Here is a 230,851-nt window from a genome sequence, read left to right as displayed (position 1 = left end):
CTCCTGAACCTTTGCTATTTCATCGGCAAAACCAAAACAAACTGCTGAAGGAACCTGGTGGATTAGGCAGCGTTTGTAGAGGGAAATGGGCAGTGGACGTTACAGGTGCATTCCCTTCGTCTTGGCTGCGGTCTAGATCAAGCGTTATTATTATAGTTGGTGTACGTTATTTACTTACTGCCCATTACACCACTGGCGTTTAGGGCAGCAATGAAGGTCCTCCATCTCTGGCGGTGTTCAGGGATTCCTTCATCATGTTTCTATTGATTCCTTCATTAGCTTTCTGTTGGTTTTCATCACCGTCAGTCATGCAAAACCTGGGTGAAGACTCAGGAATACTGTCTCACTCAGATGTGGAAGGATTCTTCATTGCTTTTTCCATAACAATTTTATTTTACCGGTCAGGGTTGTTAGCCCTAAGCTGAACCCCCAAACCTAGAGTACTGGGGAACCACTCTTAGTTTGTTCTCTACCCTTTGACCTGTTTGGCATGGGTGATGCTACCAGGAGCCAAAGCTTAAAGCCCTGACTCCAGCCAAAACAGCTCTCCAGGTCATTGAGGCCCCGAAGCCTCCAAACCAGGACACAGTTGTTGAAGGTATAAATATGTAAAAATTGGCCCTTTTAAGCAGCAGCAACAGTACATTACCATAAACTTAATCCAAAACATCCTTTGTCCATTTCCTTCCACTGATGTTGCCTGATCCAATGAGTTACTCATTTGTTTTATTCTATTCTCTATATTCAGGTAGTGCTGGCAAAGCCAATCATTTAATACCCAATGTGTCTGATGATAAGAAGGTGGTGTGGAGCATCTCAGTGAATCAGAGCCCCAGGATATGTTATAATTGACGCCTTTGACAAAGCACGGTATCATTTACCCAAACACCTGATCAGTTTTATTTTAATAACACTGCTGTCATTATTTCAAAATGCTTTATTACATTTGAAATACATCAGAGTCATCATTATGGTGCATTACTGAGGAGGTACTGTTTGTCAATAGCCCTGTCCAAGAGCGTGACACTAACCAAGACCCACCCCCACTCTCATGATAATTACTATCACACCATTTAAAAAAACTAAAGTTTTGTTTGTGTTTTGCTCGAGATCAGAGGTTTACAACCTTTTTTATGCCATGGACCCCAATATCATTAAGCAAGGGGACTGTGGACTCCAGGTTAGGAACCCCTGTTCCCGATTCAGGAACACCAGGAGCAGTTAGTAATACCTTACAACTATCAGGCGTGAATAACTTCACTTACCTCGAAGCTCAACTGACTCCACAACCTATAGACTCACTTTCAAGGGCTCTACAATGCATGTTCTCAATACTATTTATTTACTTTTTTAACATTATTTGCATGATTTGTCTTCTTTTGCACATTAGTTATTTGTCAGTTTGTTTATGTAGAGTTTTCATAAATTCTTTTGTATTTCCTGTAAATGCTTACAAGAAAAAATAAGTCTCAGGTAATATATGGTGACATAAATGTCCTTGGATAATAAATTTACTTTGAACTTTGCTCAAAATTTATAACTCAACCAACGTTACCAAAACCGGGTGAGCTGTTATTTATATCATGGTTGTTTTTTGGTGCTCCCTCTGGGATAATGCTATTCACATATCAGGTGCCACTTTACCTTACAAAACAACTGACAACAAATTCATTTTCTGGGAACAGATTCAGGTTATCATGATAATATCTGGTCACCAACTACAGGAAAGATACAATAAGATTGAAGGAGTACAGAGAAAACTTGCCAGGACTTGAGGTCTTGAGTTATAGAGAAAGGTTGAATAGTTTAGGACTGCTTTTCCTGGAGAACAGGAGAATGGGGTTGACTTGATAGAGGGATCCAAAATTATGAAGGGTATCGACACTATCCATGCAAGCAGGCTTTTTCCACTGAGGTTAACTAGAGGTCATAGTTAAAGACTGGAAGGTGAAATATTTAAGGGGAACTTCATCACTCAGAGAGTGGTGCGACTGTGAAACAAGCTGCTAGTGGATGTGGTGCACGGGGATTCGATTGCAACATTTAAGAGACGTTGGGATAAGTACATGGATGAGAGGGGTATCAAGGACCAAGTGCTGGTTGATGGGATGAGGCAGAATAACATTTTGACAGACTGGATGGGCTGAAGGGCCTGTTTGTGTGCTGTAGTACTCTGTGACTCTCATGAAAGACATTATGAATACAATTCCTCTCTTGTTTATCTACGAAGATTATGCATCATGTCATGCCTGAACATCAATACTCTAAGTAAAATTGATTGTTTCAACATAAATAAACTAAACAGGCTATAATTTCAAAGCTCTATGGAGATGGATGGTATTTATTTCTGAGTATTAAGCAGAATGTTGAACTAAATTTATGAGGGGCTGATGATGTTCAGAGAGACACAAGGGGCTCTAGGAGATTATGAAAATGTCACCCGTCTTCTCAAAAGGTGGCAAAATAGATCAGGACAACTGAAGAGTTTCATTATCTCATTACACCAATTAGATATGATTACTCACTAATGATAATCAGGTGAACAGACGTCAATCTGAAAACAAAAGTGAGGTCCAATTTGTCCAATCTGTCTTAATTTTTTGTAAGTATTTTGTATTACAAAATGCATTAGAGGGGTTTATTTATTTAGAGATACAGTGCGGAACAGGCCCTTCTGACCCAACAAGCTGCACTGCTCAGCAACCCACCTATTTGACCCTAGCCTAATCATAAGACAATTTACAATGACCAATTAACCTACTAAGCAATGTGCCTTTGGAATGTGGAAGAAAACAGGAGCACCCAGAAGAAACACACGGTCTCCGTGGGAAGAATGAACAAATTTCTTACAGATGGTGTTGGAATTGAACTCTGAACTCTGATGCCCCAAGCTGTGATAGGGTCGTGCTAACCCCTACACTACCATGACACCCAATCTCAAGCCAAGATTACTATCTCATCTTAAAGTGCAATGAATTCAGGTTCAATGGTTCAATTTAAGATCAGAGAATGCAGACAGTATAAACAACCTGAAATCCTTACTTTTCGTTAGACCACAGACCTGGACTAAATATTGACTGAAAGGCAGAAAACTGTAAGTTTCTTAACAGAATTAAACTGAATGGTGTACCCTAGTGATTAGTATCAAGATCCCTGGTGTTTTTAATTTACATCAACAGCTGGAATAGACTTCTGGGTTGCCTTGTGGAGATAAGAACCTTGGAATAATTTAGAATCAAGTTGATGTTATGATTGGAACACAGTCAGAGAGCTGGAACAAGTAAATATAGATGGATGAGCTACAGTGGAGAAAATGATTCTCTATATCTGCTGATAACGTAATTTACTGATAAGTGGTAAGCAATCTAAACCTACTAGCTTAAAATGTATTCATGTTGGTTCAGAGGATAAGTGACCCACGTCCTACACCATTCCATATACACTCTGTATATTCATGAACTTCTGCTGCTGTAGCCCATCCACTTCAAGGTTCAATGTGTTGTGTATTCAGAGATGCTCTTCTGCACACCACTGCTGTAACACATGATTATTTCAGTTCAAAGTAAATTTATTGTCAAAGTATATATATGATACCACAACTCTGAGATTTTTTTTCTTATGGCATACTCAATAAATCCATAATAGAATAACCATAATATAATCAATAAAAGACCGCACCTAGGGTGTTCAACCAGTGTGCAAAAGACATCAAACTGCGCAAGTACAGAAAGAAAGAGAGTCATAATAAATAAATAGATAGATAGATAGATAAATAAGCAATAAATATTGAGAACATGAAATGAAGGAATGGAAAGTGAATCCATAGATTGTGGGGACATTTCAATGATGGGGCAAGTGAACTTGAGTGAAGTTATCCGCTTTGGTTCAAGAGTCCGATGGTTGGACGGTAATAACTGTTCCTGAACTTGATGGTGTGAGTTCTGAGGCTCCTGAACCTTCTGCCTGATGGCAACAGTGAGAAGAGAGTATGTCCTGGGTGGTGGGGGACCTGATGATGAATGAAGCTTTCCTGCGATAATGCTCTGTGTAGACGTGGTCAATGATGGGAAGGGCTTTACCCCTGATGTACTGAGCCATATTCATTACTTTTTGTACGATTTTCCATTCAAGGGCATTGGTGTTTCCATACCAGGCTGAGATGCAGCCAGTCAATATACTCTCCAGTACACATCTATATTAGTTTGTCAGAGTTTTAGGTGTCATGCTGAATCTTTGCAAACTCCTAAGGAAGTAGAGTCACAGATGTGCTTTTTTCACAATTGCACTTAAGTGCTGGGCCCCAGGACAGGTCTTCAGAAATAGTAACATCTAAGAATTTAAAGTTGCTGACCTTCTCCACGGCAGATCCTCTGGTGAGGACTGGCTGATGGACCACTGGTTTCCTCCTCCTGAAGTCGATAATCAGCTCCTTGGTCTTACTGACACTAAGTAAGAGGTCATTGTGGCACCACTCAGCTAGATATTCAATCTCCCTCCTGTATGCTGATTCATCTTTGCCTTTGTTTTTGCCTACAGACAGTGGTGCGTTAGTAAACTTGAATATGATATTGGAACTGTGCTTAACCTCATAGTTATAAGTGTAAAATGAGTAGAGCAGGAGACTAAGTACATACCTGGTGGAGATCCTGGAGGAGATGTTGCAAATCTGACCTGACTGGCCTTTGCAAATGAGGAAATCGAGGATCCAGTTGCAAAGGAGGTATTGAGTCCAAGGTCTGGGGGCTTATTGATTAGTTGTCCAGATGTTCCAGAGTTGAAGGAAGAGCCAATGAGATGGCATCTGCTGTGGAGCTGATGCACTGATTCTATCATTTTTCTGTCATCTTGAATCAGTCTGGCCATTCTCTTCTGATCTCTCTGTTTTTGTTTTACATGCCATTCTCATAAAGTTTGCATGAAAATCCCAGGAAATCAGCAGTTTCTGAGATACTCAAACTACCCCATCAAACTACCAACAATCATCCCATGGTAAAAGTCACCAGAGATAACATTTCTTCCCCATTCTGATGTTTGGTCTGAACAACAACTGAACCCATTGACCATGTCTGCATAGTTTGAGATGCTGCTACATGATTGGCTGATTAGATATTTGCATTAATAAGAGGGTGTACAGATGTACATAATAAAGTGGCCACTGAGTGTAGTTTACTGATAAGGGTAAGCAATCTGAATGCTGCAATTTAATTATAAATTATAGTAAACCTGCTAGCTTAACATGTATTCATGGTATTCAATGGGTAAGTGACTCACATCTTGTACCATTCTATATACATTGATCCCTCTTCTATGTTAAGTTCACTGATCTATGTCATACATCAATAGAAGCAGTATGATTGGCTTTAATATTCTCAGAGTAAGATCAGGAAAATTGGCAGAAACTTCTAATCTGATCACAATCAGATACCACTTGGTAGAAATTAACAAGTGAAGACAGCAGATGAAGGCAGAATTCAGTTAAAGGCTGATGCGTCTCATGATAAAATTATCTGTCATCACCATCTCTGTCTAGAATAGATTCACACTAGGTGAATCGCTTAGAAGAGTTACTCGAGGGCTACTTTGCTCTAAATAAATATTTATGATGAATCAGTGGCCTCAGGAAAAGAGGGGAGTGAAGCATTAGGGATTTAAAAAAAAAGAGTTTTCAAGTAGAGCTTCACATTTCCACAAAATAATTAAAGGTCATATGTTAAAAATTTCTGGAACTGACAATAATACACAAGCTAGGAAGTATTGGAAGGCATTTTTTAGTACACAAAACCCTTACCTATCCTGCAGCACTTGACAAAATTTCACACAGGAACAATGAAAAAAGGAGGGTTGTGCATGAGGTTAGCAATCCCATCCCATTAAAAAAACCCAGTGCTACAGAAACTCCAACAAAAGCTCTCAAGACCTAATCCTTGGGAGAGGAATGATCTTAGCCTAGAAGATGTATGAAGCCAAATGGTAAAAGCAGAAGCCACAGGGCTGATTATCGCCCTAAGAAAGAGGACTTTGATGAGCTGCAGTTGGCTGCCTATGCCTCAGTAGGTGTGGTGGGCTTCAGATTAAGATGGACAATGAAAATGTAAGTTATTGCTCTGGCATTCTCAAGGTTAATTCCTAATTTTAGGCTTTAAATATATTTGGGATAATTGTACAAAATACTAAGGTCATATCTGGTGTTTGGCCAAGGCCAAAACTTTTCAGAAAATGGGAGTGTTCACTTACCCTTAGACACATACTTCTAGATATTACATTAAAAATTAGAGAAAAGTGCATGACAAAATAATTGATTAAAATTTCTTATTTTTATTAACCGTGAATTCTTCATAGTTGAAAATAACACCTTTAAAATTGGTTACAAACTTGCGTTTTTTAAGACTATAAGACATAGGAGCAAAATTAGACCATTTGGCCCATCGAGTCTGCTCTGCCATTCCATTATGGGTGATTTATTATCCCTTTCAACTCCATTCTCCTGCCTCTTCCCATAACCTCAGACACCCTTATTAATCAAGAACCTATCATCCTCCACTTTAAATATACCCAATGACTGGCTACTTAGATCTTTGTATTAACAAACAGGTGGACAGCTGTACCTAATAAAGTGACTAGAAAGCGCAAGAATTTAAAAAGGGACACTTTTCTGTAAGGGCTTGACCCAGTGCCAACTTAATTGAGCTGGATCTAGCTCACCACTCAAGTGTGCTTTCTCAATCTGGATGCAGGTGGCAGTTTTTCTATCCTTTCACCCTGGGGTCAGATGGTGACAACTCAGGGAGTGCAATGCTGCAAGCCTGCCTCTGCTCCTGACAGGTTGTGACAGCAGGAAAAGCTGAAGGTAGAGCTTTAACATGTGTACTTCATTGAAAACTATTGGATACTGAAAGGCCTGGATAGAGGGAACGTGGAGAGGATGTTTTCATTAGTAGGAGGGTCGCGGGTCCAAGACCAAAGCCTCAGAATAAAGAGATGTCCCAATCACACTGAGATGCAGTGGGAATGGATCTGTGGAACTCACTGCCACAAAGGCCTGAAGGGACCAAGTTATTAGGGGTATTTAAGGCAGAGTTTGATAGGTCCTTGACTGGTTAGGGGGTTAATGATTACAGGAAGATGGGAGAATGGGGTTAATAAAATCAGCCATGATTGAATAGCAGAGCAGACTTGATGGGGTAAATAGCCTAATCCTGATCTTATTTCTTATGATCTTACAGTCTTCTGCAACCTGAGAATTCCCTCGGAGCCTCCAGATCTAAAATGGTCGGTTAAAAGTTCCATAGGGAACTCAAAAAGTTTCCAGTAGTAAATAAGGTTTCTTTCACATAAAGTGTGCACAGACAAAATGAGTTGCATCTTATAATGTTGGAGAACCAAACACAACCATTGGGAACACTGGTCCACAGGTGAAGATTGAAGATTCTTATTATGTGTACATTGAAACCTATACAGTAGTGAATTGCATTGTTTGTGTTAACAATCAACAAACCTGAGGGTATGTTGGGGGCAGCCTGCAAGTGTTGCCACACATTCTGATGCCAACATAGCCATGCCCACAATACTCAGCAGAACAACACAGAACACAACAAGCAACAAAAGTGAAAGCAAGCCCCATTCCTCCCTCCCACCCATGCACACACAGAATCCTTTAACCACATGATAGGCCTGCATGGACACTGGCCTGCAGTCAACAAGTTTCGATCTCCTCAGCGGACTCCCGGAGATTGCCAGACTCAGCTTGAGCTCAGCTCAAGCACTAGGCCTCAACTTTAGACTTGTTGATGATGGCATCCCAAACACTAGGCCTCGAACTCTGATCTCACTGATTTGCGAACCCAGGGAGTCATCAGATTTCATTCCTCCCTCCCGCACAGAACTACAACTCCAGAACACACCAACAACTCACTGACTTCGGGGGGCCCTCGTCCACTCTCTGCCAGTCTGACATAAAACATCCAATCACAGATGTCCCACATCCATGTTACTGGTCTTTGAACGTTGTAGTTCAGTGCTTCTTTTAGGAACAGCTTCTTCCTGTCCACCATCAGATTTCTGAACGGACAATGAACTCATGAATATGGCTTCACTATTTTATTTTTGCACTTGTTTTGCATTACTCATTTACATTAAATAATAAAACATTATTTAAAATGTTTTTCTTATTATAATTTACAGTGTATTTTATACATTGCACTTTATTGCTGCCGCAAGACAACACATTTCATGACGCACAGTATGTCAGGGATAATAAGCCTATTTCTGATTCTGATGAGGAGTCCAGATGAAGGGTCTTAGGCTGAAATGTCATCTGTTTACTTCTCTCCATAGATACCATCTGACTTGCTAAGTACCTCCAGCATTTTTTATGTGTTGATTAAGATTTCCAGCACCTGCAGAATCTCTTGTGTCTCTGTGATTCATTTCAGATACAATTCTACCTGTCTACATCTCACTAGTTCACAAAAGTAGGCTGCCAGTTCACACAATTAAATTATGTGATTTGAATTAAAGTGCAACTGTATCACATGTTTCTCAACTCCGATAGTACTGGGTTATACTTTACTGCATTTTTAAGAATAATTTACACTTTATTATCAGACAATTTCACCTCATTATGTTTAGTTTATTTATTTCACTCCATAAAGCAGTCTAATAAATTTGGATTTAAATGTTGAAAATTTCTCAATATTGTTGGTGGGGTGCAAATTCTCAATTGAATCAAGGTTAGCATAGGGATAAAGCAGTCCCAGATTAAGCAAATGAAAATGTCATTCCTGGATGAAAGAATCTGACATTTTGTCCTGGTTGCATTCTGGAAAACCCATCATTCATTTCCATTCCTCATTAGTACTGAATACAGCACGAGGTCTAATTGTCAATAGTCATGTTTTTGTTTGAGCAGTCTACATACCTGGTTATTCAGCTTTTTGACGGGTCAATAATATTCAAGATTCAAGATTGTTTAATGTCATGTCCAGTACACAAGTGTAAAGTAGAACAAAATAATTGTTAGACCAGATCACAAAGCAAAACACAATAAGATAAAGAAAATAATAACAATAAAAAACAAAATAAACACTGTATAAATCCGCAAGATAGCTTATATACAAAGATTGATTGTACCTCCACAAATATTAATAGTGTTGTCTCTGAAATTACATCCAGATCAGTCACATATTAAAAATGGTAGTTTCCATCATTCATTCTGCCAGGATTCCTGAAAATTACTTCTCCAGTTGCTTCCAAGTACAGATAACCCCACATTACAGGAGGGTGGTTGCGTTCCTAGAAAAAAAATCTGTATCATGATTTTCTGTTGCACAAAACTGTGTTATCTATGTATGGATCTGGAAAAGCCAGTTAAAGAACATTATTTATTTATTTTTCCTTTCCACACAAGTTCTTGGGGGAATTTTTGGGTGGTAAGGGCAACTTTCCCTAACCTAAACATGGGGCTGCTTGTACCAGTTTTCACTTTAGGTAACAATGGTCCTTCTTAAGTATTTTAATACCAAGAAACATATCCATTTGCATCTCTTCTCAGAAACCACAGAAAGCCACTTGTTCTCCCTGTTAATTAATTAGAATTGTGCATAACCCATGCATGTTTTAATGCAGATGATCACATCTGTTACGATCCCGCATCATTTTTGCTGGTTCTTTTAATAGTGTAACAGTGCCTTATAGAACTCCATTATTAGTTGTGATAATTTGTGATGAAAAGAGGTCAGAATCCATGAACCTTCATCAGGAAGGATTTAGTTAAATTATGACATTGAGTTAAAAATTGTGAACTTATGCTTCAAGGAGAGAGAAAAAAGCTAAAATACACCAGGACTCAAGAGTCTGAGTTATGGCGAGAGGCTGATCAGACTGAGAATTTTTTTTTATGAACTTATAGAAGGGACAAAATCACAAGGGGTATAGAATGCACTTTTTCCAGGTTTGGAGAATCAAGAGTGAGAGGCCATATGCTTAAGCTGAGAAATTTAATAAGGGACAACTTTTTCATCCAGAGAGTGGTCAGTATATGGAATAAGTTGCCAGGTGAAGTGGTTGAGGCAGATACAATAGCACTATTTAAAAGACATTTGGACAGCTACTTGGATTGGAAAGGTTTAGAGCAGGGGTAGGCAACCCGCGGCTCCGGAGCCACATGCGACTCTTTCATCTCTGTGCTGCGGCTCCCCGTGGTTTGTTAGATTTTGAAATGTAATTCGAAATTTGAAGATTATGGTGATCTTGTACAATCTAAATAAAGCGTTGTGGCGACCCCATTTCCTGGCACGTCCGAACCGGCTCACAATTAGCCACCGTTCCGGCTAAGGGTGATAGCCTACGGGGGTTTGTGAGTACGTGTCTTTTGGAGCATCCGCGCCCATGGGGGGCGGGTTGAGGGAGGCTTTAAAGCAAGGTTGTTTAGTTTGAATAAAGTTATCTTTTACTGCAGTGTCGTTATTTTAGCGCTGCGTGTAGCACACCGCCACAACGTGTTTTTTATCGCTATTAATATACGTCACCACTGCCAATCCCTGACACCCGCCACTGTGCGATTTCTTTTAACTTTTCGATCGAAGGTAGGCTAACTATGGAGTAACCTTCAACCCAACGTCTTTTTTTCGGAGTTCAAAATGTTTTTGTTGCATGCAGAAATGTAATTTCATTTTCTCTGCAGGAGTTAAGCAATTTCATAAATGCAACACATTATAGTTTGTTTATACATAGCATAAAGTTAAAAAAAACGTTGTTTGCAGTGTTATTTCATTTTAAATGTCAAACGGGTTTTGTGGCTCCCAGTGTTTTCTTTTCTGTGGGAAATGGGTCCATATGGCTCTTTCAGTGGTAATGGTTGCTGACCCCTGGTTTAGAGGAATATTGGTCAAATATAGGTGAATGGGCCTAGCTTAGGTGGCCATGTTGGTTAGCATCAACCAGTCTGGCCAATGCTGTTTCCTTGCTTCATGACAATGAAATCAGATAAAGAACAACTGATAAAGCAGGTTAGCACCTTGTATGGAGGCATTTAAATTGAATCCAGCTTTCAAATTTCTTATATATTCAACAACCTTCCCATTTTGTTCAGATTTACATTGTTTGTATTTTCTCTTTACTTTCAAAGTGATTCCGCTTATGTCATAGAATTCCCAGTACAGAAACAAACCTTTGAGCCTATTAGCTCTTTGTGTTAAGCAACCACAAAAGTTTACTGCCCACCTTCCTTCACCAAAAGGATTTTGTATACCTTTCCCTGTATACCTACCTGCATCCCCATAAATGGATCAATGCTGCTTGCTGCGACCACTTGTTGTTATAGTGAGCTCCACATTCTATCCCCGCAATGAGAAGTTTCTCATTTACACTTACGCTTTCCAGAGAGATTGCTCTCTACGTGACTCCCTAGACCACTCATCCTACCCCACTGATCTCCATCCAGGCACTTATCCCTGCAGACGTGACAAGTGCCACACCTGCTCCTATACCTCCTTCCTCACCACCATTCAGGGGCCCCAAATGGTCTTTTTGGGACATTTCAACTACAAGTCCACTGGGATCATCTGTTATGTTTTTTAACTCCTGAAACTAATCAAAAGAAAAACATGGGAACTTGGAATGGTGTCTGTTTAGTTTATCCTTTTAGTGCACTACTCACATATAATGTGGTGGCATAATGATGTATGACATTCACAAACTTCCTTTATGTAACCAATAATGAATTATGAAGACAAAGAATGCTTAATCAAACAATATATTTATAATATTACTCAAATATTACTGAACTATTAAATACATTATACTCCTTTCTGCTTAGCTATAAACTCCAACTGAATATAGAATGCATCTCAACTCAGATATGTAACATATTGTTCTCTAGTCACACACACAATACTACATAATACAACTACTATATAGCCATCCACAGAATAGTAAAATTTAAATTTCCCGATTCAGGCCTGAAGATTTCATCACTGTGGAGGATTTCTTACTCTTGTGGGATAATATCTTTCCAGGCAAGGGTGGGGGAGGGTGGTCACTCTGCTGGGCAGGGGAGGCTTGTGGCTGTGAAACAATCTCAGGTTTTAAAGCCTCCTCCATGCTGGTTGTAGGAGTTGACTCTGAGACTGCTGGAAGTGGTTCAGACAGCTCTGGACACCTTTCTTCTCCAACAATTGACTCTGCTCCCCTCAAGTGATTGATTTGTCATCTCCAGATGACATCAGATGCAATCTCCACTGTGTAGGAGAGTAGTCCAATTTTGTCCTTAATCTTTCCCAGTACCACTCTTCCAGTTTAGTATAGCGCTGGTGAGACACAGTGCTGTCTAATGGCAGCAAACAAATCTAACTATTCTATTAATCACACTTTTTCTGGACAACAATCACTGAAATCAATCACCTATAACTTCCCTTTCGGAGTTGTGCTTTTGAATCACCTGTACAACCTACATCTTTGTGGTATGAGCTGGAGTCTCAAAGCTACAGTAAGGGTGCAGTGTGGTGAGTACAGGCCGAGAGTGAGGAATGATCCGTTGTTTGGCCCATTGCTGGAGTGGACTTTTGGCTGAATCAAAGAGTTAGTCCTTTGGTCCAAGAGTGAGGAATGAGCCGAAGTGTTGCCGATTAAAACAATGGGCCAGAATGAAAAGGTTAGGGCCAGAGGCAAGGTACGGGTCAGTGCACAGCTCGTTCTTCTGTGAAATTTACTCTTCTCTGTGCTGATCTAAGGCTGTGGCCTGCAACTGACGGGATTCTGGACAGGCTGCACCAATAAAAAAAGGGTTTTTCGTTATGGACTCATGAACACCTGGAATGGGGCTACTTAGTTTTGTTTTGTGTGGTGCTCACAGAAAACGTGGTGGCATAATGATGTTTGTCATACACATATTTTTTACATTTAACCTGAAATGAATTATGTAAACAAAGAATGCTTAAACAATATATTTACAATATTACTGAAATATTACTTTATCCAATGCTCCTGATATGGCCTCCTTTACATCGGTGAAACCCAATGTAAGTTGGGGATCATGTTGTCAAGCACCTTCGCTCTGTTTGCCAGTGATCTCCCAGTGGCTACCTATTTCAATTCAACTTCCCATTCCCATTCTGATATTTCTCCTCTACTGCCATGACAAGACCAAGCTTAGTTTGGAGGAGAAACACTTCATATTTCTTCTGGGTGGCATCCAACCTGATGCCATGAACATTGATTTCTCCAGATTCTGGTAATTTCTCCCCTTCCCTCCTTTCTTTTTCCATTCCTAATTCTAGTTATCCTCTCATTCCTTCTCTTCTCAGCTGCTGACCTCCTCCTTCCCTTTCTATCATGGTCCATTATTCTCTTCAATTAGATTCCTTCTTCTTTAGCTCTTCACCTGTTTCACCAATCACCTCCCAGCTTCTTACTACATCCTCCCTTGCCCCCACACTTGGTCTCAGCTATTGCCTTCCACTCCTCCCTCTCTTCTCACTAACTTATTCTGGCTTTTGCTCCTTCCTTCCCAGTCCTGGTGAAAGTTCTTGGCCTGAAATATTTATTTCCCTACAAATTCCCCTTGTCAGTGTTCCTCAGGTTTATTATCACTGTTTTATATAAAGTGAAATTGGTTGAAGACATGTAGTAACAAAGACCTTTAGCAAAAGGTTTCTTTCTACCCATGGCACGTCAGTACCATAGCTAGCCAATAATCCAACAATGGGCAGGTTTGTGTAATGCTGTTGAATGTTGCAGAAATAAAGAATCTTGTGATCATCTCCTCTGTCTCATAAGCTGTTCCAAAATATTGCTTAATCTGTTATCCAAAATAGTCCAAGAATTCTGGTTACCCCAAAAAAAGGTTTGCTTCTAGCCTGGGACTGTTAGTAGTTAAGAAGAACTAGCTTTTTATTTTATTTCTGATGAAATGGTATTTTTCATCTGCAGAGTAGTCTGGCATTGAATCAATCTGATTATCGCTTTGGCTGACCTAGCAGCAGTGCCTGCACATCATGAAAGCTCTAAAAATAGGAACTATCACACTTATTGATTGGTTAGTGGAAGAAAGCCATGACATTTGTACAGATTTTTAAAATGGGTGATATTAATTAGAAAGCAAGATCAGTTAAACAATCTAATGTAGTAAATGTAACTACATAATAAAATGGAGTTTGGATTTAAGATAACCAGTCTTTTTATAATTGCTTATATTGAATTTGCATATGCTTGTTAAATACTGTTCTAAATGTCGAGATTTCCCAGCTGATTAATATACACACTCAATGACCGCTTTATTAGGTACAGCTATACATCTGCTCGTTAATACAAATATCTAATCAGCCTATCATGTGGCAGGAACTCAATGCATAAAAGCATGCAGACGTGGTCAAGAGGTTCAGTTGTTGTTCAGGCCAAACATAAGAATGGGGAAGTAATGTGACCCTGGAATGATTGTTGGCTCCAGATGGGGTAGTTTATCTCAGAAACTACTGGGATTTTCACACAGAGCTTACAGAGAAAGGTGCGAAAAACAAAAAAAAAATTCAGTAAGCGGCAGTTCTGTGGAAAAAGATGCCTTGTTGATAGGAAAGGTCAGAAGAAAATAGCAAGACTGGTTCAAACTTACAGGAAGGTGACAGTAACTCAAGTACCCACATGTTACAACAGTGATGTACAGAAGAGCACCTCTGAATGCACATCAGGTTGAACTTTGAAGTGGATAGGCCATAACCATATACAGCAGAAGGCCATAACCATACACTCAGTAGCCACGGAGTGTATATCAGTCAAAGAGGATAAGAGGTTCAGAAAATGTCAGCTTTGTCTTTGTGCCAGCACATTATATAATTCCATGTCCTACATCAGCAGATTAAACAGTTGGTTTAGGTTGACATGCTGTAAGAGTGTTCAGAGAATTTTGCACTATCTGCAACTCAATCCATTAGGTGAAACATTGAAACGATGTTCTGTCTGTCCTGATGTAAGTTTACATTTCAAAACATCAACAATCACTTTCCTCCACAGATTGTTGCTCCATATTTAGTCTCTTTGTCTCCAACATTTCATCTGTACTCTTAGAGGCATGAAGAAGGTGCAGAGGAGTTCTTTTTGTGTTGTCACCAGTAGTTATCCATCAGCTAACATCCTATTATCTGGTCGTATTCTGTGGGACATTGGTACACACAGGTACTTTTCCCTGCTGTATATTACAATGGTGATTATATTTCAAAAGTGGTTACACAGCATGCTGGGATATATAAAGATGAGAGAATCTGCAGATGCTGAAAATCCAAAGTAATACATATGAAATGCTGGAGGAGCTCAGCCAGTCAGGCAGCTTCTATAGAAATTAATAAATATTCAAAGTTTCGGGCTTCAAAACAGGTAAGATGAGGGAACACACACCAGTCCACATAGAGAGATCAGAAGTGGAAAGAATGAGCGATTTCAAAGTCCTGGATGTACAGTATATATATCTGAAGATCTAACCTGGACCCAACATGTCGATGCAACTACAAAGCAGGCATGCCAGAGGCTATATTTCATTAGGAGTTTGAGGAGATCTGGTATGTCACCAAAAACACTTGCAAATTTCTACAGATGTACTGTGGAGAGCATTCTAATTGGCTGAATCACCATCTGGTATGGGGAGGAGGGGAGTGGGAGGGCTACTCTGCATGATCAAAGTAAACTTAGGTCCATCATCTTTAGTACCCAGGACATCTTCTAGGAACGATGCCTCAACGTCGATCATTAAGGACCCCTATCGTTCAGGTCATGCCTTCATGCCATTTTCTTACTGCTACAATCAGAAAGGTGTGCCTGAAGATGCACACTCAATGATTCAGGAACCCTGCCATGTAATTTCTGAATGGACATTGAACTCATGAACACTATCTCAATACCTTATTTCAATTTTTGCACTAATAATTTAACTATTTACTGAATAAATATACATACACACACACATACAAATTACAAGACATATGCCAGTGATACTAAACCTGATTCTGATTCTGAGACCTGATACTGACCCAGTCCTGATGAAGGATTTCAGCTAGAAATGCCAATTATTTATTCCTTTCCACAGATGCTGCCTAACCTGCTGAGTACCTCCAGTTTTTTGTATGGTCATGAAGGCATGCACTGAGTACATGTAAGGCACTATATAAATATTGTCTGTAATCATATTACAGAGGTCCAAGTGCTTATCCCGTTTCAACACTGAGGAAGTGCAGGATAGCTGGTGCTGTGATTCTCCTGTTAAACTATGTTCGGGCCTGATTTTCTCCTTCTTTTGTTACTGCCTGATGTAAAAACATTTTATGGAACTGCTAAAGGAATGAGGAGACTTTCTAGTGTTTTGGCACTTTGTTCATCTAGTGACATCAAAAATGATTTAATTGTTAATCTCATTTACTGGTTATGTTATTGGTACTTTGTATTGGTTGTAGCACCTACCTATATAACAACACAATAATGGGTATTTAATTTATGGATTTCTTTTCAAATAACTTAAAAAATAAAAAAATATAGTATTTAAGAGAATCAGAATTATTATCACTGACCTGTATGACTTGCATGGAGGCTCCAGTGCTCAGGATTGAAAATGCTGCAGCGGGTTGTAGCCTCAGCTCCATCGTGGGCACTAGCCTCCCCACCTTCAAGGACATCTTCAAATGACAGTGCCTCAAGAAGGCGGCAGCTATCATTAAGGTACCCCACCATCCAGGTCATGCCCTCTTCTCATTACTACTATCAGGGAGGAGGTACAAGAGCCAGAAGATGCACAGTATTTTCTGTATTTCTTATTGTAGCTTAGAGTATTTCTTTCTGCATTACACTGTACTGCTGCCGCATAATAACTAATTTCATGACATATGTCAGTGATAATAAACCTGATTCCAATTCTTAGATGAAATGTTTTGTTTTGCATCAACAGTACAATGCAAAGACATTAGATAAATATAAATTACACAAAAAAGTGCAAAGATAAGGAATAACAAGTTGCGTTCATTACCTTCCAGAACTGGAAATATATTCAGACTGAGTGAAACATACAAATTCTCCAGAGAACGGATTCAATCAATCTTGTGTAAATCATACATGGAATCTTAAACAAATGTATCCCTGAGAAGGCACAGAATACAATGTTTCATGAATTCAATGTGGATTTTTAAAATACTACTCACTGGCCTCTTTATTAGATATACCAGTACACTCGTTCGATAATGCAAATATCTAATAAGCTAATCGTATGGCAGCAACTCAGTACATAAAAGTATGCCGACATGGTCAAGAAGTTCAGTTGTTGTTCAGACCAAACATCAGAATGGGGAAGAAATGTGATCTAAGTGATTTGGACCGTGGACTGATTGTTGGTGCCAGAAACTGATCTCCTGGGAGTTTTACACACAACAGTCTTTAAAGTTTACAGAGAATGGTGTGAAAACCAAAAAAAAACAGTGAGCAGCAGTTCAATGGGTGAAAAGTCCTTGTTAATGAGAGAGGTCAGAGGAGAATGGCCAGACTAGTTCAAGCCGGTAGGAAGGCAACAATGACTCAAATAACCACTTGTTTACTATAGTGGTTTGCCAGAAGCATTTCTGAATGCACAACCTGTTGAACCTTGAAGTGAATGGGCTACCAGCAGAAGATCACGAACATACACTCAGTGGCTAAAATATTAGGTACAACACTAAATTACATACTTATGTAATTCAATTCTCTATTTAGGCCCAAGGCTGAGAAAGTTGAAGAGAAAAAGAAATTTGCTGCATGATTTCCCAAAATTTTTTTTAAAGTTTTATTAAATTTAGGAAATATTAATGATTGCATAGTTTGTAAATTGAAGAATAGTCATCAATGATAAGATTTCAAGCCACAATTTGATAGGAATGCCTGCTATGGCAAGGTATATCTTTTATCTTGCTTCCAACACTTACTGCAGTTACCTTTATAGTCAACGCATGTATTGATTTTGTAGCTCTTATCTCTATTCAGTAAATAGGAGGGGCCAAAACTCAATCTGATATGAGTTGGTGAGTAAACAGTAAGAAAATAACTGGTCAAGCTCGTATGACAAAATATTGATTGTGCTTTGTTTCACACTGCTATACTTTATAACTCCAGAAAGAAAAACACAAAAGTCCAGGAGAATGTGGACACCTAGTTTTACTTTAGTGAGGCACTCACATGTGACGTTATGGCATAATGATGTATGCCATTCACATACTCTTGTACAACCTGTAATGAATTATATAAACAACAAAGAATGCTTAATCCATCAATATATTTACAATATTACTCAAATATTACTGAAAACTTAAATATACAACACATCCAATTTCAGCATAAAATGTGACCACATAAACCAACATACAAATACATTGCAATTACTTATCAAGCTTTTCTGAGGATCGTCATCTATCGTGGTTAATAGGCTTAACCAGTCATTTTGAGCAAATGGAGTTCACCTGGCGTGGTTGGCAGCTCATCTGGGAGAAGGAAAACTCTGATCTCAAAGGCGGTCCTACATTGAGTTCAATGCTGGTAGGCAACTCCTGCAATGTTGCTGGTACCAAACTGTATCAGTCTCTGCCATTCTTTTGGGTTCATCAGATGCATGGAGAGGGGGAGCTTGCTACATGGGCAACAGCTTGCTCTCTGTATCATACTGCCCAGGCTTGCATAGCTAGACAGCTAGGATGCAATATCCATGATCAACTCTGACCAACAGATGCCTCACCCATGCCTGTGCAGATCAAAAGAAGCAGCTATTTCCAGTTAGTCCCACTTCCCTGCAAATGTAACCCTCAGGCTCGCCCAGCTCGCATTCATCTAGGGAAATCAGCCTTCAGCCCCACCAAACTGGGTAATCACGTTTGTGTGGATGCTGTGTAATGTACCCCCAGCTACAAACCCACAACACAAAATATCAGACAGTACACCATATGCAATTAAATGATAGAACTTTATGAATCTTAATCTGAATATAGGATTAGTAATGAAAATAAACAAAAATGGACCCAAAATTCAGTCAAAGTCACGTTGGAGCTCACTCAGTAGTCATTCTTCCACCATTGGTCTCCTCCGAACGTCGCCAACCTTCAGACCCTCAGATCCCAGTCCATTCCATCTAATGGTCTACCAGCTCTCTCCATACGTGTCTTCCCTTTTCATCTCTCCTCAACAAAAGACTGCCAAAAAAATTCCAGACTCACAAGACACAGCAGCAATCTCTTATTGGCTACATGCATCCTGTTATCTCCAGCCATAACCCAAATATTGATGCTGCAGAGAAACCGTTACCTCAGCAGTGAAACATTACAACAAACCCACTACATTAGCAGTGAAATCTTACAGTACGTTACACAAGTTATACGCTTATTAAATATGATGAGAGAGAGTTTTTGTATCAATCACCCTTTAAAGGAGTGTATTCCTGACTCCCGCTACTCTTGTGAAGATATATTTTATTCAACTCCCCTCTAATTCGTTCAGAAATTACTTTTATTCCATGTTCACTGATTTATGATCTCATTGGTAAAGGGAAGAGTCCTTATTTATCCTGACTAGCCCTCTTAATTTTTCAGTTAAATGGTTAATGGTTTCTCAGTTATACCTCAGTTAAATGGTGGTGTAGCGCTAATTACGGTTTGGGACATCGGATTTCAGAGTTCAAATCTGACACCATCTGTAAGAAGTTTGTATGTCCTTCCGCTGAGCACATGGGTATTCTGAGTTCTCTGGTTTCCTCCCACATTCCAAAGACATACCAGTTAGTGAGTTAATTGGTCATTGTAAATTGTCCTGTGATTAGGCTAGGATTAAATAGGTGGGTTACTGAGTGGTACCGCTCATTGGACCGAAAGGGTCTGTTCCACACTGTATTTATAAATAAATAACTGATTCTCTCTTCCATCCACTCTGTTTCAATCTTCTTCTAAAGTCAGCCAGAAAGAATTAAAATTAACAAAAAATCATTCTCAAAAAAATTAAATTATATAGTGAAGAAAGCTATCACCACTGTCTGCAAGAAGTTTGTATGTTCACCCATGATTGTATGTCTTCTGGGTGCTCCGGTTTCCACCCATATTTCAAAGATGTACAGATTATGGTTAGTAAGTTGTGGGCATGCTATGTTGATGCCAGAAGTGTGGTTACACTTGCAGGATGCCCAGCAAAATTCTCACTGATTTGACCTGATGCAAAAATGGTGCATTTCACTCTATGTGTGAAAAATAAAGTTTATCTTGAAATCCAGCTGGTTCCTTGCACGTTCAGATTTGAACTCACCTGGCCCCAATACTGAAGCACACTGATCAGGAACAGGAGAGGATCTTCTATTAACATTCACAAAACTATTATGTGTAACACCCAAATATGATTCCAGCAAGTAACAATCACCAACCACATTTTATGATGGCCAGTCACTGTAACCTCTCAATGTCATTAACATTCAATGCCACTTCTTCCTTTTAGTCAGTGCAGCCTGCAAAATTACTATTATAAATAATTGGTTTGCAGTGTTTTGCAGAGCTGTGAGGTGGGGCAAAGGGTGGAGGGGGAGAGTATTTTGCAGAGTTGTGGGATGGGGAGGAGCAGGGGGATTGCCTGTGCAAGAAATTGTGATGAGGGTGAAAAAAAACATGTTTATATTTCCCAGGCCACTGGCTATACAAAAGACTGAATAATAGATCACAACACAGCAGCTTAACTGAAATATTAACTTTACATCATTAATAGGCTGAGCCTGCAAATCTAAATAATATGAGTAGAGTACATCTGGTAATAGAACTGACTATTGATATTGTAAAATCTAAAAGATTTACAGTACTTCAGAAAATAGCACTTCAATATATTGAACACACGTGGATAAATTTTCATAAATATATAAAACACCACTATAGTAATATTCTACTGCAGTAAGAGATGAAGTATTAAAAGCCACTGATTTATAACTTCAGTCCACAAAGTGTACTTTGATTGGTTCAAACCTGTTTCAAGTGAAAATAGGATTTACGCTATTCAGATATTGCTAACTAGTGTCCAACTATGAAAGAGAAGCCTTGCCTAGAAATTCTGAAAATGAAAAGAATTTAAAGTTTTCTGTCATTTTTCCAAGAAATTAATATTTAATTTTTCAAATTTCTTTTGTCTTGAAATTTGATGTTCACCAATGCAAAGTTAAAATAATCAACAACTTAATCCAAAGATGTTAAAGTCAAATAACAAATACTTCATGAAATACAGTGTATAGAATACAAAGGAGTAATAAATATTGAAAATAAAAATTGAAAACAGAGCTATGGTTGCTATGTAACTTAATTCAACAGCTACGTGAAGCAGGTAGCAATGCAAGCCAGGACCATCATCCTCACTCACAATGATCCAACTTTTGATGAAATGAAAGGACTTATGAAACTTAATATATTGTACTGCTATTGAAGAATATAAAACATTATTGAATAGTATGCATGAAACTGAAGCACATAATCAAACAAAAAACAGGAGGTACCTAATAAAGTGGCCACTGAGTGTATCTTCGGAGGAGAAAATATCCGGTGTGTTTGGGGTCTTTGATTATGATGGCTGTACTGAGGTAGTGAGGAATGCAGAAAGAGTCCATGGAAGGTAGGCTGGTTTCCACAACGCGCTGAGCAGTTTCTTCTGGTCTTGAGCAGAGTAGTTGATGTATCTGGATAGTAATGGACACAGTGTGAGTAGTTCATAATTACATTTCTTCTGAATCCTTGCTGTTGAAAATTCTCAATGTTTCACCTTTTTTAAATATCAAGTATAAAATTTCTTAATATAAACTCCTAAAATGTACTGCCCCCTTGTGGTTAACTTCCACCTATTTCATTAAAAAACATTTTAATTATTTGTTTCAAGGATGTTTAGTATGTTGTAAAGTAAAAGACCAAAAGTACAATTGGGAGAAAATTTAAACTATTTTCTAGATCCAGTTTTGCATTATTGGGACTGGAATGAATCACCATTATTTTCAAATGCTAAGTTCATAGAGGCTAATTGGAACTTAACGTACTTCTCCTAGAAATAACTTTTAGAATTAATAACAATCCTTGTTGAAGCTATAGATCATAAAGTTATAGTCAAATTTAGAATGCAAGATGAGTATCACTTGGGGTATTCATAATGTAAAGTCACTAATTCGACATGAGCCAATCAAGAGCTGTCAATTATTCAAGATTTTGTACAAAAATAAAAGGCATGGAATGGGAATAAATCTGCCCTTTCAGGCTACATCCAGATTTTAAAATAAATTGATATAAAATTCTAGGGTCTCTTTGCAGCTCTGACATTGAAATATTACAGGTCACAGCTATTGGGGGATGCAGTATGCTGTGAAAAGTGGTAGCTGTTGGTTACGACATTTGGGTTTGTGAGGTTAACAGCGAGAAGCGTATATGTGAGAACTGAACTGGGATGATGGCCCTCCACTAAGTCACAAGGATGCTACTGTAGTGTTCTCTGTCCTTATTGATTATCTACCCTTCAAGAAGTGCTATTTTATTATATCTTCCTGCATTGAGCCATAGCCTTTAAGTCATACAGCATGGAAACAGACCCTTAGGCTCAAATGGACCATGCTAACCAAGGTGCCCATCCAAATCAATCTCATTGCCAACATTTGCTATAATCTTCCAAACCTTTCCCATCCATGTACTTATCCAACTGTCTTTTAAATGTTCTACCTGCCTCAACCACTTTGGAAGCTCATTCCACATACCTACCACCCTTTGTGAAACAAAGTTATCCCTGAAGTTCCTGTTAAATATTTCCCCTCTCACATTAAAAGATCACAAACCATGCAAAGAGGCAAAGAAGTGTTCACAAATTCTTAGAAAATAAACCACCACAATTTAGCCAAATTTTTGCCCATCATTCACAAGAGCTGGCTGCTAGGTACTATATTCCAGCAACAGACAATGTCTGCTTGACATGCTAAATATTTCCAACATGTTATTTCCTACCATTTTAATTTCATTGATTACTTTATTAGTTATTTACTGTAAAATCCTATTCTGAAGTGTTCTTTTATTAGATCTCATGGTTTCATGTTATGAGTAAAATAAAGTCTCCTCCAAGGCTTTGTCAACAGACCAGCTTTTAGAAAGGCTGACTTCATGTCAGGAAAACAAACAAATTTGACACACAAGAAACTTCCTACCATTGTGCATTTTAGTTCAAAATGTCAAGGTCACGTAAATAGAAATATGTGGCCAAAATTTACCAAGTAAGGGAACGAGACAGATGGCAAACTGATTTCAACATTTGGAAAGTCTGATGCCATGTTGTATCCTGTTTCCATGCTTATTTCCAGCAACTATTTAATTTCCTTTTTAAAGAATTCACATTCTCTGCCTCAACAACAGACTGTGACAGAGAATTACAAATTGCAATTAACTTTTGTTTAATTTTTTTCTGTTCATCTTAAATTAGTTCCTTGTTTATGTTAGAATAGTACTTGTAGGATACTACTAATAGGAGTACTAATAGGAATTTAGCTTTTTACGAATAGGAAAAATCATGCTTATAAAGCATAGCGAGTGAGACTTCAAATTCTGACACACTTTAAGTGAAAATTCTCAAAATGAAAACTGAGAGATGGAGAGGGTTTAAATTCCTTGGTATAAACATATCAGATAATCAGTCCTGGGGCCACACGTAAGCACCATCATAAATAAGGAATGACAATGCCTCTATTTTCTTATAAGTTTGTGTAGATCTGGCATGTTACCTAAAACCTTGACAAACTTCTATAGATGTACAGTTTGTATCCAAACTGGTTGTATCATATCCTGGTGTGGAAATACCAATGCCAGGACAGAAAAGCTTTTAGCAAGTAGTGGAAGTTGCCCAGTTCATCACAGGTAAAATCCTCCCAACCACTGAGCACATTTACAGACTGCTGCCACAAGAATGAAGCATTTATTGTCAAGAGTCCTCACCATCCAGGCCATTCTCTCTTCTCACTACTACCATTAGGTAAGATGTACAGGAGCATTAAGTCCCACACCACAGGTTAAGGAAACTTAATTACCCAATCTCTGATCAATCTCCTGAACTGGGTAGATAACTTCACTCACCATAACGCTGAACTGATTCTAAAAACTACAAGCTTGTTTTCAAGGACTCTACAACTCAATTTCCCAAAACTTTTTTAAAAATTTGCACAATTTGTCTATTATACGTTGGTTGCTTGTCAGTATTTATGTACTGTATAAGGCAGTGATAACAAACCTGATTTTGAATCTGGTAAAAATGGAACAGACATATACTATTAAACTGAAAGATATGAATCTCTGTGTGAAAGTTGAATGAGTCTTAGTTGGTATTTATTCTACAATCACAGAATAAACATGGGTTATAGTTTCACGCCATTGTTATAATCACAACATATAATGCATCCTGAATCTAGTGTTACACCTAGATATTATAGCATGAATTATGGAGAGTGAAGCTTCATGGAGAATGAATTGAGCCTTACACCTTTTCATATGGCCCTTGAAAGCACAAATTACAGGTGCAGTTGCAAAGTTTTGGCTTTACACTATCATTAAACCATTGAAATGTGAATGTGCTACTAATCCTAATGTATCAAATGAAACAAATGAGATCAACAAAATAAAAGTAATACTGATGTTTAGATGTCAGTTATATTTAAGGGGGATATTACAAGTAAATAGAATTTTAAACTAAATTACCCATATGACTTAAACAACAATTTAAATGGGTGAGTTAAGATCAAAAGGCAGAATTAGGCCATTTGGCCCATCGAGACTGCTCTGTCATTCTATTACGGCTGATTTATTATACCCCTCAATCCCATTCTCCTACCTTCACCCCGTAACCTTTGACTCCCTTACTAATCAAGAATTTATCAACCTCTGCTTTAAATATGCTCAATGACTTGTCCTCCACAGCCATAGGTGGCCATGAATTCCACAGATTCACGACCCACTGGCTAAAGAAATTCCTCCTCATCTCTGTTTTAAGTGGACACTCTTCTATTCTGAGGCTGTGCCTTCTGGTTCTAGATTCTTCCACAATAGGATACATCCCCTCCTCATCCACTCTATCTAGGTCTTTCAATATTCGATAGGCTTCAATGAGATCCCCCTTCATTCTTCTAACTTAAAAGTCAGCTATATTTTAGAGGGTCATTGGTTTTGAATGCAGGCCGAAACCATTCAACACATTGTTGCCATGTTGGCTTCAATTAGTCCAGTTTAGCACTCCTTTCCAACATCTGTATATTTATTTTGCCTTTCTAGATAATACCCTATTTTAAAGATACTAATCGTTTTTAGCATCCTTCCAGCTGGTGTCTTCCATCCATTGGGTAAACAAAGACCACAAGCTCTGTTCTAGTTCTGAGAGGATAAGCTTGGTTAATCCTTTTGGACCCTTCTTATTCCCATCAGCTCAGTGTCCCTGGGTAACCCTGTAATACCGCTATAGTGCTCTTAGATCTGCTTAGGAAAGCTTTGTGCTCAAGTACCACTCCAGTGATTTCAATGCATAATCTAGCTCCGTGCTTCTGCATACAGTTCATGGAGTGCTGTGACTTCTGTTGGATGTGAGTCCAACAAAGAGTGACAAGCTTTCTTCAGAGTGTCCTTGAGATGTGCTGCATTGATTATCTAGGGCAGCATTTCTAGGGGGCCAGATTGAAGGAAGTAACAACAATCTGCTGGAGGACATCAGCAGGTCAAGCAGTATCTGAGTGGGGGTGGAGAATAATTGTCTAGATTTTGGGCTGAAACCCTGCTTCAGGACATATGGAAGAATCATGGAAATAACAGCCTGGATATGATAGTAGACATCACAGAGTGAATATAAAAGCAACAATGTACACTGAGGCTTTGAGGCATTTGTTAGACTGCACTTGTAATATTGTGAAAAGATTTGGGTCCCATATATAAGAAAAAAAGTAATGGTATTGAAGAAGGTCCAGAAATAATTGGAAGATCCACTCCAATTTGCCTACCAGTTACAACAGGTCCTCAGCCAATGCAATTTCTTTAGCTCTTCACTTGATGCTGGAGCATCTCGATAGTAAAGCTGCATACATCATGATCCTCTTTATCAACTACAGCTCGACATTCAATATTATCATCCCTTAATCAATAAGCTTCAAGACCTTGGCTTCAATACCTGCTTGTACAATTGGATCCTAGATTTCTTCACTTGCAAACCCTAGTCAGTTTGGATTGGCAACAACATCTCCTCCACAATCTCCATCAGCACAGGAGCCACACAAGGCTGTGTGCTTAGCCCCCTTGCTCTACTTGTTATACACTTACAACTGTGCAATACCTTATTTAAGCTTTCTGATGACACCACTGTCGTAGGCTGGATCAAAGGAGGTGATGAATCAGCATAGAGGAGGGAGATTGAAAATCTTGCTGATTGGTGCCACAGCAACAACCTCTTACTCAATGTCAGCAAGACAAAGGAGCTCATTATTGACTTCAGAAGGAGGAACCTGAGCCAGTCTTAATCGGGGTATCAGAGCTGGAGAGGGTCAGCAACTTTAAATTCCTCAGTGCTATCATATCAGAGGACCTGTTATAAGTGCAGTTATGAAGAAAGCCTCTACTTCCATAGAAGTTTGCGAAGATTCAGCATGACATCTAAAACTTTGACAAAGTCACATCTAGATGTGTGGTGGACAGTATATTGACTGGCTGCATCACTATCAGGTACGGAAACACCAATGCCTTTGAATGGAAAATGCTACAAAAAGTAGTGGATGCAACTCAGTCATTCATGAGTAAAGCCCGCCCCACCATTGAGAACATCTATACAGTGGCATTGTCGCAGGAAAGCAGCATCCATCATCAGGGACCCCACCACCCAGGTCATGCTCTCTTCTCACTGCTGCCATCAAGAAGAAGATACAGGAGCCTCAGGACTCGCACCACCAGGTTCAGGAACAGTTATTACACCTTAACCATTAGGCTCTTGAACCAAAGGGGATAACTTAAATCGCCCCATCACTGAACTGTTTCCCACAACCTATGGACTCATTTTCAAGGACTTTTCATATCCTGTTCTTGATATTTATTGCTTATTCATTTATTATTATTATTTCTTTTTCTTCCTTTTTGTACTTGCACAGCTTGTTGTCTTTTGCACACAGTTGGTGCCGTCTTTCATTGATTCTATTATCATTATTGCACTTATTGGGTATCCCCCCCCCCAAAAAAAAATAAGAATCTCAGTGTAGTGTATTGTGATATATATGTATTTTAATAATACAACTTTGAATTTTGAGAAGAAGTTCACAAGAAAGATCCTGGAAATGAAAATGTTAACATACGAGGGCAGTTTGATGACCTTCTGGAGTTTAGAACAATTAAGTGGGACGGCAGGGGAAATAAAACTCATTGAACCTACCAAACATGAAAGGCCTAAATAGAGTGGATATGGAGAGTATGTTTCTAATAGTCTAAGAGGCTAGGACCCAGAGGGCAAAGTCAGAATACAACAACATCCCTTTAGAACAGAGTTGAGCAAAAATTTCATTAGCCAGAGGATAGTGAATCATTTGAATTCATTGTCTCAGGCAGCTGTAGATGGCAAATAATTAGGTATATTTAATGCAGAGGTTGATAGGTTCTTCATTAGCTGTGGTGTCAGAGGTCATGCAGAGAAGGCAGGGGAATAGGATCTGAAACTTTGACAAACTTCTATAGGTATGTGGTGGGGAGTATATTGATTAGTTACATCGTGGCCTGGAATGGAAACACCAATACCCTTGTAAGGAAAAGCCTACAAAAAGTAGTGGATACAATCCAATCCATCATGGGTAAAGCTCTCCCCACCACTGAGCGCATCACTATGGAGTTCTGCTGCAGGAAGACTGTGTCCATCATCAAGGACCTTCACCATCCAGGCCATGCTCTCTTCTTGCTGCTGCCTCAGGACTCACACCACCAGGTTCAAGAATAGTTATTACCCCTCAACCATCAGGCTCTTGAACGAGATGACATAACTTCACTTGCCCCATCACTAAATTGTTCCCACAACCTATGGACCCCTCATCTCATGTTCTTGATATTTATTGCTTATTTGAACTTTGAGAGGGGAAAAAGATCAGCCATGACTGAATGATAGAGCAGACGTGATGGAAAAGACTCTGCCATTGGTGCAGGTGTTGCAAACATCCTTGTGGCCTTTTGTTTATATGGCTACATAAACCACCAGTTGCTCAAGCTTGATTCAGGTATATTGTCATGAGGTTTTGTACATTTTTTTACTGATGAAGGGTGTTAGTTATGGTATGGTCCTGTTATTCCATACTCTGCTGGAATTAATCTTGCACTCATCGTCATTAATAACAAATAACTGATTGTGGACTTCAGAAAAGGTAAGACAAGGGAACGCACACCAGTCCTTATAGAGGGATCAGAAGTGGGAAGAGTGAGCAATTTCAAGTTCCTGGATGTCAGGATCTAACATGGACTCAACACACCGATGCAGCTACAAAGGCAAGACAGTGGCTGTATTTCAAAAGAAAATCTGCAGATGCTGGAAATCCAAGCAACACACGCAAAATGCAGGAGGAACTCAGTGGGCCAGGAAGCATCTATGGAAAATAGTACACTCGACATTTTGAGCCTAGACCCTTCAGCAGGATTGGAGAAAAAAAGATGTGGAGTCAGAGTTAGAGGATGGGTGAAGGAAGGGAGAAACACAAGGCGATAGGTGAAACCGGGAGAGGAGGAGGGGTAAAGTAAAGAGCTCATAAGTTGATTGGTAAAAGAGGTGCAGGGCTGGAGAAGGGGGAATCTAATAGGAGAGGACAGAAGGCCATGGAAGAAAGAAAAGGGGGAGGAGCACCAGAGGGAGGTAAAAACAAAGTATACTGCAGATGCTGTGGTCAAATCAACACATACAAACAAACAAGCTGGATGAACTCAGCAGGTCGGGCAGCATCCGTTGAAATGAACAGTCAACGTTTTGGGCCGAGACCCTTCGTCAGGACTGAAGAAGGGGGGGGGGAGGGTGGAAAATCAATCAGAGGAAAGATCAAGGGGTGGGGGAGGCGAAGCAGGGAGGGGATAGGCAGGAGAGTTGAAGAAGGAATCTAAGGGGAAAGGTCTATGGGTAGTAGAAGGTGGCAGAATCATGAGAGAGGTGATAAGCAGCTAGAAGAGGAAACAGAGTGAAAGTGGGATGGGGGAAGGGAGAGGGAGGGAATTACTGAAAGTTGGAGAATTCGATGTTCATACCAAGGGGCTGGAGACTACCCAGATGGTATATGAGGTGTTGCTCCTCCAACCTGAGTTTGGCCTCATCATGACAGTAGAGGAGGCCATGTATGGACATATCCAAATGGGAATATGAAGCAGAGTTGAAGTGGGTGGCAACCGGGAGATCCTGTCTGTTGTTGTGGACAAAGCAGAGGTGTTCGACAAAGCGCTCCCCCAATCTGCGTTGGGTTTCACCGATGTAGAGGAGGCCGCACCGGGAGCACCAGATGCAATAGATTACCCCAACAGACTCACAAGTGAAGTGTTGCCTCACCTGGAAGGACTGTTTGGGGCCTTGAATGGTGGTAAGAGAGGAGGTGTAGGGACAGGTGTAGCACTTGATTTGATATGTCACCTAAAACACTTGAAAATTTGGACATTTGTACCTTGGAGAGTATTCATCACAGTTTGGTATGTATGTGGGGCGGGGGCTTGGGGAGGGCTACTGTACCGGATTGAAGTAAACTGCAGAGAGTTGTATACTCCATCATGAGCACTAGCCTCCATAGTATCCAGAACATTTTCAAGGAGGGATGCCCCAAAAAATCCATCATTAAGGACCCCCATCACATCACCCACGTAATGCCTTGGTTCTCATTGCTACTCTAAGGGAGGAGGTACAGAAGTCTGAAGGCACACACTCAGTGATTCATGTTCCCCTCTGCCATCCAGTTTCTGAATGGATATTGAATCTGTGAACACTGCCTCACTACTCCTTTATTTTTTATTTTTGCACTGTTTATTTAACTATTTAATACTTACTGTAATTGTTTATTCTATGATGATGTCGCAAAGACAACACATTTCACGACATATGCCGGTGATAAATCCTGATTCTGAAGCATCTATCTTCTTCCTTCCATTTTCCAGAGATGTGTGTCTTGTCCAGCTATGCCCTGGGGTGTGGAAGACAAATCTGTGGCCAATTCCCCATTTGTAGTGGAAGTATATTGAACTTGAAATTCAGCTGTTTCCCTTTCTACAGGCGTTACTGAATGGTTCTAACATTTTAAATAATTCGATGTAGATTTTCGCTCTCAGCAGTTTTGATTTCTTTTTGATTTCATCTTGACATTTTCCCGAGAGGAGAAAGGGATTTTGCGCTCGCCTTTGGCGGCGAGACGGCCCTTCCCGTCGGGCCGTTGCGCTGGCAACGGCGTGTCAACAATGGGCGGGGCGGAGGGGCGGGGACGCGCGCGCGAGCGGCCGCCCGCCCGCTGACCGTGGAGGCGAGCCCGTGCGAGCGGCTGCGGTTTGAAATGGGCCGGCGAGAGCGCGGGCCGCGCGCCCCGTAGCTCGGGACATGAGTCAGCAGGCGCGCGAGCTGAGCCCGGAGGGCGGCCGGAGCAAGGCGGCGGCGGCGGCGGCGGCGGCCTCCGCCCTCTTCCCGCCGGCGGCCCGCAAAACGCTGGCCTCCCTGGCCAAGGAGGCGTCGCGGCGGCGAGCGCAGAAGGCGGAGCAGGGCGGGCATGGCCGCCCGCGCAAGAGCAAGCGCACGGTGACGGTGGACAGCTCCAGGGCCAAGACGTCGGCCGAGGCACTCAAGATCTGCATCCAGCAACTGAAGTGGAAGGAGGTGAGGATTAGAGGGGCCGGAGCCAGTGACCCGGTAAAGTAGGTGCTTCCACTGGCTGGATGCAGCGGGCACATAGGCTGTCTGAACGCATCCAGTAGCTGGATGCATCCTGTGGCCAGACGAACCTATGGCTGGTGGCAGCAGTCACTCATCTTTGTCCCCAGTATCACACGTGTAGGCGCCCCACATTCTGCCTCACCTTCTGATGGTCGCCCGGTGCCACACACCTTGTGCTTTTGGGACCCATTCTTGGCCACTGCTGCAAACCCAGAGAAACCCTGCCCTGTTGTCTAATGGTCATCCTCTGGTTCCTGAACCTGTGGTACCAGGTCTACAACTTGTCCTGATTGTGACAGCACTGGGTGATGAGATCAGCATGGTGTGCCACTGAATCTATAGTTTCCAGTGGGCTGGGCTACCGGGAGGCAGTGGTTTCCCCAACTCTGGAACAGTACTGGTTCCTTGTGTTGATTTGTGTGACTTGTTCCCATTATAACAGGAGACAAGGACAAAACAAATGTTTTTGGTCTAAATACACCTCTGCATCTGGGTCGTGGACTCCCAGACTGATAGTCTGCATGCACAACTGGTCCTCCCTCTCCATCATTGTCAACATGGTTGCCCCCCAGGGATGTGTGGTGAGCCCATTGCTGTACACTCTGCTCGCACATGACTGCACAGTCAAACACCATTGTCAAATTCGCTGATAACACGACAGTGGTGGGGGCTCATCACTAACAACAATGAGATGACCTACAGAGAGGAGGTGGACAAGCTCGAGGCCCGGTGTCAGGCAAATAACCTCTTCCTAATGTCAACAAGACAAAGGAGATGGTTATCGACTTCAAGAGAACTCACACCCTCTTTACATCGGTAGCACAGCAGTGGAAACTTGAGTAGCTTCAAACTCCTGGGAGTACACATCTTGCACAACCTCTCATGGTCCCAGAACACATCCTACACAGTCAGGAAAACTCACCAATGCCTCTACTTTCTGAACAAGCTGAAGGGAGCTAGACTGTGCACATCCATACTGATATCATCCTACAGGTGTGCAGTAGAGAGCATCCTAACAAACTGTATCACTGCTTGGTACAGAAATTGCAATGCGGTGGACAGGAACTTTTCGTCAAGATCGCCCAGTGCATCAGTGGCACCAGTCTACCCGCCATCAAGGACATGTATACAGAAAGGTGTTGGAAAAGGACCAGAAACATCATGAAAGATCCATCCACCCTGCTCATAGACTGTATGCCCCACTCCCATCAGGGAAGAGGCTATGTCCCATCCACGGACCACAGACTCAAGAACAGTTACTTTCCCCGAGCAGTAAGGCTGATCAACATCTCTGCCCACTAACCAACTGCAACTTTACCATTTCCCTTCAGTCACCTTATGTGCAGACAATCTTGTGCTTAGTGCCACTTTATGGACATGCAATCTATGTATATAAGCGATATTATGTACTTATAATACATCTATTGTGGTTTTTAGTATTGTGGTCTTTATCATATTTTGAGGTTTTTTTGTGCTGCATCAGATCTGGAGTAACAAGATCTGTTCTCCTTTACACCAAGTGTACTGGAAAAGACATTAAACAATCTTGAATGCTGGATCCATATGACTGGGCCTTTAGTGCTGAATCTGCACCCTGGGACTGCAGCAGTGTGCAAGTTAAGAAAACCATAGAACACTACAGCGCAGTACAGGCCCTTCAGCCCTCCATGTTGTGCTGACCCATATAATCCTTAAAACAAAGTACTAAACCCACACTACCCCATAACCCTCCATTTTTCTTTCATCCATGTGTCTGTCCAAGAGGCTCTTAAATACCTCCACCACCACCCCTGGCAAGTCATTTCAGGCACTCACAACCCTCTGTGTAATAAAAAAAACTTACCCCTGATATCTCACCTAAACTTCCCTCCCTTAATTTTGTACATATGCCCTCTGGTGTTTGCTATTGGTGCCCTGGGAAACAGGTACTGACTATTCACCCTATCTATGCCTCTCATAATCTTGTAGACCTCTATCAAGTCCCCTCTCATTCTTCTACGCTCCAAAGAGAAAAGTCCCAGCTCTGCTAACCTTGTTTCATATGACTTTTTCTCCAAACCAGGCAACGTCCTGGTAAATCTCCTCTGCACCCTCTCCATAGCTTCCTATATTGAGGTGACCAGAACTGAACACAATACTCTTAAATGCGGTCTCACCAGAGATTTGTAGAGTTGCAACGTGACCTCTCTACTCTTGAACTCAATCCCCCTGTTAATGAAGCCTAGCATCCCATAGGCCTTCTTAACTACCCTATCAACCTGTACAGCGACCTTGAGGGATGTATGGATTTGAATCCCAAGGTCCCTTTGTTCATCCACACTCTTAAGTAACTGATGATTAATCCTGTACTCAGTCTTCTGGTTTGTCCTTTCAAAATGCATCACCTCATACTTGTCCAGATTGAGCTCCATCTGCCATTTTTCTGCCCAACTCTGCAGCCTGTCCATATCCTCTTGTAACCTTTGACAACCTACAACTCCTCCAATCTTCGTGTCATCCGCAAACTTACTCACCCGTCCTTCCGCCTCTACATCCAGGTCATTTATAAAAATCACAAATAGCAGGGGTCCCAGGACAGATCCCTGTGGCACTCCACTAGTCACCGACCTCTAGGCAGAATACTTTCCTTCCAGAACTACCCTCTGCTTTCTTCCTTTAAGCCAATTTTTTATCCAAACAGCCAAGGTTCCACCTATCCCATGTCTCATGACATTCTGGATTTAAGTTGCCAGCAGTGTGACGATGTATATGATAATGTCTGTAGCTCTGCTGTTCTATAGACTGGTGCTAGGTAACACTGGGTCTGTGGTGCTGGATCTGCTGAGCTGGGTGACAGTGTATCTGTAGCAGTGAGAGACTGGAACTGCTGCCCTGGGCAATGCTACACACTTAGCACCATTTGGGCTAACGGTTATATTTTGTACGGCATTGGGTCTGTAGTATTGCATTAAATAATGAACAGAATTTGGTGTGACTGAATCTGCAGGGCTGGATGATACTGAGTTTTTGGTGATGAGTGTATAGCATTGATGTCTGCTAGTGGGTGTATGGAATGCAGTATGACTGGGCCTTCAGCAGTGGAATTGAATACTGGATCATAATGCCCTCAAAGTTCAAGTTCATTTGCCATGTGTATATTGAAACATACAGGGAAATACATTGCATTAATAACCAACATGCATGAGGATGTGCTGGGCAGCCCAGAGTTTCACCACATGTTCTGGCCCAACATGGTTTGCCCTCAATGTTCTGCAGAATGACACAGAATACAACAAAAGACGAAAGAATAGTTCAAGAGCATATCAAGGGATAGGTTACAACTACTGGCTTGCCAGCCTCACTTTAAACCCTGATTGAATTTTGTTTTTAAATTTATTTCTTGTCAAGAGATTTTATATTCTTTCTATAATTTAGCAAAGACTTGTTTGTTTATGGTACTCAAGTGTAATTTAACTTAAGTTCCATGTTTTAAGAAATTAATGTAACTATTCTATTGTCAGTTTCATCCAGCCCAACAAACCTTAATGCTTAAGGCAAGCTTTACTAGTTTAATGGTCTCTGACACCAATGTGAAAGCATCCTTCTAAGGGCGAACCTACAGAAAGAATCTGGCCCAGATCAACTGGCTGGAGTGTTCACTAAGGTCTTCAACCTATCGCTTCTGCAGTCTGAGATACTGACTTGCTTCAAACAGGCTTCAATTATACCATTGCCTAAGAAGAGCATGGTAACCTGCCTCAATGATTATTATCCAGAAGCATTTATATCCATTTATGATGAAGTGCCTTGTGAGGTTGGTGATGAAACATATGAACTCCTACCTGAGAAGTGAATTGGATCTGCACCAATTTGCATACTGGTCCACAGCAGATGCCATTTCATTGGCTCTTAATACTATAATCCCCTCAAAACTACTAAGCTTCAAGACCTTGGCCTCAATACCTCCTTGTGCAGTTGGATCCTGTATTTCCTCACTTGCAGACACCAGTCAGTTTGGATTGGCAACAACGTCCCATTCACAGTGTCCATCAGCACAGGTGCACCACACAGCTGTGTGCTTAGCCCCCTACTCTACTCACTTTGCACTTAGACCATGAGACATAGGAGCAGAATTAGGCCATCTGGCTCATCGAGTCTGCCCCGCCAATCATGGCAGATCCTATTTTTTCCCTCCTCCTCAATCCCATTTCCTGGCCTTCTCCCTGTAACCTTTGATCAAGAACCTATCAATCTCAGCCTTAAATACACCCAATGACCTGGCCTCCACAGCTGCATGTGGCAACAAATTCCACAAATTTACCACCCTCTGGCTACAGAAATGTCAACGCATCTTTGTTTTGAAAAGGCACCTCTGTCCTGAGGCTGTGCTCTCTTGTCCTAGACCAGGGGTCGGCAACGTTTACCACTGAAAGAGCCATATGGACCCATTTCCCACAGAAAAGAAAACACTGGGAGCCACAAAATCCGTTTGACATTTAAAATGAAATAACACTGCATACAACGGTTTTTTTTTGCCTTTATGCTATGTATAAACAAACTATAATGTGTTGCATTTATGAAATTGATGAACTCCTGCAGAGAAAACGAAATTACATTTCTGCATGCAACAAAAACATTTTGAACTCTGAAAAAAAGATGTTGGGTTGAAGGTTACTCCATAGTTAGCCTACCTTGGATCGAAGAATTAAAAGAAAGCGCACACTGGCGGGTGTCAGGCATTGGCAGTGGTGATGTATATTAATAGCGATAAAAAACACGTTGTAGCAGTGTGCTACACGCAGCGCTAAAATAAAGACACTGCAGTCAAAGGTAGCTTTATTCGAACTAAACAGCCTTGCTTTAAAGCCTCCCTCAACCCGTCCCTGTGGGCGCGGATGCTCCAAAAGACACGTACTCACAAACCCCTGTAGGCTATCTCCCTTAGCCGGAACGGTGGCTAATTGTGAGCCGGTTTGGATGTGCCAGGAAATGGGGTCTCCACAAAGTTTTTAGATTGTACAAGATCACCATAATCTTCAAATTTCGAATTACATTTCAAAAACTAACAAACCACGGGGAGCCGCATCACAGAGATGAAAGAGTCGCATGCGGCTCCGGAGCCACGGGTTGCCGACCTCTGTCCTAGACTCTCCCACCATGCGAAACATCCTTTCAGCATCTACTTTGTCAAGGCCTTCAAACATTCGAAAATTTTCAATGAGATTCCCCCTCATCTTTCTAAATTCCAATGACTACAAACCCAGAGCTATCAATGTTCCTCGTATGATAACCCTTTCATCCACTTGAACAGAAAATCCTACAAAACATAGTGGATACAGCCCAGTCCATCACAGATAAAAACCCTCTCCACCACTGAGTACATCTACACGGAGTACTGTCACAGGAAAGCAGCATAATCAGGGAACTCTACCACCTAGGTACAGGTGCCTCAGGACTCCCACCACCAGGTTCAGGAATAGGTACTACTCCTCAGCCATCAGGCTCTTGAGCCGGAGGGGATAACTTCACTCGTCCCATCACTGAAATGTTCCCACAAACTATGGACTCACTTTCAAGGATTCTTCATCTCATGTCCTTGATATTTGCTGCTTATTTATTTATTATTATTTTTTCTTTTTTTTCTTCTTTCTTTTGTATTTGCACAGCTTTCTTTCTTTTACACACTGGTTGTCCATTCTGTTGGTGCCGTCTTTCATTGATTCTATCATGGTTATTAGATTTATTGAGTATGCCTGCAAGAAAGTGAATCTCAGGTTGTATATAGTGACAGCTGTGTACTTTGATAATAAATTTACTTAGAACTTTTATTGCAAAGACCATATTCTTGATTTTATTTAGATTCTTATTTTTCAAAGTAAATATATGATCTTATTCTAATTAAATGTAAAATTTGATTTCTTAAAAGAATGTTGAACTTTGAACACAACATTAAATTGTTATTAACAGAAAAGGTAGGAAAGCAAGGTATGAAATTAAAATTAATAGTTGTTCTAAGGGAAGAATGTCAAACATTCAGCCAACAATACTTGATGATTTTGATTTTTTGTTTATTCACTAGAGCATTACTAGCTTCAGTAGCGACCTTAGTAATCATTGCCTTTAACTCCTAGGTACTTTGGGTGAATGAGGGTTAATTGGATGGTTGCTGCTTGGTTGTGAAATGTCTGCTTTGAATGCCATTAGTGAATATGTGTGGGAGTTGTAGTCCTAGATCACTACAGCACAGAAACAGGCCCTTAATCCCATCTAGTTCATGCCAAACTATTAATCTGCTTAGTCCCATCAACTGCACCCAGACCATAGCCCTCCATGTACCTCCCATCCATGTGCCTAGCCAAATTCCAGTTAATTGTTGAGATCAAAGCTACATCCACCATTTCCACTGGCAGCTCGTTCCACACTCTCACCACCCTTTGAATGAAGATGTTCCTCTTAAACATTTTACCTTTCACCCTTAACCAATGACTTCTAGTTTTAGTCTCACCCAACCTCAATGGAAAAAGCCTGCCTGCATTTCCGCCTCCTAATTTTGTAACCTCTATCAAATCTCCCCACATTCTTCTGCATTCTGAGGAATGAAGTCCTAAACTATTTGACCTTTTCCCAAAACTCAAGTCCTTAAGTCCTGGCAACATCCTTGTAAATTTTCTCTGCACTCTTCCAATCTTATTGACATCTTTCACACAATACTTCAAATTAAGCCTCACCAACGTCTTATGCAACTTCAGCATAACATTCCAACTCTTATAATTAATATTTTGAATTATGAAGGCAATGTGCCAAGAAGCTTTCTTTATGACCATATTTGCCGTACTGTGACACACTTTCAAGGTGTTATGAATCTGTATTCACAGATCCCTCTTTTCTACCATTCTCCTCAGACCCCTATCACTTGCTGTTTAAGTCTTACAATAGTTTGTCCTCCCAAAGTGCAACACCTCACATCTGCCTGCATTAAGTTCCACCTGCCATTTTCAGCCCATTTTTCCAGCTTGTAAGTTTTGATAGTCTTCCTCGGCATCCTTGACCCCAATCTTGGGGTCATTTACAAATTTGCTGATCCAGTTTACCATATTATCAACCAAGATCATTGATATAGATGACAAGCAACAATGGACCTAGCTCTGATCACTAGTCAGAGAGTCAACCATCTACTGCCACTCTCTGGTTTCTCCCAAGAAGCCAATATGTAATCCAATTTACTACCTCATTTTGAATACCAAACCACCGATTCTTAGCCTTTCTTAAACAAAAAAATAACATGAGCTATACTGCAATCCTCTGGTATCTCACCTGTCACTAAGGAGGTTTTAGATATCTCTGCTAGGGACAATGAAGTTTCTACACTAACCACCCACAGGGTCTGAGAGAACACTTTGTCAGACACTAGAGACCAATCCACTCTAATTTTCCTCAAGTCAGTTAACACCTCCTTCTCTGTAATATGTATACAGTCCATGACATTACTGCTGCTTTGTCTCACTGTGAGACATTGACTGCGTCTATCTCCCAAGTAAATGTAGATGCAAAAAATTCCATTTAAGATGTCCCACATCTCTTTCTGCTCCGTGCATAGATGAACGCTCTGATTTTCCAGATGACCAATTTTGTCACTTGCTGTACTTTTGCTCTAAATAAATCTGTAGAAGACCTTAGGATTCTCCTTTACCTTGTCTGCTCAAGCAGCCTCGTGCCTTCTTTTAATCCTTCTGATTTCCTCAAGTGTTTGTTGCACCACTTCTTGTACGTTTCAAGTACCTCATTTGTTCCTTTCTGCCTTAACCTGCTATACACCTCCCTTCTTCTTAACCAGTGCCCCAATATTTCTCAAAAACCAAGCTTCCTAAACCTTTTATTCTGACAGGAACATACAAATGCTGAACTCTTAAAATTTCACTTTGAAAGGTCTCCCACTTTCCAAGTACACCTTTGCTAGAAAACAATCTGTCCCAATTCACAATCCTTTCTGATTCCACCAAAACTCGCCTTTCTCCAAATTAGAATCTCGACCCAAGGACCAGACCTATCCTTCGCCAGAATTACCTTGAAACTGGCATTATTATCACTAGATGCAAAGTGTTCACCTACACAAACTTCTGTCACCTGCCCTGTCTCACTTCCTAATAGGAGATCTAGTTTCACTCTCTCGAGTTGGGACCTCATCATGCTCAGTCTTTCAATTCCTGACTTTGAACGTAGGTTTAAACATGTTTCCTCACAACCACTCCACTATACTCTGGCACTCTGTTTCCCATCCACCTGCAAGTTTAATTTAAACAACCCCCCCCCCCACCACCCCCGGTGCAGCACTAGCAAACTAGCAAACCTTTCCACAAGGATATTAGTCCCAGTTCAGGTGCAAAATGAGCCTTCTGTACAGATCCCACCCTCCCTGGAAGGGAGCCCAATGATCCAAAAATCTGAAGCCCTCCCTGCTGCACCACCTTCTTAGCCAAGTGTTAAACTATATGATCTTCCTATTTCTGGCATGTGGCATGGGTAGCAATCCCAAGATCATAACCCTGGAGGTCCTGTCCTTTATCTTAGCTCCAGAACTCACTTTGTAAGAACTCGTCAACTCTACCTACCCATATCATTAATACTGATGTGGACCACAGCCTCTGGCTGCACACCCATCCATTTAAAAATGTTGTGGACTGTATCTGAGATGTCCCTGACCCTAGCTCCTGGGAGACAATATAACCATCCAGGAATACCACTGAACCTCCTGTCTGTTCTCCTAAGCAATCACTTGGCTGTATCACTACAGCCAATGTTCCCACTAAGGTTGCATGTGTGTTTGTGCACACATCCTTTGCTACTAGAGCCCAAAAGAAATTAACTGCACAAAAGGTGGTCATCCTCTACAAGAATGGGTAGCTTTAGATTTTTTTCCTTGCTTGCGGATTGTGACTTCGGTTTTGGACAAGATCAAGTCAGTGCCTTGTATGAAAAGTATTCTGGTTTTCTTGCTGAAAATACTGTCATAGTTAAGCAGTACAATGACTTCAAATTTTCTGTACAAGAAAAAATTAAATCCAAACTTTTCTGTGATGGTGACTTTTGCATTTCAAAATGAAGAGATTTGTGACCTTACAAAGTTGTTGGATATTGGCAGAATCTTTCTTGCATCTAGCACTGCTTCTGAAAGAAGTTTTAGCTGAATGAATCAAATCAAAAACAAACAGTAATCGTTTAAGTGAGTGGCATTTGGATATGCTGATAATTCAAAGCTCCCTGTTGGAAGGAGGATTTATTATTCTTGACAGTTTACAAAGAATGGGTAAATGCCAAAGACTGGAGGGAAGAAAAAAATGACTAAGCAACTTAAATATATTCATTATCTTGTTCATCTTTGTGTCTCTTATCTAATAAAGATACAAGATTTGTGCTGTATGCGATGATTTCCAAATAAAATACCTATTCTGGATATTGTCAACTAGCTTTGTAATTTTATAACTTTTGACCATTTCAAACAACTTTAATAATTATTACATGCTGTCTTGTATATGAGAAATAAGGAGAATATTAGAAATAACACTCGTATTATTTTATTTCTTTTAAGCAATGAACAACTAATTAGACTTGGTATTTTATTATCCTTAGAATAGCTTCAGGTTTACTTCCACTTAAACATTCAGTGCACACATGCTGTTGTCACTGGGTAAAAAAATTGCACAGCACATTGTGTTTGCACACACTGGTCATTACAAATTAGAGGGAACATTGACTACAGCTCGCGTTTTCGTCCCTTCCTTTCCGACTACAGAACCAGATTGTGTCAGAGACCTGACTGCTGTGGCTCTCCTCTGCAAGGCCATTCCACCCCGACAGTATCCAAACCTGTTGTTGAGGTGAATGGCCACATGGGTACTCTGCAGCTGTTACCTATCCCCTTTCTTCCTCCCGACAATCAACCAGTTGCCTGTATCCTGTACCTTGGGTGTAACTACCTCCCTGTATGTCTTGTCGATCAACCTTTCAGTCTCCCACGTAAGTCAGAGTTCGTCCAGTTCCAGCTCCAACTCTCTTACATGAGCTGAAAGAAGCTAGGGCTAGATTCACTTCTTGCAGGTGAAGTTGTTAGGGACACTGCAGGGCTCCCTGCCTTCCCACATCCTACAAGAGGAATATTCCTGCCTGGCATCTCCAATGCTGTACCTGTGCAATAAGACAAAGAAAAAAAATAAATGAAAATATCCACCTACAAGCCCAGTTTTTCCTGGCTGAAGCCTCTATGAGCCAAAGCCTGAACTCCTCACTCTAACAATGGCCCCTCTTCTTAAACCTAGCTTCTTTTTATTGGCCCTTACTGCCTAATTATGCATAATCCAATGTCTCCTCAGGAAATGGCACACAGAATGTCCCCACTGCCCTCACTCACTACTTTTGAACTCTTTCTCCTGCTACACATACCCTTATGTCTCCTTGGGTACTATGGTGCACTGAATGAGAACTGTGGCTGACAAATTGAGTTGTTTGTTATAACTTGCTACCATAATTACCTATGTGTGAGTATTAACTTTTAAATTGCCAGTGCAAATTCAATAGCTTGAAGATTTCAGAAGTACGTAATGATTGTTATTTAGTTTACTTCCCAAATCAAATAAATATAATGCACTATTTTATAGTTAATGTCTTATAAGTGCTGATAGTTTCTTGATGTGTTTCAGTTTCCAACAGGACGTCACTTCTGTGACATCTATTGGCATGGAGTGTCTTTTCATGATGGTGAAGTTAGTTGCTCAAGTCTAGTCAACAAATACCCAGGTACATCCATGGCTTAAGACAATTTGTTTTTCTTTAGCTAGGTTCTGTGTTTTAATTTTAGTTAGTGCATTTTGCTGGTAGAAAATGACACAACAATTGTAAGTAAGGTTCATTCACTATTTTAGTTTTAACAAAGAAGTTCTCTGAGAATCAGCAAAGTGCCAGTGTAAGTGGTATATGTGAGCTTGATTTCAATTTTTAAGAGGAGTGGTTAGGAACAAGGATGGTAGGGGTTTGGAGGGCTATGGTTGTGGGGCTGGTGGATGGGACTAGGCAGTTTAAATGGCTCAGCATAGACCAGATGGGCCAAAAAGCCTGTTTCTGTGCTGTACTTTTGTGAGTCTGAGTGCAAAAAGATGGACCTGTTCTTGTCAATGATTGCATCAGTTAAATTTAAAATCATACTTATCTTTCCATGTTAGTAGCTTAAGCTACTATTTGAGGGATTTTAAGTGTCACAATAAGATTTATTTCAAATCTACCTTTTGAATTAAGCTGATTAAGGATGTGGAGTTTTCTTTCTCAAACATTTAATGGACAGAAAGCTGCTGTTTTACTGATTTCTCTATTTATTGCTGCTTAAAATGCTTATTGGTAGTGGCATTGTTCTGGTTCACAGAAGTAAAATTGACATGTCAGATGTCAATGACATTTGTGCTCAGATCAATATTGATGTCTGTGTTATAGAAAGCAGAATTTCAATACTTCAGAATTCTCACCCTAGATTTGCAGACAAGTAAATTCACAGTGGTACATTGAGTTTAAAATTCAAGACACCGTTCCAAATGTTCCTCACTTCTGGTGTGCACTATGAGTGTAATGATCTCTTGAAATCTGTAACATCAATTAATTTCTTCTCTGCCAATAATTACATTGCTGCTACTTATTCTCTGCCCATAATAATAAGGCCATGTCAATAAGACTTATAATTCCTGCTCTTAACTGCTATTTAATGTAGGAATGTGCCTTACTTGAACAGGGAGTTTGGCCTGTGTGTGGCCAGTATGTGATGTCACAGGGCGATACATGCTCTTTGGTCCATTAAAGTGCATGCCAACCACAGTGCCCAAGAAGATAGTCCCAATTTCCTGTGTTCAGCCTATATTCATTTTAGGGTTGTCTCTAACATGTACCTAATCTCCTTCTTAAATGGTACCATTTCCTCAGGCAGGTTATTCTATATACTCACCATCCTCTGCATGAAAGAGACACAACACAAAGTGCTGAAGGAACTCAGCAGGACAGGCAGCGTCTATGGAAAAAAGTACAGTTGACGGATGCTGCCTTGCCTGCTGAGTTCCTCCAGCATTTTGTGTGTGTGTTGCTTGGATTTCCAGCATCTTATCTAAATGAAAGAAGTCTTTTAAAATATATTTTTCCCTTCTGCCCCCAAATTAATGTCCCCTAGTTTTAGTCTCCTGCTCTGGGGAGAAAACAGTTTCCATCAGCTGTATCTCTGCCCCGCAATTTTGAACATTTCTGTAAAGTCAGTCTTCACTCCTATATTCCAAGAAAGCCAGGCCCTGTAATTCAGGCCCCTTAGTCCTGGCAACATCCTCAAAACTTTTTGCTCTTTTTTCACATCTTTTCTGTAAAACATGGTAACTAAAAGTGTGCATACAACAAGCTTCAGCCACACTGATGGCTTATACAACTGCAAAAAATGTCCTGTCCTGTCCGAAAAGCATTTTCCATATATATACTTGATTTGCTGTTTTATACAAACTAGGCACTTGTACTCTTGGGTTCCTCTGTTCCTAGACACTCCTTTTATGCCTCACATTTCATACCCCAAGTCCAAATCCTACATAGTTTGTCTTCCAAAATGCATCACCTCACAGTTATCTGTATTGAAATGCATTTGTCATTCTTCAGCCTACTTCCCTAACTAATAAAAATACCTTTGTAATCTATGATTTTTACTATCTAGTATACCTTCTAATTTTGTGGCATTCAGAAACTTACTGATTAAGTTGTGTGCATTCCCATCCAAATCATTTGGGTATATAAATATAACCACTGGTCTTCATTCAAAGAAACAATTTCCAGCCACTATCCTCAGCTTCTTATTTTGGTGCCTATTTTGAATCTACCAAACTAGCACTTCCTGGATTCCATGAGATCTAACCGTTCAGACTTATCATAGGCCTTGCTAAAATTCAAATAGACAACATCAACACCACCACCATTTTCTGTGTTTCAAAAGAACTCTTAAGTGGTTTGTTCAAAGGTCCAATTTAATGTCAGAGAAAACGTATACAATATACATCCTGAAATGCTTTTTCTTCGCAACCATCCACAAAAACAAAGGAGTGTCCCAAAGAATGAATGACAGATTAAATGTTTGAAACCTAAAGTACCCCCCCAGCTCCCCTCCCTCCCACATGTAAGTGGCAGCAAGCAACAATCCCCCCTTCTCCCACTGGCAAAAATAAGCATTCACACATGCCACCGAGCACTCAAGTGTGAACAAAGCAATTGCAAAGACTCAGGCTTGCTGTTACCGCAGAGACTTTGCATTTCACCCGGTATACAACTTACCATAGGCCCTCTTCCTCCCTAATAAAGGAGAAAGAGGTGTCTCTGTTTTCTCAGCGAGTGCGGAGACATAATAAACAACTTGCTGGTTTATGATGTTAAAAGTCAGTTACGTCACTTTTCTCAAGTTCTGTGCCTGAAGATCTCGGGTCTCCCACCTCTCCCTCTGTTTGTGATGATTCCTCCATATTTTGATGGTCAAAGCAGGCATACAAAGCTTATCAATACAAAGCAAAACTTATCTGGAAGCAAAGCCTGTTGTCACCCATGTCACTTGGTTTCACTTTGTAACCGGTAATAGCATTCAAGCCCTGCCACAGCTGTCAAGCATCCTTCATTGATTCAAGTTTGGTCTGGAATTTCCACTTTGCAGTGAGATGGCTTTCTGGATATCATACCTCGATTTCTTATATCTTTCTTGGTCACCAGACCTGAAAGCCACTGATCTGGCCCTCAGCAGATTGTGGATCTCGTGGCTCATCCAGAGCTTCTGGTTGGGAAAGATGCTGAATGATTTGGTGGGGATGTACTCGTTTATGACTTTTTATAAAGTCTGTGACAACCATGGTATATTTATTCAGATCCTCTGAATCCACTGGCTTGAAGCAATCCCATAGCCGTTCCTCTGCCTTCCTCAGCCACCTCTTTGTTGTCCTTGTCTCTGAAGCCTTGCCCTTTAGCCTCTGCTTCTATATTGGTAAGAGAGGGACAGCTAAGTGATCAGATTTCCCAAAATGCAGTCTAGGCTTCAGGCTTGACTGCTGCTGCTAGCCTCTGGAAGAAATTCCCCCTTCCCCGCCCCCCCGAAACTGTTTCCAGAATGGATATTCGTAAGCAGAATGGTTACAGGGGAAACCTGCACTAAATGCCCATTACTTTTACTTTTCCTGGTTGTCACAGTCCATTTGAAGCCTTTACCTTGGGTGTGACTACCTTTGTAAAAATCTCATCTTACAAAAGATGATCAGTAAGTTTCTGGATGCCACAAAATTAGAAGGTATATTAGATAGTGAAAATCATTGATTACATTGGGATTTTTATCAGTTAGTAGGCTGAAGTAGGCTGAAGAGTGACAAATGCATTTCAATACAGATAACTGAGGTGATGCATTTTGGTAGATGAAAGACTAAATATCAGAGTATATCCAAATCTAGCTCCAATTCCTTGACTTGGTTTGTCAGGACCTGTACCTGGGTGTACTTCCTACAGATGTAGTCATCAGAGAGATCATAAGGTTCTCTGTCTTTCCACATTTTTATAGGAGGAACATTCTACTGCCCTAACTGCCATCTTAGTGTACTCTGAATGAAATGCTCAGGATGAGTGCCAAAATAAAACCTTATGCACCTACACCAATACCTCACTTCCCAATCTCTCAACTTCTGCTCCATTCCATTTAACCTTACCTACAATTTATTAGAAAAAGTGCCCTCCAATTAGCCAATCAATGAGACTTGCCTTTTTAAAGTTCCTGTTCTTGCTCTGAGCACCAGGGTCAACAAGAATTTGGGTATATCAGGAGGGAAGAAGTTATACTTGCATGCTTATGTATTGAACATAAAAGCTTGAATAGTTCGTTGTTCAGAACTAATATGCATGATACAGACATTTGTAGGAAGTGCTTTGACTAGAAACAGTGCCACATATATTGTTTGAATGCAGGTCCTGTGAGGAAGCTTCTAATTACTAAATTGAGATCCTTGGGACAGACATAGTTTAACATGGATAGTTTATTAGGATATCACTGCCATCATAATGTATGTAAGTATTTGACTTTCTGAAAAGCATTACTTTTTGAATTTTTTTGAGAGGGCAGGGTTAAAAGGGGTGTTTGTTCTGTCTCTTTGATCCATTCTCCAGCCTGGTAGATGGTGGTATTGCACCTTGCATTGGTCTGCAAACTGCCAGTAAAGTTAGGAGAAGATGATTGAATAGCTCAGTTTTTGAAGACATTTAATTAGTTCAGTGTATATTCTATAAGTCTTTTTTTGATTTAGCACTTATTTTTCATAGGTCATGATTTGTTTGCTAGTATACTGTTTTATATTAACCTTAACTATGTACTACGACCCAAGGATTTAATAACTGCAGCATTTTTCCCTTTTTAGGAATGATGGAAATGACACGTAAAGTCAATTTTAGTCGAGCGGTTCGAACGATGCAGGAATTATTCCCTGATGAATACAAGTTTTATCCTCGTTCTTGGATTTTGCCAGAGGAATACCAAAGTTTTGTAGATCAGGTAAAATGCTGAGAAAATTTTATAACTGCTTCAAATATAAATTGGAATATCATTCTTCTTTTGCTCATTCATAATAAAGGAAATTGGCTGTAAAGATTAACTTTTATTTAAAGAATGTCACAGGTAAAATATGAAGCCTTTCCTGTTAACTATTGATATGAAGAAGATCTAAAGAAAATGTTTTAGTTTCAGAAAACCATCACCTCTCAAAGGATTTGTGAGATATTCATTCTTGTTTCTTGCTTTTTCCTTTCATATAACCATATAACAATTACAGCATGGAAACAGGCCATCTTAGCCGTTCTAGTCCGTGCCGAACGCTTACTCTCACCTATTCCCACTGGCCCGCACTCAGCCCATAACCCTCCATTCCTTTCCTGTCCATATACCTATCCAATTTTACTTTAAATGACAATACTGAACCTGCCTCTACCACTTCTACTGGAAGCTCGTACCACACAGCTACCATTCTCTGAGTAAAGTAATTCCCCCTCATGTTACCCTTAAACATTTCCCCCCTAACTCTCAACTCATGTCCTCTTGTTTGAATCTCCCTTACTCTAAATGGAAAAAGCCTTTCTAAGTCAACTCTATCTATCTCCCTGATAATTTTAAATACCTCTATCAAGTCCCCCCTCAACCTTCAACACTCCAAAGAATAAAGACCTAACTTGTTCAACCTTACCCTGTAACATCGGTGCTGACACCCAGGTAACATTCTAGTAAATCTCTGTGCTCTCTCTATTTTGTTGACATCTTTCCTATAATTCAGTAACCAGAACTGTACACAATATACCAAATTCTGCCGTAAATACCTTGTAAAATTTTAACATTACATCCCAACTCCTATACTCAATGCTCTGATTTATATAGGCCAGCATACCAAAAGCTTTCTTTACCACCCTATCCACATGAGATTCCACCTTCAGGGAATTATGCACCATTATTCCTAGATCACTCTGTTCTACTGCATTCTTCAGTGCCCTACCATTTACCATGTATGTCCTATTTGGATTATTCCTACCAAAATGTAGCACCTCCCACTTATCAGCATTAAACTCCATCTGCCATCATTCAGCCCATTCTTCTAACTGGCCTAAATCTCTCTGCAAGCTTTGAAAACCTACTTCATTATCCACAACGCCACCTACTTTAGTATCGTCTGCATACTTACTAATCCAATTTACCACCCCATCATCCAGATCATTAATGTATATGACAAACAACATTGGACCCAGTACAGATCCCTGAGTCACACCACTAGTCACCAGCCTCCAACCTGACAAACAGTTATCCACCACTACTCTCTGGCATCTCCCATCCAGCCACTGTCAAATCCATTTTACTACTTCAATATTAATACCTAACGATTGAACCTTTCTAACTAACCTTCTGTGTGGAACCTTGTCAAAGGCCTTACTGAAGTCCATATAGACAACACCCACTGCTTTACCCTCGTCAACTTTCCTTGTAACCTCTTCAAAAAATTCAATAAATTTGTCAAACATGACCTTCCACGCACAAATCCATGCTGACTGTTCTTAATCAGACCTTGTCTATCCAGATTATTATATATACCATCTCTAAGAATACTTGCCATTTAATTCACCCACCACTGACCTCAAACTGACAGGTCAATGTAAGCATCAAAGCCAATGTAAACATCAAAGATAGATTTTTACATTTAAAATGTGCCATTGAAAGATATATCAGACCTATTAGTGTCAGACCAGTAACGATAGTGATTTTTTTTTTGTATTTGTGATCACCACTCCATTTCAGGTACTTGATAGATTTTCTTTCTGTATATGTGATACCATGCTGTTAAGCAACTTGAGAAAAAGAATGGTCATTGAGATTGCACTGCACCAATCTAGTAAGTATAGATGGCTGGTGGTGTAGTAGCATCAGCACCGGACTTTGAGGCTCGAATCTGGCGGGCTCCTTGCACGCTTTCCATCCGTGCTGGGTTGAACGTTGAGCTAGCAACCATACCTCGTTTAAAAAAAAAAGACAAATGCTAAGGAAACAGCAAAAATTCTGCTTTTTGCATCACGAGGCATGAGAAAGGAACAGCTAGTAAGAAAAAGTGCTATTTATGCAGATAAGGCATCATGAAGTCTAAGTGAGCTACCTTTTGAAAATTGAAGAAGTATGATTACTTAGTTTATCACTTACTAAGTGTTTTCTTAAGTAGTTTCAGTATTTTGAAACTTCTTTTTGTATCATCTGATGTCTCTAAGCTAAGACTTTCAGCTTAATTTAGTTTAAAAACTTGATCACTTGTAGTAAAACTGAATTTCTGTACCTTAAATGTAAAGCTCAATATTCTGAAGCTTCCTTTGGAGGATTATCAAAAGAAATTTTTTGAACAAAGCTTTTGAAGAGACCATTGACAGATGCTTGTTTAAAGGGGTAGGAGGAATGAAGATAGTTGAGAGACTAAAGAACAATGTTCAAACCATTAGGGCCATACAACTGTAGGTATAATGCCAGTTACACTTGCATCCAAAAATGGCAGTGATACCTATCAATCAATGACAGACAGGCACATAACCATGAAAAAATAGAAAAAATAGCTTTTAAGGTCAAGGTAGTGGAGGGGAAAAAAGCAGTTGAAGAGGGAAAGTCTGCATAGAATTGTGAGGAATAGATGATACTTAATGATGCTATGAATAAGAGAAGTGACTAAAGAATTTAGTGAAAGCCATTAAACAGACTTATGAAGAGAATTGATTAAAGACTTTCATAAGTGAAGGTTGTAGTTCGTGGAACTAGCAATAGATTATTGATTTGGTTAGGAAATTTTCTGATCAGCTAGAGGCCCAAAGTGAATAATACTGACTCTTTGATTACCAAGTTAGAATAATTCAAATGAGAAGTTGAATATCCTTTAAATTACAGTTGAGTTTCTATTATTTTTCTAAGTTGTATAAAACTAGAGATTTTTGTAGCACTTTATTTTCTGATATTTGTAATATATTTGTTTTCTACTTGTGTTGCTACTAATTGTCCTTTATGATGCATTTATTAACTATAAATACAGTTTGTATTAATTTAAATCCAGTCACCAGTTTGATACAAATAGAATGTGAAATACATTAATCACTTCACTAACATATAAACACAGAACAGGCCCTTTAGCCCACAATGTTGTGCCAAAACAATTAAATTACTAATCAAATGACTGACTAATCTCTTCTGCCTACACAATATCCTTATTATTCCATTTTCCTCAAATTTATGTGCCTATCTAAATGTCTCTTAAAAGTCCCTAATGTTTCTGCCTCTGCCACAACCCCAGACAGTGCACTCCAGGCATCTACTGCTCAATGGTATAGGGGAGAAACTTTCCTCTCGCATCTTTTTTGAAATTACCCCCTCTTTCCTTGTATGCATGCCCTCTGGTATTAGACATTTCAATCCTTGGGGGGAAAAAAATGTCTGACTACTCTGTCTAATTTTGTAAACCTATATTAGACCTCCCCTCACTCTCCACCACTCCAGAGAAAACAACCCAGTTTGACCACCGTCTTGTGATAGTACATGCCCTCTAATCCACACAGCACCCTGGTAAATCCCTTCTGCACCCTCTTCAAGCCTCAGCATCTTTCCTATCATGTATAGTTGTGCCAGACATATTCATGACAATCTTTGGATGCATCATGCTCTATCAACAGGATCAACAACCAGAAGAGATGGTGCTGATACATACAAGGAGCATCCTTATAAATCCACAACATTGACTATAAACCTTACAAAGTTCTGTGACATAAGAACAAATGAGACAAGAAAACTTTCTCCTTATTTCCATATTCAATTTCCCTTAAGTCAAGTCAAGTCACTTTTTATTGTCATTCCAACCATAACTGCTGGTACAGTACACAGTAAAAACGGGACAAGGTTTTTCAAGACCATGGTGCTGCATGAAACAATACAAAAACTACACTGAACTACGTAAAAACACAGAAAAAACTACACTAGACTACAGACCTACCCAGGACTGCAGGGCAGGCATTGCAATAAATAATAAACAAGACAATTGGCACAGTAGAGGGCAGTAAGTTGGTGTCAGTCTAGACTCTAGTATTGAGGAGTCTGATGGTTCGGGGTAAGAAACTGTTACATAGTCTGGTCGTGAGAGCCCGAATGTTTTGATGCCTTGTCCCAGATGGCAAGAGGGAGAAGAGTTTGTATGAGGGGTGCGTGGGGTCCTTCATAATGCTGTTTGCTTTGCGGATGAAGCGTGTAGTGAAAATGTATGTAATGGCGGGAAGAGAGACCCCGATGATCTTCTCAGCTGACCTCACTATCCACTGCAGGGTCTTGCAATCTGAGATGGTGCAATTTCCGAACCAGGCAGTTATACAGCTGCTCAGGATGCTCTCAGTAGATCCTCTGTGGAATGGGGTGAGGTTGGGGGTGTGTGGGCGATGGACTTTCCTCAACCTTTGCAGAAAGTAAGGGTGCTGCTGAGCTTTCTTTGCTATGGAGCTGGTGTTGAGGGACCAGGTGAGATTGATGAATTAGTTGCCCTCCATCTTGTTAAACCTGAAGTACTGAGAAGATTCATTTTTCTTTCCAACCTAGATATTCATGATCATCAAAACCAGTTTTCAGCCAATAGTTGTCACTCTTCATGACAAGAACAGACTCTTGATCGATGGATTTTGGAAAGGCTATGGGACCAGACAATATCGTAGCTGAAACAGTGAGAATTGAACTGTAGAACTAGTTTTTTTTTGCCCCTGTAGCTGTAGCAAGAGGGCTGTGATTTAATATTTCAGTTCAGCCACTGTATGTGGACTTAGTTCTAACTGGTTGCAGTACTGCCTGGTATGGAAAGACCATTACCATCACTGCCCGGTTTGGAAAAAGCTGCAGAGGATTGCAAACCTGTGGGCACTAGCTTCCCCAGCATTGGTGACATCTTCAAAAGGCGATACTTCAAAAAGGCAGCATCCGTCATTAAGGAACCTTAACATCCAGACATGTCACCTTTTATTGCTGCAATCAGAGAGGAGGTACAGGAACCTGAAGGCACACATCCAATGTTTTTAGGAACAGCTTATTTCCATATGCTATTAGATTTCTGAATGGACTATGAACCCACCAATGAACACTACCTCACTATTTTTGGTCTTTTTATTTGCACTGATTATTTCATTTAATCTTTAGAGTGTATTTCTTATTGTAATTTATAGTATTTTTGTTGCATTGTACTGCTGCTGCAAAACAATAAGTTTCGTGATATATGACAGTGATATTAAACCTGATTCTGAAGTAGGGTGTAGAAATATTAGGAAATAGCAAAGTACAATGGCCGTATTAGCATAAATAAATGGATGATCAGAATAAAGGAGCACAGATATAGCTTTAAACAAATGTAAAAGAGTAAGTGACATTAAGCTAAAAGATAATTTGAGAAGAGATGGGTAAGAACGTCAACGTCATTAGAAATCCATGTTTTGGTATGACAGTTTTGAGCATTAATCCTTGCTGGTGTTGCTTGCATCCCAGAAGCTATTTCTTGAAACCATGAAAAACTGCTTACTTTTTTTTTGATGCTTTCATTGGCAAACATGAGATTTTCACAGCGAGCTGTGTTTTCACACGTTTAGTTAGGCATTTTATTTTCAAGTACTAAAATCTTTTTGACAAGACCTATTTTCAGAGGTGTAAAGTCTATGTACTTGACCTTGTTATCTCTGAGTATTTCCATTTTTAAAGATCAAATGAGCACTGTAGAATGGAAAATGTAAGAGATTCTATAGAGTCTGGAAATCTTAAGCAGCACACAAAATGCTGGAGGAACCTAACAGGTCAGGCTATGGAGGAGAATAAACAGTCGCCGTTTTAAGCCAAAACCAGATGACAGGTCTTGGCCCAAAACGTTGACTATTTATTTTTCTTCATAGATGCTGAGTTCCTCCAACATTATGTGTGTTACTATAAAATGGAAGCTTGTTCACTGTGAAAACATTCTGCACATTATCGAAGATGACTTTTTATGCAATTCCAAGTATCATTGTGTTTTATGTATAACAACACTTTCTAGGGTACATTAGGTAAATCTATTTGCACTGGGGTTCGATCACCTTCAAGTATGGGCATCACTTTTTAATGTGTGTACGAGTTTGTTTTGCTTACACCATTGCCTCCATTTGTTTTGTTTAGCTGAGAATATGTCAACATGATGGCAGTGGAAATTCTATCAAGCTGTTGTTATAGGTCTTAATGACATTGCCACTGCATTGTATCACCTACTTTGTTTCACGTTGTGCATGTACCTATTTAAGAAATCAAAGTAGATCTTGTATTCTGAAGAGCTGTTAAAATCCTTAGAAGGAGCTGAATTTTGGATCAAATTCAGAAATATAGAAAGATAATGAATAACCAACTTCTGTTTTTAATCATTCCTACAGTTCAGAGTCTCCCTTGTTTCAGATACTTAAATAGGTAAAAATATCATCTCTGTATCTACACTGCAAAGTCTTATGAGAATGTTGTATTTTTCATTTTTCTAAATTATAGGGAATATAGGATCAGTCTGCTTGCTCGCTCTCCATTGCACAAGCTTGTCTTCCTAATAATCAATGTGATGGACCTTTGTTGCACTCATGTATTACAATTATATCCTTCCTTTGGTATGGAGACAAGAACTGTGCACAGTAATCGAGCTGCAGTATCTTGGCTCTACTACGGTGTTTTTCCTCTTGTACTTACATAGCCTTCCAATAAAGTTCAACATAACATTGGCCTTTCTGGTCACTTGCTGTACATGCACAGTATATTAGCGTTCGTCGTAAAGGGTCTGTCAGGTTTCTTTGAACACATAAACCAATTTTCTAACCATTTAAAAAAAAATCAGTCGTTCTATGAAAGGAGCAGACCTTGCATTTATTACATTATTTTGCATTTACCATGCCCATGTATATTTATTTACTTTGTTTATATCTCCTGAATGTTCCTGCATCTTTGCCACAACCTTGTCTAATTTGTCTAATAAACAAATTTGTCTAATTTTAGATGTCATACTGAATCTTTGCAAACTCCGAAGCAAGTAGGCTTTGTTTATTGACTCTTTCTGCACCTTACTGAAGACTACCTGAAAGTCCAAATCCAATTCATTGGCCCTATTTCTAGCTACAACCTCAAAAAATTCAAGTAGTTGGTCAAAATATGATTTTGTTTTAACACATCTATGTTTACCTGTCCTAATCAAATTATCATATTTCATTGCCCTGTTGCTGCTTCATTAATGATAGTTTCTATGCTTTTCCCTACTACTAATTAATCTGTAGTTGTCCATTTTCTCTTACTTGTGTTTTTTAAATAGTGGGGTTACTTTTCCTACTTTTCAAGCTTGCAGCAATTTGAATGATGACAACCTCTATATTTTTTTTCACCTTCTTTGAAAGTCTGGGGATCTCTTGATGTCAGTCCCTTTATCTTCATGAAAGTCAATTTCTTTAAGCTCCATAATCATCACAGACCTGTTATTTTCCAGTACTTATAGAAGATGCTTGAGATCTCATGAAGAAGGCACAACGTATTTGCTTAATCTCTCTACCAACTTCATATTCCCCAGCATAATTTCTTGGTTCATTCTTTTCATTTCAGTATTTCCTCTGGCAACGAGACCTCTGTTTTCTTTAAAACAAATTTTCTCCTCAAATCTCCTTTTAAACTCCTTCCTCTCACCTAAAACTATGCCCTCTTGTTTTTCATATCTCTATCTTATCTGTTGCCTCTTGTATACCTCTCTCAAGTTATCTCTGATTGTTGTTGGCCCCAGGGAAAACCTAGTCTATCCAGTGTCACCCTGGAATTGATCTTCCAACCCAGGCAACATATTGGTGAATCTCTTCTGCACTCTCCTCAGCACATCCACTTCTATCTCATATACTGGAGATTTGTGCACTTGAACATCAATGTCCCTCTGTTCATCAACATTCCTTCACTCCCTACCATTTACTCTATATGTTCTCCCCTTATTAGACTTGTTGAGATTTTGGGCTTTATTTAGATCTCATCTTGGATTTCCGAGAGTAATAAACAATGGTAAGAATTTGAACTTTTTTTCTTTCATTAACTTGTGTAATACTGGTAACTATAATTGCAATCTAGTATTAGGCAATTAAATAATCTAGTGCAAATGTTCTTCTAATGAACCAACTGATGTAATTGTTGGTGGAACAATGCATAATTCAGTAATTCATAATTCAGAGTTTCTTCCATTTCTTTCTTTCTCAATGCTTGGTATAACTAAGAGCTGCAGCCCTTAATACAAAAGAGGAATGGAAAGGAAATGATGAGTCACGTAAATATATTAGTGTAAGATTTGGTAAATATGAAAAACTAAAGAAATATTCAGTTTTAGTACCACAGATAAATCGTTAGCTATGGCTTGATCTAGCACACATGCCTCTGGATAAGAAAGGAATGTGTGGAGGGATCTTGGGATCCAAATACACAGCTCAATTAAAGTGACTGAAAGATAGCATGGTGAAGAAGGCATATGGCATGCTTACCTTCATTGGTTGGACTCCTGGGGGGAAGGGGGAGGAGTAATGGAAGTAGATACAAAAATATTTTTAAAAGGCTGTTTGATGGACACTTCAATCTGGAGAGATATGGATCATGTACAAGCAGAAGAGAATTAGTTTAATTTGGTATCATGTTGAATGCAGAGATTGTGGGTTGAAGCACTGTTCCTTTGCTGTACCATTCTATGTTCTATGAGTTCAGGAAACACTGCAGAAGCTGTGACACTTATGCACATTATTTTATAAAATACTTCATTAGAGGATGCTGCCTTTCTGATGACTTAAAACCAAGACCCTATCTACCCCTTAAAGTATGTTGTAGCAATATTCAAAGTTAAGAAATAAGCTCTCTTGATGTCTACGTCTATAATTTTAATTTCTAATTATCACTAAGTTGGAGTTTGCAAAGTAGATAAGCATACTTTCAGAGGTGGCACATTAAGTAGAGCACATATCTTATCATATGTGACTTTGACAAAACCAAAGAAATTGTAATTTTGTGCAAAAGCTTACACCTTGGGGAAAGGAATTAGACAATGGAAAGAATACAACAAAATTGGGGAGTTATATTTTTAGAAAGAAGAACTTGCACTTGTATAGTATCTTCCTCAACCTCAGGAGGCCCCAACGCAATTTGAAATCAAATAATTACTTCATGAAGTGTTGTCATTTTTGTGAAGTAGGAAGTATGACAGTTGATTTCTGTACAACAAGATGACTAGATAACCTGCTCATGATATTTATTGAGGAATAAATGTTAACAGAGATAACTTCATTACTTTTTGAAATATTATTATAGCATTTTTCATAATTTTCTCAAAGACTGGACAGGGACTCCATTTAATGTCTCATGTGAAATACATTCTCTTTATTAGAACAGCACTCCCTTAGTACTAAAGTTGAGCATTAGCCTGTATTTTTGTGGCCACATTTTTGGAGGGGTCTTGAACCAACAACCATCTGACTGAAGCAAGAGAGCTACCCAGTTAACTATGAGAAAAGGGGTGGTAAGTATTTTTTAATTTGAAAAGGCAATTTAAGAGGCAATGAAATGAAACCTCTCAAAATCAAATACTTTGCCAGTGAAAGTCATGGATTTAACTTCCATGGGTTAACACGGGAAGACAGATCAAGGATTACCGAAGATGGGAGGGAAAATTGGAATTTTGTCCACACATACAAGGTATAGGCCTAGATAGAGTCAACACAGAGAGGATGTTTTCTAGAGTGGGGGAGTCTAGTAACAGAGGACAGAGCCTTGGAATAGACGGACATCCCTTTAAGAACAGAGATGAGAAGAAGCATCTTTAGCCAGGGTGTGGTGAATCTAGAATTTATTACCACAGACCAAGTCATTGGATATACAGTGAATTCTGGTTAATTGTGCCATCTGTTAATTGGGGCAGTTGTTTATTTGGGAAACTTTGAAGAACAAACATAAATCGAGAAAGTAGCCAAATTCCCTTCATTTATTTGGGACTCTATGCTGCTTAATTGAGGCAGGAAACTGTTGACAGACAGCTTCTAACTAGCTTCAGATATGTGCACTTGAGTGGCCATTGGACTTGGAGTGAACAGTTTTTAAATAGCATCAATTGTGTGTGCTTGTGTTCAAAAAGCAGTGATTTTTGTCATTGAAAGTTAGTGAGAAATAATTTTTTTCTCACTGCAGTTTTAAGCATTTAGACTTGGAGATGCCAGAAATGGCCAGGAGTGAAAAGGAAATTACTTCACTAGGAACTTTGTGGAACTTGAAGGTGTCAACAAATATCTTGAATGTTGCATAGAAAATTTAAAAAAGATTGGAAGATGCAGCCATTGATAGCTTTGTATGAAGGCAGTCCATTATCTACACTAGGTATCTCTGTACTAGGTATCTATGTGTCAGCATATACCTCCATTAATAACTACTGTATTAGAAGCTAATTCACAGTTTTATAGTACTGTAGTAGTGTTGATAATGTTCTACTTTGTTCTGTATTTCATTAAAAATATAATTTCTTACTGAGCTTGTCTCTTATACCTTTATAACAATTTCCATGAAACTTCGGCTAGTTGGGGCAGTTGCTGAATTGGGCCAAAATGTACTAGTCCCAGTATGTCCCAATTAACTTGAATCCACAGTACTTAAATCGGAGCTTGGTTTGTTCTTGATTAGTAAGGGTGTCAGAGGCTATGGGGAGAAGGCAGGAGAATGGGGTTGAGAGGGTTAATAAAGCAGCCATGGATTTAATGGCAGAGCCATCTCGATGGGCTGATTGGTTTAATTCTGCTCTTGTTTTATGGTCTTATGGAATTATAGAACATGGAGGCTCTCAAACACATTGCACAGCACCCTTTTTTAAAGTTGTGCATGGATACCTATGGTCCTTGTTTCCCATCCAGAGACAGTAGACATAGATCCCAAAGAAATGTTCACTATATTCAGTAGCATAAAATTAGAGCTGAGGAGGAAGTTTGGCAAGCAATACTGGTTTTCAGATTGTGAAGCATGGTTATGTCTATGGCTGTTTTAGGATTTCTTTGTCCTGGAAGCAACTGCCCAACCTTTTGGGACAGAGTGATTCCACATTATTCCATGATTCCCAACAGAATTCAATTTTGCAGACTTGTTGCCAAATTTGAAGTTAAAATGTCATTGTCAATGTGAATTAATCTTGCCTGTCTGGATAGACAGAGCTGTCTTCCTTTGTCCTTTCTTGGATGAAAGAAGACAGTGAATAGCAAATGATAGATCTAAATGAGGAACCCAAGAGATTCTGCAGAGTAACACATACAAAATGCTGGAGGAACTCTGCAGGTTAGGCAGTATCAATGGAAAGGGATAAAAGTCAACATTTCAGTCAGAGACCCTTCATCAAGACTGGAAAGGAAGGGGGAAGAAGCCAGTATAAGAAAGTGGAAGAGGGGAAAGAGTACAAGCTGGAAGATGAAATGTAAAGGCAGGTGGGTGGGGGATGAATTGAGAAGCTGGGAGGTAATTGATGGAAAAGGTAAAGGGCTGAAGGAGGAATAATTTGATGAGAGGAGAGTGGACCATGGGAGGAAAGGAAGGCGGTTGGGAACTAGAGAGGTGACTGGCAGGTGAGGAAAAGAGGCAAGAGGGGAGCCAGCATGGGGAATAGAAGAGAGAAGGGTGACAGGGAAAATTGCCTGAAGTTAGAGAAATTGATATTCGTGCCATCAGGGAGGAATTGATTTTTTTTTACATTTATCTGTTCTCTACTATGTTGACTCCCTGTTTTCATAATTTCTGTTATATGGGAAGGGGTGAAATTTATTGATGTAATTCTGAACTCTACCAGAGACTGATTCTTTCCTGCGCAGCTTAATGAAGTTACCTGATTATGCCAATAGATGGCAGTCTGTCAACGTGCCATATCTAATGTGCTGCACCATTTCTCAGTAATATTTTAATTTGTGTATTGTGGCAAGTGATTGCGCTCAACTTTACCAGAAGGTGGAGCAACAATATCAATTTTAAGGTAATTTAAAAGTTAGCAATCAAGTACAAATAAGGATTTGCTTTAGGAAAAGATGACAAGTTGCCATCACAGACAACATATTTACTTCCTCTGTGCCTTTATATTATTACTCCATCAACTGGTGTCAATTAGACAATGATGATCTTTCATTAACGATAATTCATAAACTGTTTGACCTGAAACCAATTTAGGAAAATAGGGAAGAAATTAATTGATTGAAATAAATCATTAGTTTGGTTCTGTAGCCTTAAATAAGATCTAAATCCGTAAAGCTAAACTATAGATGAAGAAAGCAAAATGCAAGCAAACAGAAGCACTGCAAAAAAGTGAACAGATTTCTGAGTGAACCATGAGCACTACTTCACTTCTTGCTCTCTTTTTGCACAATTTATTTTATTTATCTTTCTATTTATATTTCTAATTGTAATTTACAGCAATTTATGTATCACTCACTGCTGCTGTAAAATAACAAATTTCACGACGTATGTCAGTTGGCCAGTCAACATCAGAGCTGTGTAAAAAGAGCTACCTTTCAGTCTGAACGGTGATCAAGAGTTAAAAGGCAGAGTTTTGCAGCAATTTCGGAGTTAAGGAGCAACCAATCACCAAGAAGCAGTGTGTAAAAAGAGCTACCTTTCAGTCAGGTCGGAGTCCAAGATTTAAAAAGAAAGACCTTTGCAGCAGTTTTCTCTGAGTTGAGGAGTGACCAATCAATGAGAGAGGTTCATTAGAAAGAGCCAATAAACATTTTTCAAGTGGAAGCAGAGTGGGCATTCTTTTGAGTGTGCTAGTGTTTAAAGTGGCTTTGGCTCATCAGGCTTGGGCAAGGTAAAGTGTTTAGTAAGTTTCTTTTTTTTCTGTTCTTGTATGTTTATTGCTCATCTGTAAGGGCGTAGTAGTTTAGTGAGAGTGGCTTCGAGGCAGTGTTTTGTGCTGTGTGTCGGATGTGGGAAGTCTGGGAGACCTCCAGTCTCCCAGATAAGTGTATCTGCTTAAGACACAACCATGGCTATCAAGAGAAGTCAAGGCCAACATATAATACAAAGAAAGGGCTTGTAATAGAGCAAAAATAGTGGGAAGTGAGAAGATTGGAAAGTTTTAAAAACCAACAAAAGTCAATAAAAGCCATTACAAAGGCAAAGATGGAAAGCAAAAGTAAGCTGGCCAATAATATTAAAAGGGTACCAAAAGTTTCTTTATTTGCATAAAGTTGTTAAAGAGGGGAAAAAGTAAATATTGGTCTACTGAAAAACAATGCTGGAGAAGTAGTAATGGTGGATGAACTATATAAGTATTTAGCATCACTCTTCACTATGAAAGACACTAATAGTGTAGTGGAAGTTCCAGGTGTCAGGAGTCATGAAATAGAAGTTGCCATTACTAGAGAGAGGGTTCTTGGGAAACTGAAAGATCTGAATGTCGGTAAGTTACCTTGACCAGATGGTGTACACCCCAGTGTTCTGAAAGAGGTGGCTGAAGAGATTGTGGAGGCAGTAGTAATGATCTTTCAAGAATCACTAGATTCTGGAACGGTTTGGAAGACTGAAAAATTGCAGTTGTCACTCCACTCTTCAAGAAGGGAGAGGGACAGAAGAAAGGAAATTATAGGCTAGTTAGTTTGACCTCAGTGGTTGGGAAGATATTGAATGTTGCCTGGATTGGGGAGCATGCCTTATGAGAATAGATTGAGTGAACTTGGCCTTCTCTCCTTGGAGTGACGGAGGATGAGAGGTGACTTGATAGAGGTCTATAAGATGATGGGAGGCATTGATCATGTGGATAGTTAGGGGCTTTTTCCCAGGGCTGAAATGGTTGCTGCAAGAGGACACAGGTTTAAGGTGCTGGGGAGTAGGTGCAAAGATGTCAGGGGTAAGTTTTTTACTCGGAGTGGTGATTACGTTGAATAGGCTGCCAGCAACAGTGGTGGAGGTGGATATGATGGGGTCTTTTAAGAGACTTTTGGATAGGTACCTGGAGCTTAGAAAAATAGAGGGCTATGGGTAAGCCTAGTAATTTCTAAGGTAGGGATATGTTCAGCACAACTTAGTGGACCAAAGGGCCTGTATTGTGCTGTAGGTTTTCTACGTTGATATGTTAATTGATAAGGATGTGGTTTTGGGGTACTTGGAGGCACATGATAAAATAGGACATAGTCAGTATGGTTTCCTCAAGGGAAAATATTGCTTGACAAATCTGTTGGAATTCTTTTGAAGAAGTAGCAAGTGGAATAGGTAAAGGTGGATCAGTGGATGTTGTATACTTGGATTTTCAGAAGGCCTTTGACAGGGTGCCACACTTGAAGCTGCTTACAAGTTATGATCCCATGATAATACAGGAAAGATTGTAGTACGGATAAAGCAAATTTGGCAAAAAGTGTGAATAAAGGGAGCCTTTTCTAGCTGGCTACTGGTGAATACTGATGTTCCACAGGAGTCTGTGTTGGGACTGATTCTTTTTATGTTATTTGTCAACGATTTAGTTGGAAAAATTGATTGCTTTGCTGTAAAATTTGCAGATGTTATGAAGATAGGTGGAGGAGCAGATAGTTTTCAGAAAGTAGAGGGGCTACAGAAGGACGTACACAGATTAAGAAAATGGACAAAAAATGGCAGATGGAATACAGTGTTGGGAAGTGTATGGTCATGCACTTTGGTAGAAGAAGTGAAAGGTGGGCTATTTTCTAAATGGAGGGAAAATACAAAACTGACACTCAGAGGGACTTGGAAGTCCTTGTGCAGAGTTCCCTAAAGGTTAATTTGCAGGTTGAGTCTGGTGAGAAAGGCAAATGTGATGTTAGCATTCGTTTTAAGAAGACCAGAATATAAAAGCAAGGATGCGATGTTGAACTTTATAAAGCACAGGTGAGGCCTCACTTGGAGTATTGTGAGCTGTTTTGGACCACTTATCTTCAATAGACACTCTGAAACTAGAGAGGGTTCAAAGGGGATTCATGAAAATGATTCCAGGATTGAATGGCTTGTTACATGAAAAGCATTTAATGACTCTGGTCCTATATTCACTAGAAGTGAGAAAAATGAGGATGACCTAATTGAAACTTATGAATGGTGAAAGGCCTTGATGGAGTGGATATGGTGGAGAGTCAAAAGACCAGAGGACACAGTCTCAGAATAGAAGAGCATCTTCTTAGAACAAGGATGAGGAGAAAGTTCTTTATCTCCTTTGTTGTCTGGTCCAAATGAGCATTGCTTTCATTAGGTTGATTTGGTTAAAATTAGTACTTAGAATGGAAGAGTTTCTCATGTGTGCAAGTGACATGTACAAAAAATAATTATTGTTATTTTGTTTACAGCTATACAATATACTATCTGTAAAGCTTGAACAACATTGTGGACTGGTTAGCCTATCCTTTTTTAATTTAAATATGGCCTTGATTATACAATAAAGCTAACAGTGTAGTTACAACCATTCAGTTACTGAGATATTAAATCAGTATGTACACATTTGGAATTGCATGAGCACAGTTAAATGTGGCAATCCGGAGGTTATTGCTTGTGAGTCCTTACTTTTGCAGAGTGATAATGTAACAATATCTTTGAGGAAGTTGGCATTCATGTATTACCAAGAGGTGTGAATTTGTTGTGCCTGGCCATTGGATTTCCAGAAAACATGGCAGAAACTATTTCCAGTGAAGGACCCAGTGAAAATATTTCTGGTAAAGCATCATTGACCACAAACATTAACTCTTTTTATCTCCCCACAAATGCTGCCTTTTCTGTTGAGTGTTTCCATTATTTTCTGGTTCCAACCACCTGATTTTCAGAAAAGATCAAGGCTTAGTTTTTCCAAATGTTAGGGTACAATATGTTGTGTTTTTAATTTGAAGTAAGTTTCCAGCACTGAAAATTTACAAATTTGCACCCTCAATCTATCAAATCCCTCAGTTGAATTCAAGTATAATTGTAATTTAATCATATATGAGTACTCATGAATACAGCTAAACGAGACAGCATCAGTATGGGGTCAAGGTTCAGAGATGCATTACCAACCGTCACACAATAAGCAAACAAGATCATAATCGCGTAATAAGAGTCCCGAGGCCCACTTCTTCCCCACACACCCCCTCCCCGCAATGTTGTGGCTTGATGCATACAAGTCAACAAACCCATTTGTAAACATATGTAAACCCATCAGTAAAAATGCAGAAAATACATGTATTTACTGTATATAGTTTAGACCTCTGATACTATCTGTCAACTGGCCCCTGATGACTGCTAGGTGACACAGTGGCTTTAAGTCCTCATGTATAGAAGCACAAACAGAATATAAGTAAAAACACTGGCTGGTGGCGTAGTGGCATCAGCGCTGGACTTTGGGGCAGAAGGTCCCATGTTCAAATCCAGCTGGCTCCCAATGTAGGCTTTCCATCTGTGCTGGGTTGAGCGTTGAGCAACTTGACCTCATAAAAAAGAAATTGCCTGCTACAGAAACATCAACTGCAAAAAAGTTGATGAAAAACTGCAAAAAAAAGTTCAACTCTCTTGTGAGTTGAAAGGCAATTTCTTTTCTCTTAATTATTACTGAAGATTTTTTTGAATAATGTTTTAATTTTTCTTTATCTTTTACTTTCCTCATCCCATCAGTTTTGTTCATGATTTAATGTTCAATTTAATATTCTGATTTACTGTTCCTAGTTTACATTCTACAGATCGGTAAGGATTCTTAATTTTAATTAGTTAAGTAAAGATACTCATTTCCCATAGGTTCCAGATCATCTAGTGAGGACTTACATTGTTTCTATTTTCTTATGGCCTGAAATCAAACTGCAAAAGCTCATTGAAAATCTGTGAGTAAATGCAGTAAATGTTAGTGTATTTTGACAGGCACACGAATAGGTTAGGGGCCAAATGTGGGCAAATCGAATTGGCATACAGTATTGTGCAAAAGTCTTAGGCACCCTAGATTTTTTTTAATATGGTTTCAGATGGTACGGTCTCCGTAGAGCCCTGATCTCAACATCATGGAGGCTGCCTGGAATTACCTGGTGACACAGAAGCAAACAAGACAGCCAAAATCTGCAGAAGAACTGTGGTAAGTCCTCCAAGATACATGGAACAACCTACCAGCCAACTTTCTTATAAAACTGCGCAACAGTACCTAAGAGAATTGATGCAGTTTAAAGGCAAAGGAGGGTCACGCCAAATATTGATTTGATTATACATCAAGTATTGATGTTTTCATTGTTTTCTGCTCTTCATAGTTAATTTTTTTGGTATTTAGAAATGCTGCCTTTAAAAATAATGAAATTCAACTTTGCTTTACAGATTTTTGTTTACATGTACCTAAGAATTTTGCACACTACTGTAGATAGCTAATCTTAGTCAGCATAGATGAGATGGGTTGAAGACCATGATGTATAACTATGAATCTGTAAGTCTATTACTAACCACAAAATTCAGGTCATTAATTTAGCTATGCCTCATCCTGTGTAGAATATGTTCGAAAACTAAAGAATTGTAAATGCTGAAAAGCTAGTTTTGTAATTCTGATGAATAGTTATTGATCTCTACAGATTCTAACTGATCTGCTGAGTATTCCAGTGTACAATATTCTAATACATAACTTCCATTTTTCTTATAGTCCTTTGTAACAGTGTCAGGTCATCAATGTGGAAATCAAGGCATTTAACTTTTCATGTGGTTAGCCAGCTGAGCTTCAAGAAAGGAAATGATTTGACTGAATAACAAGTATAATAAACTTAATTGTCTTCAGCTGGGTAATTATTGCCAGGACTCATGATGTTGCAATCTGTTTATCACAGGTCACCTATAAATACAGTGGCATGCAAAAGTTCGGGCACCCTGGTCAAAATTTCTGTTACTGTGAATAGTTAAGTGAATAGAAGATGAACTGATCTCCACAAGTTGTCAATTTAAAGATGAAACATTATCTTCAACATTTTAGGCAAGATTAGTGTATTTTTTAAATTTTTGTTTTGTACAATTTTAGAGTGGGGGGGGAAAAGGAAAGGAGCATCGTGCAAAGGTTTGGGCACCCCAAGAGATTTGAGCTCTCAGATAACTTTTATCAAGGTCTCAGACCTTAATTAGCTTGTTAGGGCTATAGCTTGTTCACAGTCATCATTAGGAAAGGCCAGGTGATGCAAATTTCAAAGCTTTATAAATACCCTGACTCCTCAAGCCTTGTCCCAACAATCAGCAGCCAATGGGCTCCTCTAAGCAGCTGCCTAGCACTCTGAAAATTAAAATAAATGATGCCCACAAAGCAGGAGAAGGCTATAAGAAGATAGCAAAGTGTTTTCAGGTAGCTGTTTCCTCAGTTCGTAATGTAATTAAGAAATGGCAGTTAACAGGCACGGTAGAGGTCAAGTTGCGGTCTGGAAGACCAAGAAAACTTTCCGAGAGAACTGCTCATAGGATTGCTAGAAAGGCAAATCAAAACCCCCAATTGACTGCAAAAGGAAGATTTAGCAAACTCTGGAGTGGTGGTGCAGTGTTCTACTGTGCAGCGACACCTGCACAAATATGACCTTCATGGAAGAGTCATCAGAAGAAAACCTTTCCTACAACCTCACCACAAAGTTCAGCATCAGAAGTTTGCAAAGGAACATCTAAACAAGCCTGATGCATTTTGGAAACAAGTCCAGTGGACAGATGAAGTTAAAATAGAACTTTTTGGCTGCAATGAGCAAAGGTATGTTTGGAGAAAAAAGGTGCAGAATTTCATGAAAAGAACACCTCTCCAACTGTTAAGCATGGGGGTGGATCGATCATGCTTTGAGCTTGTGTTCCAGCCAGTGGCATGGGAAACATTTCACTGGTAGAGGGAAGAATGAATTAATTAAATACCAGCAAATTCTGGAAGCAAACATCACACTACCTGTAAAAAAGCTGAAGATGAAAAGAGGATGGCTTCTACAACAGGATAATGATCCTAAACACATCTCAGAATTCACAATGGACTACCTCAAGAGGCGCAAGCTGAAGGTTTTGCCATGACCTTCACAGTCCTGACCTAAACATCATTGAAAATCTGTGGATAGACCTCAAAAGAGCAGTGCATGCAAGACGGCCCAAGAATCTCACAGAACTAGAAACATTTTTCAAGGAAGAATGGGTGCAAATCTCCCCAAACAAGAATTGAAAGACTCTTAGTTGGCTACAGAAAGCATTTACAAGTTGTGATACTTGCCAAAGGGGGTGTTACTAAGTACTAAAAGTCAGGGTGCCCAAACTATTGCATCGGGCCCTTTTCTTTTTTTGTTATTTTGAAACTGTAAAAGATGTAAATAAAGAAGTAATCTTGCTCAAAATATTAAAGAAATGTGTTATCTTTAACTTTATGCCTTTTGGAAATCAGGTCATCTTTTACTCGCTTTGCTATTCACAGTAACAGAAATTTTGACTGGGGTGCCCAAACTTTTGCATGCCACTGTATCTGTCTTTATTGTAGGGTTTTAGATTTTTACTTATTTGTTTGTAAATAGATTTCAGTTTAACAAAACATTAACTTAATTATGAATTTGATTCCCCGCAAGACTGAATGAACAGCCTTAAAAGAGAAATCAATAAACCTAGTGACCAAAACCAAATTAAGATATGAAGGATCTACCTTAGACAAAAAAAAAATCATTGTCATTGGGAAAATAGTATTTTGTTAGATATAAAGGATTAGATGGATTTAGATTGTCATTGTTAAAAATTGCCAAAAACTGATAAACCTATATAAAAATAGCAAAATAAAGGTTTAATGGAATGCTGGGCTGTTTCCATTGGGACTGAAAGTGCAAAGCTGTATAGCTGTAAGATTTTAGACCCCTTCTAGACGCTTGAATTGTACATTCTAGCAGCACCACAGTTTGCAGTAGAGATCTGTCAAAATATTACCATGTAAGTATTAAAGATGAGAACACTCTGCTCTTGGATATGTGGCCCTCTTCCTCAGTCTATTGTATGGACTGTACTTGTATGGTGTCATTTTTGCATTTTTAATAACCAACAGACTTCAATTGTACTTGATATGTTACAGTGAATATAATGTACGTTTTTCACTGAACTGAGTTTAAAGTGCAATATAAAATGTGGCGAATTTCAGCTTCTATGTTTAAGCATACAAGCACTCCTGACAGATCTACTCGCAAGCCTACCTGTGTTCTTGAGCACTGCATCACCACCACTACCCCCCCCCCCCCACCCAGTGTTTCAGACTCTACACAACCCCCACAGTCTGGATCCTGTCCTTGATTTCTGAACGATCAAATACCATATTATCAGAGTTTTAGGAAGATATTTTTTTACCTAGAATAATGAGTGATCCATTATTTTTAAGGTGATTAAAGAATTTAATGTGGAACATAGAAAATAAAATCCTACAACAGGGCATAACATCTAAAAGGAGGAGGTTCCAAAATCATTGCATTTTGCAATGATTGCTAAAGACAGGGTTTCAGCTTTGTTTCAACCAGAATTGCCAAATGAATGATCTGTTTCAGCTTCTGGCAAAATCCTTCACCATCAAAGAAACCAATCTTAAGTCAAGAAATTCAAAAAATAGCTGAGAGCACTAAATATCGCAAAGGCTATAGAACAGGACAACATTTTCACTGCATTATTAAAGACCTGCCCTCTGGAACTGCTTGCCTCTAGCCAAATTGTTCTGGTGCAGTTACAAAACTGCCAATTACCAGACTTAGTAGGAAAATGCCCAGATATATAATGCTCACAAGAAGCAGGATAAATCCAACATAAAGAATCAGTCTACACTATCAGGTCCCAAATCTTTAACATAAACCATCAAGAGCGAGGATTTTAGATGCATGAAAACACCACTATATGGTTATTCCCCTCCCAATTTGCACATCATCCAGAACTACTTTATAATTCCTTCATTGTCCTATATAAATCCTGCAACTCCCTCCCAGATAAAACTGGGGTACTTTCAGCAGAAGAATTGACTCCCACAGTGGCTCACCACCACCTTTGTGAGGGCAGCAAAGCTGATTTTGCCAGTGGTGCCCCAATCCTGAAATAAAAACTTAAAATAAAAGGTATGGTGTTCAGGGGTGATATATCAGAGAGCACTTGTCACAACATTATAAATTTGGAATTTGAACCTAAATTTAAAAAACATTAAACTAGGGTATTGAAAGCTGCAAACCAGTATTTAGATGGTATTAAGGTAAATATCTCTTATGATCTCCCAGCTAATAGTCATTTTCTCAGCTAATTGTAGAATTTCTTCTCATTTTCCTAGAGGTACAGTAGTTGAGGCAACTAGGATTTTGTTTGGGGTAAGTTAGCAAATAGCCACATATAGTGGCTAGGAGGAACAGCCCTTTGCCTTAATAGATGATATCTTCCCTTTAGCTAAGTGCCTATTCTGGATGCAGTTTGATTTAGTGAAACACTTGGGCATTTCCCTATGGATGGAAAAAGCAGAGTGTTGCTTTGGCAACCTGCCTGTAGCTTAATAATATGAGTAAAAATAGATAGCTCTTACTAATTCATGTCCTTGCAAAATTAAAATAAATGATAAATAGAATGAGGAAAACTGGTTTAAAAACATTCATTCAAATTCACTTCTTTGCTTTTCCCTGCTAAATATGCTTGTCAAATTTATTCATCGGAGAGGAGAAATGCAAAGCTGTTAAGAAACAACTAGAAAAATCTGATTTTCTTTGGTCGGGGGGAGATCTGACATTTGCAGCAGAGGTTCAGGCTCTGATGGAAGACACTCAAGAAAGTTGTAACGAAAAATGCCTGCCTGAAAATTCAGTCGAGAAAACTGCTGCTCTGATTGGCAGTTGCTCTTTTTGGAATTTGTACATTTTATCTGTGTGAATTCAGTTGTTATGATTCAGTTCTTCAGCAGCAGTGGAAAAAAATAATATGACCAGTCTGATAATTTAGTCAGTACCCTATGCAATTGTGTATTTGAAGATGCGTTTGTATTTATGGTATATACCAGATAAATGAAGGAATGATGACTGAAATTAAAGATGCATTCAGAATGCAGAGGATGTATGCAGGTTCAAAATGAAATAGAGGAAGCACGGAACTGCTTAAAATGTACACATCCTCTAGGTATATGGTTCATTGGTACAATTTAATATTGGAGAATGTATACAGTATACAACCAGAAATCCTTGCTCTTTGTGGGCATTCCCAAAACAGAGAAAAAACCCCAAAGAATGAATAACAGAAAATGCTAAAACCCCAAAGCCCTCCCCCCTCACACAAGCAATAGTAAAAGCATCAACCCTCCCCCTCCTGCTTGCTCCAGAAAAACATTAAATCCCCCTCCCACCACCCACCTTGCAAGCATTAGCAAAGCCTCCAGAGACCGTGAACTAGAGTCCATCAAAAGCTACTGTCTGTTCCCAACACTTCAACATCTCAGACTGTCCCTCTCCCCGTCTCTCCCTCTCTCCCCTCCCCCTCTCTCTCTCGTTGCTCTTTAGCAATGGGGGGGGGCAAGTAGCTTCCTGTTTTGATGTCAGAATCTGTATCGTCCATTATTTGGGTTCTCCCAACTCAAGAAGCAGCTGACTCTCATTCACCATCAAAAGAGATTGCTTAGTGCAGAGGTGTATATAGGGCATATCATTGCTGTAATTTAATTCAATGTAGTTATTTTGCCTTAATTATTTATCACTTCAATTTCTTTCACACATTATTCATTTTCTCATTTAAGGTGCTTTTTTCCCCCACTTGCAAGTAGTTATGTTTCCCATTTTTAAATTCTTCAGTTCTGCTGAAAGATCATTTGAAATGATAATCCATATGTGACTGTTTGAAGTCACTCAAAATGAAATAGTTGAATACCAGAGCCAAGATGCACAGTTAATACTGAGAGTTAAAGCCAACGAATCCAAGGAAATCTTGGATGTCAATGGTTTCAAGGATTAGATAAGAGAAATAAAGATAGTTTATGATAAGTATAGAGAAGTGAAAGCAGGAGTACAGAAGGTGTAGTGGGGTACATAAAATACATTTAGGAAGACAAAAAAGGAGGCATAAAAGTGCACTGTGGTCAAGTTTAAGGAAAATCTCAAAGCATTTTTAAGTATGCTAAGGGCACAGGGATAATTGGGGGAAAAGTAGGGCACATTAGCGACCAAATGGCAGTCTGCCACAGACTATAGGTGAGGACTAATTTAACTATTACTTGTGTGTATTTACAATAGAAGAAATATTGTAGTTGGAGAACTCCAGGAAGGAAACAGTGGAATTCTAGAGCAAATTACAACAAAAATGAGCTGTTAGATTTCTTAACAGGCATAAATCTGGATCAATTTCTAAGGGCTGATGGATTGTATCCCTGGTGACATGGAAGGTAAAAAAGGAAATTGTGGCTCCGACAGGTATTTTCAATTTTTCTCTGGTTACAAAGAGGTGCTAGATGATTACAGGACATCAAATTTGACCGTATGCTATCTATTTTTAGTCAAGAAGGACATCAAAGAAAAGCCAGGAAATTGCAATCTGGTGAGTCTAACATCAATAGTAAGAAAGCAGTAAGAAAATTACTGGAAACATTTCTGAGCGACAGGATTAATCTGCACTTGGCGTTGATTAATCAAGGATAAGAAGAATTTCAGTGTGACTAAATTGATTGAAATTTTGAAAGAGGAAAGCAATTGTTTTGATGAGGGTAGAGTTCTTGATGCAGTCTGGTTGGACTTCTATAATGCTTTTGCCAAATCTCAGAGTCTTGTTAATTCCATGGACTTCAACCTTCATGGTACATCCATTATGTGCCACTTTATCAAATGCTTTTTGGAAGACATTTATACTACTATATTTCAACCATTTTTCCTTGTTCTGCCTTCTCTGTAGTTTCATCAATAAGTTCTGTAAAGTTGTTTGATCTTTAACCAGTCCATGTTGGCTTCCTTTAATCAATCCACACTAGTCCAATTGACTGCTAATTCTGTCACAAGTTATTGGTTATACAACTTTCCCCATGACTTGTTTCAAAAAGAAACTAAACTGTGATTTTGAGCATATTCTTTTACCAATTTTTTGAAGGCTGTACATTTGCAGAGAGAGTTCAAAATGCAGCTGATAGGTTAAATAAATGGACAAATACATTGCAGGTGGCATATAATGTGCAACAAAGTGAACAAAGGTAAGAGAATGAAAATTCCTGGAGACCAGAATGTCTTTGCACATGAAACATCTCAAGTGTTTATTGAACCTTCACATTACCTTAAGAGCACACATGGTATGTGGAGGAGGATTTGCATGCAAATGTACAAATATCTCCAATAGTAGTCTGGTGAAACAAGATATGGAATATTGTGTACATATTTGGTCTCACTATCTAAGCATCTATATACTTGTGATGGTAATACAATGAATGATTACCATTTTGATTTGAGTGCTGTCTTGAGTTTAGAAGAGTGAGAGATGATCCCATTGAAAGATATAAAATTCCTTAAGGAGTTTGACAGAGTAGATATGGGATTGATGGTTTCCTCAGTTAGGATGTCAAAATAAAGAATCGGCCATTCTGGACGTAAGAAGAAATTTCTTCACCCAGAGAATGGTGAATGTTTTGAAATCCAGTTACCAAGGGGGTTATGGAGGTTTGTCATTGACTGTATTCATATTTGGATATGAAGGGAGTTGTGTGGTTCAGGGAACCCCACTCTGTAAAAGGACTGGAGCTTCCTAACTAATGAGTGAGACTTACCAGCTAACTAAATCTGAACCCTGGGATTTGGGTAGACAGTGGATTCACACTCTGACTAGTGTAATTGTTTGATATATTTATACATGATGTTCTCCTGTCTTAGTTTTAGAGGTAAATTGCCTTATAGACTATGATTTAACTCTTCATGCTTGGTCTTGCAACAAAATATGATTTTGAATGCTAGCTTTTGCTATTTGTAATACAGCTCCATTAAACTAAGTACCATTTAATGTGTTTTCTGCTTCTGAAACCAATAAAAATTATGAAATCGCTCTTGTATTTTAGATGGTTTCTCAAATCAATATGAGTAACAAAATCCATTTAGTTGATCATTGTTAAAATGTTATATAATGGAGTATTTATGTCCGTATCTCACATGCAATGTAAATGCTATGACTTCCAAGTGCTAGTCAATATTTTTATTTTATTATTGTCAGCTGTTGGTTATTATTATAAGTCTGTGACAATTTTATCATAGATTCAAAGGGTTGTGGATTTAAAAATAAGCAGGAAAATTAACCTGGTTTCCTACCCCATGCAAACTGGCTGAAGTATTTCCTACCTTACATGAAGCAATCAATAAACAAAAGTACATAATTGGTTGTAAAGTATCTGTGATGTCTCAGAAATGGCTTGAATGGTAATAAATTCATGCAGGAAATCTATAGCAAGTCTCATTAAATGATTTTGGAAATTAGTATAGCAGTTATATCAGATAGTAGCTATATACATTTTTAAATTTTAAAATCTACTGAAAGCTTTTATTCAATGCAATGTGAAAGAGTGTAAATGTAAACACTTTTTATTGCATTGAATAAAAGCTTATCCTGTATAAAAGTCTGACACACAAGATACTAGAGGAACTCAGCAGGTCATGTAGCATCTATGGAGGGAAATGAATAATCAACATGTTAGGCCAAAATCCTTCATTGGTCCAAACTGGCAATTTTTCAGGAAGTGAAGGGGCATAAGAGTGTAATATGTAGGTTCATTGTGAGGATGCATGAGGTAATCCGCTTTGGATCCAAAAGGCCCAAGTCCTAATATTTGTCTAACTTTGATATAATGAGAGCAATAGGACCACCCTATTTTTAAGCACCTTTCAACATCCTGAGATTCCAGTCAGAAGAACCTAGGAAAGTTCTATTTTGTATGGTTTACTGACTCAATAAATAAAGCCACTATCCCATTCTTCACCGTATATGCATGGCATTACAGATAACAGGAGTTAACTGCTATTGAAATTTTAACAGTTCATGGCCAGGTGAGTTTTATTTTAATTTATGTTTGTGGAAAGTTTTGAGACGGCTGAAGAGGTGTGACATTTCATGAGTCAGTTACCAGTGTGCATCAAACTGATCAATTCCTAAACCAAAGAGAGTTAGATAGCTAAATAAACATTGCATGTTGACAGAATCTGTAACAGTACTATAAAGCATCAATAGAACTTATTATACTTACAAACAAGCTGGATGAATTCAGCAGGTCGGGCAGCATCTGTTGAAATGAGCAGTAAATGTTTCGGGCCGAGACCCTTCGTTAGGACTGAAGAAGGAGGGAGGCAGGGGCCCTATAAAGAAGGTGGGGGGAGGGTGGAAGGTGCCAGGTGAAAAACCAATCAGAGGAAAGATCAAGGGGTTGGGGAGGGGATAGGCAGGAGAGGTGAAGAAAGAATGTAAGGGGAAAGCACTATGGGTAGTAGAAGAAGGCAGAATCATGAGAGAGATGATAGGAAAGCCTCATCCTGGGAGCAGATGCAGCAGAGATGGAGGAACTGGGAATAGGGATTAGCATTTTTACATTTGGCAGGGTGGGAAGAGGTATAATCAAGGTAGTTATGGGAGTCAGTGGGTTTATAGAAGATGTCAGTTGACAGTCTGTCTCCAGAGATGGAGACCAAGAGATCGAGAAAAGGGAGAGAAGTGTCCAAGATGGACCAAGTGAATTTGAGGGCTGGGTGAAAGTGAAGTGTCTCACTTTTGTCCCCCTCTATCCACACCTCAGTGAGTTCTGTGCCCGGCATGACGCTGAACTCTTCTTCCGTCGCCTACATCTCCGAGTCTACTACTTTAACAAGGATTCCCCTCCCCCTATTGATGACCCCTTCTCCCATCTTCAATCCTCCTCCTCCTCCTGGACACCCCCACCGGGCCTTCTACCTGCACTCGATCTTTTCATCTCCAACTGTCACCGAGACATCAACCGTCTCAACTTCACCACTCCTCTCTCCTATTTCAACCTCGCACCCTCTGAATGCACAGCCCACCACTCTCCCCGCACTAATCCTAACCTCACCATCAAACCTGTGGACAAACGTGATGCCGTAGTAGTTTGGCGGACAGACCTCTACCTCACTGAGGCCAAACGGCAGCTCTCTAACACCTCCTCTTCCTTACCCCTGAAGTAGGATCCCACCAAAAAACATCAAACCATTGTCTCCCGTACCATCATTGCCCTTATCAACTCTGGAGACCTTCCATCCTCAGCCAAATAACTCATCATTCCCACACCCCGCACTGCTCGGTTTTACCTCCTCCCCAAGATCCACAAGCCTGACTGTCCTGGTAGGCCTATAGTTTCGGCCTGCTCCTGCCCCACCGAACTTGTATCTGCCTACCTCGACTCCATTTTGTCACCCACAGTTCAGTCCCTCCCTACCTACATCCGGGATACATCCCATGCCCTCCACCTCTTCAATAACTTCTAGTTCCCCGGTCCCAACCGTTTCATTTTCACCATGGATTCCAATTCTTATACACTTCAATTCCCCATCAAGAAGGCCTTAAAACCCTCCACTACTTTCTTGACAATAGACCTCACCAGTTCCCCAACACCACGACACTCATCCGGTTGGTGGAACTGGTACTGACACTTAATAACTTCTCTTTCGATTCTTCAGACCAAGGATGTAGCTATGGGCACTCACATGGGCCCCAACTATGCCTGCCTCTTTGTGGGTCATGTGGAACAGTCTATGCTCCAAATCTATACTGGTACTGCTCCCCAGCTTTTCCTTCGTTACATTGACAGCTACATTGATGCTGCTTCCTGCACTCATGCTGAGCTCGTCAATTTCATCGACTTTGTTTCTAACTTTCACACAGCCCTCAAATTCACTTGGTCCATCTCGGACACTTCTCTCCCCTTTCTCGATCTCTCAGTCTCCATCTCTGGAGACAGACTGTCCACTGACGTATTCTATAAACCCACTGACTCCCATAACTACTTTGATTATACCTCTTCCCACCCTGCCAAATGTAAAAATGATATTCCCTATTCTCAGTTCCTCCGTCTCTGCTGCATCTGCTCCCAGGATGAGGCTTTCCTATCATCTCTCTCATGATTCTGCCTTCTTCTACTACCCATAGTGCTTTCCCCTTACATTCTATCTTCACCTCTCCTGCCTGCACCTGTCCCTACACCTCCTGTCTTACCACCATTCAGGGCCCCAAACAGTCCTTCCAGGTGAGGCAACACTTAACTTATGAGTCTATTGGGGTCATCTATTGCATCCGGTGCTCCTGGTGCAGCCTCCTCTACATTGGCGTGACCCGACGCAGATTGGGGGACCACTTCGTCGAGCACCTCTGCTCCGTCCACCACAACAGACAGGATCTCCTGTTTGCCACCCACTTCAACTCTGCTTCACTTTCCTATTCGGATATGTCCATACACGGCCTCCTCTACTGCCATGATGAGGCCAAACTCAGGTTGGAGGAGCAACACCTCACATACTGTCTGGGTAGTCTCCAGTCCCTTGGTATGAACATCAAATTCTCCAACTTCCGGTAATTCCCTCCCTTTCCCTTCCCCATCCCAGTTTCCCTCTGCCTCCTCTTCCAGCTGCCTATCACCTCTCTCATGATTCTGCCTTCTTCTACTACTCATAGTGCTTTCCCCTTACATTCCTTCTTCACCTCTCCTGCCTATCCCCTCCCTGCTTCCCCACCCCCACCCCTTGATCTTTCCTCTGATTGGTTTTTCACCTGGCACCTTCCACCCTCCCCCTCCTCCTGTATAGGGCCCCTGCCCCCTCCTTCTTCAGTCCTGATGAAAGGTCTCAGCCCAAAACGTTGACTGCTCATTTCAACGGATGCTGCCTGACCTGCTGAGTTCATCCAGCTTGTTTGTACGTCTTGATCTGACCACAGCATCTGCAGTGTACTTTGTGCTTAGAACTCATTATACTTATGCAACATCTAAAAGTGGACACCACTTAATGTCTGGATAGACAACAATATTATCAGAGATGTCAATTAACCATTCACTTTTCTTAACAGAAAGAAATCCATGTTCCCATATACCATGTTATATAGAGAAAAAGTAAAACTTAATAAGTAAATTAAAGACCTGTTCACTGTATAATTTTATCTTTGATTGTCACTAGAGTCATCAATTGTAAACTAAATGAAATAACCTTATAAAATAGGATTCTGTACTATTTAGAAGATAATCTTTGACTGCTACTCTGCAAAATAATCATTTCCTCAGTCATATGCAAATCTCTATCATTGTGAATCCAACATATTTCATAATTTTACATTTTTCTGTGAATACAGTTTTAAGCATCTTTAGAGGATACTGTCAGCAAATTATGTGCTGATATTCATCAATGTTAAGAATGACTTTCATTTCTCCTTTGAGGTGCCTTTGTGGGGAAAATGTAGCATTTGAAGCAACTTTATTTAATTGAAAATGTGCAGTAAATTCAGTGTCAAAGTAAACTAAAACTTCTGAAAATTGAATTGTGTGTGTTTCTGCGAGGGAAAACAAAGTTAACAAATTGAGAGGATGGGCACAGGGTGCACAGTTTGTCTGAAACTGGAGAATTTAGTTTTCATGCCATTGGGTTGGAGACTGACCAGGTGGAATATGAAGTGCTACTTTACAATTAGGCTCACCATACCCAGGCATCATCTTTGTATGGATCTAACTATCTCTTGTACCATCCTTTCTTTTTTCATACTTTATTTCCTCTAACCTTTAGCACAGCAAAAGGTTCCTGACCCAAAGCATTGACTGCCCATTATCCTCCACAGATGCTCCCTGACCTTTTGAGATCCTTGAGCATCTTGTTTGTTGCTATAAAAGCAGGCTGATCGGCGTAGACACTTAGTTTTGGTCCCTGTCAGAAAGACAGCCAAAAAGTATTAAGGAATCAAGCATTAGCTCAGCATGGGGTTTTGCAATGAGTTTCAAGTCCATTAATTTTCAACAAGAAATAGTGTGGTGTTACATTTTATTCAACATCACTCCAATGCACTTGCTACGAGCATGAAATCTGTTAAACTCGCACAAACAATAGGCCCCATATGTGAATTATGTGATTACAAAGTGTGACTAACTTACAATTATGGTCAGCATTGAGAAGTTGCAAGTTTTGATGGAACAGATTATTGCTTCCAGGAGCAAATAACGTCTCTAACTAGAAAACACGTGAAGAATTAAATATAGGAATATTTAGCAATACTTATTCAAAAGAAATGAGTGAATTCCTGAAGAGGAGCAGAGGTAATATTTTCTGACATGAAGAAATAAGCACCCAGAGCATAAAATATGATGTAATCGATCTGATCTGCAGTTCCAAGTAAGAAAAGCAATTAGTGTACAAATTTGTGGAGGGAGCCAGAGATATTGGAGTACACAATTGTTGTATAATGCAATAAGTAAATGACTATACAGAAGTTGTCTAAACATACTAGAGAAAATTATGTAATGCTAAAAACCCTTCATTTCCTGCCAAAATGGAATACAAGAACAGAAAAAAAAGTAGCAGGAGTTGGCCACAAGTTCCCTCAAGCCATTCCCACCATTCATACAATCATGTCTGATCTACGCTGGCCTCCTCTTCAGTCCCAGTTCTCATAAGCCCCAAATTCTTGAGCTTTCAAATATTTGTTCACCACCTCCCTAATTATTTTTAGTGATCTGAGCACCGCCACATTTAATGGCAGAGAATCCACAATCCTCTAAGAGAAGAAACTTCTATGCTAAAAGGGTTGAGAAAACTTCAAGTTCTTAGGATTGAACATCACCAATAGCCTGACCTTGTTCAGCAACATTGATGTCATGGCCAAGAAAGCATATCAGCACATCTACAGGGCTAAAGAAATTTGACACACCCGCTTTGATCCTTAGCAATTTTGTTTATAGATGCACCATAGAAACCACCTTATCTGGATTGGTATGCAGTTCAGTATGCATAAAAATCACAGTTTGGTATGCTTAATACTCAGTACAAAGAAAGCACAGTAGTGCCTCTGCTTCTTTAGAAGTATGCGAAGATCTAGCTTGACATGTAAATATTTGACAAACTTTTATAGACGCGTGGTGGAAAGTATATTGATTGGACGCATCATGGCTTGGTATGGAAACACCAATGCCTTTGAATGGTTGAGGGGTAGCAGTTATTACCTCCCAACCATTGGGCTCTTGAACCAGTAGGGATAATTTCACTTGCCCCATCATTGAGCTATTCTCACAACCTATGGACTCACTTACAAGGACTCTTCATCCCATGTTCTCGATATTTATTTATTTATTTATTTCCTTTTTTTTTCTTTATATTTGCATAGTCTGTTATCTTGCACACTAATTGTTTGTTCGTCCTAGTGGGTGCAGCCTTTCATTGATTTTATTACGTTTCTTGGATTTACTGAGTATGCCAGTAAGAAACAATCTCAGGGTTGTATATGGTGAATAAATGTACATTGTTAATAAATTTACTTTGAACTTTGGATATAAATTCAATGTTCTTTTAAAAAGACAAGCCACAAAGGCAGAATATCTTGAAAATTTTGTCTGAAACTTATATAAATGTATTAGTTATTAGAATCTCAGCCATTACAAAGTCTTGCTGTATACTGTGTCTCAGTGCAGCTACAGCATATAATTTAAAATATATTATGAGCTGTCATTAAGTATTGTATGAGCCGGATTCTATTGTATTATTTTTGTGCCGCTATATTTGGTAAATGCAAAAACTACATTAAAAAAATGCAACATTTCCTAGCATTGTAGATGTGAGCAATTTCAGTAAACACATTATACACCTACGCTGTATTATGTAAGTATTTATCATATGTTAAACTTATCAAAGTGAAGGGTTTATAATCATCAGTGTATGTCCACATTTTGGAAATATGAGAATCCTGGTTTGATGTTTAACACTGTGGTAATCCATGAAGAGCTGGGCATATTTTAACAAAAATGAAGCTTGGGTTCTTTAAGACTTCAGCCACTGTTAACTTACGGGCCTGATTCCTCCTGAACCAGCATGAACAATGTGAAGCTGGTTTTCTGGTGTAAGCATAGTATACAGAGTACAAAGTTCCTGGCAAGCGCAACAAGAAAAGTGTCTAGCCTTTAGATGGGAGGCTGTCTTGGGAGAGAAGTGTGTGAAGCTCAGACCTGGGGTTGTCCTAATTACTTGGGCATAGAGAAGTCTCATGGACTATTTGGTGCCTACCTTATAGTGTAAGTATACTGCATATAATACGTATCACTATCTCCTCAAGACAGTTAATAAGAATGTTAATGTGCAAATGCAGATACACCCACGGTGCTTGGGGCAAAGAGTTCCAGTGTTACGTGTGATTTGGAAAGAGATCTAAAAGTGCATGTCTTTCCTTGCACTTGATGCTCTTAGCAGTTGAGTTAACATTAAAGTAGCCCTCATTCATTTTGCATATGGTACATTTGCAGATATAGTGCCCAGGTGGTGGAGGAAATGAATGTGATGGTGCCAGATGGATTATGAATCAAGTAGGCTGCATTTCTTGGCATTTGATAAGTTGTCTTTGACTGTTTTGCTGTAGTTGCATTAAAATATGCAAGTGGAAAGTATTCTATCATGCTTCTGATATGTGCCGTGGTGGGAAGTTTTTAGGGCACTAGAATAGAATTCAGTCACTACAGGATCCTTAACTTAGGAGCTGTAGTAATTTAGTTTATTGAATACTACAGAATTTATTTAGTTCACCGTAGATTCTAATCATTATGGTCCCTAGATCAATGGGAAGTAGTCATTTGAAGATGGTTATTACCTGACATATAATGGCGTTAATTTTTTCTTGCCACTGTTCAGCTCAGCTTGAACGTGACTGACATTTTGCAGTGAGCAGACTAAAGGTGTTTCATTTTTTTAAAGAATTGCATATCAAATTGAATACATCCAAATTATATGCAAATAGTTCCAATCTGATCTGAACGAATGGAAGTCATTGATGCAGCTAAGGAGGTTGGACCTAAGGCACAAATCTGTGGAACTCTGCAACAATATTTTGGGGATCCTGAAATGATTGTTCTCCAGTAATCATAATTATCTTCTTTGAATAAGATGAGGAAGCGGAGAGTTATTCCCCTAGATACCAAATGATTTCAGTTTCTTAATTCCACACATTCAAATGACCTCACAGGCAGTCACTCCCACCTCACCTTTGGAAATCAGCTATCCTGACTGACTTTGGACAGAGGATGGGCAAAATAAAAGAGCTTTTGGGAGCCAGTAATTGGTGAGCAGATGTCCATTGGTAGCACAGTAAACCACGTCTCACTTCACCTTTCCAGTGACTAGAAATAGAGTGATGTGATGACATTGTATTCATCCAGCTTTTTAAAATCTTTGTATTTCTCTACTTTCACATGGATGTAAAAGATTTAATATGTTTCTAAAAGTTGAGAAGTTGGGAGCTTTGAATATTCTGCCAGTATTTCTTTCAATTTCCATCAAAGATAAACTTGACCATTACTACCATTACTGTTCAATGTTTTCAGATATGCTTGCCTTCAAGGTAGTAAAGATTATACAGAACTATGTAAAATTCTTAGGCACCCTTGATTTCTTTTATAAATTCTCTATTTCCAAACATTCATTTTCCAAAAGATTAAATGTTACTGATAAATTTGTGTGTTTCAATAAATAACTTGACATATTAAGTAATAGCCCTATTTTCAAATAAAAATGACTACTTTCCAGGTTAAATGATACAAAGATAGGTGGAGGGGTAAGTAATACTGAGGAAACAATGTAATTGCAGCAGGACTTGGACAAATTGGAAAAATGAGCAAAAAAGTAGTAGATGGAATACAGTGTTGGGAAATGTATGATAATGCATTTTGGTATAAGGAACAAAAGTGCAGACTATTATTTAAATGGAGAAGAAGTTCAAACATCAGAGGTGCAGAGGGTCTTAGGAGTCCTCATGCAAGACTCCCAGAAGGTTAATTTACAGGTTGAATCTGTGGTTTAAAAAAAGGCATATACAAATATGCAGAAATACCCTTGGCATTTCCTTCAAGGGGAATAGAATCTCACTGAAACCTACCAAATGTATCATTTTACCAGTTAACTCATTGAAATGTACTGAATGTTGAAAGGACTAGATAGGGTGGGTGTGGAGAGGATATTTCCTATGGTGGAGGTATCCAGAACTAGAGGGCACAGCCACTAAATTAAGGGATGTCCTTTTAGAACAGAGGAAATGAGGATTTTTTTTTGCCAGAGAGTAGTGAAACTGTGGAATGCTGTGCCACAGACTGCGGCGGAGGCCAAGTCCATAGGTATACTTAAGGCAGAAGTTGATCATTTCCTGATTGGTCAGGACATCAAAGGATATGGCGGGAAGGCAGCTATGTAGAGTTTAGTAGGAACTGGGATCAACATGATGAAATGGTGGAGCAGACTCGATGGGCTGAATGGCATACTTCTGTTCTTATGTCTTATAATTTCAATAAAGATAAACCTAAGGGGCTTCCACAAATATATTAAGAGCAAAAGAACAGCAAGAGACAAAATTGGCCCTCTGGAAGATCAGAGTAGTAGTCTATGCGCAGAGCAGAGCCCAAAAGACTTGGGAGAGATCTAAACTGGATTTTTTGCATCTGTATTTGCTTGGGAGGTAGACACAGAGTCTATAAATGTTAGGCAATGCTGCAGTGAGGTTATAGATCCTACACAGATTACAGAGGAGGTGGTGTTTGCCGTCTTGAGGCAAATTAGGCTGAATAAATCCCCAGGGCCTGAGAAAGTGTTCCTTTGGACCCTGTGGGAGGCTAGTGCAGAAGTTATATGGGCCCTAGCAGAGATATTTAAAACATCGTTAGCCATTGGTGAAGTGCCAGAGGTTTGGAGGATAGCTAATGTTCTGTTGTTTGAGAAAAAGCTAGGAAATTATGGGCCACTGAGCCTGACATCAGTAGTGAAGAAGTTATTGGAAGGTATTCTGAGAGGCTGGAATATTAAGTATTTGGGTAGACAGGGACTGATCAGGGATAGTCAACATGACTTTGCACATGGTAAGTTATGTTTAACCAGTCTTAACAGTGTTTCAAGGCAGTTACCAGGAAAGTTGATGAAGGCAAGGTAGTGGATACTGTTTATGTGGACTTAAGCAATGCCTTTGACAGGGCCTCCCACATGGGAGGTTGGTCAAGAAGGTTCATTTGCTTGGCATTCAAGATTTGATAGCAAATTGGCATCACGGAAGAAGTCAGAGAGTGGTTGTAGATGGTTGCCTCTCAGACTGGAGGCCTGTGACTAGTGGATCTGTTGCTGTGTGTCATCTATATCAATGACCTGGATGATGATTTCTGGATGGGAAAGGTGTAGTAACACTTATAGGGGTGCATTATAGATCACCTAATGGGGAGTGAGAATTGGAGGAGCAAATTTGCAAGGAGATAGCAGATATTTGTAGTAAGCACAGGGTTAAGATTGTGGGAGATTTTAATTTTCCACACATAGACTGGGAAGCCCATACTGTAAAAGGGATGGATGGTTTGGAGTTTGTAAAATGTGTGCAGGATAGTTTTTTTACTGCAATACATAGAGGTACCAACTAGAGAAGGGGCAGTGTTGGATCGTCTGTTAGGGAATGAAATAGGTCAGGTGACCGAGATGTTGGGGAGCACTTCAAGTCCGGTGATCACAATGCCATTAGTTTCAATATAATTATGGAGAAGGATAGGAATGGACCCAGGGTTACGATTTTTGATTGGAGAAAGGCTAACTTTGAGGAGATGTGAAAGGATTTAAAAGGAGTGGATTGGGACGATTTGTTTCCTGGGAAGGATGTAATAGAGAATTGGTGGTCATTTAAAGGTGAAATTTTGAGGGTACAGAATTTTTATGTTCCTGTTAGGTTGAAAGGAAAGATTAGAAGTTTGAAAGAGCCTTGGTTTTCAGGGGATATTGGAAACTTGGTTAGGAAAAAGAGAGATATCTACAATAAATATAGGCAGCATGGAGTAAATGAGGTGCTCAAGGAATATAAAAAATGTAAGAATCTTAAGAAAGAAATTACAAAAGCTGAAAGAAGATACAAGGTTGCTTTGGCAAGTAAGATGAAAATAAATCCAAAAGGTTTCTACAGTTATACTAATAGCAAAAGGATAGTGAGGGATAAAATTGGTCCCTTAGAGAATCAGAGTGGACAGCTATGTGTGGAGCCGAAAGAGATGGGGGAGATTTTGAAAAAATTACCTTTCTTTGGTATTCACTAAAGAGAGGGATATTGAATTGTGTAAGGTAAGGGAAACAAGTAAGAAAGTTATGGAAACTATGACGATTAAAGAGGAGGAAGTACTGGTGCTTTTAAGGAATATAAAAGTTGGTAAATCTCTGGGTCCTGACAGGATATTCCCTAGGACCTTGAGGGAGGTTAGTGTAGAAATAGCAGGGGCTCTAACAGAAATATTTCAAATGTCATTAGAAACGGAGATAGTGCTGGAGGATTGGCGTATTGCTCATGTGGTTCCATTGTTTAAAAAGGGTTCTAAGAGTAAACCTAGCAATTATAGGCCTGTCAGTTTGATGTCAGTGGTGGGTAAATTAATGGAAAGTATTCTTTGAGATGGTATATATAATTATCTGGATAAGCAGGGTCTGAGTAGGAACAGTCAACATGGATTTGTGCGTGGAAGGTCATGTTTGACAAATCTTATTGAATTTTTTGAAAAGGTTACGAGGAACATTGAGGAGGGTAAAGCAGTGGATGTTGTGTATTTGGACTTCAGTAAGGCCTTTGACAAGGTTCCGCATGGAAGGTTAGTTAGGAAGGTTCAATCATTAGGTATTAATATTGAAGTAATAAAATGGATTCAACTGTGGCTGGATGGGAGATGCCAGAGAGTAGTGGTGGTTAACTGTTTGTCAGGTTGGAGGCCGGTGACTAGTGGTGTGCCTCAGGGATCTGTATTGGGTCCAATCTTGTTTGTCATATTCATTAATGATCTGGATGATGGGGTGGTAAATTGGATTAGTAAGTATGCAGATGATACTAAGGTAGGTGGCGTTGTGGATAATGAAGTAGGTTTTCAAAGTTTGCAGAGAGATTTAGGCCAGTTAGAAGAGTGGGCTGAATGAAGGCAGATGGAGTTTAATGCTAACAAGTGTGAGGTGCTACATTTTGGTAGGAATAATCCAAATAGGACATACATGGTAAATGGCAGGGCATTGAAGAATGCAGTAGAACAGAGTGATCTAGGAATAATGGTGCATAGTTCCCTGAAGGTGGAATCTCATGTGGATAGGATGGTGAAGAAAGCTTTTGGTATGTTGGCCTTTATAAATCAGAGCATTGAGTATAGGAGTTGGGATGTAATGTTATAATTGTACAAGGCATTGGTAAGGCTGAATTTGGAGTATTGCGTACAGTTCTGGTCACCGAATTACAGGAAAGATGTCAACAAAATAGAGAGAGTACAGAGAAGATTTTCTAGAATGTTGCCTGGGTTTCAGCACCTAAGTTACAGGGAAGGGTTGAACAAGTTAGGTCTTTATTCTTTGGAGCATAGAAGGTTGAGGGGGGACTTGATAGAGGTATTTAAAATTATGAGGGGGATAGATAGCGTTGACGTGGATAGGCTTTTTCCATTGAGAGTAGGGGAGATTCAAATAAGAGGACATGAGTTAAGAGTTAGGGTGCAAAAGTTTAAGGGTAAAACAAGGGGGAATTTCTTTACTCAGAGAGTGGTAGCTGTGTGGAACGAGCTTCCAGTAGAAGTGGTAGAGGCAGGTTCGGTATTGTCATTTAAAGTAAAATTGGATAGGTATATAGAAGGGAAAGGAATGGAGGGTTATGGACTGAGTGCAGGTCAGTGGGACTAGGTGAGAGTAAGCGTTAAGCACAGACTAGAAGGGCCGAGATGGCCTGTTTCTGTGCTGTTATGGTTATATAGTTATATATATGATATAAATTGGATCAACAAATTTGCAGATGACACCAAAATTGGGGTATAGTGGACAGCAAAGCTTGCAGTGGGATCTGGAAGAATGGGCTGAAAAATTCAGATGGAATTTAGTGCAGAGAACTGTGAGGTGTTGCACTTTGGGTGTTGCGCCCAGGGTAAGTCTTCGATGGTGAATGGTAGGTTAGAACAGAAAGATCTGGGAGTACAGATTCAACCTCCATAGACATCACAGGTTGATAGGGTTGTAAAAAATGTTTTTGGCAGATTGGCCTTCATAAATCAATGTATTGAGTGAAGGAGTTGGAATGTTATGTTGAAATTGTATGATACATTGAGGCTTAATTAGAGTATAGTGAGTAGTTTTGGTCACCTACCTACAGGAAGATGTAAATAAGATTTTTTCTTATTCCACTGAGGTTGGTTGAGACTATAACTGGAGATCATGGGTTAAGAGTGAAAGGCAAAATGTTTAAGTGGACTAAAAGGGGGATTTTCCTCACTAAGAGGGCGATGAGAATGTGGAACAAGCTGCCAGTACAACATTTAAATTTGGGATAGGTACATGGATGAGAGGGGTATAAAGGGTGCAGGTACAGGTCGACAGGTTGATAGGACTAGGCAGGTTAATGATTCGGCATGCACTATATGGGCTGAAGGGCCTGTTTCTTTGCTGTAATGTTCTATCTTTGGACAAATGCATAAATTTCTGGTTTCTATAAGCTGCAAACAAATTGACAATTAGAATTGGTGTAGGGTGTATTGCATCACTACGAGAATTTGAATTGACCACTTCTTATCCTCCAACCTCTTTTAGGCATATTTTCTGAGTTTAACAGAATGTACGACATATTACATTAGGTTTTGGTACAGAGAAGACATAACTGAATAGAAAAAATGGAATATTACTTGTGCTACATTCCCAAATTCCCCAATCAAATCAAGAGTTTTGGAAATGAGAAAATCTGCAGCTGCTGGAAATCCAAGCAACACACAAAATGCTGGAGGAACTCAGCAGGCCAAGCAGCGTTGATGGAAAAGAGTACTGTCAACATTTCAAGCCGAGACCCTTCAGCAGGACTGGCCTGCTGAGTTCTTCCAGTATTTTATGTGTGTTGCAAGAGTTTTGGATCAAACCTGGTACAAGATAGCTATTGCACCATTTCTCTTTCTTTTATGATAATATAACCATGTGGAGTCCAGTGGTAGAGTAAACTGAAGGAATAAACCCTCTGGATATGTCTTTTTCTTTCAAGGATTCAGACAACGCTTGCAGGCCTAACATGATACCCTCATGTTTCTTGCCATCCTGCCCATATTTTAATATTCTGGGGTTTCTCCCCCACGTTTCCTTTGACAAAATCATTAAGGGTTAGGGTTAGCCTCAGATGAATATTCATAACTTGAGTGTTTATGAACACCCACAGCCAATGTAACCTTTAGCATTGGTGCCAAGGGGATTGCAAATGAGCACGATCCTTTCATTGCCCTGTCTTCGGACACAATTTTTACTAAGGCCTATTTCGTCTGAGGGGCTGCTACTACCAGAACAGAATCTGAGGATCTACCTTCTCATTGGAGCATCTAGAAAATACTGACTGGAATTGTCAAAAGTAAGGGAAAAGTCACTGTGAAGACTAGTATTGGTCCTGGGGCATTAGCAGTAAGTGTTGTGTGTTTGAGGTAGATGAGATAGAAGGGTCTACCAGGAAGAAGATGGTTACAATTTGATTATACAGCAAAAACCCAGCTAAGAATAAACCCTTTTTAATATACAGTCTGTCTGTACAATACAATTTTACACATATTCTTTGGTGCTATGAAATTATATGATAAACATCCAAATGTGCATGACAAGAACACTCTGTGTTTAACAGTCTGAGTTTTGATATCCTTTTGCTTTGCACATTAAATTATTTCTGCATTTTAGAACCATAGATGATGAAAATGTTTACCAAAATTATGATTAGATCGAGCAAGAGTACTGAAGGAATTGGAACTAATTGTGATATCCAAAGCAGTGGTTTTTGTTTTCCTGACTTCAAAATAGAAGAAACTCTAATTTGTTAATAAGCTTTTTATTAGAAGATACTCTGATAGCAGAGAAATGGGAATAAGTGTAGGGATTCATGTCTCCTTCACTTTTAAGAATAGAGTCAAAGCTATCTATAGTTTTCTTTAAACTGAGGAAAATATTAGAAATAACTACAAGCATCATCACATAATGAAAACTGGAATTTTGCATCTTTAAAATTTGCACTGCTTACAACTTCAGTCATTGATAGATATTTGAAAATATGTAAGTAGTAAATGAACCTTACGTTAATTTTAACTATTTTGCCACATAGGTACGTTTGTCAAAAGAAAATGATTCTTCCTGGAAACCCACCTTCATTGTGAAGCCAGATGGAGGATCCCAAGGTGATGGAATCTACCTTATTAAGGATTCTAGTGATATCCGAATGTTGGGCAACCTCCATAGCAAGCCAGCTGTTGTGCAAGAATACATCAGCAAGCCATTTCTGATCGACAGATTGAAATTTGACATTCGATTGTATGTCTTACTCAAATCAATTGATCCTTTGGAGATCTACATAGCAAAAGATGGATTGTCAAGGTTCTGTACTGAGCCTTATCAGGAGCCTAACAGCAAAAATTTTCATCGTGTATTTATGCATTTAACAAACTACTCTCTGAATGTCCACAGTGGAAAATTTGTCCATTCTGACAATGTAAACACAGGAAGTAAAAGAACTTTCTCAAGTATTCTGGCTAAGCTCTCTCTCAGGGGCTATGATGTGAAGAAAATATGGTCAGATATTATTACATTAGTGATCAGGTCTATTATCGCACTGATTCCTGAATTAAAAGTTTACCATCAAATGTATATTCCTCCAGGAAAGCCTGGGCCTACTTGTTTTCAGGTTAGTATAATCTTTTTTCATATTCTAGTAATACTATATTTTAGCTCAAAAATTATTTTGTTTAAGTTAATGTGTTTATTTCTATGACTTAGTCTTTTTAAAGTTTTTTTTCCAATATAGCAAGTAATATTTACCTGTACAAGGTAATTCCATCTCCAACAAGAGAAGCTAAGCACATACTATTGTCATTCAATGGCATTACCATAACCAATTTTCACAGTAACAAATTCCTTGGGGATCTCCATTTTCTAGAAACTCAGCTGGACTAATCATATGTTTACAAATGCACATCCAAAGCAAAGAATCTTGCTGTAATCTTCAAGCATTCCCACCATCTACAAGGCACAAGTCATGAATAAGACCATAAGACATAGGAGCAGAATTAGACCATCTGGCCCATCGAGTCTACTCTGCCATTCAGTCATGGCTGATCCTTTCCTTTCCTCCTCCTCAACCCCAGTTCCCGGCCTTCTCCCTGTAACCTTTGATGCCATGTCCAATCAAGAACCTTCAATATCTGCCTTAAATACACCCAACGACCTGGCCTTCACAGCTGCATGTGGCAACAAATTCCACAAATTCACCACCCTAGGCTAAAGAAATTTCTCCTCCTCTGTTTAAAAAGGACACCCCTCCATCCTGAAGCTGTGCTGTCTCTCTTAGACTCATCTTTTCCACATCTGCTCTGCCTGGTCCTTTCAACATTCGAAAGGCTTCAATGAGATCCCCTCTCATCCTTCTGAATTCCAGCGAGTACAGACTCAGAGCCATCAAACGTTTCTCATATGATAACCCTTTCATTCCTAGAATCATCCTTGTGAACCTCCTCTGGACCCTCTCCAATGCCAGCACATCTCTTCTAAGATGAGGGGCCTAAAACTATTCAGTTTTAGGTGAATAAGGTGAGGCCTCACCAGTGCCTTATAAAGCCTCAGCATTATATCCTTGCTGTTGTATTCTAGACCTCTTGAAATGAATGCTAACATGGCATTTGCCTTCCTCACCACCGACTTGTCCTGCAAGTTAACCTTTAAAGTGTGCTACACAAGGACTCCCAAGTCCCTTTGCATCTTTCCATCATGTAATGGGCTATCTTTATATGCCAAGGCGTATCTCCAATGATTTTCAAGGAACTCAAAACCCATTCAGGATTTAGGAGTCCACTAGATTCGTACCCCTACTTCCTGATATTGTCAACATCTCTATAATTCAATTTGACTGCAGAAGAATCTTACCTGAAGGTCCAACTAGATGGAAGACTCTATGCTAAGCGGTGAAGTTTGTATTTGCTGGGCAGTGATGGAGCATGCATTGAGATGCATTTACTATTTTAAAACTCTCCTTTTCATTGAAATATTTCCCCTCACTGGAATAATTGATTGCACCCATTTCCTCCAAGTATTGACCTTCAGCCAGGCACAAAAAATTAAAATTTTTGTTCATAAACCAAATAAAATTGGATTTCCACCCAGCTCACCATTGCTACAACACGCTTTTGTTAGAAATATACCTAAGAGATTAGGGGTGCCTTTAATTACTGGCCAAAGGAAGTCTGTTGTATATCCAATTAATGCAGGAGGATATATTGATAGCCTTAGAAAACTGTGCTCTTTGAGTACTTGGCTGTGATACTACATCCTGATTCTGATCACTTTTCATGCAGAATCCAGATGACTGCAATAATTCAATTGATATTGTTGTCAAAGAGAATTTACTCAACAATAAAAGCTTGCTTTTGCTCAATTTGCATTTCACCAGGAACATTTGGCTCCTGACCTCATTATAACCTGTACTATACAATAAAGCTGCATTCCAAGAGGTGAGGTGTAATCTATTGCACTTGATATTAAGGCAGCATTTATCCAGGTATGGTATTAGGGCATCTTAGTTTGTAATGGGAAAAAATGGATAACAAAGGAGAAAGACTCGAGTGGCAGGAATCCTACCAAGCCAATGAATGGTCAATGTTAATGGAAACTCTTCTTGTCAGCGTCATAACATCTTTGCAGTTCTTCTGTATATTGCACAATCATTTTTAGTTGCTTCATCTGTCACCTTCCACAATAAGAGCAGAAGTAGGAGTGCTTTATGTTGATTGTGTAATATTCAAATTCACTCAGTTCCACAGAAAATGAACAACATCATGAGCCAAAGGTGGACAGCGTTCAGGCACAGGCTGATAAATGGCAAGTAATATTCATCCATGCGAGGCAATACCTCTCCAAGAGAGTGGCTACTGTCTTACCACTGTGGTTCAATGTCATTACCATTATCAAGTTTCCCACTAACAGCATTCTGGGGAATCTCCGTTGACCAGAAAATCAACTGGACTAGCCATGTATATACAAATGCACACCCATAGTAAAAATTCTTGCATTAACCAAATTACCAGCTGATCTCCCAAGCATTTCCACCATCTAGAAGGCGTAAGTCAAGAATGTGATGAACTGTCTTTTATATGTCCAGATGTGTTTCCAGTTATATTCAAGGAACTCAAAACCATTCAGTCTAAAGGAGCATCTCATCTACCACACGACATTCATTCACTCACTCCACCATGAATACATTAGTTACAATTAGAGCTATATGGTTTAATTAGGTTTGGTATTTGCTATTTATTAATGACATTATCAAATATAGCATTGTCATTTTTATTAAGTTTTTATATACTGTATATTGAAAGGGGAACTTTCCAATCCATCTCTAGAATTGAGATAATGGACTCACTTTCAAGGACTCATCATCTCATGTTCTCTATTTATAGTCCTGACGAAGGGTCTCAGCCCGAAACGTCGACAGTGCTTCTCCTTATAGATGCTGCCTGGCCTGCTGTGTTCCATCAGCATTTTGTGTGTGTTGTTTGAATTTCCAGCATCTGCAGATTTCCTTGTGTTTTCTCTATTTTTTGCTTATTTATTTGTTATTATTTTTTTTTCTACAGCTCTGTGTAAAAGTCTTAGGCACATGTACTATATATAGCAAGGGTGCCTAAGACTTGCGCAGCACTATAGTCATTTTATGTATTGCATGTATCTTATGTATTACTGTTGTCAGAAAAAAAATCATGACATGTGAATGTTAATAAACCTGATTCTGAAATGGGTCTCTATTGTGGACTAAGAGTGGGAAGGGGGCAGGGAGAGGGGAAATCATGGTTGGGAAAAGGGGAAAGGAGCAGAGAGGGAACATGAAGCACCAGAGAGGCTTCCTGCAATGATCAATAAACCAATTGTTTGGAATCAAATGAACTTGCCTGTTGTCTCAGGGCTGGGTGTATCTGCACTCCCGCCCTGGCACTTCTCTGTCACCTGTCCCATACCCCTCTGGCAGTGCTTTACCTTTGCCATTCCCAACACCCTTAGTTCCCACCAGATTTACAAACTTGCTCTCTGTTCCACATTGACAAGTACAGCACTGTCCAAAATGTCTCATGCACCCTAGCTATATATATATATGTGCCTAAGACTTTTGCACACTGGTTGTCCGCTCTTTTGCTGTGGTCTTTCATTGATTCTATTATGGTTATTGGATTTGTTGAATGTGCCCGCAAGAAAACAAATCTCAGAATTGTATGTGGTGACATACAAGACTATAAAATATAGGTATAGGAGTATATAAGATATAGGAGGACATTAGGCCATTTGGCCCATCGAGTCTGCTCCCCCATTTTATCATGGCTGATCTATTTCCCTCTGAGCCCCAATCTTCTGTCTTTTCCCTGTAACCATTCATGCCCTGACTAATCAAGAACCTATCAATCTCTACCTTAAGCATACCCAATGACTTGGCCTTCACAGCCACCTGTGGCAATGAATTCCACAGTTTCACCACTCTCTTGCTAAAGAAATTCCTCCTCATCTCTGTTCTAAATGAATGTCCCTCTATTTTGAAGCTCGTTCCTTTGATCTTAGACTTCCACACCATAGGAGACATCCTCTCCACATCCACTCTATCGTGGCCTTTCAACATTTGATAGGTTTCAATGTGATTCCCCCATCATTCTTCTGAACTCCAGTGAGTAAAAGCCCAAAGCTACCAAACATTCCTCATATGATAAGCCTTTCAATCCCAGAATTATTTTTGAGAACCTCCTTCAAACCCTCTCTAATGTCAGCACATTCTTTCTTAGATAAGGTGTCCAAAAATGCTCTCAGTACTCCAAGTGAGACCTCACCAGCACCTTATAAAGCCTTACATCCTTGCCTTTATTTTCTAGTCCTCTCAAAATATGTACTTAGATACTAAAGTTACTTTGAATTTTGAGATGTATACCAATTCCATCTATACTACAAACTGGCCTGATTCTTTCTTAACTTTTGAAAGTCTGTCTTTTGTTTCTTTGAACTGGCTCTTTTCTTTTTAAACTGGAATTTTATATCTTATTAGGGTTATTTCTTCATCTTAAGCTACAAGCTGAGATCCCCAGTGCAATGGTTAAGATGATTTATTGAAATGTAATAACTATTTCTTATTGAATTTAATTTCTGTTTACATAGATACTAGGATTTGATATTCTCCTCATGAAAAACATGAAGCCTGTTTTACTGGAAGTGAACGCTAATCCTAGCATGAGAATAGAACATGAACAGGAGGTAAGCAGCTTCAAGCCAATCAGTGCATGGTAAAATGTCGCATTGATACATTAGGCAGATACTATCTTAGTAGTTCTGTTATCCCATAAAATGAAAGCTTGGAGCAACTTTTAGAGAAGATCTAAGCTGGTTATGATCTAATGATAATGAGAAATACAATGAGATGTCTAGGAGTTCCCTCTGCTAGTTCAGTATGACCAGTTTTTCTTTGTTCTTGCAAAATCAGGAAATGTGGTAGTTTGAACTTACAAAGCTGAGTGACTCAAAGAAGATTTCTTCTTATATACTACTTTGCACACCAGAGTCGCATGGTGCTGCATTCTATAAGCTGCTTTTCAGCCATGCACTTACTGAATTTCATTTTTGATAAGATAGTTGGATAGAGTGGCCTCTTTCACATAAACCTGTTTTGTGAGCTATGTTGCCTATATTCCTATAAGCTCTGACTCTCTGTGTACCTACCTAAGTGCTTCTTAAACGAAGCTACTGTACCTGCCTCAACCACTTCCTCTGGCAAACAGTTCTATTTATTCATCAACCTCTATGTGGAAAAGTTGCCTTGCAGGATCCTTTTAAATCTTCCCCTTTCACCCTGAATCTATACCCTCTGGATTTAGACTTCCCTATCCAGTAGAAAAGACTGTTATCATCCCCTTATCTATGCCTCTCATAATTTAAAACATAACATAAAGTTGCCCCTCATTCTCTGATGTTCCAAGGAATAAAGATCTAGGTTGGCTAGCTTCTCACTGTAACTTACAGGTTCTTCTAGTCTGCTGGCGTTCACGTACATCTTTTCTGCGTCCTTTCCAGTTTAACCAGATCTTTCCTATAACGGTGAGTAGAACTGTACACAGTACTTAAAGTGCAGCCTCACTAACAACTTGTATTACTGCAACATAATGTCCCAACTGGTTAATCTGATTTACTTCCCATTAATAGATATGCTTCTTCAGAAGTAATTTACATTATGCGAATTATAATGTTCTTGCATATATCAAAATTACAATACCTGAGGTTTCAGAATTACAAGAGCCTGGTGATCCAGTGGAGTGTAATTTAAAAATATTATTTTTTCTAGATTGGTATAACCATTAAAGTTTTGGGAAAAAAATGTTGTTATTGCAATAGAATAACATATAATTCAAATTGCACTTCACAGATAAAATATAAAGTACTGGAAAAGTCACAACACTAATAAATCTGAGTATTAAGGTGGCTATGATTTTTTTAATTATTGCCAAGGAGTTTGTAATTTCATGAATGCTAATGACAATGCCAACAATGAATAGAGCTGACATGCACTCAAAATTACTCTCATTGCTTGTTTCTTTATTAATGCAAAATTTAAAATAAAACAGCTTGCCACCTCTGGCATTCCATTTTGATTCTGGTACTGAATGAACAGTGGTTCCTCTTTAGGCCAATGTGTCATACAGTTTATCTTCCTTGGTTTATTAATTTTTGATACACCCTTCAAGACCTAGATTATAATATAACTTGATGAGTAGACATTTCTTATTGGCAGCAGTGTAGGATGGCCATAATTTTGCTGAAAGTGTGAGTACAAAGCTGTGGGAGACATTTCATCCATTTGTAATTCAGAATCAGTTTTGTAATGTCTTATGTTGTTTTGACAGCAAAGGCAAAAAATTACTAAAAATTTTCAAATAAATAGTGCAATAGAAAGGAAATATATTGTAGAGTTCGTGGCTATTATCATTCTGGAATCTAATGGCAGAGGGAAGAAGCTGTTCGTGAATCATTGAATATGGTTTCAGACTCCTGTATCTCCTCCCAAATGGTAGTAATGAAAAGAAGACATTTCCTGGATGGTGGGTGTCCTTATTGATGTGTACCTCCTTCTTGAGGCACTGCCTCTTGAACATATCCTCAAACCTGGGAAGAGTTATGCCTATGATATTGTTGGTTGAGTGTACAACCTTCTGCAATCTCTTGTGGTCCTGTGAATTGGAGCCTTCATACTAGGCTGTGATGCAATCAGTCAGAATGCTCTCCATTGTAAAGAATATTAAGGGCTTAGATGACAGATTGGTCCAAATCTCCTCAAACTCTGAACGAAATAGTCACTAGTGTGCCACTTTTGTAATTGCATCACTCTGTTGGGGTCAGACAAGTCCACTGAGATGATGACACCCAGGAATCTAAAGCTACTGATCTTTTCCACTACTCAGGACTGATGTGTATGCTCCCGACTTTCCCTTCTCTAGTACTCTAGAGAACTCTAGTCAGGATAAGAATTACAGAGGAAATTCTAACATCTCTTTACTGAGTTACAGACACCTCCTCCTATAGTTATGGTCATATTCATCAATACTCGTATTTTGTCCCAGAGATTTGAGTTATTAAATGATCTTTCAGTTTGCTATTTCCTTCTGACAGCAAACATTGTGGATCCTTGTTCATTTTTTTTTAAATTTTGTATTTCATGGCTAGAAATAGAGTATGAATCCCTGGGTGGAAAGTAGAACATTTTCCTATTATGAGTATTGGATGATAAGCAATTACCAGATTATTGCATCTGAATGTAAATTAATGTTTTAAAATATTCTACTTTACACGGAATGAATTTAATGGCCTTGGAAATTGCTGTTTATGGATCAATGTGCGATTGTACCAGACTACCCTATATATTTAATAAATCTAGGTGTACATTTACCCAGGTCTCTGTAGAAAGCTGTCAGCAATGTTCTTTTCATGGGTGAGGAAACAGAGATTATCTAAATACTTTTGTCTGATCTGACCTGAATACAGCTGTGTGTCTGTGTTCAGGTCATCACTCCTGATCCAGTATTCTCAAAGCACTCTTGACTATCTATGCCCAGGAGTAGAAGCAGGATGTCCTCTGTTGTGCAGTAATATGCATGGCAGCTTTTTGGATTTCTGGCAATTTCGAAGCAAACAAACTGAACTTGATCCCAAAGGTCTTGGCTTGCACTGGGAAAAAAGAAGAGTTTAATTTATGACTGAAAACTAGCTTATTTAAAGCAGGAGGCACTATTAGTGATGCATTCACGAGTGGCACTAAAGAATATTAATGTCAACCTGGTCTAGATTGCTGACTTTGCATGTTCCATCTACACAGATAATTCCTTTTCAGATGTATTTTTCATACAATGAAGTTGGCTATTATCATTAGACACTGCTTTGTCTTTTAGCCTTTTATTCATTTGAGGGTAGAGTAAAGAAAGAAAATTTAATGTTTTGTAAGCATTATTCAGTTTTGCCTACAAATTAAATATTAACAGAAAAATGGTATAAATTATTTAAAGTTAGGCAAAAAAAGCAAGATTGTTTAAAATTTTTAGTATTGTGCAAAAGTCTTAGGCACCCTAGATTTTTTATATGGTTTCAGATGGTATGGTCTCTACAGAACCCCAATCTCAACATCATTGAGGCTGTCTGGGATTACCTGGAAAGACAAGCGAGCGAGACAGCCAAAGTCTATAGAAAAACTGTGCAAGTTCTCCAAGATATTTGGAACAACCTGCCAGCCGGTCTTCTTATAAAACTGCACAACAGTGACCTAAGAGAATTGATGCAGTTTGAAAGGCAAAGGTGGTCACATCAAGTATCAATTTGATTTTGTTTTTTACTGTTTACTATTCTTCATAGTATTTTTTGATATTTAGAAACTTTCTGTTTCATTATTTTTGAAAGCATCTTCACTTTACAGAATTTTTTTTACATATGCTTAAGGCTTTTGCACAATACTGTATTTTCAATTGATAGCTGAAGTTCAGTAAGAGGACTTTATTATCATTACTCCTTTATTTTTGTATTGTCTTTTAGTTTGCAGTAATGTTCATCATTCTTAAAATATGCCATATGATGATTCTAAAATTTATAAGTAAATTAAAGAAATATTTATTCCTCATTTAGTTCTCAAAAAAACCCTGCAATACTATGAACTTAAAATATTCAGTTTTAACACATGCCCTGTTGCCATGGAAATGATTGCAAAGATTGTGAAACTGCTGACAAGATTCCTGTCTACAAGTGCAGAAAATAGTAAGGATCATATAAAGTGTGGCATGTACTCTAATTATTAAGTAGAGATATTATTCAGATAGCTCATCACTTCCTATCACTGATCTTTTCTACCTGTTTTATTTGACTTTGGTTCATATTTAAAAAGAACAGAGGATTGCACAAACAAGGATACAGTACTTAGCGATGCTATTGCAATGTTTCTGTCCATAGTTAGGTTAAACAGATTAATGTAGTAGAGTGTTACAGTGTGTGTATATTCAAGCCATTGAGTGGTGGAGTATTATCAATTGTGCATTTCTAGTTCTGTTGATTGAGATTTCATAGAATCATAGAATAGTTACAACATGGAAAGTGGCCATTTGCCCCTTTATGTCATTACTTATTCTATATCAGAGCAGCTCCCCAATTCCACACACCAGATCTTTCTCCATGACCATGCAAATTTTTCTCAACCATGTATTTATACAACTTTTTCTTGTAGGCCACGATGCCTCCACTAGTTACCAATTACTTGCTGTGTTAAAAATTCTTCCTCATGTTGTTCTTAATTCTCTTCCCCTTTGTCTTATATCTTCCATACCTAGTCCTTGCCCCTCTATTAAGTGGAAGTAATTTGATATGAGTTAATCAAAAATATCTGCAGTAGGTTGGTTAAAAATGTATTTAGCTAAAATAGAGCCTGGAATGAACTCTTATTAGTCCAGTGTCTATAGTCTACATTCTTAATCTCAATGACATATCTGAAGCAGCAAATTTAACATCTGTCCAAGTTTCCATAAAAGGATTTAGTACATGATAGTTTGATTCTCAAACCATCATCAATAAGCAATATCAGAATAATTAAATTATCAAACAAGTTGACATCTGAATGTGCTTTGGACAACATCAATAGGATGTTTTAAGTATGAATCAGAATATTTTGTGAAATATATAAAATTCTGAGCTGAGCAGGAGGGATTTACTTTGGTTTAATCTTGCCTGTTGATAGGGTAGGACAAAGCAGCAAGAACATGTAATGGGGAATGATGTTCCACCCCTCCATTACACCATAAAAATAGAATGAATTTAGTATTGCAATTCATAAAGTGATGATTCTATAACTGCAAAATTGGATCTTTCAAAAGCTGATTTGGTATCCTTTGTACTTATGCTGGTTATCCTTTAAATGTATATCCTATACATTATTTAATACATACTTCACCATGTAGAGATCAAAATATATTCATGAAACTGTTAATTTTGAAATTTTGCTTTACAGAATACACAGGAGCCGTTGCTAACTGATAAACATTTTTCTCAGATATGATGTGAGAAAAGCAGCACAAAACATTTAAAAGATTTGCAATGTCATGTGAAATTTACAAAACCTATGCGGTGTGCAAATTGAAGTGTTGTTTATTTCACAGATTTCTCCAGGAGTGTTTGAATATGTTCCCAGTCCTGTGGATGAAGAAATTAAAGTGGCCGTCATTAGAGATACACTTCGTTTGGTAGATCCAACATTTAAAAAATACAACTACTATCAGTAAGTGCATTGTTTTATCTTGAATTTCCATTTTTCTCATCAGCTGCTTCATATATATAACCTTGACTGTACTGTAAGCTTAAAAAAATGCTAGGCATAAAGGGTTCAAAATCTGTATCAGTACCAGTGTCATTTTCCATTCCTGACTTGTGCATCGTGGTATCTTCATCTACCTCTTCTCAACTCCATGTGTCTAGCGGCATCAGTACTGGAAGACTATCGTTATGCGGCAAAGGTCTCATGGCTGAGGGGAGAGTGGGGTATTCAATGGATTTATTGTTTTTAGCAGAGAAACCAGACATATTGAAGTCAGAAGTAGCAATCTGTCACATGAACCTTCTGCTCTTGCCATATCATTGGGACAGCAAATGGCACTGACTTCCGAGTATCTCTGAGCCAAGCTCTAAAATTGACAGCGCATGTTGCACAACAAATATGAGGAGCTCAGGCTTTTGCTAGCACAAATACTCTTGAAAATACAATTACTTTATTACAACGAGTACATGCAATATGTTATGTGCATCAATGTGATTGCAAACCAATATACATGAAAACAATGCATAGAAAGGTGTGTGCATGATGTGTATATATCCTTTCTAAAACCTGTCCTGCCATGCAGCATCAACCCTGTCTAAGCATGCCCAGGCATGCCTAGAAAAGATGGAAAACTTCTCAGCTTATATTGTGGGCAACATTTTAATTGACTTGAATTATGAATTGAAATAATAGACTATTTCCAAAAAAATAGTGCATGATAGGGAAATTTCCTGGTGATTTTCATGATCAGCAGCCCAAAATCCATGATACACTCAAAAGTATTGAGGAAGCAATGATACTTGTTCCCCTTGTAGAAACATGATGTTTGCATAGATATTGAAAGAATGTACATATACTGTACATGTAAGCTATCAGGATAACAGAGTTTGGACATTGCCTTTTCCTTGGTTTTGATGAATACTGATGCTCTATGTAGTGAATTTTCAATGTTGTCTGTGTCTTTTGGTCAACTATTGAATTTGACACAGAGTGGGAATAAAGTAGAACAAAACTTACCTCAAATCAGGCCTGTAGACATTTAAATGCTCTATTTTACGGAGACCAAGTGCAAATTTTCAACCTACAAAAAAAAAGTGAGTGCTAAGATGCATTGTAAAGCAGACGCATCAGTCAAGCGATAAGGCTGTGAAGGCAGTCCCTGAGGTGATTATTATGGCTGTGATTCATAACATGCTTACCATTTTACCATTAGTGATCAGTTTAATGTCACAAGAGACTATTTAAAAGTTACTAAATGCATTAATCAAAGTGTTGTAAATCTCATTTCATCATTTTCTTTACAAATATGGCCACCATGATTGACAAAAGCAAATCCATGAGTACTATTTTAAATTGAGATAGAAAAAGCTATAAAAAAAATACACTGGCTTTAGGACTTTTCACTCATTTAATTTCAGACGCAATCCATCCAATTTGTACAGATCCCATCTTCGTCAGTAATGTTTACCCCGTATTTTGGAAATTTAATCCCATCCCTATTGCACATTCCTTCCTTTTGCCATTCATTCATCTGTTCCATTTTCCTTTCTTTATATCCTGGATTCATGTCAATGGCTGCCTGATTATTCCCCCCACTAGAAAGTCTCACACCACTATTGTCCTTGGATTCTTGCCAAGGTGCCATAATCATGGCTTTAACTTGATTTCTCAGAGATGCATGATGTAATGTCAAACATGGAGATACAACTTTAGAGTGAGAAACACTTTGTTTCCTTGACCACCTACCTACCTTCTTTTCACTGAATGACTTTCCCTAAGCTACAGCTTAACCACCTTTGGAAGTATGCCATCAACATAACTTTCAGCCTTGTAGTGCCTCTAGCTGCCCAACCCAGACGCACTCCTTGAGAATGTCATCACTGAGATTTTAAGAAGTGTCTTGGAATTCCCATGCGCTAGAAGCCCTACAACGCACTGGACTGTGCTCTGCTGCCACTTTTTGTATTTATATAGGATCATGCTCTTGAATCAGAATGGATAACTTCGTTCATCTCAATGCTGAACTACTCCACAACCCATAGAGTCTACAACTCATGTTCTCAGTATTATTTATTTACTTTTCTTATTATTTGCATGACTTGTCCTATTTTATTTGGATATTTGTCAGTCTTTGTTATATGCTGTTTTTCATAAATTCTATTGTATTTCTTTATTTTCCTGTAAATATCTACAAGAAAATGAATCTCAGGTAATATATGGTGGCATATGTGTAATTTGATAATGCATTTACTTTGAATTTAAAATGTAATCTGGTCTCTGTGCTAACTCTTTATTTAAACTGTTAAAATAATGAAAACATTCTCCAACCACCCTGCCTGTCTGTATCACACCACCTAACCACAAGGCAGCGTTGTGAAAATGACTTTGCTCCTCCTCATCAAATCTTGCACACTCCCCAACTCTCAGAGACTGCTGGATGGTAGGATTTGCATGAGAAAGTCATATTTTGGTTTGTCTGCCTCCCTTTTTACACATTCAAGCACTCTAGTCCACTCAGCAGAAGTTAATTGATCTTGGTTGATTCGGTCACAATTACATTATTATATAATACTTTATTACAGTAACTTACAAACTATTATTATCCATAATTTAAAAACAATTTTTCATTGCAAATGCATAATAGGTTATGCTTAATTCTTTGTGTCAGGAAATCTACACTTAAGTTTCTTACAAATTATAAGAGGAGATTATTTTAATCAGAAATCTTGCACACACAAATTGTAAATACCTCATTTTTGACTATCTAGTGCAATATTTGTGGAATTCTGCATTGAAAGAGTTCGATTATTTTTAGATAAGAACTTAAATTAAGATCCTGTGTATTGGAACAGGTGTATGTAAAATATCTTGTAACACCATACCAAGAAGCAAGTAAGAATTATTCTAGTACACTAACTTATTTTTCCTTCATTTATAATTATTTATCTTGTTGCTCTTTGTGGAATATTCTGTGCACATGTGGTAATCTCTAATTATACTTCAGCGGTGTTTTCTTAACTGAAACATTCTGGATGTTTTGATTGTAAAAGGCAAAATATATCTTTTCACCAGAGTTAATTTTGGCCAGGAATTAGAAAGATATATTAATTCTTAGGTCCTGTATATCTGAACTATAAACAGTAATTTCTGGAAGTACTCTGCAGTTCAGATAGCTTCTGTGGGAAGAGAGAGAATTAAATTTCAAGTTGAAGACCTTTCAATAGAATTGAAAAAGCAAGACAGCAAATTACTTTAAGATTGTAGAGAGAGTTGGGGAAAGATAGGTGGTGTGGAGGGAACATCTCTGGCAGGTTACCATGGCAACATGAAGTTTATGAAGTTATCAGATAATTAATGAGAGCAGTATAGAGGGATAAAACAAACAAATGGACAGAATAAAAACTACAGGTCAAAGCTGTTGCAGAGAACTTAAGGCACAAGAATTTTGGAAATGCCCCACAGATCAAACAGTGTCTCTGAAGCTGACTCCATATTACAAATGCACAGTCTTACAGCAGAACTGGCCAGTTTCGTATAGAGAAAGCAAGTAAACAGAAATTGTTGAATTCATTTTCTGAAATTGGTGGGCTTTAACATGCCAAGATGGAAGATGATGCTCTGTTTCTCAAGGGTTACGTTGTTTCTTTTGGGCTACAGTACTAAACTGGAAATTATTGAGCGATAGTGTCACTTGAATATTTTTTCATACCCTTGCTTTTATTCCCAAGACTTTAGCTCTTGGAAGCAGGAAAGAGATGGACAAAAATAACTAAATTCAGTGGTTTGGGGAGGCCAAATATGCACTAGTCTACATTGGCTGTGTTTGGGGAGGCCAAATATGTGCCAGTCTACATTGGTCTGAAACATTGACTATACACTTTTCTGTAGATGCTGCCTAGCCTGCTGAGCTCCTCTAATATTTTGTGTGTGTTACTTAGACTTCCAGCATCTGCAGATTTTCTCTTATAAGTGCTTCAAGAGGTTGGTTTTGGAGTGAAACAACTTCTGCCTTAGAAATGACCTGGGTCCTCTTCAATTTACCTTCCGCCACCTCAGGTTACTGCAGATACGCGTTCGCTGCCTGTTCTGGACCATCTGGAAAACAGGAACATGTATGTCAGGCTGCTATTCATTGGCCACAGCACAGCATTCAACACAGCCACCCCCTCCAGATTTATCATTTGGCCTCTGTACCTTTCTCTGTAACTGGGACTTCCTCAGAGGTAGATCTCAGTCAATGAGGATGAATAACAATATGCCCTTTTATCACTAACCAACAACACCAGTGCACCTCAAGGCTGCATGCTTAGCTCTCTGCTGAATTCCTTATGACATGTCACTGTGTGGTTAAGCACACCTCCAATCCTATATACAAATTCACTGACAGCAGCAGTTGATGGACAAATCACAGGTAGAAAAAAATTGGTAAGGAGGAATGACATAGGACATCCAGTTGAATGGTGCCACATATGTGCCAGTCTACATTGGCAGTGGTTTGCTGTGGCCAAATATGCACTAGCCTACATTGGCAGTAGTTTGGGCAGGCCAAATATGCAGCAGTCTACACTGGCAGTGGTTTGGGGAGGCTAAATATGTGCCAGTCTACATTGGCAGTAGTTTGGGGAGGCCAAATATGTGCCAGTCTACATTGGCTATGTTTGGGGAGGCCAAATATGTACCAGTCTACATTGGCAGTAGTTTGAAGAGGCCAAATATGTGCCAGTCTACATTGGCAGTAGTTTGGGGAGGCCATCTATGTACCGGTGTACATTGGTAGTGGTTTGGGGAGTCCAGGTATGCACCAGTCTATATTGGCAGTGGTTTGGCTGGGGAAAAAGGTCAGCAGCTTTAATATTCTGATTATTAACATATCAGATGACCTGTCCTTGCTGGAGCACATAAGGAAAGTGTGCCAGTGTCTTTACCTTCTTAGGAGGCTTGTGAAGTTTGGGATGTTATCGAAATTGCTAACAAGGTTGTACAGATGTACTGATCAAAGTATCCTGACTGGATGCATCACAATTTAAATGTGTAGAAATGTAAGAAGCTTCAGGGAGTAGTGTATGCCGCTCAATGAATCGTCAGAACATCCCACCCCATCATTGAAGATAATCTACATGAGGTGCTGCCTGAAGAATCATCCATCATCAAAACCTGACACCCCCACCCCCACCCCAAGAGGACCATGTCATCTTCTCACAGCTACTATCTGGCAGGAGATACAGAGCCAGAAGCCTTGCACCACCAGAAGAACAGCTACTTCAATTCAACCATTCGGTTCTTGAACTTGCCTGTACAACTGTAATCATTCATTCAGTAAGCAGTGGATTTACGCACACAAAGTACAGGAGAAACTCAGCAGGTCAGGCACCATTGACATTTTAGGGACAAAAACCCAGTACCAGCTAGAAGGTGATATATGAAGCCAGGTGGGTGGGAAAGGTAAAAGGCTGAAGAAAAAGGAATTTGATAAAAGAGAGTCAACCATAAGAGAAAGGGAAGAAGGAGGGGCACAAGGGGGAGATGATAGGAAGGTGAGCATAAGAGGTAAGAGGCCAGAGTGGGGAATAAAAGATGAGAGAAGGGGGAGAGAGAAATCAATGTTCATGCCATCAGGTTGAACATGATGTTTTGCTCCTCAATCTTGAGTCACCTCATGAAGGCAATAGAGGAGGCCATGGACTGATATGTCAGAACAGGATATGATATTTGAATGGTGATCACTGAATTTATGGATTTTTTTGTTCTAATTGTGCTTTTTTGTATAATATTGTATAATTTATGCCTTTCTTGTGAATGCTGTGTCTCTAATGCTATGTGCCAATGTTGCTGCAAATAAGGTATTCATAATACCTGTGCATGCATTTACTGGTGGATAAGATAATAAACTTGACTTTGATTTTGACTTTATAACATTTTAGCTTTCCTTCCCTTGAGATGTGGCTTCCTTATAGTACAACATATTAGGTAATTACACATAGAACTCACACCTTATTTATTTTAATACCAGCTAAATGATAAATGTTGATTAAAAATAACATTGCATCATTATACAATGTGTGATCAATGTGATGCAAAATCTATAATGCGGTAAAATATACTTAAATTCAAATCTTATCTCACCTGTCCCTAATTTAAAAACATGTTCCATTTTCAAGCAGCAGTCCACATTAATTCAGCTGGTATTTTAATACAGGATTGAAAAACAATTGTGCTATTAGAGATGCCATCCTTCAAATGGGAATGCAAACTGAAGCTAAATTAGTTTTGTTCTGTTTGGATTATTATAATAGAATCTCATATCTTTATTGAAAAAACATTGTCCTCTTATATCACCAAAATAAACTTACTAGGCATTCGTTGCATTAATTTTACAATCACTCTGTATGCAAAATGCATGTGACAATATCTTGTTATAAATGAGTACCTTACATTTTAGATATAAATGGTCTAAATCTACATTATTAAAAGCAATGAGAAATTAGAAGAAAAATGGAGCAAATATAGAACCTTTGGTTCTTTTAAACCTACTCTATTTCTTATTAAGATCGCATTCAATCTATTTTAACACCATTTTTCATCCTATCATGACTCTTGAACATCCAGAAGTCAGTAGATCTCTGTAATGAATGTACATGATGACTGAGACTTCACATCTCTCCAGGGTAAAGAATTTCAAAGATTCTCCACCCTCTGAATGAAGAAATCTTCCCATTTCTCAGCACTAAAAGCATTACCCTTTATTCTCAATTGTAACTAAATCTCAGAAAGATCCTCCCAGAATCTAGCCTGTTATATCATTTGTTGTCGGGGGAAGAATGGTGAGGGCTGGTAACTAGTTAATAGGGATGTGGATTGTGCTAATGTGATAGCAGGGAACCACAGACAAAGCCTAGAAGTAGAGACATGGAATGCAGCAGTGATGACATCCAAGGTTCAGGAGTTACATTAATTATATTAAGACATTTATCCATTGTAGTAAGCGAAAATTGGTTCAATTGTTAGACCTGTGGACAATCATTTTACTCTGTAAAAAGGACATAGACTATTACTTAATTAAGTCTTCATGTAGCCACCTTTCTGTTACCAAAGTGCAGTTTTACTGGTAATCTCATCAACTAAGAATGTAAAAGCTGTACCAAATTCATGCTCAGGTAGAGCTTTGACTGATCTTCTGATGTGCATCAGTTGTTAGTGTTACGAACCCCGTAACTGGGTCACTTACCAGCAAAGATGGAGATGTCCGTTGAAGTCTGATGATACTATTTTTAATAGTATTTATTAGTAAAAATACACAAAAATAATAGCAATGCAAATATACAGATAATATACATTGTCAATACTAAATCTAAAAGTGCGGGTATAATATAATCAATAAGAAATAAGCTCTATCGTTGTCTAGGGGATAATGTATTATCCGATGGAAATATAAAGTTCACTCAGTTCATGCAGGCTGCAGCCTTTGGGGACAGCTGTGTTGCAATGGTGGGAGAGAGAGAGAGAGATTTGGAGAAAAACTTGCCGGTTTTCCTTTTATGATTTCGATCCGTCAGCAGTTTTGTTGTCGTGGCCTTTCACTTGTGGCCCCTCCTTTAGCCAAACTGTTCTTCCGTGGTGAGCCTGCCAACCCAGGCAAGGGAGGACGCAAACGAGTCCCCACCGGCTGTCACTATTAAACGCTGTCACGGGATCTCTAGCGTTTTGGTGCGTCTAAAGGGGTTGTTCCCCAGACCCTCTTTTATCCTTACTCACGGGGTCTCAGATGTCAATCAGGTTGGGATGATGCAATCCCTCAACCAGCCCACTCTGGTTGTCCCCTGAGGGGTCTCAATGAATAGTACAGTACTTAATACATAATTCCGTCTCCAAGAGACAATAGCCATTATCAGTGGTTCCGTTTCGCTGAGGCCAGGACACATTCCAAACCCTGTGTATTCTGTGTGTCTCTCTCTCATTTCCTGGGTCCCAGACCCGAATTAATAACGATCTTGCGATTCTCAAAAAGGAGGGGGCGACTTTGTACCCTTCGGCCCCTCAGAGTTGCTTCACATTCAGAACATTAGTAAATCACCCATTATTTCAAACACCAACTCCATGAGATCTTTCAATTTGCTCCTACAATCGGCACAGCAAGCAGGGTACGCCACTGGGTTGTGACAGACTGAGGCTCCTGTTTGGGTGAGTGTGTATGAGATACCACCCTGTTAGGTTAGGGGATAACCCCATAGTTGACTGCAACTGCAAGTTGTAGTAAAAAAAGACCTTGGACCATGAAGAGTTTAGTGTCGGAGAACTGGGGATTGGGGTGTCTGGATAACTGGCAGCCAGGGTCCGGGTGGTTATACATTGCACTTCATTTGGGAAATGGACTGACTAACCAACACTATTTGAGACATAGGCTCAGGAGTGGCCATTGTGGGAAAAAAGGAAGCTGGAGGAAACCAGGGAAGTAGTGTGGGAATTGGATGGATCTTTCAAATAGACAGTAGGGAACTAAAAACATTAGTTGATACAAAATATGCTAAAGAAGGGTTGCAAACCAGATAGAACAATCCCTGAACAAATTGGTTGGTGGAAGGGACAACTTGGGGCAAATATGAAAAGGCTGAAGTACTAACAACGGCATTATTGGGCAATCACCACAGAACAGCCGTTGCCGAGCCAACTCTGAACCCCCACCCCTCCGATTTTGGAGTGAATGGTAGGTAGTATAAGTCCATGTACACCTGCAGAACATGATGTAAATTGGGATGATTTGGCTGATGCAGTTGATTAAGTATGGGGCTTGTAATGAAGATTCACAACCTCAACCCTGTAATGAGTCAGCAGTGGCTGACTCAGAACTAGTACCCCACTGGATCGTCCAGAAGACTATAGGGAGTAGCGCTACTGAGTCCAGGGTGGAAGAACTTTTTACAGCAACAGAGAAACAGATTTTGCAAAATAAATTGCCCACTATCAAATGTAATGATGACAATGTGCTTCTTTGGCAAAAAGGTTGAAGAATTAAGGGAAGCTCACCATTTGACTCTTGCTGATATACACAACATTTAAAGGCTAAAGTACCCAGGCAGGTCTAGTTCACATTGCTCAACCATATTCAAAATTAAAATTAGTTTAAATGGAGAAGCAGATCCCCAGGACCAACTGGGGGGACTTAACTAAGGCAGTTGAGGCTGCAATAGATAAAGGACAGGCGAACTGAACTAAAATTTACTTTTATTAAACAAGAGCCAAAAGAGAAAGTCAGGGATTATGCTGAACAAAGATAACAGACAATCAGGCATGTGAGAAACATAGTGATTAAATGGGCCTAAACAGGACAATGATGTCTTCCTGCAAGTTCTGAAAGATGGCATGGGCCTACATCTAAATAGATATCTGAACAGATAATAAGAATGGGGGTACCTGTTGGCCACACATTTATTCAAATACTTAACTGGGCAATGAGAACAGAAGTGAAAAGGAGAAAAACAGGAGAATGAGCAACTATAATGGCAGGTGTAAGATGTGACAGACAAGGCGATGTCGAATGTTTCAGGTGTGAAAAATGTGGGGGCATATGGCTTGGGATTTTAGGGACAGTGAAAAGGCCAAATTAAGTGCATTTGTTGTAGGAAGACAAAGCATAATCAGGACAAGTTTTTGGTCGAAAGGCAGAGGGGAAGCAGGACAAGGACCATGGATACAGTAAGCTGAGGATCATCACTTAGCTTCATGGTAGCATAAAGGGACCTGTTTTCCAGATCTCTGCAGAGGAGTTAAAGCAACTCCTGATGAAGTGACTAGGATTGGCTCTTGGTGACAAGGGTGGGGAGCCCCTGAATGTCTGTCAATGCACTGTTGGCCTCAATATCAATTACAAATTCTGTTGGAATTCTTTGAAGAAATGAAAAGCAGGATAGTCAGAGCAGGATCAGTTGAGGATGTGTACTTGGATTTTCAGAAGGCCTTTGACAAGGTGCCACACATGAGGCTGCTTAACAAGCTTTGAACACATGGTATTACTGGAAAGAATGTAGCATGGATAAAGCAGTGGCTGACTGGCAGGAGGCAAAGAGTGGGAATAAAGGGAGCCTTTTCTGGTTGGCTGCCGATGACCAGTGGTGTTCAGTAGGGGTCTGTGATGAGACCAATTCTATTTACATCATAAGTCAATGATTTGGATGATGGACTTGATGGCTTTGTTACAAATTTTGCAGATGATAAAAAGATGAGTGGAGAATCAGATAGTTTTGAAGAAGTAGAGAGGCCATAGAAGGGTTTAGAGAGATTAGGAGAATGGGCCAACTGGCACGTGGAATACAGTGTTGGGAAGTGTATGGTTGTGCACTATGGTAGAAGAAATGAAAGGGCTGACTATTCTGATGGAGAGAAAATTCAAAAAACTGCATCGCAAAGGGACTTGAGAGAACTTGTGCAGGATTCCCTAAAGGTTAATTTGCAGTTTGTGTCTGAGGTAAATAAGGCAAATGTGATATTAGCATTTATTTCAAGAGGAATGGAATATAAAAAGCAAGTATGTAATGTTGAGACTTTATAAAGCACTGGTGGGGCCTCACTTAGAGTATTTTGAGCAGTTTTGGGCCCCTCATCTTAAAGGGTGTATGAAACTAGAGAGGATTTAAAGTAAGTTCATGAAAATGATTTTAGTCTTGTCATATGAAGAGTATTTGATGGTTCTGGGCCTGTATTCACTAGAATTCAGAAGAATGAGGGATGACCTAATTGAAGCCTATTGAATGGTGAAAGTCCTTGATAGTGTGGATGTGGTGAGGATGTTTCCAATGGTGGGAGAATCTAAGACCAGAGGACACAGTCTCAGAATAGAGGGGTGCCCTTTTAGAATGGAGGTGAGTAGGAAGTTGTTTAGCCAGAGAGTGATGAATCTGTAGAATTCTTTGCCACAGGCAGCTGTGGAGGCCAAGTCTTCAAACAGCGATTGATAGATTTTTGATTGGTCAGGATATGAAGGGATACAGGAAGAAGGCGGGAAATTGAGGGTGAGAGGAAAATAGGATCAGCCATGCTGAAATGGTGGAACAGACTCAATGAGCAAAATTCTGCTCCTATATCTCATCTTACCAGTTACAAGTAAAACTATGACAGTGGAAGGGGTGGGAGGCAGATCCATCCTTGCTCAATTACGTTTATCCATCCTGATACAGATTGAAGACACATATCTGGGTTTCAACCATCACAGGGTACCATCTATCTTGGGGATAGGTCTGGGGGCTGTATTCAAGGCAGGTATACGGGTAATTATTTGTGGAAAGAAGACTCTCCCTTGGTGGCAGAAGGGAAATGGTGATGTATATATCACAAGTCATGAAAATATAGCCCCGGTATGGGCCACTTACAAACAAAACTGTGACTTTGTTGAGGTGTCACATGTTTGGAAAGAAGGCCCATCACCTACCCCACAGACAGTACTCCATTACGTTTGAAGCAGAGGCTGCCATAGTAGAAGAATGATCCAATCAACCATTTTGTTTATGAATTCCCCAATCAGGCCAGAATCTAAGCCAGATGAGTCCTACCAGCTGACCATTGATCATACCTCTCTGAATAAATACACCACTTGGGAATATCGTAGTGGTGAGCCCATCCAACATTTTGAATGGCCTGAGGCTGGAACAGGATATTTTTACTGTCTTAGATATTGTTAATACTTTTTGGACAATTTCAGTACATCTCGATAGTTAAGATAAGTTAGCTTTTACTGTCCAAGGACAGCAGTATACTCAGGCAAGGCTGCCTCAGGGTTTCTATTGCATCCCACTATTTTCCATTGACGTATGCCTAAAATAATCACTTGTGATCCCTTGGCAGAAACCAGTAGCAGTATTCTGCAATATATGGATGATATTCTAATTGTATCTCTAGGAGAGAAAGAGCACATCCGGGTGGTTTTGAGGAGTTTGCAGGTTATCAGAAATGCAGGACTAAAGGAACAGTAAACATGGAATCTGACAAACTATGCAGGCTATCTCTGAAGAGTAAGTAAAATGGAGACTGTAAACGAAGGAAATAATGAAGAGCGACCAGCTGGGGGAGGGGGGATGGGTGTACCGACAGTCTGCAGTTCAACTTGGAGGACGTGATAGCATGCGGTGCTGTGAAATAGACATATGAAAGCTGCAGACACCAGCCAAACCAATAGGTGAGTGAAGGTGCCAATGTGTGCCACATTTGAAATCTCACTAATCATGTCCTGGGAGGCTTCAAAAAGAGAGGAGTCCAGTGTATGTTGCAGCAGTTCTCCACGTTCCTCGACAGGGTGACAGTACTCTCTTATGAGACTGTATAATGTCAGAAAATACCTTGAGAGAACTTGTATATCTCTAAGCAACCCATCGTCCTACGTAATCGAGGTACACAAGTCCAAGGTGGGGTGTGACCTTTGATGCAATGTCATCAAAGAGAGAATTGTTGGGCATGTCCAGAGGAGGTTGTACGAAGAAGCCTGACAGAAAGTGGTTTTGCTACATACTGTATGATAACTGTACCCTGTCCATATTGCCAATTTATAACAAAACTTTTCTGAAATATACTTGGTGAGCAACATCTACTGCCTCACAACATCAGCAAGGGCACATTATAAGAGATTGCCGCAATTCAGTCTGACTGGCTGCAATGTGGCAATCAGTGATTTCTCAATCAAGTTAATGATTGTGGGGCAGAACTTGCCTTAAACCAGCTGCAGAAGGGACTCTAGAGCTTACCATTCATGGTAGTGACACCAACAAAGGATTGCACAAGTATACCACCCATTCCACAATTTACTGCCTGTTAGGAAAAGATTTTCCAAGAGGATACAGAAGTCATTAGGAAATGGGATGCACTGGGAAAAAGGAAAACAGAGCCAAGGTGGCTCTAGAGAACCCCTTCTTTTGGGATAGTATTTGGTATTAGATTTTGAATGTACAGATCCACCCCTGGATTCAGTTTATCTCTCATTTTGTCATTGTTGTACAGCTGATTGCTTTACTGACCATTATTATTTTAGCGTATATACTATGACGGCAGGTAAAGCATTATCGTTAGGGGAAATTGTCATTTAGTAGACCAGACAAAGGTACTGTTAGGGATCTAACCTATTGGCCATCTTAGGCCAAGGGTCTAGAGGAAGGACTGTTTTAGGGGAAAGAATAGAGAAGGCTAGTAAATAAGGATGCAGATTGTGCTAATGTAACAAGCAACCACAGACAAAGCCTAGAAGAAGAGGCATAGGAATACAGCAGTGATAGCATCCAAGGTGCAGGACTTTAATTAATTATGTAATAGCAAACACCTATTGTGTAATAACAAACACCTATAGTGTAATAGAAAATATGAATTAATGTTAGACCTGTGAACAATTATTTTACTCTGTAATCTGGACCTAGTCTATTACTTTAATTAAGTCTTCCTGCAGCCACCATTCTGTTATCAAACTGTAGTCTTACTGGTAATCTCATCAAATGATAATGCAAAAGCTGTACCAAATTCATGCTCAGGTAGAACTTTGATCTGGTGTACACCGTTTTTTAATAAATCGCCTGTTATTTCGAACACCAGCTCCATGTGATCTTTCAATTTGCTCCTACACCATTTAAGAATTTTTCAGTTATCATACTTCTCCTAAACTCTTGTTCTTCTAAACTCTAGACCAGAGTCTCTTCTCACATGATAAGCCCACTAACCCTGGAACTAGTCTAGTAAATCTTTGCTATATAATAGCAAGTAAATCCTTTCTAAGGTAAGCAGACCAAAGCTGTACAAATAGGATCTAATTCAACTGCATTAAGATTTTCTTACTCCTGTAATGAAATGTTTTGTTAAAAAGGTTAAAGTATCGTTTCTCTCCTAATTGCTTGTTAAACCAGTATGCTGACCTTCCATGACTCGCATATCAGAAATCCCCACATCCCTTTGAACAGCAACACAACCCTATTTCTCCATTAATGAATACTCTGTCTTTTTGTTACCATAGTTATTGTTTTCACATTTTTCCACCTAATATTTCACCTGCCAAGTTTTCAAACTCACTCAGCTTGTTCATACCACCCTGAAGCCTCTTTACATCCATCTCTTTTCACACTTCTGCTAACTTTAATGTCGCCAGCAAGCTTAGATATATGACATTTGGTCCCCTCAGAAAAATAATTGATACAGATTGTGCATAGCTGAGGCACAAGTATGAACCCCTGGGGGACCACATTAGTCATAGCATGCAAACCTGAGAAGATCTATTTAATCCCACTCTTTGCCTTCTGTCTAATAAATAATCTTCAATCCTTCCCCAATTTCATGTACTGAAACCATATTGACCAACCTCCTGTCTGAGCTTTATCAAAGCCCTTAAAAAGTCCGAATATACTGGTTCCCTTTTGACTATTCTCTAGTCTCAAAAATTTTCAGGAGATTAGTTGAATAGTTTTCCTTTGGTTCTGCTGAACCTAATTCTCTTCTTAAAGACAAAACACACAAAATGCTAGAGGAACTCAGCAGAATAGGCATCATCTACGGAGAGTAATAAAGATCTTGACATTTCGGGCCAAGACCCTTCAACCTAGTCCTGATGTAGGGTCTAAGCTCCAGAATGTCAGCTCTTTATTCTTCTCCATAGATGCTGCCTGACCTGCTGAGTTTCTCCAGCATTTTGCTGTGTTAATTTGGATTTCCAACATCTGCAGAATCTCTTTTTTTTAAGGTGTTCTATTACTACACATGATAAATTTCATTATTTTCATACTACTGGAGATGTGCTTACAAGTTTGTAGTTCTCTGTTTTCTCTCTCCTTTTTCTCAATGTTCCACTGGAACAATTATAAAATCTATAGCATCCTAGATGATGACAACAGAACATCCATTGAATTGAATTGACTTTATTTCTTACAATCTTCACATAAATGAGGAATAAAAATCTTTACATTACATTTCTGTCTAAATGAGCAATGTGCAATTTATAGTAATTTGTAATAAATAGTATGTACAACAGGACAGTTGATATAGCATAGAAATACAATTGTATCAGCATGAATTAATCAGTTTGATGGCCTGATGGAAGAAGCTGTCCCAGAGCCTGTTGGTCCTGGCTTTTATGCTGCGGTACCGTTTCCCAGATGGTAGCAGCTGGAACAGTTTGAGGTTGGGGTGACTCAGGTCCCCAATGATCCTTCAGGCCCTTTTTACGCACCTGTCTCTGTAAATGTCCTGAAAAGTAGGAAGTTTACATCTACAGATGCGCTAGCTGTCTGCACCACTCTCTGCAGAGTCCTGCGATTGAGGGAATACTAGGCAGTGATGCAGCCTATCAGGATACTCTCAATTGTGCCCCTGTAGAAAGTCCTTAGGAGTTGGGGGCTCATACCAAACTTCTTCAACCGTCTGAGGTGAAAGAGGCACTGTTGTGCTTTTTCACCACACAGCCAGTATGTACAGACCACATGAGATCCTTGGTGACGTGTATGCCAAGGAACTAAAAACTGTTCACCCTCTCAACCCCAGATTCATTGATGTCAATTGAGATTAGCCTCTCTCCATTTCTCCTGCAGTCCACAACCAGCTCCTTTGTTTTTGTGACATTGAGGGAGAGGTTGTTTTCGTGGCACCACTGTGTCAGGGTGATGACTTCTTCTCTGTAGGTTGCCTCATTATTATTTGAGACGAGGCCAATCAATGTAGTATCATCACCAAATTTAATTAGCAGATTAGAGATGTGGGTGGCAACACAATAATGGGTATACAGGAAGTAAAGGAGGGGGCTTACAGCACAGCCTGGGGGCAACTGTGTTGAGGGGCAGAGGTGAGGGAGCCCACTCTTACCACCTGCCAGTGATCTGACAGGAAGCCCAGGATCCAGCTACACAAGGCAGGGTGAAGGCAAAGGTCTTTGAGCTTCCTGTCAAGCCTGGTGGGCCCTCTTGTGGGGTAATGATCTTTCAAGAATCGCTCGAATCTGGAACGGTTCCAGAAGACTGGAAAATTGCAAATGTCACTCCATTCTTCAAGAAAGGAGAAAGGCAGAAGGAAGGAAACTATAGGCCAGTTAGTCTGATGTCAGTGATTGGGAAGATGTTGGAGTCTATTATTAAGGAGGAGCTCTCAGGGTACTTGCGGCACATGATAGAATAGGCCGTAGTCAGCATGGTGTCCTCAAGGGAAAATTTTGCCTGACAAATCTGTTGGAATTCTTTGAAGCAATAACGACCAAGATGGACAATGGAAAATCATTTGATGTTTCAGAAGGATTTTCAGAAGGCCTTTGACAAGGTGCTATTTATGATGCTGCTTAACAAGCTCCAAGCCCATGGTATTACAGGAAAGATTCTAGCATGGACAAATCAGTAACAAACAACAGAAAATCTGTAGATGCTGGAAATCCAAGCACACACACAAAATGCTGGAGGAACTCAGCAGGCCAGGCAACATCCATGGAAAAGAGTCAACGGTCGGTATTTCAGGCCAGGGCCTTTCGGCAGGACCCGTGTGTGGGAATAAAGGGAGTCTTTCCAGGCTGGCTGCCATTGACTAGTGGTGTTTCACAGGGCTGTTATGGGACCGATTCTTTTTACGTTATATGTCAATGACTTGGATGATGGAATTGAAGGCTTTGTTGCAAAGTTTGCAGCCGATATGAAGATAGGTGGAGGAGCAGGTCATTTTGAGGAAGTAGAGGAACTACAGAAGAACTTAGATTAAGATAACGGACAAAGAAGTGGCAGATGGAATACAGTGTCGGGAAGTGTATGGTCATGTACTTTGGTAGAAGAAATGAAAGAGTTGACCATTTTCTAAAAGGAAAGAAAATACAAAGAACTGCGGTGCAAAGGGACTTGGGAGTCCTTGTGCAGGATTCCCTTAAGGTTAATTTGTGGTGAGGTTGAGTCTGTGGTGATAGCATTCATTTCAAGAGGACTAGAATATAAAAGCAAGGATGTAATGTTGAGACTTTATTAAGCACTAGTGAGGCCTCACTTGGAGTATTGTGAGCAGTTTGTGCCCCTTATCTTAGAAGGGATGTGCTGAAACTATAGAAGGTTCAAAGGACGTTCACGAAAATGATTCCAGGTTTGAATCGTTTGTCATATGAAGAGGGTTTGATAGCTCTGGACCTGTATTTGCTGGAATTCAGAAGAATGAGGGGTGACCTTATTGAAACCTACTGAATGGTGAAAGGCCTTGATAGAGTGGATATGGAGAGGATGTTTCCCATGTTGGGGGAGTCTAAGACCAGAGGACACAGCCTCAGAATAGAGTGGTATTCTTTTGGAATTGAGATGAGGAGGAATTCCTTTAGGCAGTGAGTGTTGATTCTGTGGAATTCATTGCCATAGATAGCTGTGGAGGCCAAGTGTTTATGTATATTAAGGCAGAAGTTGATAGATTTTTGTTTGGTCAGGGCATGATGAAATGGTGGAGCAGACTTGATGAGCCGAACGGCCGAATCCTTCTACTATAATCTATGGTCTTATGGTCTTTAAAATCATTTCCTTTGTTACTTCAGTATATAGATCACCATATCTTTGCAATTAGTCAACCTTCAAGCTCAATAATTTCTGTAGTACTGTCTTTTGACTAATCATTAGTACTTTCAGTTCCTCATTCTCTCTTGACCTTTTTCTAATATATCCTGCGGGTTTCGTATGTTTGCTTCCATGAAGCTGATTTCAAACTACCTGTTTAATTCCTCTGTTATTTCCTTGTTTCCTATTTTAATCTATCCTCTCTATAGGGGGCTCACATTTGCCAAGTCTTTTACTTTTATCATGCTTTGAATGAACTTCTGTCCAAGAAATTCCTCTGGTAGCTGTTGAGTAAAAGTCGGTGGCAGAAACTTGACCTCTGCTGCCAACTGTGATATAATGCAATAACAATTCACAACTACAAATTGTTAATACCAGACCTATACCATCATTATCTTATTACTAGAATAAACGTACATTAGTTTCATAATTATATAGGTTTTCTACTTTTTGCTTATTTTTCTGGTTTCTGATTTGCTTAGCATTTTCCAGATATTTCAAACTGATGAATACATAAGCAAAATTACATTCAAAGTTTTGTTCATCTATTAGACAGAAAGAGATTCAAAAACTTAGGTTTTGGTTATATATTTTCTTGTTGACAGTTGCCCAAGTAAAAAATTACTAATGGATGTATGCAGCATCATAATGTGTTTGTGATTAATTTTAATAATCTCACAGTTTAAACTCATTCCAGAGACAATTCCTCAAAGAATTGGAGTCAAGTCCTTCCAGCATATGAATGGTTTGCAAACAGATGAGCCATATACAGTGGGGAAAGATTTTGATTTGACTTTAATTATCTGGAAGATTAAAACAAATGAACCGTAAGAATAGAAACTAACTTAAAAAAAAACATCTGAGGAGTTCATTACTAGGAAAATGAACGTGTCACATATATTTCGCAGTTTAATTTTTCAATTTTCACTCTTTATTAATAGTTTTGCAAAGCAGCACTGCTGTCTCAATTTCCATATCTCAGTCAAAAAATGTACAGCTATAATGACAATTGGATCTAATCCCCACCTTTTTTCCTTTAAAACTATCTCTAGTGAGGACACTTGGAAATTTGGCCTCATCCTACCTAAGGGACTAAATGTAGTCAGATGTTACCAACTCACTATAATACCAATGTAAACTTTATAAGTATTTTTGGTAACTACATTTAGAACAAACAGTTCTAATCTTAGAAGTTCATGGTATTACAACCTTTCAGGTTGTAATCTAAGGATTAATATTGTGTCATATACTAACTAGGCAAGGAACAGGATGATAGTACAGTTGGATAGATGGCTGAAGTGTTCTGGTCATTACACTATAGGAAGGACGAGGAAGACTTTGGAGAGAGTGCAGGTTTACCAGGATTGGTGTGTATTAGCTACAAGGAAATTTCAGATGAGCTTAGGTTGTTTTGAGTGGATAGATAGAGCAGATAGGGTGAAAATGTCAAATACTAGAAGGCACAGGTGAGAGGACAGTCTTTTTTAAAAGAGTAATACAAGTGCAAGGCAAGTTATCTTCACGTGTGAAAGTGAAGCCAAGGGAAATGGTAGTAACAGATACAATAACAACATTTAAGAGGCATTTAGACAGACTCGGACATGCAAGAATGAGAGAATATGTTCAGGCAAATGTGATCAATGTGGTTGGCTGTTCCTGTGTTTTACTGTTCTGTTTTCTCTGTTTGGTAAAACACTGGATAACATACAACATCTGGACAACTTATCAAAATTGGCACCTGTACAAGAGGGACAGGTTGCACTTGAACCAGAGATGGATCAAAATCCTTGCAGGAAAATTTGCTGGTGTGACAGGAGGGACGAAACTAGATTGGCAGTGGGTGGTTCTCCGAGCAAGGGCAAGTCTGGTATTCATGATGGCAGTGAAGGCAGGGAAAGGAATATTTAGATAAACTGTGTTTATTTCAATGCTTAACAAATAAGGCAGAGTGCGGATAGGCTCTGAGTACTAGACAGAAACAAAGCTGAGAAAAGGGCAGAGCTAGAAACACAGTATTCCAGGGTATGCAGGAGGGGCCTTTCTGATAAGGGAGCACATAACAGCGGTACTTAGAAATTGCATTCTTGAGGGATTGTCCAGTGAGGCCATATAGGTAGAACTTAGAAACAAGAAGGAGGTGAGGTCACACAAGTGGAACCGTACTATAAACCCCTCAATAGTTAGTGGAAAATTGAGGGGCTGCTGTGTAGAGGAACTGCCCATAGGTGTAAGAATAATAGGATTATATCAGTGAGAGATTTTAGTTTCCTTGGTGTTGACTGGGCGACCCAGTTAAAGGCCTGCATGGGGTGGGATTTGTGAAATGTGTTCAGGAAAATTTCCCACGTCGATATTTATATAGAGAAAAGCACAATAACAGACCCCTCCAGTCCAACAAACCCGTGCCACCCAATTACATCCATGTGACCTATTAAAAATATATGGAGGGCCCCACTCAAAAAGGTGCAATATTGGAACTTCTCTAAGGGAGCAAGGCAGAGTAAGTAAACTGAACTGGCAGTCAGGGCGCAATTTGGCTCTAATGACCATAATTTAATTAATTTTAAGAAAGTGATGGAAAAGAATAGGGCAGGTCCACAGGTTAGGGTCCTAAACTGGAGCAGGGCAAATTTTGCAGGAATTAGACAGAATTTAGAAGAGGTCAGCTGGATGAGACTGTTTGAAGAAAAAGGAATAAATGGCAAGTGAGATACCTTAAGAGTAGAATATCAAGTGTTCGGGAGTAGCTTGTTCTTATTAGGATGAAAGGTAAACCTTAAGTTTAGGAAAGCTTGACTTGCAAGAGGTATTGAGGGTCTGGTCAAGAAAAAGAAGGAAGCATTCATTGTGAGTAGGAAGTCAAGATTGAGTGAATCCCCTGGTGACTATAAAAAGATTAGCAATAAATACATAAGAGGGAAAACAGGGCAAAAAGAGTGCATGAGTCAGATCTCGTTGAGCTCATTAGGTGGATTCAGGATTGGATCAGAGGTAGGAAGTAGAGGGTGGTGGTTGAAGGTTGTTTCTTGGAATGGAGGATAGTGAATAGTGATGTGCCAGTGTTGTTTTTCAAGGTTCTATATCTGATTTAAAAGTAAAAGGTTGGCTAGGGAGAAATTAGGAGTTATTGATTGTGAAGAAGGTTATTCTAGCTTACAAGGGGATCTTGATCAGCTAGGGAAGTGGGCCAAGGATTTTAAATAGAGGTAAGTGAGATAATGCATTTGGACAATCAAACTAGTATTGGATTAATGCTATGAATAGTAGAACACTATGAAGTGTAATAGAATAGAGGGACTTAGGAGTACAAGTATACTATATCAGAATCAAAATCAATTTTACCATCACTGGCAAATGTCATGAAATTTGTTTCTATATAACTAAATTAATATTACTATTTGTATATGTAACTGAAATTCAATTAATCATGTTTAGACCGACCTTTCAAAAAACAGTGGGATCATAGTTCATATTCCCATAATGGTGAAATGGATATTTAGTTCCTTTTACAAACGAGAGAAAATGTGTAGATGCTGGAAATGCTGGAGGAACTCAGCAGGGCAGGTAGCATCTATGGAAAAGAGTATGTTTTGGGTCAAGACCCTTCAGTAGTTTAACAGCTTAATATACATTATATGTTCCTACTGTTCACTAATTACATTTATTTTAATTCAGAAATTTTTTTTAGTTTCTGCGATTATGTGGTTAAATATAGACTTGAGTTTTTCAGGTTATGGCTTCTGTGATTCATCCCAGTGGTTGGAATGACATATACTTATTTTGTGAAGTTGAGTGGAGCAACTGTGCATATATACTAAACTCCCAAAAGATGCACAAAAGCCTGACATTGGTACAGAATTAATATTAGATGCATGCAATGTCACAAAACAACTTTGTGTGCTGAATTAAAATACTTATAAAATCTGAAAATTTAGGCATATTAAAAACTAGTCATACTGGAAGCTAATTGTCTTTATTTATTTGTCATCTGAGCTTTTATTTATTATAAATAATTAAACTAGTCATACTGGAAGCTAATTCTCTTTATTTATTTTGTCATCTGAGCTTTCTTTAATAATCATCTTAATTATTAAAACTACTTACTGCCCATTATTGAAAATCTAAGATACTCCATGACTACTGTAATCCTTTAACCAAGTGTTTCCATAAACCTGCTGTCCTTATCCTTGGAGGATGTTGTTTAAGCAGCCTAGGCAAGTAACTGCTATGTAGTTTTAGATGCTACATACTGTAGCCATTGTGCAATGGTTATGTAGTGAGTGAATGATTGTTTCTTGCGATTTTGAGCCATATCATTCAGGCAAGTGATATCCCACCAAACTCTCAATTTGTGCCTTGTAAATGTGGACAAGATTTGAGGTGTCAGAAATTAAGTCATACACCATAGGATACCTATCCCTGATCTGGGGCTGGTCTGTTGAATCTAGTCAGTGGTAAACCCCAGGATGTTGAACATAGGTACTTACCATTGACTGTCAAGGGTGATTGTTTCTCTCTAGTTGGAGATGGTGATTACCAGGCAAGTTTATGGCATGACCATTACTACGGCTGAATGTTATTTACATTTCGCTGCCTGTAAGCCTGAATTATTTCATTTGCTGAGGATCTGTAGATGGAGTGAACTCCGTACAACCGTTCATTAATATCCTCTGGTGAATTTATGATGGAAGAAGGAAAGTCATCAGTGTAGCACCTGAAGATGTTCCATCTTATAGTACTGACCTAAGGAAATGCTTAATGACTGTATTTATTAGTGAGTTTTTTTTGTACTCATAATTTTATCAGTGTTCTTGATCCACACTTGATCAAATGCTGCCTCAATGTTGGGGTAGTCTCTCTCAGATTATCTCTTGAATTAAGTTCTTCTGTCCTTGTTTTGGCATTAATGAACAGTTGTTGGTAAGTAAAACATAATCGGTGAAACTTTCCATTACTTTTTTGTGATTAAGTGTTGTTACGAACCCTGTAACTGGGTCACTTACCAGCAAAGATGGAGACGTCCGTTGAAGTCTGATGATACTATTTTTAACAGTATTTATTAGTAAAAATACACAAAAATAATATCAATGCAAATATGCAGATAATATACGTCGTCAATACTAAATCTAAAAGTGTGGGTATAATAATAATCAATAAGAAATAAGCTCGATCATTGTCTAGGGGATAATGTATTGTCCGATGGAAATATAAAGTTCACTCAGTTCATGCAGACTGCAGCCGTTGTGTTGCAATTGTTGGAGAGAGAGAGAGATTTTGAGAAAAACTTGCCGGTTTTCCTTTTACGATTTCGATCCGTCAGGAGTCTCTTTGTCATGGCCGTTCAATTGTAACCTCTCCTTTAGCTAAACCGTTCTTCCGTGGTGAGCCCGCCAACCCAGGCAAGGGAGGACGCACACGAGCCCCCGCCGGCTTTTGCTATAAAACGCTGTCACTGGATTTCCAGCGTTCTCCTGGTGCATCTGAAGGGATTGTTCCCCAGGCCCTCTTTTATCCTCACTCATGGGGTCTCAGATGTCAATCAGGTTGGGATGATACAATACCTCAACCAGCCCACTCTGGTTGTCCCCTGAGGGGTTTCAATGAATAGTACAGTACTCAATACACAATTCCGTCTCCAAGAGACAATGGCCGTTATCAGTGGTTTCATTTCGCTGAGGTCAGGACACATTCCAACCCTTGTGTATTCTGGACATCTCTCTCTCATTTCCTGGGTCCCAGACCCAAATTAATAGCGATCTTGCGATTCTCAAAAAGGAGGGGGCGACTTTGTACCCTTCGGCCCCTCAGAGTTGCGTCACATTCGTAACAGTGTATACTGGAACCTCACTTGTACAAGTACCCTTGGGCACAAGGGTACAAACTGAATCTGCTCTAAATGGAATCATTAAACCATTATATTTCTGTGGAGATACATTAGTGACCATTAGTTTTCATTGAAGATAACCCCAAGGTCTTATAGTATTACTTATTGAACAGTGAACATACAATGGGACTTAATATAAAATACAGTGTAAGGTGACTGAAGTGAACACACAAGCACATGAAAATTGCTAATGGGAGATGAAGCCACAGCTCAGGGATTGACAAGATTATGACTCTTCTTGCTTATGTCTTTCTTTCATAGAGCTTTTCTCTACAGCAGGCGATACTATCAAGCATATTTTCTTCATCCAGGAGCTCCCAATCTGGATCTTTCTCAGAAAATAACTCCATTACCACTTCTACAATATCTGAATCACAGATAACACAACCAGATACATTACTGCATTCTCATTAGTGAAGCAAAAATGTAGTTGAGCAACTACTTTTTGTAGGTCTTGCTTATAGGTCTTGTTGACCTACAAAAAGCAATGAATGCAGCCCAGTTCATCACACCTAAAGCCCTCCCCACCATGGAATACATTTACAAGGAACACTGTTGTAAGAAAGCAACATCCATCATCAAGGGTCCCCACCATCTAGGGTAGGCCACACTCTGTTCTCCTGAAGAAGGGTCTTGGCCTGAGACATCAACTGTTTATTCATTTCCATCGATGCTGCCTGATCTGCTGAGTTCTTCCAGCATCTTATGTGAGTTGCTTTGGATTTCCAACATCTGCAAAAAAGTTTTTGTGTCTATGATTTGCATGCTCTCTTCTTGCTGTTACTATCAGGAAGAAGGTACAGGAGCCTCAAGACTCTCACCATCAGGTTCAGGAACAGTTATTACCCCCAACCATCGAGCTCTTAAACCAGAGGTGATAACCACTCACCCCAACACTGATTCCACAACCAATGGACTCAATTTTAAGGACTCTACAACTCATGTTCTCAAAACCTATTTACTGTGAATACCTGCATATGGTGACATATACGTACTTTCATCATAAATTTACTTTGAGCTTTGAACTTTGAAATACCATGTCAATGTAAGTAGATAGTATCTTAGGGTGTTTTGGTTAACTTTATGTCTTCCTCTTTACTCCACCATGCTGAGGTCATCCACCAAATTTAAATAAATTCTTTATGGAATTTACCTTCCTTCAATTTTCCCTGCTCTGACTTACCATTTAGATCAACGCTGACAACTGCAAAAATGCATCTGTCAACTACTGTGACTTGTAATTTGTATTCTGCTTGACACAGACTTATTGTGCATACCAAAACAAATGACAAATGTTATGAAGTGCTAATTGAAGGGTAAAAGTTCTGCTCTGAATTAAAATAGACTCCACAATAATCACAGTTCCCATTTGTCAAGCAACAATAATATACTGTTTTCTGTGTGTCAAATTATGTAATGCACTCACGTTGGTCAAATGCCAATGATGTAATTGTCACTGGCTGAGCAGCCATCAAAAAAGTTCCCGATCATTTGTTATGATGATTTAATTCATCTTGATTTTTGTATATTGTATTAATAATTTTTCCCTAAGCTAAAAATGATATAATAAAACAATGCTCTGCAGCACAATAGCTAAATCGGGTAGAAGGGTAAAGTGGTTAAAGAGTCATATCTCATACAGAATAGAAATGGGCTCTCTGACCCTACTCGTCCATGCTGACTGTGTTACCTTCTGAACTAGTCCTATCTAGCCACATTTGGCTCATAGCCCTCTAAATAACTTCTATTCATGTTCTTATCTCAATGGCTTTTAAGTGTTGCTAATGTGTCTGCCTTGTTTCTAGCAACTCATTCTAAATATGAACCACCCTTTGGATGAAGAAGCTGCCCCTGATGTCCGTCTTAAATCACTTACCTCTGATCTTAAACCTGTACCCTTTTGTTTTTAGCACCACCTCCCTGGGAAAAAGGTTATGCACTTTTATCGTTTCTAGGCTCTCTGATGTATCTCTGTCAGGTCACTGTTTTAATAACATCTTTCCTATAACAGGTGACCAAATCAGTACACAATACTGTAGTCCAAGAGTGGCCTTAACAACACCTTATAGTTAGACAATAATGAGTGGGATTTGATACACCCTGCTTTTTATGAACCATTGACAATTTCCAATAGTTTTTAGCTTTGAATGTATACCACAAGGATTGTGTATACTTTGAAACCTAATTATTCGGATATTATTGATGAATCTCAATTAAGAGGAAATTGATCCTTACAGTAGCTGCTTTATGAATGTTTAATGGCAGCAACAAAAAATGGGTGATAGCTGTTTATCAATGAGAAGCCCAGCTTATTTAGACCTCCACTTCTAAACTGGATATTAGCGAGAAGTAGGCATCCATATGGTCTTTATTGCACCAAAAAATGCTTGTTTCATTCCAGAAATGTTCATTCCAGCAAGAATGCTCCCCACAGCCACATATAGGTCATTGCTCACCTGGTGAGCCATTCTAACCAGAGTTCCTGTGAACAACTGTTGCCTGTGAATGAGCAGCTTTTATTTATTTCTTGCCTTAGGGAGGGACATTTTGAACTGTCATCATGCCTGCTAAGTCTTTGGACAGGCGTTATGCTCATTCCATGCTCAAAAAGAATTCAACCTAAAATACTATCAACCTGGAATGCTTCCAGCTATTTGGATTTCTTTACAATCATCTCAATTATTCCTGCATAGGATGTATAGATTGCAAATATAAGTGCTTATACATCTACAGTCTAGCAATACATGCCTCCCAGCCAATCTCAGCCACATTTCCCTATCACTCTTCACCTTTGGACAGTTGTAAACGTGGAATTCATCCATAACTCTTGGTACTTCATTGGCTTTACAGTAGCATCAGTGTATTTGCATTCTATTTCCAAAATTAATTATATTGATCACACTTAGCATTAAGGATGAATTTTTAGGCATTTATCTGCAGATTTTTTTGTTTCCTTGATAATTTGACAGTTTGAATAATATCATTTATTTTATTTGATGGAGTTGAGCATTTTTCTGTTTCCCCCTACAGTACTGCATCAAAATCAACATAAATTGTGTCTAAAGTTGTATACTGGGAAACTGGTAAATTAATTATTTCACTGAAATTCATTTCCACTATGAAAATTTGAACAGACTTTGCATCCAGTGTTGATAATGTCCATAGGCCTCTATGCAAATAATGCCCAACATCAGTCTGATTATTGCCCAATATAAGTTTATTTCATGCTTTCATACACTCAGTAGCCACTTTATTAGGTACCTAATAAAGTGGCTCTGAGTATATGGTCATGGTCTTCTGCTGCTGTAGCCCATCCAATTTAAGGTTCAATGAGCTGTGCATTCAGAGATGTTCTACATACCACTGTTGTTACACATGGTTATTTTAGTTACTTTCATCTTCCTGTCAGCTTGAACCAGTCTGGCCTTTCTCCTTTGACCTTTCTCATTAACAACTGCCACTTACCAGATTTTTTTGTTTTGTTTTTGCACCATTCTCTGTAAACTCTATGTGAAAAAATCCAGGAGATAAGCATTTTCTGATATGCTCAAACCACCCTCTATGACACCAACTCTATGATTCCATGGTCATAGTCACTTGGATCACATTTCTTCCCTATTCTGATGTTTGGTCAGAACAATGACTGAAGCTCTTGTCCATGTCTGTACTAAGTTGCTGCCATGTTATTGACTGATTAGATATTTGCATTAACGAGCAGCTGCACAGGCATACCTAATAAAGTGACCACTGAGTGTACATTTTTCTCAAAAAGTACTGAACACTCTCCTGTTGTTTTAAGGTAAGGACATTGAAAGATGAATAAAAATTAAAATCCTTGAACTGAAAGCTTAAGTACAGAATATTTGAAGACAAAGTAAGAATTACCCTGTGAGTGAAGGAATACTTTCTACCTTTTCAACTGCAACAAAGTTAAAATGGCACTTAAAAACAAAGAATATCAGGCCACTTTAAATAAATCTCAAAATAGCTGCTTCAGAACTACAGTATATTCTTCATCAACGATAATCATGGCAAAACCGCAATGAATGAGGTAACTATTCTCAATTTATCTTGCATGTGTTTTGTATTAAGCCCACGGCATTTTTCATTAAATTATTGCTTATTGTTCAATAGGTGCAATTTTAAAATTGAAATATTTCAGTAGTAGCTATGACAACCAATGTTTGTCATAGGATTTTCTCTGTGGCAGTCTTTCCCAGATATTTTAAGAGCTTCTATTGGGTAGAAAATTACAGACTTTCATGTGTTAGAAAAGCAGGTTATTCTAGAAACTTGGACTTTGTAATAGCTTGATGGTGACATAGGAATCTTGAACTGAAACAAAAGAAATAGGAAATCTTGGTGTACTGTATATTGTTTTAAAGCATTACACATTTATGCCCATAACATTATGTTACTAAAATAATTAAATCTACATTCTATCAATGATTTGTTTTATCTTCTTGCATTCTACTAGATTTCATGCTGCTGTCATTAAGGCTGGATATATTGCTGCCTTGAGCATGGTAGTGACATGATTTAAAGGACTATGATGGTGATCAAATATAAAGCAGTAAAGTGTGTTTAGTGTATTTTAACTAACATAATTTATTGTTTTGAATATAGAATAAAATAATTTCAATGTCAAGTGTCAATATTTTTCCAGAAGAATAACGACCATTCTGGGTTTATGCCAATATGCATTTACTAAAAAATATCTGTACCTTTTCCCTCCATTTTAAGAACTATGCAATATGTTCCATCCCATAATTCTGTTTACTTCCCAGTATTCAGCATCTCTAGTGCCTAGCTAGAGTAGTGATAATGGATCCCATGCCAATAGTGTGCTCCTCATGCAAAATGTTGAATTTCTGTGAGGCAACCAGTTTCCCTCATTGATGCATCTGTGAGAAGTGCATCTGGTGGAGCAAATATAGGGACTGTGTTTTAAAAAAGACTAGAGTTGGTGCTGGATGACCTATGCCTCGTTCAGGAGAATGAGCAAGTGATAGATAGGAGCTGCAGGGAGGTAGTTACACCCAAGTTGCAGGAGGCAAGTAGTTGCAAGAGAGGGTTTTTTTGGATTGGGACAAGAAGGCCGGCGTGAGAGAGAAATTCTGAAGGAAGGCATTTTATTAAAAAACTTCTTTGAGTACAAGAAGGCCAAGACTGCGCAAGCACGTGATGTAGACAGGACAGTGTGGAGAGTTTAAAAAGAAGACCATCCTATACAGTGGGCAGTGGAGTGAGTTGCAGCAGAGTCTAGGGCTTTGGCTTAATGGGCTTAGGCGGTAATGGGAAGAGGCAAGAACGAGGCACCAACTCTTTTTTTCCCATTGGCGAATCAGCCCGGACAGACGGAGGAACAGCAGGGCTCACACAGCTAATGGTACAAGCTAACAGTTTAACAAGTTTGTGTGTTTGGCGAGGTAAGTGGGTGAGTAGACTTATTTTACCTTGTTCCATTCCTATAGATTTAGGTAGCATGGGAAGTTGTTGGAGTCGATTGTCAAGGATGAGGTTACAGAGTACCTGGAGGCATATGACAAGATAGGCAGAACTCAGCATGGTTTCCTTAAAGGAGAATCCTGCCTGACAAACCTATTGCAATTTTTTGAGGAAATTACAAGTAGGCTAGACAAGGGAGATGCAGTGGGTGTTGTGCATTTGGACTTTCAGAAGGCCTTTGACAAGGTGCCACACATGAGGCTGCTAAACAAGATAAGAGCCCATGGAATTACAGGAAAGTTACATACGTGGATAGAGCGTTGGCCGATTGGCAGGAAACAGTGGGAATAAAGGGATCCCACTCTTTATTGGCTACTGATTACCAGTGGTGTTCCACAGGAGTTTGTGTTAGGGCCAATTTTTATGTTGTATATCAACGATTTGGATTATGGAATAGGTGGCTTTGTGGCTAAGTTTGCTGATGATACAAAGTTAGTTGGAGTGGCCGGTAGTGCTGAGGAAACAGATTCTGCAGAGAGACTTGGACAGGTTGGGGGAATGGGCAAAGAAGTGGCAAATGAAATACAGTGTTGGAAAGTGTATGGTGTTGCAATTCGGTAGAAGAAATAAACAGGCAGACTCTTATTTAAATGGGGGTAGAATTCAAAGTTCTGAGATGCAACGGGACTTGGGAGTCCTCGTGCAGGATACCTTTAAGGTTAACCTCCAGTCTGAGTCGGTGTTCATTCAATGTTGGCATTCATTTCTAGAGGAATAGAGTATAGGAGCAGGAATGTGATGTTGAGGCTCTATAAGGCACTGGTAAGACCTCACTTGGAATACTGTGTGCAGTTTTGGGCTCCTTATTTAAGAAAGGATGTGCTGACGTTGGAGAGGGTTCAGAGAAGATTCACTAGAATGATTCTGGGAATCAGAGGGTTAACATATGAGGACTGTACTCCTTGGAGTTTAGAAGAATGAGGGGGACCTCATAGAAACATTTTGAATGTTGAAAGGCATGGACAGAGTGGATGTGGCAAAGTTGTTTCCCATGGTGGGGGAGTCTAGTACAAGAGGGCATGACTTAAGGATTGAAGAGCACCCATTCAGGACAGAGATGTGAAGAATTTTTTTAGCCAGAGGGTGGTGAATCTGTGGAATTTGTTGCCACGGGCGGCAGTGGAGGTCAAGTCGATGGGTGTATTTAAGGCAGAGATTGATAGGTATCTGAGTAGCCAGGGCATCAAAGGTTATGGTGTGAAGGTTGGGGAGTAGGTCTAAATGGGAGAATGGATTAGCTCATGATAAAATGGCAGAACAGACTTGATGGGCCGAATGGCCAGTTTTTGCTCCTTTGTCTTATGGAAAGGGAACAGGAATATAGTGCAGAGTATCCATGTGGCCATTTCCCTCAATAACAAGTATACTGTTTTAGATACTGTTGTGCTGTTGGGGGTGGTGTACGACTGACTGGGGAAAGATGCATTGACCAGGTCCTTGGCATTGAGTCTGTCTCTAGCTCAGAGGGAATTGGGGAGGAAAGGAGAGCTATTGTGATAGGGGATTCCGTAGTTAGTGGAACAGACAGGAGAGCTTGTGGATGTGAGAGATGCTTGAATGGTATGTTGCCTCTCAAATGCTAGGTCTCAAATTGGGTCTTAGGGAGACATAGGTAGGAAAAGGGATGAGGTTCTGAAGGAAGAATATATGGAGCTAGATCTGAAGCTGAAAAACAAGACTCAAAGTTAGTAATCTCTATGTTGCTGCCTGAGCAATGCTGCATTGAAAGTAAGAATAGGATGATTTGGCAGTTGGATGTGTGACTGTAGAATTGGTGTGGGGGGGGCAGGATTTCGGATTTATGGTTCATTGGGATCTCTTCTCGGGATGAACTGTACCAAAGAGGTTACACTTGAACTTGAGGGGGACAAGTATCTTTGCAGGCAGGTTTTCTAGAGCTGTTGGGGTGGGTTTAAACTAGTTTGACAGGTAGAATGGGAACCAAAGTGGTAGGTCAAAGGAGGGGGGAATTGGTATAAATGTAGATGCAGCATGCAGAGAAACTGAGAAAGGAGCAACAGTGGATAGAGTGCAGTTGGAGTCAGTTGGATGGGTTGACATGTTTCTATTTTAAAGCAAAAAGTATCAGGAACAAGGGTGCTGAATTTAGATCGTAGGTCAGTGCATGGAGCTTAGACATTGTGGCTATTACAGATACTTGATAAGACAAGAATGGCTGCTGGATGTTCCAGGGTATAGATGTTTCAAAAGGGACAGGAAGGGAGGTTAAAAAAAAAGGTAGGGTAGTATCATTATCACACTGCAGAAACCAAGGGCATCCTGGAGCGATTGTCCACTGAGCTTGTGTGCATGGAAGGAAACAATGGCACTATTGCAACTGACACTGAAGAGCACTGGAAAGGTGCAAAAATAACAGGGTTGTTGTCATGAGTAACTTCAATTTACCTAATATTAATTGGCACCTCCTTTGTGCAAAAGGTTTTGATGGGGCAGAATTGTTAGGATGTATCAAAGTTGCCATACAAGTTGATAAGGTTGCTAAGAAGGCATATGGTATGTTGGCCTTCATCAGTCTGGGGACTCAGTTCAAGAATCATGAGGCGATGTTACAGCTCTATAAACCATGATTAGACCACCCTCGGAATTTTGTGTTAAGTTCTGGTTACCTCCTTTTAGGAAGGATGTGGAAGCTTTAGAGAAAAAGCAGAGGAGATTTACCAGGATGCTGCCTGGAATGCAGAGCATGTCTCTTTAGGAGGATAGAGCTTTCTCTGTGGAGAAAGGGAGAATGAAAGGTGACTTGATTGAAGTGTATGAAATAATAAGAGGGATAGATGAGTGGACAGCCAGAGACTCTTTCCCAGAGCTGAAATGGCTAAGACCAGGGGGAATAATTTTAAGGGAAGGATGTTGTCAGAGGCAGGTTTTGTAACACAGAGGGTGGAGGGCACATGGAATGCACTGCCGGGGCTGGTGGTAGAGGCAGATATATTAGGGGCATTTAAGAGGCTGTTAGATAGGCACATGGATGAAAGAAAAATGGAGGTCTATTGTGAGAGGGAAGGGTTAGATTGATCTTGCAGTAAGTTAAAAGGTCAGCACAGCATCATGGGCCAAAGGGCCTGTACTGTGTTGTATATTATAAGCTTTGCCAGATCAAATTTGACTCGCTAACAGAGTTGGGGAAGTTGGTCAGCAGCAGCATGTGACCATCAACATTATGTCTGTAATAAAAAATCAAGGAAGAAGGGTGCCATGCTTATACTTCTTCCCCTCCCGACTCGTCTGCAATAGCGACAGTCCTCTGATTTGATTCTTTCCCTAGTGCATAAATGAAATATGCAAGGCTGTTTCAAGAATGACCAACACATCTCACAAAAGAATAAATTAGAAATGCAGGAAAACAATAACAAGTATGTCAGTGACTTGTTTGGTATGAAGCACAGCAACCTATAGTAAATTGTGACAATTTTGCATGTACATGAAGATCTAAGCCACTATTTTTGATTCTTGTATATAGTACTTCATGTGCTACTTCCTTCATATCCATATCTGGAATAATATCTAGTATAACAGAAAGGAAAATACGTTAACTGGAACACTAGATTTCATCTACCATTTAGAAAAGGGCAAAAGAATCAAGTTTGAATTATGGGCAAATGGAAGTTGATATTTGTATTCACTGTATTTTTACAGTCTTGCATCATTCATTTTATGCTCCTTCTCTTGATTCATATTTTGTTCAAAATTTCCTAAAGCTTTTGTTTCATTTTGAATTTTACAAAGAAATTTTTGAATCAGGTCATTTATTTCCCCTGTTTAGATAGGGAAGTATAAGTATTTTTTACTCCAACATAATATTCTCAGGTTTAATGTATAGAAATTATATTGGACTCATACAATCATATCCTCATTTTAAAGAAACAAGCATCATATCCCTACATTTCATAATTTTTTTTCAGCTCCACTGAAATTTGGCAGGTTTATGTTGCATTTTTCTATTAATTTAAAATGAGTTGCTATCCATATTTGCCACAAAAGATTGATTTGTTCACAAATATACATTAACAAAAGCTGAGCCTTATCCCCAAATTTCATCATTACCCATTTTAATATTAATGTTATTTTCTTAACTTTAATCTGTTTCATCATATCTATTTTTTCCCTTTATTTCTTATTTTCTATTAATTTAGTGAATAATCTAAATAGAATTGGAACTGTTTGATTTGAAAACTCCAGACTTAACATTGTAGGTAACAAGAGTATTTTCTCCCACTGTGATCCATAGCTGAACCTGTTCAGATTTCTACAAAAAAATCATTAAATGTTTATTACTATGCAGGTTTTGGTGAAGTAGGAAAGTGCATTATAGGCACAATTTTAAAGATGTGTTGCTTAGTAACATTTCAAATGTTCTATCAATAAGTCAGAATGTAGAGAGAATGCATGCAGGATATCTGCAAAGGACGGAAAGAACTTCAAGTAACATTGAGTCTAATAAGCAATGATTGTTGCAAGCAAGTGATGTATTCCATGTCATCAGCTGCTCAGCGTGGGTTCTTTTATGACTTATGTAAACCAAAGACTTCCCTAAATTATATATCTGATGGAAAAAATGTTTACACACTGACTGAATTCAATATGTAACTAACATACATTGATTTATCTCTCTTGTATTACGCTATTACCAGTTAAAATACCTTTATTAAAATATCATTTGAGGGTTGTATACCACTAAGAATTTTGTGCTCCTTCCTAATTGTCATTTTTATGTGCTTTGATTAATCAGAGATACTTGTATGCCATTAAAACATATGCTAAATACACAAAGCTCCTGTTTCATCTAGAGAAATGAAAGTAGCTGCCTCACACAGTATTCATTGCAACATAATGTTGTTTAGACTCTTTTTAAATAAACAATGTTAATCTTTCTAAAATACAAACAGAGCAACAAAATTAGCTTGAAATAAAATTAGACCTATTGAGAACCCAAGTGGGGTTGCAACACTCCAAAGGTGCATGCTAGTCATATCAAATTTAAAGTCCTAAATAAATTATTCCCTAGAACCTAGAAGATTGAGGGGAGAGATACAAAATTATGAGGGGTATAGCTGGGGTCAATGCAAGCAGGCTTTATCCACTGAGACTACAACTAGAGATCATGGGTTAAGGGTGAAAGATGAAATGTTTTAAGGGGAACATGAGAGGGAACCCCTTCACTCAGAAGGTGATTAAAGTGTGGAAAGAGCCGCCAACAGAAGTGGGGTCGATTTCAACATCTAAGGGCTATGATCTTGGTGCAGATTATTTGGACTAGATGGGCCAAACAGCTTTTTCTGTGCTGTAGTGTTCTATAATTCTTAATGAACTCTGCATGCTTTAACTATTGACATGATTTAAGCAAACCTGTAGTCTTCTCTTAAACATTTTACAGAAGAGGAGCAGGAAGCTCAGGATTGTTCTCTGTTATGGCAAGATAAACTCAGTGGTAAACATGGTAAGAGGATACAAGTGTTAAAACTACCACCATCACCTTCACCTCTTCTACATATAATAGATGTCAGAGAGATGTGATGAGAAGGTGTAGTGCTGAATTGCAGAGTACTTACTCTTTCCCAACTTGTTAATGTTCACTCTATGCCTCAATCTTTGACTCACTTCCTTCTATTTTAGTTCCCCAAATCCAGCCCCTTACTACAAAGGTGTCCTAGCTTCATAGTCTCCAATTCAGTTTATAATGACCCAACCCTATCATCGCCTCCAATTCCAGAGCTTGTTTCCCTTGAATTTGTTATGCTCTTAAGAATCTTACCAGATCATGCCTCAATTTTTACCTCCTAATTTTTTCTAGCCATGCTCCATGCTAGCATATTACTTTCCCATTGTGTATGATATCTAAATACAAGCATTAGCTATTGTGTATTTAATATTTAAGTAATATTGAGAATATATTTTTGATTAAGCATTCTTTGTTTACGTAATTCATAATGGGTTATATGTCATCACGCCACCATGTCATAAGTGCTAGCCTCACTAGAAAGAGAAATGAAGCGTACACAAGTGTCCCCAGCTCCCTGATTATTTTTATGTTTTGGAGTTACAAAACATAACAGTGGTGACAAAGTATTTTTAAAACAAACCCAAGACGACTACCAACCTATTGAAGTGCAGCAAGATGTTTGAGTTTTAATTTTTTTTTTAAGTGCTGCACTCTTTCTTCACAAAAGGAGAGGAACATGTGAGTAATAGATTGAAAGGCATACAATTTGTTTAGAAGTTTCACTGCTCCAAACAAACCAGCTGAAATAAACTTTGCTGATATCTTGAAAATATTGGAGGAACATTTAGAACTGAAACCATTGTTGATTGCAGAACACTTGACATTTCATGAGTGGGATCAAAAGGAAGGGGAATCCATTTCTGCTTAATGGCTGATTTGAAGAGATTGTCTGAGCATTGTCAGATTAGTAATGGATTTAATAATGCACTGAGAGATTGTTTAGTCTGTGGAATCTTTCACAAAAACATTCAAAATGACTCCTAACTGAAGTACAACTCACATTTAAAGGAGCAGTTGAAATCACTGTATCAATGTAAACAGCAGGCAACTGAGTTGCTGTCAGGAATGAAAGTGAGCATGAACAAAATTGTAACATCTCAACCAGGGTTTCCAACCTGGGGTCCACCGGCCCCTCAATTAATGGTAGGGGTCATTAGAAAAGGTTGTGAATCCCTGGTCTAAACAGAAGCCTGCCTGGCTGAACAAATTGTGATACCATTGTGACAGGCACCAGATAATGTAGGTATAAAGGCGAAATTTGCAAGAAATGCAACCTAGTAGGACACATACAAAGAGTATATCGAGAAGGCAGAAATAAGTGGACTGCACAGGGAAGAGAAAGATAAAAAGTCAAGTTGTAGTGTCAAGAAGAGCACCAATCTACATGCTGTCAATGAAAAATTTGATAACGATGAGAGTGACTGGGTAGGCTTGAGATTTACCGTCTACCAGAAGACAAACAATATGCTTGCACCAGAAGTGAACGGCAAATTAATTAAAATGGAATTGGACACTGGCTCAATTGTTTCAGTAATTCCACAAAGTGGATTTCAAAGATACTGTACCGAAGCTTGAAAATATCAAACTAAGAACTTATACTGGAAAAAAGGTAATTACTGTGGGATGACGTTCATAACAGTGAAACACAACAACCAACAAGCTACATTGGGCATGTATATGGTAACAGAAGGGCCACATTGGGGGGTCGTGATTGGCTGAGACAACTACAACTTGTCTCAGATCCATCCACCATTTACATGCCATATCCCCCTGCAATAAAGTCAATTGAAAGGCACTGGATGATGCCCCAGCAATGTTCAAGGTTGGCACTGGAAAACTCAAACATATCAAGGGTAAAATAGCATTAAATGAAAATGCCACACCCAAATTTTATAAAGCCCATCCTGTTCCATATACCATCCATAGTAAAGTAGCCAGTGAGCTAGATCGCATGGAGGCTAATGGAATTCTTACCTAGGCTGAGTGGAGCCCATGGGCAATGCCAGTGCTCCCAATAGCTAAGAAGAATCGGTCTGTCAGGATCTGTGATGGTCACCATTAACCCAGTACTGAAAGTAGATAAATAGTCTCTGACCAGGATAGAGGATATCTTTGCAAACCTTTCTGAAGGGAAACACTTCAGCAAAGTGGATTTAGCAGAGACCTACTTGCAGATGGAGATAGAAAAAGAGTCCAAAGTGTTTCTCACCATAAACACCCACAAAGGACCTTATCGCTAAAATAGGCTTATTTCTGGAGTAGCATCTGCACCTGCACTCTGGCAGAAAGCTATGGATCAGCTGCTGCAAGGCTGTCCAGGCACTAGTGTTACCTGGACGACATCATTGTTACTGGTAAGGATTATAAGGAATATCTCCAAAATCTCAAGACCGTGTTAAAAAGATTAGACGATTATGGACTCAAAGCATAATGCAACAAATGTGAATTATTTAAACCAAGCATCACTTACTGTGGTCACACCATTGACACATCAATTTACACAGGTGTGGTGAGAAAATTCAGGCAGTGGTGGATTCCCCAAGGCCAAAGGATGTATCACAGTTGTGGTCCTCATTAGGATTATCAATTACTATAACAGGATCCTTCCAAACTTGGCTACTGTGCTCCACCTGTTCTGTGCTGGGCTACTGTACAATGTAATTCACCTTTTGACTCCCCTTACCTATCACATCACAGGAAACAGCTTCCCCTCTTTGGACTTCGTCTATACTTCTCACTGCCTCAGTAAAGCAGCCAGCATAATCAGAGACTCCACCCACCCCAGACGTTCTTTCTTCTCCCTTCTTCCATTGGGCAGAAGATACAAAAGCCTGAAAACATGAATTATCATGCTCAAGGACAGCTTCTACCCACTGTTATCTGATTCTTGAATAGACCTCTTGTACAATAAGATGGACTCTTGGCTTCACAGTCTGCCTTGTTATGAACTTGCACTTTCATATCATTTACATGCACTGCACTTCTAAGGTAGCGTTTACACTTCATTTGACAGTGTCAGTGTTTTGCCTTATTCTAGCCCATATCCAGTGTATGGCTCAAATATTCGCACATTAAACTCCATTTGCCAGCTTTTCACCTATCATTATATATCTGCATTCTGTTGCAGAATAACAGTGTCCTCATTACAACATGCCCTTCCACCTGTTCTTGTATCATCAGAAAGCTTACAAATAAATCTTACATTTTATTCTCCCCTCAAGGCCATTAATATAAATAGTAAATAGTTGAGGGCCAAGATCTGATCCCTGGAGTGCTCCACTAGTTACATCTCTCCAGCCTGAAAAGGATCCTTTTCTTTTAATGCTCTGTTTTCTTTGTGTTAGCCAGTTTTCAATCCATGTTGACACACTCCCTGCAATACCTGGGGCTCTTAGTTTATGAACCAGCCAGTGTCAAATGCCTTACATAAGGCATAAATAGACTGCATTAAATGGGGAGGTAAAGAGGAGATCTTAGATTTGTTTCTCATTAATAAAAGTTTATAGAATCTGTTCTTACAGGTTCATTGCACGATGCCTTTTAGAATGGTATTTGAAAACAACATATGCAAGTAAATCACGATCACAGTTCAGGATTGTTCAATGTAATTTCCTGTACACAAGTGTAAAGGAGAATGAAGTAATTGCTACTCTGATGCAGCACCAAAAGATGGGTTAGTGGGTGAATATGTTGATCAGTCTTTCTGCTTGGGGAAAGTAACTGTTTTTGAGTTTGGTGGTCCTGGCATGGATACTACTACGTAGCCTCCTCTCTGATGGGAGTGGGAGAAGCAGTTCATGAGTACGGTGAGTGGGATCCTTCATGATGTTACTGGCCCTATTCCGGGACCTTTTTGTATATATGGCCTTGATGGTAGGTAGGCTGGTGCCAGTGACATGTTGGGCAGTTTTTGATTGCCCTTGTAGAGCCTTTCTGTCCACCACAGTGCAGTGTCTGTACCATGCAGTGACGCAGCTCGTTAGGATGCTCTCTACTGAACATATTTGAGATAAAAAGAGTAATGGAAACAGAAAATGGAGGAGGTAAAGAATTCCAAAACAGATAGATGAAAGGAAAAGCTTTTTAAAAATGCATTCTTTCTTGGACATTGAAAAATTGCTTAGAAGGGGAAAATAGGAATAAATTAGGGAAAAAAGCAGAAGGCAATGTAATTGGCAAGTAGGAGAATAAGCAATAGCAGAAAGAAAGGTAGAATATAGAATAGTGCAGCATGAGAACAGGTCCTTCAGCCCACTATGTTGTGCTGAAATAATTAAACTAAGAATTCCTAATAAAACTAAATCCTTCTGCTTCCACATCAATCCATTCTGTGCATATTCATGTGTCTATCTCAGAGCCTCTTAAACACCCCTTTTGTTTCTGCCTCCACCACCATCTCAGGCACACAGGCTTTGTGTTTAAAAATAATTTTTCTCTTCCCATCTGAAATGCATGCCTTTTAATATCAGTTATTTTGACCCTGGGAAAAATATCTATCTGTGCCTCTCATAATATTATAAAGTTCTATCATATCTCCCCTCAGCCTGCACCACTGCAGAGAAAACAACTCTAGTCCAACCTTTCCTTATAGCACATGCCCTGTAATCCAAAGAGCACATTGGTAAACCTTTCTGTACCCTCTCCAAAGCCTCCACGTTCTATCTGTAATGGGATGACCAGAATTGAATACTGTACACCAGATGCAGTCTAACCAGCATTTTGTAATGCTGCAATATTACTTCCTGATCCTTGAACTTATTGCCTCAACTAAAAGTATGCCATATGCCTTCTTTACTACCTTATTAACTTGTGGGGCCACAAAATTTAAAAATTTAAAAACATATGTCTCTGGGCAAGATGAATAAATGGTATAATGATGGTACTTTTTTTTCTCCATTCCTGCCGAAGGGCTTTGGCTCAAAATATCAACAGTACTCTTTTCCAAAGATGTTGCCTGGCCTGCTGAGTTCCTCCATCATTTTGTTTGTTCAACTCGGATTTCCAGTATCAGCAGACTTTCTCTTGATAACAATGGTACTTGGCATTTTCTGGCTTGTGTGGACTACTGATTTAACATGCAATATTAACTTTATTTGTTTTTAGGTTATTGACATTCTAGACAAAGCTTTTGCCCATCTCCATTTGTCCTTAGAAGTTGGTGGTCATCTTTAGTAACAGAGGGATTGAGGAGAGGTTGAATAAGAGTCCAAGATTTAACGAATCTTCAGAAAAATATCAAGGGAATTCACCCCACTGGAATGTACAGCAGGGATGAATCACTCTTAGCAATCCATTTTTAGGACCAAGGTTATGTTCCTTAATTCCCAGGGCATCAGTGGCAGCCAATTACAACCCATGTCTATCCTTTCGTCTAGCATGGAACAGACAGATAATGATGAGATCAAACTGGTTTTCCTCATCAAACCCAACAACTCCCATCCACTCCATCCCTCCCCAGCTTCATCAGAAGTTTCTCATACTGTGGAAAATGATTCCACTTCCTTGCAATACTCTGGAACCTGTGGTATAAATGGAGCGTGCATCCTTCACAGACTTTGAATTTCAATTCCACCTCTTCGCAATACTCTGGAACCTATAATATAAATGGAATGTGCATCCTTCACAGACTTTGAATTTCAGAGTGCATCGATCTAGGGTTAGTATATTTGATACATCAACGATTTAGATGAAGGCATTGAGAATAACATCAGCAAGTTTGCTGATGATACTAAACTGGGTGGCAGTGTGACGTGATGAGGATGTTAGGAGAATTCAGGGTGACTTGGATAGGCTTGGTGAGTGGGCAGATACTTGGCAGATGACGTTTAATGTGAATAAGTGTGAGGTTATCCACTTTGGGAGTAAGAACAGGAAGGCAGATTATTATCTGAATGGTGTAGAGTTAGGTAAGGGAGAAATACAAAGAGATCTAGGAGTCCTTGTTCATCAGTCACTGAAGGTGAATGAGCAAGTGCAGCAGGCAGTGAAGAAGGCTAATGGAATGTTGGCCTTTGTTACAAAGCGAATTGAGTACAAGAGCAAGGAAATCCTTTTGTATTTGTACAGGGCCCTGGTGAGACCACACCTGGAGTATTGTGTACAGTTTTGGTCTCCAGGGTTAAGGAAGGACATCCTGACTGTAGAGGAAGTGCCGCGTAGATTCACAAGGTTAATTCCTGGGATGTCCGGACTGTCATACGCAGAGAGGTTAGAGAGACTGGGCTTGTTCATGCTGGGATTAAGGAGATTGAGAGGGGATCTGATTGCAACATATAAGATTATTAAGGGATTGGACAAAATAGAGGCAGGAAATATGTTCCAGATGCTGGGAGAGTCCAGTACCAGAGGGCATGGTTTAAGAATAAGGGGTAGGTCATTTAGGACAGAGTTAAGGAAAAACTTCTTCTCCCAGAGAGTTGTGGGGGTCTGGAATGCACTGCCTCGGAAGGCAGTGGAGGCCAATTCTCTGGATGCTTTCAAGAAGGAACTAGATAGGTATCTTATGGATAGGGGAATCAAGGAATATGGGGACAAGGCAGGAACCGGGTATTGATAGTAGATGATCAGCCATGATCTCAGAATGGCAGTGCAGGCTCGAAGGGCCGATTGGTCTACATCTGCACCTATTGTCTATAAAATGTACATACTTTACTCTTTTAAACACTCATTTGGATTTTAAGTCTGATGACTTCTGTATATGTACTCATTTGAGTACAACCCAGTTTAGAGGATGTCATGGAACTAGTCCAGATATTGGTGATGCAGGTACACAAATAAATTGTTTTCATTATCCCTTTGCTCTTTCCAGACAATTGTATTTGGACCATGAAAGGTGATGATGTAATTATGGTGGGAAACACTGTTGTCTTTTATAACCAGGTAAACACTGGAGTAGGCTAATTGGTGTGGAGATTACATGTAACTAAAAGAAAGTTACAGGGGACATTTTATAGTTACAGGCAAAATGGCAACGTAGCTTTGTAAAGCTGCAAGGTGGAATAGCTCAATCTACTTTGATTAAATCAGCCATTTATAGCACGTCTAGTATGCGATATGTCCTGGATAATGATTGATGCCACTATTATTTCACTTTCATCTCAATCTATATAAAAAACCTTCTAGATATGCATTACCTATTTCCTGAGGCTTATGTTTTCAGAAAAGTATATGTGTCTGACAAAGTTGATTAGGTGCTACGTCTTTCAGCTGGTATGTTGATTACTGCACATAAGTGATTTTCAGTGATAAATCATTCAGCTTACTAGGGCATAATACTTCTTTTTGGTCAGGGAAACATGAGAAATACATTGGCTCTGTACTTGGGAGGACAAAAATAAAACATTGAAGACTTTCAGTTATATCTGAGTGGTTATTTAATTACAAATGCTGCATGGCTCTTCAACAGTTAGACCATTCGTGTATATTTTAAAATACTAGTACTCTTAGAAAATTTTTGTATTACATCTGTGCTCAATTCTTGTAGCCTCACTACAGGAAGGACGTGGAAACCATAGAAAGGGTGCAGAGGAGATTTACAAGGATGTTGCCTGGATTGTGGAGCACACCTTACGAGAATAGGTTGAGTGAACTCGGCCTTTTCTCCTTGGAGCAGCGGAGGATGAGAGGTGACCTGATAGAGGTGTACAATATAATGAGCGGCATTGATTGTGTGGATAGTCAGATGCTTTTTCCCAGATGCTGAAAAGGCTAGCACAAGAAGGCATATTTTTAAGGTGCTTGGAAGTAGGTACAGAGGAGGTGCCGGGTAAATTTTTTACGCAGAGAGTGGTGAGTGCATGGAATGGGCTGCAGACAGCAGTGGTGGAGATGGAAACAATAGGGTCTTTTAAGAGACTCCTGGATATGTACATGGATCTTAGAAAAATAGAGGGCTAGGGGTAAGCCTAGGTAGTTCTAAGCTAAGGACATGTTCAGCACAGCTTTGTAGGCCAAAGGGCCTGTATTGTCCCGTAGGTTTACTACCCTTATGCTCTTTCTATCTTTAAAGCCTCTATACAGAAAATTGCACTTATATATCACCCAGTATATTCTGGTCATACATAGCCCAAATTATCAGTGGCTTAGAAAAGAAGCAAAGGGGTCTGAATTATTTTATACAAGTATATTAACATTTTGAAGGTGTAGGTTTTCTTTGATCAATATTTACTATTTCAGTGGAATTGATCTTTTTGCAATACAAATCATTTCATGTTTCAAAATATCCTTTCCTATTCTTGAAAAGTCTGCAGGAATATTATCACAGCTTGTGAATTGAATGCAACTCAGTGAGGAAGAAGCATACTTAGATTTGAATAACGTGTCCTTGGTGTAGTATAGACTATGTGCACGCCAAATGAAGTTAGACAACTTTCAATGAATATCTAAACAGACCTGTAAAACAGGCAGTTGATCGCAATTTCCAAGCAATAAGTTCCAGTAAAGTTTAAATAAATTTCACAACAAACAACATTTGAATCTGTACTGGGAACAATGCCATACTTTTTTATTTATTCTAGTTCTGTAACTCCAACCATTAGCAAGCTAAATGAGGATCTAACTTTACATAGATCCTTTGGCCTCTTTTGCGCTAGTCTCCAACTGTGGCCTTGTCAACTGCATCAATTACACTACATTCTTGGATACACTTAGACTTTTCCTCAAGAAATTTGGTCAAATTAGTCAGACAGGACTTCACCCAAGCATAGCCAAGTTGGCTATTCTTTACCAATACCAGTACAGATCCAAATACAAATTAATCCTGTCCATCAGAATTTTGTCCAGTAATTTCTTTACCATTAATGTTAAATTCACAGGCCTGTAATTACCTGGCTTGTCCCTGCTGCCTCTCTTGAATGAAGCTGCTACATTCAATCTCTTCCTGTTACCTGACACAATTTAGATGGCCAGAGAAGATCAAAGTAAATTTATTATCGAAGTGCATAAATGGCACTATATACAACCCTGACATTAACTTTCTTACAAGAATTCACCGTAAATACAAAGAAACACGTAGAATAATGAAAAACTGCACACAAACAACCAATGTGCAAAGGACAACAAATTGTGCAAATACAAAAAAAGAAAAAAAAAAGAAAATAATAACTAAATAATATTGAGAACATGAGTTTTATGAAAGTGTGTCTGTAGGATGTGAAATCAGTTCAGATTCAACAAATTCAGAGTCCTAGAAACCTCCTTAATCCCACTTGGCATCCTGGGATACATCTCGTCCCTTTTATTGATGCCAATTTGTGCTAAAATTTTACAGTATCCCTTAGTTTTTTTCACCTACAGTGTTTTTCATGGTGAATACAATTGATAAGTATTCAATTAACACCTCACCTCTGCCCTCTGGCTACACACACAGAATGGCTTTGTGGTCCCTAGTTTTTCCCATATACCCTCTTGCTCTTAAAGTAATGGCGTATCAGGCAGAATTCTGTGCTTAAATCTTTGGAGTGAGGATTTAACATAGGACCATTTAATTCAGACAAAAATACTACCAACTAAACAACAGACTATAGACTCCTAATAGGAGCTGTTCACATTATGGTGTGTTTCTGGTTTGTGGTCACTCCTTTCTTTGTTGCAATTTTGGATAATTTTGAATCGGGGTGGCTTGTACATAACAAACACTGAACTGAACTGAATATGTTCAGACTCTTTTGATTTTGTGTTTTATATTCTGTGTTTTCTACTTGATTTATTTTTTGTTGCCATTAGTCCAATTTATTTGTTTTGCTCATGGGGGGGAGGGTTGATGTATTTCCTTGAGCAGGTTCTGAAATTTTCTTTGTCTCATGTCTATCTGTGGGGAAGACGAATCTCAGGGTTGTATACTATATACAAACTTTGATAATAAATGTGCTTTAAAAACTTTTAGAATTTAGCAGTCTTGTGAGTCTAAGCTTGCCAATACCAGTAAGGTCTTTGTCTGTGTGAAGACAGGAATCTGATTTACTTAATAGTCTTTGTTCTCAGTTTCCACATTTGTTCCACTTCAACAGGCAGCTTTGTAAAGTGGAAGGGACAAGAAGGTTGGTCTTTTGAGGGTTTTTAGTACATTTCACATGCCCGCGCATTCTGAAATGTTAATACATCAAATTATTGGTCCCCATAATAAAAGTTCTTCCTTATAATTTATACTTTGGCAATGGAGTTATTTTCAGGAGCACAATTATGCAAATAAGTGTAATTCTTTGACAAATTGCATCAATGTAACTGACCTTTGTGCTTTTGAATATTTCACATAAATTATCCAATATCAGGTTGATAGCTCATTAATTGATGTTTTCTTTACACATTATTATTTTCTAAAAGTATTCAGTTCTCCTTTATGACAGGTTATTGCAATAATAATTCTGATGGTTTGACGTTTTGCTTTAATATTCTTAATCTTCATTATGCTACAGTTTAACATTAGCCTTACATCAACCTGCCATATTACTGGCTGTTCCTTAGGGAACTTTTTTGAATTGAATTGAATTGAATTGACTTTATTTCTTAAGTCCTTCACGTACATGAGGAGTAAAAAATCGTTACGTTACCTTCCATTGCAAAGGGAAGGAGTAAATTTACTGCTGGATTAAACTATTACATGATATGAGGTCAATGTTAAGGATAAATTGTTAAATCAAACTGGACTGGCATTGGCAATGTCCTATATAAGATTGTGATTCTAATTTTGATGATGCAAGAGTGCATCTTTTTAGACTTTTCTGGTTGTTGCATAAAAGTCTGTTCTTAAAAATTCAAACAATCACAATTTTTCCAACATAATATAACTGATTTTGGCAATCAGTGGTGAGTGGTGTGCTGCAGGGGCCTGTGCCAGGCCGCAACTGTTCATGATATCCATTAATGATCTGAAAGAGGGGACTGAGTGTAATGTATCTAAGTTTGCTGATGATACTAAATTGAGTGGAAAAGCAAATTGTACAGAAGATACGGAGAGTCTAAAGAGAGATATAGATAGGTTAAGTGAGTGGGAAAAAGTCTGGTAGGTGGAGTACAACGTTAGTAAATGCGAGGTCATCCATTTGGAAGCAAAAATGAAAGAGCAGATTATTATTTAAGTAGTAAAAAAATGCAGCATGCTGCTGTGCAGAGGGATTTGGGAGTGTTTTTGTATGAATCACAAAAGGTTGGTGTGCAGGTGCAGCAGGCTATCAAGAAGGCAAATGGAAAGTTGACATTCGTTGTTAGAGGGATTGAATTTAAAAGCAGGCCACTGTATGCTGCCACTGTACAGGGTACTGGTGAGGCTGCATCTGGAGTAGTGCATGCAGTTCAGGTTTCCTTACTTGAGGAAGGATATACTGGCTTAGGAGATGGTGCAGAAGAACTTTGCCAGATTGCTTCCAGAGATGAGGGGAGCTTGAGTTGCCTGGGACTGTTCTTGCTGGAATTATGAATAATGAGAAATCTTATAGAAACATAAAATTATGAAAGGGATAGATAAAAAAGAGGCAGGAAAGTTGTTTCCACTGGTAGGTGAGACTAGAACTAGGAAACGGTAACATAGCCTCAAGATCCAGGGGAGTAGATTTAGGATGGAGGTGAATAGGAACTGCTTTTCCCAGAGAGTGGTGAATCTGTGGAATTCTCTGCCCAATGAAGCAGTGGAGGCTACCTCCGTAAACATATTTAAGACAAGGTTGGATAGATTTTCACATTGTAGGGGAATTAAAGATTATGGGCACAAGGAAGGTAGGTGGAGATGAGTCCGTGACCAGATCAGACATGATTTTATTGAATGGCAGAGCAGACTCAATGGGCCAGATGGCCTACTTCTGCTCCTATTTCTTATGTTCTTATATTCTTGTGATTTTATTCTTTTCGCTGGAAATGCCATTTATTTACTGCTGAATATATTCGAGTTATTCTGTGTCACCTGGAATTCCTACCATGAGTCACCCTTATAATCTCCATGACACAGAGGCATAGGACAATATCTTCACCATTCAGTACTGCAGTGGAACTTGGAACGCTTTTAACTTGGGGAGCTCGTCAATGGGCATTCCGATACAGCCCGATTTCATTACCACCATGGCAACTTGGGAAGCACACAGGCAAGCATCTTAATCCCAAATGCTTCCTTGCATTAAACATAACCCCCTCCCAACACATCTTGATCCTATTGAGGTGTATACCCCCTTCCTGGTTTGTGTCCTCCTATCTGCTGGCATTCCCCTTCCAACATGAACTTTTTGACCTGGTTTGGTAGCAGAGAGAGATGGAGAAGAATTTTCTTCTGGATTCCTCACCATCTTGTTTCCTGGATTACACCTGCAGGATTTTAGAAAATGCAACTGATGAAGAAATTGTAGATAATTTACAATGGAGAGGGAGGTTACTTACCCCATTATTTCTGTTCCAGTGTACTAAGAGCAAAACAACCTTCCCAAAATACATTCACAGCCCTGCATTTCAAGGTTCTTCAAGTAACATCCAAATACCTGTTAATGTGACAAGGTTTTTCTGTTTACCCTACATAAATACCTAACATCTGACTGGGAGAAAATCCCACTTTTCCTCATATACGTACCAATTACTTTAAATCTATATTTACTGGTTTTTGAACACTCTGCTGAGGGAAATAGGTACTAATCTCTATTCAATCCCTTTGAGCTCCTCACATTTAACTTCCTCATATCTCCCTCCATTACAAAACAAACTGCTCTGCCTTATCAAATCTTTTCACACAGTTAAAATTTTTCAGTCCTGGCAGCATCCTCATGAATCTCTTCTGTGCCCTTTTCAGCTTACTTACACATTTAATAAGTGGGGTCAAAACCATACAATAGAATTAATACAGTTTTTGTTCCTATATTTCCGTTCTGAGCTATTTAAGGAAAGCATTCCTTACGACTTTGTTGATTTCTACATATATGCCGTGGGATTCATTCTAACTGGTTGTATCACCATCTGGTATGGAGGGGTCACTGCATAGGTTCTGAAAATGCTGCAGAAAGTTATAAACTCAGTCAGCTCCATCTTGGGAATTAGCCTCCCCAGCATCCAAGGCACCATAAAAAGACAACATGCCATCACCCAGGACCTGCCCTCTTCTCATTGCTACCATCAAGGAGTGGGTACAGGAACCTGAAGACACACGCTCAACATTTCAGTCACGACTTCTTCCTCTCCGCCATCAGCTTTCTGAATGGACAATGAACCCTTGAACACTACCTCAGTATTTTTCCTCTAACTTTTTGCACTACCTATTTAAGTAATTTTTATATATACTTATTGTAGTTTATAGTTTTTATTACTATATATTGCAATGTACCACAGCCACAAAAACAACAAACTTCATGACATACATTGGCTGGTGGTATTAAACCTGATTCTGATTCTGATTTTTCAACTGGCATATTGACCTTTCCTGCTACCTTTAATGCTCTGTGGACATGCACTCCTGGGTTCCTGCATTCTTTCATACCACTTCCCAATCGTCTGCTGTGGACAGAGAAAAGAGATTTAATGTTTCATGTTGATGACCTTCATCAGAACTTGCAAGGTGAAGAAAGAGCTCTTGTTTCACTGATGAAAGGTCTGCAGTGCAAAGCATTATGCTGCCTGCCTACTGAGTATCTCTGACATCTTCTGCTTTTATTTCACATAGAGGTGATAGAGGTGTACAAGGAGATAAGGGGCATAGATAGTGTGGATAGTGAGAGACAATGTTTCCAAGGACAGAAATGGTTAATACAAGGGATCCTAATTTTAAGGTGATTAGTGGAAAGTATGGGGTGAATGTCAGAGGTTTGGTTTTGATGACAATAAACTTGAATTTGAGAAGTAGGTTCTTTACACAGCGAGTGCTGTGTGTGTGGATCATGCTAACAGGGGGAGTGGTAGAAGCATTAGGGCATTTAAGAAACTCGTAGATTGGCAATGGATGATAAAGAATCAAGGCCAATGTAGGAGGGAAGGGTTAGATTGATCTTAGAGTAAGTTAAAATGTCGCCACAGCATCCTAGGCCAAAGATCTGGTACTGTACTGTAATGTTCTATGTTCTATTTCCAACAACTCCAGCTTTTTGTTTTCTAGTCTGCTTATTATAGATTACACCCATCTTACATTTTAACCAGATAACTAGAATTGTTTCCTATCTTGACATCTGGCTGAAGTGTGGTTTCCTTTCTATGTGTCACAAGAAAATTATTGCCAGGATTCTGCTCAACTGCTCTCCAACTCCATTTGGGACAGATGTTCCCCACATTTCTGTATTGATTCAATCCATATAGAGACACCCTGGGCATGCAATAGAATCAATGAAAGAATGCACCAACCAGGCGGCCAACCAGTGTGCAAAAGACAAACTGCACAAATACAGTTTGGGACCAAAAGAAATAATATTACCCATAATCTTGCCGTCCTAACAGTGATAAGAGTTTCGCTTGCCCTAACCTACCACCCCATAAGCCTCCAACACATCATCCTCTGAAACTTTTGCCATCTCTGAAGGAATCCTACCATCAAACGTATCCTTCCTCTCCCATTGCCTCTGCTTTCCACAGGAATCACTCCCTCTGAAATTCCCTTGTCCATTTGTCCTTCTCCACTTATCTCACTCACTCACTTATCCCTGCAAATGGCCAAAGTGCTACACCTGTCTATTCACCTCCTCCTTCACCTCTATTCAGGGCCCCAAATAGTCCTTCTGGGTGAGGCAGCACTTCAGCTGCAATCTGCTGGGGTTGTCTATTGTGTCTGTGTGCCTGATGTGGCTTTTTCTATATTGATGAGACCTGTTGTCAATTGGGGGACCAATTTGTCAAGCACCACCGCACCATCCGCCAAAAGCGGAACTTCCCAGTGGCCAAACATATTAATTCCAATTCCCATTCCTGTTCTGACATGTCAGCCCATGATGCTTGTGCCATGATGAGGTCACCCTCATGGTGGAGGAGCCTTACATTCCATCTGGGTAGCCTCCAACCTGATGGCATGAATATCAATTTCTCCATCTAGTTAAAAAAATTCCCTCCCCCTCCCTTCTTCTTCCATTCCTCACTCTAGCCTCTTATCTCTTCTCACCTACCTATCAACTCCCCCTGGGTCCCCTCCTTCTTCCTTTTTTCCTATGATCCACTCTCCTCTCCAGCCCTTTATTTTTCCTACCTACCTGGTTTCACCTAGCCTCCCTCCCCTCCCCCCCAGTCTGGTGACTTCCCCCTTCTCCCCCAGTCCTGAAGAAGGGTCTTGGACCAAGATGTTGACTTTTTATTCAATTTCAATAGATGCTGCCTGACTTGCAGACTTCCTCCAGCATTTTGTATGTTGTGTTGCAATAAATAAATATGCACTAAATATAGAGAACATAAGATAAAGAGCCTTTGAAAGTGAGTCCATTGGTTGTGGGACTGTTTAGTGATGGGGCAAGTGAAGTTACCCATCTGGTTCAAGAGCCTGATGGTAGAGGGGTAACAGCTGGTGTGTGAGTCCTAAGGATCCTGTACTTTCTTTCTGATGACAGCAGCAGGAAGAAAGAATGACCTGGGTGGTGGGGACCCTGATGATGAATGCTGCTTTCTTACAACAACACTCCATATAAATGTGCTCAGTGGTGGGGAGGAGTTTACCTGTGATCCATGACTTTTTGTAGGATTTTCTGTTCAAGAGCATTGGTGTTTCCATACCAGTCTGTGATGTAGCCATCCATATATTCTCTACCACACATCTATAGAAATTTGTCAGAGTTTTAGATGTTATAAACTCCTAAGGAAGTAGAGGTGCAGCCTTGCTTTTTTTTCTAATTGCATTTACGTGCTGGGCCCAGGGCAGGTCCTCTGAAATTATAACACTAAAGAATTTAAAGGTACTGACCTTCTCCACCTTTGACCCCCCCCCCCCCCCCCCATTGAGGACTGGCTCATGGACCTCCAGTTTCCTTCTCATGAATTCAATAATCAGCTCTGTGGCTCATGCTGACATTAAACAAGAGGTTATTGTTTTGGCACTACTCAGCCAGATTTTGATTCTTCCTCTGATTCATCACCACCTGTGATCCAGCCAATGACAGTGGTGTCGTCAGCAAACTTAAATACGACTTCAACAGGAATTGAAAGAGGTTTCACTCCCTCCTCTCGTGGTTCAGGATGACAGTCTGCAACTTGCTCATTCATCCACAGGGGCACACAGTAGTGCTGAGTAATACAATTTTTTCTATTCTGGGTACACTGAATCCAAATAAAAGATCTACAGGTGAGGTTAATATATATAGCCAGGAACTAAATAGTTCTCATCTCAAAAATGTGCCTGGATTCCAGGGTCAAAAGAGTGCCCTTTGGTGTCACATTATTGTGATATTTTCTGTTTCTTATGCTCGCCTTTGTCTAGACACTAAGATCAGAAATTTAACCCAAAATTAGATGAAAGTTTCTGTTGTTTGAACTTGCCTGCAAGTAACTGTACTGTTTATTGTACAGAATAATTCCATTTGAGCTGGATGTCCCAGCTGTAAACCCTTTTTATCATTTAGTTCACATCAGGTTACTAGGATTGAATTGGTAGAGTCCAGCCTCTTACAGTAACTGACTTATCAGGTCAATTTAGTTTAATTTTACATGACACCCAGTTATAATAAATGATGCATTTTATTATTGGGCTCCTTCAGTTCTTACACCAAGAGTTCATGATGTTTCAGCTAAATGAGAGTAAGATTTCAAGTTTCACAAAACAAAACAGATCCTTTATTCATTCTGTAAATTGTTTGTTCATACAAATGTATGTTGATAATTTGAAGCATTGTCTTAATTGATCAACTTAATGTTGTTGCAATTAAAATGACTGGGATCTGAGAAGCTTCTTTTTCTTCACCATTGTGAGTAAGCTCAGTAATTTAAAATTGCAGTTGTACTATATATCGGATGGTGTTTAATTTGAATTGCATACTGCTACACCAGGGTGCAGCTGCATAGTGGTTAACTTACTGGTCTAGCTAGAGCCTAGAGTATTGAACCAAGGCAAGTTATGTCAACTTGATGGACTGCCTAAAAAGAAGATGACTTGACACTGTGTCTTAAAGGTCAAATTGTGCTGCGTTTGGCAAGCAAGTCCTAAGTGAACGAGCAGCTATCAAGTATGTTCCAGACATCTGCAGTTCACTGCATTCCTGGACTCCACTGGGATTCTTCAGCATTACTTTAGATAGTTTGCCCCAGTGATCCCTTTGCCAGCCAGACCTGGCACAAGAACAGAGATTAGGATGAGAGAGGTAAATTCAGTTAATTATTTTTACTTAATTTTATTACATTATTTTATAATATGTAATATCTTAAATTAGTTAAATCAATTTAAATTCTAAGACAATTTTATAAAGCTCAGAATCTCATAGACTGACACACACAGCAGTGCGCCCACCCCCACCAAGCCCCCTATCAACGTGCAGCGTTGAATTCTCAATGAGAAATCATTTGAGGCCTAGTTTACACTGAGGCTTCACTGTTCTGTACTGGATGGCCAAGGAATTGGGAAATACTGCACAAATGGACCCACAGATCTATACAATTTTAGTACATCCTTGGGTTTTGTGGACTGAATCAAGCTTGACTTGCCCAAGTATTTGGTTATGCATATGGTTTTATGTTCTAAATTAGTTGATAAAAAGTTAAAATCACAAAATATAATTAGAAAGTAAATCCTTGGGCAATACCTAAAAGTACTCCTTTACTGGTGAAATTAAATCAGGAAAATGTCATCAACGCACTTAACAGCAAGGCATGCTCTTCAAAAGCTTAAAGACTCAACCTGAAGACAATTACTTGCACATTAGTGATTCAGTTTGATCTGTGGTGGGGGTTATAAGCATTTATAGGTAATTCCAAGTCCCAAAAGCCTTTGAGGAACCTCTCTCCTACATTGAGTTCTTTATAGACCAACACATCAGGGAGCAAAGGATTTCTAGATAAACAGTGATAGATGTTGGTGTTCTGAGTCACTTGACTTCTTTAGGCAGTGTCACTTTCATCATGAGATTTCTCACATGTGGTATATGTCAAATGCAACACTCCAGGCATTTCTCAATCCCTCTGTCTCCACCTCTGGAGACAAACTGTCGACTGACATCTTTTATAAACCTACCAATTCCCACAGCTATTTTGATTATACTTCTTACCTCCCTGTCTCCTGTCACCTTCTAACTATCCTCCTTCCACTCTCCCACCTTTTTTTATTCTGGTGTCTTCCCTCTTCCTTTCCATTCCTGAACAAGCGTCTGGGCCCAAAATGTTGCCTGTTTATTCATTTCCATAGATGCTCTCTGACCTTCTGTGTTCCTTCAGCATTTTATGTATGTTGCTTTGGATTTCTAGCATCTGCAAAATTTCTTGTGCACCAGTAATTGTGAGTCATTATGGATGCTTTCTGCTCAAGGAAAGGAGAACTCAGCTCCTTAAATGTAGCTTCAAGTAGATTGAAGAAACCTTTATGTTCATGGCATGTATTTTTACCATATAACACCCAAAAGGACAAAGTCAATGGGCATATTTGAAATCTCGCTATCCTAACCTGAATGTGTATCATCAATCTTTCAATATTACTGGGTCTAAACCTGGAAACTCATTACCCAATCGCACTGTTAGAGTACATTTATAAGATGGATATTATCAACTCAAGGCAGGAACTCACCACAGCTTCCACAGAAGGCATTCAGAATGGGCAAAAACTAACTTTGCCTATTTTCCTCATTAACATATTATAGTAACTCTCCACCAAAATTCAGGATGAGGGCACCCTTTGGTTTGATAAGTTCATGTCATTCTCTGAATTTCACTCATCCAAAGTAAAATCTCTGTCTGAGTAACATTTTACAACTAGATGGCAGCAACATATGAATGTTTCCACTTTAACAAAGCATAAGCCTCGATCTGAACTATGTTGAATTCCAAGGAGAACTGCGGTCTGGTTACTTTTAACACTTGCAAACTATACATTGAATGTTCAAGGATATCAACCATTCTCCAATCAACTACATATGGAAGGGGTCTACTCTAGTTTTCAGCTGGTGCATGCTCTTCAAGAGAACAAAGAATGTTACTGAATGGGTGCGTGAGCAAATGTATTTGAAATGACTGATGAGTATGCATATTATGCTGGAAGTGTGCATGTGGTTTATGGTAATTGTATGAATGTGAAAGTTTTTTTGATGAGTGGGCTTGTTGTCTCCACTAGCTATGACAACAAAGTCATTGAAGTCAAAGTCATCAAATGTTTTATACTTCTAGCTCCCCTGGACTCTGTTTTGAACACCTAACACTAACCCTGCCCGTTGAACGACAGTGCTGTTGAATCAGTATAAATTCATACTGACTACATTCCTCAACTTCAGCTGGCACCTTATCTTGTAACTGATGTTCTTAACATGCAGGTTACTTCTGTGGTTGTTCATCTAACATATTAGGACATTGACTCCACAAATGTGATATCTCTGGAATTAAGCACTAGAATCCTTGTCCATACTGCCTCTCTTCTATGCTGTGGTGTCTTTGATTCATTAGCATAATCTAAAATGTGACATATTAAAGACATAGAGCACTGCAGCACAGAACCAGGTCCTTTGGCCCATCTAGTACATGCCGAACTATTACTCTGTCTAGTCTTACCGACCTGCACCTACACCATACTCCCCTCATCCATGTACCTATTTAAATTTCTCTTAAGTGTTGAAATCGAACCCACATCTACCACTTACGTTGACAGCTCACACTCTCACCACCCTCTAAGTGAAGAAGTTCCCCCTTGTGTTCCCCTAAAACATTTCACCTTTCACCCTTAACCCATGACCTCTAGTTCTCACACATCACCCTCAGTGGAAAAAGTATGATTGCATTTACTCTGTCTATACCCATCATAATTTTGTATGCCTCTTATCAAATCTCCCTTCAATCTCCTATGATCCAGGGAATAAAGTCCCAGCCTATTTCAACTTTTTCATTTAACTCTGATCCACAAGTCCTGTAAATTTTCTCTGCGCTCTTTCAATTTTATTGATTTCTTTCCTGTGGGTAGATGACCAGAACTGCACAGTTTAGGGGAATGGCAAAGAAGTGGCAAATGAAATACAATGTTGGAAAGTGTATGGTTGTGCACTTAGGTGAAAGAAATAAAAGGGCAGACTATTATTTAGATGGGGAGAGAATTCAAAATGCAGAGACTTGGGAGTCCTTGTGCAGGATACCCTAAAGGTTAACTTCCAGGTTGAGTTAGTGGTGAAGAAGGTGATTGCAATGTTAAACACAAAGTACACTGCAGATGCTGGGGTCAAAGCAGCACGTACAATACGCTGGAGGAACTCAGCAGGTCGGAAAGCATCCATAGAAATGAGCAATCAACATTTCAGACCAAGACCCTTCGTCAGGATTTTTTTTTTCTTAGCATTCATTTCTAGAGGTATAGAATATAAGAGCAGGGATGCGATGTTGGAGCTCTATAAGGCACTCGTGAGTCCACACTTGGAGTATTGTGTGCAATTTTGGGTTCCTTATTTTAGAAAGGATATAGTGACATTGGAGAGGGTTCAGAGAAGATTCACGAGAATGATTCCAGAAATGAAGGGGTTACCGTATGAGGAACATCTGGCAGCTCTTGGGCTGTATTCCCCAGAGTTCAGGAGAATGAGGTGGGGGGGAGATCTCATAGAAACATTCCAAGTGTTAAAAGGCCTGAACAGATTAGATATGGCAAAGTTATTTCCCATGATAGGGGAGCCTAGGACAAGAAGGCATGATTTCAGGACTGAAGGATGTCCATTTAGAACAGAGATGTGGAGAAATTACTTTAGTCAGAGCGTGGTAAATCTATGGAATTTGTTGCCGCAAGCAGCTGTGGAGGCCAAGTCATTGGGTGCATATAAGGCAGAGATAGACAGGTTCTCTATTAGCCATGGCATCAAAAGGTATGAGGAGAAGGCAGGGGAGCAGGGATGACTGGAAGAATTAGATCAGCCCATGAATGAATGGCCTACTTCTGCTCCTGTATCTTATGGTCTTATACAAGTTCAACATAATATTCCAACTTCTGTAATCGATACTTTGATTTATGAAGGCTATTTGTCAAAAGCTCTCTTTATGACCATATCTACCTGCAATGCCACTTTCAAGGAATAATTGTAACACATTCTAAGCTATTATGTCCTGTATATATTGATTCAAGTTTTAGATGCATGTCTTTGTGATAATGTTCCACAACAATATAGCATTAATGTTTCAAATGCTATGTTATTGGCTGTTAAATTATATACAGAAGTAAGTAGCTTATCCAACAACGTCTTTGTATATCCACAATTGAAACATAAGTATTCAAAATAATCTTAAATAGGTTAATTTGTGTGTGTGTGTGTGTGTGTGTGTGTGTGTGTGTGTGTGTGTGTGTGTGTGAACATATTTATGTAAACACTTTAATCGGGGAGGGGGAATTATATTCAGTGGATCACCCTCTGAAACCTTTTGACTATTTGGAATTGTATGTAGTTTAAAGTACTGTGATTGATTGTGAACTGATTCAACATTCCCATTGGGAGTACAAACAAAATCTGAATGGGTTTGCTCAGTCTTTATTGCATGTTCCCAGTGTCTTTGTTCTTTACTAGCACCACAACATATTCATGAGCTGAAAGTTCTTTGCCTCCCTTTAAGTAGGGGTACAGATAAGTAGGGGATAGATAAGTTGGGTCCTCAGTTAAAAAAACATCAGCATACAGAGAAATTTTTTTTAAAGCTAATTATTTATCTCTAACTTAGCTTCCACATTAACCATCTCCATACTCCTCTTAGCTCTTCTGTTGCTTCTGTACTCTCAATCTGTTTGTCAGACAATCACTGTCAGAATTAATGCAGCAGTAGCTGAACTGAACTTTTGACCCCATATCCTGGCCATCTAAACATTTCACCAACTTACTTTCATACCCTGGCCCACCCACAGTGATGAAGCCTCTGATTACATTCAGAATTTCTCTTTGAAAGGGGCAGTCAACATTTCAGGCCGAGACCCTTCATCCTGATGAAGGGTCTCGGCCCGAAACGTTGGCTGCTCCTTTCAATGTTTCAATGGATGCTGCCCGACCTGCTGAGTTCATCCAGCTTGTTTGTATGTGTTGATTTGACCACAGCACCTGCAGTGTGCTTTGTGTTTAGAATTTCTCATTGTTGTGTTCAGATCATTTTATCATGTTGACCCTTGCTACCTTGTGACCACAGTGATGCTACAACCTCATCTGGCCATCTTGAGATGAGATATTAGGTGTGTCAAATGTTCGTCAAATGTAGCAGAACTTATTGTTCTAATGACCATTCATGGGTGTATTTGCAAAATTGGACAGGATATTTCCACATACAATCCACATAAGCCTTTTCCCTTATTCATCACCCAGATATTGGTTTTATATTGGTTTCACCAATCATGCATTGTACATTTTAATTTTACTAACATAAAAAGGAGTTATAATTTGAATGGCTGCCAAGAAGAGTTTTTAGGGACTAAATCCCTTCTCTGCTGTATAGGTGTTAACTGAAATCCCACTGTGAAACATCCCATTTTGATACTTATTTCCTGATGTAAGCCACCATAATCCAGTTCCACCCCTGATTTTGCAGGAGGTCTGATTTGGCAATACTGCTAAATGAAGGTGTTTTAGTGCATCAAATATGGTATTGTGGCGACCCATTTCCTGGCACATCCGAACCGGCTCACAATTAGATAGCCTACGGGGGTTTGCGAGCACTGAGCTTTGGAGCCTCTGCGCCACAGGGGGCAGGTTGAGGGAGGCTTAAAAGTGAGGCTGAGGATTTCGAATAAAGTTTTTTCCTTCGACTGCAGTTACCGACTCTGTGTTGTAATTTTAGCGCTGCGTGTAGCACACCCCTACAATTGGTGACCCCGACGGTCCAAACGATTTTTGGACCAGAAATGACCGACGCTGCCTCTGTTCATGCGGTTTCGTTGAAACTGCCGGGTTTCTGGACACAGCGACCAAACCTATGGTTCCAGCAAGCTGAAGCCCAATTCCACGTTTGCCAGATCACCTCAGAAGACACCCGCTACTACTACGTGGTGAGCTCCCTCGACCAGGACACAGCGGCCCAGGTCGCGGAGTTCGTACAGTCGCCCCTGGCAGACGGCAAGTACACGGAATTCAAAGCCCTGCTCCTCAGGACTTTCGGACTCTCACGGCGCAAGCGGGCTGCCCGTTTACTGCACCTGGATGGCTTGGGCGACAGACCTCCATCGGCTTTAATGAATGAGATGTTGTCTCTAGCCGACGGACACACACCCTGCCTCATGTTTGAGCAGGCATTCCTGGAGCAGCTGCCCGAGGACATACGCCTGCTGCTGTCCGAAGCGGATTTCAGCGACCCCCGGAAGGTGGCAGCCCGGACGGACTTGCTGTGGAACGCCAAAAAGGTGAGCGGGGCGTCCATCGCACAGATCACCCAGCCCCATTCCCAGCAGCAAACCAGTCCAGGCCCGGCCGCAGAGCCCGCCAACCCCCGGCCCAAGGAACACTGGTGCTTCTACCACCAGCGGTGGGGCGCAGAAGCCCGCCGTTGTCGCCTGCCCTGCAAGTTCCCGGGAAATGCCAGGGCCAGCCGCCGCTGATGGCTACGGCGGCTGGCCATTGGGATAGCCTCCTGTATGTGTGGGACAGAAGGTTGGGACGCCGGTTTTTGGTCGATACTGGTGCCAAGATCAGCGTTTTACCTCCGACGAGTTACGACACCCGCAGCAGGGCACCGGGTCCCCCCCTGAGGGCCGTGAACGGCAGCACAGTAAGGACCTATGGCACCCGTCAGGTGCAGCTACAGTTCGGCTCCAGCCAGTTCACGTGGGACTTTACACTGGCTGCCGTAGCCCAACCGCTTCTGGGTGCGGATTTTTTGCAGGCTCACAGCCTACTGGTCGACCTGCCCAGGAAGAGACTGGTACACGCCGAGACCTTTCAGACGTTCTCCCTGGGTGCAGCCCAGTTGCCAGCCCCTCACCTCGGCTCCATCACGCTGTCCGACAACGACTTCACCAGAGTCCTGGCGGATTTCCCATCGGTTCTGGCGCCGCAGTTCACAGCGGCCATGCCCCGACACGGCGTACAGCACCACATCCCGACCCAGGGACCACCCCTCCACGCCCGCGCTCGGCGGCTTCCCCTGGACATGCTCCGACTGGTGAAGGAGGAGTTCCAGAGGATGGAGGAATTGGGGATCATCCGGCGGTCCGACAGCCCATGTGCCTCCCCCCTGCACATGGTGCCCAAGGCGACGGGAGGCTGGAGACCGTGCGGCGACTACCGCAGGCTGAACGAGGCTACCACACCGGACCGCTACCCTGTGCCGCACATTCAGGACTTTGCAGCAAACCTGCACGGCGCACGGATCTTCTCCAAGGTAGACCTCGTCCGAGGGTACCATCAAATCCCGATGCATCCTGACAACATCCCCAAAATGGCTCTCATTACCTCGTTTGGCCTTTTCGAGTTCCTCCGCATGCCGTTCGGCCTGAAGAATGCCGCACAGACGTTCCAGCGGTTAATGGACGCGGTGGGACGGGACCTAGACTTCGCGTTCATCTATTTGGACGACATCCTCATAGCCAGCAGCAGTCGTCAGGAGCATCTGTCCCACCTCCGTCAACTCTGTGCCCGACTGAGTGAGTACGGTCTTACAATCAACCCCGCCAAATGCCAGTTCGTACTCAATACCATTGACTTCCTGGGCCACAGGATTACTAAAGACGGGGCAACCCCTCTGCCCGCTAAGGTAGATGCGGTCCGCCACTTCCCCCGACCCACCACGATCAAAGGCCTTCAGGAATTCGTAGGTATGGTCAATTTCTACCACCGCTTCCTCCCTTCAGCTGCCCGGATCATGCACCCCCTGTTCGCCCTGCTGTCAGGTCCGAGCAAGGACATTACCTGGGACGAGGAGTCCGCCGCCACTTGCGTTCAAATGAAGGAAGCTTTGGCGAGCACTGCAATGCTAGTACATCCCAGAATGGACGCCCCTACCGCCCTCACAGTGGACACATCTAACACGGCAGTCGGTGGGGTGCTGGAGCAACTCATCGCAGGTCGCTGGCAATCCCTGGCATTTTTCAGCAAACACCTGCGGCCACCCGAGCTCAAGTACAGTGCTTTCGACCGGGAACTGTTGGCGCTCTACCTGGCAATCCGGCATTTCAGGTACTTCCTAGAAGGTCGGCCCTTCACCGCGTTCACGGACCACAAACCGCTTACCTTTGCGTTTACGAAAGCGTCTGACCCCTGGTCGTCCCGCCAGCAACGCCACCTGTCCTACATCTCTGAATACACGACGGATGTCCAGCACGTCTCGGGTAAGGACAATGTCGTGGCGGATGCGCTCTCTCGCCCTATCGTTCATGCCCTTTCCCAAGGGGTAGACTTTGAGGCACTGGCAGAGGCGCAGCAGGCGGATGAGGAGATTCCAAGTTACAGAACCGCAGTCTCCGGTTTGCAGCTCCATGACCTCCCCATAGGCCCGGGTGAGAGGACCCTACTCTGTGACGTCGCCACCGGCCAGCCCCGACCAGTCGTCCCAACAGCCTGGCGGTGCCGTGTTTTCGACTCCATTCATAACTTGGCGCATCCCTCCATCTGGACAACTGTCCGGATGGTTTCCAGCCGTTTCTTTTGGCACGGACTCCGCAAATAGGTCAGTGAATGGGCCAAAACGTGCATGCACTGCCAGACGGCCAAGGTGCAGCGGCACACCAAAGCCCCACCGCAAAAGTTCCATCCCGCCCACCGGCGTTTCAACCACATTCATGTGGATATCGTGGGCCCCCTGCCAGTGTCGCGCGGAGCGCGGCACCTCCTGACTATCGTGGACCGGTTCACAAGATGGCCAGAGGCAGTCCCGCTCACCGACACCACCTCCGAATCTTGCGCCCGAGCCCTGCTCGCCACCTGGATATCCCGCTTTGGTGTACCAGCCCACATTACCTCCGACAGAGGCGCCCAGTTCACCTCCAGCCTGTGGTCATCTATGGCCAGCTTTTTGGGGACTCAGCTGCACCATACAACTGCCTACCACCCACAGTCGAACAGGCTAGTGGAGCGTTTCCACCGTCACCTGAAGTCAGCCCTCATGGCCCGCCTGGGTCCTACTCGACATCTGCCCATCCTGCACGCCTCGTCGGCCGAGTTGGTATACGGCGCGCCCCTGGTCGTCCCCGGGGACCCCCACGGGAGCAAGAGGAAGATCCCGCAGCAGTCCTGGGCAGACTACGCGAGAAGCTCGGTAACCTGGCCCCCATACCCACTTCACAGCACGGGCGGAACCCGACCTGCGTACCCAAAGACCTGCAGAACTGTAAGTTTGTGTTTGTACGAAGGGGCGGGCATCGGCCACCACTGCAGCGGCAATACGAGGGGCCGTTTATGGTGCTCCGGAAAAAGGGGTCAACGTTCGTGTTGGACACTGGGGGGAAAGAGGAGGTTTTCACGGTGGACCGCCTCAAACCGGCCCATGTGGACCTGGCGCAACCGGCCGAGTTTCCGGCACCTCGGCGCAGAGGCCGACCTCCCAAGCAGGTTCTGGCCCAGACTGTGGACATTGGGGGGTGTATCGCCGGTTCTGGGGGGGGGGGGGTTATGTGGCGACCCATTTCCTGGCACATCCAAACCGGCTCACAATTAGATAGCCTACGGGGGTTTGCGAGTACAGAGCTTTGGAGCCTCTGTGCCACGGGGGGCAGGTTGAGGGAGGCTTAAAAGTGAGGCTGAGGATTTCGAATAAAGTTTTTTCCTTCGACTGCAGTTACCGACTCCGTGTCGTAATTTTAGCGCTGCGTGTAGCACACCGCTACAGTATCATGCACTGTCTAGGCATCTCTTCCTCTATGATATTTATTTTCAGGATTTGAGCAAAGCCAGCATATATTACCCATCTTCACTTGTCCTTGAGACGTTGGTAGCAGGCCAGCTTCTTGCACTACTGCAGTCTTGATGGTAAAGGTTACACCCACATTGTTGGGTAGAAAGTTCCAAGGTTTAGATGATACTACAATTAACAAGGAAAAAGTCTCAAAGCACTGAGATATACAGAAAAACACAAAGATGAATATTAAGATGAGTCAAGTTTAATCGTAGAAATGGACTTTCTAAGTGAGGAGAGGATTGGGCTTTTAGGATCTAAGCTCTGGAATTCCTTGTTTAAACCATTTTATTACTTTGTTTCTCACTCCTTATTTAAAATGCATTTCTTACATCAAACTTACCTTCAGTAATTCTCATGTCCAACTTTGGATTGGTGTGCATTTCTCTCTGATTATGCTTTGTTGAATTGCCTTGAACCTTTATCTTTGCAAAGCACATAGTGTGCTTGGGAGGAATATAGAAATAAGAGTTAGACTGTTTTAAAGCTTGATGTTTAAGATTTTAAATTATCCTTCTCACCTACCTTCATCTCCTTGCTGTAGGTCATTCTTGAGCTCCGCACAACCAACCCATTCCAGTTGTGACTCCAGACCCTATTTGAACCCCACCCCAGAAGCCTGTGTTGATTCCAACCGCAACTCCTGATAGATTGCTCCAAGCTAATCCTCAAGAATGCCCAACACCTCTTGCACCCAACATCCATCACACATTCCCACATGGATCTCAGAAGCAAGCAGATGAAGGTCTTTATGTCCATTTAGTTGTGTAATGCCAATTCTATCGCAGTATAATTTGGACACTTTGTAATAGAAGTTTGTAGTTGAATCCAAGAGCATGTAAAGTATTTCACTGGTATAATGTGTCCTTTCCATCTTGGCACAAGATTTCCTTCATTTATGCAAAATGCAAAAACTATGCAATCTGTCATTTTCCTACTAATGATTATTAAGGATTATCCGACTGATTTTCAAAATCCCCTTTAGGCAAGATTTTACACAGTACTAATTAGTTGGCAGAATGGATGTTAGCTTGAATATTTACTTCCGCAGTCAGCATAGCCTAATATATCGTTTGTTCAATTCTGTTGTAACTCCATTTTGCATAAATTCAAAAAGAAATACAGCTGTTGTGTCATATTCTAATGTACTTCTGCTATAAATCCTTAATATAAGGTGTCGACTAAATACAACCCTAAAGGTATGAAATAATGCTACATAATTGTGCAAATTGTATTTGGATCGGTTGATGATTTGAATACATTGGAACTCCTCCTGGTGCTTTTCAATAGTTTATGACATACAACAAGGTTACTCATTCCTATTTTTTGCTATTAAAGATGGCAGTGTTCAATATCTTGAATTTTAAGAAGAGGATTTACTAAATAAAAATAGACAAACTGCATATAACTTGCCTTTACCATGCTGGTAGTTTTATAAAATAGTAATAATGCAGCTGATTATTAAACTTGGAAATTTTCTGTCAGCTAGACACTGACATTCAGTGAGGAAAACCACAGGAGTAGTACTGTACAAGAACCTTTCTCTTAAATTCACTTATACAGAATTAATCCTCCTCGGAGTGTAGATAATCACAGACGGTAAACAGACTGAAAATAGGAAAAAGAAATTAAATACAAATTTTTTGGGAAAGTAGGTTGTTAGTCATGAGATGCAAGAGTCACTGCTTGGGTATCAACAGCTTACAATGTATATAAATCACCTAAACAAAGAAACTGAGTACAAGGATCCAAGTTTCGTGATGATACAGAGTTAGTGGAAAATAGAAACAGATAGTGGAGCGTTTGTGGAGAAACATTCTGACTAAGTCAAGAATCAAAAGGTTGTGCATGGTGCGACTAATGTCTTGAACTGTATATATTTCAATGCAACTATTGTAGGAAAGGCAGATGGGCTCAGGGTATGGATCAATACATGGAATTATGATATTACAAACATAGGAAACCTATAGCACAGTACAGGCCCTTCAGCCCACGAAGTCATGCCAAACATGTCCCTACCTTAGAAATTACTAGGCTTATCTATAGCCCTCAATTTTACTAAGCTCCATGTACCTATCTTAAAAGTCTCTTAAAAGACCCTATCAGATCCGCCTCCACCACCATTGCCAGCAGCCCATTCCACACACTCACCACTCTCTAAGTAAAAAAACCTACCCCTGACATCTCCTCTGTACTTACTCCCCAGCACCTTAACCCTGTGTCCTCTTGTGTCCTATTTTAACCCTGGGAAAAAGCCTCTTGACTAACCACACGATCAATGCCCCTCATCATCGCATACACCTCTATCAGGTCACTTCTCATCCTCTGTCACTTCAAGGCTCAAAAGGTGTGATTAAGACACAAAAAACCCACAAAGGGATAGTGATCAGTTAAATAATTAGACAAGGGGCCCAGATGAAGTATAACATGATGAAATGTGAAGTTTAGTAGGAATATTTTTAAATATTGGAGACTATTAAATGCAGATACATTAATATAGGTTACAAATGCCTGTCCTGTGTATGAGCCCCCAATTATTAAATTCAAATGAGAACCAGTCTTGGAAAAAAACTGTTTATATGTGGCCTTCTCATGGTAAACAGACATCATTATCTCTTAAGGACGCGAGCTGCCAGTTTCATTGCGGCAAGCCACTTAAGAGAATCACTTTGAAAACTGACAAGCAATCACTTCTATTGATACTTGTGCAATCATTGTCTATTAAACAATGTAATATGCACTGATATTTCAAGCTAATGAAAACCAGCCATTGTAACTAGGCAAGAGAAGACAATAAAGAAGTGTTTATGTTAATTGGCTTTCATTAACATCATTTGTTTCAACACCGTGGAGTTATGATTATCATGTTGAATGATTTTTGAACTCCTAAACATCTGAAAACATTGCCCATTCATAACCTGGGGGAGGGGGTTGCTGCTGTACATGTATACAAATCATAGAAAATTAACGTGTAGGTCCAGTGGGCTGATAATATGGAGCCAAAATTTATTTATTTAGATCTACAGAAGGGATCAGCCCCTTCTAGCTTAATGAGCCGTGCTACCCAGCAACCCAGCTACTTGTAACCCTCACCTAATCGCAAGACAATTTACAATGACTAATTAACCTACTAACCAGTATGTCTTTGGACTGTGGGAGGACTGAAGGAAACCTATGCAGTCACAGAAAGAACATACAAGCTCCTGGCAGGCACTCTGTGAGCCACATGGAGAGGACATTGATGGTCCCACAGAGTGCATCACTGGTTACATCAACATCTGTGTGGACTGCAATGTTCCGGCAAGAACTGTCCTTTGTTATTCAAATAACAAACCATGGGTAACAAAGGACATTAAGGACATCCTGAACGCTAAAAGGAGGGCGTTTAGAGATGGAAATAGGGAGGAGCTGAGGACAATACAGAGGGGCCTGAAAGCCAAGATCAGGGAGGCTAAAGACAGGTACAGGAGGAAGTTTGAGTGGAAACTCCAGCAGTATAACATGAGAGAGGTCTGGAGTGGGATGAGGACCATCACTGGGTTCCAGCAAACTAGCAACAGAGGAGCTGAAGGCAATGTGGACAGGGCCAATGAACTTAACCTGTTCTTCAACAGATTTGACACTGTGGCCCCTGCCCATCCTCCACATGATCCATCTGTTGTCGGCCCCAAACCAACACATACTACACTCTTCCTTCCTACCCCTCCTCACAGCCCCCCACCCTGCTCTCGTGACTACACCCCTCCCACACCTGAAACCACCACGGTGGGCTTCACAGCTGAACAGGTGAGAAGACAGCTGAAACGTCTCCATCCAAGCAAGCCTGCAGGCCCAGATGGTGTCAGCCCCAGGGTGCTCAAAGCCTGTGCCCCCACCCCAGCTATGTGGAGTACTTCACCATGTCTCCAACCTGAACCTGAGTCTCCAGAGGGTTCCTGTGCTGTGGAATATGTCCTGACTCGTCCCTGTACCGAAGACACCGCGCCCTAGTGGCTCCAATGACTACACATCAGTGGCATTGCCCTCCCACATCATGAAGTCCCTGGAGAGACTTGTTCTAGAGCAGCTCCGGCCTTTGGTTAGGCCACACTTAGACCCCCTCCAGTTCGCCTACCAGCCCTGACTAGGAGTTGAGGATGCCATCATCTACCTGCTGAACCGTGTCTATGCCCACCTGGACAAGCCAGTGAGCACTGTGAGGGTCATGATTTTTTGACTTCTCCAGTGCGTTCAACACCATCCACCCTGCTCTGCTGGGTGAGAAGCTGACAGTGATGCAGGTGGATGCTTCCCTGGTGTCATGGATTATTGATCACCTGACTGGCAGACCACAGTACGTGCACTTGCAACACTGTGTGTCAGACAGAGTGGTCAGCAGCACTGGGGCTCCACAGGGGACTGTCCTGTCCCCCTTTCTCTTCACCATCTACACCTCAGACTTTAACTACTGCACAAGAGTCTTGCCATCTTCAGAAGTTTTCTGACGACTCTGCCATAGTTGAATGCATCAGCAAGGGAGATGAGGCTGAGTACAGGGCTACGGTGGGAAACTTTGTCACATGGTGTGAGCAGAATCATCTGCAGCTTAATGTGAAAAAGACTAAGGAGCTGGTGGTGGACCTGAGGAGGGCTAAGGCACCGGTGACCCCTGTTTCCATTCAAGGGGTCAGTGTGGACATGGTGGAGGATTACAAATACTTGGGGATGTGAACTGACAATAAACTGGACTGGTCAAAGAACACTGAGGCTGTCTACAAGAAGGGTCAGAGCCATCTCTACTTCCTGAGGAGACTGAGGTCCTTTAACATCTGCCGGACGATGCTAAGGATTTTTTTATGAGTCTGTGGTGGCCAGTGCTATCATGTTTGCTGTTGTGTGCTGGGGCAGCAGACTGAGGGTAGCAGACACCAACAGAATCAACAAACTCATTCGTAAGGCCAGTGATGTTGTGGGAGTGGAACTGGACTCTCTGACGGTGGTCTGAAAAGAGGATGCTGTCCAAGTTGCATGCCATCTTGGACAATGTCTCCCATCCACTCCATAATGTACTGGTTCGGCACAGGAGTACATTCAGCCAGAGACTCATTCCACCGAGATGTAACACTGAGCGTCATAGGAAGTCATTCCTGCCTGTGGTCATCAAACTTTACAATTCCTCTCTTGGAGTGTCAGACACCCTGAGCCGATAGGCTGCTCCTGGAATTATTTCCACTTGGCATAATTTACCTATTATAATTTAATTATTTATGGTTTTATATTGCTATATTTCTACACTATTCTTGGTTGGTGCAACTGTAACAAAACCCAGTTTTCCTCAGGATCAATAAAGTATGTCTGTCTGTCTGTCTTACAGACAGTGGTGGAATTGAACTCTGAACTCCGACGCCTCAAGCTGTAATACAGTAGCATCTTATGACATTGTTGTTAAATCAACAACCTTTTGCATCATACCAATGCAAGATATTGTTAATTTAGCAACATAAGATTGGGTCTTGTCTAATGGGTATTAGTCTACTAAAATCCAAATATACCATAAAAGCAATTTCATTTTTTGCAGAGAAACACCTAGTGAACCATTTGTGGAGGTTTTATCAGATGTAAGATATGGCTGAAGTGGTAAAAATGAGATTAGTGTCTTGTATTTTTCAGGTAAAGGAAAGATAGCTTTGGACCTACTAAATAATTTTAATACAAATACTAACTGAATACTAAAAGTTTTACCAAAAGCTTATGAAGCTTTTGATCAAATGTTTGATTTGACACTTTGGGGAAAATCTCATGAAAATGAAACAGAATTCTCTGGGGTAAACAGATCTTTATATGAAAGATTATGTATTTCTTTGCATTTCATTCCTTTTTTTTCAAAGTTCATAGGGTATTTGATCTACTGAAGGCAATAACTTTAAACATTAATGATATAAAACTGTTTGAGGATAACTCTGGAAAGCAAATATAAAGCTTATATTGGAAGTCATCCAGAAATGCAGCAAAATCTGTCCTTTAAAGTGTTTGAGTATTTCCTAAGTTTTGGAGCTAATAATTTTCTTAATGAATTGCCCTTACATTTCTTTCTACTTTAGCAAATGCAACGAATACAGAAATAAGTTACAGGAAAGGCTTAAGTTCAGAGATGCTCTGGTCCAACATATCTTGCAAATTGGAGATCTGTTTGTAGAATGCATTATGTAAAAATTATGTGAACTATTATGGTTTATTTGGTTAAGAACTACAGGGGTAATGGCAATTTAAATACTTCCCTACAACTGTGAGGTTCCTCAAGGTTATCATAGCCAGGGGAGGTAGTGAGGATAAGTTCCCACTATCTATTAAATCCTTCCAATGGCGTATATCTCAAATAGCTTCTGACAATAAGTCCTGGCCTTCACGTGTGGCTTAGCTAATAAGCCCAGCAGAACCATTTCTACTAACAGGAGAAGGGACAAAAGTAGGTTACTGGAGCCCTAAAACCAGACACTTCGGGCAGATGAGGCTCGTCAGCCATGGTTGGCAGCTCAAGTCAAACCTCCACTGCCTTGCGGCTATACCAACTCATGGAAGTAACTTCGTGTAAACCCTGAGGAAAATTCCAGAGCTGGAGTCCCTAAGGTAGACCTATATTGAGTTCAACACTGACTGGCAATTCCTGCAACACCACTGGTACCAAAGACTGAGTTCCTGGATCCATTAATGTGCGGTCAAATGCTATCACAGCTGGAGAATTTAATTTAAGTAATTACAGGATGAGACTGAGTGTGGTATCAAAGAGGTCTGGAAAACTGAAATTAATGGACATCAAAGACGTAACACTCCCATAGTTGGAGTTAAAGCTCACAGAAAGTCTGCTGAAAGTTAGACATCCATTTGTCATCTATATCAATGATCTGGATAATAATGTGGTAAATTGGATCAGCAAATTTGCTGATGATACAAAGATTAGAGGTGTAGTGGACAGTGAGGAAGGTTTTCAAAGCTTGCAGAGGGATTTGGACCAGCTGGAAAAATAGGCTGAAAAATAGCAGATGGAGGTTAATACAGACAAGTGTGAGGTTTTGCACTTTGGAAGGAAAACCAAGGATATTAATAAGGTTGAAAGAGTGCAGAGAAGGTTTACAAGGATATTGCCGGGACTTGAGAAACTGAGTTACAGAGCAAGGTTGAATAGATTAGGACTTTATTCCCTGGAGCATAGAAGAATGAGGGGAGATTTGATAGAGGTATATAAAATTTTGATGGGTATAGATAGACTGAATGTAAGCAGGCTTTTTCCACTGAGGCTAGGGGAGAAAAAAACCAGAGGACATGGGTTAAGGGTGAAGGGGGAAAAGTTTAAAGGGAACATTGGGGGGGGCTTCTTCACACAGAGAGTGGTGGGAGTGTGGAATGAACTGCCAGATGAAGTGGTAAATGCAGGCTCACTTTTAACATTTAAGAAAAACTTGGACAGGTACATGGATGAGAGGTGTATGGAGGGATATGGTCCAGGTGCAGGTCAGTGGGACTAGGCAGAGAAATGGTTCAGCACAGCCAAGAAGGGCCAAAAGGCCTATTTCTGTGCTGTAATGTTCTTCTATGGAGTTCTTCAGGGCAGTGGTCTTAGTGCCAGTCATCTTCAACTGCACCATTAATGATCTTGTCCACTTATAAGCGGGGATGGTTACTGAAGATTGCGCAATACTCAATTCCATTTTCAATTCCCCAACCAATGAAAAATTCCATGTCAGATATTCAGCAAGGCCAGGCAATGACCATCACCAACAAGAAAGAATCCAAGTAGTTTTTCTTGATGTTCATTGCCTTTACCTTTCATTGCATTACCTTCACCAAATCCACTACTGTCAACATCCTGGGGTACTCCCATGATCCAGCATCCTAACATGCTGTATCACTGCATGGTCTGCAAACTGCAAATCAGCACACAAGAAGGCTCTACAAGGGTTAAAACTGCCTAATGCATCAACAGCACCAGCCTACTGCCATCTTATAGCCAAGGAAATGATGACCCCTTCTGTTAGACTGTTTGTGGTAACATTTTTTATTATTTTTACTTCTCTTCTAATATTTACAGTACATCTGTGCATTTGTAATGCTACTGTGACTGTAATTTCCTTTGAGATCAATAAAATATCTATCTATTATGGTCATATATACAGAAAGGTGCTAGAAAAGGGCCAGTAACATCATGAAGGATTCCATCCACCCTGCTCATGGACTGTTTGTCCCACTCTAATGAGGAAGGAGGTTACATCAAAGTTCAAAGTACATTTATTGTCAAAGAATGTATAAATTATACAACCTTGAGCCTTGTTTGCTCACAGGTAGTTACAAAGCAAGAAACAAAACCCAATTAAAGAAGAAAAAGAATAAAAATAAAAGACCAACACCTGGTACGCAAGAGAAAGGGAAAAAACACAAATCATGAAAACAATTGAAGCAAGCAACAACAATACAAACCAAAAATTGAGCCCTCAGATTTGAGGACATCTAAGCCAGGCCCAAAAACAGTTAAAACAGTTACTTTCCCCAAGTTGTAAGTCTGATCAGCATCTCCACCACTAACCCAGCCCCACTATCACAATCTTTTACAAGTTGCAAGGTACATTTTTAAAATATATTTCAATGAACAAGTTGACAACAATTTGGAACTCAAGCCTCTAAATGCACATGTATAAAAGCGTTGTCTGTATATACAGTTCCATTTCTGAGGTTAACATGACTTCAATTCTAGAGAGGAGCAAAGTAGGTTGAACTAGTCCCCCTTATTCCTATACACTCAGTGACCAGTTTATTAGGTACAGCTGTACACCTGCTCGTTATTGCAACTATTTCATCAACCAGTCTTGTGGCAGCAACTGAATGCATAGCAGCATGCAGGCATGGTCAAGAGGTTCAGTTGCTTTTCAGACCAAACATCAGGATGGGGAAGAAATATGATCTAAGTGGCTTTGACCATGGAATAATTTTTGGTGCTAGAAACTGTGCAGCTAGGTACAGTTCAAATACCATCTATAAATTTGCTGATGATACAACCATTGCTGGTAGAATCTAAGATGGAGATGAAAGGGTGTACAGGAGTGAGATATACTGGCTAGTTGAGTTGTGTTGCAGCAACAACCTTGCACTCAATGCCAGTCAGACAAAAGAGCTAGCTGGTTGGGGTCTTCAGGAAGGGTAAGACGAGGGAACTTGAACCAAACCTCATAGAGGGATCAGAAGTGGAGAGAGTGAGCAATTTCAAGTTCCTGGGTGTCAAGTCTCTGAGGACCTAACCAAGTCCCAACATATCAATGCAGCTATAAAGAAGGCAAGATAGAGGCTATAATTCATTAAGAGTTGGAAGAGATTTGGTTTGTCAACTAAAACACTCAAAAACTTCTATAGATGTACTGTGGAGAGCATTCTGACAGGCTGCATCACTGTCAGGTACGGGGGTGAGGGCTACTGCACAAGACCGAAAAAAACTACAGAAAGTCGTAAAATTAGTCAGCTCCATCTTGGGTACTAGGCTCCATAGTACCAAAGACATCATCAAGGAATCGTGCCACAGAAAGGCAACATCCATCATTCGTGACTCCCATCACCCAGGACATGCCCTCTTATTGTTACCATCGGGAAGGAGGTACAGGAGCCTGAAGGCACGCACTCAGCAATTCAGGAACAGCTTCTTCCCCTCTGCCATACAATTCTTAAATGGACATTGAACCCATGAACACTACCTCACTTTTTTATTATTATATATTATTTCTGTTTTGCACTATTTTTAATCTATTCAATATATACATATATATACTTACTGTAATTTATTTTCCTTTCTATATTATCATGTATTGCATTGAACCACTGTTGCTTAGTTATAGAATTTCATGACACATGCCAGTGATAATAAACCTGATTCTGATCTGGAATTTTCACACATAACAGTCTCTAGAGTTTACAGAGAATGGTGCAAGAAACAAAAACAATCCAGTGAGTGGCAGTTCTGTGGGTGAAAACGCCTTGTTAATGAGAGAGGTCAGAGGAGAATGGCCAATGGGTTCAAGCTGACGGGAAGGTGACAAAAACCCAGATAATCAGGTGTTACAACAGTGGTGTGCAGAAGAGCATCTCTGAACCTCAAAGTGGATGGCTACAGCAGCAGGAGGTACCTAATCAAGTGGCTGCTGCGTGTAGATTAACTCCATGCAGAGAAACATTTTGGAAGTGAGCCACTTCATGCAGCAAGAAAAAATGGAAAGACTGTTGAGTTGATGACACAACTTTGCTTGACGCTGTTTTGAACTGAGAATGAATCTGTTGATTAGGGTCACAGCTTGTATGCCAACAAAAAGCAATCATACCAGTAAGTCAAATCTCTGTGGGCAGCCAAAATTGAGGAGAGTTCCCCAGAGCCCCTCATATTTGCAAGAGTCAAAGGCATTATCAAAATAATAATGTTGCATGTATATATGAATCATACCATGGATGATTCAGCATGTCATCTAAAACTCTGACAATGCATTGATGAGTATATCGACTGGTTGAATCACAGCCTGGTATGGAAACACCAATGCCCTTGAACAAAAAAGCCTCCAAAAAGTAGTGGATACGCCCAGTCCATCACGGATAAAGCCCTCCTGACTATTGCGCACATCTAGATGGAGCATTGTCACAGGAAAACAGCATCTATTATCAGAGACCCCCACAATCGAGGTCATGCTCTCTTCTCTCTGCTAACATCAGGAAGAAGGTACAGAAAACACGGGACCCACACCATCAGGCACCTGAACCAGGGGTGAATAACTTCACTCAGTTTCACTCGGCCCAACACGGAATCAATACAGAAATGTGGGAAACGTCTTCTCTCCCATATGGAGTTGGAGGATAGTTGAGCAGAATCCTGGCGATGATTTTCCTGTGACACATGGAAACAAAACTATATCTTATCCAGGTGCTAAGGATGGAGACAGTTCTTTTATAAGATGTAAGATGGTCGCCAGTAGTAGCCTTGCCAACCAGTTAAAGTATGGATATGGAATAAATTGTGCATAAATTCGTAAATACAATCATGTATTTACATTGTAAATAACATTATAAAAAGTGGTTTAAAGTGTTCACAATGCAGTGACTAAGGTAATATAGATAGAAGTGGTGGGGGTCTAAGTAGAATGATTGATCTGATCAACTGCCTGGGGAGAATCTTTTTAAATGGTAAGATTTTTCTGTTTTATTAGCCCTATAGTGCTTTCCTGGGTGGAGGGATGGAGATATGACTCTACCAAAGGAGATGTAAGATGCTCCTTCTATCTGATAGCCCAAAGGTCACCTTTATGCAAGGTGAAGCACCTGGTTACCCCATCCCAAGTATGGTAGTGTGAAGCCATGGAGCAGGTGATAGATGGTTGTATGAGCAGATGGCGTATATCACGTCCTGATTATCCCTCCTGTGTTATAAAGACACTGCCCAGAAGAAGGCTTTGGCAAACCACTTCTGTAGAAGAATTTGCCAAGAACAATCATGGTCATGAGTCTGTGATTGACATCATAGTGCATAAGGATGATGATGATGAGTGCTTTCCAGAAAAGAGCTTTTGGAAAAGGTAGCTTGCTGTGTGAGTAGTGTCCTCAGTGGTTTTTTTCTGCCTGCTTCTTTGTCCTGAACATATACAGTGATGTTGGTGGTAGAGTCTCTGACTCTATTGACTGCAGCCATCTGAGCACAGCACAGAAACCTAAGCTCAACTGGTCCATGCCAACCAAGATGCCCAAACAAGCTAGTCCCATAACCTTCTAAACCTTTCCTATCCATGTACCTGTACAATTGTCTTTTAAAAGTTGTTATTGATCAACTACTTCCACTGGCATGATTCCTCACCCTTCTTACACCCTTTGTGTAAAAGAGTTGCCCCTCAAGTCATTTGAACTACAAATCTAGTAACAGTAATGGTGTAATGGTGATCACAGGGCATTTAGATTATTAGTTAAGGGGGGAAAACACCTCCTTTAGTAAACATTCCTCAGAGATGGAAATCTGTCATTGGTACCCATCTGGCTCTACTGTGACCCCATTGTAAATGGCTTTGAAATACCTACTCAATTCAGCAGCAATCAGGGATGGACAAAAACTGCTAACCTTTTCAGCAACGTCCACATCCTGTGTATAAATACATTTAAAAATGATAAGATACCTTAATCTATGGGCAAACCTATAGGCATAGTTAGAGGAAATCTCTTTGTCATTTGATTGTAAAAAATCTGGTTCAAATGCAGCCATTGTTGCCTAGCAACATACCTGTGGGATTTCTTAGTTATTCTGATAGCTTTCCAACTCCAAGCAGAATTAATAATTCTGCTTTTTATTTTCCAGCAATTTCGGCTGCTCTCCACTAAGAAAAATACAGATCCTCGTACTTACAGATGGAATTTTACACAGTTGTAGAGAATTTTGTATTTCATCACTTACGAGAAAATTGGGTTTTTCCTAATGAGGTATAGCATTGTCTCTCTGCTGATGCTATAAAATTTCATATAGAAAAATGACAGAAGTTCTGTCAAATACAATGAAATCTGTAATGGATGTCAGAAGGAGCTAGAGCTCCATATAACTGCATTTAGAATTCAAACACCCATAGTAATGGGGATGTTGGGAATATTCATGTTGAGTTCTGTCTTAAAAACAGGGTCACATTATTGTGAGCATCATTCTGCTGGATGATCTCAGTGGATCAAAAGGGATCAATGGAGGCATTTGGGGGAAGGGGAATTATCGATATCTTGAGTTGAAACCTGGCATCAGGACTAAGATTAGAGTGGGAGATGGCCACAATAAAGAGGGTGAGTGATGTTACAGTGGCCTGAGGGGAGAGAATGAATGATGACAGGAAGATGAAGGCAGGTAGGAGTGAAGTGGGGTGGAGTTGGAAGACCAAGGCACTTTCTAGCAGCTGTTGCCAATCTTCACCCTCCGCTATCACCTCCTGGCTCCACCTTCCTTTTTTTTTTGTCTGCCTCCATCTATCATCTCCCAGTTCCACCCCTCCCATCCCCGAACTAACTCAATTTGCCCATCATCATTCGCTTTCTCTTCTTGTTCTACTGAGCACCTCAAGCCCCTGTCTCATTCCGTTTCCTCTTTACACCAGGCAACCTCCCCTTTCTATTCTTAGTCCCAATGAAAGGTTTTGATCCAAGATGTTAACAATTCCTTCCCCAACCCCCCCCCCCCCCACAGACGTTACTCGACCCCCTGAGTTCCTCCAACAGATTGTTGCATCAGATCCCAGCATCTGTGGTCCCTTATGTTTTCACATCATTGTAAAGTTATTCCAAATCTCCGTGAGATCAACAGTTCTGGACAGCCAACATGTGGGAGAGAGGAATTTAAAGAGCAAGAAACCTCAAGCTGTGCAACCAAAGGATTTGTCGTGGCAAGAATATTAAGAACAATTAGTCTTCTAAATAGATACTAAAAAAAATAAAAGTTTGCCGAATCATTTCAATTTCTTAGCTGCCATGCTGCAAATGGGTTTCTAGAAGGCAGGTCACGAGTGAAGACAGCATAAGCTGTCTACAAATTTAAACCAGTGGAATTCCTACTCAAAATTATTGGGAAAAATTAGAATCCATGACAGGATCCAGCTCTGAGAATGAGGGCTGAGATAGCAAATCTGTTCCCAGTCATGTCATTGGACACTGCCTGGTCAAAAAAATGTAGATTAAAATTGTTATCTGCTGGTAAAACTGCAAGATTACAGAATAAGGTTGCTATCATTTTAAATGCAGAAGTCAAGTATCAGATATTAAAATTGGAGTCATAACAAAAATGTGGCACATTTCCAAAGTATTCCAAACATCTATACCGATATATTTTCATAGTAGGAAATTAAAGATTATGGGGTATATTCAGACAAAGATAGATATTTGCATAGTAGGGGAATTATAGATTATAGAGAAAAAAAATGGGTAGGTGGAGTTGAGTACACTGCCAGATCAGGCATGATCTTATTGAATAGTGAAGCAAACTCAGTAGTCCAATGGTCTATTCCTGCTCCAATTTCCTATGCTCATAATGTAGGCTTCTTGTGGGTTTATGAACTGAAGGATTGATGGGTATGTGGTGCTGAGAAACGAAAATGAGATGGAAACACTCAGCAGGTCATCTACAGGAAGAGAAACTATGCCCTTTTTTCAGAAATGGAAAAAAGAAGGAAAAAGCAAATTATGTTGCAAAGAAGGTGGGAGAGGAGTAAGTAGAAGAAAGGAATATATCTGATGTAGTAAGCAGTTAAACAGCATTTATGTAGACAATGTCCTTAGCCTCCACTGTCAGGGTGAAGCCAAATGCAAACTAAAAGAAGAGGTCATATTCCACTTGGATAGTCTTCAGCCCAATGGCATGAACTCTCTTGTCTTTAATTCAGACAGCTTATTCTCACTCTGTCCTCTTTGTTTCCTGATCAACTAGGTCTTCACACACATATCTTTCTATTCAGGCCCACCAAACCCCACTTCCAGCAACCTGGCATCCTGTTTTATTCACTCTCCTCCATCTACTCCATCTGCTCATCACCAATACACTCTGCTAACTTCTCCCCAAATGATCCTATGTTCCCTCACCTATCACCTGCCATCTTGTACTTCTTCCTTCCCTCCCCCCCCCCCACCTTCTTACTCAGATTTCTCTTCTTCATTTCCAGTCCTGATTAAGGGGCTTGGCTCGAAACAATGACTGTTCGCTCTTTTTCCATAGATGCTGCCTGGCCTGCAGAGTTCCTCCAGCATTTTGTGTGTTAGCTTTGGATTTCCAGCATCCGCAAGTTTTTTTGTGTTTGTGATCCTATGTCCAACCCATCACTTATTTGGTTCCTCACCTTGCTTACCAGATTCTATAATCTGCAGCCTTTTATTTTCTCTATCTATTACCTCTCAGCCTTTGTCACCATCTTTTTTGCTCCAGATTCCAGCATCTGTGGTCTCTTGTGTTTCCAAGTAGTAGCTAATATCAGATTAAGCTTCAATATCTGTGTAATTTGGTGCTTTTAGTAAAGTTTAGGTACATGCCCAGCAGGCTAGACTGTGCAAATAAAACAAAAATTGAATCTTAGGTGTATAATATGATGAGAGGCATTGATCGTATGGATAGTCAGAGGCTTTTTTCCCACAGCTGAAATGGCTAGCACGAGAAGGCACAGTTCTAAGGTGTTTGGAAGTAGGTACAGAGGAGATGTCGGGGTAAGTTTTTTACTCAGAGAGTGGTGAGTGCATGGAATGGGCCGCTGGCAATGGTGGTGGAGGCGGATGCGATAGGGTCTATTAAAAGACTCCTGTATAGGTACATGGAGCTTAAAAAAATAGTGCTATGGGTAACCCTTGGTAATTTCTAAGGTAAGGACATGTTCGGCACAGCTTTGTGGGCCAAAGGCCTGTATTGTGCCGTAGGTTTTCTATGTTTCTCTATGAGTCAAAATGATGACAGGGAGAAATGGCCAGTTCAAATGCAGACAAAAAAAATAATGAATGGCTCAAAGTTGGAATATTTGATATTGACTGCTGAATGTTGTAATGTGCCAAGATAGCAAATTAGGTGGTAATCCTTAAGCTTACATTGGATAACAGACAGATAGGTCTGTATGGGAGTGGAATGGTGAATTAAAAGTAGCAGGTTCCTGGAAGCTCAAGTTTTCTCCTACAGGTTAAAGGCAGGTCTGCAAAGACATCTCCCAATGTCGAGAAGGGTACCTTCTGAACAAAGATAGCAGTACACGAGAGCGAAAGAAGTAGTGCTTCAACTGGAAAGACTGAGTTCCTGTCTGATGGGAAAAGAAGAGGTACAAGGATAGATGTTGTGTCTTAGACAGTTACATGGGAAAGTGCCATAAAATGGGGAATGGTAGGTGAGGCCAGAAGAGCAGACCAAGAGAAAAGAAGACAGTGCCTTCAAAATGCTGAAGGGATGGGGTGGGAGAGAAGGGATAAAAAAAATATCTTGTATGATAAATTTGAAGATTCTGGTCAACGGAAATACCTATTACTTCCTGACTGTTGAGTTAATGTATGACAATCTCCTATAATCCTCAAGGTCATTGCTATACTTCTAGTTAATTCACATTACTTTCACATATTAGTCTGCTGTGAAATGCAAGTTCAGCATGTACTGTTTAGGTGTACCAAAGTCTTTACCCTCCATCCATGTCTCCTTCCTCTAATCCATACTCCTGGTCAGTGTTACTGAGCCAATTACAGCTTCTAACCAGTAAGAGCATTGTACGGATCTTTTCTGTATCATGCAGGGAAGCTCTGAACCTCTTCATCATGAGAGATTATCTTTTTATTTTAAATTGACTCCCATATTTCCACAATCTTCCTATATCAGGTGGTAATCCAAAGGAAGAGGAAGAAGACAGCAGATGATAATGAAGAATAGATCTTCTGCCATGCTTACAGGCCATATCTAACCTCCCTGAGGTTCAGCTGAGCAGCCTGCACCACTAGATAAACACTCAGACAAAGAGAGAGTCTTTCCGCTGTTTGGACGCGTTACATTTCGATCTACATGGCGAGTAACCAAAACACACAGCAGCCGCAGCCGGGAAGCAGCTGCTCAAACAGCAAACCTCATTATTTCTCTCTTGGCTCTCTCAATGGCATTACTATTGCCCACTTCCTCCACAGGCAGCATTTTGGGAAACTGCCATCAACCAGAAAATGACCTGGTCAAGGTGTTTAATTACTTGGACAGCAATAGAACTTCGGAGACAGTATTTGCTGAAGCAAGGGGTTTTGGATTCAGCTCCTAATCTGACAGAAAATTGTCATTGTCTACTACAGGACACAGTCAATAGTCATGAAGCAACTTCTGCTTGCCTTTGAGTATTGCTTAGAGACAGTAAAGTAGCTTCTCAGTCATTCAGTTCAAAACACTCTACTACACTTCCACCTCCGTTAATGACCCTAAACTTTTAAGGGTAATGAATATTGATGCACTATCCACAGTCTGCACTATATACCAAAGAAAAATCAGCCCTCTCACTCACTAAATATTCTGCCTGTCTATTCTTCTAATTCCTAACTTGCTCATTTTAAAATTGAATTGTTTCATTACTAAACAAGCACAAAATTTCAACATTTTTGGTTGTAGTATGATAGGTTTGTTGGCCTTTCTGTTTTACTCTGAATGTATAAACAATTTCACATTGGACAAGAAATCCATTTTAAACTCTAACAGAGCTACGCATGATCTATGCTGCCTCAAACATTAGAATGTACTAAGCTTAACTATTGTAAACTAAAATTAATGTTTCATTACACAATCAGTGGCCACATTACTAGGTACCCTCACGTACCTAATAAGATGGCCACTGAGTGTATTTCGTGGTCTACTGCTGCTGCAGCCTAGATACTTCCATGCTTAACGTGTTGCACGTTCAGAGATGCTCTACTGCACACCACTGTTATAATGTGTGGTTATTTGAGTTACTGTCAACCTTCTTGTCAGCTTAAAGCAGTCCGGAAATTCTCCTCTGACCTCCCTCATTAACAAGGTGTTTTCACCTGCAGAACTGCTGCTCACTGAATGTATTTTTGGTTTTCACACCATTCTCTATAAATTCTACAGGCTGTTGTGCATGATAGTCCCAGGAGATCAACAGTTTCTGAGGTGCTCAAATCATCCTGTCTGTCACCAACAATAATTCCACGGCCAAAGTCACTTAGGTCATATTTTTCCCCATTCTGATGTTTAGTCTGAACAGCAACAGAACCTCTTGACCTTTTCTGCATGTTTTATGGATTTAGTTGCTGTCACATCATTGGCTGATTATATATTTGCATTAACAAGCAATTGTACCTAATAAAGTGGCCACTGAGTTTAAATGTTGCCTTAAACGTTACAATGTACTAAGCTTAATTATTATAAAATAAACTTAGCACTTCATTATATATTCAGTACTAACAATATATATTAAATGTTATGGTCTGATGATACTTTACTCTTCAACATCTAGGTCACACTCTACTGAATATTCAGCAGAAAATGACAGAGATGATGTAACTGAAGCTGAAGCACAAAGAAAGACTGAGTCTTCGTCTGGCACAGAACAGAATTGTCCTCCCCTCTGCCTGAAGCAGGTGTTTCCTAAGTACACTATACAGTTCAGCTACCTGCTCATTGTGGAACGGATAGCACTACTATTTATCAGATTCCTGGGCATTAGAGGGACAATGAAACTTGGTGCAACTGGGTTTCGGACCTTCATTAGGTTGGTTAAATTCTCCAGATGTGCTTTATGTTCACACTTTTACTGCCATGAGTCATGTATTAGATATAAGATACATGAAATGAGAACTTGCATAATATATAACCTCTACTCTTGATGAACAATCTTTTATTTGTTTGTTTTAATATCTGTAGAACCTTTACTTTTTGAAAAATGTGGTAAGAAAATCCTCTGAAAAAAACAGATGAAGCACTCCTATTAGTATGTCAAAACAAACAAAATTTCTTGGCAAGACACCCAATAAGTGAGGAAATCTTAAAATGAGTCTGCAGTCTCCTCTATGAAGGAGTGGCCAAGAGGATTCCCTCCAGCTAGCCTGCAGATCACCCTTGGGGGCAAGGTGTAGCACCTACTTAGCACCCCACCCCAAGTCCTGGTTAAGCAAGCACTGATGCCAGGAGAGGATTGATAATGGGCAGTCTTGTAAAGACTCTGCCCAGAAGAAGGCAATGGCAAATCACTGCTGTAGAAGAAATTGCCAAGAACAATCATGATCATGAGACCATGATCAACTCCTTGCAGTCTATACTTTCCATGCCATTGGTCTTTATAAATTGGATTTAAGACCATAACCCTGAATCCAGCTCTAACCAAGAAGCAGGAGTGAACTGTTTTTAATGCAAGGATAGAACAAAAATAGTTTTAATATTCAGCATTCATTTCTTGGTTTACTAATTTGCAGCAAAAAACATAATTGTAATTAAATATTTTTTAAAATTGCCATTCAGTTTTTAGTAATTATGCAGTTCTGGTTTATCCTTGTATACTGTAGGACCTGTAAACTCAGCAATAGCAACTTGCCCATGGCATCTGTTGACATATTATACATTGATATTGCACGTCGATGGAACGTCATTTGTGGAGATCGAGGGGAGTCTGGTAAATAATTTTTTTCTTTGATTCTTTCTCTCATATGTGTGGAGCTTGCACCTTTTTTGCTGGGACTGCATTGATTTCCTTCAGTATCCCTTAGATCGATAGGCTAATCGGTCATTATAAATTGTCGCTGGTGCATAGGTAAATGATGGAATCTGAGGGGATGTTGGTGGCAATGTGGGAATTTTTTAAAAAGAACTAAGTCCAGTGTAGAGTTACTGAAAGTGAGTTTTTGATAATTAGTGCAGATACTTTACAAGGATTTCATCTTAGAGACATATTATTAAGCATAGACCTGTTTCTGTGCTCTATGACTCTGAAGATGAAATTCTTGTAAAGTAGCATGCCAGAATGAGAAGTTACTAATTAGTTACTAGAAAACTTGCACCTCGTTTGAATGCTTTTTATATAATTTGTCTGCTTATGGAGGATGCGCATTGGTTAAGTATAATTTACTTAACCTATTAGTATAGTGCTTAGGGTATGCCATGTAGCGTAGGAGTTTAGAGTTTAATTCCGACGCCGTCTGTAAACAGTTTGTACGTACTCCCTGTGAATGCATCGATTTCCTCTGGGTGCTCCAGTTTCCTCCCACGTTCCAAAGACATACCAGTTAGTAGGTTAATTGGTGATTGTAAGTTGTCCTGTGATTAGGCTAGGGTTAAAATAGCAGTCAGCTCAATGGGCTGAAAGGACCTGCTCTGCACTGCATCACTAAATTAAATAAATAAATAGATAGATAGTTAGGGATTCTAGAAGATTAAACATTGCCTGTGTTGTTCCTGCTACCTTTCAACAAGAGTCATGTATAGCTCTCAAAACAGACCTGATAAACTGAGGTTGTCAGTTGTGTCTTTTCTTTCAATAAAACAGTTCATTAAAGATTAACATGCAGTGGATTAATCTATTCTGGATTTTAAAAGTCTGCTGTTTGAAGACTGCTGATTTATTTTTGACAACTTCCTTCAGGCAATTTGAAAGCTTGTCTAAATGTTAATTAGATTGGAACTTCTCCCAGTTTAGTTCATCAGGATTTATTTTTTAAAATTCATTGCCGTGCAAAAACAAGTCCTACTATAAATTTGCATTTTGTAAAGGTTCCTTTTATCCAATATAACATTTTCTTAATTTGCTTATAGCACATAAATAACATGAAAAGGTGAAAAATATTCAAGTGGTGAAACAATACTAAAATATAGGACTAGAAAAATCAAAACTTCATAGCACTATGTCCAGAAACCGTAGATGAAAATGTTGTTTAAGCTAATACATAATAGTTTGTCCGTCATGGAATGTTTATGTCCACTGCCTCTCTGCAATAGGATCTTGGCTGGCATAGAGAATACTAAGTAACACACACAAGATGCTGGAGGAACTCGGCAGACCAGGTAGCATCTATGAAAAGTATACAGTCCAACATTTTGGGCCGAGATGTCGACTGTACTCCTTTCCATTGATGCTGTGTGGCCTACTGAGTTCCTCCAGTATTCTGTGTGTGTTGCTTGGATTTCCAGCATCAGATTTTCTCTTGTTCGTGAAAGAAAATACTAATATTTCTGGAGACTTGCTAGCCTCAGTCTGCATTCCTTGAGAAGTTATTATCTCAATACATGGATATGAGGTAATTTTCTCTTCTGATATCTATATTTATCCCTTTGAGCTAGAGACTCATTTCCACAGTTGAATTCTACTTCTTGGTCAATTGAGCTTGAAAATCACAAAGCAAGAATCTTCAAGCAGTGAATAATAGAACTTGGGGCAATGCTATTTGTTCTGTCTCGGCGTTACACTGCTGTATATTTCACTGTCTATCACATTTAATAAAAGCTTAGAAATTTAAGAATCAGGTTTATTTTGGTTTTTGAAGATTTAGTAACAGAATTTTAGATAGCTCCTGCAGCCTGAAATGCTTAGTATCTGAACATCTGTTGAAACCTGCTCAAATGGTGGAAAGACTATCTCTGTCTGATCCTCAGGGGGATTAGACATACCTTGAATGTATGGCAAGAGATGTCTTCTCTTCATTTCTGCCTAATGTCTTCTTCCACTACCTGTGGCTAAGTCTGTGCCTAATATAGGAAGATTGTGAAGATACAATAATAAATTAAGAAAAAAAACAGGAGAGTGGTGCAGAACTTTCCTAGGTGACCATTGCCCATTCATTATATTTGTACTTGCCCACTGATTGGTCAAATTTGGAGTTAAGTCGTTTGGCTGTATCTTACAGATATCTTTAGGTGCTTGCTACCTTGTATGTCTATGTGTGCTTTGTGCAGTGTGTGATTGTCGGTACTTTGTTTTGCACCTTGGCTTCAGAGTAACGCTCTCTTGTTTGGCTGTATTCATGAGTACTCATGTATGGTTGAATGACAATTAAATTTGAATTGAATTGAATTGAATTAAATTGAATTCCATAGGCTTTTGCATTGAAATTACCATGATTAGAAATCTTCTTCAGCACTAGCCCTTTGTAGAGATTCTGAGGCTTGTGGGAAAATATGTCAAATGTGGGCATTTCCTTAACTAATCAGACTAAAGACTCCTCGAGATACTAATGCCTAGAAATTGGACTGCACTAAATTGCACTAAAGAGCACTGAATACGACAAAAGCCATGGGACTGTGTAATATCCCAGCTGCAATACTGAAAACCTGTGCCCTGAATAAGCTTTGCCATTTACTAAGATTTTCTAGAACAGTTACAATACTGTTGTAGAAATTTTCCAAGTATAACAATGTAGAATAAAGTGTAAAAGCTACAGAGAAAATCCAGTGCAGGTAAACAACAAAGTGCACAATTATAATGAATTAGATTGTGAGTCTATTTATCGTGCACGAGGTCTGTTCAGGAGTCTGATAACAGCAGGATAGAAGTCAACTTTGGTGGTATGTGCGTTCACCCACTTTCTCCTCACTTTCCCATCAGCTCACTCTGGTGCCCCTGCTCCTTTCCTTTCCAGCATAGTCCACTGTCTTCTATATCCAGTTCCTTTTTCTTAACCATTTGCCTCTTCTACCTAAACCTCCCAATGTATTACTTCATCCATCTTCTCCCACCCACTCACCTGGTCACAATGCTCACTTGCCAGCTTGAACACCTTCTTATTCTGGATTCCACTCCCTTCCTTTCCAAAGTTGACAAAGGGTCTCAGCCCAGACTGTTGACTGTTCATTTAGCTCCATAGATGCTGCCTGAATTCCTCCAGCACTTTGTGTGTGTTATTCAAGATTTCCAGCTTCTGCAAAATCTCTTGTGTCCATAGAAGGGACCTTGTCCAGGAGCTTCCTAGCCAAGCACTTGGGAGTATCTGCATGGTTTAGGAAGGCAGCTCAATATCTCCTTCTCAACTGTAATGAGGAATGGGAAATAATTGCTGCCCAGCAGCCAAAGATGAGTGAAAAATAGGTACATTTAACACTCTAGCACCCAGATTCCCAACAAAAATAAATCATGAAATCATGAAAAAGGTTTGAAACACTGCTAGGATATTTACACCTAGAATCAAGTGTTGAAATGCATGCTCCCAACAGGACCAGGCCCCACTGAAGGCTAACACTTGCCTTCACGGAAATCACAGTAGGCTATTAGCTTTTGCTGCTCACCCTGATAATTAAAATTTGAAGGAAAGAGGACCATAAGTGTCAAAGTAAATTTTTGTGAAAGACACTATTTGGCAGAATTTAATACTACACTGCTAAAATTTCACCCTAACTTTTATAGTCCTATTTAATATCTTAAGTCTTCACTCTGTCTAGTGAAGATTGGGATGGCACGGTAATGTGGTTAGCATAATGCTCTACATCGCCAGTGAACAGGTCCAATTCCCAATGCTGACTGGAGAGAGTTTGTATGTTCGCTTCATGAGCACATGGGTTTCCTCGAGGTGCCCCAATTTCCTCCCACGTCCCAAAGGTATACAGGTTAGTGAATTAATTGGTCATCTGGGTGGCATGGGCTCGTTGGGCCAGAAGGGCCAGTTATTATGATGTATCTCCAAATAATTACATTTTTTTAAAATATTGAATGAATTAATTAGAATACTTAAATGACATTCCAAATAGTGAGGAAACTCGAGCAATAACTTCCTGATTTCTTAGCTTAATTTCACACAGTATCGTCAAAAGTTGTTCCCCACTTAATTTTTAATAACATTGCATACTAAGTTCAAAGTAAACTTATTATCGAAGTGTATATATATAAAATGTGTGAGTATGTGGGTGAGACCATATACAACCTTAAGATTTGTTTTCCTGCAGCTATCACAATAAATCAAGAAACACAAAAGAATCATTGAAAGACTGCACCAAAGACAAACAACCAATGTACAAAAGACAACAAACTATGCAAATACAAAATAATAACAATTGTTATTATTGATTGATTAATTAAATAATTAATTGATTAAACAACTGAACAAGCAAAAGCCAGCGAGAACATGAGATGAAGAGTCCTTGAATGTGAGTCCATAGGTTATGGGAACATTTCAGTGATGGGCGAGTGAAATTGAGTGTGGTTACCCCTCTGGTTTAAGAGCCTGATGGTTGAGGGTTAATAACTTCCCGAACCTGGTGGTGTGAGTTCAGAGGCCCCTGTACCTTCTTCCTGAAGGATGCAATGAGAAGAGAGCATGGCCTGAGTGATGGGGGTCCTTGATGATGGATGCTGCTTTCCTACAACAGCACTCCATGTAGATGTGCTCAATGGTGGAGAGAGCTTTACCTGCATCCACTACTTTTTGTAGGATTTTCCATTCAAAGGCATTGGTTTAGGTTACTAATAGGTCTACCATTATTTTCACCAAAATATCTAAGCCATTGTACTTATATAGTGACAATAGATTTATCAGCATTCCTTCTTAGTGTGAGAACAGCTAAGTAATTGTGCCTGAAGCAAAACACTACAGATGCTGGAAATCTGTAATAAAGTCAGAAAATGATGGAAGCATTTATCAGGTCAAACAGCGTCACTGGGGAGAAAACTGACTGATGTTTTGGGTCAGGTTAATAAAACATGGCCATACCCTGACTTGGAGAAAGTTGGAATTGGAGATCTTGTATAATATAAGAATGAGCCAAGTCAAGTTGGCATAATGATTGAGGGAGGCTGTTTAGCCTCTATTCAAAGAAGAGAAAAGTCCACAACTATGCTGATATAGAATAGAGTTATAGAGGGATTGAAAGTCCATAATGATACAGATGGGACCAAGAAACTGGAGGGCATCAGTGGTCACAGGAGGAGATGGGAAGGGACTGAACAAGAAGAGATACAAAAGAACCAAAGGAAGAAATTGGTTCTGTGGGGTTAAAGCAGTCTGAAACAATGGGTCCACTAGAGAGAACAACGTGGATCATGGAGAAAAGTAGAAGCAGGCTGTATGCAGTGTGAATTTCAAAGCTGGAAATTGTACAGAGTGATTTTCCAAGGAAATAAGGTAAGTGATGGTATGAACTCTTTAATGTTTTAGTTATAATTACACCACCCAATCAATTTTTTTTTTCAATTGGCTACATATAGTTTTGGAGGTCAAGGTGGGCATGGCATGTGCTTAATAGTCCAGGACTGTTTTGTATGTTCCTCTTCTAATTTTGCTAATCAAAAGGTTTATTTTCTCCATGAACAAATGTAATAAATGTTCACATTGAGCACTGTTTTTCTCACAACACATTGTGCAAATCTTGCACCATGCCATTTAAATTTTTAATTGTTATCCCAAGATTTGATTTCTATGTGAAATCTTATCAAACAACTAACAAATAATTTGCAACCAATTACTGAAAATGACTATGTATTGGTACTACATTTAGTTTTGTTGTTTTGCAAGGTATGTGCTTACAAGCGTTCATGGAGGCCGTCTTCCACATGGCACAGAGGAGGTACAAGACCCCACCACTTCGAGAACAAGTTGAGGCGCTGGTCAATTTTTGTGAATATCAGTTAGAAACACTGGATGAAAAGCACTTTATGTACAACCGTGCAACATCGGACCAAAAACCTAGCTTGACTTTGTGTCACCCTGAAACACCTCGCACACGTACTGCTGGTAATGTGCACTTATTAAGTCGTGGGAGCATTTCCAATAGATCACTGCCATCACCATCACCTGCATCGGTGGATAAACAGCATGTAAAATCAATGAATCGAAGAGGTATTTCTTAATAACCATGTAAATACTACTTTCTTCATTGTATTTTATCTATCATCTTAAGCCTGTTTGTCAATCATTCTGACTGTTGATAGTGTTTTAACTGTCCTTCCCATTCACTATCCTACTTACTGACAAAAGTGTCAATTAGTGACTTCTTTCACCAACTGATAAATGCTTAAGAACTTAATGCAACTCCTGTTTTAGTTGATTGTGAATGTTGTTGCTTGCTGACCACCATATAGTTATTATTAACATGGTCCTCATTAATTATGACATATTCCGTTTGCCCACAGTAACTGTATGCTCACCAGTAGCTTCCAAAAGGCATAGTCGACGGGGCATTCCAGGCTGCAGATTTTGTCGTAACAGCTACCAGAGCTGCTCCATTATTGGCCTGGATGATGTGTGTTCTCAACGGGTCAAGCTGACACAAATTTAGTATCTTTTTGCAACATGACGCTTTATGTAGTAATTCAAAGCAAGAATGGTAGGCCCCTCTCCCCTCCACTCTGCTTTCCCAACCCTTATGCCCAAGATTTACCTCAAAGGCTCATTTTTAGACAGTTTCAATAGGAAGTTGATCCTCTACCTCTAGGGTATCTAGTGCTTAATAAATTATTTCAGACACAATTCTACCTTAGCTAGCTTATCTGCATTTCATAATTTGAATGGTGACTGCTTATTTAGAAGTAAATTTAAACAAACATTTGAAATAGACTTCTTATTCAGTTCTCATTCTAAATAAATTGCATTTACTATAAAGAGCCTGCCACTGGCTTCTGGCCCTAAATCATTTACATGGTATTTTAAAATAAATTTCATAGTGGTTGTTTTCTGTTATAGGCATGAGCCTGTGTGTAATAATTATTAGTATCCTCTTATATTCAGTGACCACCTGTACATCTGCTTGTTAATGCAAATATCTAACCAGCCAATCATGTGGCAGCAACTCAATGCATAAAAGCATGCTGTCGTGGTCAAGAGGTTCAGTTGTTGTTTAGACCAAACATCAGAATGGGAAAGAAATGTGATCTAAATGATGGCCCATGGAATGATTGTTGATGAGAGAAGTGTTGTTTTGGGAACTTAGAAACAGCTGGTCTCCCAGGATTTTTATGCACGATAGTCTCTAGACTTTACAGAAAAAAAAACATCCAGTGAGCAGCAGTTCTGTAGGTGAAAATGTCTTGAGAGGTGAGGGAAGATTGGCAGACTGGTTCAAGCTGATAGAAGGATGACGGTAACTGAAGTAACCACATGTTACAACAGTGGTTTGCAGAAGAGCATCTCTGAATGCACAACACATCGAACTTAGAAGTAGATGGCCTACAGCAGCAGAAGGCCATGAACATACACTCCGTGGCAATTTTATAAGGTACAGGGGGTACCTAATAAACTGGCCATTGAATGCACATTCCAATATTTCCTACCGGTGAAATCAAATAGCAGACATGTTACAGTATTTTTAAAATTCACTTTCTTATGTCAACAGTTTGCCAGGTGAGCACTGGCATAGAGACTTTTGTGTGAATATGAGCTTTTTTTGTGCAAAAATCCTTAAATATTAAAATTGATTTGGCTAGAAGTTGGGATGGCACAGTAGCACAACTCTTAGCACAATACAGGCGACCTGGCTTCAATTCCCATTGCTGACTGTATGGAGTTGTATGTGAATTTCAGCCGGGTGTTCCAGTTTTCTCCCACAGTCCAAAGACGTACTAGTTAATAGGTTAATTAGTCATTGTAAATTGTCCTGCAATTAGGCTAGGATTAAATAGGGGGAATTGCTGGGTGGAGTGGCTTGAAAGTTCAAAAGTGCCTACTCCATGCTGTAGCTTAATTAAAAAAACATTTTAAAAAACTACTAAAGATGAAACGAAAAAAAATAAATCACAACTGTATTGCTGTTACATTTGTTCATCCACTATTAAATGTGAAGGAAGTGGACTGAGTAATGTAATACATTTATTAGGCATCATCTGCTAGAAACAGTTATATCTAATCTCCGCTGTTTGTTATTTTTATAATTTAGTGGTACAATGCTCTACTTATTCAAATAATAGAATAATAAACAAGAAAATGCACACTTAATATTGCACTAGAGAAGATTCTTATTTTTTGTAATGAAACCAATTGGTTGTTAGACATTGATTTAAGAATTTAGAATATAAAGTTACAATTAAAAAATCTCCTGCAGCCTATTGCACCGCTATTTGCATTTTAATTAGTGTAAGGGACTGCCTGTCTGATCATTAAAGCCTACGCTGACACTGTGTTCTTATTTTGGGTACTAATGCAGAACTTCAGCTTACCCATCCTTAGTACTGACATAGAACCTGCTGCTGCAAACTCAAGTGCAGTGAAAATAAAGCTCCATAATTCAGATAGTGGTAGCAACAATATTGAACCTTCATATATCATCCAATGTTAATAAGCAGCAGATATAGTAAAAGAGTCAGTGAAAAGCATTTAATCTGCTGCTTGTTCATTCTCTAAGATGAACAGTAACATGATATAAACTGGAACAATGTGCCCTGAAAAATTACCTTTTTTTTCAAATTAGTCTTCTTTAGGGAATTGATTAATAACAGTTCAAGCGGCTATTGACGGTAAATATTGAGGGGTTACAGCATTTTGAATAGTTATTTCCAGATTTGGCTATGAGTGCACCATAGATGAACCTTGTCTTCAATGTGCTGAAGTCATAGTGCTATATCCTCCCCATATATTTTCTTGCATTAACATATAAATACTACACAGCAACCAGCAACAGGGAGCATAGTGGACTTCTTTGAGTACATTTACATGGAGCACTGCCACAAGAAGGCAGCATCCATCAAAGATCACCATCATCACCTTGCTACCACCAGTGGGCAGAAGGTACAGGAGCCTTTGGTCCCACACTACCAGATTCAGGAATAGTTATTACCCTTCAACCTTCAGGCTCCTGAACCAGCATGGATAACTTCACTCACCACTACTGTACACTGATTCTATGACCTACAGAATCACCTTCAAAGATGCTTAACAGCACGTATTCTCAGTATTTTTTGTTCACTCAGTTTGTTTTCTTTTGCTCATTGCATGTCAGTCTTTGTGTATAGTTTGGTAGAATTCTATTGTATTTTATTTTTCCCGTAAATACCTACAAGAAAACAAATCTCAAGGTAGTATATAGTAACATATATGTACTTTGATAATAAATTTACTTTGAACTTGAGTCTATCACTATCACCCTCATACTACATCTAGTGAGATTATTTCAAATTTCAATGACTTATTAGCAAAGTATATATATATCACCATATACAAACCCTGAGATTTGTTTTCTTGCAGGCATACTCAGTAAATCCAAGAACCATAATAGAATCAATGTGTAAAAGGCATCAAGCTGTGCAAATAACAAAAGAGAAAAATATAATAATAATAATAATAATAATAAAGCAATAACTATTCAGAACATGAGATGAAGGAAGAGTCCTTGAAAGTGAATCCATAGGTTGTGAGAACAGTTCACTGTTGGGGTGAATGAAGTTGAGTGATGTTATCCCCGGTGGTTCAAGAGGCTGATGGTTGAGGGGTAATAACTGGTCCGAAACCTGGTCTGTGAGTCCTGAGGCTGTTGTAGCTTCTTCCTGATGGCAGCAGCAAGAAGAAAGTATGGCCTTGGTGGTGGGGTCCTTGATGATAGATGCTGCTTTCCTGCGACACTGCTCCATGTAGATGTACTCCATGGTGAGAAGGGCTTTACCCATAATGGACTAGGCTATATCCACTACTTTTTGTGGGATTTGCTGTTCAAGGGAATTAGTATTTCCATATCAGGGCTTGATGCAACCAGTGAATATACTCTTCACCACACGTATATAGAAGTTTGTCAGAATTTTAGATGTTATGCCTAATCTTTGCAAACTAGCAGAGGAGGACTTTCTCGGCCTGTAGTTTCAAATTTCCTTCGATGAGCCTGTTAACATGTCAGAATATTCCTTGAAGGAAATTTAAATAATAAGGTTTTGAAATCAATAATGTGTGAGCTTTCTGGGCAGACAAAGTATCATTTGAACTTTTGAGCAATTTTTTGGTGGCTTGAGTCTTGAGGTATTTAGAAAAAGTTATTTCTTTCACAATAAAGCAAAAAAGGTTTAGGCCTTTAAAGTCCTATCTTTCTACAGCACAACTTGCTCAATGCACAAAAAGTGGAATTCTCAAAGGAGGAGAATGGCATTTGTTGTGATTGATAGCATGCCATTAAAAATGATTCTCACTAGCTTTCATCTTGTGATTGCTAAGGTACACATTCAAGCTTGTGGAAGAATTTATTTCTACTTGAAACATAGATTTCACTGTCTCTGCCTTCCCTATACAAAATTACTTTACCCACTGCTTGAAATAGCCATCTGTTCTGTTTTCAAAAGGTGGATTTACAGCCTGCCAGTGACAAAATGACACTTAGAAAGCAGGTTATTGTTCTTGAGTTTCATTGTGAATTATACTCACAGAACCAGTTGACATTATTCCAACCTTTTCTAATTAATTGAATGCTAGTTAGCTTTTAACTTCAAAGCTCAAAACTCCTCATTTCTGCACTTACGGAAATAAAAAAAATATTATTTAGTATCTTTAGCTATTTATTTAAATACATAAATATACATGAATAATAGCTAAAGATATCAGCTCTTATAACTTTATCATGTTTACAAGATGTTATCAGATCAAAAGGACTGCTCCATATAAAAATAAATGTAAACTAATTATTAAAGTTGTTTTTGTTCTGCACTTGAAAGGATTTTTAGAATAAGATTAAGATCCTAAGTTTATTTTAGAAACTTCAGTTTACTTAGGGATATTTTATTTGGCTTAATACATTTGACCCTGATACAACAAAGGCCTGGGTTGCATGCGGTTACTTAGTGGAACAGCATGGTGGCATAGCGGTTAGTGCAATGCTTTATACACCAGCAGTAAGATCTGGATTTGATTCCCATCACTGTCTGTAAGCAGTTTGTACATTCTTCCCATGATCATTTGGTTCTTTTGCCAGTGCTCTGGTTTTCTGCCACATTCCAAAGATGTATGGTTGAAGTTAACGTGGTGTAGACATGCTACATTGGCGGCAGAAGCATGGTGACACTTGCATGCTGCTCAGCACAACCCTCACTGATTTGACTTGACGCAAACGATGCATGCCACTGCAGGTTTCCGTGTACATGTGACAAAAAAATAAAGGAAATTTAATTTTATTATACAACATTACATCATCTGGGTCTGCTACAAATTAGGCATTAATCAGATTCCATTACAAATCAGATTTGAATTGAGACTAGAAACTACCAGAGACAGGATTTTGAGAGGAATTCTTTGAACAACCTTGCATTGCTCTTGATTTTGAGAATATACTGCTTTAATGGAATTGGAACAGGAAACGTGCAAAAACTCTCACTTTGTGAGGATCTGGATGTCCCTGTATAGGCCAGCTTTTATATGTCACTCCCTTACTGACTCTTGAACTGTGTGGCCTAACAGGCCGTTAAAAAGCCAACTACAAGCCAGACAAAAAGATTTTTTCCTAAATGTCAGATGGTGGTTTCTTGGTTGTCATTGCTGATAATCAGCTTTTAAATTCCTATAAAATAGATTTTAATTCCATAGCTGCCATTGTGATATTCTGGCAAAAGCTTCCACACCTAAAAATTCACTGGTCCGGGCAGAAATCTATTATTTTAATATCTATGCCAGTGAGTTCTTGCTTAGAGCTGGTACCATGCGTCTACATGCTGCTTTTTTGACCGATAAGGTGGAGTTATCTCCTATTGAGCTTACAAGATCTCTATATGAGCATAGCTGATTATTTCCATTAAGACTAGCAGTCACATATAATTCATGGCTTGGTATCTGATATAAGAAGTGCACATTTTGAAGTGTCTCGCTTTCTGTAAATGCTACAACAAAAATTTGAAATCTGACTTGAAAATAAAAATGCCAACATTACTTTTATAGTGAGGCAGCATATGAGGAGACAGAAGATAATTAATATTACAGGTTGCATCAGAACTATCATCAACGTAGAATATCAACTGTTTACTTACAGATGCTGCTATTTACAGCAGTTTCAGCTTTCATTTTTTTTATTTCTAGCATCATTTTGTGAAGTGGGATTAATTTTAATTGGTGCATTTTCTAGTAACAGGGTTATAATATCCATTAAAAATGGGGAAGTAGATTTAACTCTGATGATGCAACCAAGGGATTGGTCAGACAACCTGTACGTTTTGGAAATGCAGATACCATTTACGCACTTCACTTTATTCTGACTACCTCCACCCACACCCTCCTCTACTTTTAGTTCCGATGCAGGGTTTTGTCCCAGTGTGTTGACAATTCCTTCACCCTCCCCCACCACAGATGCTGATCGACCTGCTATCTTCCTCCAACAGATTGTTTGTTGCATTATGCTCATTGAGATTCTAACATAATGGACAATTTAGATTTGAAATATTAGAGTGCAAGCCATGCAAAAATCATCTAGATTGATGCTGCCCTAAGATCCCACATCTGTTCAGTCACCTATCCACTAAGCACAGTCAGAAAATTCTGGAAGATCTCCAGATGTCAAGGTGAATTTACTGTACAGCAAGTGAAAAGCAAAAAATAATGTAGGATATGGAAATCTGAACTAAAAACAAGAGGCTAGGCAGAATCTGAAGAGACAGAAAGAATTAATATTTCAGGTCAAACGTTCTTTATTAGAATGAGGTTTAATATCACTGGCATATGTCGTGAAATTTGTTAACTTTGCAGCAGTACATTGCCATACATAATAATAAAAACTGTAACTTATAGTAAGAAATATATGTATATTTAAAAAGTTAAGTAAGTAGTGAGAGAAGAAAAAGAAAAAGTAGTGAGGTAGTGTTCATGGGTTCAATGTCCATTCAGAAATCGGATGGCAGGGGGAAGAAGCTGTTTGTGAACCATTGCCTGTGTGCCTTTAGATTTCTGTACCTCCTCCCTGATGGTAGCAATGAGAATAAGGCTGGGTGGTGGCAGCCCTTAACGATGGATGACTTCTTTTTAAGGCATCTCTCATTGAAGATGTCCTGGATGCTGGGGAGGCTAGTGCTCATGATGGAGCTGACTGAGTTTACAACTTTCTACAGTTTATTTTGATCCTGAGCAGTGCCCCCCCACACCAGAGAGTGATGCACCCCCCATTCGAAATCCAGGGCAGTGCCCCCTATACCAGATGGTGATACAGCCAGTTAAAATGCAAGTAAATAAGCATGTTTTATGATGTAGAGGAGGAGGGGTGGAAAGAGCAATTCTCTGTGATAAGGTGGAGACCAAGTCTGTCCAGGTATCAGAAATACTGTTGGTGACTGTGTTTCACAGAATTTATTACCTCCACTTCTTTCTGTCCTTTCCACCTCATTGATGACACCTCAGATTTGATTACAGGTCTGCAGCCATTGTTCTCACTAACCAGCAGTGTAGTCAGAAATAAATTGCATCATGAGCCAGTAACTGTGATTACTCAATTTACAGCTCAGAGTGGGGTTCATAGCCCAGTGTTTTACTTAAAAGCAGGTTTGTCAGCATTAGTAAAGTTCAAAGTAAATTTATTATCAAACTGTGTATGTCACCATGTATTGCCCTGAGATTCATTTTCTTGCAGGCATTTGCAGAACAAAGACATGTAATAGAATCAATGAAAAATCACACACAAAATCTGATAAAGAACCAATGTGTAAAAGATGACAAACTGTGCCAATGAAACAAATAACAGTAACAATAGATAAACAAGCAGATAAATAATACTGAGGACATGAGTTGTAGAGTCCTTGAAATTGAAATCGTAAGTTGTGGAATCCATTCAGTGTTCAGTGAGTGAAGTGAGAAAAGGTAGAATAGTCAAGATTTTCAGCTGGAGCCTTTGATTTTATGGATGCAGAAAGAACATCGCTGAACATTGATGGCTCCTCGGTAGAGATCGTAAAGAGCACCAAATTTCTTGGTGTTCACTCGGACAATCTCACCTGGTCCCTCAACACCAGCTCCATAGAAAAGAAAGCCCAGCAGCATCTCTACTTTTTGCGAAGGCTGAGGAAAGTCCATCTTCCACCCACTATCCTCATCACATTCTACAGGGGTCGTATTGAGAGCATCCTGAGCAGCTGCATCACTGCCTGTTCGAAATTGCACCATCTCGGACTGCAAGACCCTGCAGCGGATAGTGAGGTCAGCTGAGAAGATCATCAGGGTCTCTCTTCCAGCCATCACGGACATTTACACTACACGCTGCATCCGCAAAGGAAACAGCATAATGAAGGACCCCATGCACCCCTCATACAATCTCTTCTCCCTCCTGCCGTCTGGGAAAAGGCTCAGACTATATAACAGTTTCTTCCCCCAGGCTATCAGACTCCTCAATACCCGAAGCCTGGACTGACAACTTGCCCTACTCTCCTGTTTATTATTTATTGTAAATGCCTGCACTTTTTTTGTGCACTTTATGCAGTCCTGTGTAGGTCTGTAGTCTAGTGTAGCTTTCTCTGTGTTGTTTTTTCATTACGTAGTTGTCTATTTTTTTGTACTGTGTCAGGTAAACCATGGTCCTGAAAAACATTGTCTCATTTTTACTATGCACTGTACCAGCAGTTATGGTCGAAATGACAATAAAAGTGACGACTTGACTTGACTTGACCTGGTCTTTATTTGCCATTGTTTGCCAGTTCTCATTCAGAATGTCATAGCTTGCTGTTGTTTTGAATTTTGTGCCACCTCATTCCTTGATATTGCCCTATATTTAAATATTTAAAGATACATACAGCACAGTAACAGGCTCTTATGGCCCAACAAGCCTAAGCCGCTCAATTACATTCAAGATTCACTGAACCATTCCCACAACCTATGGACTCACTTTCAAGGACTCTTCATCTCGTGTTCACAATATTTATTGCTGATGTTTTTTCTCTTTCATATTTGCACTGTTTGGTGTCCTTTGCACAATGGTGTTCGTCTGTGCTGATGGATGTGTTCTTCCACTGATTGTATTGTGTTTCTTGGATTTATTGGGTATGCCTGCAAGAAAATGAATTGTATATGATGACATAACTGTACTTTGATAATAAATTTACTTGGACTTTCACCCATGTGACCAATTAACCTGCATCTTTGGAATGCAGGAGAAAACCGGAGCACCCGGACATCACAGGGAGAACATACAAACTTCTTACATATCCCCTCGGTGAACACCAATGTTCTCATGTAGACAGTATGAAGATAAAGCTTTGAACTAAATTTCATTTACTTCCATCCAGAATATTAATGTTTCTGTCGCGGAGCTTTAAGGCGATTCACACTTCAGAAACGGAATTATCGTTTGTTTCCTTCCTTTTCAGATTCTCATTAATTCATTTTCACTTTTACTTCACAATAGATTTCCTGATGATCAACATTTCTGACAAGTCATACGATCAAAATTTAAGAGTGAGCATTAAATCAATAATTTGAATAATGATTCTGATTATTTTCTGACTTTTCAAAATAACTTATTGATCAATTCCCTTAGTGTTCAAGTTGTTTGATTGCTGAGATAATCATTTGTGATTATGGCATACATTTTAACACATTGCACTTGAATTATAAACTTCGTTTACATATTCATCTGAAATTTTAAGTTCATGCTCACTATTTCCTTACAAACTTAGGACAAGTACATGCAACACACAAAATGCTGGAGGAACTCAGCAGGCCAGTCAGCATCTACAGAAAATAGTAAACGGTCGATGTTTTGGGCCGAGACCCTTTATCAGGACTGAAGAAATAAAGATGAGGAGTCAGGGTTAGAAGGTGGGGGGGAGGGGAGGAAGAAACACAAGGTAATGGGTGAAACCAGGAGGGGGAGGTGTGAAATAAAGAGCTGAGAAATTGATTGGTGAAAAAAATACAGGGCTGGAGAAGGGGGAATCTTATAGGAGAGGATAGAAGGCCATGGAAGAAAGAAAAGGGGGAGAAGCATCAGAGGGAGGTGATGGGCAGGTAAGGAGATAAGGTGAGAGGGAAATGAGAATGGGGAATGGTGAAGGGAGGACATTACTGGAAGTCTGAGAAATCAATGTTCATGCCATTAGGTTAGAGGCTGCCCAGACAGAATATAAACTGTTGCTCCTCCAAACTGATTGTGGCCTCATTGCGGCAGTAGAGGAGGCCAAGGACTGACATATCGGAATGAGAAGTGAAATTAAAACGGATGACCACTGGGAGATTCTGCTCTTTCTGGCAGACTGGTAGGTGCTCTGCGAAGCGGTCTCCCAAACTACGTTGGATCTCACTGATACATAGGAGGCCACACCGGGAGCACTGGACACAGTATATGACCCCAGCAGACTCACAAGTGAAATGTCATCTCACTTGGAAGGACTATTTGGTAGTCCTTACTATCTGAATGGTAGTGAGTGAGGAGGTATAGGGGCAGGTATAGTACTTGTTCCACTTGCAAGGATAAACGCCTGCAGGTATATCAGTGGGGAGGGACGAATGGACAAAGGAGTCATGTAGGGAGCAATCCCTGCAGAAAGCAGAAAGTGGTGGGGTGGAGGGAAAGATGTGTTTGGTGGTGGGATCCCACTGGAGATGAAATGGGATAGGACAAGTGCATGCTTCCCTGAAATCACAGGCAGACAGGGTGGAGAAGCCGGCTTTGGGCATGCTGGTCTTCATCAGTCAAAGCATTGAATGTATAAGTCGGGATGTTATTGAAGCCACATTTGGAACATCATGTTCAGTTTTGGTTACCCTCCAATAGGAAAGATGCCATTAAGCTAGACAGAGTGCAGAGGAGATTTACAGGAATGTTGGTAGGACTTGATGGACTGAGTTTGAAGGGAGGTTGAGCAGGTTGGGACTTCTTTCATTCAAGTGTCAGAGAATGAGGAATGATCTTATACAGCTACAGTATAAATTAAACTAGTAAATTGTCTTTTTATTGTTCCACATATGCCTTGAATGCCATTCATACAGATCAATTCATTGCTCATTGCTCGGTGTCTCAGAAAGGCAGCGTGCATTGTTAAGGACTTCCAGTACCCAGGGCTTGCCCTTTATTCATTGTTACCATCAGGTAGGAGGTACAGAAGCCTGAAGGCACACATTTAGTGATTCAGGAATAGCTTCTTCCTCTCTGCCACTTAATTCCGAAATGGACATTGAACCCTTGAACACTACCTCAGTTTTTAATATATATTATTTCTGTTTTTGCACAATTTTTAATCTGTTCAATATATGTATACAGTAATTTATTTATTTATTTATTTAAAGTATTTTTTTTTTCTTCTATATTATGTATTGTATTGAACTGCTGTTGCTAAGTTAACAAATTTCATGACACATGCCGATGATAATAACTCTGGTTCTGATCCTGAGATGGTACAATAACAGAGACCAGAATGCAGAATAAAGGATCGTAGTTATAGACAAAGTGCAGTGCAGGTAGACAGTAAGGTGCAAGGCCATTACAGAGAAGGTTTGGAACCTTTCAATAATCTTATCACAGCAGGATAGCTGTCCTTGAGCCAGCTGATACATGCCTTCAGATTTTTGTATCTTAAGCCTGATGGGAGTGGAGAGAAAGGAGAATGCCAGAGTGGAATTTTTGATTATGTTGGCTGCTTTACTGAGCCAGAAGTCTAAATAGATTCCATAGAGAGGAAGTTGGTTTCCACTATTTACTGAGCACTTCACTACTCTCTCCGATTTCTTATTGTTACAGGTAGAGCACTTGCATGCCAATTCATGATGCATCCAGATGGTGCATTGATAAGAATTGGTGAGGATCAAAGGGAACGAGCTAAATTTCTGTAGCCTCCTGAGGAAGTGGAAGTGCTGATGAGCTTTCTTAGCCTTGGTATTAATATGGTTGCACAGGCACTTGGTGAAGTTCACTCCGAGGAACTTTAAGTTCTGAATCCTCTGAACCTCAGCACCATTGACATAAACAGCACCACCCAATTTCCTGAATTCAATGACCAACTCTTCTGCTTTGCTGACACTGAGGGAAAGGTTGTCATGAGGGGCATAGACAGAATCAGTATGCACATTCTTTTTTTCTCAGGTTGGGGAATAAAAATTATGGGGTATAAGTAGAAAGAGAGAGTTAGTAGGAATCCAAGAGGCAACATTTTACCCAGATGGTGGTCAATATATATATATCAGAGGAAGTGATTGAAGCAAGCACATTAGTACCATTTAAAAGATATGTGGATAAGTACATGGATAAGAAAAGGATATGGACCAAACACAAGCGAATGGGACCAGGTAAGATGGGAATCTTGGTCAGTATGGGCCAGGTGCTTTCTCCATCCTGTATGACTGACTTCTCAAAATATTCTCAGATCTGTACTGTTCTTTAACTGTAGATTAAAAATTATAAAACAACTTTTTGATAGATGACAAGTAGAACAGTACAGGCCCTTCAGCCTATGATGTTATTGTGACCCTTTAACGTACTCCAAGATCAATTGTACTCTTCCCTCCCACACAGCCCTCTATTTTACTTTCACCATGTGTTTATCTAAGTCTCTTAACTGTCCGTAATGTATCTGCGCCTATCACTCTGTAAAGAAAACTAACTCTGACATCCCCTATACTTTCCTCCAATCACCTTAAAGCTGTGCCCTCTCATATTAGCCATTTCCGTCCAAAAAGGGTCTGGTCCACTCAATCTGTGCCTCCTATTATCTTGTATGTCTCTAACAAGTTCACCTCTCATCCTCCTCTCCACAGGGAAAAACCTTAGCTTGTTCAGCCTATCCTTATAAGACATGCTCTCTAATCCAGGCAGCATCCTTATAAATCTCTTCTGCACCCTCTCTAAAGCTTCCACAGCTTTCCTATAGTGAGGAGAACACAATTCTCCAAGCATGGCTTTTTAGGGCTGCAACATTAGATCATGTTTATGTTTTCAGACTGGACAGACTAATAAAAACACAAGAAATTCTGTAGATGCACTCTCGTGTGTATTTAATCATCAGAAAAGCTCTTTGAACTGAGGATATGGTCTTCAGTTTGTTACTGCAAGCAGTAACTATTTTGGGCTAATAGAAAGTAGAGAGATCTTGTCTGTGAACCTTACCACGTGAACTCTATTCAGTAACGTACCTAGACCATCACTTAATGATGCCATCTCTGATGCATGGAAATGAAGTTATGTGAAAGACACAGATCAGTGTGCACATTCAGGTCTTTAGTGTTGTTCAGCTGGTTCTTTTCAAATTCTGTAAAATATAAAGACTGCAAAGTGCACCCAATGGCCACTTTATTAAGTACAGCTGCTTGTTAATGCCCGTATCAGACAATCATGTGGCAACAACTCAGTGCATAAAAACATGCAGACATGATTAAGCTGGACCAGACATCAGAATGGGGAAGAAATGTGATCTAAGTGTCTTTGACTATGGAATAATTGAATTAAATTGACTTTATTTCTTACATCCTTCACATACATGAGTAAAAATCTTTATATTATGTCTAAACGTTCAATTTATAGTCATTTGTTATAAATAGTATATATAACACAACAGTCGATATAGCATAGAAATACGATTGTATCAGCGTGAATTAATCAGTCTGATGGCCTGGTGGAAGAAGCGGTTGGTGCCAGACAGGATGGGTTGAGTATCTCTGAAACTGCTGAGCTGGGATTGCTAGAGTTGACAGAGACTGGCGGAGAAACGAAAAACACCCAGTAAGTGCTGGTTTATTTTATTTTTATTTAGCAATACAGTGCAGAGTAGGTCCTTCCGGCCCACAGAGCCACTCTGCCCTAGTAATCCCAACAAAGCCAATTAACCCTATCATTACCATAAGACAATTTACAATAGCCATTTAACCTACCAGTACGTTTTTGAATTGTGGGAGGAAACCGGAGAACTTGGGAAAAACCCATGCATTCTATGGGGAGGATGTACAGACTCCTTACAGAATAGTGCTGGAATTCAACTCTGAACTCCCCGAGCTGTAATGGCATCATGCGAACTGCTATTCTACCATGGTGCTGCCATTCTGTGGATGAAAACAACTTGGTAGTGAGAGAATTCAGAGGGGAATAGCCAGACTGGTTCAAGCTGACAAGGTGACAGTAACCACGCATTACAACAATGGTGTGTTGTAGAGCATCTCTGAATGCACAATGCATTGAACCTTGAAGAGGATGGGCTGCAGCAGCTGAAGACCACACTGGGTTTCACTCCTTTATCTAATAAAGTGGCCATTGATGGTATTTGAGCTTATAGAAGGTAGAGATCTTGTCTGTGAACCTTATCACATGAACTCTTTTCAGTAACATATCTAGACCATCACTTTAATGATGCCATCTGTGATGCATGGAAATGAAGTTATATGAAAGACACAGATCTGCACATTCAGATCTTTAGTGTTGTTCTGCTGGTTCTATTCAAATTGTGTGAACTGCGAAGACAGCAATGTATGGCCTGATGCATTCAATTGTGTTAATTCAAAGCTCCTTAATAAGTTTTTTTTTCTATGTAGATGTTTCAAGATGCCAATAGATCAGGTTTAAGCCTCGTAACAGATTTTATTATAGTCCTTTAAAGGCTTGTATTGAACTGCTGTAGTTTGAATTTTCTGCAAAGTGTATTTTAATAAATTATTTTCTATTCTAATAATCCTGTCAGTGTCTGAGATAAAAATGCATTTGTGTGTTTCTATTGCTAATTTAAGATTGTCTATCTGGAATAGTGAAAGTAACACTATTATTGCTCTAAACTTGGTTTCTATTACAATATTACAAATGTAACCGGCATGGAGAGAGCTTTAATAAGGCACTGATAACCTTCTGAGGTGTTTTCAGTGCAGCAACCACACTTACCAGTTTAACAATTGGCACTAGTTTCTGTGGTGAACTACATATACTTGTCTGGACACGCCCCTCTGCTGACTGCTCCTGTGGCTCCTCCCACAGACCCCTGTATAAAGGCGATTGGAGTCACTGCTCCTCCCTCAGTCTCCAGGATATTGTGTGGTGGTCTCTTGCTGCTAATCGTGGTCTCTTGTAGCTAATAAAAGCCTATCATTCGCCTCCCGTCTCCGAGAGTTATTGATGGTGCATCAGTTTCTTAAAATAAAAGCTGTACCCAGCATAGGTTTTAAAACAAAAGAAAAATCACATTTTGTCAATGCTGCTACTGGCCAAATAAGATTGTTAGATAAAGAGTGAGCATATTGTACAAAGACAAGACTATCATGATGCACCTTTATAAAACACTAGTTTGGCAACAGTTGGAGGAATGTGTCCAATTCTGGCACCACATTTTACAAGTGTGAAGCCTTTAGGCAAGAGAGATAACTAAAATTATTCCTGGGGGAAAAAAACCTTCATCTATGGTGGACAACCATAAGAGATTGGTCTCATTGGGCAGAAGAAATTGTGAGAGAATCTAATAGATGTATTTAAAAATCATGGAGGACATCAAAAGCATGGATATGTTCCCGTTGGCAGCAGAATGAAAACCTTGGATATGACATGGTGATTGGCAAAAGAATGAAAACAAAAATCAGAAAAGACTTACATGGACTAAGAATTGAAAGGGAAGAATGCCAAATACAGTCGGGAGAGGGTGGGGAAGTGAGATAAGCTCAATTGCTGTAATATGCAGGCAGTAGAGACTCAATGGGCTAAAAGTCCTTATTGTGCAAAAATTAGTTACTTGATAGGCACATCCTATTGTGGTCCTCCATACACCCTGTCCAGTCAAAGATTTAGAGAAGAAACTTTTTACCCACAGAATCATGCTGCTTAATAAAAATTCTTAAGCATCAGCTAATTGTGCCTAGATAGTTAATAATTGCATTTTCCCCCCGGAAATACAAGTCACACAAATTGAATTGAATTGACTTTATTACTTATATCCTTCATATATGAGTAGTAACAATCTTTACATCTCCATCTAAATGTGCAGTGTGCAATTATAGAAATTTATAATAAATATTATGTACAACATGATAGTCAATATAACATAGAAATACAGTTGCATCAGCATGAATTAAGCAGTCTGATGGCCTGGAAGCTGTTCTGGAGCCTTTTGATCTTGGCTTTTATGCTGCGGTACCATTTCCTGGATAGTAGCAGCTGGAACAGTTTGTGGTTGGCGTGACTTAGGTCTCCAATGATCCTTCAGGCCTTTTTTTAAAAAAAACACACCCATCTCTTTAAGTGTCCTGAATAGTGGGAAGTTCACATCAACAGATGCGCTGGGCTGTCCACATCACTCTCTGCAGAGTCCTGCAGTTGAGTGAACTACAGTTCCCATACCAGGCAGTGATGCAGTCAGTCAGGATGCTCTTAAGCATGACCCTATAGAAAGTTCTTAGAATTTGGGGTTCCATACCAAACTTATTCAACCGTCTGAGGTGAAAGAGGCACTGTTGTGCCTTTTTCACCACACAGTCGCTATGTACAGACCACATGAAATCTTCGGTGATGTTTACGCTGAGGAACTTAAAGCTGTTCACCCTCTCAACCCCAGATCCATTGATGCATGTTCCATTCCTCCTATAGTCCTTTGTTTTTGCAGCATTGAGGGAGAGGTTGTTTTCTTGACACTACTGTGTCAGGGTGATGACTTCCTCTATGTAGATTGCCTCATTATTATTTGAGATTAGGCCAATCAGTGTAGTGTCATCAGCAAATTTAATTAGAAGATTAGAGCTGTAGATAGCAACACAGTCATGGGTATACAGACAGTAAAAGAGGAGACTTAGTACACAGCCTGAGGGGCACCTGTGTTGAGGAGCAGAGGTGAGGGAGTCCACGCTTACCACTGCCAGCAATATGACAAGAAGTCCAGGATCCAGCTACACAAGGCAGGTTGAAGGCTGAGGTCACTGAGCTTCTTGTCGAGCCTGGAGGGGATTATGGTATTGAATGCTGAAGAGTTATTTCTGTCTTGCATTGTTAACAAATTTCAGCCAGAGCCCGGGAGAGAAATAAGCTCTCGCTCTGAAACGCAGCTGTACAGATGATGGACAAGGATAAAATTGAATGGGTGAAGGCAACTGTATGAAATAATCTGAAATCAATATCTGAAATCCAACATGATGTAATCCAGAGCAGCTGCTTTAGAGCTGGTAGCTCCGAATTCCTCCTCTCATACACACTTCATAAAAATCCTCCCAGTGAGTGGCAAGTAGTATGGAATATTGGTCAGGAATAGGTATCTTGGATGACTTTGTTGTCCCTTTTTTCAGAACACTAAAACCAATTACTGAACTCTTCCTGAGATCTGCTTAAAAACTGACCGGGTACTGTATAACAGTTTATCCCAATACGTGTCCAAATCCAAGAATATGAGTCAGAACTGTTTTTAATGTTCAGATCCTTCAGCAAGGCAGATGGTTTTTTTCTTTGCTTAATTCTTCTTGTTGCTATCACAAGCAGCCCTAGCATTATACCTGTCAAGGTGGTGGGTTCAAAATGTTAAAAGAAGATCCAAATACACTAAATAAGCTACCTGCATTCAGTAGGCTACTGAACAGTTTGTCCATTTTCAGACTGAATGTATTTGAATCAAAGTAATTCTAGACAAACTTTGGAGTCTTCCTTGTCTTGCTTACATGTGCCATTCCTGTGCTTTCCAAAAGTCAATTAGTGTTGCAAAAATGAGAAAAATTATCTTTCATACTATTGCCTCGCTTCTTTAAGAATTGGTTCCATGGGCTATATAGAAAAGAGACTGGAAAAGTGGCATTTAATTAAAATCAGTTTTTGTTGCAGCACATTGGTAATCCTAATAAGTTCAGCTTTGCCACAACATGAAATAATGCTTTCAAATGCCAGTGCCAAATAACACTGTCAATGAAGTGGGAAAGTTGGTGTTTGAGATATTTGACCAAACAAGAGATTTTGCAAATAAACTTGGTAATTTAACTGACTGATAAATGATGCAATGACAATTAAATTAATACATAGACAATTTATGTCAAAAGTGCTAAACATTAATTCAAATCTGTAATTATATTACCTCACTTTAAGTTTTATTTTACACCTTGGTTATATTTTTGTTAGCAAAGGTAGCAATACAAGAACAAACTTTTTAGAAAAGTTATGTATTATTATGTTGTCTTTTTTAGTTCTGCCACATCAAGCTAGTCCCGAATGCTGTAAACATTGGGTGCCCTGTCAGCACAAAGCTATTACAGCTCGAGGTGTTCTGGAGTTGGGAGTCCAATTCCAGTGCCTTTCTGTAAGGAGTCTCTATACTTCCTCCCCATGGATTGTGGGGGGTTTCTCCAGGTCCTCCAGTTTCCTCCCACAGACCAAAGACATACCGGGTAGGTTGGTTGGTCATTGTCTCTTGATTAGTTTAGGGTTATTCTAAATTGTCCTGTGACTAGGTTAGGGTTAATCAGGTTTATCGCAGATTTGTCCCGAGCGCCAAGGCTTCGTCCACCAGAGAAAGTGGCCTCCCATTTCACTTCTACTTCCCATGTCCATAGCCTCCTCTACTGCCATGATGAGGCAACACAGGTTGGAGGAACATTACCTTATATTCTCTCTGGATAAGCTCCCAACTGATGGCATGAACATTGATTTCTCGAATTTCTGGTAATGCCCTGCCCCCCACTTCACCATTCTCCATTCTCATTTCCCTGTCTCATCTTATCTCCTTACCTGCCCATCTGGTGCTCCTTCCCCTTTCCTTTCTTCCAAGGTCATCTATCCTCCTATCAAATTCCCCCTTCTCCAGCCCTTTATTTCTTTCACGAATCAACTTCCCAGCTCTTCCCTTCACTGCTCTCCCCCTCCCAATTTCACCAATTTTTTACCACTCCTTTCTGACCTCCTCTTTCTTTCCAGTCCTGATGAAGCGTCTCAGCCCAAAATGTTGATTGTTTACTCTTTTCCATAGATGCTGCCTGGCCTGCTGAGTTCTTCCAGCATTTTGTCGGGGGTTGCTGGGCCAACATCGCTCAAAGGGCAGGAAGGGCCTACTCCGTGCAGTATCTGAAGCCTCTGTTGTACAGAGTTGACCATCCTAGCTGTCTAGATAAGCAAGCCTGGGCAGTGCGATATGGAGAGCAAGCTGTTGTCCAGGTAGCAAGCTCCCCATCTCCACACATCTGATGAACCCAAAGGAACGGCAGACACCAATACAGTTTGGTACCAGCAGCATTGCAGGAGTCACCAGTCAGCGAGGAACTCAAAAGTGCCTTAGGGACTCCAGTTCTGGATTTTTCCCTCGCGGTTTACTCCTGAAACCTTCCCCACAAGTGGGCATAGCCACAAGGCAGCGGAGGTTTAAGCGTTTTCCTTCCCCTAGAGGAGCTACCAACTATTGCTGACAAGCCACATCTGCTGTGGTATAACTAAATAAATAAATCTTCATCTTCATTCTCCTCCCTTAAGTTCCACATCTATTCAATCCCTTACAATTCTCCGTAACTGTGTACATATTTAGATTTTAAGCAACAGCAAAACATTCTGAAGTTCGCACAAGTGTTGAAATTTGGTCAGTTCAAAGTGCTCTCACATAAACACATGATCAACAATCAAAGTATGCTGTAAATATGGGCTGGGAGAAATTTAAACACTGCAATGATCATATTTATGTTACATCAAAGTGGTTCTGAACTAAATGGTTTGTCGCTTGAATGCATACCTTACTGAAGTGATTCCTTGTCTGTTTCTACATCTGCCCACTTACAACATGGGAAGATTCACATTTGTAGATCTGTATGGCTGGAGGCTAGAGCACAATAGCTCTTCTATTTCCAGTCCTTAACGAAGATTGCAGATGAGAGATGAAAATTTGATGCAAATGCAGAATAATCCAATAGACATCATGAAATAAAAGCTATTTTGAATGGCACGCTAGAATTTCAAATGCTTCACTAAAAACTTGTATAATTGATTGAGAGGTTGGCATATTTGTCAAGTATTTTGCCATGAGGATCATGCTATTGCCTTGCTTTCACCTTCTGTCCCAGCTACAGATGAGTATGCTGCGCCCCACTGATGCCTTCCCAATCCTCTCTCCTGCCTCAGGATTGACAGGGCCTCATTCAAGTAACCTTACACAAAACCACCTATTCATTTTTAATTTTAATTTTATTTTATTCAGATCCAGCGCAGAATAGACAATAGGTGCAGAAGTAGACCATTCGGCCCGTCGAGCCTGCACCGCCATTTTGAGATCATGGCTGATCAATTACTATCAATACCCAGTTCCTACCTTGTCCCCATATCTCTTGATTCCCCTATCCATAAGATACCTATCTAGCTCCTTCTTGAAAGCATCCAGAGAATTGGCCTCCACTACCTTCCGAGGCAGTGCATTTCAGACCCCCACAACTCTCTGGGAGAAGAAGTTTTTCCTTAACTCTGTCCTAAATGACCTACCCCTTATTCTCAAACCATGCCCTCTGGTACTGGACTCTCCCAGCATCTGGAACATATCTTCTGCCTCTATCTTGTCCAATCCCTTAATAATCTTATATGTTTCAATCAGATCCCCTCTCAATCTCCTCAATTCCAGCATGTACAAGCCCAGTCTCTCTAATCTCTCTGCGTAAGACAGTCCAGACATCCCAAGAATTAACCTCGTGAATCTACGCTGCACTTCCTCTACAGCCAGGATGTCCTTCCTTAACCCTGGAGACCAAAACTGTACACAATACTCCAGGTGTGGTCTCACCAGGGCTCTGTACAAATGCAAGAGGATTTCCTTGCTCTTGTACTCAATTCCCTTTGTAATAAAGGCCAACATTCCATTAGCCTTCTTACGTACAGGCCCTTCCAGCCCTTTGAACTATGCCGTCTGTTAGGGCATATTTTGGGGTTAAGACGTATACCAAACCTTGACTTCAGCAACCAACCTTCAGATCTGAATATGGATTGTAGGTTAAATTTTAAATGCAGCTTGGAACAGTAAAATGCTTTTCAGGGAAGAGGCACTTACCTGATACAGTACAGTCTGCCTATGCATGAATCTAATCGACATGCCACTGCATGAATATAACTAATTAACACTCATTTTGGATGTGTTGGTGGGAAGATCCAGGCATTTGAAAGCAACTCGAAGCATTTTGAGGGCACTGTAACTACAGAGCTTGTCCTGTTACCTTTTAACCCTAGCCTAATGAGGGGACAATTTACAAAGACTAATTAACCTACTAACTGCTGCATCTTTGGAATGTAAGAGGAAATCGACAAGGTCACGGGGAGAATGTACAAACTCCTTACAGACAGTGGAGGGAACTGAACCTGGATCACTGGTCCTGTAAGATATTGTGCTAACAACAGTGCCGCCATGCCGAATGTGTTCATTGTCTTTTAAGTTCAGTAGTTGAAAGCATGAACCTGTTAATGTGTTCATTTTAAGAGAGCATTTAAAATTCATTATTAATGTGACTGATTCCCTTATGTAGTTATCACCTTTCACAGCATCTGCTATACTACAGCTGAGATGACAGAAAGGAAAACTGTGCAAGCATCTTCCAATGTCACTCTGCCAGGAAATGGCTATGCATGACCTTCACTGTTCAGTTTCTCTAATAGAATGGTGTGGACCGATACCTTGTTTATCACATGCAATGAAAGGAGTCAGACAGTGTTTTTGTGTGTGTGTGTGTGTGTGTGTGTGTGTGTGTGTGTGTGTGTGTGTGTGTGTGTGTGTGTATGAGATAATGCATTGAGTTACAGCACAGTTTCTGATAGCAATGTGTGAAAATCAACAGGGAATAATGATTACTTTACAGGCATCCCATCTGATACAAACAAATGTATGAATGGGAACTCATCTGAATTCCTATCCCTGCAGGTTTTCAAACACAGGGTCTCCTAGGGTGCTGAACCTGCTCATCTAAGCAAATGTTTTGAGACTTGCGCCAAAATTGATCAGCAAGAGATTGTGTTTCCTTATCATTACTTAGACTGGTGCAAAGTGAGGAGCGACATTCCACTGGGATTGTTCCTGGTTTCAGTGCTGTTCACCGTTCACGTAAGTGATTTAGTCTTGAAGATAGAGGGAGCCATGGTAGTGTGGGGATTAGCGCAACACCATCAAAGCTCGAGGCATTCCAGAGTTCAGAGTTCAATTCCAACACTGTCTGTAAAGAGTTTGTACCTCGTCTCCATGAATGTGTGGGTTTACTCCGGTTTCCTCACAATGTCCAAAGACTAAGTTACGTGGTCATTGTAAACTGACTTCTTCAGTCCTGAAGAAGAGTCTCAGCCCGAAGCATCAACTGTTTATTCATTACCACAGGTACTGCCTGACTGAATTCCTTCAGCATTTTGTGTGTCTGCATTGTAAATTGTCCAGAGATTAGGCCAGTGTTAAATGGATGGATTGCTGGGCTGTGTTTGGCCAGAAGAGCCTGTTCACACTGTATCTCCAGATAAAATCAATCAATATAGAGTATTATTTTGCACGTAGCAGCAAGCTGTCGGATACAGTCAGCATTGAGCAAAGCTTGCAAATGTTGAAAGATACCAAACTTGAGAATGAGTGAAGAAATTCATCTGAGATAAATGCGAACTGTTACATTTTGACAGGAGGAATAAGACCAATTGCTCAGAAATTGAGAATCTGAATGGCACAGAAACAGGCATTCAGGAAAACTGAAGCACAAAGTAGTAAATAGCTATTCTGTTTTTTTTTCCAAATTGCAAAAGTACACTAAGGCTTATTTCTAAATTCAAAAGCAGGGAAGCTCTAATACATTTGTGCAGAATCAGTTTTCTGTTCCCAGATCTGCTCACTCTTGTGTTAAAGGTCAGTAAAATTATGAAGGGGCTTAATAGAATAAAACAGATTTTCCACTGAGTGAATAATTCATATCCATGGGCAATAAATAAGTCTTTAAGCCTACTAATGAAGACCAGAGAAACTACTCTGCAAATGGTAAAAATGTGAAATGTGCAATCACAAAGAAGAGGTTCAGGTGTCTGCTGTAGACACAAACACGCATAATGCAGAGATTCAGGTAATTGGTATAAGGACAAGCAACCATACAAAAGTGGTTCAGGTGAATGGCACACACACATACAGCCACTCAGGTGACCAGCATAGGCACAAGCAACATGAAAGAGGGTCAGGTGCCTGGCATAGTGACAAGCGACCACAAAGGTGACTAGCATCGGCACAAGCAAAGAAATTATAAATAATATGTAAAGGAAAAAGGAAAAGGATATGTTGGTAGTGGAAGATCTATTGGAGTAAATGGACCCTTTCTCTGTTGTAAAGTACTGCATCAAAGTTAAATAGCCACCACATTGTTGTTGCCAAAGATGCTTCCAGTACAGGGCAAAATAAAAAGCAGGCAAATTATGTTGAAAATGGAAATGAAAATCAAAATAGAGCATCGATGTGGAAAGAAACTAGAAAACAATATTGTTTGTGGATTTCAATCAAATCATTCACCTTCAAAAGTCTGCTGCAGGATCAAAGAACCGACAAGTGCTAAAGATCAAAAAATGTACTGCATTGGATGGAATTAAACTAATAAGGAAATAAGAGCTCTCTGCAATGAATGTACACTTTGTAAATATATGAAGTGCAGTAAATAAGGTAATTACTCCAGCTACAAATAGCCACATGGGAATATGATGCTGTTGCAGGATCTGGTCATGAATATCCCCAGATAAAAAGAATTCAATGAAGATGGTAGAGTAAAGAAAGAATGTGTTATGGCAGTATTTATTTAGATGAATGTTGCAGTATTAGAAAGGGAGAATGCCATCTTGGGGCCATTCAAGATCCAAATATCTAGTGTGAAAGTGGACTTCAACTATCCTAATGTGAATTAGATAGTAGTGGTGGCACAGGTTTGGGCTTTGATATGCCATTGCTGTTTTTTGTGTGGAGGAGGGAGTTTGGGGTTTGGTATTTGACAGTTTTTGTTTCTCTTTTTTTTGTGCAGGGAAGGATTAATGTTTTTCTCTGAACGACACGCATGGTTTTTCTTTGTTTCGTGGCTATCTGGAGAAGACGAATCTCAGAGTTGTGTGCTGCATAATAAATGAACCCTTGAGCTACAAAGGGTCATAAAACAAGCTTCCGCACATCAAGTGTGACAGTGGAAAAGTGTGAATGGAACCAGAGGATATAGCAGAGGTACTTAATGATTACTTAGCTTCAGGATTTACTATAGAAAAGAATCTTGGCAATTGTAGGAATGACGCAGTGGACTGAAAAGCTTGAGCACGTAGATATTAAGGAAAAGGATGTGCTGGAGATTTTGGAAAGCATCAAGTTGGATAAGTCACCGGGGCCAGATGGGATGTACCCCAGGCTACTGTGGGAGGTGAGGGAGGAGATTGCTGAGCCTCTGGCGATGATCTTTGCATCATTAACGGGGACAGGAGAAGTTCCTGAGGATTGGAGGGTTGGCGGATGTTGTTCCCTTATTCAAGAAAGGGAGTAGAGATAGCCCAGGAAATCATAGACCAGTGAGTTTTACTTCAGTGGTTGGTAAGATGATGGAGAAGATCCTGAGAGGCATGATTTATGAACATTTGGAGAGGTATGATTAGGAATAGTCAACATGGCTTTGTCAAGGGCAGGTCGTGCCTTACGAGCCTGATTGAATTTTTTGAGGATGTGACTAAACACATTGATGAAGGAAGAGCAGTAGATGTAGTGTATATGGATTTCAGCAAGGCACTTGATAAGGTACCCTATGCAAGGCTTATTGAGAAAGTAAGGAGGCATGAGATCCAAGGGAACATTGTTTTGTGGATCCAGAACTGGCTTGCCCACAGAAAAAGAGTGGTTGTAGACAGGACATACTCTGCATGGAGGTCAGTAATCACTGGTGTGCCACAGGGATCTGTTCTGGGACCCCTTCTCTCTGTGATTTTTATAAATGACCTGATGAGGAAGTGGAGGGATTGGTTAGTATATTTGCTGATGACACAAAGGCTGGGGTGTTGTGGATAGTGTGGAGTGCTGTCAGAGGTTACATCCGGACATTGATAGGATGCAAAACTGGGCTGAGAAGTGGCAGATGGAGTTCAACCCAGGTAAGTGTGAGGTGGTTCATTTGGTAGGTCAAATATGATGGCAGAATATAGTATTAATGGTAAGACTCTTGGCAGTGTGGAGGATCAGAGAGACCTTGGGGTCCATGTCTATAGGATGCCCAAAGCAGCTGTGCAGATTGACCCAGTGTTAAGAAGGCGTATGGTGTATTGGCCTTCATCAATCGTGGGATTGAGTTTAAGAGCTGAGAAGTAACGTTGCAGCTGTATGGGACCCTGGTCAGACCCCACTTGGAGTACTGTGCTCAGTTCTGGTTGTCTCACTACAGGAAGGACATGGAAACCATAGAAATAGTGCAGAGGAGATCTACAAAGATGTTGCCTGGATTGGGGAGCTTGCCTTATGAAATTAGGTTGAGTGAACTCAGCCTTTTCTCCTTGGAGCGACGGAGGATGAGAGGTGACCTGATAGAGGTGTACAAGATAATGAGAAGCATTGATCGTGTGGATAGTCAGAGGCACTTTCCCAGGGCTGGAATGGCTGCCACAGGAGGGCATAGTTTTAAGGTGCTTGGAAGTAGGTACAGAGGAGATGTCAGGGGGTAAATTTTTTTACTCAGAGAGTGGTGAGTGCCTGGAATGGGCTGCCGGCGGCAGTGGAGAGGGTGGAAGTGATGGGGTCTTTTAAGAGACTCCTGAATAGGTACATAGTGCTTAGAAAAATACAGGGCTATGGGTAAGCCTAAGTAGTTCTAAGGTAAGGACATGTTCGGCCCAGCTTTGTGAGCCGAAGGGCTTGTATTGTGCTGTAGGTTTTCTGTGTTTCTATGTTTCTTAGCTTTCATAAATCAAAGTATTGATTTAAACCACTTGCTCTAGGGAGATGCCAATCAATATTTGGGAAATTTAAATGGAGTTGGGATGTTATGTTGAAGTTCTATAAGACATTGGTGAGGTCTAACGGAGTATTGCTTGCAGTTTTGGTCACCTACCTACAGGACAGATGTAACTAAGGTTGAAAGGATGCAGAGAAAGTTTACAAGGATGTTGTGGAGACTGGAGGACCTGTGTTATAAAGGAAGATTGAATAGGTTAAGACATTATTTCTTGGAACATAGAAGATTGAGGGGAGACTTGATAGAGGTATACAAATGATGAGGGGTATAGATAGGGTAAATGAAGCAAGATTTTTCCACTAAGGTTGGGTGGACATCATCGGTTAAAGGTGGAAGGTGAAAAGTTTAAGGGGATATGATGGGAACCTTCTTCACTCAGAGGGTCGTGAGAGTGAGGAATGTGCTGCCAGCACAAGTAATGCATGTAAGCTCGATTTCAACATTTAAGAAAAGTTTGTATATGGATATAGGTATATCCATTGTTACGTACCCGTGACACGTGACAGTGGTACCCTTGTCACGTGACTGGGGTTGAAGCTATACTGGACTTGAGGTAATGGTCTTGTGATGGTGGAGTGACATCATTTTCCCGCCAGTAGAGGTCATGTGACAGGTTTTTGTTTTTTTTAGAAACAGGGTATAAAAGGAGGACCCCTCCCTGTGAGGAGGGGCAGTTCGTGGCTGGATTTGCCATGTTGACTTCATGCCACTGTGTGATTTAATGTGATGACGCAGTTTAGTTGAAAGATGAAGTTTTATCTAATGCCTAAAGTTTAAAAGGTCATTGCCAGCAGGTTCTTTACAATACTGCTAGTTTGAGAATCAGTGGAGAGTGAAGATCGGAGTTTGGGAGTTAAAAGATCGAGGAGAATCGATTTCGACTGTGAAACAGGTTCAACCTTGTTTGATCCCAATTCGGAAGGAATTCATTGACTGTTCTCGTGTTAATCCCTGTGAAATAGCAGAAAGGATTGAGGACAGTGTTGTAAAGGAAAGGTCAGTGCCTTTAAGCCATTTTGTTACGTAAATTCTTTGTGGGAAAAGTTCAATTTGGGAACCGAAGCAACAAGACGTGAAAGAAAATTTAAATCACCTTAAAAAGTCTCTCCTTTAAATGGACTGTGAGCATTTTGAACTTTTGCAATACTACTTTGAAGAACTGTTTTTGCAACATCGCTTTAAGAACTGTTTAAGCTTCATTGCTTTATGAGCTGTTTAAGCTGCCGCACAGCAGCTGATTTCCAGTTACGTGAGTGGTTTGTTTACTTTTGGAGGGTTTGTTTTCAGTGTTTAATAAATGTGTTATTTGTTATAAAAACCCCTGCCTAACTCATATACTTATTGTTGCCTGAATCCATAACACCATGGATATAGGTATGTGGATGGTAGAGGTATGAAGGACTATGGTTTTGGTGAAGGTTGATGGGAGTTGGCAGCTTAAATGGTTTTAGCATGGACTAGATTGGCTGAATGGCCTGTTTCTGTGTGGTTATTTTATATGTCTCTATGACTTTAATATAAAGAATATAGAACAATTAATTTTGTAAGGGAATTGTGGAAAGTAGAATATGTGAAAAAAGAACATTCTCCTACAAAGTACTTCAGAAATGATTCCCTCTCCATGTCTTTTACATTACTAATTTCTCAATATACTCTATAGCTCTTCACCTCGAATGGAGCAGGTCAGTGAAGACCTGCTGTAGAGAAGACTCGGATCTGGGCCATACCTTCCAAATATCCGGACCTGACTTGCACTATCTTACTTTCCCTTTCCTATTTTCTAATTATGATTTAAAATTTAAATTTTTATTATATTTACTTTGATTTGTACTTCAGGGAGATCGTAGCGCAGAATCAGATATCACTGTGATGATTGTATGCTCTAGTATCAATTGTTTGGTGACAATAAAGTAAAGATTGATCGTACCTTTTGACAAGGAGAAAGCTAGAATAAAGAGTTCCTATTTATTGGGTTCAAAATGGATGCAGTCAGAATGGACTGGAATCCTAGATTAAGGGGGCAAAACCTTCAAGGAGTGGTGGTCTGGATACAATCTTGGTGCACTCCCACTAGGGGGCACCTTTGGCTACTATATGCTGCTCCCCCTGGAAAAGAGGGTCAGGCTAGGAAAAACATCGTCTGGAAAGTACATGAGAATCATGGATAGAAAGGTTAAAATGGATGTGAAAGGCGCTGGTGAGGCCTCACTTGTAATATCGTGAGCAGTTTTGGGCCTATTAACTAAGAAAGGACATTAGAGAGGGTTCAGAGGAGGTCCATGAAAATGATTCTGTGATTGAAAGGTTTATTGCATGAGGAGCATCCGATGGCTCTGGGCTTGTACTCACTGAAATTCTGAAGAACAAGGGGAGATCTCATTGAAACCTATCAAATGTTGAAAGGCCTTGAAAGAGTAGATGTGGAGAGGATGTGGTGGGGTAGTCTAAGAGCAGAGAAGACAGGAGATTGGGGTGAAAGTGAAATGGATTAGCCTTGACGAAATACAGAGCAGACTTGATGGGCCAAATTTTGCTCCTATATCCTATGGTCTTCTGGTCAAAATAAGGTGAAGAGATTATTTGAAAGTAGATTGGCAGATAATAAGTGTAATGTTGAGACATTAAGTGATAATATTTCATCTTTCTTTACCAAGGAGAAAGAACCTGTCAATAATACAGTACAGAAAATGTTGAATTATTGTATTAACTGAATATTGATAACGAGAAGAGCTGGCAGAACTCATCATGTCCAGGTAGAATACATCCACATTTGCTGAGCAAAGTAAGGTTAGAATTATTCAGGTTTTAGCCTCAGCCTTTCAATTCTCAGTTTATAATGCTAGGACATTTGTTTAAAAAGAAATGACAAGACCCTAAAACTATAATCAGTTTAATCAATGGGGGAGGGGGTGTTCTGCAGACAATTGTGAAAGGAGTTAATAGCCAATTGGAAAAGTGTGGATTAATAAAAAAGCTAGTAAGGATTTATTAAAGGTGAACTTAATTGAGTTTTCTGATAAAGTACAGGATGTTGATGTGCACATGCATTTTCAAAAGGGATTGTAAATTACCACAGAATTAACCTGTCAGTATTAGCAATGCTCTTGGAATAAATAGCAGAGTAGAAGCACGATACAAAATCTATGAAGTGTACAAGATCCTTAGGGTAGCTGTCGAGATTTGTCCACTTGTGGGAGACTTCAAATGAGATATACACTCACTGGCTGATTTATTAAGTGCCTCCTGTACCTAATCAAGTGGCCACTGAGTGTACATTCATGGTCTTCTGCTGCTGTAGCCCATCCACTTCAAGGTCCCACATGTTCTGTGTTCTGAGATGCTCTTCTCCACACCACTGTTGTAACACATGGTTATTTGAGTTACTATCACCTTGAAGTAGAATGGTCATTCTCCTCTGAACTCTCTCATTAACAAGGCGTTTCGCCCACAGAACTGCTGCTCGTTGGATATTTTTCTTTGTCCTTGCATCATTCTCTGCAGATTCTGGAGACCATGTGAAAATCCCAGATCAACAGTTTCTGAGATACTAAAACCACGCCGCTTACCATCAACAATCATTCCACGGACAAAGTAACCAATCACGTTTCTTCTCCATTCTGATCTGTGGCCTGAACAACAACTGAACCTCTTGACCATGTGAAAGGAGCTTCCAGTAGAAGCGGTAGAGGCAGGTTCGGTATTGTCATTTAAAGTAAAATTGGATAGGTATATGGACAGGAAAGGAATGGAGGGTTATGGGCTGAGTGTGGGCCAGTGGGACTAGGTGAGAGTAAGCGTTCAGCATGGACTAGAAGGGCTGAGATGGCCTGTTTCCGTGCTGTAATTGTTATATGGTTATATATGTCTGCATGCTTTTATTCATTGAGTTGCTGCCACATGATTAGCTGATTAGATATTAGCATTAACAAGCAGGTGGACGGGCATACCTAATAAAGTGGCCTCTGGGTGTACTTCGATACATAAAAAGAACACATTTCTAAAGGTTACCAAGCAAAGAAACATTGCTGCATGTGCATAAATCACCGAGGCAGGTACGAATCAAAGTGCAATCAATAAATCTTTGCTAATAGAGGCATGGGGTACAAAAACAAGGAAACAACCAATGCTCATTCATTCAGAGCATTTCATCCAACACAAGCCAGAGCACCACAGGAAGGATATGGGTCCTAGAAGGGATGGAGAGAGTAATTTGCAGAATTATCTCTATGGTTAGGAATTTCAATTAGTTAAATGAGATAAAGTGAGTTTGTTTTCCATTTTGAACCAGTTTATCAAATCACTTCTCAATCTTCTCAGCTGAAGTGATTTGCTCAATTTGTTCGAACTCACAAAAGGTCCAAACAAAAGAAAAATGGAAACTGATGGCTTTGGCAGAAAGGTCAAGAGCCAGAGGATGTGGATTTAAAGTGAACACCAAAGCAGCCAGAGGAAATGCAAGGAAAATTATCATTTTGCAACCAGCCCTGGTCTGGAACTCACTGCCCTCAAGTTCAGTGGAAATAGATTCAGAGATGCTGAAGAAAAAGGATCGCAGGGGTACAGTGAAAGGGCGAGACAATGGGACTGATGAGATTGATCTGAAAGAGAGCCTGGATCTGATGGACTGTTTGCCTCCCTCCCCTGATGCCATGCTCCTGTCGATCTAGAAGATTTACTACATTGGTGTCCTTCATGTTTCCTCCTGAGTACAACCTCTCCACTGAGAAAACAGATCGAAACAGAACATCCTCTCCTATTAATACTGCTAACTAACAATAAATAACCTCGGAATAATGTGAGAACATAGAACTTTATTGAGCTCTTCGGGCTCCAAAGTTTTGAGCAGCTGAACTGGTTATTTGTTGTTTAATGAGAGTCAATAATTGTTTAGAGTTCCTTGTGTATTCTCTCAAGCAACCTGCTCTTTGTAATGCAGTATCCTGGGGCTTTATCATGCACCTCAAAGTAGCCCAAAATCTCGTCCTCAATAAGGTCACAACCATTGAAGTCAGGCTAACTGGCATATAGTTTCATTTTTTCTGCCTCCCTTGCTTCTTAAAGAGTGGAATGATATTTGCAATTTTCCAGCCCTCCAGAATCTAGTGATTTGTGAAAGATCATTACTAGTGTCTCCACAATCTCTTCAGCTGCCTCTTTCAGAACCCTGGTGTGTACACCATCTGGTCCAGGTGACTTAACTACCTTCAAACCTTTTAGCTTCCCAACCACCTTCTTAGTAATAGCAATTACAGTAATTTCTGCCCCAATACTCTCAAATTTCTAGCATCTGCTAGTATCTTCCATATTGTAGACTAATACAAAATTCTTACTAAGTCTGTCCGTGATTTCTTTGTTCCCCATTACTATCTCTCCAGTGTCATTTTCCAAAGGTCCAATATCTACTCTTGCCTTTCTTTTACTTTTACCCTGTACATCTGTAAAAAAAAACCTTTGGTATCCTCTGATATGTTCAGCTAGCTTACCTTCACTTCATCTTTTCTCTCATTACGCTTTTCAGTTGCTTTCTGTTGGCTTTTAAAAGCCAAATATTACATGCCCTCTCTTTCACTTTTATGCCATCTTTGACTTCCATTGTCATCAAGTTACTTCACCCTCCCTTTAGAATACTTCATCTTTCCTGTGCTTTTTGAACTTCCCCCAGAAACACCAGCCACTGCTGTTCTGTTGTCATCCCTGCTAGTGTCCCCTTCCAATTGACTTTAGCCAGCACCTCTGTCATGCCTCTATAATTCTCTTTACTCCACTTTAACAATGATACTTATGATTTTAGGTTCTCCTTCTCAAACTGCAGGGTGAATTCTATCATATGATGATTACTGCCTCCCAAATTTCCTTTACCTTAAGCTTCCTAATCAAATATGGTTCATTGCACACCACATTGCACCACCAGTAGGGGAATTGCCTTTCCCCTACTGGGCTCAAGCACAAGTTAATTTAAAAAGCCGTCTCGTAGACATTCTACAAATTCCCTCTCTTGGGATCCAGCACCAACCTGATTTTCCCGATCTACCTGTACATTCAAATCCCCCGTGATTACATGTCTTTTCTATTTCCCATTGAAATTTATATGCCACATCCTAGCTACTACTTGGGGACTTATATACAACTCCCATCAGGGTCTTTTTACCCTTGCAATTTCTTAACTCTACTCACAAGGAGGTGTGGAATGCACTGCCTCGGAAGACGGTGGAGGCCAATTCTCTGGATGCTTTCAAGAAGGAGCTGGATAGATATCTGATGGATAGGGGAATCAAGGGATATGGGGACAAGGCAGGGACTGGGTATTGATAGTGAATGATCAGCCATGATCTCAGAATGGCGGTGCAGACTCGAGGGGCCGAATGGTCTACTTCTGCACCTATTGTCTATTGTCTATAATCTTATGTCACCTCTTTCTAAGGATTTGATTTCATTTTTTATCAACAGAGCCACCCCACCCTCTCTGAGCACCAGCCTCTCCTTTTGATACAAGACATATCCTTGGATGTTAAGCTCCTGACTGTGATCATCTGTCAACCATGTCTCTGATGTCCATGTAGTCATAGCTGCTTATCTACCCAGTGAGAAGGATAGATAGGGTACACAGAACCATTTTTTTCCAGCTGGAAATGGCAACTTCCAGAGGGCAAAGGTTTAAGGTCAGAGGATTATTTAAAAGGAGATTTACAAGCCAAATTTTTTTCCTGTACACAGATAGTGGTAAGTGCCGGGAGTGGTAGAAGCAGATGTTCTAGCAAGCAGTTTAAGAGGCATTTAGACAGACATATGTACAGAGAGATATGTGCAGGCAGATGGGATTAGTTTAAATTGGTATCTTGTCACAGACAGCATCAGTCAAAAGGCTTCAAATGCTGCACCGTTCTACGTTATTGTTAAGTATCAAGAGACGTACTTGGTATCTTCTGAGCCTTTAAACTAATGTTCAAATCCATGCAAAGTAATGACTTACAAATTAATGGATAGATTATGCTCAATAAAATAAGTGAGGTGTTACCAAAATGAACTTACTCCTTGTAAAGGAATTGGCTGAATATGTGGGTTCACTGGCACACACAACAAACTATGTTTTGATGTACGAAGAATTGATCATTAATGCAACCAGGCAACAGGTTCCATTTTGATGGTCATACCCGCAACCCTAAGCACTGACAGCCGCCTGTCCAGGTTTTCCACTAGTGGTCAGCATGTGGCCAGAATTCCACACCGTCTCTCAGTCTTCCCCAAACCACGAAGGCATTATGGAATCTCTGCTCTCTGGGTGCTCAGGTTCAACAAGGGACTGCAGATGTCATGCCTGGAGTAAAAATCCATCTACCTTCCAGCCATACTCTATACCCCACTGGCTCTCCTATTCCCTCCTTAAAAAAGGATCCATCTGCCCATCTTCCCTTCCTTATGTGGTTCCTCTTATCACCTCCCTTATCAGATTCCTGCATATTCAGCTTCTTGTATCTCCACTTCCAGCCCTTGTCCCAACCCCCAACTCCACCTATCACCACAGGTCAGTGTCTCATAACTCCAAGCCTGCCTGCCTTCTCCCTGACTCCCATCTGCCCATCTCCATCCTCACCTGGTTCCAGCTATCACCTCCTCCTCACCTCTATCAGTCCTGGTGCAGTTTCTCAACGTCACACATCCCACTGCCTCCACAGTTGGTGCCTGACCCACTGAGTTCTTCCAGCAGTTTACCGTGTGGTCCATGTCACAGTAATGCAGGGACGTATTGAGCAAGGCAACTGTAACCTTGGTGGAGATCACAGGTATAACAGAGGTTTAACTGATAAATTACACGAGCGCAAACAAATCTCAGCCCAAACTAATTGCCAATAAAGAGAAATCAAATTAGACATTTCAGTAGAGTGGTTTATAAAGTCAATCTCCTAAATGCCATTAAACATATCTCAAGGAAAAATCTATATATTTTAAGAACATTGACTTTCTGACCATTGATTAAATATGAATAAGAACAGTACACAATCATTCTTCTTGTTAATTCAATCCAAAATTAAAAGATGAAAAAGTAAGATTTGTTTCAATGCTTATTTATAAACCCTGCATATCTAGAATTCATAAATATGAATGTTTTGATATTCAAACACCATTTGTCACATTAAAGTAAATATAATCAGTATTTAAGATAAGGGCAGTATTTTTAATATAGGTAGAATTGTTGAAAGTCATTTATCATAATAGATAAAATTTAATATATTTGACAGCCTTTTTGCTCGATTGTTTTTGATGAAAATTGTATTTCTAGTCTTGGCAACTTAATTGTCTGTGCCTGAATTATTGCTGAAGTGGGAACAGACCTTTAACTTTCCATCTGTGCCCTCAAAATGGTGTCATTGATTGTCCACCCATTATGCATGCCATTGCCAATCAAAAATCAGGCGTGCGGGGGGATTTAAAAATATGCAGGCAATCTGTTTTGTTTTACACGTGCACTGCAAGCTGACAAGCCACAGAGGAACTCAAAATCCTTGAGATTCTAATGTAACCCAGTTTGAGTTGTACTGAAGTTGTGGTTGAGTAGTAATCTAACTACCTATCCAGTCCTGCCGAAGGGTTTCAGCCCAAAACATCGACTGTACTTTTTCTCCCCCACAGACGTTGCCTGGCACACACACACACACACACACACCCCCCCCACCCCCGGAAGAACTCATCAAGTCAGGCAGAATCTATAGAAAAGAGTGAACAGTTGACATTTCAGGCCAAGCCCCTCCTTCGGGACTGAGAAGGAAGGGGGAAGATGCCTGAATAAAAAGATTGGGGGGGGGGAAGAAAAGAGGCTGGCTGGAAGGTGACAGGTGAAGCCAAGTGAGTGAGAAGGTAAAGGGCTGGAGAAGAAAGAATCTGACAGGAGGGGAGAGTGGACAACAGGAGAAGGGAAATGAGGAGGGAGACCCGGGGGGAGGTAATAGGCAGGTGAGTTGAAGTAAAATGTTAGAGCAGGGAATAGAGGAAGGGGGAGGGGAGCTTTTGATCACTGGGAGGAGAAATTGATATTTATATCATCAGGTTGGAGGGTACCCAGACAGAATACAAGGTGTTGCTCCTCCACCCTGAGGGTGGCCTCATTTTGGCACAAGACAGATCAACATGTTGGAACGAGATTGAAAAATGGAATTTTTTTAAGTAACGGTTTGTATTAATATTTCCTACGGTACAAACTCTTCACAGGACTAATGGCCAAAATAAAGATCCCACCAAGCCACCAAGGAGGTGAGCAAAGCCAGGACTTCAAACGTTAGCCACTGAAGGCACAGTCATAGAGAGATAATGCATGGAAACAGGCCATTTGGCCCATTCAGTCTGTGCTGATAAGCCATCACCCACTCACCATCCAGCTCCTCTTAGCCATCTGACCTGCAGATAGTGGAAAGAGACAAGTCAATCCTTGCAGGTTTGCAAGCACCTGATCTGATTACAGAGGGATTAAACAATGTTATTCAATTAATCTATTTGCTTACTAAGATGCAGCACCCTGCCACCCTACAAGCCATGCTGCCCAGTGACCCCAAGCCTAATAGAGGAAACCCACATGGTCGTACGAACTCCTTCCAGGCAGGCAGGAATGGAACCTGGATAGCTTGTACTGTAAACCATATTGCTCACTGTGCTGCTCTGACTTCACTGGGTCTAGCACTTCTTGGATGTGGCCATTCCATTGATACGCTTGAGATGTGTCCTACCACATCTGATAAGTTTCCAATATTCTCTATTGAAATTGAAAACAAGCTAACCCTCTTCAAAACAGATGTGCCTGAGGAGATGCCAGTTAAAAACATCTGTAACAATAGAAAGCACATCTCTGTACTGGGGCTATCTGCTGACAGATCTGAAAACGTGCGATGGCCTCTTGCTCCAAAATTGAACCTTTGCTACAGGCTCCAATCCATTGCTGTCACCTCCTTTCAGTGAGGAGAGTAGGAAGCAGTACACACGGGCAGCAAAGTGGGGAATGAACACAAAAGATCTCTGCTGCCTTTAAAACGTGTCTTGATTTCTGACCAGGCTTTTCCAGACATTGTTCCCGGGAGTGATGTTTTTGATTGATTGATCTGATGTATTCTTTGACCTTATTTCTCAGCCCACAAAGAAAATTCAGCATTCCTAGCTCCACTAGATTGACTGTTTAACGCTACACTGCACAGATGGCCCCGTGTCCATTAGAGTGGGCATATGCAATTTTTATGGTCTAAGTTTAGTAACCAGTTGTAACATTTAGTGTGTATGCCTTGGGGAGCAACGCATTGGTACAATTTGAGTGCAGTCACCGCTTGCTTCTTGTTCACTGTCACTAAATGCTGTTAATTCTGTTTCTAAATTAACGCTTAACAGTCCAGCATCCAGAAAAAGGTACCAGTTTTGTTTATCAAAACTATTTCAATAATTCTTTAAAATTTCCACTACCAATTTTTTTCAAATATACAACAAATTAGTTAGTTGGGGGATTAAGAATCACAAGATGACCTCCTGAATAAGCAGCTAAGCACCCTTTCAAACGGGCTGATTCAGCTCTGCTGTCACAAGAATAGTCACAGAAAATCTTTCCTACCAAATGCAATAAGAATATACAACAGTTCATCTCTGTGTGACAGGAGACCACACATCATGGTACAATAGTCTCTGCTTTATTATTTCATACATTATTGTTGCACATTGGTAAATTATTATTGTGCATAGTATTATTCTGGACTTCATTGTGAGTTAAGTCTGCTAAATGTGTTTTGAAATGTTGCTGCTGTAACAAGAATTTCCCACTCATGATCAATAAAATACTTATTATTATTAAATATTTTTACTTAGAGATGCAACACAGTAACAGGTCATTCTGGCCCAATGAGTCCACTCTGCCTAATCACACTTATGTGACCAATTAACCTACAAACCCCTGCATCTGTGGAATGTGGGACAGTACTCCCGGAGCTCATGGGGAGAATGTACAAACTCCTTACAGGCCGTGGTGGGAATTGAACCCAGGCCACTGGTGCTGTAAAGTGTTAGGCCACCATGCTGCACAGTGTTGCAGCTCTATAAAACTCTGTTGTAGGAGGTCATCGCAAGTCCACAAAAATGCTGGGGGTTGCAGTCAGATCAGCCATTAAGTCAGGGAATGAATGACTTTGTCTCCTCCTAATTATCTACTTGCATCAACTTCCTAAATCTTCATTGGCCACTAGGGGCATTGTGAACGTTTGAAGGGCGCTCCAGAAACCCGAGTCTGTACTTCTTAAAGGAGAATACAATCTCTGGAACTCTTCAGGGTACTTCAAGGATCTTGTGGTTCCTTTCTTTAGGAGTCCAGGTCACTCATAAGGTCAAGCGTAAAGTTCACACCAAGCCACATCAGTCATTATAACCATATAATGATTACTGCATGGAAACAGGCCATCTTGGCCCTTCTAGTCCATGCCGAACGCTTACTCTCACCTAGTCCCACCGACCTGCAATCAGCCCATAACCCCCCATTCCTTTCCTGTCCATATACCTATCCATTTTTTTTTAAATGACAATATCGAACCTTCCTCTACCACTTCTACTGGAAGCTCGTTCCACACAGCCACCACTCTCTGAGTAAAGAAATTCCCCATTGTGTTACCTCTAAACTTTTACCCCTTTACCCTCAACTCATATCCTCTTGTTTGAATCTCCCCTACTCTCAATGGAAAAAGCCTATCCATGTCAACTCTATCTATACCCCTCATAATTTTAAATACCTCTATCAAGTACCCCCTCAACCTTCTACGCTCCAAAGAATAAAGACTCAACTTGTTCAACCTTTCTCTGTAACTTAGGTGCTGAAACCCAGGTAACATCCTAGTATTATGAGGTGAGCAAAAGTCCACTCTAAGCCAGAACTTTAAATCTTGGCCACTGAAGCCACAGTCAAAGAGAGATAATGTATGGAAACAGGCCATTTGGCCCATTCAGGATGTGCTGATCACTCATTTACAAGGCAACATCTGTCAAAGACTCTCACCATCCAGCTGCTCTTCATATCTTGCAGATAGCGGAAAGTGGTGGAGTCACTAGGAGATGGCTCGCTCCTTACAGGGTTGCAAGAGTCTGACCTTCAGTGTTTATATGGCTGGTCTGATTCAGGTCAAGTGAAGCAATGGTAATGTCACTGAGTGCAGGCAGTGAGACCGGCCGTACTCAGTAATACAGAGAAAAACAGTAGTATTATTGCTATTTTTCTCCTCAAAAATTATTGGGTGAAGAGCATACCAACCCTTTACAGGCAGCAGCTTGACAATCGAAGGTTCGCTCCATCCAGAACAAGAATATCCCAGTGGCCAACCATTTTAATTCCAATCCCCATCCCCATTCTTATACGTCAGCATATGGGCTCCTTTACTGCCACAATGAGGCCACTGACAGGTTGGAGGAGCAACACCTCATATTCCATTTCAGATCCTCCAACCTGATGGCATAAACATCAATTTCTCTAATTTCCAGTATTTTTCCCTCTCCTCCTTCCCTCTCATTTCATTCCCCATTCTGGCTCTCCTTGTACCTCTTCTCTTCTCCTTACCTGCCTATCACCTTCCCCGTTGCCCCTCCTCCTTCCCTTTCTCCCATGCTGCTCTCCAATCAGATTCCTCGTTTTTCTAACTATCTCCTCCCAGATTCTCACTTTATCCCCCTCTTCCATCTACCTGGAGGGATATAGACAGTGTGTAGGCAGAAGGGGTTAGTTTAGTTAAGCATTTAATTTCTAGTTTAATTAGTTCACCACAACATTGTGGGCTAAAGGCCTGTTCCTATACTGTTCTGTTCTAAATTTACCTTACTGTTTATTTGTTTTACCTGCACGCTAATATCCTGGGCTTCATATACAAAGGGCCCCCAGATCCTTCTGAACAAAAGCATCCTGTGTTCCTTCGTCATTCTGCATCCAGATTCTCTGGATCAAAGCAGAGAGCCTGAGGCTTTCCAAATTTTACTTCAAATACCAAGTGTTTGTCCATTTATTAACAGTTTCAGGAGCCCTCTGCGATCTCTGGCTTCTTCATACCTGTAAGAATGTCATGTGGCATGTGGCCAAGTGGTTAAGGCATTGGTCTAGTGATCTAGGTGTTGTGTCCTTGAGCAAGGCACTTAACCACACATTGTTCTGTGATGACACCGGTGCCAAGTTGTATAGGTCCTAATGACCTTCCCTTGGACAACATCGATGGCGTGGAGAGGGGAGACTTGCAGCTTGGGCAACTGCAAGTCTTCCATACAACCTTGCGCAGGCCTCAGTCATCATCAAAAATCGATGGACAGCTGAGGAGAACAGCCATGTATCTAATTTCTATCTGTATTGTATTTGATTTTGCATTTATTACAGGTCATGTGGGTTGGGACATGGTAGAAGCAAGGAGTTGAGTTGTGTATTCATGTCTTGTCTTTGAGGTTAGTCTAGTTTGGGTAGAGCTAAGGGAGTGAGCAGGAGCTGATATCTTTTCTCACTTAAAATTGCATAAGTAGCCTTAAATGGGTTTGAATATTCCTGAATACATTTAAGAATGCTTGGCTTAATACACCAAAGGTGTTTATTTCATTAGTTAGTTAGTTTTAGCTTCATTAGTTTTTTTCCCTTCAAGATGGTTGTCTTACTAGTTCTTTCAATTCAGAACTTCATTATTGAATTGGATAGCACATCATACAATATCATACCTCCCCACCCCGTGTCTCTAAACAGTAACCGCTACTATACCCTTTGCTCTCTTAGCAAAATTAAACTTGGAGAACACTTTATCAAATATTTTTACAGTATAATTATTAAATATAATGAATGGCATTTCATTTTTATACTATCTGTCCTTTTCATTGTTCTTTGTTTACAGTCATCCAGCTTGGAAAAGGCCCTTCGGCCTAACTTGTTCATGCTATTCCATCTGCCCCTCTAAACGTCTCTTATCCAGTACGTCACTTATCCTCTTACCTAGCTGGCTTATAAATGTGGTTCATGTGCCCAGCGCAAGCACTGTTTCTGGTTGCTCATTCCAAATACACAGCACCCTCTCTGAAGAAGATGCCTCCAATATCCCTTTGAAATCTCTTGCCTCTGGTGTTACGCTGTTGTGATGGAAAATAACTGGTTCTTTGAGTCTCAACAGTAGAGGCCTGGACACACACAGTTTATAATAAGGAATTTATTTACAAGGGGAAGTCGGGTTAACACAAGCAACTACAATATTCTAACAAAAAAACATTTAGGGTTAACACGTGTGGGGAAGGTCGGGTCGGCTGTACAATCCATAGGAAGCAGTGTGGGGTCAGGGTACAGTTACACATACAAAGAACAAGGGAAAAGCACTACAACAGCTATCCCCCTTGACCTTGGATAGCTGCAGCTCCCTTACCAGGACAAATAGACCTTCCCAAACATAAATCAATGCACTTACCTTCAATGAGGTGGTCTGTAAGAGAGACCGAACCAGGCACATGTCTCACCTTTTATAGCATGGGGCTGGGCGCGATAATCCAATTAAGGTGACCAATAATTTAGGTGTGCATTGATTAGTTGGGAGGGACCAAATGTTGATTGGCATGTGGCGTGTCCTCCGACCAGCCAGGTGGCAGTGCGTCTGTCCCGTGGCCGGTATCTCTGGATACATACACTTGTGCCCTCTTGTTTTTCGCACCCCCTCCCTGGGGAAAAAAGTCTATGCCCCTCATGATCTACGTACTCCCATCTGGTCACTCCTTAAACTCCCATGTTCCAAGGCATAAAGTCTTAGTCTGCTCAACCTCACTTGTAACTCAGGCCTCCAAATCCAGGTAACATGCTGGCAAATCCTTAATTAGTGGTGAAAGAATCATAAGAAACACCTCTTCTTATTTGAAGAGTGGGTCTTCAGGGATGCACTAAGGACAAAGGCACATTCTGCAGAGTGGCCAAGGATGTAGTGTCCAGTGATAATTTTAAGATTGCTCCAAGTAACTGTTCCACATAGTCACTACCATATCCCTACAACTAACCAATACTGACCCCTGTTCATAAAATCCTGATGATTCAGCCCTCCCCACCACTGAGCACATCTACACAGAGCGTTGTCGCATGAAAGCAGAATCCGTCATCAAGCACCCCCACCACCCAGGCTGCGCTCTCCTCTCACTGCTGTCATCAGGAAGAAAATACAGGAGCCTCAGGACCTACACCACCAAGTTCAGGAACAATTATTACCCCTCAACCATCAGGCTCTTGAACCAGAGGGGATAACTTCACTCACTCCAACACTGAACTATTCCCACAATCTATGGACTAATTTTCAAGGGCTCTTCATCTCATGCCCTTGATATTCAATATTTATTAATTATTATTATTAATATACTTCTTGTAATAGTTGCACAGATTGCTGACTTTCTGCACATCAGTTGTTAGTCTGTCTTGTTGTGTGTGGTCTTCCATTGATTGTGTATCCTTGTATTTACTGTGAATGTCTGCAAATGAATGAATCTCAGGGTTGTAAATGGTGACATATACTACCCTGAGAAGCATGCCAGTGCCTCTACTTCATTAGGAGTTTGTAGAGATTCGACATGACATCTAAAACTTTGACAAGCTTCAATTGATGTGTGGTGGAGAGTATATTGACTGACTGCATCACAGCCTGGTATGGAAACACCAATGCCTTTGGAAAATGCTACAAAATGTAGTGGATCTGGTCCAGTACATCAAGGGTAAAGCCCTCCCAACCATTGAAAACATCTACATGAAACACTGTCACAGGAAAGCAGCATCCATCATCAGAGATCCTACCACCCAGATCATGCTCTCTTCTCACTACCAAGTAGAGTGTACAAGAGCTTCAGGACTCACAGCACCAGGTTTAAGAGCAGTTACTACCCCTCAGCCATCAGGCTCTTGAATAAAAGAGGATAACGACATTCAACTTCTCTTGCCCCAACATTGAAATACTCTTGCAACCAATGATCTCATGTTCAAGGACTCTTTATATCATTACCTCAGGTTATCTCATTATCTCATTATTTATTGCTATTTGTTTATATTTGCATTTGCACAGTTTGTTGACTTCTGGACACTGGTTGATCTTTCATTGATCCTGTTATAGTTACTATTCTGTAGATTTGTTGAGCATGCCCACAGGAAAATGAATCTTAGGGTTGCATTTGGAGACATATGTGTACTTTGATAATAAATATTGATGCAGCTCTAAAGAAGCAAGACAGCGGCTATACTTCATTAAGAGTTTGAAGAGATTTAATATGTCAACAAATACACTCAAAAACATCTACAGATGTATCTTGGAGAGCATTCTGACAGGCTGCATCACTGTCTGGTATGGGGAGGTGGGGTGTGGGGCGGGGGGGGGGGGGGGGGGAGCTATTGCACAGGACCGAAAGAAGCTGCAGAGGGCTGTAAACCTAGTCAGCTCCATCTTGGGTACTAGCCTATAAAGTACCCAGGACATCTTCAGGGAGCGGTGTCTCAGAAAGGCAGCATCCATTCTTAAGGACCTCCAGCACCCAGGACATGGCCTTTTCTCACTGTTACCATCAGGTAGGAGGTACAAAAGCCTGAAGGCACACACTCAGCGATTCAGGAACAGCTTCTTCCCCTCTGCCATCCAATTCCTAAATGGATGTTGAACCCATGAACACTACCTCACTTTTTAATATATATTAGAATAGACTAGAAGAATAGAAACATAGATAGAAAACCTACAGCACAGTGCAGGGCCTTCGGCCCACAAAGCTGTGCTGAACCCTAACTTACTTAGGGTTACCCATAACCCTCTATTTTTCTAAGCTCTATGTACCCATCCAGGGGTCTCTTAAAAGACCCCACCACCATTACTGCCAGCCTATTCCACGCACTCACCACTCTCTGCATAAAAAACTTACCCCTGACATCTCCTCTGTACTTACTTCCAAGCACCTTAAAACTGTGCCCTCTCATGTTAGCCTTCTCAGCCCTGGGAAAAAGCCTCTGACTGTCCACACGATCAATGCCTCTCATCATCTTATACACCTCTATCAGGTCACCTCTCATCCTCCGTCGCTCCAAGGAGAAAAGGCCGAGTTCACTCAACCTGTTCTCATAAGGCATGCTCTCCAATCCGGCATCATTATTTATGTTTTTGCATGACTTTTAATCTGTTCAATATGTGTATACTGTATTTGATTTACTTATTTATTTTTTCCTCTAAATTATGCATTGCATTGAATTGCTGCTGCTAAGTTAACAGATTTCATGACACATGCAGGTGATAGCTGATTCTGACTTTACTCAGAACTTTGAACTCTGCTTGATATATTTGCACGTAGTTCACTTGTGACTTTTATTTTTGTCTTCTTTAATATTTATTTAGAGATAGAGCATGGAATAGGTCCTTCCAGCCCTTCGGCCCACACCAGCAGCAACTCCTGAAAAACACGAATTAACCCGAATCTGAAACAAGAGGAAATCTGCAGACCGTGGGTATCAAAGTAACACACACAAAATGCTGGAGGAACTCAGCAGGCCAGGCAGCCATCTAAAGAAAAGATGAAGGTCTCGGCCTGAAACGTCAACTCCTTTCCGTAGATGCTGCCTGGCCTGCCGGGCTCCCCCAGCATTTAGTGTGTGTTACCCTGAATCTAATCACCAGATGATTTACAATGTCCAGTGAACCTACCTGGAATGTTTTTTGGACTGTGGGAGGAATCTGGAGGACTTGGAGAAAACTCTCGCATGGGGGTGGGGGGGGGGACATACAGAGACTCCGGGATTGAACTCCAAACTCCGAAATCCCAAGCTGTAATAAAATCGCTGCATTACCCTGACGCCCAAATAATAAAGCAAAGAAGCAACTTCTAAACAGCAAGCCCCTTGTGAGCCAATATTCTTGCAGTCTAATTTCAAGTCTATTGTTTCTAACTACTTTTGTTAATGAATAATGAAAAAAAATGCAAATCCCTTTCTTAGCTTTTAAACTATAAATACATTCATTGACTCTTTGTGATTCTTTACAGGCTTTATGTTAAAACCTTTAGCAGCTAAAATAAGAACTGTAATTTGGTTGCCAGGGCGTTTCTGGGATTTGTGTAGAGGGGATTATCGGCTTTTAAGTGACTCTCTTAGAATACAACCCAATTTACTTGATGATCTCAGTGTTGAAGAGCAAGTAGTTTACCTTTCAATGGAATTTTAAAGCTTTATGAACAACATCCTACAAAGTAAAACATAAGTAAGATCATTTAGTCTAATAAGATAAAGGAGAAAAAACTTTCTTCTGATTTATTTATCACGGTCATTGGGAGAAAAATAGGTTACATTTATCTTTAGACTTCACTTGCTTATTGAAGCTACATTTTATAGCATGCTGTTCATTATCTGGGATGTGAGGATCCATCATGATAGATTACAATGACTCCACTGGGAAAGGTGCTTTGAAATGGGTTGTAAAGATGCAGTCGTGTTGCTTTCTTTAACACAGTGTTTACAATGTCAGTGGAACATATCTGATATCCATAAGCCATTCAAAATTATTTTCAATTAGTAGAATTATTATTATATTGTTGAATTCATTATTATTAATGGTTGATCATTACTGGAAATAAACGGCTGCATCACGGAGCAACGCAATCAGAATTCTGGAAGTCGAGGAATTGGGAAGCTCTGCGCGTCTGCTGGGAAGTCAAAGGCTCAACGTCTGTGAATCCATAAGAGCCCTGAACGCTGAGGCCAAAGGCAGCCTGTCCTGGGTTTAGAGGGCTGTATGTGTGTGCAGGCGGGTGCGTGGAAGAGGGGGGTGAACTGAGTTTATTTTGCTGCTGTTGCTTGGCATGTTCTGTGTTGCCCCTCCAAGGTGGTCGTGCTGTGCTGGAGTGTGTGGGGACACTTGTGGGCTGCCCCCAGCACATCCTTGGCCATGTTAGTTGTTAACACAAACAACACACTTCACGATATTTTTCCATCTACCTGTGATAAATAAATCTGAATCTGAAAAAAGTATGTTCCATTTGTGATCATTTCAATTTTGTGTCATTTATTAAGATCAGAGAGGCAATATCTAGGTACTACTTAAAGCTCAGAGCTTGTGGTTACAATGCCATTATACAAATTAAAAGTGTTCATTTAAATTCCCAGTAATATCAAATGTGATGTGTTCATATATGAAGTCCCTGTTATTTCTGTCAACAATTAATCTGTAATACCACTGACTGACACTATTTGTAACAATATCTAAGAAACGGTATCAAAATAGAGGAAGGGGCTGCTGGAATATGAATTACAAACAGTGAAGTTTGTTCAGTCTAGTGTTTGAAATGTCAAAGCATAAGCTGAAACATTTAAGTTTCTTTATTTCTTTGAAGAAAGGTGCGCCATTTTCTCATAGTTATTTTCCATTTGTTCCTTGGCGAAGACTTTCTTCATCACTTGTGAACATAATGCTGTCTGGCTCATTGCCCTACCCCACACCACATTGTACATTGGTCACTGGCTGTACACTTTACAAGACTGGTTACGTCTGCCTAATTATTCCTTCCTTTCCCACCACTGAGGTAGAGCTCCCCAAATTCACAGTATTTTCTTTCACAACTTAGAACAGAGAGCACTACAGCACCAAAAAGAGCCTTTGGCCCACAATATTGTGCCAAACTTATAACCTGCTCTACGATCAGTCTAACCTTCCCTCCTACATAACCCTTCATTTTTTATCATCCATATGCCTATCTAAGAGTTTCTTAATTGCCCCTAATGGATCTGCCTTTACTTCCTCTCCTGGCATCATGTTTCATGCATCTTCCCCTCTCTGGGTGAAAAAGGATTACCTCTGACTTCACCCTCCGCCCCCACCCAAAACCTCCAATCACCTGAAAATTATGTCCCCATGTATTAGTCATTTCTGCCTTAGGAATAAGTCTCAGACTGTCAGTGGACAATCTATGGTGGACACCTCTATCAAGTCTCATCTCATTCCACCTCCCGCCTCCCCACCATGAGCTCACACCACCTACAAACGTCGCCAACTCCATCTCTGCAACTACCTCCAAGTTCACCGATGCACCGGTGGGCCAACTCCAGTGTTGTCTCCCAGGCCCATGTCCCCGGTGTTGAGGTCCCAGTCACAGTACAATACAGAGTGGCATATCAGTTAACGCAATGCCTGACTGTGCCAGTGATTAGGGTTTTCAATTCCTGCCACTCTCTGGTAGGAGCTTGTACGTTCTCCCCATGGCCACCTGCGTTTCCTCCGACATTTCAAAGACAGGTTAGTACACTGTGGGGACGCTACGTTGATGCTGGAAGCGCGGCCACACTTGCGGGCTGCCCCCAGCACTTCCTCAGATTGGGTTGGTGGTCGACACAAACAATGTTTTTCACTGAATGTTTTGATGTGCTTCTGACAAATAAAACTTACCTTTTGCAACACCCACAAAATGCTGGAGGAGCTCAACAGGTCAGGCAAGGTCTACGGAAATGAAGAGACAGTCGACGAATCAGGCTGAGAGCCTTCTTCAGGACTGGAAAAGAAGCTGGAAGACTCCAGGATGAGAGGTTGTGGGGGAGGGGAAGGAGGCTATAGAGAAGGTGATTAATGAAGTTGGGTGGGTGGGAAAGATAAAGGGCTGGAGAAGGAGAAGCGAGTGGACCATCAGAGAAAGGGAAGAGGGAGTGGTCAAATCTTACATCTCTTTAATGATCTTTCAGTTACATCCTCACACAGCAGGCACCCAGCCTTTCCTGGGAGGGAATCACCAGGGGCAGCGATCCAAGAGACCAAGCCGAATTTCATCCACATCATCATCTTAACTGACCAACATTTTATTGGGCAGAGGGATTACCAGCTCCCAAAGTCAGTGGTACGTACCACCCACACCATACTAAAGCATCCCACTGACAATTTCTCACGGACAGCCAGAGCTGCAATGTACCGACAGACCCACTGGAATCTCCGGGCCAG

General features: G+C 40.1%; 1 protein-coding gene and 1 long non-coding RNA gene across 5 annotated transcripts; one reads left to right on the top strand and one right to left on the bottom strand.

Moving 5' to 3' along the window:
- Positions 1-18,933: 18,933 nt before the first annotated feature.
- On the bottom strand, positions 18,934-30,390 carry LOC132407404 (uncharacterized). The gene is made up of 3 exons (XR_009516470.1): positions 30,033-30,390; positions 21,500-21,679; positions 18,934-19,178 (listed from the first exon to the last, which is right to left on the bottom strand). It is a non-coding gene; the product is annotated as an uncharacterized LOC132407404 (long non-coding RNA).
- An 88-nt stretch (positions 30,391-30,478) lies between these two features.
- On the top strand, positions 30,479-207,988 carry ttll11 (tubulin tyrosine ligase-like family, member 11). Of its 4 annotated transcripts, none has more exons than XM_059993846.1 (11): positions 30,479-30,846; positions 41,577-41,673; positions 46,320-46,453; positions 86,699-87,274; positions 91,771-91,866; positions 92,629-92,703; positions 97,287-97,405; positions 176,732-176,986; positions 177,777-177,883; positions 183,702-184,025; positions 207,963-207,988. In XM_059993846.1, exons 1-11 carry the CDS (start codon positions 30,574-30,576, stop codon positions 207,971-207,973), a joined length of 2,067 nt encoding a protein of 688 aa, XP_059849829.1. In that variant the 5' UTR covers positions 30,479-30,573; the 3' UTR covers positions 207,974-207,988. The 4 variants fall into 4 exon arrangements, with proteins under 4 accessions (XP_059849829.1, XP_059849825.1, XP_059849828.1 ...); XM_059993842.1 differs by lacking the exon at positions 207,963-207,988 and adding an exon at positions 184,319-198,702; XM_059993845.1 differs by lacking the exons at positions 92,629-92,703; positions 207,963-207,988 and adding an exon at positions 184,319-198,702.
- The last annotated feature ends 22,863 nt before the right edge of the window (positions 207,989-230,851 follow it).

This window comes from Hypanus sabinus, chromosome 18, assembly GCF_030144855.1.
Source record: "Hypanus sabinus isolate sHypSab1 chromosome 18, sHypSab1.hap1, whole genome shotgun sequence".
Lineage (NCBI taxonomy): Eukaryota > Metazoa > Chordata > Chondrichthyes > Myliobatiformes > Dasyatidae > Hypanus > Hypanus sabinus.
This window is presented reverse-complemented; position numbering and strand designations above follow the sequence as displayed.

Coding starts and splice junctions, on each gene's coding strand:
- ttll11 (XM_059993842.1), top strand. CDS start 30,574: ATGAGTCAGCAGGCGCGCGAGCTGAGCCCGGAGGGCGGCCGGAGCAAG. Junction 41,674..46,319: donor TCTAGTCAACAAATACCCAG/GTACATCCATGG, acceptor TTCCCTTTTTAG/GAATGATGGAAATGACACGT. Junction 176,987..177,776: donor GGGTTTCGGACCTTCATTAG/GTTGGTTAAATT, acceptor TGTATACTGTAG/GACCTGTAAACTCAGCAATA.